Below are 288358 nucleotides of genomic sequence, written 5' to 3'. Positions count from 1 at the left end.
CCCCAGCCATACCATTAGTAACAACCCATGAGTAAATATACAAATGCATCTCTGGCCAGTTCCCCTTCCAAACAAAATGAACAATCAGCTGCACTGCTTGAAATTCTGTCCACTTGGAGGATTTCCCCGCATGGCTGCCCTTCAGGGACATCCAAGAAAGGGGTTATAGTGTTATAGGTGTCCACTTTCAGGTGGTACCTGCCTGTCGTGCAGAACCATCTGTAAACCAGACCTGAGTTTTCTCTTCCTCAGTCAATTCACTGTAAGGATCTCCCCAAGAGGCTATAGCTCTGGTCTGGGAAAGAAGGCAATATGGCAGGAGTGCAGACCATGGGCATGTGGGCCATTTCATCATATGGCTTACTTGCTCTTCAGGACCTGCTCTGGCCCTATCTCATATATACCATTTCCATTTTATGATGGAGTGCTGCTCAACAGGCCCAATTTTATGGCTTGATGGGTCAGACAACACCCAGCTCATGATAGGCAACTCAGGTCTTATGATGATTTGGTGGCCCTTGGTTATGCCCTTGGTCTCCACTAAGGCCCATTAAAAGGCAAAAAGTTGTTTCTCAAAAGAAGAGTGGTTACGTATAGCAGATGGTAATGCTTTGCTCTGAAATCCTAAGGGTCTGCCTTGTGATTCTCCTGTAGGGGCCGGCCAAAAGCTCCAGACAGCATCTCTACTTGCCACTGACATTTACAATATAATTGGATCTGCTGGATCATATGGTCGAAGTGGCAGAGCAGCTTGTATAGCAGCCTGGATCTGTCACAAGGGCCTCTTCTTGTTCAAGTCCCCACTGAAAATTAGCTACTTTTCTGGTCACTCAATAAGTGGACCAGGGTAACACACTCAAAGGAGGAATATGTTGTTGCCAAAATCCAAAATGCACATCTAAGTGCTGTGTCTCTTTTTTGTTTGTAGGAGGTGCCAGATGCAGCAACTTATCCTTCACCTTGGAAGGCACATCTTGACATGCCCCACAGCACTGAACACCTAGAAATTTCGCTGAGGTGGAAAGCCCCTGTATTTTTGTTGGATGTACCTCCCATCCTCCTAATTTGCCTTACTAATGCAAATGCCTTACTATTAAGTCTAGAGTAGTTGCCACTTCTTGGTCACTAGGCCCAATCAACATGAGATCATCAATATAATGGACCAGTGTGATATCTTGTGGGAGGGAGAAACCATTGAGGTCCCTGCAGACAAGATTATGACATAGGGCTGGAGGGTTGCTGTACTCCTGAGGTAGGACAGTGAAAGTATACTGCTGACCTTGTCAGCTAAAAGCAAACTGTTTCTGGTGGTCCTTACCAACAGCTATTGAGAAAAAATCATTTGGCAGATCAATAGCTGCATACCAGTTACCGGGGATGTACTGATTTGTTCAAGCAATGATACCTAATCCAGAACAGCAGCTGCAACCAGATTTGCTATCTAGTTTAGCTTGAAATAATTCACTGTCATCCTCCAAGACCTGTTTTCTGCAGAGGCAGAATAGGAGAGTTCAATGGGGATGTGGTGGGAATAACCACACCTGCATCCTTCAAGTTCTTAAGTGGGGCAGTAATCTCTGCAATCCCTCCAGGAATCCAGTATTGCTTCTAATGTAATATTTTGCTAGATAGGACGAGTTCTCGTGGCTTTCACTTGGCCTTTCTTACCATAATAACATTCACTCCATGAGTTAGAGAGCCAATGTGGGGATTCTGCCAGTTGCTCAGTATGTATATTCCAATTATGCATTATGGAACTGACGAAATAATTACAGAAAGTTTTTTGAGGGCCCACTGGATGCATTGTGAGATGGACCAAAGCTAAAACACATTGATCACCTGACCTCCATAAGCCCCCACTCTGACTGGTGAACCAGAGTGACATTTTGGGCCCCCTGGAATTAATGTCTCTTCTGAACCAGTGTCTAATAATCCCCCAAATATCTGATCATTTCCTTTACCCCAATGCAGTTACCCTGGTAAGAGGACATCAGTCTCCTTGGGGAAGACTTGGAGGAAGATTAACAGTATAAATTTGTGGCAGTGTAACAAGGTCCTCCCCCAAAGGAACCTGGCCTCCCTCTCATTCAAAGGGCTCTGGGTTTGCAATCTGTCTCAATTCTGGAAATTGATTTAGGGGTCATGACTCTCTGTTTTTGTAATTCAAGTTAGACTTCTGTTCACTCGGCCTAGAGTTCTTTTGCTTATACAGCTCAAACAAGAATTTAGTAGACTGCTCATCTATTGTACTTTTAGGTACCCAATGATCTACCAGCCAATGCCACAAATCTCTGCGAGTCAGATTATTTTGACTCCTGCTTTGACTATGCTGTTCATTATGATAGCCATATCCACCTTGACTTTTGTGATTAAGTGCCGCCACCTGGCTTCTGCCAAATCAGGATTCTATCATCCCCATTGTATTTAGGGATTCCAGCTCAGTCAAAGTAGTTCCCTCAGTAATATCTAACCTACAGAGCAGAGCAACTAGAGTTCTTCAGGGATAATGGAGCTAATCTCACAAATTTATTTCTCACAGTTCTGGTAAAAGGTTCATCCTTTGCACATTCCTGGGGTGTATGAGCAGGCTTTCCATAATAAGTCCATTCTAACATACCAATCTCTCCAAGCCATTGGCCTCAGGTAATGTCAGCTCCCTCTGATCCACGTCTCAGGCAACCATTCAAACATACTGTTAATGCCCTTTCTAACCCCCTGAGCTATAACATTGAATGCAGAATCCCTGCCACAAATCCATTGCCACACATATTCCCCTGATTTATTCAATATGAATTGGAAAATTCATGCAGTTCTTTTGGAGTATAAAGTACCTCCTCATGGGTGACATTTTGTCCCTCACATTTTGGGGCCTATTGGGACTTTAGTCTAGTTATAGGTCTGGAAGAAATGAGTAAAGGGTGGGGGTGGGTCATGAAAACAATTAGAATAATATTCCAAGCCAATTGCTTCAGGGCGTTCATTTTCAGTTTCATCTGGTAAAACATGATTAATCACTCTAGGGTTAATCTCTTCAGGTGGAGGTTGGGTGGCCAACTCAGGGCAGGCTGGAGGTGGAGTGGCTATGTCTTCATGGCAGACTACTACAGGGTCATCTAAAAAAGACTCAGCATGACCTACGGTGTCAATTCTCCACCAACATTATTATCAATCTGAAAAATGGGATGGCAACATATGGGTTGATAATGATGTCATCATCCCACTTTTCAGAGTCCCACCCCTTTCCAATCAACACCCTCACTTTAACGGTAGACACCTTGCAAGATGGAGATTTCAGTTTATGTTGTAAAGTTGCTACTCTAACAGTAAGATTCTGAGTCTGGTTTTCAGAGATCTCAAATTTTCAGTGACAGAAAATAAGATTTTCTCTCAGGGCACTCATAGAAATGTTTACATATGTCAAAAGGCATGTAAGCTTCTCATTTGAAGACTTCAGCTCATCCCTTCCCCTTATTAATGTATAATTTTTTCCTTTTGTTTTTTTCTAAATTTTTTATTAATTAAAAAAATTATAAGAAACAAACATTCCCAACACATACACTCAGCAATTCACAATATCATCACATAATTGCATATTCATCATCATGATCATTTCCCAGAACGTTAGCATCAATTCAGAAAAAGAAAAAAAGACAACAGAAAATATAACAAACAGAAAAAAAAATTTACAGGCCATACCCCTTACTGATCCCTTTCATTGATCACTAGCATTTCAAACTAAATCTATTTTAACATTTGTTCCCCCTATTATTTATTTTTATTCCATATGTTCCTCTCATCTGTGGACAAGGTAGATAAAAGGAGCATCAGACACAAGGTTTTCACAATCACACAGTCACATTGTGAAAGCTATATCATTATATAATCATCTTCAAGAAACATGGCTACTGGAAAACAGCTCTATATTTTCAGGCAGTTCCCTCCAGCCTCTCCATTACATCTTGGATAACAAGGTGATATCTACTTAATGCATAAGAATAACCTCCAGGATAACCTCTCAACTGTTTGGAATCTCTCAGCCATTGACACTTTGTCTCATTTCACTCTTCCCCCTTTTGGTCAAGGAGGTTTTCCCAATCCCTTGATGCTGGGTCTCAGCTCATTCTAGAGTTTTTCTCAATCCCTTGATGCTGAATCTCTGCTCATTATGGGATTTCTGTTCCACGCTGCCAGGAAGATCCATACCCCTGGTAGTCATGTCTCACGTAGACAGGGGGAGGGTGGTGAGTTTGCTTGTTGTGTTGGCTGGAGAGAGAGTCCACATCTGAGCAACAAAAGAGGTTCCCTTGGGAGTGACTCTTGGGCTTAATTTTAAGTAGGCTTGACCTATTCTTTGTTGGGTTAAGTTTCATATGAACAAACCCCAAGACTGGGGGCTCAGCCTATAGCTTTGGTTGTCCACACTGCTTGTGAGAATATCAAGAATTCAACTTGGGGAAGTTGAGTTTTCCCCTGTTCTCACCATTCCCCGAAGGGGACTTTGCAAATACTTTTCCACTCACTGATCAAATCACTCTGGGATTCATCAGGGCATCACCTGGACAAACCAACAAAACCTCATGTCCTATACAAAGTTCCATGTACTTAAGGTGCTCAATCAACTATCTACATAAGTTTTATTAGGAGATGCACTAGTCAAAGTATAGATTTGTGCCAAATAAGCATTTTTTTGCTTTAGTCTCACACATTAGTTGAAATTTTAAAATATTAAGTACCATCTATTTTCAGCACACTGCAGTAATGACATTCTTTTGTTCTTCCTCATGCAAAAGCATTTTTTAAATTTGTACATTTAGTCACTATCATTATACACTCTAGACATTCCTAGATTACACCATCTCAATCTTTATTTTCTTTCTTTGTGATTTCATTTATGCCCCAGACCCCTCCCTCTATCATTCCCACATGCAGCTTCATTCAGCATTTTAACATAATTGTATTACAGTTAGGTAATATTGTGCTGTCCATTTCTGAGTTTTTATATTCAGTCCTGTTGCACAATCTGTATCCCTTCAGCTCCAATTACCCAATATCTTACCCTGTTTCTCTCTCCTGATGGTCTCTGTTACCAAGAAAATATTCCAAGTTTATTCACTAATGTCAGTTCATATCAGTGACCATACAGTATTTGTCCTTTTGTTTCTGGCTAATCACACTCAGCATAATGTCCTTAAGGTCCATTCATGTTGTTACATACTTCATAACTTTATCCTGTCTTACGCTGCATAATATTCCATCTTATGTAAATGTCACAGTTTGTTTAGCCAACTGTCTGTTGATGGACATTTTGGCTGTTTCCATCTCTTGGTAATTGTTAATAATGCTGCTATAAACATTGGTGTGTAAACGTCCATTTGTGTCCTTGGCCTCGTGTCCTTTGAGTAGAGACAGCATATAGATGGGTCCTGTTTTTTAATCAATTCTGCCAGACTATGTCTTTTGATTGGAGAGCTTAATCCATTAACATTCAGTGTTATTACTGCAGGGGTAGTACTTTATTCTACTATTTTGCCTTCTGGATTTTATATGTCATATCTAATTTTCCTTCTTTTTACATTTACTCATAGTCTTCCTTTCTACACTCTTCTCCACACCTCTCCTTCTGTTTTTGTATCTGTCTCTAGTGTTCCCTTTAGTATTTCTTGCAGAGCTGGTCTCTTGGTCACAAATTCTCTCAGTGATTTTTTGTCTGAAAATGTTTTAATTTCTCCCTCATTTTTGAAGGACGATTTTGCTGGATATAGAATTCTTGGTTGGCAGTTTTTCTCTTTTAATAATTTAAATATATCATCCCACTGTCTTCTCACCTGCATGGTTTCTGCTGAGAGATCTGTGCATAGTCTTATTGGGCTTCCCTTGTATGTGATGGATTGCTTTTCTCTTGCTGCTTTCAAGATCCTCTCTTTCTCTTTGTCCTCTGACATTCTGATTATTAAATGTCTTGGAGTATGTCTATTTGGATCTATTCTCTTTGAGGTATGCTGCACTTCTTGGATCTGTAATTTTAAGTCTTTCATAAGAGTTGGGAAATTTTCAGTGATAATTTCCTCCATTAGTTTTTCTCCTCCTTTTCCCTTCTCTTCTCCTTCTGGGACACCCACAACATGTATATTCATGCGCTTAATATTGTCTTTCAATTCCCTGAGTCCCTGCTCATATTTTTCCATATATTTTTTATTTCTTGTCGGATTTCAGATTTTCCATCCTCCAGTTCAGAAATCCTATGTTCTGTCTCTCAAAATCTACCATTGTAGGTTTCCATTGTTTTTTTCATCTCTTCTATTACGTCTTTCATTCCCATGAGTTCTGTGATTTGTTTTTTCAAACTTTCAGTTTCTTCTTTTTGTTCTTTCCTTGCCTTCTTTGTATCCTCCCTCAATTCATTGATTTGGTTTTTGATGAGGTTTTCCATGTCTGTTCGTACATTCTGAATTAATTGTTTCAGCTCCTGTGTGTCATTTGAATTGTTGGTTTGTTCCTTTGACTGGGCCATATCTTCAATTTTCCTAGTGTGATTTGTTATTTTTTGCTGGTGTCTAGGCATTTAATTACCTTAATTCGTTTATTCTGGAGATTGCTTTCACTTCTTTTATCTAGGGTTTTCTTGTTGGATGAATTTGTTGTCTATCTGTTCTTTGACATTCCATTCAGCTTTATCTGGACCTTTAGCTTAAGTTTTGTCTAACAAAGGAGAATTTTTCAGTTCTTGTTTTCTTGTTTCTTGTCCTGCTTGTGTGGTGCCTTTCCCACACACACACTTAGGAGGGTCTACTTAGATATTATAGACCCCAGCCAGATTTTCCCAAACCAAACTGGCCTCCTATCAGGAGGAAAGAGTCACCTGCATTGATTTTCCCTGAGGGTGAGACCCAGCAGTTTGAAAGACTTTCCTGTGAAGTCTCTGGACTCTGTTTTTCTTATCCTGTCCAGTATGTGGCCCTTGTCTGACTGCAGGTCCCACCAGCATAGGATGATGTGGTACCTTTAACTTTGGCAGACTCTCCCTGCTGGGGGCGTGGTGGAGACAGAGGAGAGGCTGTAGGCTGGTTTTAATGGCTTCAGATTCCCAAACCCTGGTGTCTGAATTCCTTGGTGGAGGGATTCCACCTGGGTGGGGCTTCACCCCTCCCCTGGGAAAGGCACAAGCTCAAGACAAGCCCCCAAAAGTGCTCACTTCTGCTTATGCCTGGGGCAGTTGCAGCCTGAAAAGTCCTGCTGCTGTATCCAGAGGCAGTCAAGCCTTTGTAGATACACAGCCACAAAAACCTCTGTTTCCTTCTCCTGCCCCCCCTTTTCTGTCAGTCCTGCCCCCTTGGCACTGGGGCAAAAATGAGCAACCTTCGCTTTGATCAGGGTCACCTAAGCTGGGGGCCTATTTTTAGTAGTCAGAATGTGTTAATTAGTTCCACAATTGGCGTTTGATTGTGCCCAGTCCCTGCTGCTGGTAAAGTACTTTCCTTCCCCCTCTGGGAAGCGGCCTGTGCGTAAGGGGTGCTGGCCACCACAGCTTTGGGAACTCATGGTTCTGGGCAGTGCTTGTAGCCAGTCCAGCTGGTCCAGACTGGGGTATGCTCTGTGTCTGGTCACTATCGTGGCTCCAGGAGCTGTTTTGTACTGTTTCTGGTTATTTAGTAGTTGTTCTGGGGGACCAACTAAAATGCACACATTGTTAAGCCACCATCTTGACACAGGTATTAATGTGTAATTAATAAGGGAAATTATTAATGTATACAGCATATCTAATATTAATGTATACAGCATTTCTAACAACAACCAGCTAACATCTCTATACCTCCTATTTCTACAAAACTCCATAAGGATGTCAAAAACGTTATTCCCCAGAGCCTTGCTTTGTACAAGGAAAGAATTTTTTTCTTGCTTATACTTTGGGTGTAAAGTTTATGAAGCTACCTCCTACCACTAGACCTTAAAGATGTACCCTTACGTTTTTTTCTAGAATCTTGATGGTACTAGTTCTTATATTTAGGTGTTTGATCCACTTTGATTTAATTTTTGTATAGGGTGTGAGATATGGAGGCATTCATTCTTTTGCATCTGGACATCCTGTCCCCTAGGCACCATTTATTGAAAAGACTGTTCTGTCCCAGGTGAGTTGGCTTGACCACCTTATCAAAGATCAATTGTCCATCGATAAGAGGGTCTATATGTGAACACTCTATTTGATTCCATTGGTCAGTATATCTATCTTTATGCCAGTTCCATGTTATTTTGACCACTGTAGCTTCATAATATGCCTAAAGTCAGATAGTGTGAGGCTTCTGACTTCATTTTTGTTTCTCAGGATACTTTTAGCTATTCAGGACACCCTACCCTTCCAGGTAAATTCAGTTATTTGTTTTTCTATTTCTGAAAAGTAAGATTTTGGGATTTTAATTGATATTGCATTGAATCTGTAAATCAATTTAGGTAGAATTGACATCATAACTATATTTAGTTTTTCTATCCATGAACATGGTATGCCCTTCCATCTATTTAGGTCTTCTGTGATTTCTTTGAACAATTTTTTATAGTTTTCTCTGTATTGGTCTTTTGTCTCTTTAGTCAAATTTATTCATAAATATTTTATTCTTTGGTTGCAATTGTAAATGTATTTTTTTCATGATTCCCCCCTCAGATTGTTCATTACTAGTGTACACTAGTATTGTTAGTATTCAATATTCAATAGAATACAATAGTATTCTGTACTAGTGTATAGAAACACTGCAGAGTTTTTAGTGTTGCTCTTGTAACCTGCCACTTTGCTGTACTCATTTATTAGCTTTAGTAGTTTTGCTGTGGATTTTTCAGGGTTTTTGACATATGGTATCATATCATCTGCACACTGTGAGAGTTTTACTTCTTCCTTTCCAATTTTGATGCCTTTTCTTTCTTTTTCTTGTCTAATTGCTCTGGCTAGAACTTCCAACACAATGTTGAATAACAATGGTGATAGTGGACATCCCTGTCTTGTTCCTCATCTTAGGGGGAAAGTTTTCCGTTTTTCCCCATTGAGGATGATGTTAGCTGTGGATTTTTCATATATTCCCTTTATCATGTTGAGGGAGTTCCCTTATATTCCTATCCTTTGAAGTGTTTTCAGTGAGAAAGGATGTTGAATTTTGTCAAACGCCTTTTCTGCATCAGTCGAGATGATCATGTGGTTTTTCTGCTTTGATTTATTGATATGGTGTATTATATTAATTGATTTTCTTATGTGGAACCATGCTTGCATTCTTGGTATAAACTCCACTTGATCATGGTGTATAATTCTTTTAATGTGTTGTTCAATTTGATTTGCTAGTATTTTGTTGAGAATTTTGGCATCTATGTTCTTTAGGGAGATTGGCCTATAGTTTTCCTTTCTTGTAGCATCTTTACCTGACTGGGGTGTTAAAGTGATGTGGACTTCATAAAATGAGTTAGGTAGAGTTCTTTTTTCACCTTTTTTTTGGGGGGGGAAGCTTTGAGCAGAATTGGTGTTAGTTTTTTTTTTTTTAATGTTTGATAAAATTTCCCTGTGAAGTCATCTGGCCCTGGACTTTTCTTTCCTCTTCTCTTCTTTCTCTTTCTCTCTCTCTCTCCCTCCCTCCCTCTCTTCCTCTCTCTCTCCCTCTCTCTCTTTCTGTCTTTCTTTTTTGTGAGGGGTTACCATGCCATCATCTCAGATTTTTCCTTCTAGCTGCTCCACAATATAGGAGGCCAGAACAAATAAATATTTTTTTCATATTTATTCAATTAATTCAATAAATTCCAAAGCACAGAACAACAATTAGTTTTAGAAGATTTTTCAGAGTTTGGTATGGGTTACCAATTCCACAGTTTTAGGCTTTTACTTCTACCTGCTCTAAGATACTGGAAACTAAAAGAAATGTCAATTTAATTATTCAGCAGTCATATTAGTTTAACCCCGCCTTTTCTGCATAACCCCACTATCAGTTTTGATCTTTCTATACCACCATTTAGGGGTATTTGGGCTATGGACATTCTAACCTTTTCAGTTGGAATGGGGCTTTCAATAATATCGGGTAGGGAGATGGGGACAGGCTGGATCCTCTAAGTGTCAGGATTTATATGGTCCAGAGACTGATCTGGACATTGTGGGTTTCTGCATAGTTACCCTAGTACATGGAACCTTTGTAGTATCTTATATATTGCCCTAGGTGATCTTTAGAATTCGTAGGAATGGTTTTTGTGGGGGGTTGGCAGGTTGTAATAGGTAGCAATGCCTAACTGAAGTTTGTGTAAGATCCATTTCTTCCTGAGTTGGTGTAGCTTTTTTGTGTTTCCAGGAATTTGCTCACTTCACCTATGTTGCCTAGTTTGTTGGTATATAGTTGTCCATAATATCCTCTTATGATTTCATTTATTTATTCAGGATCTGTGGTAATCCACCGTTTCTCATTTCTCATTTTGTTTATTTGCATCCTCTTTATTAAAACTTTTGTCAGTCTTGATAGTGACTCATCAATTTTATTAATTTTCTCAAAGCACCATCATTTGGTTTTATTGATTTTTCTATTGTTCTTTTGTTCTCCCGTTAATTTAATCTGCTTTAATCTTTGTTACTTCTCATTTTCTATTTGTTTGGGGGTTAGTTTGCTGTTCTTTCTCAAGTTCCTCCAGATGAGCAGTTAAATCCTTGGTTTTTGCTCTTTCTTGTTTTAAATACGGGCAATTAGGGGAATAAATTTCCCTCTCAGCAGAGCCTTTGCCACATCCCATCAACTCTGATATATTGGGTGAGCCATGGTGGCTCAGCAAGCAGAATTCTCACCTGCCATGCCAGAGATCCGGGTTCAATTCCTGGTGCCTTCCCATGTCCACCGCCCCCCACAAAAAATTCTGATATATTGTATTTTCATTTTCATTGGTCTCCAGATAGCTACTGGTTTCTCTAGCAATTTATTCTTTGACTCATCAGTTGTTTAAGAGTGTGTTATTTAATCTCCATGTATTGTGAAAGCTCTCATTCTTTAGTTATTGTTGATATCCAGCTTCATTCCATTGTGATCAGTGAAAGTGTTATGAATAATTACAACATTTTAAATTTTATAAAGATCTGTTTTGTGCCCCAGTATATGATCTATTCTGGTGAATGTTCCATAAGCACTAAAAAAGAATGTATATCCTGGTGTTTTGGGGTGTAATGACCTATATATTTCTATTAGGTCTAATTCATTTATGAAGCTATTCAATTACTCTATTTCCTTGCTGATTTTCTGTCTCATTGTTCTATCTACAGAGGAGAGTGGTGTATTGAAGTCTCCTGCCATTATTTCTATTATTCTTTAATTGTCAAACCAAACCAACATGCAAACATAAACATTCTTAACATAGAAACATTCCATATCTGGTGTACAATCAATGGCTCACAATATTACCACATAGTTGTATATTCATCACCATGATCATCTTTTTGAACATTTGCATCACTCCAGAAAAAGAAATAAAAATGAAAAGGGAAAATACATACCCCTCAGCCCTCCCTCTCATTGACCAGTAGTATTACCATCTATCCAATATATTTTAACCTTCGTTTGCCCTACTTTTTCCCTATATCCCTTACCACTCACTTTCACTAATCACTGGTATTTCAATCTACTCAATTTATTTTAATATTTGTTCCCCTATTATTTATTTTTAATCCACATTTTTTACTCATCTGTCCATACCATAGATAAAAGGACCATCAGGCACAAGGTGCTCACAATCACACAGTCACATTGCAAAAGCTATATCATTATACATTCATTTTAAAGAAACATGGCTACTGGAACATAGCTCTACAGTTTCAGGCACTTCTCTCTAGCCTCTCTAATATACCTCAAATTAAAAAGGGAATATCTATATAATGTGTAAGAATAATAAGCTCTTGACTCTGTTTGAAATCTCTCAGCCACTGCCTCTTTATTTCATCTCATTTCTCTTTTCCCTTTTGGTTGAGAAGATTTCCTCAATCCCTTGATGCTGCATCCCAGATCATTCTAGGATTTATGTCTGACATTGCCAGGGAGGTTTACAACCCTGGGGAGTCATGTCCACGTAGAAGGGGGAGGGCAGTGAGTTTGTTCACCATATTGGCTGAGATAGGCAACATCTGAGCAACAAAAGAGGTTCTGTGGGGGTGACTCTTAGGCCAAACTTTAAGTAGTCTTAGCCCATACTTTGTGGGGATAAGTTTTAAATGAAGAAACCCTAAGATTGAGAGCTCAACTTGTTGATTTGGTTTTCCCCACTGCTTGTGAGAATATCAGGAACTCTCAAAATGGGGAAGTGCCACTGAGCCACGATTGCCCAATTTTTCCTCTTTTTACCTTTACTCTTAGTCCTCATTTCTGCACTCTTCTCCAAACCTCTCTCTCCTGTATCTTCCTATTTGTCTCTAGTGCTCCCTTTAATTTTACTTCCAAAGCTGGTCTCTTGGTTACAAATTCTCTCAGTGATTTTTTGTCTGAAAATGTTTTAATTTCTCCTTCATTTTTTACATTTGAAGTCTAATTCGTTGGATATTAGTATAGCTACTCCTGCTTTTTTCTGATTGTTGTTTGCATGAAATATCTTTTCCCAACTTTTCACTTTCAACCTTTGTTTATCCTTGGGTTTAAGATGCGTTTTCTGTAGACAGCATATAGATGGGTCCTATTTTTTAATCCATTCTGCTAGTCTATGTCTTTTGACTGGGGAGTTTAATCCATTAACATTTAGTGTTATTACTGTACAGGCATTACTTTCTTCTACCATTTTGTCTTTTGGATTTTATATGTCATATCTAATTTTTCTTCTTTCTACCTTTACTGATAGTTTTCATTTCTACACTCTTCTCCACATCTCTCTCTCCTGTCTTTTCTTATCTGTCTCTAGTGCTCCCTTTAGTATTTCTTGCAGAGCTGGTCTCTTGGCCACAAATTCTCTCAGTGATTTTTTTGTCTGAAAATGTTTTAATTTCTCCCTCATTTTTTGTTGTTTTTTTTACTTTTTATTAATTAAAAAAATTAACAAACAAAACATTGATATCATTCCATTCTACATATACAATCAGTAATTCTTAATATCATCACATAGTTGCATATTCATCACTTCTCAGAACATTTGCATCGATTTAGAAAAAGAAATAAAAAGACAACAGAAAAAGAAATAAAATGATAAGAGAGAAAAAAAAAGATTATACGTACCATACCCCCTACCCCTCACCCCTATTTACCACTAGCATTTCAAACTAAATTCATTTTAACATTTGTTCCCCCATTATCCATTTTCATTCCATATGCTCTACTCTTCTGTTGATATAGTAGCTAAAAGGAACATCAGACACAAGGTCCCTACATCCTCCCTCATTTTTGAAGGACAATTTTTCTGGATATAGAATTCTTGGTTGGCAGTTTTTCTCTTTTAGTATCTTAAACATATCATCCCTCTGTCTTCTTGCCTCCATGGTTTCTGCTGAGAAATCTACACATAGTCTTACTGGGCTTCCCTTGTAGGTGATACATTGCTTTTCTCTTGCTGCTTTCAAGAGTCTCTCTTTCTCTTTGACATCTGACATTCTGATTAGTAAGTGTCTTTGAGTATGTCTAGTTGGATCTATTTTGTTTGGATCCATGCATTTCTTGCATCTGTAATTTTAAGTCTTTCATAAGAGTTGGGAAATTTTCAGTGATAATTTCTTCCATTATTTTTTCTCTGCCTTTTCCCTTCTCTTCTCTTTCTGGGACACCCACAACATGTATATTCATGCACTTCATATTGTCATTCAATTCCCCAAGTCTCTGCTCATAGTTTTCCATTCTTTTCCCTATATTTTCTTTTTCTTGTTGGATTTCAGATGTCCTGTCCTCCAGTTCACTAATCCTATCTTCTGCCTCTTGAAATCTGACATTGTAGGTTTCCATTGTTTTTTTCATCTCTTCTACTGTGCCTTTCATTCCATAAAGTTCTGTGATTTATTTTTTCAGACTCTTTATTTCTTCTTTTTGTTCATTCCTTGCCTTCTTCATATCTCTCCTCAATTCACTGACTTGATTTTTGATGAGATTTTCCATGTCTGTTCAAACATTTTCAACTCCTGTATCTCATTTGAATTGTTGGTTTGTTCCTTTGACTGGGCCATATCTTCAATTTTCTTAGTATGTTTCATTATTTTTTGCTGGCATCTAGACATTTAACTATCTTAACTAGTTTATTCTGGAGACTGTTTTTCACTTTTTTTTCCCTAGGATTTTCTTGCTGGATAACTTTGTTTTCTATATGTTCTTTGACATTCAGTTCAGCTAATTCTGGACCTCTAACTTAGGTTTTGTTTAACAGAGGAGAATTTTTCAGTTCTTGTTTTCTTGTTTCTTGCCCTGCCTGTATGGTGCCTTCCTCACCCCCCACCCCCCCTTGGGAGTGTCTACTTAAGTATTATAGACACCAGCCAAATTTTCCCAGGCCAAACTGGCCTCCTCTCAAGAGGAAAGAGTTACCTGCATCAATTTTCCATGAGGTGAGACCCAGCAGATTGAATGGCTTTCCTATGAAGCCTCTGGGCTCTCTGTTTTTTCTATACTGTCCAGTACATGGTGTTGTCTGCCTGCAGGTCCCACCTACATAAGGTGATGTGGTATCTTTAACTTCAGCAGACTCTCTCTGCTGGCAAGTGGTTGGGAAAGAGAAGAGGTTGTAGGCTAATTTTAATTCTTCAGTTTTCCAGACCCTGGGGTCTGAACTTCTTGAGGGAGGGATTCCAACTGAGTTGGGCCTCACCCCTCTCCTAGGGAAGGAACAGACTCCAAACAAACACTCAAACAAGCTTAATTTTGACTATGCCTGGGGCAGTGGAGCCTGAAAAGTCTTTCAGCTGTATCCAAAAAGCAGTCAAGCTATAGAAACACAGCCACCAAAGAAAGAGAAAATTCCTTTTCAGAGCAGGACCCCCATTCCTCAGGTTTGCCAATCAAGAGCTTAAGTTGGTATATTGCGCTCTATCTCCAGGCCCTATGTGCCCCCTCCTTTCCTTCAGGGCCCAGACCTTTTCAAATCCAAAAAAAACTCTGTGTTTTTTTTCCCTTTTCTGTAAGCCCTGCCCCCACTGCACCAGGGCAAAAACCAGTGACGTTTGCTTTTGCTTGAGGTTCAGCTGAGCTGGGGGCATATTTTTAGTAGTCCGAATTTGTTAATTAATTCCATAATTGGAGTTTGTTGTGATCAGCCCCTGATGTGGTAAACTCTCTTTCCTTTCTCCTCTGGGGAGCAGCCTTTTGGAGAGGGGCATTGGCCACTGTGGCTTGGGGAACTCAGGGTTCTGGGTGGGCTCACAGCCAGTCCAGTTAGTCCAGCATGGAGAACACTGTGTGTCCAGTCACTGATGTTGCCCCATCAGTTGTTCTGTACTGTTTCTGGCTATTTATTAGGTGGGTCTTGATTGGTTTATTGGAGTCCTATAAAAGAGGAAATATTTTGGAGAATGAGAAATTCAGAGAGAGCAGAGAATGCTGCAGCACCACGAAGCAGAGAGTACACCAGCCAGTGACCTTTGGAGATGAAGAAGGAAAACGCCTCCCAAGGAGCTTCATGAAACAGGAAGCCAGGAGAAGAAGTTAGCAGATGATGCCATATTCGCCATTGTGCCCTTCCAGATGAGAGAGAAGCCCTGACTGTTCGCCATGTGCCATCTCACTTGAGAGAGAAATCCTGAACTTCATTGGCCTTCTTGAATCAATGTATCTTTCCCTGGATGCCTGTGACTGGATGTTTCTATAGACTTGTTTTAATTGGGACATTTTCTTGGCCTTAGAACTGTAAACTAGCAACCTATTAAATTACCCCTTTTAAAAGCCATTCCATTTTGGTGTATCACATTCCAGCAGCTAGCAAACTAGAACACCCCTGATTCTGGTAAACTCTCTTTCCTTTCTCCTCTGGGGAGCAGCCTTTTGGAGAGGGGCATTGGCCACTGTGGCTTGGGGAACTCAGGGTTCTGGGTGGGCTCACAGCCAGTCCAGTTGGTGCAGCATGGAGAACACTGTGTGTCCAGTCACTGATGTTGCCCCATCAGTTGTTCTGTACTGTTTCTGGCTATTTATTAGCAGCTCTGGAGGACAAATCACTAAGCTGCCATTTTGGCCCTCCTTCTCTCTCCTTCAGTTTTGAAGGACAATTTTGCTGGATATAGAATTCTTGGAGGGAAGTTTTTTTCTTTTAGAATATTAAATTCTCAAAGCACCACTGTCTTCTCTCCTCCATGGTTTCTGCTGAGAAATCTACACATAGTCTTATTGGGCTTCCCTTGTGTGTGATGGATTTCTTTTCTCTTACTGTTTTCAAACTTCTCTTTTGCTTTGACATCTGACATTCTGATTAGTAAATGTCTTGTTGTAGGTCTATTTGGATCAATTCTGTTTGGGGTACACTGCAGCATTTGGATCTGTAATGTTATGTCTTTCATAAAAGATGGGAAATTTTGAATGATAATTTCCTCCATTAGTCTTTCTCCTCTTTTTGTCTTCTCTTCTCCTTCTGGGACACCCACAACATGTATATTTTTGTGCTTCATGTGTCATTCAATTCTCTGAGTACCTCCTCATATTTTTCCCTTATTTTCTCTTGCCTGTAGGATTTCAGATGTCCCATTCTCCAGTTCACTAATCCTATCTTCTGCCTTTGAACTCTAACATTGTAGGTTTCAACATCAACTTCCGTGTGAGACTACAGCAAGAAATGTGTATTTGTGCAAAATTTATATTTTGACTAGTGTATTTCCTAATATAATTTATATGGGTAGGTTAATTGAACAACATAAATACATGGAACTTGAATAGGACATGGAATTTTGTAGGTTTGTCCAGTGTGATGCCCTGATAAATCCTTGAGTGATTTAAAAAGTGAGAAAAGAAATATTTGCAAAATCCCATTGGGGGAATGGTGAGAAAGGGGGAAAATTCAACTTCCCCATTTGGAGAATTCCTGATATTTTTGCAAGCAGTGGGGATAACCAAATCAATTGGCCACACTGTCAATCTTGGAATGTGCTCCTATGAAACTTATCCTTGCAAAGGATAGGCTAAGCCTACTGTGTTGGTTTGAAGGATGTATGTCCCCTAGAAAAGCCATGTTTTAATCAAAATCCCATTTCATAAAGGTAGAATAATCCCCATTCAATACCGTATGTTTTAAACTGTATTCAGATCATCTCCCTGGATGATGTGATTTAGTCAAGAGAGGTTGTTAAACTATATTAGGTCACAACATGTCTCCACCCATTTGTGTGGATCCTGATTGGTTTATTGGAGTCCTATAAAAGAGGAAACACCTTGGAGAATGGGAGATTTGGAGAGAGCAGAGAATGCTGCAACACTATGAAACAGAGAGTCCACCAGTCAGAGACCTTCAGAGATGAAGAAGGAAAATGCCTCCTGAGGAGCTTCATGAAACCGGAAACCAGGAGAGAAAGCTAGCAGATGATGCCGTGTCTGCCATGTGCCCTTCCAGCTGAGAGAGAAGCCCTGACTGTGTTCGCCATGTGCCTTCTCACTTGAGAGAGAAGCCTGAACTTCATCGGCCTTCTTGAACTGAGGTATTTTCCCTAGATGCCATTGATTGGACATTTCTATAGACTCATTTTAATTGGACATTTTCTCGGCCTTAGAACTGTAAACTAGCAACTCATTAAATTCCCCTTTTTAAAAGCCATTCTTTTTCTGGTATATTGCATTCCAGTAGCTAGCAAACTAGAACACCTACTTAAAATTGGGCCTAAGCATCACCCCCAGATCACCTCTTTTGTTTCTCAGATGTGGCCTCTCTCTCTCTCAGCCAACACGGCAACAAACTCAATGCCCTCCTCCCTCTACATTAGACAGGACTCTCAGGGGTGTAAATCTCTCCAGAAATGTGAGACAGAAATCCAGGATGAGCTGGGACTTGGGATCAAGGTATTGAGAAATCTTCTTGACCAAAAGGGAAAGGAAAGAAATGAGACAAAATAAAGTGTCAGTGACTAAAAAAATTCAAACAGAGTTGAGAGGCTATCCTGGAGGTTATTCTTACACCTTATATAGATATCCCCCTTTTAGTTGATGGTGTATTAGAGTGGCTACAGGGAAGTACCTGAAAATGTAGAGCTGTGTTCCAGTATCCATGATTCTTGAAGATGAATGTGTAGTGATATAGCTTTTGCAATGTGACTGTGTGACTGTGAAAATCTTCTATCTGATGCTTCTTTTATCTACAATATGGACAGATGAGTAAAAAATATGGATAAGAAATAAACAAATAATAGGGGGAACAAAAGTTAGGATGAATTGAGTAGATTGAGATACTGGTGGTCAATGAGAGGGAGGTGTAAGGAATATGGCATATATGAGTTTTTTCTTTTTTTTTATTTCTTTTGCTGAAGAGGCACAAATGTGCAAAAAAATGATCATGGTGATGAATACACAACTATGTGATGATATTATGAGCCATTGATTGTAACCATATCAAGAATGTTTGTATGTCAAGAATGTTTGTATGTTTGTTTGCTTACAATAAAATTTTTTAAAAAATCAGTTGTCCTGTCCCCTTCTTATTCTTTCTGTCTCTTCAAGGCTGCTGTTGTGTCTCAATGTATATTTTTATTTTGTCTATGGCATCTTTAATCTCTGTGATATCTGCTATTCTTTTATTTATTCTCTCAAATTCCTTGTTATGTTCTTCCAGTGTCTTCTTGATCTCCATTATGTCATTAGCCATCTCATTTATGTTATTTATAGTTATACAAATCTCTTTAATTAGTTGTTCCAGTGCCTGTATCTCCTCTGGTATTTTAATTTGGTCATTAGGCTGGGGTATATCTGTCTGCATCACAGATATGTTTAGTGATCTGCTTTCTTCCCAGGATATAAATATCTTGAATGGTTCACTTTGGAAGCTGATTTCCTTCAGTAGTCTCAAGCCATGTATTTGCGAGGTGGATGTGGAGCAGAATGCAGTGTGTGGGTTGGGGCACAACAGTGTGATGAGTTGCAGTGCAGGTATAGGCACACGTTGAGGATGCTATGCTGGTGCTTGTGACCATGGGTTGCCACTGGCAGAATCTTAAATATATCATATTGAGGATGTGACTGTGCAGGTGCATGGTCTGGGGGGCGGGGCCCTTTATGTGCCTGCACAGAGCTCAGTGTAGTCGGTCAGTCTTGCACCTGCATGAGCTGGAGGCAGATGTGTCCAGGCTCAGCAAGTCAGTTTTGCTCAGAGCAGAATGTGACTGGTGTCGGTACACATGTGCAAATCTAAGGAAGGCTGTGAGCTAAAGTACACATGGGCAGAGCTTGGGGGTGGGGAGGTGTGGGAGTTTCATATCCATTAGTGTTGGAGGTGGGTGCAGTGTGAGTATGAAGGTAAGTACTTGTAGCCTTTATGTGCTGGCCACCACCTGCAGGGGCAGGGATGGGAAGATAGGGCCTGACGGGGTTGGGGCAACACTGCACTTTTACAGGAGAAGTGGATTGGGCTGGAGAAGGTGTGCACATGCTTGGGGTAGGGGTGTGGAGTGGGTATACGTGTGGGGTGCGGTAGTTAGATACAGGTGTCAACTTGGCTAGGTGAAGGTTATATTGCTGTGGGTCTGAGCCAATGGCATGTGAACCTCATCTGTTGCTGATTACATCTGCAGTCAGCTAGGAGTGCCTGGTACAATGACTGATGTTTGATTTAATTGGCTGGTGGCTTAAATGAGAGAGTGCAATGTAGCATAGCCAAAGCAGCTCAGCACACCTCATCTCAGCACTCACATCTCAGCCCAGGCCTTTGGAGATACAGAAAGGAATCACCCTTGGGAAAGTTGTTTGAATCCAGAGGCCTGGAGAGAAGGCCAGCAGAGATCGCCCTGTGCCTTCCCACATAAGAAAGAACCTCACTTGAAATTAGCTGCCTTTCCTCTGAAGAACTATACGCTAACTAAATAAATCACCTTTTATTGAAAGCCAATCCATCTCTGGTGTGTTGCATTCCAGCAGCTAGCAAACTAGAACATGGGGTAGGTGTACATGGTGCATGGATTAGTAGGGCAGGTGACGAGGCTCAGGTGCTTGGGTCATGGGGTGAGTTGCATGTCATGGGGCTGTACAAGTGAGGGTAGCATGTACAAGGAATGTGGTTTGGCTTAATTCCTACTACCCATTTCCCTATCCATGCACCTCTGAGGGCTCTGGGCACCCTTCTTAGGCTCTATGCATTAGTCAGATGGTCTCCAGTTGTCTACTTCTCAGTTCCTCAGCTTTTGTGACCAGGGCCTCCCTATGTAGTACAGAGACTCTCCCAGGTCATTTACACCCTAAAACCATTGTCTTAATTGCCTTCCATCATTTCTCTAGCTGTTTCTTGGAGCAGGGGTGAATTTGATCTATCCTATTCTGCCATCTTCCCGGAACAAGTACATGGAATCTGGAATAGGGAGTGAGATCTTTCTGGTTTGTCCAGATTACTGTGATGGCCCAATATATACCATAGTAATTTGGGCAGTGAATAAAGAAGCATCTGCAAAGTCCCCTTGGAGGATTGTTGAGAAAGGAGGAAATATTCAACTTCCCCATTTGGAGAGTACCTGATATTCTCATAAACAGCAGGGACAACCAAACCAATAGGTTGCACTCTCTATCTTGGGGTTTTCCCCTATAAAACTTATTCCTGGAAAGGACAGGCTAAGCCTACTTAAAATTATGCCTAAGTCATTCCCAGAGACCTCTTTTGTTACTCAGATGTGGCCTTCCTCTAAGTCAATTAGGCTGGTGAAATCACTGACCCCCCCACCCACCCCGCACATGTGGGAATTGACTCCCAAGAGTGGAAATATCCCTGGCAATGTAGGACAGAACTCCTGGGATGAGCTGTGTCATGGGATTGAGAAAGTCTCCATGACTAAAACAGAGTAGAGAGAAATGGCACAAAATAAAGTTTCAGTGATTGAGATATTTCAAATAGAGTCAAGAGGTTATCCTGGAGGTTATTCTTATGCATCATATTAGATATCTCTTCTTAGTTTATGCTGTATTTGATTGGCTGGAGGGAAGTACCTGAAGCTGTTGAACTGTGTTTCAGTAGCCTTGATTCTTAAGGACAATTGTATGATACAGCTTCTACAATGTGACTGTGTGATTGTGAATATCTTGTGTTTGATGATCCTTTCATTCTTGCTTTTTTTTTCTTTTGATGCAGGGTATGGACAGATGAGTCAAAAAAATATGGATACAAAATAAATAATAGGCAGAATAATGGGTAAAATAAGTGTGGTAGTTTGCAATACTGGTGGTCAATGACAGGGAGGGATAAGGTGTATGGAATGTATGAGTTTTTTTATTTTCATTTGCCACAGAAATAACCCAGGTGAGGTGCTGAAAATATTCACAACCAGGAACCAGCAGGTGAACACAATAAAAATAAAATCCTGCTCCTTTTAGCAAAAATGAACTTGGAAAACACTGGTATAGCAGAAAAGAAAATCTTTATTGATAACATCAACCTTCACTCTAGCCAAACCCCAATAGGTCAACTACTTCTCTCCAATCCCATGACAGCAATATCCAGAGGACAGTTGAATCTCCACCCCAACCTGGGAGCAAGTGGTGCAAGTCCACCCATCAATTCCCCTTTTTAGGGTCAGTGACTCCAAACAGGATGCTAATCCTCTACTCCCATCTACTGGTGAGGAGGCAATATGAGTTGACATGTCTCACAGGGATGATGTCAGCAGGGTAGTAGGTCTGAATTTCCACCCAACCAGTGCCCACTCCTTCACTGCAGCAATGAAGCAGAATGAAAACGACCTAGTCAGCACTCCAGTTCCTCCAACAGGGTGGTGTCATCAAGGTTGAATGGGGAGCTGACCTTTAACTCTTACTCAGCAGCAACACAGTGGCAGAAGTCAGCCCTTTGCTATTAACACTCTCTCACCTTCACTGGTGTCAGCAGAGCCCAGCAGGGAGCTTTCCACTCCCACCCAGCAGCAAGGGTATGGAACTCTGCTCCTTTCCTTTCCCAGTGTCAGTCAGGAGAAAGTAGGAAACTGAACCAAAACCTGGGTCTGCATGTTACACACAAACTAATAAAGGACTGAATGGGACCAAAAGTCTCACAACAGAATACTGAAAATGTCCAGGACATAATAAAAAATGACTCATATCAAGAAACAGAATACTAACAACTTGAATGAGAAAAGACAATCACAGATGCCCTATCAAGAGACTCAGATATTGGAATTATTTGACAAGGATTTTAAAGCAGCAATTATAAAAATGTACCTATTTTTCAGGCACTAGTTCGAGGTTATGGTGATAAAGTAGTAAACAAAGTTCCTGCCTTCATGGAACTTGTATGCTAGTGCACATGGATTTTTTCATGTTCACTTTTAACTCCTACTTAATTCCTAACCTTATTCATCACTTTTAAGGTCTTTCCTTCAGAGAGTCTGTTGAATGTGAAACCCTTATTACTGGGTTTCTGTTGTGCATTCTCCTGATAACTGAAAATCAGAATACTAGCTATATGACATGTTTTCTTCAACAGAACTCATGACTGAAAAACTCAGCTCACTCTTCCATTTCAAACGTTACATTTCAAACACATTCTCTGTTGGGTGGACATTATCTGATGAAACTAAAATCTAAATTCTGAAGAACACTTTTACCACACTCATTACTATGTACTGGATTTATCACCTTTATGAATTTTCTGATGAACTTGAAGACGTGAATGCTGACTAAAGCCCTTACCGCACTCAAAACATTTGTATGGTTTATCTCCAGTATGGACTCTCCAATGGTTTTGAAGGTTACAGGCCTGAAGGAAGCTCTTACCACATATGCTACATTTATAGTGTTTCTCCCCCTTGTGGAGCCTCTGATGAAGATGAAAATAAGAGTTCCAAAAGAAACCTTTCCCACACACTTCACATATGTAGGGCTTCTCTTCTGTATGGATCCTCTGATGGGCATGAATATATGAACTCCACCTGAAGGCCTTACCACATGAATCACATTTGTAGGGTTTCTCTCCTGTATGGACTCTCTGATGGTCTCGAAGATTTGAACTCTGACGATAGCCCTTACCACATATCTCACATTTGTATGGTTTCTGTCCTGTGTGGACTCTCTGATGAGCTTTAAGGCTAGAATTACGGATGAAGTTCTTATCACACAAGTCACATTTATATGGTTTCTCTCCAGTATGTATTCTAAGATGGGCTTGAAGATTGGAGGCTTTACTGAACCCCTTACCGCACACCTCACATTGAAATGATTTCTGTCTGGTATGGATTCTTTGATGAAGACCAGAAGTTTGATTATATACCCTATCATATGTTTCCCAGTTGTATGTTTTGTCTCCATTGTGGGCTCCCTCATTGGCCTGAAGTTGTGATGTCTGACCTAAATGTTTATCATACACAGCACATTTATAGAATCTCTCTCCAGTGTTGTTTACACAGCAAATGTTAAGTTCTAAGCTATGATTAAAGCCCTTCCCACATCTGCCACACCTACAAGGCTTCTCTCCTGTGTCAATAAGTTCATATGTGGGAAAGGAGTTCTGATTCAATTTCTTAGCACATACCTGACATCTGTAGGATTTCTCTCCTGTGATGACTTTCTGGTCAGTTTGTAGTTGTAAACTCTCACTGAGGCCCTCACCATACCCATCATTCCTATAGTATTTCTCTCCTGTGTGAACACTCAGATGAATAGGCAGCACTGAGCTATAACTGATGCACTTTCCACATTCAACACATTTATAAGGCCTCTGTCCTATGTGCAAGTGCTGATCAAGTTCAAGATTACAGCCAATGCTGATGTCTTTTCTACTCTCATCAATGATTTGCTCTCTTGGATGGATTACACTAAGCTGGGATGATTTCAAGTCTTTTCCACAATTATTACGGCCAAATGCTTTCTCTCTCCTGTGTACCCCATGACTATCATGGTGATGGGAAAGCCTTTCCATGACACACTTATCATGTTTATAGAGATTATTTCCTATATGCACTTGATAATTCTGTGACTCTCTCAGATACATTTTCCTCCCAAAATCCCAGGTGGTCCTTTTTGGAAATTTTGTATTTTGAATGCTACTAGTACTCTTCCCTTGCAGCTTCATTGCACAGTTCTCATCTTCAGAAACTTGTATAGATTCCCATGCCAACATCTGCAAGGCAGAATCACCTTGTTTTAGCAACTCTGACCTCTTGCATTTAGGATTTATTACTGCATCTTGATTTCTGACTAATTTACTTGTAGATTGTTTCCACATATAACAGCATGTAAGATCTTCATGCAAAATGTATCTTAATGCAACTTCTTGAAGAGTCTTGACTTCATTTTTATTCCTATTTCCTGGAGGGATAAGGAGAATTCAGAGATGATACTGTTCACAAGAGATTGCTCAGAGAAACAAAGATTTCACATGCAGACCACACTGGAAGACCTATTCAACCACTGCAAAGTCCAGCTTGACTTTGCTTTTCCATGCCTATGGAAACAAAGAAGTAGTGACTATGCTGTTATCCACTGTTTAATGGGACTCATTTAGAAATATACCAAGTCTTATGTACGTGGTCAAGGTTAGAAATAAGGAGCCTGCACTGCAACAAAAACATGTCCTACAAAGTTATAATAGAGGAGAAACTTTACCTCTTGTCCATAGGAATAAACACTTTAAAATCTGTTCTTCTTCTTTTTGCAAGTTTATAGGATCTACATAATCCTAGCTAATTATACATTTCAAAACAAGGGCTGTGAGTGCAACCTACAAATCTGTATGTGGCAAGGAAGTGCAAAATATCTAGAAAAGCCTGAATTAATCTTTTAGTGGATACAGATGGATTATCATGATATGCTAATAATTTTCAAGGAGAAGAGGGGATGTCCTCAGAAAATCTGAGAATATATTTGCAAAAGAAAATATCTCTGCTATTTCAGTAAGGAATCCATAAGATGGCACCTTTATTTCCTTAATTTGGTCATTGAATCATCATGTCAATGAGCTACATTTGAGAGAATTTCCCTTGACTTCAATGAATATCTAGTATACAATATTCCACTGGTGAACATTATGACCTCAAAAAATTCTGGAAATTCATTCCCATAGTTGACACTTGCAATGGGAGTGAACCTTTCATAATTTTTGTTATTTAACTGTTCTAAATTTTTGGATAAACTTGAATGGTCAATATTTTCTTCTTGATTTCATAGATATATAATTATATATACCAAATGATGCTGCAGCACCCAGCATACAAGATAGCTCCCAATGACTCCTCTAGGTAGTCATACCATTTAAAGTCCCCTCCCACAGTGTATCAGTATTAGTCTCTGAAATCAATAGAATATGGCAGAAATGATAGTATGTCACTTCCAAGAGTACATCATAAAAGATTTGTGGCTTCTTCCTTCTGCTCTTGTTTTTGTTTGCTCTGGGGGAAATCAATTGCAGTATCTTGAAGAGACTCGGGCATCTCTAGCAAAAGGCCCACTTAGAAAGAATATGCCTGCTGCCAAGAGCCAGTGAGGAAATGAGGCTTCTGGCCATGAACCATGTGAACAAGTCCATCTTTGCAGCACATCCTCCAGCCCCAAGTATGCTTTTAAGTGATGGCAGCACAAGTCAACACCTTGCTGCAAACTTGTGAGATGGTGACCTACATAAAGTGCTCCTGAATTTCTGACCCTTGGAAACTGTGTAAGAGAATAAATAATTGTTGGTATAAATTGCTAAGTTGGGGTGGGTGGGTAATTTATTATACAGCAATAGGTAACTAATACAGACTTTGTACTTGGGGTGCTTCATAACAAAAGCCTAAAATTGTGGGAGTGGCTTTGGGAACAGGCAGCAGGGGCTAAGCTAGAAAGCCTTTCAGGAGTGTTAGTGAGGTGCCTTAAGGCTTTTTGTATAAGTCTGGACTTTGAGGAGGCTGGGGAAAAACTAAAGGGAAGTGACAAAATGTAATCGGGAACTGGACAAAGGTGGATCCTTATGTAGTGGCACAAAATTTAGCAACACTATTGCCTGTGGTTATGAAGAAAGTAAAAAAAAATGTATTTAATAAACTAGGTACCCTAGCTAGCCAGTGTTGAAGGTGCTACCTAGTTTCTTCTTCCTGCTTACAATAAAATGTGAAAGAGAAAATTAGCTAAAGGAAGTACTGCTAAATTAATCATACTCAATAACTGCTGGCTTTAAATATCTTGATGGTAAACGATGTTATAATTAAGAAATAACATCTGAGTAAAGATGAAAGTCAGGGCCCTCTCAGCAAATATGGTCTAAAGAAAAACTTAAGGGCATGAATGTGAAATTTGCTGTTAAGACCTGTGAAACATCATTGCTTCAGAGCACTGTTCAGTTAGATATGAGGCCCTCTAAAAGAGTTCAAGTCCATGACTGATCCTTTCAGTCTAAATGGCATTATTTCTTAGCCTCAATAGAAAATGGTCCCATCTGTCTGGAAGGGACTGAGTAAGGAGCAAAGGATAGGAAATGAATTCAGAGAGTTAGTGGATGGCTGGGTTATGTAAAGCACTTGGAGGCCATTGGAAGGACTTTGCATTTTGCTGAGTGAACTGGGAAGGTATGGGACAGTTTTGAACAAACAAATGACATCACCTGACTTACATTTTAAAGGACTCCTCTGGCTACTTTGCAGAGAATGGACTGTAAGCTGGCAAAAGAGGCAGGGTGGCAGAGAGAAAGGTGTTCTAATCAAAGCAGAGTAATGAAATATGGGGGCTTGGCCTAGGTGGTATCCAAAGAGGTGATGAGAAGTGGAGGACCTAGGGTTGTTAATTACAAGGATGTGGCTGCATGGTTCTCACCTGAATATTCATCCTGAATTGCTGACTCAATCATTAAAAGTTCCTCTTCTTTCCCCAAATGTAATATTATACCTGGTTTCAAGGGTTGATAGCCTATGAAAGGGAAATGGCATATGAATGAGGTGAATAGATCAAAGGCAAAAATCATTTAAATTTTAATTCTAATCCCATAATTTTCATGTGCTCTGAAGTGGGTTGAATTGTGGTTCCCTAAAGGTGGCTTTCACCTATAGCCTGCAAGTGTGACTCTATTTAGAAAAGGTCTTTAGGGATGTAATTAAGATCTTGAAAGAAGATCTTCCTGGATGAGAGAGGTCCTAAATCCAATGACCAGTCACCTTAGAATAGATTGAGAGGCAGAAGGAGTGAAAAAAAAAGCACAGGGATGAAAAGGTCATGTGACAATGAAGGAAGGGAATGGAGTGATGCTTCCACAAGCTAAGGAATGCCAAGAGCCTCCAGAAGGTGGAAGGATTCTTTTCTAGAGATGTGGAGGGAGTGTGGCCCTGTTGACACATTAATTTTGGGCTTCTGGCCTCTACAACTAGAAAATAATACATTTCTGTGGTTTTAATCTATGTAGTTCATTGTCATTTGTTTGGATAGCCCTAGGAAACTAATATAAATTCTAAGCAATATTTTTCAAAATTTTGGTAGGCATCTATTGTAATAAATACTTTTTATGTTGTGATCCAGGACACAAATCCATTAATGTAAATCATTGTATCAAGTGATCAAATGATCTGATTCTAACCATTATCTATTGTTGTCACATCTTCCATGTTTTTATTCACAATTTCTGTTGCATGATATGTCATTTTCTAAGAAGGAGCTATGATATTTCTATTCTATTTCATCAAACATTATTAGGATGCAACTAAAGAATTGATTTCATAACCCAATGACTCATCAATCTTAAAACCACTCATCAATCTTAAAACCACTGTCCAGGGGGTGCAAGTGTTGTTCAGTGGTAGAATTCTCACTTGCCATGCAGGAGACTTAGGTTCGATTCCCGGCCCATGCACTTGCCCAAAACAAACAAGCATGGAAAAAGAATGAAATGTGATCCCACCATATAGCATATAAAAAAACAAAGAAACAAACCACTGTCCACTGAAACAAGGCCAGCATTGAGAAGAGAGATGTCTGGGAAGCTGTTTTGGATCCTGCAACTGCAATAGCAAAATGTCCCACAGGAATTAGAAACTCAGATCCTCAAGTTCAGGGAAGCATTTCAAGTGTCCTAAAGTCTTAAACATCTGAGGATACAAAGACATTCTAGGGGGATAACATTAGTGCAGAGGGCTCCTCTCCTCACCTATAGAGAGCAGGTTCCTGAAGTTCTCCACCATCACATCTTGGTACAGTTTCCTCTGAGGGGCATCCAGCAGCCCCAGTTCTTCCTTGGTGAAGACTATGGCTACATCCTTGAATGTCACTGCCTCCTACAATATGAAACACAACTCATCAATCTTAAAACCACTGTCCAGGGGGTGCAAGGGTTGTTCAGTGGTAGAATTCTCACTTGCCATGCAGGAGACTTAGGTTCGATTCCCGGCCCATGCACTTGCCCAAAACAAACAAGCATGGAAAAAGAATGAAATGTGATCCCACCATATAGCATATAAAAAAACAAAGAAACAAACCACTGTCCACTGAAACAAGGCCAGCATTGAGAAGAGAGATGTCTGGGAAGCTGTTTTGGATCCTGGGAAACTTGAGTTAATTCTAAGTAATTTTCTCTTCTTCCCTATTCCACACATGACTTTTCCACAATCATATCAAAAGTTTGTGCAACTAAAAAACAATCCCTGGAAAGAACCAGTCCCAGTTGGGTAGAAGTGGCAACTCCAGGATCTACAGCCAGGGCTCTCTGGGCTTTGGTGAGGCTGCCCCAAGTACCATCTTCTGGCAGCCATGAGTTTGTGCTGATTGTTGCTGTCATTACCCCAGCTGTCATCACCTTTTCCTCCTCCTCCTGGGCTGGCTTGATTCCCTTCTTGCTGCTGCCTCCTCCCAGGCTGGGGTCCTGGTGTCTTTTCCCCTCAAGGAGCAGCTCCTGCAGCTACTGCCTTCTCATTCATCCTATTGCACCATAGGTTGCACAGGATCTAAGATGTCCAATGCTGGTGGGCTTCCAGTTGTGCCAGGAACTGGTACACAGCTCAGGACTTCAGCTGAATGCACATCTAGAAAGTTGGCTTTCACAAGTACAGTCGACCAAAAGACTGTTACAGCCACTATTGCACCCCATGCAGGATATATGTACTGTGGGTCTTGTGCTTCCCATGCTTACAAATGAGTGGATCCATCTACTAACAGGAGAATTTTCATCTTTGGGCCTTTCCATCATGTGCCCCTCTCTCGATATGTAATTTCCAGAGTAGATATATATAGGACATCTTTCTATGACCTTTGTATTGATCAAAAGATTTATGGAGAACCATGGAAGACAGAAACGTTTGAATGCATGTCTCTGCAGACAGATGAAGATGAACACAGTACTGAAATGCATTTGCCTTACACAGCTAAAGCCATGGAAAGCCACAAGGATGCATTTACCATTATTCCTGTACTGGCTGGAGCTCTGAGTGAGTCAAAAGAACAGGAATTTAGAAAACTCTTCAGTAAATATCTAGCAGTTCCTAGTAAGTCATTACCTCTGATTTCTGTCATTGGGGTCAAAGGTTCTGTTACAGTTACAGTTTCTATGATGAATCCCAGCAGAAGATTTATAGATCCACTGAACATCAAGATAAAATGGGTATGAGTATTATAGAACAATTAGACCCTGTATCTTTCAGCAATTACTTGAAGAAATACAAAAATACAACATGTGGAAGACATCCCATTGGGGTGGTATTAAATGCTATCACAGAGCTCCAGAAGAGTGGAATGAATATGTGCTTTTCCTTTTTGATATGAGCTTTTTCTTTTTGAATTATACCCAGTCAATCCAGGGTAGAATCTGGCAAGACAGTTCAGTGAGGTATACAGCTGGAGAACTCACAGTCCACTGAAGCAATATGAATCCTCAGGGATGCTACCTGCACATACTCATACTCTGTCTTGGTCCCAGCCTAGTCCCTACAGCCTAGTTTCTGGTTTGGGTGGATTCTGAAACCTCAAAACAATAGAACTTTCCCCCCTCCTTTTCTAGTAAGGGTAGACCTTCCTTAATTTCAACTCATTAAAAAATGCTTTATTGTTTAGGGCAGTGGAAGGCAGGCTGGCAGGCATCGAAATATGTTAAAAAAAGATGACAATATAAAGGCACAGTTGTGGCAGACAGTTTTTTGAAAGTAACCGCAAAACATCTACCATATCATAAATTTGTACACTTTGCAGACTTGTGCACATATATTTCTGCTTTCAGTATCATTTTGCAAATTGTACACAAAGAAGGACAGATGGTTTTTAATGAATAAATTACACTTATAAAGGATCTGTATTAGATTATGATAAATCTCTGGTTATAGACTATTATGACCCATGTTGTACAACAGATACCATCTATTTTAGTTGCTAATAAAAGGATACACAACTCAAAAAATAATGATCCTTGTACATTTAATTAGTTGCCACTGATGAGCATGTCTAAAGTGAGCCCCCTCAACTGTAACTTTTAATCACAGAGTATATGCATTTCAAACTTGGATTGATAATACCAAATTGTGCCAGAATATTGGTTGCTTCAATTTAGTTCCAACGGGGTCTGATAATTTCCATCTTTCCTTTCTCACTCATACATTCACTAAACCTGGGAATATGATTTTGTTACCCTTTAAAAAATCAAAAGGCCTTCAGTTACCTTTCCTGGAGAATTATATAAATTATCCTCTGTGTTCTCAAGGCACATGGCACCTGTCTGTGACAACCATCTATGAGAGCACTCAGAGGGTTGAAGTTAATATCAAAGTTTCTTAAACCAAAACACCTCAGTTTAAGTTCCAAAGCTCCACCTCTTACTAACTATATGGCCTCAGAGATATTCATTAAACTCTCAATTTCTTCACCTGCAGAAAGGTACCCACCTCATAAGATCCTCTACAAATTAAATGGATGTCCATAAAGTTGTTAGAATTGTCCATTTAGTAGCTACCAGCTCCATGTGGCTATGTACATTTAAATCAATTAAAAGTGAAATCAAATTTAATATTCAGTTTAATGTTCACACTAGCCACATTAATCAAAAGAAGGCATGCATGGCTAAATCAATATAAAAATGTAATCACACACTTACCACAGTAGCAGCAACCACAATCCTAGGCATTCATCCCAGAGAAATAAAAATAAGTCCACAAAAAACCTGTACATGAATGTCCATAGCCATTATATCTTAAATAGCCTAAAACTGGAATTTATCCAGGTCCTTCAGTGGGTGAATGGTTAAACAGACTGTGGTATAACAGTGTATGGAATACCACTCAGCAATAAAAGCAATGAATTATTGATACATGCAGTTTGGATGGAACTTAAGGACAATAGAGTGAAAAAAGCCAATCTCAAAAGTTTGCAAACTGTATAATTCTATTTGTATAATATTTTCAAAATGACAATATTGTGGACATAGTCAGCAGATTTGGTAGTTGCCAGGAGTAAATGTTGGCAGAAGGTGGGAGTATAGATGTCACTATAATGGGCTTACCAGAGATCTTTGTGGTGATAGAATAGTTCTGTATCTTGACTGCAAGTGGTAGTTATACAAGTTTACACATGTGCTAAAATGACACAGAGCTGTAGACACACATTATACCAATATCAATTTTCTGGTTTTGATATTATACTATAGACCCTTAAGATGTAACTTTTGAGGGACTTTGGGTGGAGGCTACATGAGACTTCTCCCTACTATCTTTGCACCTTCTCTTGAATCTCTTTTGTAGCTTTAATTGTGGTTTCTCTGGTATTACATTATATACACATAATATAACTCAACCTGTCTGGATAGCTCATTTGAACAACTGAAATACAGGGAACTCAGAATAAGAATGAGGGCCTTTAATTCTGTATAGCTTAATGTAATGCCTGGATACATCCTAGAACACATTAAACAGATAAACAAAATGCATTGGCAAAGTCCCTTGAGGGATGGGGAAAAAACATGGAAGGATTAAACTTTACCATCAGGGAATCTTGATACTGTATCAATCATTAGCGACACCCAAATCAATAGGTCAAGCCCTTGATCTTGAGGCTTATTCTTGTGTGAAGCTTATGTAGTTATGCCTTAGAGTTACTTCTGGAGGAACTCTTTTGTTGCTCAAATGTGGCCTCACTCTCTCTAAATCCAACTCTGTAAGTGAAATCATTGCTCTGCCCCATAAGTGGGACATGACATCCTGAGGTGAAAATCTACCTGGTGATGTGGGAGATGATTCCTAGGGATGAGTTCAGCCCTGGCACAGTGGGATCAACAATTCCATCCTGACAAAAATGGAGAAAATATGTGTAACTAATAAAGTATCAGTGGCTGAGAGAGTCCAAAGATTAAAGAGACTACTCTGGTGGTCACTCTTATGCCAGCTTCGGTTAGACATTGCTTCCTCTCATAACTTGCCAGATCCCAATCAAAACCATTCCAGACAATCCTAAAGGACACCTAGGGCAATATATAAGACTCTACAAAGTTTACATGCATTAGGGAAACTTTCCAGGAACCTACAACCTCCAGAATGATCCCTGGACCAGATAAGTCCTGAAACCTAGAAGGCCCAGCCTTTCCAGAACATCAGCTAGCTCCCCCTACCTACCCCATATTACTGACAGCCTCTTCCAACATGAAAAAGTTAGAATGGCCATAGCCCAAATACCCTTAAAGAAGGGGACAGCAAGATCAAAGCTAATGGTGCAGTTATACAGAGAAGGTAGGGTTTAACAAATGAATATGATTACTGAATCATTAAATTGATAGTTCTTTTAGTTTCCAGTATCTTAGAGCACCTAGAAGTAAAAACCTAAAATTGTGGAATTGTAACCCTTACCAAACTCTGAAATCCGTTCTACAACAATTGTTGTGCTATGCTTTGAAATTTATTGCTTTCTTTTTATGTTATTTTTCACAAACAAGAAAAAAGTTGGCTGTGATGATAAAAAAAATATTTATTCCATCTAGCTTCCTATATTCTAGAGCAGTTAGAAGGAAAAATCTGAGAGGATCATATGGTAGCCCACGATAAACTCTGTGATCTCTCCTGCAACAACTTGTTAATGAGTGTTTTGAAAGCACTGCATTTTTCTTTCTTTGCTTTGTATATATGTTAATTACACAATAAAAAGTTTATAAAGAATAAAAGGGACCCCTCCTTCTGCATCTCTAACTGACCTCTCAGCCAGGGGCCCTCGAGCACTGAGCAATGTGCCTAACTCTAAGCAGCAAGCCTAACACAAGATCCCATTACAGATTACAGGACTATTGTTCTCATTCTGGGCATCATGGGAAATGAAAGCTGGTAGAATGAACTGGCTACAGGAATGGTCTCTGGGGCCAGAAGATCAAGAGGCAAATCCTGGTTCTGCTACCAACTGATGGTGGTAAAGTTAATTAACCTCCCTGAGCCTCAAATCCATCAACTACAAAATAAGAAAAATATTGTTCACTTCACAGGGTTGTTCTGGTGGTTACATGTGTGAGAAGGTACAAAACTCCTGATTTCCCTACTGCTGCAGAAAAACAGATTGTTGTGAATCATACATTGTCTTTGAAGATGTGTTGTCATCATTTTTAAAATGAGGTAAAATACATGTAACATATATTAACCATTTTAAATGAACAATATAGAAGCATTTCATACATTCACAAAATTGTGTACCCACCAACTCTACACAGCCTTTGAATATTTTCATTATCCCAAAAGAAAATGTCATACCTATTAATCAGTTGCTGTTAGGCAGAACCCCTTCTCCCATGATGTTGCAACCCCCTGGCAAGTATTCCAAGAAGCTTCTCCCACCCCAACTCAGCCAGTAGTCTCATGATCGTACCCTACATTCACCCTTTGGCAATTGCATTCCTATGACAACCCCCTTACTCACCATCCACCCTCTGGCAGTTGCAATTCTGCATCACCACAGTGGCATTTAAATTTTGAACCCCACCAATGAAGAGTTGCCAACTCCCAACTTAGCCCATTGCTTTCAAAACCAACCAATGGAAACCTGCCAACTTCCCACCCCAAGCTAGACAAAGAAAACCCATCACCTCCCTTTCCCTATTTCCTGCCAACCATCTTATATAACATGAACCGTTCCTTCATTTGGGGCTGTTGCCATCTTAAGATTCAGCCTACCTGCTCATAGCCTCACAATAAAGCTCATTTGAGTTTTGGTCTCTTTGCCTCCCTCCTGGTCAAAAAACCTATCAGTTGCTGCCCCATTCCCTCCTCCCTTAAATCTGTGGCAACCACTAATCTGCAGGCTAACTCTATGTATTTACATGTTCTGAATACTCATATATAAAGAATCATACACTCTGTGATCTTTGGTGCCTGGCTTCTTTCATTTAGCGATGGTTCCAAGGTTCATCCAGGTTGTAGGATTTATCAGTACTTCAATCCTTTTTATGGCTGAATAACACTTCACTGAATGAATATACCACAATTTCTTTATCCAATTACCCATTGATCTTGTTTCACTTTTTGGCTACTGGGAGTAACTGTAAGGAATACACATGTACATGTATATTTCAGTAACTGTTTTCAATTTTTGGGGGGAGATATGTTTAAAAAAGGAGTCTTTTGTGACATTCACAGTTATAGACCATCCAATGCTTTGTCTTGAGAAATTCACCTTTCCCTCCAAAACATCATTAATTCTCATTGGTGCTATTACTTAAAAATTTGTCATCCCAGAGTGCTAGTTAATTGACATTACCCTCTGGATCCTTAAAAGATACAAAGACTTGTGCATTTTCTTCCTGTAGCCAAAAGCATCTCAGTGGTATATCCTCTTTCCTTCCATGATTCTGCTTTTTTCATTTTAAACAGAAGCTTGACCATCTCTGTCTCACTGTAACAACAGAACTACTCCAGGGTAGATTTGGGGATAAGTGACTCCATTCAAGCCTTGGCAAGGCAAATCTGTAGACACAACAAGGAAGTAGGGGTTGTGCAGGACTGGGGGATGAGGGAATTGGAGGAGGGCAGGGGACAGCTAAAGAATGTGAGGTTTCATTTTGGGCCAATAAAAATGTTCTGGAATTAGACTGTGGTGATGGTTGCACAATCCTGTGGATATTCTAAAAAGCCCTGAATAGTACTTTTCAAAAAGGTGAATTTTATAATATTATGTACATCTCAATGAACAGGAAATAAAGAAAGCCTGGCACAGTACCTGATATATTATATAAGCTCTCAGTAAGTGATGATTTGATGATTTTATCCTTATTTAACAGAGGCAGAAGTTGAGGATTATTGAGAATGTTACCTGAGGTCACAGGTCTGCAAGAGGTGAGACAGCATTGGGATCTAACCAGAACTCTGGAGCATGGGTCCCTTATCTTGTCTCCATGAGGTTTCTAATCACACATTCAAGAGATGGGAGGGATGTACATATGGATGGGGAAAGGGGGGATAGAGACTATATGGCCTCTGCTGAAAATGATCTGCTAAGAAGGAATGGAGTCAGCTCATCAGGATTCTAATACTGACTCTTTCTAACTTACAGGCTTTTAGGGCCTGTTTCCTCATCTACAAAATGGGGATAATAATGGCATCTACCTTAAAGGGTTAGTAAGAAGTGATGATGAATAGACACAAGTAAGCACTCAAATATGACAGCTATCCATGATCTTGGGTCTTCCTACTCCAAGCAGAGGTCCTCTAAAAGGGAAGAGATGACAGCAATGAATCCATTCTTAAAGCTTGGGAGAGAGATCAGTTCATTTAACTTCCAATTCCCTTTGTTCTGGCTTAGTTTGCAGCCTCATGCTCTGCTCAGTAACAGGGTTTTGCAAAGAGACGTGACAGTTTAGAGTATAGACATAATTTTTTTTGTATGCTGCAGGTTACATTTCATTATTTTTCCATGTAAGCATCCCATTATTGCAGCACCCTTTGTTGAATCTTTGTTGGTTTAGTTTTGGTTTGTTTGCTTTGCTTGTTTGTTTTGGGGGAACTGCATGGACTGGAAATCAAACCCTGTCTGCCGCATGGCAGGTGAGAATTCTCCTACTGAAATATCTTTGCACTCCAACATTTTACAATATTTAGTAGGAAAATCAAGTGGGGTCTGGTTGCCTGACTCAGTTCAACTCACTAGCTGCAACAAATCACCTTTCTAGGCTGGAATTTTCAAATTTTGCTCATGCCTGGTTTGTCAAGTCCTCTCATGCCTTTCCTCATGTTACTCCAATTAATAAAGGATAGGTTTCCTCTTTCTTCTCCTGAAGAATTTTCACTCATCCTTCAAATGCCTCCTCTGAAAGTCTTCCATCACCATGTCAGGGAGGGAAATTAAAGATTTAAACACTGCTTTGCCTGTGAGATGATTAACACTTATTAGTTCTTTTAACTCCATGTCTCATATACAGGGACTGCTCAAATATACGAAAATTAAGAATGGCTGAAGATACTCTCAGTCAGGTATGAAATGGACTAATTATCTCCAGGATCCTCTGAGCTGTAAAAGTCTGAGGTTCTCCTAATTGGAAGGAGCAAAGCATAAATTTTATCTTTCAATTTCTTCCTTTGAATCTTTTATTTGCCTTGCTTGAGCAACATAAAAGGTCATCCTTAGAACAATTTATAAAAGGATCATGGACTTTGGAAATGTCAAGTCCTTTCATTTGTGTATTTATTCATTCCTTTATCAATTATTATCAGTCTTTCTTCAAATTGCATCTCCTCCAAGAGATTTTCCTTGGATATCCTTTATATAATTTAACTACACCATGTACCATTTCCCATCCCCCATACACCCACTTTTTGTATTTAGCACTCATCACTTACTGGCATGTTTTATTTATGTTGCTTGCTTAATTTATCACCCTTTTTAGAATATAAGCCACACTGTTTTGCTCACTGTTTTTCCTCCAGTGTCTAGCAGATTTCATGGGCTGTATCAAGGACTCTACAGAGATTTGTTGAAAAAAATGAATGGCTGAAACTTGATGTGATTAAAATGGGAAACATGATGTTGTATATGCTATTACAACAAAAAATTATTTAAAGTGTATGGCTCATGAATAGTTGATAGAAATATATCCTATATTACATTAGAGCAGAGCTTCATTACCACCTACTGGAATGACTCATTTATTCATTTACTTATTCATTCAACAAGTATTTATTGAACACCTCTGTCATGGTTAGGGACAGGTGTCAACTTGGCCAAGTTGTGGTACCTGTTCATCTGATTGGACAAGCACTGGCCTGTCTGTTGCAATGAGGACATTTCATAGGATTAGGTCATGATCAGGTTAGCTACATCTACAGCCGATTCCATTTGTAATCAGCCAAAGGGGAGTGTCTTCTGCAATTAGTGATGCTAAATCCAATCATGGGAAGCCTTTTAAGGAGGACTCAGAGGAGACAGGTTCCATTCCTGCTTTGGCTGGTGAGCCTCTCCTGTGGAGTTCATCCAGGCCATCCATGGGAGTCATCGGCTTTGGAGCCTGCCCTGTGGATTTTGGACTCTGCGTTTCTACGGTCACGTGAGACACTTTCATAAATTTTATATTTGCAAGTGTTCCCTGTTGATTCTGTTTCTCTAGAGAACCCTAACTAATACATCTTGGTACCAGGAGTGGTTCTTAAGGAACAGAATCTTAAAAATGGGTTTTTATGAATGGTTTTCTACTCTGACCGGGCTCAGAGACACTAAGGACTCTGATTCCCATAATCAGAACGGCACTCCCAATCCATGGACTGAGTTGGCAAAGGAGATAGTCAAAATATCATCATTCGATTCTCCTAATGCTTCGCTTGTACGAAGCCAGACTCTGGGGGATAATGTTTTTGACACCTTTACAGAGTTTTGTAGAAATAAGAGTTATAGAGATGTTGGTTGGTTGTTGTTAGATACACTGTCTACATTAAAGGGTGAAAGGGATGGGCTTAAGGCTTCAAACAAGAAGCTTAAGTGCCATCTGAAAGATGTAGAGGTTTCTATGAGTATCCTGAAGGAAAATTTTATTTCCTGTAGCCGTAGACTTGAGATCTCTGAAAATCAGACTCAGAATCTTATTGTTAGAGTAGCAACTTTACAACGTAAACTGAAATCTCCGTCTTGCATGGTGTCTGCCGTTAAAGTGAGGGCATTGATTGGAAAGGAGTGGGACCCTGAAAAATGGGATGGTGACATATGGATTGATAATGATGTTGGGGGTGAGGTTGAAACCCTAGACCATGCTGAGCCTTCTTTAGATAACCCTGTAATAGTCTGCCCTGAGGACATAGCCACCCCACCTCCAGCCTGCCTTGAGGAATTGGCCACCCAACCTCCTCCTGAAGGGATTAGCCCTAGAGTTATTAATCCTGTTTCACCAGATGAAACTGCAAATGAAAGCCCTGAAGCAAATGGCTTGGAAGATATTTCTAATTCTTTTCATGACCCACCCCCACCACCCCTCATTTCTTCTAGACCTATAACTAGACTAAAGTCCCAACAGGCCCCTAAAGGTGAGGTACAAAGTATCACACATGAGGAGGTACGTTATACTCCAAAAGAACTGTGTGAGTTTTCCAATTTATATAGACAGAAATCAGGGGAATATGTGTGGCAATGGATTTTAACAGTGTGGGATAATGGTGGGAGGAATATAAGGCTGGATCAGGCTGAATTTATTGATATGGGCCCACTAAGCAGAGATTCTGCATTCAATGTTATAGCTAGAGCAGTTAGAAAAGGTGTTAACAGCTTGTTTGGGTGGTTGGTTGAAACATGGATCAAAAGGTGGCCAACATTACCTGAGGTTGAAATGCCAGAACTGCCCTGGTATAATGTAGATGAGGGGATCCAGAGGCTTAGAGAGATTGGGATGTTAGAGTGGATTTATCATGCAAAGCCTGCTCTTAAACCCCAGGAATGTCCAGAAGATGCACCTTTTACCAGAACAGTGAGAAATAAGTTTGTGAGACTAGCACCATCATCCCTCAAGAGCTCTGTGGTTGCACTTCTCTGTAGGTCAGATATTACTGTAGGAACTGCTGTCACTGAGCTGGAATCCTTAAACACAATGGGGATGATAGGATCCCGAGTTGGCAGAAGCCAGGTGGCAGCACTTAATCACCAAAGACAGGGTAGACGCGGGTATTATAATAGACAACAAACTCAAAGGAGGCATCAAAATTATATGACACGCAGAGATTTGTGGCATTGGCTAGTAAATCATGGGGTGCCTAGAAATACAATAGAAGGGCAGTCTACTAAATTCTTGTTGGAGCTGTATAAACAAAAGAGTTCTAGGTCAAGGGAACACAAGTCTAACCTGAATTACAAAAACACAGAGTCACGGCCCCTTAATCAATTTCCAGACTTGAAACAGTTTACAGACCCTGAGCCCCTTGAATGAAGGGGAGGCCAGGTCCCTATGGGGAAGAAACCTGTTACACTGCCACAAATTTATACTGTTGACCTTCCTCTAAGTCTTCCCCAAGGAGACCGACGGCCTTTTACCAGGGTAACTGTGCATTGGGGAAAAGGAAATGATCAGATATTTTGGGGATTATTAGACACTGGTTCAGAAGTGACATTAATTCCAGGGAACCCAAAACGTCACTCTGGACCACCAGTCAGAGTGGGAGCTTATGGAGGCTAGGTGATCAATGGAGTTTTAGCTCAGGTCCTTCTCACAGTGGGTCCAGTGGGCCCCTGGACCCATCCTGTAGTTATTTCCCCAGTTCCGGAATGTATAATTGGCATAGACATACTGAGCAACTGGCAGAATCCCCACGTTGGTTCTCTAACTCGTGCAGTGAGGGCTATTATGGTGGAAAAGGCCAAGTGGAAGCCACTAGAATTTCCCCTACCAAGCAAAATAGTAAATCAAAAGCAATACCGTATTCCTGGAGGGATTGCAGAGATTACTGCCACTCTTAAGGACCTGAAAGATGCAGGGGTGGTGATTCCCACCACATCCCCATTCAACTCTCCTATTTGGCCTGTGCAGAAAACAGATGGGTCTTGGAGAATGACAGTGGATTATCGTAAACTCAACCAGGTGGTAACTCCAATTGCAGCTGCTGTTCCAGATGTAGTATCATTGCTTGAGCAAATCAATACATCCCCTGGTACCTGGTATGCAGCTATTGATCTGGCAAATGCTTTTTTCTCAATAGCTATTAGTAAGGACCACCAGAAACAGTTTGCTTTCAGCTGGCAAGGTCAGCAATATACTTTCACTGTCCTACCTCAGGGGTATATTAACTCTCCAGCCCTATGTCATAATCTTGTTCGCAGAGACCTTGATCGTTTCTGCCTCCCACAAGACATCACACTGGTCCATTATATTGATGATATCATGTTGATTGGACCTAGTGAGCAAGAAGTAGCAACTACTCTAGATTTACTGGTAAGGCATTTGCGTGTCAGAGGATGGGAGATAAATCCAACAAAAATACAGGGGCCTTCCACCTCTGTAAAATTTCTAGGTGTCCAGTGGTGTGGGGCATGTCGAGATATCCCTTATAAGGTGAAGGATAAATTGCTGCATCTGGCCCCTCCCACAACCAAAAAAGAGGCACAACGCCTAGTTGGTCTTTTTGGATTTTGGCGACAACATATTCCTCATTTGGGTGTGCTACTCCGGCCCATTTATCGAGTGACCAGAAAAGCTGCTAATTTTCAGTGGGGACCTGAACAAGAGGAGGCTCTGCGACAGGTCCAGGCTGCTGTGCAAGCTGCTCTACCACTTGGGCCATATGATCCAGCAGATCCAATGGTGCTGGAAGTGTCAGTGGCAAATAGAGATGCTCTCTGGAGCCTTTGGCAGGCCCCAATAGGAGAATCACAACGCACACCCTTAGGATTTTGGAGCAAAGCCTTACCATCTGCTGCAGATAACTACTCTCCTTTTGAGAAACAGCTTTTGGCCTGCTACTGGGCCTTAGTAGAGACTGAATGCTTAACCATGGGCCACCAAGTTACCATGAGACCTGAGTTGCCTATCATGAGTTGGGTGTTGTCTGACCCACCAAGCCATAAAGTTGGGCGTGCACAGCAGCACTCTATTGTAATGTGGAAATGGTATATACGAGATAGAGCCAGAGCAGGTCCTGAAGGCACAAGTAAGTTACATGAAGAAGTGGCACAAATGCCCATGGTTTCCATTCCTGCTGCCACATTACCTTCTCTTTCCCAGACCAGAGCTATGGCCTCTTGGGGAGTTCCTTACAGTGAATTGACTGAGGAAGAGAAAACTCGGGCCTGGTTTACAGATGGTTCAGCACGATATGCAGGTACCACCCGAAAGTGGACAGCTGCAGCATTACAACCCCTTTCTGGGGTGTCCTTGAAGGACAGTGGTGAGGAGAAATCCTCCCAGTGGGCAGAACTTCGAGCAGTGCACCTGGTTGTTCATTTTGCTTGGAAGGAAAACTGGCCAGAGGTGCGTTTGTATACTGACTCATGGGCTGTTGCTAATGGTTTGGCTGGATGGTCAGGGACTTGGAAAGACCATAATTGGAAAATTGGTGACAAAGTGGTCTGGGGAAGAAGTATGTGGAGAGACCTTTCTGAGTGGGCTAAAAACATGAAGATATTTGTGTCCCATGTGAATGTGCACCAGAGGGTGACTTCAGCAGAGGAAGATTTTAATAATCAAGTGGATAAGATGACCCATTCTATGGATACCAGTCAGCCTCTTTCCCCAGCAACTCCTGTCATTGCCCAATGGGCTCATGAACAAAGTGGTCATGGTGGTAGGGATGGAGGTTATGCATGGGCTCAGCAACATGGACTTCCACTCACCAGGGCTGACCTGGCTACAGCCACTGCTGACTGCCCAATCTGCCAGCAGCAGAGACCCACACTCAGCCCCCGATATGGCACCATTCCCCGAGGTGACCAGCCAGCTATATGGTGGCAGGTTGATTACATTGGACCACTCCCTTCATGGAAGGGGCAGCGATTTGTTCTAACTGGAATAGACACATACTCTGGATATGGGTTTGCTTTCCCTGCACGCAATGCTTCTGCCAAAACTACTATCCGTGGGCTTACAGAATGCCTTATCCATCGTCATGGTATTCCACATAGCATTGCTTCAGATCAAGGAACACACTTCACAGTAAATGAAGTGCGGGAATGGGCACATGCTCATGGAATTCTCTGGTCTTACCATGTTCCCCATCATCCAGAAGCAGCTGGATTGAAAGAACGGTGGAATGGCCTTTTGAAAACTCAATTACGGTGCCAACTAGGTGGCAAAAACTTGAAAGGCTGGGGTAATGTTCTCCAGGAAGCTGTGTATGCTGTGAATCAGCGTCCGCTGTATGGTGCTGTTTCTCCCATAGCCAGGATCCATGGGTCCAGGAACCAAGGGGTGGAAATGGGTTACTATTACTCCTAGTGATCCACTAGGAAAATTTTTGCTTCCTGTCCCTGCTACCCTGAGTTCTGCTGGTCTACAGGTTTTAGTTCCAAAACGGGGTGTGCTTTCTCCAGGAGAAACAACAGTGATACCACTGAACTGGAAGTTAAGATTGCCACCTGGCCACTTTGGGCTACTTATGCCTCTGGATCAACACACCAAGAAGGGGATTACATTATTGTCTGGGGTAATTGGCCCTGACTATCAGAAGGAAGTAGGACTGCAACTACATAATGGAGGTAAAGAAGAGTTTTCTTGGAATATAGGAGATCCCCTGGGGCGTCTATTAGTACTACCATGCCCTGTGACCAAAATCAATGGAAAACTGCAACAACACAATCCAGGCAGGACCACTAATGGCTCTGAGACTTCAGCAATGAAGGTTTGGGTCACCCCACCAGGCAAAGAACCACGGCCAGCTGAAGTGCTTGCTGAGGGGAAAGGGAACATGGAATGGGTAGTGGAAGAAGGTAGTGATAAATATGAACTTCGACCACGTGATCAGTTACAGAAACGAGGGCTGTAATGGTGTTTTGTTTGTGTTATACTATTTAAGTTGTAAGATATCAAGTTTAAGAATGAATGTTGCCCAAGGATTTGCACCCTATTCTGGAGAGATTTAATGTGTTTCCAGTTATATGCAGGACAGTTGAGTATTGTCAGGTAAAAGAAAAAATGTGTGCTTATTTGTTTTCATTTGGAAATTAAGTATGGTCTAAGGTGATATATATATATATATATAGGTACCAAGTTGACAAGGGGTGGACTGTCATGGTTAAGGACAGGTGTCAACTTGGCCAAGTTGTGGTACCTGTTCATCTGATTGGACAAGCACTGGCCTGTCTGTTGCAATGAGGACATTTCATAGGATTAGGTCATGATCAGGTTAGCTACATCTACAGCCAATTCCATTTGTAATCAGCCAAAGGGGAGTGTCTTCTGCAATTAGTGATGCTAAATGCAATCATGGGAAGCCTTTTAAGGAGGACTCAGAGGAGACAGGTTGCATTCCTGCTTTGGCTGGTGAGCCTCTCCTGTGGAGTTCATCCAGGCCATCCATTGGAGTCATCGGCTTTGGAGCCTGCCCTGTGGATTTTGGACTCTGCATTTCTACGGTCACGTGAGACACTTTCATAAATTTTATATTTGCAAGTGTTCACTGTTGATTCTGTTTCTCTAGAGAACCCTAACTAATACAACCTCCATACTTAGTGCAAGGAACAATTCTATATATGAAAGATAGATCAGGAGGTGGAGCAAACACCAGAGTAGGGAGGAGTGGAATTTAGTTAGTTCTCCAGGGCAGCTAGTAAATAGATGGGACCTATCTGGAAAAACTGTATGGGGGACATCTGTAACTGGACACACATGATACACCAGTCTGGAATGGGTGGAAAGGCTGAGTTCATGGCACAGAACTGTAAGTTAAACTGTGGAAGCTGACACTCTACCTTCACTGGAATGGCAGTCTGTTTTGGAGATACTTTCCCCTGGAAAAATAAGCAGTCTTTATAAGGAACAAGGGAAGGAACGTCAACCAAACTCCAACTGCAGTACTAATTAAGAAATTTGGACTGCTGAATACAAGCTCTAAGCACAGAGAAACCCAGAGCAAGCAGAAAGGAGCCCCGAGGTCTCTCCCTGTAGAGAGGAAATGGGGCTGAAAAAAAAAAGAACAACAATAAAAAACAGAGGCCTCTGAGTCGCCTGATCTCAGAATACTGGAAAGAGGTTATGGCAGAAGAAAAGAGGTGCATACAGAGTTGGGTACAAAATCTGACTCTTGATTGACAAATTGGGGCATGCAGCATGGACTCTGGGGACTGGCTATGAAAAGGATTTTTTTAAAAGTATTCTTAATAGCCCATCAAAAAAGCATCAAGAACTTGCAATTGTCAGCACTGACCCAGGAAAGGGCAGCGTTAAAGGGTGTCTGAGACACCTGAGAGAGGGTGTCTAACAATTCAACTAAAGAGGATCATTCCCTAAAGGGCATAACTTCTCCTAGCAAAGGGGGCAGGGCCCAGCACAAGTGGTGGCTCTCATTCACAGAATTCAGACCCAGGGACTGGAAAACAGAAACAGCTTAAATCTACTTTTTACCTCAGCCTCTGTATCAGCCACACACTGGCAGGACAGGGTCTGCTGAGATTAAAGGCACCACACCAATTTACACAGGTGGGGAGCTGCAGGCTGACTCACACCAACTCCTGGGCAGGGTGGCAAAAGCACAGAATCAAGAGGTTTTGAAAGAAAGACTGGGACAGTGCAACTGTGGCTCAATGGCAAGAATTCTTGCCTGCTGAGCTGGAAACCTGGGTTAAATTTCTACAGCATGCCCATGCCAAAAAGAAAGAAAGGAAAGCTGGCACCTGGCTGGATCTCATCCTTAGGGAATCCTGAGATTGATGGCACCATCCTCCTGAGACCTGGGCTTGTCTTGACTAGGAAAAGATGAATGGGATCAATCATACCTGGGGAGACCCTCCTCAAAAAGATTCTATACAGGCAGAAAAAGAACCAGAAAACCAAAAGCTGAAAATTTCCAATCCATGAAACAGAAACTATGGGAGAGGTCTAGAATAAGTTGAACTGAATGTCTAAAAACAGAGGACAAAGCCAATCAACAAGAAAACCCTACATAAAAGTGTGAAAACAAATTCTAAACAGAATAGATTAACCAGGGAAATCAGATGCCTAGCCACCAGCAAAAAAAAAACCATGAGTCATACTAAGAAACACAAAGCTATGACCCAGGCTAAGGAACAAATGAACTGTACAAAGGAGATACAGGAGTCAAAAGAACTAAATCAAAACAAAAGTCAAATCAACGAACTGAAGGAAAATATAGCAAGTGAAGAAAGACATAAAGACACTATGTGACCATCCAAAAGAACTTGAAAGCTTGAAAAAAACAAATCGCAGAACTTTTGAGAATGAAAAGCACAATAGAACAGATGAACAACACAATGGATAGATAAAACAGCATATTTGAAGAGGCAGAAAAAAGGGTTAGTGAACTGGAGAACAGGATATCTAAAACCCTACACCCAAAAGAACAGATAAGGAAAAGAATGGAAAAATATGTGCAGGGGCTCAGGGAACTGAATGACAACATAAAGCATATGGATATACATACTATGGAGAAGAGAAGGGAAAAGGGGCAGAAAGAATAATGAAAGATAAAATCACTGAAAATCTCCCAACTCTTAAGAAGCCATAAAATTGGCAGATTCAAGCAGTGCAGCATACCCCAAATGGAACATATGAATAGATCTACTCCAAGACGTTTACTAATCAGATTGTCAAATGTCAAAGACAGAGGAGGGAAACTCACAGACTAAGTGAAGATTTCTCAGGGGAAACCATGGAAGCAAGAAGGTGGTGGTATGATGTTTAAGATACTAAAAAATACTAAAACTGCCAATGAAGAATTCTCCATCTGGCAATACATTCTTTTGAAAATGAGGGAGAGATTAAATTGTTTCAGAGAAACAGACATGGACAGAGTTTGTAAACAATAGACCTGCTCTATAAGAAATACTGATGGAGCACTACAGGCAGATAGAAAAAAAGGACTAGAGGTTTCTAGAGAGTGTAGAAATGAAGACTATTAGTAAGGGTAAAATGAGAGAAAATATATATATATGGCACACAAAATTGAAAAGACAAAATGGTAGAAAAAAGTATTGCCTTAACAGCAATAACATTAAATGTTAATAGATTAAAGTCCCTAATCAAAAGACAGGCTGGCAGAACTAATAAAAAAACAGGACCTTATTATGCATTGTTTACATGGGACTCAGTTTAGACACAAGGACAAAAATAAGCTGAAAGTGAAAGATTTGAAATATACAGTTCATGCAAACAATCAGAAAAGAGCAAGAGTAGCTGTACTAATATCAGAAAAACAGGACTTGAAATGTAAAATGGTTAAAAGAAACAAAGAAGGATACTATACATTAATAAAAGGGAAAACTCATCAAGAGGACAACAATCATAAATATTTATGCACTGAGTCAGAATGCCCCTGACATGGTCAGGTTCATGTGTCAAGTTGGCCAGGTTGTGGTACCTGTTTGGTTGGGCAAGTGCTGGCCTGTCTGTTGCTATGAGGACATTTCATAGAATTAAATGATGATCACGGCAGCTGCATCCACAGCTGATTTCATTTGTAATCAGAGAAGGGGAGTGTCTTCTGCAATGAGTGATGTTTAATCTAACCAATGGAAGGCATTTAAGGAGGATTCAGAAGAGACAGTCTCTCTTCCTGTTTCAGTCGGTGAGCCTCTCCTGTGGAGTTCATCCAGACCCACCATTGGAGTCATCAGCTTCAAAGCCTGCCCTGTGGATTTTGGACTCTGCATCCACATGGTTGCATGAGACACTTTTTTAAATTTTATATTTGAGGATACTTCTTGTTGATTCTGTTTCTCTAGAGAACCCTAACTAATACAGCTTGGTACCAGGAGTAGTTCTTAAGAAAGAGAATTTTAAAAATGTTTTTACAATTGGTTTTCTACTTTGACTGGACTCAAAGGCACTAAGGACTCTATTCCTGTAATCAGAATGATACTGCCAATCCATGGGGTGAGCTGGCAAAAGAGATAGTCAAAATATCACCATTTGATTCTTCTAATGCTTCACTTGTATGAGGCCAGGCTTTGGGGGATAATGCTTTTGAAACATTTATAGAGTTTTGTAGAAATAGGAGGTATAGAGATGTTGGCTGGTTGTTGTGAGATACACTGTATACATTAATGAAAGAAAGGGATAGGCTTAAGACTTCAAAATGAGAAGCTTAACACTGTCTGACAGATGTAAATATTTCTATGGGTGTCCTGAAGGAAAATCTTATTTCCTGTAGCCATAGACTTCAGATCTCCAAAAATCAGACTCAGAATCTTCTTGTTAGAGTAGCAACTTAACAACATAAACTGAGATCTCAATCTTGCATGGTGTCTTTGCTAAGGAGTGGGACCCTGAAAAACGGGATGGTGACATATGGATTGATAATGTCGGTAGAGAGGTTGAACCCTAGGTCACGCTGAGTCTTCTCTAGAAAACCCTGTAATAGACTTCCATGAGGACAGAGCCACCCCACCTCCAGCCTGCCCTGGGGAGTTGGCCACCCAACCTCCACCTGAAGGGATTAGCACTAGAGTGATTAAACTTGTTTCACCAGATGAAACTGCAAATGAAGGCACTGAAGCAAGTGGCTTGGAAGATACTTCTAATTCTTTTCATGACCCACCCCCACCACCCCTCATTCCTTCCAGACCTATAACTAGAATAAAGTCCCTACAGGCCCCAAAAGGTGAGGTACAAAGTGTCACCTTTGAGGAGGTATGTTATACACCAAAAAAACCGTGTGACTTTTCCAATTTATATAGGCAGAAATCGGGAATATATGTGGCAATGGATTTTAAGGGTATGGGATAATGGTGGGAGGAATATAAAGCTGGATTAGGCTGAATTTTTTTATATGGGCCATATCAAAAGAGATTCTGCATTCAATATTATAGCTCAAGGGATTAGAAAAGGCATTAACAGTTTGTTTGGACGGTTGGCTGAAACATGGATCAAAAGATGGCCAACATTACCTGAGGTTGAAGTGCCAGAACTGCCCTGGTATCATGTAGATGAGGGGATTCAGAGGCTTAGAGAGATAGGAATGTTAGAGTGGATTTATCATACAAAGCATGCTCTTACACCCTAGGAATGTCCAGAGGATGCACATTTTACCAGAACTGTGAGAAATAAATTTGTGAGACTAATAACATCATCCCTGAAGAGCTCTGTGGTTACACTTCTCTGTAGGTCAGATAGTACTGTGGGAACTGCTGTCACTGAGCAGGAATCCTTAAATACAATGAGGATGACTGGATCCTGAGTTGGCAGAAGCCAGGTGGTAGCACTTAATCATCAAAGACAAGGTGGATATGGCTATCATAATGGACAGCAGACTCAAAGCAGAAGTCAAATTAATCTGACTCAAAGAGACTTGTGGCATTGGCTAGCAGATCATGGAGTACCTAGAAATACAATAGATGGGCAGTCTACTAAATTCTTGTTTGAGCTGTAGAAACAAAAGAGTTCTAGGCAAGTGAACAAAGTCTAAGTTGAATTACAAAAAAAAAAAAGTCACAGCCCATTAATCAATTTCCAGATGTGAGACAGTTTACAGATTCAGAGCCTCTTCAATGAGGGGGAGGCCAGGTCCCTTTTGTGTAGGATCCTGTTACATTGCCACAAATGTATACTGTTACTCTTCCTCCAAGCCTTCCCCAAGGAGACTGATAGACTTTAACCAGGCTAACTGTGCACTGGGGAAAAGGAAATGATCAGATATTACGGGGATTATTTGACTGGTTCAGAAGTGACATTAATTCCAGGGGACCCAAAATGTCACTCTGGTCCACCAGTCAGAGTGGGAGCTTATGGAGGATAGGTGATTGATGGAGTTTTAGCTCAGGTCCATCTCACAGTGGGTCTAGTGGGACCATGGACCCATTCAGTAGTTATTTCTGCATTTCCAGAATGCATAATTGAAATAGACATACTGAGCAACTGGGAGAATCCCCACATTGGCTCTATAACTCATGCAGTGAGGGCTGCTATGGTGGGAAAGGCCAAGTGAAGGCCACTAGAACTGCCCCTACCTAGCAAAATAGTAAATCAGAATCAATACCAGATTCCTGGAGGGGTTAGAGATTACTGCCACACTCTTTAAGGACTTGAAGGGTGCAGGGGTGGTGATTCCCACCACATCCCCATTCAACTCTCCTATTTGCCTGATGCAGAGAACAGATGGGTCTGGGAATGACAGTGGATTATAGTAAGCTCAACCAGGTGTTTAACTCCAGTTGCAGCTACTGTTCAAGATGCAGTATCATTGTTTGAACAAATCAATATATCTCCCAGTACCTGGTATACAGCTATTGATCTGGCAAATGCTTCTTTCTCAATAGCTGTTAGTAAGGACCACCAGAAATTGTTTGCTTTCAGCTGGCAAGGTCAGCAATATACTTTCACTGTCCTACCTCACGGGTATATAAACTCTCCAGCCCTATGTCATAATCTTGTCCACAGGGACCTTGATCATTTCTCTCTCCCACAAGACATCACACTGGTCTATTATATTGATGATATCATGTTGATTGGACCTAGTGTCAATTGGACTCTAGACTTACTGGTTAGGCATTTGCATGTCAGAGGATGGGAGATAAATCCAACAAAAATGCAGGGGCATTCCACCTCAGTGAAATTTCTAGGTGTCCAATGGTGTGGGGTATTTCAAGATACCCCTTCTAAGGTGAAGGGTAAGTTGATGCATTTGGCCCCTCTTAAGACCAAAAAAGAGGTACAACACCTAGTTGGTCACTTCAGATTTTGGTGACAACATATTCCTCATTTGGGTGTGCTACTCCAGCCCATTAATTGGGTGACCAGAAAGGCTGCTAATTTTGAGTAGGGACTGGAAGAAGAGGAGGCTCAGCAACAGGTCCAGGTTGCTGTACAAGCTGCTCTGCCACTTGGACCATATGATCCAGCAGATCCATTGGTACTGGAAGTGTCAATGGCAAATACAGATGCTGTCTGGAGCCTTTAGCAGGCCCTTAAAGGAGAATCCTTAGGATATTGGAGTCAAGCCTTACCATCCGCTGCAGATGGTTTGGAGAAACAGCTCTTGGTCTGCTACTGGGCCTTAGTAGAGACTGCACACTTAACCATGGGCCACCAAGTTACCATGAGATCAGAGTTGCCTACTATGATTTTGGAGCAAAGCCTTACCCTTAGGATTCTGGAGCAAAGCCTTACCATCTGCTGCAGATGGTGCAGAGAAACAGCTCTGGGTCTATTACTGGGCCTTAGTAGAGACTGCACACTTAACCAGAGGCCACCAAGCTACCATGAGAACTGAGTTGCCTATCATGAGCTGAGCACTGTCTGACCCACCAAGCTATGAAGCTGGGCATGCACAGCAGCACTCCACCATAAAATGGAAATGGTTTATACAAGATAGGGCCAGAGCAGGCATAAGTAACTTACACGAGGAAGTGGCCCAAAAGCCCATGGTCTCCACTCCTGCCACATCACCTTCTCTTTCCCAGACCACAGCTATGGCCTCTTGGGGAGTTCCTTACAGTGAACTGACTGAGGAAGAGAAAGCTAGGGTCTGATTTATAGGTGGTTCGGCAAGATATGCAGGTACCACCAAAAGTGGACAGCTGCAGCACTACAACCCCTTTCTGGGGTGTCTTTGAAGGACATTGGTGAGGGGAAATTTTCCCAGTGGGCAGAACTTTGAGCAGTGCACCTAGTGGTTCATTTTGCTTGGAAGGAGAACTGGCCAGAGGAGCATTTGTATACTGACTCAGGGGTTTTTGCTAATGGTTTGGTGGATGATCAGGGACTTGAAAAGACTGTAATTGGAAAATTGGTGACAAAGAGGTTTGGGGAAGAAGTATGTGGATAGACCTTTCTAAGTGGGCTAAAAACATAAAGATATCTGTGTCCCATGTGAATGCGCACCAGAGGGTGACTTCAGCAGAGGAAGGTTTTAACAATCAAGTGGATAAGATGACCCATTCCATTGTACCAGTCAGCCTCCTTCCCCAGCAACTCCTGTCATTGCCCAATGGGCTCATGAACAATGTGGCCATGGTGGTAGGGATGGAGGTTATACATGGGCTCAGCAAGATGGACTTCCACTCATCAAGACTGACCTGGCTACAGCCACTGCTGAATGCTCAATCTGCCAGCAGCAGAGACCCACACTCAGCCTCCAATATGGCACTATTCCCCGAGGTGACAAGCCAGCTACATTGTGGCAGATTGATTACATTGGACCACTCCCTTCATGGAAGGGGCAATAATTTGTTCTAAGTGAAATAGATACATACTCTGGATGTGGGTTTGCTTTCCCTGCACACAATACTCCTGCCAAAACTATTATCTGTTGACTTACAGGATGTCTTAGCCATCATCATGATATTTCACACAGCATTGTTTCTGATGAAGGAACATACTTCACAACAAATGAAGTGCAGGAATGGACACATGCTCATGGAATTCTCTGGTCTTACCATTTTCCTCATCACCCAGAGGCCACTGGATTGATAGAACAATGGAATGGCCTTTTGAAAACTCAATTACAGTGCCAACTAGGTGGCAATACCTTGAAGGGCCGGGGTAATGTTCTCCAGGAAACTGTGTATGCTCTGAATCAGCATCCACTTTATGGCACTGTTTCTCCCATAGCCAGGATCCATGGGTCCAGGAACCAAGGGGTGGAAATGGGAGTGGTACCACTCACTATTACCCATAGTGATCCACTAGGAAAATTATTGCTTTCTGCATTTGCGACCTTGAGCTCTCCTTGTCTACAGGTTTTAGTTTGAAAAGGGGGAGTGCTTCCACCAGGAGAAACAACAATGATTCTGTTGAACTGGAATCTAAGACTGCCACCTGGTCACTTTAGGCTACTCATGCCTTGGATCAACAAGCCAAGAAGGGGATTATATTAGTGGCTGTGATGACTGACACAGACTATCAGGGGAAATAGGATTGAAACTACACAATGGAGGTAAAGAAGAGTTTTCCTGAATGTAGGTGATCCCCTAGAGTATCTTTTGGTGCTACCATGTCCTGTGATTAAAATCAATGGAAAAGTAAAACACCCAATCCAGGGAGGACTACCAATGGCTCTGAGACTTCAGGAGTGAAGGTTTGGATCACCCCACCAGACAAAGAACCATGGCCAGCTGAAGTGCTTGCTGAGGGCAAAGGGAACATGGAATGGGTAGTGGAAGAAGGTAGTGATTAATACGAACTATAGTCAGTGATCAGTTACAAAAATGAGGACTGTAATGATGTTTTGTTCATGTTATTGTATTTAAGTTGTAAGATATCAAGTTTAAGAATGAATATTATTGAAGAAATTACATCCTATTCTGGGGATATATCATGTGTTTCCAGTAGTATGCAAGACAGTTAAGTATTGTTAGGTGAGGAAGAAATTTGTCATTTATTGTTTTCTATTTAGAAATTAAGTATGGTTTAAGGTGATGTATACAGCTGCCATGCTGAGAAGGGGTAGACTGTCATGGTCATGTTCATATGTCTGAACTTGGCCCGGTGGTAGTATCCATTTGTCTGGCTGGGCAAGTGCTGGCCTGTCTGTTGCTATGGGAACATTTCATAGAATTAAATGATCACCTCAGCTGCATCCACAGCTGATTCCATTTGTAATCAGCCAAGGGGAGTGTCTTCTGCAATGAGTGACACTTAATCTAATCACTGGAGGGCTTTCAAGGAGGATTCAGAAGAGACAGTCTCTCTTCCTGCTTTAGCCAGCAAGCCTCTCCTGTGGAGTTCATCCAGACCCTTCATCAGAGTCATCAGCTTCACAGTCTGCTCTACTGATTTTAGGCTCTGCATTCCCATGGTTGTGTGAGATGCTTTCATGAATTTTATATTTGAGGATATTTCCTGTTGATTTTGTTTCTCTAGAGAACCCCAACTAGTACAGCCCCAAAATACACGAGGCACACACTAACAATGCTGAAGGGAGAAGTAGTCACCTCTATAATAATACTGGAGACTTTAAAACACTGCTCTCATCAATGGACAGAACATCTAGACAGAGGATCAATCAGGAAACAGTAGTTCAAAGTATAAACTACTCTTAATAGACCTGTACAGATATTACAGCCCACAACAGCAGGATACATATTTTTCTGAAGTGCTCATGGATCAATCTCCAGGATAGACCACATGTCAGGTCACAAAATAAGTCTTAAGAAATTTAAAAGGAGTCAAATTAAAACAAACAAACAAACAAACAAAAAACACCACTTTCTCAAATCATAATGGAATGAAGTTGAAAGTGAATAATGGGAAGGAGGGAAATTCACAAATAATAGAGGCTAAACAACACACTCTTAAACAACCAGTAGGTCAAGGAGGAAATTACAAGAGAATTCAGTAAACCTCTCAAGGAAAATGAAAATGAAAGCACAATATATCAAAACTGATGGGATGTAGCATAGGCAGTGCTGAGAGAGAAATTTACTGCCCAAAATGCCTATTTAAAAAAAGAGAAAGTAAAAATTGAGGAATTAACTGCTCACCTGGAAGAACTACAGAAAAAACAGAAAAGTAAACAGAAAACAAACAGAAGAAAAGCAATAACAAAAATTACAGCAAAAATGAATGACATTGAGAACAACAGAAAGAATCAAAACCAGAAATTGATTCTTTGAGAAAATCAATAAAATCAATGGATCCTTACCTCAGCTGACAAAAACCAAAAGAGAGAAGATACAAATAAATAAAGAAAAAAATGGGAGAGGGGATGTAACTACTGATCCCACAGAAATAAAGGAGATAATGAGAGAATACTCTAAGTAACCAAATGCTAACAAACTAGACAACTTAGACAAAATGGATAATTTCCTAGAAAAGGATGAGCAACCAACCCTGACTTGAGGAGAATTAGAAGACCTCAACAAACCAATCACAAGTAAAGAGATTGAATCAGTCACCAAAACCTCCCACAAAAGAAAGAGTCCAGACCAGATTGCTTCACATGTGAATTCTACCCATCATTCAAGAAAAAATAAGTGTCAACCCTGATCAAATTCTTCACAAAAATTGAAGACAAGAGAGGACTAGCTAACTCATTCTATGAAGCCAACATCACCCTAATATCAAAGCCAGAAAAAAGATACTACAAAAAAAAAATTACAGACCAATCTCTTTAATGAATATAGATGAAAAAATTCTCAACAAAAAACTTGCAAATCGAATGCAGCAGCACATTAAAAGAATTATACACCATAATGAAGTGGGTTTTGCTCCAGGTATGCAAGGCTGGTTCAACACAAGAAAATTAATTAATTTGCAATATACCACATCAATAAAACAAACTGGGAAAAACATATCATGATGTCAATTGATGCAGTAAAGCCATTTGACAAAAATGAACAATGTTTCTTAATGAAAACACTTCATACAATAGGAATAGAAGGAAACATCCTCAATGGATAAAGGGAATGTATAAAAAACCCACAGCTAACATCATACTCAATGGGGAAGGACTGAAAGCTTTCCTTCTAAGATCAGGAAGACGAAAAGGATGCTCAGTGTCACCATCATTATTCAACATTCTACTGGAATTCTACCTAGAGTAACTAGGTAAGAAAAAGAAATAATAGGCATCCAAATTATAGAGAGAGAAATAAAACTCTCACTGCTTGCAGATGATGATATCATATGTTGAAAATGCAAAAAAAATCTACAACAAAGCTTCTAGAGCTAATGAGTACAGTAAAGTTGCAGGTTACAAGACCAACTTGCAAAAATGAGTAGTGTTTGTAAACAACAATAATGAACAATCTGAGGAGGAAATCAAGAAGAAAAATTCCATTTACAGTAGCAATCAAAAGAATCAAATATTTAGAAATAAATTTAACATAAAAGACATATGAAAAACTGTAGATTCAATGGAATAAAATTAACATCCCAACAACTTACTTTGCAGAAATAGAAAAACTAATAGCCAAGTTCATTTGGATGGGCAGTGTGCCCCAAATAGCTAAAAATATTTGGAGAAAGAAAAATGAAGTGGTAGGTCTCACACTACCTGACATTAAAGCATGTCACAAAGCTACAGTGCTCAAAACAGCATTGTACTTGCCCTGATAACTATCCAGAAACCTACAACTTCCAGACTGGTTTCTAGGCCAGATAAGTCCTGAAACTCAGAGGGGCCAGCCTCTCCAAGAACATCAACTAGCTCCGTCCCCTTATTCCATATTACAAATGTTCCTTTCCAATATGAAAAAGCTAGAATAGGCAGATTCTATATACCCCTAAAGATTGGGAGAAAGATCAAAGGAGAAGGTGGAGTTACAACAGTAAAGATAGGAATGAACAAATGAGTATGATTGCTGAATCATTATATTGATATTTCTTTTAGTTTCCAGTTTCCTGGAGCAACTACAAGTAAAAACCTAAAATTCTGGAATTGTAGCCCACACAAAACTCTGAAATCTGCTCTACAACTAACTGTGGCAGTGTGTTTTGAAATTTATTGCTTTATTGTAAATATGTTATTTTTCAAAATTTAAAACACAATTCAACATGGTATTCTGGCACACAGATAGGTATAACAATGGAATTGTACAGTGTTCAGAAATACACCCTCTCATCTATGGACAATTGATCTTTGATCAGGCAGTCAAATCAACTCAACTGGGACAGAGCAGCCTCTTTAATAAATGGTGCTTGGAGAAGTGGGTACACATATCCAAAAGAATGACAGAGGGTACGTGGGTAGTTCAGTGGTTAGAATGCCCACCTTTCATGCAGAGACCTGGGTTCGATTCCTGGACCATGCACAAAAAAAAAAAAAAAAAAAAAAAGCAAGAAGATCCCTGTCTCACACTGCTTACAAAAATTAACTCAAAATGGATACAAGACCTAAATATTAGAGCTAAGACCATAAACCTTTAGAGGGAAATGTAGGGGGATATCTTAAGAATCTTGAGATGAGATGGTTTCCTAGACACTATACCATAGCAGAAGCAATGAAAGAAGAAACAAATAAATGGTATCTCCTCAAAACTGAATACTTTTGGATATCAAAGGTTTTTTCCAGGAAAGTAAAAACATAGCCTAAACCATGGAAGACAATATTCAGAACCTACATATCAGGTTAGGGTTTAATATCCAGAATATGTAAAGAGATCCTACAAGTCAACAACAAAAAAAGCAAACAACTCAATCTAAAAATTGGCAAAAGACATGAAAAGACTCACTTGCAAAGAGGAAATACAAATGGTTCAAAAACATATGAAAAGAAGTTCAACTTCACTTGCTATTAGGGAAATGTAAATCAAAACCACAATGAGATCTCATTATTATACCTACTAAACTTACCAAAACAAAAAACAGAACACCACAAATGCTAGATAGGACATGGAAAAGGAAGCACACTTCTTCGCCGTTGGTGGGAATGTAGAATGGTGCAACCACCCCGAAAGGCAGTTTGGTGGTTCCTCAGGAAGCTAAGTACAGTATTGCCTTAAGATCTAGCAAGTCCATTACTAAGTATAGATTTGGAGGAAATGAAGCAGAGACACAAATAAACATTTGTACACTAATGTTTACATTGGCATTATTCATGATTGCCAAGAGATGGAAACAGCCCAAATGTCCATCAAGAGATGAGTGGATTAATAAACTGAGGTATATACATATGATGAAATATTATGCAGGTGTTAAGGCAAGAATAAAATATTGATTCATGAAACAATGTGGATGAAACCTGAAGACATTATGGCATGCAAAATTACCCAGAAATGAGTGGACAAATACTGTATAGTCTTACTAATATGAAGTACAAAATGAAAAAACTCTGAGAGTTAAAGTTGAGAACAGAGGTTATCAGGAGACAGAAAGAGGGGAGAGATTGGGTATTTGATTGCTGAAGGAGAAAAGAATGTGTAATAAAGTTGACTGTAAATGTTCAGAAGTGGATAGCAGAATACCGTATGATGGTAGCACAAAACTGTAAGCATAATTAACAAAGTGGGAGTGTGAGTATGATGGAAAGAGGAAGGCTAGGGTTACATATATCACCAGAAGGAAAGCTAGAGGATAAAAACTGGGAATGTATAACTTTGTATAGCAAAATCTAGTGTGGACCACGATGGAAGACAATTGCAGAAATATAAGAAAGTTCTTACATGAACTACAAAACATGTTCATCACTTTCACAAAGTTTTAATATTATGGTGGTATATGGGAGAAAATACAGTTAATGCAAACTAACATCTATAGGTAACAGTAACATTGTAATATTCTGTCAGTAATGATAACAAAGGCAGTATACCAAAGCTAAATGTCAGTGAGAGGGAGATACAAGGGAGGGGATTGGGATTCTTGTTGATATTTCTTTTTCTTTTTAGTTTTTTTAAAATTTATTTATTAATTAAAACAAATTTAACAAATGAAATACATTAACATAGATAATCAGTAATTCACAATATCATCACTTAGTTGCATATTCATCATTTCTTAGAACATTTGCATCCATTCAGAAAAAGAAATAAAAAGACAATAGAAAAAGTAATAAAGTCTTTTTAATTTTTAAAATTATTTTTTTTACTTTCTCCTGTTCTCTCTTTGCAGAGAAATGGAAATGTTCTCATATAGATTGTGGTACTGAATGCATAACTATGTAATTATATCAGCAGCCATTGGTTGCTCATAAAGTATGGATTCTATGGTACAAGAATAAATCTGTTTTAAAAATAAACAGATATACACGCTGAAGAAGATGTGGAGAGAGAAATATAGCTATTTACTATTGGTAGGGAAGTAGAACAGTGAAGCCCATTTGGAGAGCAATATGGTGGCTCCATAGGTGGCTAAATATGGGATTGCCATATGATCTTGCAATCCTGTTATTTGGTATACTTGGAGGAACTAAAATCAGGGACATGAACAGACATTTGCACACTGGTGTTTATGGCAGCTTTATTCATGAGCTGCAATGGAAGGAGGTAGCTAAGTGTACATTGATGGTTAATGGAAGGCTGAATTGTAGTGTACACATACAATGAATATTGAGCAGCTTCAAGAAGGGTGCAAATAGGTGAATGAAGCTTGAGGACATTATGTTGAGTGAAGTAAGGCAGGAATAAGAGGACAATTATTGTAAGCCTTCACTAACTATAATAAGCAAATGCTGAGAATTGAGTTCCAGACCATAGATTATCTGGGGGTAGAACCTGGGCAGACATTGGAGAATCAATTATTGAAGAGTACAGATTATTCAATATGGCTTATTGTAAAGGTTGTGAGACTGTAAGCTCTCACATCAGTCCCATCTATTCCTGAGTTTTAACTAATTTTTAAAGTCTGAGATGCTGAGTTCTTTGTTTCTTGGAACTTTGGGATCTGTGAAATACCTGAGACTCAGAGTTAGTCAGGCAGCTCTGAAAGTCAGCATTATTCCAAACAACTGTCAAAGAAGCTGAAAAAAGAAATCAGACTTCAATTAGAGACATGAATGCGATGGGCTTGGCTAGTACTTAGGTAAATCAGAATATAGGGTGATGGATGATATCGACTGTAGTCTAAAACTTCAACTTCTGCTTGAGACCAAAGGAAGAAAGGCTTATTTGGCACAAAAAAATGTATATTTTCTGTAGCACACTAATTTGGTGTGGTCAGTTTATTGAAACAACATAATTACATGGAATCTAGAATACAGAATGAGATCTTATTATTCTATATAGGCTAATGTAATACCCTGAAACATCCCAGAGTATTTGGGGCAGATAAAAAAGTATTTGCAGTGTCTCCTTGAGGGACTGGGGAAAAATGAAGAAATGTTAAACTACCCACCACCTAAGAATTTCCAATATTCTTTCAAGTATTCGTGACTCCCAATTTTGTAAGTTAAGGCCTTGATCTTGGGGCCTGCTCTCATGAAACTTATTTCTGCAAAGAATAAGCTAAGCTTACTTATAATTATGCCTAAGAATCAGCCACAGAAAAGCTCTTCTGTTGCTCAGATGTGGAATCTCTCTCTCAGCAACTCTGCAGATAAAGTCACTACCCTCCCTCCTACTTGGGACATGAACTCTCAGGGGTAGTAATTCTCACTGGCAAAGTGGGACATGACTCCCAGAGATGATTCCTGAACCAAAAGTCGAGAAAAGAAACAAAATAAAGTTTCAGCAAAAGAGCTGATTATGGAGATTATTCTTATGCATTAAGCTAGATGGAAATACCTGAAACATTGGAATTGTAATCCAGTTAGGATGGATTTTTAATGATGATTATATATAAAACTAACTATACAGTGTGAGAACTGAGCCAGAAGAACAAGCAAAGATGGAAAGTACAATCACCAAAGAATTAACAACTGAAGACTTTCCAGCACTCCTCTGGGAACTTTCCAAACTGACATTTTTCACCCTCCAGCATGTGTCTTCTTATGACAGACTCCCTTACTCAACCATAACAGTTGTATTCTGGCAGTAAACACCCTTGCTCAATATCTGCCCTCCAGCAGTTCTACCCCCAAGTCCCTTTACGACTCTTACCTTAATCAAGGCTGGAGAGAGTTGATTTCTTGAGTCGACTCTCCCTGCTGTCCCTCTGCTAATAAATCTTCCTCCCCTCACTGCTGGTGTCATGTCTCTGTCTCTGCTTCATGTCTCCAACCTCTGCCCAGCCCAGGACTTTCATTTCTGGTGACAAAACCTGGGAAAAGGGGGGGTCCTCCCTATCACCCAATCCTTGACCATGGGGGATTGAGTTCCCTCTTCCACTGGTCCTGGGCGTAGAGTTACTCTCAAACCTATGGCCATTCATGCCATTTGCTGTGTGTAAAACTATGTAGTTTTTCTTTTCATATTTCTTTTCCTTCTCCATCTCATCACTCCTTCCCTCCCTGAACTGATCTGCCCCCTTCTCTGCCATACTTGCAACATCTCTTTTATCTGGTGGCATGCTCAGTTTTAAGCATTGTGGAGAGGGGTCATCCCTTTCCCCCAACCCTTGACCTCTGGGATTGGGTTCCCCCCTTCCACCCATCTGGATACAAGGTGCAGAGACACTGCCATGCCACCTTTGGACTAAGGACATCTCCACCATGCCACTGATTAACCTCACAAACAACACCAGTCACAGCCACTTTCTCAGGTGAGTGTCAATCCTCTTGGGGCACTCTGTTCTCTTTTCACTTGGCCTTTGCCCTGCTGACTCAGGACCCTCTCAAAAATCCTAGTGCTAAGTTAGTAGACCCCTCCTGGCACACAGAGAACTCTATCTCCTACCGAGACAAACCTTGAGCGGGGTTGGCTAACTCCTGGTTTACTCTCTTTCTCATGGATTGTGGTGGGGGATTCGGGATGCCTGTCTCCCTTACCAGTCCTCCATCTTCTACTTAGCTTGACTCTCTCCCACCTTCTCATAATGGGTTCAGGACAGTCGCTTCCACATAAAAACACTCCTCCCAGATGTCTACTAAGAAATATAAAAACTCTTAATCTAACAAATACAATTAAACCAAAAAAAAATTAATTGTCCTCTCCACTATAGCCTGGCCACAATATCAGCTAAATAATCACAGCACATGGCCTGAAAATGGAACATTTGATTATCGGGTCCTTTTAGACCTTGACAATTTCCTGTAAGACAATGGCAAATGGTCTGAGATGCCCTATATCCAAACTTTTTGGGCTCTATGAAGGTACCTGTCTCTCTGCTAATTCTGTACTACTTTCCAAATTTTTCTTCTCAGCAAAAAACCTTCTCAATTTCACTTTTTCTTCTCAGCAAAAAACCTCTTCCCTGATCTCTGCTCCTACTTCCACTCTACCACCCTCCTCTCCCTCTTTCACAGACATTGATCCCACTGACAACCCCCCCCTCCATGTCCCTCAAGCTGATCTGGACTCTGCCAGACCTCTCCCTCAACTCACTCCTCAAGTAGACCAAGAGTCTACCAGATCTCCTCCTTCTTCTGCCTCCAGGTCACACCCCACACCACTATCTTCTCCTTCTCCCTCTCCCTCTCCCCTTACTCTGGATCCTGATATCTCCACACCTACCCCCTTGGCCTCTCCACCACACACATATTCAAGAAACCTAGCCTCATTCCACACCATCTTACCCTCTGGGAAGAAGCAGGACTAGAGGGCATCATATGGGTGCATGTTCCCTGCTCCTTCTCAGACCTAAGGTAAATTGAATAATTCCTCAGTTTCTTTTCAGCCGACCCTACCAAATTTATTAAAGAATTCCAATACCTGACATGAACATATAGTTTAACTTATCAGGACAGTTATGTAACCCTTAATGCATCTACCACCCTGGAAGAAAAGGGCTGAATTCTACATGCAGCAACAGCACATGCTGATAGCCTACATGTCCAAAACCCCACCAATATGGCAGGCTCCACAGCAGTTCCTCCCATATCTCTAGACTGGAACTATCAACCCCAGCCTCCAGACCTAGCAAAAATGGCCTATTTTAGGCAGGCCATGGTGGCTCAGCAGGCAGAGTTCTTGCCTGGCATGCTGGAGACCCAGGATCAATTCCCAGTGCCAGCCCATGCAAAAAAAAAGGCCTATTTTCTTACTTGCTTAATTGAAGGTAAGAAAAACACTGCCCTCAAGTTCGTTAACTATGATAAAGTTCAGGAAACCACCCAAGGACCCAATGAAAACCGAGCAGCCTTCATGAGTTACCTTACAGAAGCAGTACTCAAATATACTCATCTAGACCCCAAATCAGAGGCTGACAGTCTATATTTTCATACTCACTTCATATCTTAGTCAGCCTCTGATAGTAAAAGAAAATTTCAAAAACTAGAAGTTTTGAATCTCCACAGCAGGACCTATTTAAGGTAGCCTTCTGGGTAGAGAGGGGGAACATAAACAGGAAAAAGAAAAAAAGGAACAGGTACAAGAGGAAAGAGACCAAGCTAAATTCCTAATGCTAGCCATGGCCCTACAGAAGGGTCAGCCACAGGGAAGAGGGACTAACAACATCAAATTCTCCCCAAAGCATTGTTTTAATTATGGCAAAGAAAAACACTGGGCCAGAGCCTGTCTTAATCCCTGACTGCTGCTGGGTCCCTGTCCTCTGTGCAAACAGAGTGGACATTGCAAGGGGGATTGTCTGCTGGTCTCTAAATGAGGGAAAAAACAACCTCCCTGAATAAAGATGAATAATAGGGGGAACAAATTGTTAAAAAAATTTAGATTGAAATGCTGGTGATCAGTGAGGGGAAGGGGTGGGGGGTACGGTACGTATGAATTTTTTTCTGTGTTCTTTTTATTTCTTTTTCTGAATAGATGCAAATGTTCCAAGAAATGATCATGATGATGAATATGCAACTATGTGATGATATTGTGAATTACTGATTATATATGTAGAACAGAATGACCAAAAGTTAAGAATGTTTGTGTTTGGTAATTAAAAAAATAAGGATTTCTGAATCCCTCCGCATGTAAAAAAAAAAAAAAAAAAAGATTTACTTCACAATAAAAAACCAAGGGCTGTTGCTACTTAAAAAAACAAAAAAAACAACCTCCCTGGATGCACATCCCAGCTGCAGACCTGGAGCAAGATTTTGCTGTAGCTGACCTTCTCAGACTCATTACAGACAATTAATGAGACCCAGCTAAATCCACAGTGACAATGTCAGTAGCAAGTAAACGGATCTCTTTTCTCTTAGGCACTGGAGCCATCTACTCCATTTTACCAGAATTTGCTGGACCTAACTTTCCTTCCTCCATCTCTATTGTTGGGGCAAATGAAATGCATTCCAAACTCAAAACTATCCCTCCTCTAACTTGCATTTTAGATCAGCATACCTTTACTTATCCCTTTTTAAATAATACTTTCCTGCCCTGTTCCCTTACTCAGTAGAGATACACTGAGTTACATGCAATCATACACCTTTTAACCATAATTCCACAACAATGAAATTTACATCCAGACATGATTCTGCTGATCTCCTTAAAAACCTACTCCTTCCACTTCTCACAGCCCACATAAATCCCCACCAAAATGAATTAAATGTTAATATACAACTCATGAAATTATTTAATAAATCCAGTTTAGCAAATTGATGGTAATATAACTAAGTTATGAACATAATGTGACTTATACCTTGTCAGACAACATAAAAACAAACCAAGATTTAAATTTTGCTGAATTAACTTGAAAAGTGAAACCAGGTATGTTACAACACTGCTCTAATCTTTATATTCTTACTTTATTTCCTTAAGCTAACTTTTCAATTCTCCATGCACAGAACATATGTATTATAAATAATAATGTAACTGAATCGGCCATGATGCAATTAACTGTCCCCTTCTCTATATGTCTGCAGTACTTAGAGATGCTCTACTGGCAGGTAAAGTACTTTATTTATTCCCTGACCATGTGGAAAATGTTTCTCTTACCATTACCTAAAGTTTATGTTTTCTTACAATCCCTTGAAGATATAAAAATCTTCTCATGTTATAGTTACTGATACTAATCATCATTAGTATGATTTCTTATTCCACTCTAACTGCACAAACATATTGGAATGTTATAATTTACCCTATATTAATTATTACTATGATTTTAACAATTTATTGTCTTGTAATTGTTACATGTACCAAAAAGTATGTAAAACATATTTGACATTTACCCCCAAAGTGTTAACAAATTATATGGTATGCATTTCAGATTCTAAAGCCAATTGAAGGGTTTAAAAAGGAAAGAATCTTCAATGACCCTGTAGTGACCTTTATAACTACCTGATTAGAGGTTGTTTATGCACATTCCTTCTTGGAGAATCTGCTCTTCTCCCAGAAGGGGGTGTACTTGATAAAGATGTTTAAGCTCCAAGAAACACCCTTGGGAGCCTAGCCACTTCTCTGGGGTAAAGTACTAGAGGACGGTCACATAGGACATTAGTAATCAGCCACCTTTGTTCCAAAATGATATTTAAAAGCCTAAAAATGGGCATTTAAACTGCAATAGCATTTTATATTTATATTCATTTTATAAGAGAAGTCACAAATGAAATGAGGAACCTTAAAGTCAAGCTTTTAAAAATTATATAATGTCATGGTCAGGTTCATGTGTCAACTTGGCCAAGTGGTGATACCTGTTTGTTTGGTTGTGCAAGTGCTGGTCTGTCTGCTGCAATGAGGACATTTCACAGAATTAAATCATGATCACATCAGCAGTATCCACAGCTGATTCCATTTGTAATCAGCAAGGGGAGTGTTTTCTGCAATGAGTCATGCTTAATCTAATCACTGGAAGCCTTTTAAGGAGGATTCAGAAGAGCCAGGCTCTTTCCTGCTTCAGCTAGTGAGCCTCTCCTGTGGAGTCCATCCAGACCCTCCATCAGAATCATTGGCTTCACAGCCTGCCCTATGGATTTTGGACTTTGTGTTCCCATGGTCACATGAGACACTTCTATAAATTATATATTTGCAAGTGTTCCCTGTTGATTCTGTTTCTCTACAGAACCCTAACTAATACATGTAATACTCATGAAACTTTGATAAAGTACAATTTTTTAGGAAACAAATATCTCTATATTCCCATAATTCTTATTAAATATGTATATTAATGTTCCAAATATACAGTCACCCAAGCATGTCACTAAGAATTGATGATCATGCATCTATGTGATGATGTTAAGAATTACTGAGTGCATATGTAGAACGGTATGATTTCTAAATGTTGTGTTAATTTCTTTCTTTTTTTTTCTTTCTTTCCGTTAATAAAAAAATAAAAAAAAATATTCAAGATTATTCTGAGAAGTTTAATTTCAATGGTAATTGTATGTGGTGAAATGCTTGCTTGAAGACAGTTTCCAAAATCATTTTAATAACTTAAGTATGAAGGATATAAAAAATACGTTCTTATTAAAAAGAAAAAGAGGGTAGTTTTGTCCTGAAATAAAATAAATGGTTGCTACAAAATGAGGAAAATGTAGGACAAACCCTGAATAAATGTAGTAAGTTGCCTAAAGGTTTGGGAAAAGGAAATTATGGTCAAAGTTGAAAATAGATTTGCTGGATCTACTAAAAAAATTTTTAAAGCTTTACTATCAAATGATATACTGATGCAAAACTAAAATTTGATTTTCTCTCTATTAATGTGACAAAGTTTTCTTGGACTGTTGGCCTATCTTAGTAAAAAATCTATAAAAATCTTTTCTAAATAATCAATTTAAAAAGCAGAGTCTGTGTTTTATCAAAATAACTTCTTGTACTTCCTGCTAACTTTATCATGTCCTTGGCTGTTAAAAAAAAACAAACAAAAATCATCTCACTGTTAAAAAGGTTACATTTTTCTTCAGCCTTAGTTAAGTAAGGAATCAAACTTCAAACCTAATGACTTTTTTCTTTTTTCCTTTCTTTGCATAGACAGGCACCTGGAATCGAACCTGGGTCTCTAGCATGGTAGGCAAGAATTTTTGCCACTGAGCCACTGTTGCACCACTCTCAAACTTAATGACTTTTAATATTTTGCTTTCTCAAAATCATATCCTGAAAAAACATAATTTTATTACAGTTGTAAAAACAAATCTAACTTTGTAAAAATGAAGTGCTAAAAATAAAGTTCATTTCATATTTTAGGTTGCATAAAATTGTTTAGAAAATGTTACACAAATTAAAACATTTTCTAACATTCTGACAATAACTAATCTACATAATATTACACAACAGTATAATGTTGCTAATCATTGTTTCTTGTTTAATCAAACCTTCTCAGTTCTGCTTACAGAAGTAAAATAATAGAACAGCATCAAAAACAACCTATAGCCCAGTAAATCACCAACTTGGTCTTTTTCATCTGGGAAATCTGGTTACAGGGTAACCTACACTACTTCACCCCTGAAAAAATTCAATTCTATACTTTCATTAATTCAATATGTGTCATAAATTAGGTTTTTAAACACCGCTCTCTGTCACCCTCTTCTTTTTTATCCCCCCCCAACCTCATCCTTATCCTTTGTGTTATGTTGCCATGCCAGTCCTGCAACTCTTATTATCCCAACAACTCGAAACCACACGCAATCTAACTCAAAAACTATTTTTAAAAAAAGGAAAATTCCTCACTTGCTTACAACTGCTGGCTCTGTTTCTCTTTCAGAATCAGCATACTCAGCCATCCCTAACCCCCTTTCCCTCAGGATTTACACCCCAAATACACTAACACTCCAAAAGGAAACTAGCACTCTCTTAAATAAAGCAAACACGGCACCTCATCCACCCCCCTCACCATGCTAGGAATAACCACAGGAACAGACATCGGAATATGGGGTCTTACCACCTCCCTCACTTATTTTCAACAACCATCCTTCTGCCATTTCTAACTCCCCTCCTACTAATACTCCTTTTTCATATTTCTAAGACCATACCTATTCAAACTCTTTACACAATTTCTGCAAAAACAAAAACTATTAAAGCTATAACCGAAACCCAAATTATTCATATCATCTTTCTCCAAGATTACGAACATCAGCGTCTCAATACTTCCGGTGAGCAACATAATCAAGTAAAACTGAATCTTCACTCCACCAATGAAAAGGTAGAGGAAACCACCCATCCCGCATCCCCTAACAGCAGGAAGCAGGCAGATCTGACAACCCCGTTCTACGACACCATCCTCTACCTCTTCCCAACTTCCTCTAATTTTTTCTATATAATGAAACACACCAGAACATGTGAGAGCTGAGCCGGAGGAATGGGCAATGACGGAGAATCCCTGCATGGAGAATCAACATCTCCAGACTTTCCCGCACTCCTCTGGAAACTTTCCAGACTCACATTTCTCGCCCTCCAGCCGCTGGGTCCTTGTGATAACCTCCCTTACTCAACCTTCACAGTTGCATTCTTGTGATAAACTCCCCTGCTCAACCCCTACCCCCAACTTCCTTTACAACTACTACCCGAACCAACGCCGGCTGGAGTTGATTTGAGTCAACTCTCCCTGCTGTCCCTCTGCTAATAAACCTTCCCTCTCGTGCTGCAGGTGGCGTGTCTCTCTCTCTCTCTCTGCTTCTTGTCTCCAGCCCCCACCCAGCCCTGACTTCAAGCGGGGAGGTGGGACGCGGTTGCAAAGCGCCGGGAAGATCCTGACACCCCGCGAGGCACGACCCGCACCCGTCCCTAAACCGGGGACCCGTGAACCGCCCCAAACACCAAGGGGCACAAACCGCTGTCTCCGCCACCAGGCTGCACCCTCCACAGCTGACAGCAGTTTCTTTACCTAGAGCGAGGACCGAAACCTCGGACCCCACTTACGGGCCAGGAAAGCTTGGAGAGGACGCGGAGAGACGGGCTCACTCACCTCGAGAAAGGGACTCATAGCAGCGGCCAAGCTCTCCAGCAGCGGAAGTACCTGAACCCGAGGGAGCGCGGAAACTACAATTCCCAGAATCCGGCGAGACAGATGGCCACAGCCCCGCCCTCCCTCTGCGGAAGTGACTTCAAAGAGATTGCACCTGGAAGACTGCAATTCCCAGAATCCACGACTGCACAGTGAGTTGCAGCTCCTTTTGTGATGCAAGCAGGTTTAGTTCACAGTTCACAGATGTTATTGGCACCTCGCTTTCTTTTCGTTTCTTTTTTTCTGGTTTTCTTTATCTTTTCTCTTTCCGTTTTTCTCCTTCCTCCCCCCTCCTTTCCTTTCTTCTTTTCTTCCCTCAATTTTTAAATTTACAGTACTAGTAAGTACATCTGTAGTGTAAATGTGACCATTTAGGAGAGAAAAATGAAGCTTCCAATTAGAAAATAAAATCCCATCATAAAAGAGAAGTGTTCTAGTTTGCTAGCTGCTGGAATGTAATATAGCAGAAACAGAACAGCTTTTTAAAGAGGAGTTTAATAAATTGCTAGTTTACAGTTCTAAGGCCAAGAAAATGTCCCAATGCAAAAAAGCCTATAGAAATGTCCGATCAAAGGCATCCAGAGAAAGATACCTTGGTTCAAGAAGGCCGATGAGGTTCAGGGTCTCTCTCTCAAGTGAAAAGGCACATGGTGAACATAGTCGGGGCTTCTCTTACAGCTGGAAGGGCACATGGCAAAATGTCCCCTCTTTTATAGGATTCCCATAAGCTAATCAAGACCCACCAGAATGGGTGGAGACACATCTCCACCTAATCCAGCTTAACAACCACTCTTTTTTTTATAAGAACTAATTTATTTATTTACTTATTTTTATTTATTTTTTTACATGGGCAGGCACTGGGAATCAAACCCGGGTGTCTGGCATGGCCAGTGAGAACTCTGCCACTGAGCCACCATGGCCTGCCCTTAACAACAACTCTTGATTGAGTCACATCTCCTGGGAGATGATATAATTACAGTCTCAAACATACAGTACTGAATAGGGATTAGAAGAAATGGCTGCCTTTACAAAATGGGATTAGGATTAAAACATGGCCTTTCTAGGGTACATATATCCTTTCAAACCAGCACAAGAAGTGGTGTCTAAAATAAAAGTGAAGACCATTGAAGGTCTGGGTTGGGGTTGCACTGGACACAGAATTTAAGAACAGAGCATCTGAGACTTGGTTTGCTTCTGTTGCCTTCTTTACCTGTGACTGAGTGCGTCAAGACCTCTGATAATAAATCCTGCATTCACTGCAAGATGGTAAAGACTCTGATCAGGTCACAAAACAATAACAACAACCTTCCAACTTGTATAGACTTTAATTACTTGTTTTGATGATCTGTATTCTGGGAAATGAAAGGCTCTGCACTGTAGGATCCTGAAGGAAATACTGTAATTGGAAAAAAGAACCTGGATATATCTTGAAAATGTTTCTTCCAACTTCAAAAATCTCATAATCAAGTTTCACTCATGGACTTCAGAGCCAGTATGGTGGCTTAACAATGTGAGCATTTTAGTTTGTCCTCCAGAACAACTACTAAATAACCAGACACAGTACAGAACAGCTCCTGGGGCCATGTCAGTGACTGGACACACAGCATACCCCAATCTGGACCAGCTAGACTGGCTGCAAGCCCCCCCAGAACCGTGAGTTCCCCAAGCCACTGTGGGCTGCAACCCTCCCCCACAGGGTGCTTCCCAGAGGGAAAGGAAAGACACTTTACCAGCAGCATGGGCTAAGCCCAACCAAATGCCAACTGTGGAATTAACAAACTCTGACTACTAAAAATAGGCCCCCAGCTCAGGTGAACCTGGTCAAAGCGGAGGTTGCTTATTTTTGCTCTGGTGCCAAGGGGGCAGGGCTGGTGGAAAAAGGAAAAAAAAGAGAAGGAAACAGAGGGTTTTGTGGCTGTGTTTCTACAAAGGCTTGACTGCCTTTGGATACAGTGGCAGGGCTCCTCAGACTGCAACTGTCCAGGCATAAGCAGAAACAAACTCATTTAAGGGCTTGTCTGGAGCCTGTGCCTTCCCCAGGGGAGGGGTGAAGCCCAACTCAAGTGGAATTCCTCTCTCAAGGAATTCAGACACCAGGGCTCGGTAATTTGAAGCCATTAAAACCAGCCTACAACCTCTCCTCTGTCTCCACCATGCCCCCAGCCAAAGTTAAAGTTACCTCATCATCTTATATGGGTGGGACCTGCAGGCAGACAAGCACCACATACTGGGCAGGATAAGAAAAACAGAGTCCAGAGACTTCACAGGAAAGTCTTTCAACCTGCTGGGTCTCACCCTCAGGGAAAACTGACACAGGTGATTCTTTCCTCCTGATAGGAGGCCAGTTTGGTCTGGGAAAATTCAGCTGGGGTCTATAATACCTAAGTAGACCCTCATAAGTGTGTATGGGGGGGGAGGCACCATACAAGCAGGGCAAGAAACAAGAAAACAAGAACTGAAAAATTCTCCTCTGTTAAGCAAAACTTAAGCAAGAGGTCCAGATAAAGCTGAACTGAGTGTCAAAGAAGAGACAGACAACAAATTCATCCAGCAAGAAAACCCCAGGTGCAAGCAATCTCCAGAATAAACTAATTAAGGTAATTAAATGCCTAGAAGTCAGCAAAAAAAAACAAATCACACTAGGAAAATTGAAGATATGGCTTGGTTAAAGGAACAAACCAATTCAAAAAGTCAAAGGAAAAAACAATTCAAATGAGATACAGGAGCTGAAACTTTTAATTCAGAATATACAAACAGACATGGAAAACCTCATCAAAAACCAAATTAATGAATTGAGGGAGGATATAAAGAAGGCAAGGAATGAACAAAAAGAAGAAATAGAAAGTCTGAAAAAACAAATCACAGAACTTATGGGAATGAAAGGCACGGTAGAAGAGATGAAGAAAACAATGGAAATCACCGAGGTAGCTTTTGAGAGACAGAACATAGGATTTCTGAACTGGAGGATGGAACATCTGAAATCCAGCAAGAAAAAGAAAATATAAGGAAAAAATGGAAAAATATGAGCAGGGACTCAGGGAACTGAAAGACAATATGAAGCACATGAACATATGTGTTGTGGGTGTCCCAGAAGGAGAAGAGAAGGGAAAAGGAGAAGAAAAATTACTGGAGGAAATTATCACTGAAAATATCCCAACTCTTATGAAAGACTTAAAATTACAGATCCAAGAAGTGCAGCATACCTCAAAGAGAATAGATCCAAATGGATGTACTCCAAGACATTTACTAATCAGAATGTCAGAGGTCAAAGAGAAAGAGAGAATCTTGAAAGCAGCAAGAGAAAAGCAAACCATCATGTACAAGGGAAGCCCAATAAGACTATGCATAGATCTCTCAGAAGAAACCTTGGAGGTGAGAAGACAGTGGGATAATATATTTAAATTATTAAAAGAGAAAAACTGCCAACCAAGAATTCTATATCCAGCAAAACTGTCCTTCAAAAATGAGGGAGAAATTAAAATATTTTTAGTCAGAAAATCACTGAGAGAATTTGTGACCACGAGACCAGCTCTGCAAGAAATATTAAAGGGAGCACTAGAAACAGATATGAAAAGACAGAAGAGAGAGGTGTGGAGAAGAGTGTAGAAGGGAAGATTATGAGTAAAGGTAAAAAGAAGGAAAATTAGATATGACATATAAAATCCAGAAGGCAAAATAGTAGAAGATAGCACTACCCATGCACTAATAACACTAAGTGTTAATGGATTAAACTCCCCAATCAAAACACATAGACTGGCAGAATGGATTAAAAAACATGACCCATCTATATGCTCTCTCTACTTAAAGGACATGACAGCAAGGACACAAACATTTACACATCAATGTTTATAGCAGCATTATTTACAATTACCAAGAGATGGAAACAGCCAAAATATCCATCAACAGATGGGTGGCTAAACAAACTGTGGCATATATATACGATGTAATATTATGCAGCTGTAAGGCAGAATAAAGTTATGAAGTATGTAACAACATGGATGGACTTTAAGGACATTGTGATGAGTGTGGTTAGCCAAAAGCAAAAAGACAAATACTGTATGGTCTCACTGATATGAACTGACATTAGTGAATAAAATTGGAATATTTCATTGGTAACAGAGACCATTAGGACATAGAAATAGGGTAAGATATTGGGTAACTGGAGCTGAAGGAATACAGATTGTGCAACAGGACTGAATATAAAAACTCAGAAATGGACAGCACAGCACTACCGAACTGTAATACAATTGTTAAAATGCTGAATGAAGCTGAATGTGAGAATGATAGAGGGAGGAGGGCTGGGGCATAAATGAAATCACAAAGAAAGATAGATGATAAAGATTGAGATGGTATAATTTAGGAATGCCTAGAGTGTATAATGATAATGACTAAATGTACAAATTTAAAAAATGTTTTTGCATGAGGAAGAACAAAGGAATGTCATTACTGCAGGGTGCTGAAGATTGATGGCAATTAATAATTTAAAATTTTAACTTGTGTGTGAGACTAAATTAAAAAATGTTTAATTGGTACAAAAATTATATTTTGACTAGTGCATCTCCTAATATAACTTATGTAGATAGTTGGTTGAACAACATAAGTACATGGAACCTTGGGTAGGATATTAGATTTTATTGGTTTGTCCAGAGTGATGCCCCAATGAATCCCAGAGTGATTTGATCAGTGAGTGGAAAAGTATTTGCAAAGTCCCCTTCAGGAAATGGTGAGAATGGGGGAAACTCAACCTCCTCAAGTTGAATTCTTGATATTCTCACAAGCAGTGTGGACAACCAAAGCTATAGACTGAGCACCCAGTCTTGGAGTTTGTTCACATGAAACTTAACCCCACAAAGGATAGATCAAGTCTACTTAAAATTAGGCCTAAGAATCACCCCCAAGAGAACCTCTTTTCTTGCTCAGATGTGGCCTCTGTCTCCAGCCAATACAACAAGCAAACTCACCACTCTCCTCCATCTATGTGGGACGTGACTCCCAAGGGTGTGGACCTTCCTGGCAATGTGGGACATAAATCCTAGAATGAGCTGAGATTCAGCATCAAGGGACTGAGAAAAACTCTAGAATGAGCTGAGACCCAGCATCAAGGAATTGAGAAAACCTTCTCCACCAAAAGGGGGAAGAGTGAAATGAGACAAAATGTCAATGGCTGAATGGCTGTGAGATTCCAAACAGAGTTGAGAGGTTATCCTGGAGGTTATTCTTATGCATTTAGTAGATATCACCTTGTTAGCCAAGATGTAATGGAGAGGCTGGAGGGAACTGCCTGAAAATGTAGAGCTGTGTTCCAGTAGCCATGTTTCTTGATGATGATTGTATAATTATATAGCTTTCACAATGTGACTGTGTGATTGTGAAAACCTTGTGTCTGATGCTCCTTTTATCTACCTTGTCAACTGATGAGTAGAACATATGGAATAAAAATAAATAATAAGGGGAACAAATGTTAAAATAAATTCGGTTTGAAATGCTAGTGATCAGTGAAAGGGAGGGGTAAGGGGTATGGTATGTAAATTTTTTTCTTTTTCTGTTTTTGTTTATTTTTCTGTGGTCTTTATTTCTTTTTCTGAATTGATGCAAATGTTCCAAGAAATTATCATGACGATGAATATGCAACTATGTGATGATATTGTGAATTACTGATTATATATGTAGAATGAATGAGCATATGTTAAGGGTGATTGCGTTTCTTTCTTGTAATTTTTCTAATTAATAAAAAATTATTTTAAAAATCTCATAATCTACATCCATCTTGCTCTTGACATCATAAACACAATAGATTATCTTATTTTTCTACAAACTGACTGGAATCCAGGAGCCAGGGCTATTAAAAAAAAGTGGCGGAGGATGTTAGAAGTTCCTGTGCAGATAACTAACAAATTCAATCCATGAGAGCCAGCACTGCCACCTTTCTAGTGAGAAAGAACATAAAAGCATTTCAAACTCTATTATAAAAAAGTGAAAGAGTTAAATGAACCCCATGCCCTCATCCTCCAGATTGAACAATTGTTAATATATTGCCACCTTTATTCATCTGTGATTCATTATTCTATTTATGTATGAATATATTAAAAATACACTTTCCATTTTAACATTTCTAATGATACAATTCCCGTGGTGTTACTTTTACAATGTTGTCCTACTATCACCACCTTCTATTAAAAAACTTCTTCATCCCCTGAATCAGAAACTCTGCCTATTAAGCAATAACTCCTAATTGCCCTTCTACCCAGCCCCTACAAACCTCCAATCTACTTCCGATTATTCTAGATATTTTATATAAGTGGAATCATTCCATAGTTATCATTTTTAACTTTTATTTATTGTGCAGTTTAATATATATACAAAGCAAAGAAGTAAAAAAGCAATACTTTTGAAAGCACTCTTCAACAAGTAGTTACAGGACAGATTCCAGAGTTTGTCATGGACTACCATATGATCCTATTGTATTTTTACTTCTAGCTGCTCCAGTATATAGGAGGTTAGAGGGCATATCATCACAATCAACTTTTTTCCTTCTTTTCCTTTTTACTTTCTTGACAAAGTTCATTGATGCACAAAAGTGTTTAAATTGAGGAGTTCCCATTTATGTACTTCTTTCTTCAATGCTCATGCTTTGGGTGTAAGATCTGGGAAATTGCCCCCTTTTATAGGATTTATAAGATGTTTCTGTACATTTTCTTCTAAAAGTTTGATGGTCATAGATCTAATGTCTAGGTCTTTGATCCATTTTGAGTTAATTTTTGTATAGGGTGTGAGATATGGGTCTTCTTTCATTCCTTTGCATGTGGATATCCAGTTCCCAAGCACTATCTATTGAAGAGACTGTTCTGTCCCAGGTAAGTTGGCTTGACTGCCTTATCAAAGATTAATTGTCCATAGATGAGAGGGTCTATGTCTGAACATTCTGTTCAATTCCATTGATTTGTATATCTATCTTTATGCCAGTACCATGCTGTTTTGACCACTGTAGCTTCATGATATGTCTTAAAGTCAGGTAGTATGAGACATCCAGATTCATTTTTCTTTCTCAGGATATTTTTCCCTTTTTTAAAAAAAATATTTTTTATTTTGAAAGAATTTCAAACTTACATGAGAGTTGCAAAAGTAATATAAACCCCATTGAGAAAACTCCAACATATTCCCAGCCCCAGATTCACATCCACCATTTTTAATATTTTGCCACCTTTGCTGTATGTGCCGGTTTGAAATGATACATGTACCCTAGGAAAGCCATGTTTTAATCCTAATTCCATTTTGTAAAGGCAGCTGTTTCTTCTAATCCCTATTCAGTATTGTATGTTTGAAACTGTAATTAGATCATCTCCCCGAAGATGTGATTTAATCAAGAGTGATTGTAAGCTGGATTAGCTGGAGGCATGTCTCCATCCTTTCAAACCAGCCCAGCAGGTACAGGCGCAGGTTGGGGATGTTACACTGATGCTTGTGGATGTGGGCACCCAGTGGCCAGGGAGGATGTAGCTGTGTGGGTGCACCAGTCTGGGAATTGTAATCCTGGTGTGTGCTGGTCTAAGGCACAGGGCCATTTGTGCACATGCCTAGAGCTGGGGCATCAGGCTGGTGCTATGCCTTCATGCTTTGGGGGCAGATATGACCTAGCTGTGCAGGTTGGCACTTTCTCAGAGCTGGGAAGTGAGGCTGAGGGCCACACACATGCGAGTTCTAGGACTGTGGAGAGCCAGGAGTAATTAATCAGGCCCAAGCAGGGAAAGTTCCCACAACACTGGGGCAGAATGTCCTCAAGAGTTAAACAATAACCAATGTTAGGAAACTGAGGGAACGGGATGTGTTTTGGCAACAGCTAACGGCATTCTTCTGCTTCTATGATCACGCTTGCTTGCTAGCAACTGCAAAACCACAACATGATTTTAGCCTTTATAAGCACACCTTGAAACCTCTGGGGGCTGCTCTCTGAGTCTTCCTTCTTGGAGGTTTCTGAGGCAGTCGCTGGCCGGTTAATAAAGACTCCAAATTGGCTTGCAGTTTTGAATTGCGTGGTCTCTCTTTCGGTGTGCCCCATAACATTTGGAGGCCCCAGGGAGATCGTCTCTAATGGGACATCTGGTGACCACAGGCCATGGGGATTGCCCCCAGAACTGAGGTTCGGCCTAGGGGAGGCCTCGGAGAAACATTCCTCTGCCCCAGGCAAGGACCAGGAGCCAGGCCGGTTCTATAGGACCCTCCAAAATTATACAAAATCTGGTGGAGTTATCTGTTTCTGGAAACCTCACCAGTGAGTACAGTTCTGTTACTGGATCCAGGTCAGGGACGTCTGGAAGGCTGGACACAGCATTACTTCCATGGTCCAGCCCTGGAGCAAGACGTTGCCTGGGATTCTGGTTAGGAATCAGTTAGGGATAAGGTTTTTATGTGTCTTGGTTCATTTTGTTCCTCCCCTCAATTGTTGGCCTCATCACACTCTGAGTTGCTTTTGTCCTAATTGCCATGGGTCAGTCAAGTTCACCTGTCTGTACTCTGTTTCAGTGTATTTTGAAACATTTCCAGGAATTTCAGTGGGAGGCTGGAGACTACTGAGCCCCTGTCAGCGCCTTCGACTTGGAAAAATTCTGCTCATGGGAGTGGCCAACTTTTTATTCTGGGTGGCCTCCTGAGGGAACCACAGACCTACCTATAGGTTATAAAGTCCAAAGGACGATGTTTGCTGATCCAGGCCACCCTGATCAAATCCCCTATATACTAATTTGGATTGAAATTTTTTTTTTAAATTTATAAGTATTTAATTAAATTCAAAATGTGAAGAATACAAGTTGGTAGAATTAAAAAGGGTAACCCACAAATGCAGAATCAGTTTATGATAATTTTACTTTTTCAATAAAGGGCATTGAAGAAACATGACAAATGGAAGTTACTTCTCTTCCAAGATGCTGAGTGTGTTTGCTCCTCTGGCACTTGGTAAGCATGTGAGATGCACAATTGTCTTCCTTTCTAGTGAGTTCTCCCGGCACACTTGCAGAAGGCTCCTGGTGAGCTCCACTGGTGCTCTGAAGCCTCCCTAAGTGTCCAATGGCATCTGAGATAGCAGCTTTCTGTTTACCAGGCTCAGTCTGCAGCACCTTGGGGAACTTTGACTGCCATTCAATGGATTAAAGCCACAACCTCTGTAAGAAAGTCTGAATCTCAGCCCATATCAACTGACAGCAAACAGTATCATAATTGCTCTTAAAGGAAAAGCCAGATAATCTGCAGAAACATTTCCAGCTGGGGTCAGAGCCACTGCATGCTACCACTTGCTTGTTGCCTTGTAGGCACTGGCACAAAATATGCATAGCACAGTTATCAGCACAAGATGTCAGGTGCTGGCTACTGGAGACAAACGTAATGCTCCACGAGGTGGGATTGTGACTTTCTAGGGTGGCACAACATACCTTGTCATCTTCTTGATCCTGGTGCAGCTTCACTGTGTCATTTCAGCTGGTAAAAGCCTAAAACTCCTGGTTTGGGTTCCAGACCACATTCTGGACATTCTGAGTATGGGAGTTGAGGACACTCGCATGTTCATATTCATTCTCTTCATCAAATTCCCTGAGAGACATTCTTATCTTGGTTGTAGTTTGCTAGGTGTTTGCCAGATGTGGCCCATGCCACTGCTTTGACCTCATTTCCATGACCCTCCAAAGTGTATCCTGGTTTACTTCCAAATGCAAACAACAGTGTCAAAGCTGGAAGAAGTCATGTGATTCTCAAAGGGAGACTAAGCCTCCATTCACACAGTTCTCTGGATACCCTCAAGAAGACAGACTTGCAGATCCATCTGCCACCCTCATGACCTCATTGGTTGAGTGTATGGACACCCCTAGGTGAAGAAAGTAGGATCCTTGTTGGGTTCCAGGCCAGGAACCAGCAATGGGAGTCCACCTGGGCTGGGATATGGCTCAGCAGCACTAGCAAGTTCATCATGGAAACCCAGCACAGGGCGAGGAGTTTGGCAACCACATACCAAGCCAGCTGTGGATCCTGCATTCCAGTCCCAGAAAGGCATGTTGAAGTCACCTGTGTTAGTCAGACTGGCCTGATTCCCAGGTCTAGGTTTTTAACATGTAATGATTTATTTATAATCACTTCTGCCAATTTCCACCTTTTCTTTGGCAAAGTAATTCACTTTACATTTAAATTCATTTCCAATAAGATAGAATGACCATTTCATTATTTGGTTTCTATCTGTCATATGTATTTTTGATCTTTGTTTTCTCCATTTTTCTTTTCTTTGTTTAATTCATTTTGCTTTAATATTTCCTTTTGCTCTTCTCATTTTCTTTACTTATTTCATATTTTCTTAATGGTTGACCCAGTCAGAGGTCCTGGGGCTTGGATCTGGAAATGGTTTCTCTCTTTGAGGCTTCCTTAAAGAGCCAAAAGTCTCTAGAATGCTGGCTGAACAGAGAAACTCCAATGTCCACAAAAGGGGCAGCTATCTTGCTCACCTGCTTTGCTGGAGCTCCAGAGATTCAGGCGTTCATTCCATCTGTGTCACCAAATTGTTACCAGACAAAGGCTGTCAGTTTTTCTGCCCAACATACACAATTACCAATTCCTGAGACACCGGGGTTTCCAAGAGAGTAAGAGTTTAGTACTACCTGGATTGAAATTTTAACAGAAAAACCCAAGTGGGAAAAACCCAAGTCCCAAAAAGAAAGACCCCCCCCAGAGCCAAAACAGCACTCTTAATAAAAACCTCTCAAAAAGAAAAAACTAATGGGATCCCAGTATTGACAGGACCACCGGAGGATCCACTCTTGATTAACCCTCCCCCATACCCAACAGACCCTCCACTCCCTCTAAGGTCAGAGGCGAGAAATAGCCAAGAGGCGGCAACCAGCCCCGCTGATAGCCAGGAGGTGCCCTTCAGTTCCCCCCATACCAGAAGTGGCTCTGCTTACCACCCTTCTTCTGGTGCACAATCACCAGATTCTTCTGGAGCTCCAATTTTACCCTTGAGGCAGGTTGGCCCTGCCCTGGGGGACAACCACCCACCTTTCATGGTCTATGTTCCCTTCTCCTCCAGTGACCTGTATAATTGGAAAAACCAGAATCCCTCTTTCTCTGAAAAGCCCCAAGCACTCATCTCCCTCTTGGAGACTGTCATTTTTACCCACCAGCCCACCTGGGATGACTGCCAACAGCTCCTCCAAGCACTTTTCACCTCTGAAGAATGAGATTGAGTCAGGAGAGAGGCGAGGAAGATAATTCTTGGGCCTGACGGACAGCCTACTACTGAATCAACCTAATTAGAGGTTGTGTTCCCCTCCACCCATCCCAGATGGGACCCCAACACTGATAGAGGTAAGGAGGATCTCGATCAGAATCGCCAGACTCTGCTCTGGGGGATATGAGCAGCAGCCAAGAAGCCGACCAAGTTATCTTGGGTAAGCAAAACTGTACAAAAGCTGGACAAATCTCTGGCCATTTTCCTTGAGCACCTCCTTGAGGCATACTGCTTATACACCCCTATAGATCCAGAGGCACCCAAAAATAGGTAAGCCGTAAATATAGCATTTGTCACCCAGTTGGCCCCAGATATAAGAAAAAAAGCACAGAAATTAGAAGGATTTGAGGGTAAAGTGCTGTCCAAAGTGATAGAGATTGCCCAGAAGACTTTTAATAACAGAGATGAAACTGTGACCACGCAGTCCAAAAAAATAGCCAAAATTTTAGTATCCACAATGGTTGAACAGGAAAAACAAAAAGGTAGAAAGGAAATCATTCAAAAAAGAAAGGGAAATCATGGAAAAAGGTTGGGCCTAGGCACAAACCAATGCGCCTACTGCAAAGAGAATGGATATTGGAAAAATGAATGCCCTAAAAGAGGACTTAAAGGAATGAAACTAGCCCCTGTTCTGGTTGAAGAGACGAATTGACGAGGCCAGGGCTCCATTCTGTTGAGCCCCCGGGAGCCCAAGGTCACATTAGAAATTGGCGGCAAGCCTATAAAATTTCTTGTGGATCTTTCTCCGCCGGACCGCCACGCGGCGCACGCGCCCCGCAGCAGCCGAGCCGCCCGACCTCCCTACCCCCTCTCTTTCTCCGCCGGACCGCCGCGCGGCGCACGCGCCCCGCAGCAGCCGAGCCGCCCGACCTCCCTACCCCCTCTCTTTCTCCGCCGGACCGCCGCGCGGCGCACGCGCCCCGCAGCAGCCGAGCCGCCCGACCTCCCTACCCCCTCTCTTTCTCCTCCGGACCGCCGCGCGGCGCACGCGCCCCGCAGCAGCCGAGCCGCCCGACCTCCCTACCCCCCTCCTCCCCCTCCTGCTCCGGCTGCTCTCCAACCAACACGGTGCCCTCTTCCCCCGCCTTCACCGTGCCCCTCCGCCACCAGCCTCGACAGCCTTGCCGCCCTCACCTTTCCTCCTCCAGAACAACTACTGGGGGAGTGGAGATAATACAGAGCAGCTCCCGGAGCCACGAGGGAGATCAAAGGGACAGCGTACCCCATCCTGGAACGGCTGACTATCTGGGAGAACCAGCTCCGGTGAGATCACCAAGGGGCACGGGCTTTCCTGGGTGGGACAGCAAGCGACCGGAGTCCCTCCCTTCCACCTTCCCAGGCCAGCTGGTAGAATTGGACAGGCGGTCCCCTTAGGCCGCGGCGGCTGGTGCCCCCACCACACGAGGCCCCCCGGAACAACTGAGATAGTTGGGTCGGAAATCCCCAGACTGCGGAGAACAGTGACCGGGGGATCCCTTCCAAACACGTGACTCCCCCGTCGGCTGGGAGCAGTGCACTCTCCCGGGCTGCGACAGCTGGCGCCCTCCCGCCACGCTTGGTGCCCCGGGCCGACTAGCTAATTTGGCCGGACGCTCTCCTGTGCTGCGACAGCCGGCGACCCTCCCCGCGTTTGGAACCCCGGGCCGGCTGGCATTCTTCCAAGACGCTTCGGTTGCCGAACCTCCCCTACGGCGAGAGTTTTCCAGAGTTGAGGGACCCACAGCAACTTTCGCTGGTGGAACCCACAGACAGGCGTGTGCCACGTGCGCCACCTACTGGGCAGGATAGGAAGAACAGAACCCAGAGACTGCGCAGAAAAATCTTTCAACCTGTGGGGTCGAACACCCAGGGAAATCTGACTAAATGCCCAGACGCCAGCAGAAGATAACGGATCACGCTCAGAAAATTGAACATATGGCCCAGTCAAACGAAGAAACCAATAGTTCAAATGAGATACAGGAGCTGAAACAACTAATGCTGAATATACGAACAGAAATGGAAAACCTCTTCAAAAACGAAATCGATAAATTGAGGGAGGACATGAAGAAGACATGGGCTGAACATAAAGAAGAAATAGAAAAACTGAAAAAACAAATCACAGAACTTATGGAAGTGAAAGATAAAGTAGAAAAGATGGAAAAAACAATGGATACCTACAATGACAGATTTAAAGAAACAGAAGATAGAATTAGTGATTTGGAGGATGAAACATCTGAACTCCAAAAAGAAACAGAAACTATCCGGAAAAGAATGGAAAAATTTGAACAAGGTATCAGGGAACTCAAGGACAATGTGAACCGTACAAATATACGTGTAGTGGGTATCCCAGAAGGAGAAGAGAAGGGAAAAGGAGGAGAAAAACTAATGGAAGAAATTATCACTGAAAATTTCCCAACTCTTATGAAAGACCTAAAATTACAGATCCAAGAAGTGCAGCGCACCCCAAAGAGATTAGACACAAATAGGCGTTCCCCAAGACACTTACTAGTTAGAATGTCAGAGGTCAAAGAGAAAGACAGGATCTTGAAGGCAGCGAGAGAAAAACAATCCGTCACATACAAGGGAAACCCAATAAGACTATGTGTAGATTTCTCAGCAGAAACCATGGAAGCTAGAAGACAGTGGGATGATATATTTAAGTTACTAAAAGAGAAAAACTGCCAGCCAAGACTCCTATATCCAGCAAAATTGTCCTTCAAAAATGAGGGAGAATTTAAAACATTCTCAGACAAAAAGTCACTAAGAGAATTTGTGACCAAGAGACCAGCTTTGCAAGAAATACTAAAGGAAGCACTAGAGTCAGATACAAAAAGACAGAAGAGAGAGACATGGAGAAAAGTGTAGAAAGAAGGAAAGACAGATATGATATATATAATACAAAAGGCAAAATGGTAGAGGAAAATATTATCCAAACAGTAATAACTCTAAATGTCAATGGACTGAATTCCCCAATTAAAAGACATAGACTGGCAGAATGGATTAAAAAACAGGATCCTTCTATATGCTGTCTACAGGAAACACATCTTAGACCCAAAGATAAATATAGGTTGAAAGTGAAAGGTTGGGAAAAGATATTTCATGCAAACAACAACCAGAAAAGAGCAGGAGTGGCTATACTAATATCCAACAAATTAGATTTCAAATGTAAAACAGTTAAAAGAGACAAAGAAGGACACTATATACTAATAAAAGGAACAATTAAACAAGAAGACATAACAATCATAAATATTTACGCACCGAACCAGAATGCCCCAAAATACGTGAGGAATACACTGCAAACACTGAAAAGGGAAATAGACACATATACCATAATAGTTGGAGACTTCAATTCACCACTCTCATCAATGGACAGAACATCCACACAGAGGATCAATAAAGAAATAGAGAACCTGAATATTACTATAAATGAACTTGACTTAACAGACATTTATAGGACATTACATCCCACAACAGCAGGATACACCTTTTTTTCAAGTGCTCATGGATCATTCTCAAAGATAGACCATATGCTGGGTCACAAAGCAAGTCTTAACAAATTTAAAAAGATTGAAATCATACACAACACTTTCTCGGATCATAAAGGAATGAAGTTGGAAATCAATAATAGGCGGAGTGCCAGAAAATTCATAAATACATGGAGGCTCAACAACACACTCTTAAACAACAAGTGGGTCAAAGAAGAAATTGCAAGAGAAATTAGTAAATACCTAGAGGCAAATGAAAATGAAGACACAACATATCAAAACTTATGGGACGCAGCAAAGGCAGTGCTAAGAGGGAAATTTATTGCCCTAAATGCCTTTATCAGAAAAGAAGAAAAGGCAAAAATGCAGGAATTAACTGTCCACTTGGAAGAACTGGAGAAAGAACAGCAAACTAATCCCAAAGCAAGCAAAAGGAAAGAAATAACAAAGATTAGAGCAGAAATAAATGAAATTGAAAACATGAAAACAATAGAGAAAATCAATAAGACCAGAAGTTGGTTCTATGAGAAAATCAACAAGATTGATGGGCCCTTAGCAAGATTGACAAAAAGAAGAAGAGAGAGGATGCAAATAAATAAGATTAGAAATGAAAGAGGAGACATAACTACTGACCTCACAGAAATAAAGGAGGTAATAACAGGATACTATGAACAACTTTACGCTAATAAATACAACAATTTAGAAGAAATGGACAGGTTCCTGGAAAGACATGAACAACCAACTTTGACTCAAGAAGAAATAGACGACCTCAACAAACCAATCACAAGTAAAGAGATTGAATTAGTTATTCAAAACCTCCCTAAAAAGAAAAGTCCAGGACCAGACGGCTTCACATGTGAATTCTATCAAACATTCCAGAAAGAATTAGTACCTACTCTCCTCAAACTCTTCAACATAATCGAAGTGGAGGGAAAACTACCTAATTCATTCTATGAAGCCAACATCACCCTCATACCAAAACCAGGCAAAGATATTACAAAAAAAGAAAACTACAGACCAATCTCTCTAATGAATACAGATGCAAAAATCCTCAATAAAATTCTAGCAAATCGTATCCAACAACACATTAAAAGAATTATACATCATGACCAAGTAGGATTCATCCCAGGTATGCAAGGATGGTTCAACATAAGAAAATCAATTAATGTAATACACCATATCAACAAATCAAAGCAGAAAAATCACATGATCATCTCAATTGATGCAGAGAAGGCATTTGACAAGATTCAACATCCTTTCCTGCTGAAAACACTTCAAAAGATAGGAATACAAGGGAACTTCCTTAAAATGATAGAGGGAATATATGAAAAACCCACAGCTAATATCATCCTCAATGGGGAAAAATTGAAAACTTTCCCCCTAAGATCAGGAACAAGACAAGGATGTCCACTATCACCACTATTATTCAACATTGTGTTGGAAGTTCTAGCCAGAGCAATTAGGCAAGAAAAAGAAATACAAGGCATCAAAATTGGAAAGGAAGAAGTAAAACTATCACTGTTTGCAGACGATATGATACTATATGTAGAAAACCCAGAAAAATCCACAACAAAATTACTAGAGCTAATAAATGAGTACAGCAAAGTAGCAGGCTACAAGATCAACATTCAAATATCTGTAGCTTTTCTATACACTAGTAATGAACAAGCTGAGGTAGAAATCAAGAAACGAATCCCATTTACAATCGCAACTAAAAGAATAAAATACCTAGGAATAAATTTAACTAAAGAGACAAAAAACCTATATAAAGAAAACTACAAAAAACTGTTAAAAGAAATCACAGAAGACCTAAATAGATGGAAGGGCGTACCGTGTTCATGGATTGGAAGACTAAATATAGTTAAGATGTCAATCCTACCTAAATTGATTTACAGATTCAATGCAATACCAATCAAAATCCCAACAACATATTTTTCAGAAATAGAAAAACCAATAAGCAAATTTATCTGGAAGGGCAGGGTACCCCGAATTGCTAAAAACATCTTGAGGAAAAAAAACGAAGCTGGAGGTCTCGCGCTGCCTGACTTTAAGGCATATTATGAAGCCACAGTGGTCAAAACAGCATGGTATTGGCATAAAGATAGATATATCGACCAATGGAATCGAATAGAGTGCTCAGATATAGACCCTCTCATCTATGGACATTTGATCTTTGATAAGGCAGTCAAGCCAACTCACCTGGGACAGAACAGTCTCTTCAATAAATGGTGCCTAGAGAACTGGATATCCATATGCAAAAGAATGAAAGAAGACCCATCTCTCACACCCTATACAAAAGTTAACTCAAAATGGATCAAAGATCTAAACATTAGGTCTAAGACCATAAAACAGTTAGAGGAAAATGTTGGGAGATATCTTATGGATCTTACAACTGGAGGTGGTTTTATGGACCTTAAACCTAAAGCAAGAACACTGAAGAAGGAAATAAATAAATGGGAGCTTCTCAAAATTAAACACTTTTGTGCATCAGAGAACTTCATCAAGAAAGTAGAAAGACAGCCTACACAATGGGAGACAATATTTGGAAATGACATATCAGATAAGGGTCTAGTATCCAGAATTTATAAAGAGATTATTCAACTCAACAACAAAAAGACAGCCAACCCAATTACAAAATGGGAAAAAGACTTAAACAGACACCTACCAGAAGAAGAAATACGGATGGCCAAGAGGCACATGAAGAGATGCTCAATGTCCCTGGCCATTAGAGAAATGCAAATCAAAACCACAATGAGATATCATCTCACACCCACCAGAATGGCCATTATCAACAAAACAGAAAATGACAAGTGCTGGAGAGGATGCGGAGAAAGAGGCACACTTATTCACTGTTGGTGGGAATGTCAAAGGGTGCAACCACTGTGGAAGGCAGTTTGGCGGTTCCTCAAAAAGCTGAATATAGAATTGCCATACGACCCAGCAATACCATTGCTAGGTATCTACTCAAAGGACTTAAGGGCAAAGACACAAACGGACATTTGCACACCAATGTTTATAGCAGCGTTATTTACAATTGCAAAGAGATGGAAACAGCCAAAATCTCCATCAACAGAAGAGTGGCTAAACAAACTGTGGTATATACATACGATGGAATATTATGCAGCTTTAAGACAAGATAAACTTGTGAACCATGTAATAACATGGATGGACCTAGAGAATATTATGCTGAGTGAATCCAGCCAAAAACTAAAGGACAAATACTGTATGGTCCCACTGTTGTGAACGGACATTCGAGAATAAACTTGAAATATGTCATTGGTAACAGAGTTCAGCAGGAGTTAGAAACAGGGTAAGACAATGGGTAATTGAAGCTGAAGGGATACAGACTGTGCAACAGGACTAGATACAAAAACTCAAAAATGGACAGCACAATAATACCTGATTGTAAAGTAATCATGTTAAAATACTGAATGAAGCTGCATCTGAGCTATAGGGTTTTTTTTTGTTTTTGTTTGCTTGTTGGTTTGTTTGTTGTTGTTGTTTTTTACTATTACTACTACTTTTATTTCTTTTCTTTATATTAACATTTTATAGCTTTTTCTGTTGTGTTGCTAGTTCCTCTAAACTGATGCAAATGTACTAAGAAACAATGATCATGCATCTATGTGATGATGTTAAGAATTACTGAGTGCATATGTAGAATGGTATGATTTCTAAATGTTGTGTTAATTTCTTTTTTTTCTTTCCGTTAATAAAAAAAAAAAAAAATTTCTTGTGGATACTGGGGCGACCTGCTCTATCCTCCAGCAAGCAGAAGGGCCCATATCTAAGGAAAAAATCCCCATACAGGGAGCAACGGGAAAGACAAAGTCTTACCCATGGACTAAGACTAGGATCACTAACCTTGGGAAAGGAACTGTCACCCACTCATTTCTTGTAATGCCAGAGTGTCCATACCCCCTTTTGGGGAGAGACTTCTCCAGAAACTACAAGCCACCATTTCTTTCAAAAATGATTCGGTTGAGCTCTCCTTCAATACAACCCCCCTTGGCAATCCTCCTTACTTGCCCCTTATCAGAAGAGTATTTACTTACTTCAGAGGTGGCACTGCCGGCCCCAGGCCCATATTTGCGGGAATTTAAAGAAAAAATACCAGGTGTGTAGGCAGAAACTAACCTACAAGGATTAGCTGCCCACTGGCCCCCCATTGTTGTCCAGCTGACTAGCACCACCACCCCAATTAGAGTCCGACAATACCCAATAAGCTTAAAGGCTAAAAGAGGCATGGCAGTCTATATCAAAAGACTTCTGGAGGCAGGTATTCTAGTCCCCTGCCATTCGGCCTGGAACACCCCCCTTCTCCTGGTCCAAAAACCTGGGGCTGATGATTTTCGGCTACTGCAAGACCTCCGAGAGGTAAGCAAAAGAATTGAAGCCATTCACCCCACTGTGCCTAACCCATATACACTCTTGAGTTTGTTACCTCCCAGCCAGCAGGTCTACACTGTTCTGGACTTAAAGGATGCCTTCTTTTCTCTTCCCCTGGCCACGGTAAGTGAACCCATCTTTGCTTTTAAATGAACTGACCCAGAGGGGTGTTCTCTGGACAACTAACCTGGACTCGGTTGCCACAAGGTTTCAAAAATTCTCCCACCCTGTCTGATAGGGCCTTAAGCCAGGATCTGGCTCATTTTAGACAAGAGCATCCAGAGATAACCCTCCTACAATATGTGGATGACCTCTTACTGGCAGCTAATAATCTGTCAAACTGCAAAAAGGCAACCAAAAACTTGTTACAGGAACTAGTCCAGTTGGACTATCAGGTCTCAGCCAAAAAGGCCCAACTCTGCACCAGTTCAGCAACATATGTAGGGTATGAATTGGAAGGGGGAAAAGGAGCTCTGTCTTCTAATAGGATTGAAGCTATCCTAAAAATACCCCAACCAAAAACAAAAAGGCAGGTACGGGAGTTTTTAGGAGCAGTTGGATACTGCCAGCTCTGGATTCCCGGGTTTGCAGAAATAGCAAAACCCCTATACACTAGCACAGGGGGAAAGGAGGAAGCTCTAACCTGGACCAAGGCTGAGCAAAAAGCTTTTAAAACACTGAAACAGGTGCTTGTGAGCGCCCCTGCCTTAACCTTGCCTGAACTGTCCAAACCTTTTCAACTACGTGTCGCTGAAACCCGAGGAATAGCAAAAGGAGTCCTCACCCAAATGCTAGGACCATGGAAAAGATCAGTTGCCTACCTGTCTAAAAGACTGGACTATGTGGTGGATGGGTGGCCAAGCTGCCTCCGAGCCATTGCCGCCACTGCCATTTTGGTAAAAGAAGCCTCTAAATTAACTCTGGGACAGGACTTATACATAGTGGCCCCACATTCAGTAGAAACATTACTAAGGAGCCCACCCAAGAGATGGCTCTCAAATGCCCGGATAATCCAGTATCAGGAATTACTACTGGATACCCCAAGAATCCGCTTCCTAAAAACAGTGGCTCTTAACCCTGCCACCTTGCTTCTGGATGATGACCAGACCTGTCTGAGCCAATCCATGACTGTCGTGAGATCTTGGAATCTTTCACGAACCTGAGAGCTGACCTCACCAACAACCCCTGGCCAGATCCTGATGAAGAATTCTATACAGACGGGAGCAGTTACATCTCAGAGGGAACCAGGTATGCAGGAACAGTGGTGGTAACTGTGGACTGGGTCATCTGGGTCCAGGCGCTAGGACACGGGACTTTGGCCCAGAAGGCCAAACTAATAGCTCTGACCCAGGCTCTAAAGTGGGGAAAAGAAAAGGTTGTCAACATCTACACAGACAGCAGATACTCCTTCACAACTGCGCATGTCCATGGGGCACTGTATCAGGAGCGGGGACTTTTGACATCGGGAGGAAAGGAAATAAAAAATATACCAGAAATACTTGCATTGCTAGAATCTATCTGGTTACCCAAAAGGGCAGCCATTATACATTGCAAAGGACACCAGACTGCTGAAACTCAAATTGCCAGAGGAAATGCCCTGGCTGATAAAACAGCAAAAGACGTTGCCAAAAAACCAGTGGGAACACTGCAGATACTTCCTGTTTTACCGGGGCGAGTGCTGCCGAGCCCTCCAAAATATACCAGGGAAGAAATTAAACTGGGAGAAACTCTGGGCAGTAGAACAGATCCGGATGGTTGGAAAATTCTCCTGGATGGGAGAATCCTAGTGCCAGAGCACCTGGGGCACAATTTGGTTGCCCAGTTTCCCCAAAGTACACATCTGGGCAGTATGAAACTAACTGAACTCTTACAGAGAGATTACTACATTCCCCAATGGCAACAAAAACCCTGGCAGGTATCTTCCCGATGTCACATCTGTGACCAAGTAAATTCCGGCTGAGGGAGAGAAATGCTCCAAGGAACCAGGCTGAGGGGACAAACCCCAGGGGAACAGTGGGAAATAGACTTCATGGAAATATTACCTGGTCCATATGGATACAAATATCTGTTAGTTTTCATTGACACCTTCTCTGGATGGACTGAGGCATTTCCTACCAGAACGAAGACAGCACAGATGTAGTAAAAAAAGCTAGTTTCTGAAATTGTCCCCCGATTCAGCCTCCCGACTGCAACGGGGTCCGACAATGGGCTGGCGTTCATCGCCCAAGTTACCCAATTGTTATCAAAAATATTAAATATCAAATGGAAATTACGTTATATTTGTAGGCTACAGAGTTCAGGGCAAGTTGAAAGAATGAATAGAACAATCAAGGAAACTTTAAATAAACTAAAGCTCAAGACTGGTGGAAACTGGGTGAGTCTCCTTCCATTTGCCCTCCTAAAAACTAGATGTACTCCCTATGTTAAGGGAATTACCCCATATGAAATCATGTTTGGATGACCACCTCTATTAATCCCTAAATTGGGGGGAGAAAAATAGCTGAATTAAATAACCATTCTCTTCTAAAATCATTACAGGCCCTGCAATATACCACCCAGCAAACTTGGGAACTGGTGAAGACAGCCCATCCAGGACCAACGAATCCTGCCCCTAAAAAAGATCTATTTCAGGTGCAGCCTGGAGACCTAGTCTGGATCAAGAAGCTTCAGCCAGCCACCTTGGAGGCCCGGTGGACAGGACCCCTGCCAGTGATCCTCTCAACTCCAACGGCAAAGAAAGTTGTGGGAAAACGGCACTGGATTCATCACACCCAGATAAAAAAGGCCACCCCAGATCAGATCCCTGAAAAATGGACCGTCCAGTGAACTGAGGATCCACTAAAGATAAGACTTTTCAGAAATCCCTCTCGGTCCTATTAATATCCCTGGTGGGGGTCACGGGAAAAACCCTCACCAGGTTATAAACTATACCTAGGAACTCACAAAAACAGTGGATGGAATACTGGTGGCTACAACCACCACTCCCTCTCAACTAACCCTCCACTTTGATCTCTGCCAACTGTTTGGACACCTAGGGAAGGGGAGTTATGGTAACATGATCAGATATGGGTGTTCTTCCCCCCACCAAGAAAGAGGCTTATGGCATACCCAATACTATGCCTGTCCTGCAGAGGAAAGTTTAAACTGCCAAGGGAAAGGCCAATATTATTGTGCCAACTGGGGTTGTGGAGCAGTCACAGAATGGACTAACTGAGACCCACTCATAACCTTAACAAGGGCACCAGCCCATAACCCCAACAGTTGCACCCAAGGCGTCTGTAACCCAATGGCACAGCCCCCCAGACTCAGGGTCCCGCATCTGGTAGACTCGAGCTCAAAAACCTATGCTACCCCAAACTCCCAAATAAATTCTTCTCCCTCCCCTAAAAAAAACCCTGCTCAACATGTTAAATTCAGTTTTCCAGTTTATGAATCAAACCAACCCACTTATTACTGAAGACTGTTGACTTTGCTTAAACCCTGAATCCCCTTATTACATAGGAATAGGAGCTAATATCTCCCTAGGCCTCATGGATACCCATATCAGACACCTCTCAGTCCAAGAAGCACAAGACCAATACCTATACAGGTGGGGACAGGAACCAAAACTCACCCTAGGAGATCTCCAAGGGCAGGGAACCTGTATTTATTCCGAGAATTTTAATCTAGCTAAATCCGCCTATAGTGACTCCTGCGGTCTCATCATGTCACTAAAGGGTATTTTAACTTCAACCCCAGGTGGATGGGACTGCCTCCTTCTAGCCCCCGATGGTACTTGGTTTGCCTGCACATCCGGCATCACCCCTTGTATAACTCCCCCAATAATGGTAGTTGAGGAGGAATTTTGTATTTTAGTTCATATTATCCCCCAAGTATATTATTATTCTGGGGAAGGAGGTAGGGAACATTTAGAAACCACTTACCGGGCCAAGCAAGCCCCAATCTTAGTGCCCCTCCTTGTTGGACTGGGCATCACAGGATCAACTGCAGTAGGAACTTCAGCCCTTATCATTGGGGACCAAAATTTTAAAACTCTTAGCAAACAAGTTGATCTGGATCTTAGTGAATTAGAAAGCTCCATCAGTCATTTGGAAAACTCCCTAAATTCATTGGCCGAGGTCGTCCTCCAAAACCGCAGAGGCTTAGATCTCCTATTTCTGAAACAAGGGGGGTTATGCATGGCCCTTGGAGAAACCTGCTGCTTCTATGCCAATCATTCTGGAATAATTAGAAATAGTCTATCCCAAGGCCATAGCAGCTTACGAGAGCAGGAAGAATGCCAAAAAACTGAAACCAACTGGTATGAAAACTTATTTTCCTGGTCTCCATGGCTAACCATGCTCTTGTCCACCATAGCAGGGCCCCTAATTCTCATATTATTAGGCTTAATGTTTGGACCCTGTATAATTAACTGTCAAACCTCATACGTGCAAAGAAAAATACAAACTGTGAAATTATTAATCCTTGGAACCCAGTATCAACAGATTTATGATCAAAATGAAGAAACAATGATTTGATTCTCTCATAAAACCAGTGGGGAATGTAGAGGGCCAGGAGTAATCAATCAGGCCCAAGCAGGAAAAGTTCCCACAACATTGGGGTGGAATGTCCCCAAGAGTTAAACAATAACCAATGTTAGGAAACTGAGGGAGCGGGATATCTTTTGACAACAGCTAATGGCATTCTGCTGTTTCTATGATCATGCTTGCTTGCTAGCAACTGCAAAACCACATGATTTTAGCCTTTATAAGCACACCTTGAAAACCTCTGAGGGCTGCTCTCTGAATCTTCCTTTTTGGAGGTTTCTGAGGCAGTCGCTGGCTAGCAAATAAAGATGCCAAATTGGCTTGCAGTTTTGAATTGTGTGGTCTCTCTTTCAGTGTGCCCCACAATAAGAACTACTATAAAGTACAGTTCCCCAGAGATAAATGACATGATTGTGGGCCCGTGTGCATTCGTGGGCCTGGGAGTGCTGTAAATGTATGTGCAGAGTTCAGGGATGGGGAGGTGGGGGTGGGGGTGGAGTGAGACTGTGCGACACTATGGGCAGGGGTAGCCTAGATATGGAGGTCAGTGCCCGCAGTCTTTATGTGCTGGCAACCGCCTGTCAGGAACAGGGAGGAGGAGGCAGTGTTTAGGAGGGATGCAGGGGAGGTGGATCGGGTGTACTTGAGGAGGGAATGTGGGGCAGGTACGTGCACCGAGGGCTGCTGGGTTGTGGGTGCCAGGAGTGCAGGCAATGGGAACAGGTGATGGGGTTTGGGTGCGTGGGGTGTGGGGTTAGTCACCAGTCATGGGATTGCCCTGGTGAGGGAAACATGCCCAAGGAATTTGGCTTGGCTTACTTCCCAGTCCCTAGCTCCTGGCTCCATGCCAGTGCACCAGGCTCCAGCCTTCTGCCTCTCAGTTCCTCAGCCTCTGCAATCAAGTCTGCCGCATGTTGTGCAGAAGGCTCTCCCAGGTTGGCCACACTCATGAATCACCACCTCAGTCATCCTCCTGTCCCTTCTTTAATTTTTCTGTGGAACAGGGCTACTCTTGAGCTACTCTATTCAGCCATCTCCCTGGAAGTCAGAAAAGGGATATCCTGTATGTGCAATTTGTGGACCTCTTGGGTATGTAGTATTTCAGCATAAGTATGTCCCAAATATTTCATGAGATACATGTATGCTAAGAAAATCCTCATGGTTTTGAAAAGCTTTAATAAGAACAAGAAGTGCAGTCCAAGGAGAACATATGCAACCCTTCCAGTCTGAAAATACAGGCTTAGGCTATACTTCTAAAAATATTTCACTGAGAAGCCTGACTAAGTTCATGGAATGGCCTGTCAGGTTTATAATTATAAAAATCATGAGCAGTCTTTTCCTATGCACTATCACAGAGGGAGGGATGGTCTGGAGGATCCAGGAGTAGGCGCATCTCCTGCTTCTACAGAAGCCTCACAGCCCCTTATTCCAGTTCCATTTTCTGACTAACCCAGTATGTCCCCAGGACCCTGTTCCAGTCATATTTATCACTTTGGGTTTGGCCTATTTCACTTTGCATAATGTTTCCAAGGTTCATCTAGGATCTACTAGCACTTTAATCAAATTTATGGATGAATATTATTCCATTGTATGAATATACTACATTGTGTTTACACATTCACCTATGGATGGACATTTCAGTTGTTTCTGTCTTTTGGCTATTGTGCAAAATGTTGCAATAAACATTGTATCTGTTTGAAAATCTATGACTGTTCCTTATTTCCATTTTTGTACTTTTGTATTTTAAATCTATCTGTAACATCGTGCCACTGCTCCCTAAGTATTTTCATACATATTTCTAAAATATAAAGACATGTATATATTAACCACAAATGCAAAATTACACCAAACAAAATTTTTTGAAAATTAACATTACATAATATCAGTCTCTATTCAAATTTCCAATGATTTTTCTAAAATGCATATTATACACTTAATGTTTATATCCATATTGAAGGGCTCATTCTTCATAGTATGTTGATTCTCTTTTAGTCTAGAAAATCTCTCCTATAACCTTTAATCATGGGCTTGCCTTATTGAATATTCTAGGTCAGTTGTCATGTAAGATGGCCCCCATTCTAGATTTGTCTAATTTCTCCCTTGTGGTGTCTGTATTTAACTTTTATCATTGCTGAGAGAAGTAATGTGACACGGGCTTTGCGTTCCTGAACATTCTTTCTAGTATGCCAAATACGCTTACACTGGATATCTTTTTAATCTCCTCAACTATGTTTTCTTTTTAAGCCTTTCATTGTGGTAACATATATCCAACTAGAAATTTCCCCTTTGAACCAGTTTTAAGTGCTTATTAGTGCTATTAATTACATTTATAGTGTTGTGCTAACATCAACACTATACATTAAAGAAGTTTTCTGTTTCTCCAAACAGAAACTCTGTAGCCCATTCTCCAACCCAGATCCCCAACCCCTGGTAACTTGTACTGTTTTCTGGGTTGATGAATTCACATATTTGCCTAGTTATTTTAGATATGTACAATCAAGCAACATTTGTTCTTCTGTGTCTGGTTTATTTCACTGAACATGATATATTCAAGGTTTATCCATCTTGTAGCATGGGTGAGAACTTTACACCTTTTATGGATGGATGATCTTTCATTGTATTTTATTATTTTTTTTTATTAATTAAAAAAAGAATTAACAAAACAATTAGAAATCATTCCAATCTACATGTACAATCAGTAATTCTTAATAACATCACATAGTTGCATATTCATCATTTCTTAGTACATTTGCATCAATTTAGAAAAAGAAATAAAAAGACAACAGAATAAGAATTAAAACAATAATAGAAAGAAAAAAAAAACAAAAAAAAAACAAAAACAAAAAACCTATACCTCACATGCAGCTTGATTCAGTGTTTTAACATAATTGCATTACAATTGGGTAGTATTGTGCTGTCCATTTCTGAGTTTTTATATCCAGTCCCGTTGTACAGTCTGTATCCCTTCATCTCCAATTATCCCTTCTCTTTTTTTTTTTTAATTAACGGAAAAAAAGAAATTAACCCAACATTTAGAGATCATACCATTCTACACATGCAATCATTAATTCTTAACATCATCACATAGATGCATGATCATCATTTCTTAGTACATTTGCATTGGTTTAGAAGAACTAGCAACATAACCGAAAAAGATATAGAATGTTAATATAGAGAAAAAAATAAAAGTAATAATAGTAAAATCAAAACAAAACAACACAAAACAAAACAAAAACCTATAGCTCAGATGCAGCTTCATTCAGTGTTTTAACATGATTACTTTACAATTAGGTATTATTGTGCTGTCCATTTTTGAGTTTTTGTATCTAGTCCTGTTGCACAGTCTGTATCCCTTCAGCTTCAATTACCCATTGTCTTACCCTGTTTCTAACTCCTGCTGAACTCTGTTACCAATGACATATTTCAAGTTTATTCTCGAATGTCCGTTCACATCAGTGGGACCATACAGTATTTGTCCTTTAGTTTTTGGCTGGATTCACTCAGCATAATATTCTCTAGGTCCATCCATGTTATTACATGGTTCATAAGTTTATCTTGTCTTAAAGCTGCATAATATTCCATCGTATGTATATACCACAGTTTGTTTAGCCACTCTTCTGTTGATGGAGATTTTGGCTGTTTCCATCTCTTTGCAATTGTAAATAATGCTGCTATAAACATTGGTGTGCAAATGTCCGTTTGTGTCTTTGCCCTTAAGTCCTTTGAGTAGATACCTAGCAATGGTATTGCTGGGTCGTATGGCAATTCTATATTCAGCTTTTTGAGGAACCGCCAAACTGCCTTCCACAGTGGTTGCACCCTTTGACATTCCCACCAACAGTGGATAAGTGTGCCTCTTTCTCCGCATCCTCTCCAGCACTTGTCATTTTCTGTTTTGTTGATAATAGCCATTCTGGTGGGTGTGAGATGATATCTCATTGTGGTTTTGATTTGCATTTCTCTAATGGCCAGGGACATTGAGCATCTCTTCATGTGCCTCTTGGCCATCCGTATTTCCTCTTCTGAGAGGTGTCTGTTCAAGTCTTTTTCCCATTTTGTAATTGGGTTGGCTGTCTTTTTGTTGTTGAGATGGACAATCTCTTTATAAATTCTGGATACTAGACCTTTATCTGATATATCATTTCCAAATATTGTCTCCCATTGTGAAGGCTGTCTTTCTACTTTCTTGATGAAGTTCTTTGATGCACAAAAGTGTTTAATTTTGAGGAGTTCCCATTTATTTATTCCCTTCTTCAGTGCTCTTGCTTTAGGTTTAAGGTCCATAAAACCGCCTCCAGTTGTAAGATCCATAAGATATCTCCCAACATTTTCCTCTAACTGTTTTATGGTCTTAGACCTAATGTTTAGATCTTTGATCCATTTTGAGTTAACTTTTGTATAGGGTGTGAGAGATGGGTCTTCTTTCATTCTTTTGCATATGGATATCCAGTTCTCTAGGCACCATTTATTGAAGAGACTGCTCTGTCCCAGGTGAGTTGGCTTGACTGCCTTATCAAAGATCAAATGTCCATAGATGAGAGGGTCTATATCTGAGCACTCTATTCGATTCCATTGGTCGATATATCTATCTTTATGCTAATACCATGCTGTTTTGACCACTGTGGCTTCATAATATGCCTTAAAGTCAGGCAGCGCGAGACCTCCAGCTTCGTTTTTTTTCCTCAAGATGTTTTTAGCAATTCGGGGCACCCTGCCCTTCCAGATAAATTTGCTTATTGGTTTTTCTATTTCTGAAAAATAAGTTGTTGGGAGTTTGATTGGTATTGCATTGAATCTGTAAATCAATTTAGGTAGGATTGACATCTTAACTATATTTAGTCTTCCAATCCATGAACACGGTATGCCCTTCCATCTATTTAGGTCTTCTGTGATTTCTTTTAGCAGTTTTTTGTAGTTTTCTTTATATAGGTTTTTTGTCTCTTTAGTTAAATTTATTCCTAGGTATTTTATTCTTTTAGTTGCAATTGTAAATGGGATTCGTTTCTTGATTTCCCCCTCAGCTTGTTCATTACTAGTGTATAGAAATGCTACAGATTTTTGAATGTTGATCTTGTAACCTGCTACTTTGCTGTACTCATTTATTAGCTCTAGTAGTTTTGTTGTGGATTTTTCCGGGTTTTCGACGTATAGTATCATATCGTCTGCAAACAGTGATAGTTTTACTTCTTCCTTTCCAATTTTGATGCCTTGTATTTCTTTTTCTTGTCTAATTGCTCTGGCTAGAACCTCCAACACAATGTTGAATAATAGTGGTGATAGTGGACATCCTTGTCTTGTTCCTGATCTTAGGGGGAAAGTTTTCAATTTTTCCCCATTGAGGATGATATTAGCTGTGGGTTTTTCATATATTCCCTCTATCATTTTAAGGAAGTTCCCTTGTATTCCTATCTTTTGAAGTGTTTTCAACAGGAAAGGATGTTGAATCTTGTCAAATGCCTTCTCTGCATCAATTGAGATGATCATGTGATTTTTCTGCTTTGATTTGTTGATATGGTGTATTACATTAATTGATTTTCTTATGTTGAACCATCCTTGCATACCTGGGATGAATCCTACTTGGTCATGATGTATAATTCTTTTAATGTGTTGTTGGATACGATTTGCTAGAATTTTATTGAGGATTTTTGCATCTATATTCATTAGAGAGATTGGTCTGTAGTTTTCTTTTTTTGTAATATCTTTGCCTGGTTTTGGTATGAGGGTGATGTTGGCTTCATAGAATGAATTAGGTAGTTTTCCCTCCACTTCGATTTTTTTGAAGAGTTTGAAGAGAATTGGTACTAATTCTTTCTGGAACGTTTGGTAGAATTCACATGTGAAGCCATCTGGTCCTGGACTTTTCTTTTTAGGAAGCTTTTGAATGACTAATTCAATTTCTTTACTTGTGATTGGTTTGTTGAGGTCATCTATGTCTTCTTGAGTCAAAGTTGGTTGTTCATGTCTTTCCAGGAACCCGTCCATTTCCTCTAAATTGTTGTATTTATTAGCGTAAAGTTGTTCATAGTATCCTGTTATTACCTCCTTTATTTCTGTGAGGTCAGTAGTTATGTCTCCTCTTCCATTTCTGATCTTATTTATTTGCATCCTCTCTCTTCTTCTTTTTGTCAATCTTGCTAAGGGCCCATCAATCTTATTGATTTTCTCATAGAACCAACTTCTGGCCTTATTGATTTTCTCTATTGTTTTCATGTTTTCAATTTCATTTATTTGTGCTCTAATCTTTGTTATTTCTTTCCTTTTGCTTGCTTTGGGGTTAGCTTGATGTTCTTTCTCCAGTTCTTCCAAATGGATAGTTAATTCCTGAATTTTTGCCTTTTCTTCTTTTCTGATATAGGCATTTAGAGCAATAAATTTCCCTCTTAGCACTGCCTTTGCTGCATCCCATAAGTTTTGATATGTTGTGTTTTCATTTTCATTCGCCTCGAGGTATTTGCTAATTTCTCTTGCAATTTCTTCTTTGACCCAGTCGTTGTTTAGGAGTGTGTTGTTGAGCCTCCACGTATTTGTGAATTTTCTGGCACTCTGCCTATTATTGATTTCCAACATCATTCCTTTATGGTCCGAGAAAGTGTTGTGTAAGATTTCAATCTTTTTAAATTTGTTAAGACTTGCTTTGTGACCCAGCATATGGTCTATCTTTGAGAATGATCCATGAGCACTTGAGAAAAAGGTGTATCCTGCTGTTGTGGGATGTAATGTCCTATAAATGTCTATTAAGTCTAGTTCATTTATAGTAATATTCAGATTCTCTATTTCTTTGTTGATCCTCTGTCTAGATGTTCTGTCCCTTGATGAGAGTGGTGAGTTGAAGTCTCCAACTATTATGGTATATGAGTCTATTTCCCTTTTCAGTGTTTGCAGTATATTCCTCACGTATTTTGGGGCATTCTGATTCGGTGCGTAAATATTTATGATTGTTATGTCTTCTTGTTTAATTGTTCCTTTTATTAGTATATAGTGTCCTTCTTTGTCTCTTTTAACTGTTTTACATTTGAAGTCTAATTTGTTGGATATTAGTATAGCCACTCCTGCTCTTTTCTGGTTGTTATTTGCATGAAATATCTTTTCCCAACCTTTCACTTTCAACCTATGTTTATCTTTGGGTCTAAGATGTGTTTCCTGTAGACAGCATATAGAAGGATCCTGTTTTTTAATCCATTCTGCCAATCTATGTCTTTTGATTGGGGAATTCAGTCCATTGACATTTAGTGTTATTACTGTTTGGATAATATTTTCCTCTAGCATTTTGCCTTTTGTATTATATATATCATATCTGATTTTCCTTCTTTCTACACTCTTTTCCATATCTCTCTCTTCTGTCTTTTTGTATCTGACTCTAGTGCTCCCTTTAGTATTTCTTGCAGAGCTGGTCTCTTGGTCACAAATTCTTTCAGTGACTTTTTGTCTGAGAATGTTTTAATTTCTCCCTCATTTTTGAAGGATAATTTTGCTGGATATAGGAGTCTTGGTTGGCAGTTTTTCTCTTTTAGTATTTTAAATATATCATCCCACTGTCTTCTAGCTTCCATGGTTTCTGCTGAGAAATCTACACAAAGTCTTATTGGGTTTCCCTTGTATGTAATGGATTGTTTTTCTCTTGCTGCTTTCAAGATCTTCTCTTTCTCTTTGACCTCTGACATTCTAACTAGTAAGTGTCTTGGAGAACGCCTATTTGGGTCTAATCTCTTTGGGGTGCGCTGCACTTCTTGGATCTGTAATTTTAGGTCTTTCATAAGAGTTGGGAAATTTTCAGTGATAATTTCTTCCATTAGTTTTTCTCCTCCTTTTCCCTTCTCTTCTCCTTCTGGGACACCCACAACACGTATATTTGTGCGGTTCATATTGTCCTTGAGTTCCCTGATACCCTGTTCAAATTTTTCCATTCTTTTCCCTATAGTTTCTGTTTCTTTTTGGAATTCAGATGTTCCATCCTCCAAATCACTAATTCTATCTTCTGTCTCTTTAAATCTATCATTGTAGCTATCCATTATTTTTTCTATGTTTGCTACTTTATCCTTCACTTCCATAAGTTCTGCGATTTGTTTTTTCAGTTTTTCTATTTCTTCTTTATGTTCAGCCCATGTCCTCTTCATGTCCTCCCTCAATTTATCGATTTCATTTTTGAAGAGGTTTTCCATTTCTGTTCGTATATTCAGCATTAGTTGTCTCAGCTCTTGTGTCTCATTTGAGCTATTGGTTTGTTCCTTTGACTGAGCCATATTCTCAATCTTTTGAGTGTGGACAGTTATCTTCTGCTGCTGGCGTCTGGGCATTTATTCAGATTTCTCTTGGTGTTGGACCCAGCAAGGTTGTAATATTTTTCTGTGAAATCTCTGGGTTCTGTTTTTCTTATCCTGCCCAGTAGGTGGCGCTCGTGGCACACGTTTGTCTGCGGGTCCCACCAGTAAAAGGTGCTGTGGGACCTTAAACTTTGGAAAACTCTCGCCGTCCTGGGGGTTCGCTAGCCGAAGCGGCTTGAGCCGGCCCGGGGTCCGAACGCAGGGAGGATTGCAGGTCGCCGCAGCCAGGGAAAGAGCCCGTCCGAATTTCCTAGTCGGCCCTGGGCAACACGCGTGGCGGGAGGGCGCCAGTGGCAGCGGCCCACCCGAGAGAGTGCACGTTCCCCGGGAGTCACGGGGTCACCGTTCTCCGCGGCCTGGGGGTTTCCGATCCAATTCTCTCAGTTGGTCCGGGGGCTGCGCGTAGTGTGGGCGCCAGTCGCCTTGGTTTCAGGGGACCACCTCTCCAATTCTCCCAGCCGGCCCGGGAAGGGGGAAGGGAGTAACTCCGGCCGCTTGCCACCCCGCCTGGTAAGGCCCGCGCGCCTCGGTGATCTCACCCGAGCTGCTTCTCTCAGCCAGCCAGCCGTTCCAGGATGGGGTACGCTGTCTTTTTTATCTCTGTTGTGGCTTTGGGCGCTTTCTGTATCATTTCTACTCCCCTAGTAGGTGTCCTGGAGAAGAAACTAAGATCCGCGCGTCTTACTAAGCCGCCATCTTCCAGGAAGTCCCTCATTGTATTTTTATACCACATTTTGTTTATCCATCCATCTGTTGATGGATAATTGGGTTGCTTCTACCTTTTGTCTATTGTGAATAATGCTGCTATGAAACATTGGTTGTATACAAATATCTGTTCGAATCCCTGTTTTCATTCTTTGGGATCTATACCTAGAGGTCGGATTGCCAGGTTAATGATAATACTACACTTAATTTTCTGAGTAATCACTAAATTGTTTTCCAAAGCAGCTTCAGCATTTTAAATTCCTATCAAATAATGTATAAGAGCTCCATTTTCTCTGTTTCCTTGCCACCTCTTGTTATTTTGGTTTTTTATGAAACAATACTAGCCATCACAGTGTGTGTGAAGTGGTATTGCATTGTGATTCTGAAATCCATTTCTCTGATATCTAATGAAACTGACCAGCTTTTCATATCCTCATTGGCCATTTGTATATCTTTTTAGAAATATCTTTATTCAATTCCCCTGCCCATTTTTAAACTGGGTTGTTTGCCTTTTTGTTGTTGAGTTGTAGTGTTGCTTTACATAATCTGAATATAAAACTCTTATCAGATATAACCAACTATTTTCTCCCACTTTATAGATTGTCATTTCACTTTTTTCATAATATCCTTTCATGTACAACAGTTTTTAATTTTGATGAAGTGCATTTTATACTATATTATTATGTTCCTTAAATATGATGAAGTGCAATTCATATTATATTACTTAGATATGACACCCAAGCACATGCTTGGATGTCATATTTAAGGAATCAGTGCCAAAATCTAAGACATCATGTTTCCCCCTATTTTTCCCCCTAAAGGGTTTATGGTTTTACTGATGCTTCTTTCTTGATCCATTTTTAGTTAATTTTTCTATATAGTGTGGGATTGGAAGCAACTTCATTCCTTTAACGTTTGAATAGCCAGTTGTTCTGGCACCATTTATTGAAAAAAGCTATTCTTTTATTATTTAATATAATTACCAGACTTGATAACAAAAATTGGGTGTAGATGAGTGGTTTTGTTTCTGGACTCTCAATTTTACTCTATTGGGCTATATGTCTCTATGGCAGTACCATATGTTTTTCTATACTGAGGGTTTGTATTAACTTGTGGTGTTGGGAAGTCTGTGAACTCCAATTTTAAAATTTTTTTAATTTTTAATTTTTTTTACTTTTCAAAGCTGATTTTGCTATTCCAGGGCCCTTATAATTCCATGGGAATTTGATCATAAGCTTTTGCATTTCTGCCAAAAAGGCTGCTGACATTTTGTTAGGGGTTGTGTTGAATGTGTAGTTCCCATTAAGTAGTATTGACATCTTAATTAAATTATCTTCCAATCCATGAACACAGGATGTCTTTCAGTTATTTAGGTCTTCTTTAAGTTTTTTCAGTAATATTTTATACTTTTCAGTGTACAAGTCATTCACCTCTTTGCATAATTTGTTTCTAGAGATTTTAGTCTTTTAGATGTTAGTATCAATGAAATTGATTTCTTAATTTCCATTTTGGATAGTTTATTCCTGTCGTATAGAGACACAAGTGATCTTTGCATATTTATCTGTACACTGAAATTTTGGTGTATTTATTTATCAGCTCTAGTAGCCTTCTTTTGTGTTCTTTGTCCTTTTCTATACAAAGGATCATATCTTCTGTCAATAGAGATAATTTTACTTATTACTTTCCAATCTGGATGCCTTTCATTTCATTTTTGCTTACTTGTTCTGTCAGGAACCTCCAGCATAGTATTGAATACCAGTGGTGAAAGTGGTCCCTTGAGTTCTTTGGGCATGTGACAGTTGATTTCAAATCTTTGTGCAGAAGTCCCAGGATTGCCCTTCCTCAGGAACAGCTTCTGACAATTTTTTTTCTTGGAATGATCCTTATTTTCCTGTTCTTTGTATATATTATGAGTTTTTGTTGTTGAGAAATGGACAGTTGCATATTATAACATGAAACTCTGGAAACAAGACTCCCCAGGGTTTGCTTTTCATCATCGTTGAAAGCTTGCTTTTGCTCAGCCATTGTTCAATTTTTTAAAACAGGAATTGAAACTTTTTCTTATTGTATATGCATGACACTATCTTCATAGTAAGACATTTTTACACAGTGACAATTACTATGGAATATATATGTGGATTTTATACTTATCTTTATATATGGAAGACATTTATACAAATGGATACTTTGGAATTAGTTTAGTCCCTTGGTTTAGGTTGTTAAAGTTGTAGGAATACAAGGTACTAGAAATGGAAGGCTTTTAAAAGGGGATTTATTAAACCAGTTTACTATTCTAAGCCAGAAAAATTGAAAACTAAGTGTGCTGGTCTAAATCTGTGATGGACCCCAGAAAAGTCATGCCCTTTAATTCTCATTCAATAGTGCTGGGTGGGAGCATTTTAATTGTTTCCATGAAGATGTGACCCACCGATTGTGGGTGGTAACTTTTGATTAAATGATTTCCGTGGAGGTGTGTCTCCACTCACTGAAGTTGGAGTTGTTTATTGGAATCCTTTAAAAGAGGAAACATTTTGGAGAGAGTCCCTTTTTTGGTAGAGCCACGAGAAAGCCAGCAGATGCCACCATGTTCACCATGTGCCCTTCCAGCTGAGAGAGAAACATTGAACGTCTTTGGCCTTCTTGAACCAAGGTATCTTTCCCTGGATGCCTTAAATTGGACATTTCTATAGTCTTGTTTTAATTTGGACATTTTCTCAGCCTTAGAACTATAAACTAGCAACTCATTAAATTCCCCCTTTTAAGGGCCATTCCGTTTCTGGCATATTGCATTCCAGCAGCTAGTAAACTAGAACACTAAGGCTTCCAGGTAAAAATACCTTGACGCTTCTCTTAAAAATATTTTTTAGGGCAATTCAAAGGTGCCTCAGCAGCAGAATTCTCACCTACCCTGCTGGAGACCTAGGTTCAATTCCTGGTGACTGGTCAAGCAAAAAGATATATTTTTATTGGCATATCTTCATATGCATACAGTCTACACATGGTGTACAATCTGTGGCTCACAATATCATTGCATACTTGTGTATTCATCACCATGATCATTTTTAAAACATTTGCATCACCCCAGAAAAAGAAATAAAAATAAAAAAGAGAAACTTTTTACATCCTGTTCTAGTTTGCTAGCTGCCAGAATGCAAGGTACCAGAAATGGAATTGTTTTTAAAAAGGAGAATTTAAGAAGTTGCTAGTTTACAGTTCTAAGGCCAAGAAAATGTCCCAAATTACAACACGTTTATAGAAATGTTCTTTCAAAGGCATCCAGGGAAAGATACCTTGGTTTAAGAAGGCCGATGAAGTTCAAGGTTTCTCTCTCAGCTGAGAAGGCATATGGCCAACACAGTCAGAGTTTCTCTCTCATCTGGAAAGGCACATGATGAACATGGTCAGGGTTCCTCTCTCATCTGGAAGGGCACATGGTGAAAACAGCATCATCTGCTAGCTTCTCTTGGCTTCCTGTTTCATGAAGCTCCCTGGGAGGCATGTCCCTTCTTCATCTGCAAAGGTCGCTGGCTGGTAGACTTTCTGCTTCGTGGTGCTGGAGCATTCTCTGCTCTCTCCAAATCTCTTATTCTCCAAAATGTTTCCTCTTTTATAGGACTCCAGAAACTTATCAAGACCCACCCAAATGGGAGAAGACATGTCATCACCTAACCCAGCTTAACAACCAACCTTGATTAAATCACATCTCCAGGAGATGATCTGATTACAGTTTCAAACATACAGTATTGAATAGGGATTATTCTGCCTTTATGAAATTGGATTTAGATTAAAACATGACTTTTCTAGGAGACATACATCCTTTCAAACCAACACATTCCACCATCTGGACCCTAAAATAGACATGTTTTCTCCATATACAGACTAGATATATTCAATAACAATATCAGAGAAACCTAAACCATTTCAGTGGCAATATACATGAAATACAAAGTCATAAACATGCAAACTCCTATCAAAGTTAGTTACAGGGATGGTCTGTTCTAAGGCAAAATTATCCTCTGGCTTTGGACCTTTGAAATCTCATAACAAGTTATTTTCTGCCAACATACAAAGAAGGAACACTCATAGGATACATATACATGTTTCCATAAGGAGGAAGGAACACAAGGGTCATTGGACCCATATAGTTTCAAAAACCCACAGGGCAGAGTCCATTAGATTTCAAATCCTGAGAATCATTTATCTTTGGGGCTTCCAAAAGCAGCAGTTCCACCCTTTCCAAGGGCCTACACAGAGGCCTGCCTCTCTCTGAATGCAACCTTGGGGGACACTGGGGAGACCATCTTTTTCTCAGCTCCACCCTCTCCAAGATTTGGGGCTGCATCTGGGTTCTTTGCCATCTCTGGGGCACATGCACAACCCCACCATGTGTTGACAGCCATGCTGTCCCCAAACCCCAAGGAATGTGCTTCACCCTCTCCAAGGCTTGAGGTGGCATGACTCTTCCACTGAAAAAAATGTGGAAGGCCCATCCTCTGCCTTTGGGGCAAACCCACCCTCTCTATGGGTCTGGGTGCGTCCACTCTCCTGGTCCAAGGTTTCCTAACTTCAGACTTCAGCCTCCATGGTTTTGCCTCTGATGTTATTTTTCCTCCAATGCATCCCTTCTCTGAACCTCCTAGTCCAGATTGGCAGTGGCTCTGTTTATACAGGTCCCACAGCACTCTCCTTGGCTTTCTATGCAGTAGCATTGGATCATGCCTGTAAGACATAAGGAGTTCCACAAATCCTTCCTGGATAACTCCATGTAGGATCTTGGCTTTCTCTGAAATGGCTGGCTGGTTCCACATTTAGTTAAATCCACACAGGGCACTATTCTCTGAGGTCTCCCTTTCTGGAGGCCCAGAATTTTCCAGGACATAAATTTCTGTGTTTTTTTGTACTCAAAAGTTCAGTTTTAAGCTTATCTCTGTCCTGTAGCATTTCACTATAAGCTGTGAGAAGAAACCAGGCTGCATTTTCCACATTTAACTTGGAGATGTCTTCTGCTAAATATCCAAGTTCATGGCTTTTAAACTCTGCCTTCCAGCCAAAGCCAGTAGTCAATTTTGCCAGATTATCTGCCATTTTAAAACAAGGATCACCTTTCTTCAATTTTGCAATAACATATACCTCATTTCTGTCTAAGTCCTTGTCAGAGGTATCTTTAGAGTCCACATTTCTACCAACAGTCTCTTCAAAACATTCTAGGCTTTCTCTATCAAAGTTCTCACAACTCTTTCAGATTCTTCCCCTTATCCATTTAAAAAGCCATTCCAATATGTTTGGTATTTGCAAACCATAGCAGCACTCCAATCTCTGGTACCAAAATCTGTTCTAGTTTGCTAGCTGCTGGAATGCAATATGCCAGAAATGGAATGGCTTTTAAAGAGAGGAATTTAATAAGTTGCTAGTTTACAATTCTAAGGCCAAGAAAATGTCCCAATTGCAAATCTATAAAAATGTTCTTTCAAAGGCATGCAGGGAAAGATACCTTGGTTCAAGAAGGCCAATGAAGTTGAAGGTTTCTCTCTCAGCTGAAAAGCTGATACAATGCATAAGAATAACCTCTAAACTCTGTTTGCAGTCTCTCAGCCACTGAAACTTCATTTTTCCTCATTGCTTACTTCCCCCTTATGATCAAGAAGACCTTCTCAATTCTATGATGGTAGGTCCTGGCTCATCCCAGGAGTTCCATCCCATGTTTCCAGGAATATGTATGTCTCTAGGAGTCATATACCATTTAGGAGGGAAGGTAGTGAGTTTCTCTGCTGAATTAGCTTAGAGAGAGAGAGGCCACATCTGAGTAATAAAAGAAATTCTCTTGGGGTGACTCTTTTTTTTATAATTCTTTTAATGTGTTGTTGGATACGATTTGCTAGAATTTTATTGAGGATTTTTGCATCTATGTTCATTAGAGAGATTGGTCTGTAGTTTTCTTTTTTTGTAATATCTTTGCCTGGTTTTGGTATGAGGGTGATGTTGGCTTCATAGAATGAATTAGTTAGTTTTCCCCCCACTTTGATTTTTTTGAAGAGTTTGAGCAGGGTTGGTACTAATTCTTTCTGAAATGTTTGATAGAATTCACATGTGAAGCCATCTGGTCTTGGACTTTTCTTTTTAGGAAGCTTTTGAATGACTGATTCAATTTCTTTACTTGTGATTGGTTTGTTGAGGTCATCTATTTCTTCTTGAGTCAAAGTTGGTTGTTCATGTCTTTCCAGGAACCCGTCCATTTCATCTAAATTGTTGTATTTATAAGCGTGAAGTTGTTCATAGTATCCTGTTATTACCTCCTGTATTTCTGTGAGGTCAGTAGTTATGTCTCCTCTTCCATTTCTGATCTTATTTATTTGCATCCTCTCTCTTCTTTTTGTCAATCTTGCAAAGGGCCCATCAATCTTATTGATATTCTCATAGAACCAACTTCTGGTCTTATTGATTTTCTCTATTGTTTTCATGTTCTCAATTTCATTTATTTCTGCTCTAATCTTTGTTATTTCTTTCCTTTTGCTTGCTTTGGGATTAGTTTGCTGTTCTTTCTCCAGTTCTTCCAAGTGGACAGTTAATTCCTGCATTTTTGCCTTTTCTTCTTTTCTGATATAGGCATTTAGGGCAATAAATTTCCCTCTTAGCACTGCCTTTGCTGCATCCCATAAGTTTTGATATGTTGTGTTTTCATTTTCATTCACCTCGAGGTATTTACTAATTTCTTTTGCAATTTATTCTTTGACCCATTCGTTGTTTAAGAGTGTGTTGCTGAGCCTCCACATATTTGTGAATTTTCTGACACTCTGCCTATTATTGATTTCCAACTTCATTCCTTTATGATCCGAGAAAGTGTTGTGTATGATTTCAATCTTTTTAAATTTGTTAAGACTTGCTTTGTGACCCAGGATGTGGTCTATCTTTGAGAATGATCCATGAGCACTTGAGAAAAAGGTGTATCCTGCTGTAGTGGGATGTAATGTCCTATAAATGTCTGTTAAGTCTAGCTCCTTTATAGTAATATTCAGATTCTCTATTTATTTATTGATCCTCTGTCTAGATGTTCTGTCCATTGATGAGAGTGGTGAATTGAAGTCTCCAACTATTACGGTATATGTGTCTATTTCCCTTTTCAGTGTTTGCAGTGTATTCCTCACGTATTTTGGGGCATTCTGGTTTGGTGCATAAATATTTATGATTGTTATGTCTTCTTGTTTAATTATTCCTTTTATTAGTGGATACTGTCCTTCTTTGTCTCTTTTAACTGTTTTACATTTGAAGTCTAATTTGTTGGATATTAGTATAGCTACTCCTGCTCTTTTCTGGTTGTTATTAGCATGAAATATCTTTTCCCAACCTTTCACTTTCAACCTATGTTTATCTTTGGGTCTAAGATGTGTTTCCTGTAGACAGCATATAGAAGGATCCTGTTTTTTAATCCATTCTGCCAATCTATGTCTTTTGATTGGGGAATTCAGTCCATTGACATTTAGTGTTATTACTGTTTGGATAATATTTTCCTCTAACATTTTGCCTTTTGTATTATATATATCATATCTGACTTTCCTTCTTTCTACACTCTTCTCCATACCTCTCTCTTCTGTCTTTTTGTATCTGACTCTAGTGCTCCCTTTAGTATTTCTTGCAGAGCTGGTCTCTTGGTCACAAATTCTCTCAGTGACTTTTTGTCTGAGAATGTTTTAATTTCTCCCTCATTTTTGAAGGATAATTTTGCTGGATATAGGAGTCTTGGTTGGCAGTTTTTCTCTTTTAGTAATTTAAATATGTCATCCCACTGTCTTCTAGCTTCCATGGTTTCTGCTGAGAAATCTACACATAGTCTTATTGGGTTTCCCTTGTATGTGATGGATTTTTTTTCTCTTGCTGCTTTCAAGATCCTCTCTTTCTCTTTGATCTCTGACATTCTAACTAGTAAGTGTCTTGGAGAATGCCTATTGGGGTCTATTCTCTTTGGGGTACGCTGCACTTCTTGGATCTGTAATTTTAGGTCTTTCATAAGAGTTGGGAAATTTTCAGTGATAATTTCTTCCATTAGTTTTTCTCCTCCTTTTCCCTTCTCTTCTCCTTCTGGGACACCCACAACACGTATATTTGTGTGGTTCAAATTGTCCTCCAGTTCCCTGATCCCCTGTTCAAATTTTTCCATTCTTTTTCCTATAGTTTCTGTTTCTTTTTGGAATTCAATGTGCCATCCTCCAAATCACTAATTCTATCTTCTGTCTCTTTAAATCTATCATTGTATGTATCCATTGTTTTTTCCATCTTTTCTACTTTATCCTTCACTTCCATAAGTTCTGTAATTTGTTTTTTCGGTTTTTCTATTTCTTCTTTTTGTTCAGCCCATGTCTTCCTCATGTCCTCCCTCAATTTATCGATTTCGTTTTTGAAGAGGTTTTCCATTTCTGTTCGTATATTCAGCATTAGTTGTCTCAGCTCCTGTATCTCATTTGAACTATTGGTTTGTTCTTTTGACTGGGCCATATTTTCAATTTTCTGAGCATGATCCGTTATCTTCTGCTGGCATCTGGGCATTTAGTCAGATTTCCCTGGGTGTTGGACCCATCAGGTTGAAAGATTTTTCTGTGAAATCTCTGGGTTCTGTTTTTCTTATGCTGCCCAGTAGGTGGCACTTGTGGCACACGTTTGTCTGCGGGTCCCACCAGTAAAAGGTGCTGTGGGTCCTTTAACTTTGGAAAACTCTCGCCCTGGGTGAGGTTCGCCAGCCGAAGAGGCTTGGAAGAGTGCCAGCTGGCCCGGGGATCCGAATGCGGGGAGGGTCGCCGGACACTGCAGCCCAGGAGAGCGCCCATCTGAATCTCCTAGTCGGCCCAGGGCGCCAAGCATGGCAGGAGGGTGGCAGCCGCCGTAGCCTGGGAGAGTGCACCGTTCCCAGCCGGACCAGGAAGTCACGTGTTTGGAAGGGACCCCGGTCACCGTTCTCCACGGCCTGGGGATCTCCGATCCAATTCTCTCAGTTGGTCCGTGGGCCCACACATCGGGGGGCGCCAGCCACTGCATCTTGAGGAGACCGCCTGTCCAATTGTCCCAGCTGGCCCGGGAAGGAGGAAGGGAGGGACTCTGGCTGCTTGCCGCCCCAGCCTGGGGAAGCCCGCAACCCTTGGCGATCTCACCGGAGCGGGTTCTCTCAGCCAGTCAGCCATTCCAGGATGGGGTACACTGTCTTTCTGATCTCTGTCATGGCTCTGGGAGCTGTTCTGTATCATTTCTACTCCCCTAGTAGCTTTTCTGGAGGAGGAACTAAGATCCGCGTGTCTTACTAAGCCGCCATCTTCTCCGGAAGACCTGGGGGTGACTCAGGCATAATTTTAAGTAGGCTTAGCCTATCCTTTGCAGGAATAAGTCCATAGAGGTGAACCCCTAAATCAAGGGCTCAGTCTATTGACCCACTGCTTGCAAGAATATCAGGAATTCTGCAAATGGGAACACTGAATACTTTCTCCTTTCTGCCCAGTCCTCCAAGGGGAGTGTGGTAGTTAGGTTCAGGTGTCAACTTGGCTAGGTGAAGGTGCTTAGTTCTATTGCTGTGGACATGAGCCAATGGCATGTGAACCTCATCGGCTAGGAGGTGTGCCTGCTGCAATGAATGATGTGTGATTTAATTGGCTGGTGCTTAAATGAGAGAGCTCAATGTAGCACAACCAAAGCAGCTCAACATACCTCATCTTGGCACTCACAACTCAGACCAGGCCTTTGGAGATGCAGAATAGCATCACCCTGGGGAAAGTGGCTGGAACATAGAGGCCTGGAGAGAAGGCAACCAGAGATCACCCTCTGCCTTCCCATGCAAGAAAGCACCTCAGTTGAAAATTAGCTGCCTTTCCTCTGAAGAACTATATGTTAACTAAAGAAATCCCCTTCTATTAAAATCTAATCTATCTCTGGTGTGTTGCATTCTGGCAGCTAGCAAACTAGAACAGGGAGTTTGAAAATACTTTCTTCTTCACCGCACAAATTTCTCTGGGATATATCAGGGCATCATACTAAATTGTTCAAACCAAAAAGATGTCATGCCCTAATCAATATTCCATGTACTTATTGTGTTCAACTAAACTGACCATGCAAGGTAAGTTTGTAACACACTACCCATAATATAAATTTTGCACCAAATCAATATCTCTTCCTTTGGTTTCACACAGAAGTTGAAGTTTTAAAATATGGATGATATCATCCTTTACCCAATATTCTGATTTACTTTCATCCTATCCATATCAGTTTCATTCATATCTCTAGTCATAGTAGGTCACTTTTTCAACTTTTAAAATAGTTTTGTAAGTATGGCATAGTGATTATTCTCATAGTTCAGAACTCTAACTCTGATTCTCAGGTATCACATAAATGCCTGAAGAATCTGGGAATGGCCAGGATATATATAAAAAGCTCAGTATCTCAGAATTTAGAAATAAGTTACAATTCCTGAATATATGTGTAAGAGTTTACAATATAGGACCATTTACAAAAGGCCAAAAGCTGAAAATCCATACTCTTAACTTCAATTCACTGAGTTTTTATATTATAGCTAGTCCATATGAGTGAGGTATGATAATATTTGTCCTTTTGCTTCAGCCATTTTGTTCAAAAACAGTCCTTGAAGTTCATTCACCTAGTTGCATGCCTCACAACTTCATTCCTTCTTGTGGCTGTTCAATACTTCTTGTATGTATACATAACAGTTCCCCCTCCCTCCTCTCAGTTTTTGTACCCTTAGGCCTCCCCCCTCCATTGTGACTCAGAGACACTTTGGCCATAAACACCAGTATGCAAATATCTATTTATGTCCCCACATTAAGTTCCTCCAGGTGTGTACCTAGGAACAAGTTGCATGATCACATGGCCACCAAACCTCTAAAACCTTCTTCTGAAGAAAGAATCAGATGATGTTCAGGTTTCTTCTGTCCAATAGGAAGGCACTTGGATGGGTTGTGCATCCTCTGCTGGCTTCTGGTTTCAAATGGCTTTCTCAGCCTCTGGGGTCCTTCTGGCTTCTGGCTTCTGGCTTGCTTTTCATCTCACGGGAAGGCACATGGCACCTCTACTGGACTTTGCATCTCCAAATGTCTGTATCAAGGCATCTTTCTCTGTTTGCATTCCAAGCATCTCTCCCAGCACTCCACAGATTGCCAAATGTCTGTATCTGTGTGTCTATGACTTCTGAGCTCTTTCTTCATGACATTCTGTAAAGACTCCAGTAAATCACTCAAAACCCACATTAAATGGGTGTGGTCATATCTCCATCTATTAAAAAGTTTATACCCACAATTGTATCACATCTCCATGGCAATAATCTAATCAACTGATAACATCTACAATTGGGTGTGTCAAATATTTGTGGAAACAAGCTAATCAAAGTTTACCCCCTTAACAATAGGTCTGCACCCACAAGATTGGATGAGGAAAAGAACATGACTTTTCTTGGGTATGTCACAGTTTCAAACTAGTGCATCCACCCTCTGGACCCATAATCTACATTTTATTTCCATATACAGCATACATTCCTTCCATCACAATATTACAAAAGCCTTAAACCATTCCAGTAGCAATTAAAATACAGACATTACAAAATCTCATCAAAGTCACTTACAGGCATGGTTTACATGGATAGGTTGACCCACTCTCCTGGCCCAAGATTTCTTGGCTTCAGATCTTAGCTTCCATAGTTCTGTCTTTTGAGCAATTTTTACTTTGGTCTGTCCCTCTTCCATCCCTTGTAATCCAGACTGACAGTGGTTCCATTTATATAGACCTCACAAAAATTTGTTGATTTTCCATATATCACACAGGGATCAAAGCCATCATGCAATAGAACTTTCCACAAATCTTTTCTAGATAACTTCATCTCCAATCCTGGCTTTTTCTAAAAAGGCTGAGTGGTTTCATGTTTGGTTAAATTCTCACATCGTGCCCCATTATCTGAAGTCATATTTTCTGGAAGTGGAGAATTTTCCAGACAATTAATTTCTGGTTTCTTTGTGCCCAAGAGCTCAGTTCTCAACTTATCTATTTCCCATTGCATTTTAATATAAGCAGCAAGGAGAAAAGGGCTGCATTTTCCACATTTAGTTTGTAAATCTCTTTACCTAAGTATCCCAACCTACACTTCAAATTCTACCTTCCACCTAAAACTAGGGCACAACTTTGACAAATTCTCTCCCACTTTAAAAGTAGAATCACCTGTCTTCCAATTTGCAGTGACACATTCTTCATTTCTTTCTAAAGCCTCATTGGAAGGATCTTTAAAGTCCACATTTCTACCAACAGGCTCTTCGAAACAATCCAGGCCTTCTCTGTCAACATCTCACAGTTCTTCCATTATCCTCCCTTTGCCCACTTAAAAAATCATTTCAACATGTTTTGTATTTACAAACCTCAGCACCCCACTTCTCTGGTGCTAAAATCTGTTTCTGTTTGCTAAAGTTGCCAGAATGCAATGTACCAGAAACAGAATAGCTTTTATAAAGGAGATTTTTTTTAAGTTACAAGTTTACATTTCTATGGCCAGTAAAATGTCCAAAAGAAGGCATCCAGAGAAAATACCTTGATTCTGAAAAAAGGGTCAGAAGGCATCTAGGATTCTTTTGTCACATGGAAAGGCACATGGCTGGTGTCTACATCCTCTGCTGACTTATGGTTTCAAATGGTTCTCTCAGTCCCTTTAGATCATTTTGCATCTGACTTGCTTAACATCTTTCAGAAAGGCACATCACTTTGTGATGTCTTCTGGTCTCTGCATCTCCAAACATTCGTGTTTAGGCATCTGTTCTATCTGTTGGTCCATTAAGCATCTCTCTTATCATTCCCAGCTTCTCCAAATGTCTGTACCTGTGTCTCTGTTGCTTCTGAACTCTTTCTATCTTCATGAACTGTCATAAGGACTCCAATATACTGGTCCAGAGCCACCTTAAATGGGAGAGGTCACATCTCCATGAATTTAAAAGGTCACACCATAATTGGCTGGGTCACATCTAATCAAAAAGTTACACCCATAATTGGTTGTATCATATCTCCATGGCAACAATCTATCAAAGCTTCCACCCTCAATAATAGGTATGCATCCACAAGATTGCATGAGGAAAAAAAAAAGTTTTCCTCAGGATACATATCAGTTTCAAACTAGTATGCCCCTTAACCAAGACACCAATGAAAACTGTCATACACTCATTAAGAAGCATCTTATACTTCATCCCATTGTTGGGGTCTTAGATTATTCCAGTTGTGCTTCCTTTGGTAGGCCATTGTTATATTTTATTTTAGTACCATGTTGTGATGCCAGTGAACTTGCAGTAGCCAGGGAATAATCTCCTGAGGTTCAAAACATGGCTTGAAGTAGAATGGTGTAGTCTAATTCAGTAAGGTCATCATTTCTTTCCATGTATTTGACAATTTCAATTTTCACTACTTTATACCACGTACTTTCACTTGAATTCTGCCATACTACGTGACCACAGGCAGTACAGGCTAACGATTGAATTAGCTTCATTTCTGGAGATACATTTCCAAGACTGCATGGAATATTTTGTGCTTCCAGTAGTTCTTCATTGCACTCAAATCTTTGATAAAATGTGTTGCCATCTTCATTTGGATTTTCCTCCAATTTCTCCCTCAAGTGAGAAGTAGACTTCCAGAACAATGTCTTGTTTCATGGAAGGGTAAAGTCCTTCATCTGTACAGCTCACTGTAATTTTGCTTTTGATAATTCCTACCACAAGAAAACATAGGGCAATGTTAATATTCTTTTACAAAGATATCCTCACCAGAAAAACTTTGGGGTGGGGAATGTAGTTTAGAGACGGGGAAATGGGTCGTTGGGATTCCATTTTATGTAAGCTGTAACTGGGTGGCTGTTGGACAGCTAAGATTTAACATGATGGTACTGTTGGAACATGACCTTCACCTAGTGTTTTGAATGAGATTTCCTTGAGTGCAGGAGCTTAAAGAACAAAACTAAACAATAAAAAGACACCTATCCAAGGCTTTGCAGATTGGCTCTGTTGGGGTATTACAATAGTCACTAAGCTGTTAGCAATACTGTCTCAGGTCTAACTTGAACTTGCACCGAACCTTATGTTTTGGAAATATGTGCCACTTTTCCATCATGAATGGGTTTTGAACTAGGCAAAACAGAGATAAGTGCCTTGTATCAGTCCTTCAGATTGCCCCCAGACAGTTTGGAGCAAATAATTTGCAAATAAGGTCTGCTCTGCTCCCTTCTGGACCAGAAAATAGGGTACTACACTGGGAATGTGTGCTACCCTTTTTAAAACAGGTGCAAGACTGGGTAGGGTGAGCAGCAAGGGTGAGTAAAAATGCAACAAAGCTTTCCTCCTATTTTATTTTTTTGCTTGTTTGTTTGGGAAATGCATGGGCTGGGAATTAAACCCAGGTCTCCCACATAGCAGGTGAGAATTCTACCACTGAACTACACATGCACCCCCTTTCCTCCCATTCTTAAGTTGCCCTGTTCTTGATTCAATGGTGATTTGGTCTCTATAGAACTGGAGTAGTTAGGGTTTTCTAGAGAAAAAGAACAAGCAGCAGATATACATAGATAAAGAAATTTATGAAATTGGCTCATGTAACCATGGGAGTGTAGAGTCCAAGGTCTGTAGGGCAGCCTACAAGCTAGTAACTCCTATGAAGGTGCTCAATGAACTCTCAGGAGAGGCTTACTGGGCAACTTTGGGAATGCAAGTTTCAAAGGTCTGTGGGCCAGGCTGCAAGCTGGTAACTGCTAAAGTTCTCAATGAACTCTCAGGAGAACCTGGCTGGACAAGTGTAAGACTGGAAGTCCAAAGTCCGTAGGGAAGGCTGTGAAGCTGGTGACTCTGATGAAGGCTGTAGGTGAACTCCAAAGGAGAGGTTCACCAGCTGAACCAAAAAGAGTGACTGTCTCTTCTGAGATCATCTGTGGATGTAGCTGATGTAATAATGATTTAAGTCCATGAAATGTCCTCATAACAACAGACTGGTTGGCACTTGCCTGACCAGATGACTTGGAAACACCACGTGGACAAGTTGACACATGAACCTGACCATGACAGTCCATTCCTTGTCAACTTGGCAACTGTACACATCACCTTAAACCATGCTTAATCTCTAAATAGAAAACAATAACAGACACATTTTTTCCTCACCTAACAATACCCAACTGTCCTGCATACAATAGGAAATGCAATAAATCACCCCAGATAGGGTGGAAGTCCTTGGGTAATATTCACTCTTAAACTTAGTATCTTACAATTTAAATACACTAACATGAAGAAAACAGCATAACAGTCCCCATTTCTTAACTGATCTACACTCCCATGGTTACATGAGCCAATTTCATAAATTTCTTTATCTATGTATATCTGCTGCTTGTTCTGTTTCTCTAGAAAACCCTAACTACTCCAGTTCTATAGAGACCAAATCACCGTTGAATCAAGAACAGGGCAACTTAAGAATTGGAGGAAAGGGGGTGTATGTGTAGTTCAGTGGTAGAATTCTAAATTTATCAGAACCTTCTTGCACTGCCCATTCCATGTTCCCTTTATCCTCAGCAAGCACTTCAGTTGGCCATGATCTTTTCTGGTGGGGTGACCCAAACCTTCATTCCTGAAGTTTGAGAGTCATTGGTTGTTCTGCCTGGATTTGGGTTGTTGTGGTTTTCCATTGATTTTAATCACAGGGCATGGTAGTACTAAAAAACACTCTAGGGGATCACCTACATTCCAGGAAATCTCTTCTTTACCTCCATTGTGCAGCTGCAGCCCTATTTCTCCTGATAGTCAGGGTCAATCACCTCAGCAGCAAAGTAATTCCCTTCTTGACTTGTTGATCCAGGGGCATGAGTAGCCCAAAGTGATCAGGTGGCAGTCTTAGCTTCCAGTTAAATGAAATCACTGTTGTTTCTCCTGGTGGAAGCACCCTTCCCCCCTTTCTGGAACTAAGACCTGTAATCAGCTTAGCTCAAGGTCACAAGGACAAGAAGTAAACATTTTCCTAATGGATTGCTAGGATTAATAGTGAGTGGTGCCACTCCAATTTCCACCCCTTGGTTCCTGGACCCATGGATCCCAGCTATGGGAGAAAAAGAATCCCACAGCGGACACTGATTCAGAGCATACACAGCCTCAAAGGAAAACATCACCCCAGGCCAGCAAGTTAGTGCCACCTAGTTAGCACTGTAATTGTGCTTTAAAATGCCATTCCACAGTTCTATCAATCCAGCCACCTCTGGATGATGGGGAAAATGATAAGACCAGAGAATTCCATGATCATATGCTCATTCCCACACTTCATTTACTGTGAAGTGGATCCGTTGATCAGAAGCAATGCTGTGTGGAATACCATGACCATGGATAAGGCATTCTGTACATCCATGGATGGTAGTGTTGGTAGCATTGCATGCAGGGAAAGCAAACCCATATCCAGATTATGTGTCTAGTCCAGTTAGAACAAATTGCTGCCCCTTCCCTGATGGGAGTGGTCCAATATAATCAACTTGCCACCATGTAGCTGGCTGATCACCTCAGGGAATGGTGTCATATTGGGGGCTGAGTATGGGTCTCTGCTGCTGACAGATTGACCACTCAGCAGCAGCTGTAGCCAGGTCAGCCTTGATTAGTGGAGGTCCATGTTACTGAGTTCATGCATAGCCTTCATCCCTACCACCATGACCATTTTGTTCATGAACCTATTGGGAAATGACAGGAGTTTCTGATATCCACAGAACAAATAATCTTATCCTCTTCATTATTAAAACCTTCCTCTGCTGAAGTTACCCTCTAGTGCACTCACATGGGACACAAATGTGAAATATGTTCATGTTTTTAGCCCATTCAGAAAGGTCTATCCACATGCCTCTTTCCCAGACCTCTTTGTCCCCAAATTTCCAATCATATTCTTTCCAAGTCCCTGGCTATCCAGTCATACCATCAGCAACAGCCCATGAGTCAGTATACAAATGCACATCAGGCCAGTTCTCTTTCCAGGCAAAATAAGCAACCACGTGCACTGCTTGAACTTATGTCCACTGGGAGAATCTCCCCTCACTACTGTTCTTCAGGGACATCTCAGAAAGGGGATGGACTGCTGCAGCTGTCCACTTTTTGGTGGTAGCTGCATATTGGGCAGAACCATCTGCAAACCAGACCCGAGTTTTCTGTTCCTCAGTCAATTCACTGTAAGGAACTCCCCAAGAAGCCATACCTCTGGCCTGAGAAAGAGAAGGTAATGTGGCAGGAGGGCAAGCCATGGGCATTTGGGCCACTTCAACATGTAACTTACTTGTACCATCAGGACCTGCTCTGATCCTATCTCATATATACCATTTCCATTTTATGATGGAGTGCTGCTGCACAGGACCAACTTTATGGCTTGGTGGGTCACACAACACCCAGCTTATGGTAGGAAACTCAGATCTCATGATAACTTGGTGGCCCATGGTTAAGTAGTCAGTCTCTATTAAGGCCCAGTAGCAGGCCAAAAACTATCGGGGTCTGCATTGTGATTCTCTTATACAGTTCTGCTAAAGGCTCCAGACAGCATCTCTACTTGCCACTGACACTTCCAGCACCATTGGATCTGCTGAATCATATGATCTAAGTGGCCAAGCAGCTTCTACAAAAGCCTGGACCTGTCACAGAGCCTCCTCTTGTTCAGGTCCCCACTCAAAATTAGCAGCTTTTCTGGTCATTCAATAAATGGACCAGCGTAGCACGCCCAAATGAGGAATATATTGTCACCAAAATCCTAAGAGACCAACTAGGCATGGTGCCTCTTTTTTGGTCATAGGAGGGTCCAGATGCAGCAACTTATCCACCTCAGAAGGGATATCTTGACATGCCCCACACCACTGGACACCTAGAAATTTCACTGAAATGGAAGGACACATATTTTTGTTGGATATGTCTCCCATCCTCTGACATGCAAATGCCTTACTAATAAGTCTAAAGTAGTTACTACTTCTTGCTCACTGGGTCCAATCAACATGATATCATCAATATAATGTACCATTGTGATGTCTTGTGGAAGGGAGAAATGATTGAGATCCTGTGGACAAGATTATGGCATAGGGCTGGAGAGATAATATACCCCTGAGGTAGGACTGTGAAAATATATTGCTGACATTGACAGCTGAAAGCAAACTGTTTCTGGTGGTCCTTACTAACAGCTATTGAGAAAAAAGCATTTGCCAGATCAATAGCTGCATACCATTTACCATGGGAGGTATTGGTTTGCTCAAGCAATGATTACGCATCTGGAACAGCAGCTGCAACTGGAGTTACCACCTAGCTGAGCTTACTATAACCCACTGTCATCCTCCAAGACCCATCTGTTTTCTGCACAGACCAAATAGGAGAGTTGAATGGGTATGTGGTAGGAATCACCAATCCTGCATCCTTCAAGTCCTTAAGTGTGGCAGGAATCTCTGCAATCCCTCCGGGAATCCAATATTTCTTCTAATGTAATATTTTGCTAGGTAGGGGAAGTTCTCATGGCTTCCACTTGGCCTTTCTTACCATAATAGCCTTCACTCCATGAGTTAGAGAGCCAATGTGGAGATTTTGCCCATTGCTCAGTATGTCTATTCCAAGTATGCATTCTGGAGCTGGGGAAATAACTACAGGATGGGTCAGAGGACCCAATGGACCCATGGTGAGATGGGCCTGAGCTAAAACTTCATCAATCACCTGACCTCCATAAGTCCCTGCTTTGACTGTGGATCACAGTGATGGTTTGGGTTCCTTGCAATTAATGTCACTTCTGAACCAGTGTCTAATAACTCCCCAAATATCTGATTATTTCCTTTTACTCATTGTACAGTCACCCTGGTAAAAGGCTGTCTGTGTCCTTGGGGAAGGTTTGGAAGATTAACAGCATAAATTTGTGGCAGTGTAATAAGGTCCTCATCCAAAGGGACCTAGCCTCCCCCTCACTGAAGGGGATCTGGGTCTGTAAACTGTCTCAAATCTGGATATTGATTAAGCGGCCATGATCCTCTGTTTTTTGTAATTCAAGTTAGATTTCTGTTCATTTGACCTTTAACTCTTTTACTTTTATAGGTCAAATAAGAATTTAGTAGACTTCCCATCTATTGTACTTCTAGGTACTCCATGATCTACTAGCCAATGCCACAAATCTCTTTGAGTCAGATTATTTTGACTTCTGCTTTGAGTCTGATGTCCATTATGATAGCCATGTCCAGCTTGTCTTTGGTGATTAAGTGCTGCCACCTGGTTTCTGCCAACTCTGGATCTGATCATCCCCATTGTGTTTAAGGATTCAAGCTCAGTGACAGCACTTCCCAGGGTAATAGCTGACATACAGAGAAGGACGACTATAGAGTTCTTCAGAGATGATGAACCTAGCCTCACTATTTCCCACAGTTCTGGTAAATGGTGCATCCTCTGGACATTCCTGGGGTGTATGAGCAGGTTTTCTACGATAAATCCATTCTAACATTCTAATCTCTCTAATCTGTTGGATTTTCTCATCAGCATTATACCCAGACAGCACTGGTATTTCAACCTCAGGTACTGTTGACCACCTTTTGATCCGTGTTTCATCCAAGGATCCAACATACTGTTAACACCCTTTCCAACCCCTCAAGCTATAACTTTGAATGCAGAATCTCTGATTAGTGGACCCATATCAATAAATTCAGCATGATCCAGCTTTATATTCCTCCCACCATTACCTTACACCCTTAAAATCCATTGTCAAGTAAAACATATGAATTAAAAATAAATAAATAATAGGGGGAACAAATAGAAAAATAAATTTAGTAGATTGAAATGCTGGTGATCGGTGAAGGGGAGGGATAAGGGGTATGGTATGTATGAATATTTTTTCTGCTTTCTTTTTATTGTTTTTTCTGAATTGATACAGATGTTCTAAGAAATGATCATGATAATGAATATACAACTATGTGATGATAGTGTGAGTTATTGAGTATATAACAAGAACGGAATGATCATATGATAAAAATGTTTGTGTTTGTTTGTGGTTATGTATCATAAATAAAAACAAATTCATTAAGAAAAGAAAATTGATGTAACCCATGTCAAAGTCTGAATTTTCAACAACTAATTGTGGTGATGTGTTTTAAAATTTATAGCTTTTTTGTATATATGTTATTTTTCACAAAAAAGAGGGAAAAACATTGATTGTGATAATAAAAAGGTATTTAAGCCCTTTAGCCTCCTATATTCTGGAGCAGCTAGATGGAGAAATATGAGCGGATTGTATGGTAGCCCATGACAAACTCTGGGATCTGTCCCGCAACCACTTGTTGAAGAGTTCTTTGAAAACTATTGCTTTTTATTTCTTTTCTTTGTATATATGTTATACTATAAAATAAAAAAGTTAAAAAAATCCATTGCCACACACATTTCCCTGATTTCTAGCTATATAAATTGGAAAACTCATAGGGTTCTCTTTGAGTATAATGTACCTCCTCATGGGTGACACTTTGTACCTCACCTTTTGGGGTCTGTTGGGACTTTAGTCTAGTTATATGTCTGAAAGAAATGAGGCATGGGTGGGGTGGGTCATGAAAAGAATTAGAAGAATCTTCCAAGCCAACTGCTTCAGGGCATTCATTTGTAGTTTCATCTTGTCAAACATGATTAATCACTCTAGGATTGATCCCTTCACGTGAATGTTGGGTGGGCAACTCCTTAGGGCAGGCTGGAGGTGTGGTGGCCATGTGCTCAGGGAGACTATTACAGGATTATCTAGAAAGACTCAGCATGACCAAGGTTTCAACCTCTCCACTGACATCATTATCAATCCACATGCCACCTCATTTTTCATTTCATTTTTCAGGTTCTCACTCCTTTCCAATCAGTGCCCTCATTTTAACAGCAGACATCTCACAAGATTGAGATCTCAGTTTATGTTTTAAAGTTGCTACTCTAACAATGTTTCTGCATCTGATTTTCAGAGATCTCAAGTCTGCAGTGACAAGAAATAAGATTTTCCTTCAGGGCACTCACAGAAAATTTACATCTGTCATACGGTATGTGAGCTTCTCATTTGAAGCCTTCAGCTCATCCCTTTCCTTCATTAATGTATGCAGCATATCTAACAATAACCAGCCAAAATCTCTATACCCTCTATTTCCAGAAAACTCCATAAAGATGTCAAAAAAATTATCTCCCAGAGCCTGGCTTCATACAAGTGAAGAATTAGAAGAATCCAGTGGTGATATTTTGACTATCTCTTTTGTCAGCTTGCCCCATGGACTGGCAGTGTCATTCTGATTACAGGAAACAGAGTCTTTAGTGCCTTTGTGTCCAGTCAGAGTAGAAAATCAATTGTAAAGCCCATTTTAAAGATTCTGTTTCTTAAAACCACAGCTGGTACCAAGTTGTATTAGCTAGGGTTCTCTAGAGAAACAGAATTAGCAGGTGATATCTGTAAAATTTATAAAAGTGTCTCATGTAACTGCGGGAATGTAGAGTCCAAGGTCTGTAGGGCATGCTGCAAGCTGGTACTCCCATGAAGGTCCTTAGTGAACACTCAGGAGAGTCTGGCTGGGCAACCATGGGAATAGAAGAATCCAAAATCTGTAGGATAGACTGAGAAGCTGGTGATTCCAATGAAGGGTCTGGATGAACTCCACAGGAGAGACTCACAGGCTGACACAGGAAGACTGACTGTCTCTTCTGAATCCTCCTTAAAATCCAATGATTAGACTGCAGAAGACATTCCCCAAAGCTGATTACAAATGAATAATCATGATTTAAGTCCATGAAATGTCCTCATAGCAACAGACAGGCCAGCACTTGCCTGACCAGATGACTAGGTACCACCACATAGCAAAGTTGACACATGAACCTGACTATGACAAGAACTTTAGTTGTTTCCCACATTTCTGACAGCCATCCTAACAATTTCTGGTTGTTTTGTCAATGTTTTTGTGGAGAGATGGGGGTTTCAAACTGTTTATTTCCTCATATTGGAGTCTATGGGGACTCTAACTGGCAAGGAATAAAAGGCTTTTCTATGTAAATAAATATTTTTCTGAGTTTTACGTCTTTGTTTTTGTATTTCTAAAAATTAGAAAAGTCATACAATCCCACCTAGACATATATTTAAGCTGCAAAAATATCTAAGAAAAATAGAAAAATTTTGAAGGTAGCCTGAAGACGGAAGTCTCAATATGCACAGAGGTAAAAGATGAGAATTATGACCCTCCTTATCAGAAAATATGAAAGCCAGAATACAATGGAATTCAGAAAGTAAATTATCAAACTATAATTCCATACCTCACAAAAGTACCATTAAAAATAAAAGGAGACAGAGAGACACAGGAGAAATGGCTGTGTGAAGAGACAGAGACTGGAGTGATGCTGCCATATACTGGAATCACCTGGCGCCAACAAATGGTGGAAGAGACAAGAAGGATTCTCCCCCAGATCCTTGAGAGGAAGTACGTCCCAGATGGCATCCAAATATTGTTGCTGTTGAGCTTCATAAGGGAAACTTAACTAGGTGTAGGTGCCCACCAGAGCCTTTTACACCAGCTACTCAATTCTCTGGCTCTCATTATTCACCAATAGTTTTTAGTCTTATGCTTACTTAAAAACACTTGCAATCAATGTGACTGCATGATTGTGAAAACCTTGTGTCTGAGGCTCCTTTTATATATGGAATGAAGAGATGAGTAAAAAATATGGATTAAATTAAATAAATAGCAGGGGGAACAAATGTCAAATAAATTGAGTAGATTGAAATACTAGTGATCAATGAAAGGGAGTGAAAAGGGGTATAGGAAAAAAATAGGGGAACAAAGGTTAAAATATATTGGGTAGATGGAAACACTAGTGGCCAATGAGAGGGAGGGGTAATGGGTATGGTCTGCATGAGTTTTTTTTTTCTTTTTATTTCTTTTTCTGGAGTGATGCAAATGTTCTAAAAAATGATCATGGTGATGAAAATACTACTATTTTGGTTGTACATCATATATGGAATGTTGGTATGTTAAAAATGCTTATGTTTGTATGTTGTTTGGGTTTGTCAATAAAGAACAAACAAACAAAAGAACACACTTGCAATCAGCTATAAGCCAGAATATATATTTTTAATGATTGATCAGAATAGCAGTGGGTACCTGTTATTAAGTATAAAGTGCATGGCAATTTCCTAGGGGGCTTTTATTCATTGTCTATTCACAAATGCTTCCTGAGGGCTTAATCTGTTCCTATTAGTTTGCTGGGCACTGAGAATAAAGTGAAGACAGATAAGTCTCTAGTTTTACCCAGCTATTTTTTAATGGCTTCAATAAAAGTGAAATTAAAAAGAAGGTTGGATTTGATATCTCTTCCTTTAGAAAAGCTAATAGAAAATCTGGAGGTGAATTTTCTTCTGTGATGGGCAGTAGCTGTGCAATGGAACAGAAGTTTTTCCTGTTCTTGAGACAGAGTCCTGTTTTTAAAATATCATCATTTTTTTCTTTTTTGTGAAAAATATCGTATATACAAAAAAGCAATGATTTTCAAAGTACAGTACAACAATTAGCTGTAGAACATATTTCAGAGTTGGGTTACAATACACAATTTTAGATTTTAGCTGTTCTAAAACACTGGAGATTAAAATGCCAATATAATGATTAGCAATCATACTTGTTTGTTAAACCTTACCTGCCCTGTAAAACTCCATCAGCAGCTTTGATTTTTCTCATACTCTTTAGGGGTATTTGGCCTATGCATGTTCCACCTTTCTCATGTTGGAAGGAATTTCAGTAATAAGGGATTGGTGATGGAACTAGCTGATGTTCTAGAAAGGCTGGCCCCTTTAGATTCCAGGCCTTGTCTGGTCCAAGGACTGATCTGGTGGTTGTAGTTTCCTGCAAAGTTACCCTAGTGCATGGAACCTTTATAGAATCTTACATATTGTTCTATATGTTCTTTAGAATTGCCTGGATTGGTTTTGGTTGTGGGTTGGAAAGTTATGATAGGTAGCAATGTCTAACTGATGTTTGCATAACAGCAACTTCCAGAGTAACCTCTTGACTCTATCTGAACTCTCTCAGCCACTGATGTCTCATTTGTTATACTCCATTTTCCTTTTTGGTTAGGGATGACATTGTAGATCTCACAGTGCCAGGGCCAGACTCATCCCTGGGAGTCATCTCTCACACCATCAGGGAGACTTTTAATCCCACATAGTGGGGAGGGCAATGATTTCAATTGCAGAGTTGGGCGACAGAGTGAGACCACATATGAACAACAAAAAGGCCCTCTAAAGATGATTTTTAGGCACACCTACAGGTAAGCTAATCTTCTCTGATACATTCATAAGCTTCACTAGAGCAAGTCTGAAGATCAAGGGCTTGCAACACAACAAGCAAACTCAACACCCTCCCCCTCTCTACATGGGACATGACTCCCAGGGGTGTAAACCAGAGTTGAGAGGTTATCCTGGAGGTCATTTTTATGTGTTTTATAGATATCCCCTTTTTAGTTTAAGGTGTATCATAGAAGATACACGGAAGTGTCAGAAAATGTAGAGCTGTTTTCCAGTAGCCATGTTTCTTGATGATGATTGTATAATGATATAGCTTTCACAATGTGACTATGTTATTGTGAAAACCTTTTGATCCTTTTCTCTATGATATTGATAGATGAGTAAAAATATGGATTAAAAATGAATAAATAATGGAGAACAAATGTTAAAATAAATTGAGTAGATTGAAATACTAGTGAACAATGAAAGGGAGTCATAAGGGGTATAGGAAAAAAATAGGGAGAACAAAGGTTAAAATGTACTGAGTAGATGGAAATACTAGTGGTCAATGAGAGGGAGGAGTAAGAGGTATGTATGTGTGAGTTTTTTCTTTTTATTTCCCTTTTGAAATGATGCAAATGTTCTAAAAAATTATTGCGGTGATGAATATACTACTATGTGATGATGTTTTGAGTCATTGATTATATACCATACATGAAATGTTTGTATGTGAAGGATGTTCATGTTGGTATGTGGCTTTGATTTGACAATACAAAATAAATTTTTTACAATATGTATAACTCACAGCATAGTTTGATGCACATAAGAACCCAATATATGGTAGGTATTGTTTGACAAAAAAAAAGATCAATGGCTTGGTCTATTGATTTGGGTGTTGCTAATGTTCGACAAACTATCAGGGGTTTCCCCAGTGGTAAAGTTCAATAGTTCCATATTTTTTCTCCCATCCCTCAAAGAATTTTGCCAATACTTTCTGATTATGTGCCTAATATATTGTGGGATATTTCCAGGCATTATATTAAGCTATACAGGATTAAAAGCCCTCATTTTTATTCTGGGCTCCCTGTGTTTCGATTGTTTAAATGAGCTATTGAGACAGGTTGAGTTAGACTAAGTGCTACAGAAAATTTAGGTTCTGGACAAACCTTTCTTCCTTTGGTTTCAATGGGTAGATGAGGTTCTAAAATACAGACAATGTCTTCCTTACCCCTGTGTTCTTAATTACATTAATCCTGATCTGATAACCTTCCTTCTTATCTCTGAATACCAGGTTATACATATATAAAACAGCCTCTAAAAATCCAGAAATAATAATTACCATTCTGGACAAAATGCGACTGCTATAAGAGCTTACAATCTAGGGCCCTATTTTCTTATAGGCATTTCCTAAATGAAACCTTATAACAATTTCTCTTTTATTTCTGGCTTACTTTTCCTCACCAAATGTCCCACAACTTCATTCACAATGCTCCATGCCATGAACTTTGCTCCTTTTTGGAATATCACAATATTTGTTCATATGCATACACTATCATTTGCCAATCTACTTCTCAGTCAGTATATCCTTCAGCCACCTTTACCATGGTTATAAAAGTGGAGTCATGAAGTATTTATATTTCTGTCAGGCTTATTTCACTCAGCATTATGTCCTCAAGGCTAATTCATTTTGTCATGTGCTTCAGGACATTATTTCATGTTCTTGCTGCATAATATTCCATTGTATGCATATACCACATTTTGTTAATCCACTTGTCTTTGACGGGCACTTAAATTGTTCCATCTTTTGGCAATTGTGAATAGTGCTGCTATAAAAATCAATGTGAAAATGTCTGCTTGTGTCATGGCATTCAGCTTTTCTGGGCATATACCGAGTAGTACTATTATGGGTCATAGAGCAACTTGATACTTAACTTTCTAAGGAACCACAAAACTGTCTTCCACAGTGGCTGTACAAGTATACATTCCCACCAGGAGTGGATAAGTGTCTCAATTTTTCCTCATCCTCTCTAATATTTGTAGTTTCCTGTTGGTTTAATAGCAGTCATCTTATGGGTTTGAGGTGGTGTCTCATTGTAATCTTGATCTGCATTTTCCTTATAGTTAATGAAAATGAGCATCTCTTTATGTGATTTTGAGTCATCTGTATTTGTTCTTATGAAAAATGGCTATTCATATCTTTAGCCCATTTTATACTTGGGTTGTTCTTTTGTTGTTGAGTTGTATGATTTCTTTATGTATATAGGATATCAAACCTTTGTCTGATGTGTGATTTCAATTATTTTCTCCCATTGAGTTGGCTGTCTCTTTGCCTTTTTAACAAAGTCTTTTGAGGTACAAAAGCATTTGATTTTGAGGAGTTTTTATTATCTATCTTTTTTCTTCCTTGTGTTTTGGGTGTAAAGTTTAAGAAGCTACCTGCCACTACTAGATCTTGAAGATGTATCCCTACATTTTCTTCTAGATGCTTGATGTTACTAGTTCTTATAGTTAGGTGTTTGGTCCACTTTGAGTTAATTTTTTGTATGGCATATGAGGTAAGGGTCCTCTTTCATTCTTTTGGCTATTGATATCCAGTTCTCCTATGCCCATTTATTGAAGAGACTATTTTGTCCCAATTCACTGGACTTTGGGACCTTGTCGAAAATCAGTTGACCATAGATTTGGTGGTCTATTTCTGCACTCTCAATTGGATTCCATTGGTCAATACTTCTATCTTTGTTCCAGTACCATATTGCTTTTACCCCTGTGGCTTTATAATACGTTTTAAAATTAGGAAGTGTTAATCTCCCACTTCTTTCTTCTTTTTTAGGATACTTTTAGCTACTTGGGGTCTCTTTCCCTTCCAGATGAATTTGGTATCTAGCTTTTCCATGTCTTCAAAATAGGTTCTTGGAATTTTGATTGGGACTGCATTGAATCTGTAGATCAATTTGGGTAGAATTTATAGCTTAACCATATTTAATGAATCTATCTATGAGCAGGGAATTCCTTTCAACCTATTTAGATCTTTGATTTCTTTTAGCAATGTTACATAATTTTCTGTGTAGAAGTCCTTTAAATCCCTAGTTAAGTTCATTCCTAGGTATTTGATTCTTTAATTGTTATTTTGACTGGAATTTTTCCCTTAACTGACTCTTCAGTAAGATCATTGCTTGTGCAAAGAAATGTTACTGATTTTTGCACATTAATTTTATATCCTGTGGCTTTGCTGAACTTATTTATTAGCTCAAATAACTTTGTTGTAGATTTCTCAGGATTTTCCAAGTATAGTATCATGCCATCTGCAAATAATGAAAGTTTTACTTCTTCCTTTCGAATTTGGATGCCATTATTTCTTTTTCCTGCCTAATAGCTCTAGCTAGAATTTCTAGTACAATGTTGAATAACAGTAGTGACGGAGAGCATCCTTGTCTCATTCTTGGTCTTAGGGGGAAAGTTTTCAATCTCTCTCCATTGTTTACAATGCTGGCCCTGGGTTTTTCATATATGCCCTTTATCATATTGAGGAAATTACCTTTGATTTCTGCTTTTTGAAGTTTTTTTTTTAACCAAAAAGGATGCTGAATTTGTCAAATGCTGGTGTTAATTCTTTTTGGAATGTTTGATAAACTTTTGGGAAAGCCACCTGGCACCTTCCTTCCTTCCTTCCTTCCTTCCTTCCTTCCTTCCTTCCTTCCTTCCTTCCTCCCTCCCTCCCTCCCTCCCTCCCTCCCTCCCTCCCTCCCTCCCTTCCTTCCTTCCTTCCCTCCCTCCCTCTTCTTTTGTCAGGGGCTGTCATAACATCATCTCAGATTTTTCATGCTAGCTGCTCCAGAATATAGCAGGCCAGAAGGAATAAATATTTTTTATCATCAAATGGATTATTTTTTTCTTTTTGTGAGAAATAAAGCAATAGACTTCAAAGCTGTGCACAACAATTAGTTGCAGAAGAGTTTTCAGTTTGTGGGGTTACAATTCCACAATTTTATGTTTTTACTTCTGGCTGCTCTAAGATACTGGAAACTAAAAGGAATATCAATTTAATGATTCAGTAATCACGCTAATTTGTTAAACTCTGCCTTCTTTGTATAATTCCACTATCAGCTTTGATCTTCCTATCCCACCATTTAGGGTTACTTGGGCTATGGTCATTCTCACTTTTTCACATTGGAAGGGGTTGTCGATAATATGCATTAGGGAGATGGGGAGAAGCTGTGCCCTCTAGATTTTAGGACTTATCTGGTCTAGGAACCCTTCTGGAGGTGTAGGTTTCTGGAAAGTAACTCTAGTGCATGGAACATTTGTAGAATCTTATATATTGCCCTAGGTGATCTTTAGGCCTGGGTGGAATGGTTTGGTTGGGAGGTTCAAAAGTTGTGATAGGTAGCAATGTCTAATGGAAGTTTGTGGCAGATCGTCTATTTATTTCTGAGTCAGTGTAGCTTTTTTCTGTGTCTCTAGGAATTTGCCCATTTCGTCTATGTTGCCTAGTTTGTTGGTATGTAGTGGTTCATAGAATACTTTTATGCTTTCTGTTATTTATTCAGGGTCTGTGGTAATACACTCATTCTCATTTCTGATTTTATTTGCATCCTCTTTCTTTTTTTCTTTGTCAGTCTTGCTAGTGGCCCATCAATTTTATCAATTTTCTCACAGCACCAATGCTTGGTTTTCTTGATTCTTTCTAGTATGGTTTTGTTCTCCCATTAATTTAATCTGTTTTAATCTTTGTTATTTCTCATCTTCTATTTGTTTGGGGGTTAATTTGCTGCTCATTCTCAAGTTCCTCCAAATGAGCAGTTAAGTCCTCGATTTTCGGTCTTTCCTTTTTCTTCGTGTTTTTTTTTTTGTTTTTGTTTTTGTTTTTTTTTTGCATAGGCAGGCATTGGGAATTGAACTTGGGTCTCCAGCATGGCAGGCAAGAATTCTGTCACTGAGCTACTATTGCACAGCCTCTTGACTGTTTTTAAATATAGGAATTTAGGGAATAAATTTCCCTCTCAGCAGAGCCTTTGCCACATCCCATGAATTCTGATATATTGTATTTTCATTTTCATTCATCCCCAGATAGCTCCTGGTTTCTATAACAATTACTTCTTTTACCCACTGGTTGTTAAAGAATATGCTATTTAATTTCCATATATTCAGGAATGTTCTCACTCCTTGGTAGTTATTGATTACCAAATTTCATTGTGATCAGAGAATGCACTTTGAATAATTTCAATGTTTTAAAATTTATAAATACTTGTTTTGTGCCCCAGCATATGATCTATCCTGGAGAACAGTACATGAGCACTAAAAAAAGAATGTATACCCCTGTGTTTTGGGGTCTAATCACCTATTTATTTCTATTGGGTCTGATTCATTTATGAAGTTATTTAACTTCTCTATTTCCTTGTTGGTCTTCAGTCTCATTGTCCTATCTGTAGAGGAAAGTGGTGTATTAAAGTCTCCTTCTATTATTATTGAAACATCTTTTGCTCCCTTCAGTTTTGCCAATGTCTGCCTCACATACTTTGGAGCTCCTTGATTGGGAACATAAACATTTATGGTTGTTATTTCCTCTTGGTGAATTGTCCCTTTAATTAATATATAGTGTCCTTCTTTGTCTCTTATGATGTCTTTACATTTAAGGTCTATTTTGTCCAATATTAATATCACATCTCCTCTTTCTCTTGGTTTCAACTTGCACGGAATGTCTTTTTCCATCCTTTAACTTTTGATTTATTTGTATCCTATGTCTAAGTTGAGCCTCTTGTAAACAGCATATAGCTGAATTATATTTCTTAATCCATTCTGCCAATCTGCATCTTTAATTGGTTAAGTTTAGTCTGTTAACATTCAAAGTTATTATTGAAAAGATGTTTCTTGAATCCACCATCTTATCTTTCAGGTTTTATTTGTTAGATCTATATATTCTCTTCCTTCTTTCTCTCTTTATCCTTTAAGGTGCCCTACTGGTACTGTTCAACTGGGTGCCCTCCTCCAGACCTCCCTCCCTTTTTTTTTTCAAATGGCAGAACTCCCTGTAGTATTTCTTGTAGGGTTGGTCTCTTGTTTACAAATTCTTTCAGGATTTGTTTGCCTTGAAAATTTTAATCTCTCCCTCAGTTTTGGAGGACAATTTGACTGGGTACAGAATTCTTGGCTGGAAGTCTTTCTCTTTCAAGATCTTAAATACATCATACCACTGCCTTCTCACTGCCACAGTGCCAGTTGAGTAGTCTGAACTCAGGCTTATGTGGTTACCCTTGTATGTAGTAGATTGCTTTATCCTTGCTGCTTTCAGGATTTTCTGCTTCTCTTCAACATTTGACAGACTGAGGAGTATGTGTCTTAGGGAAGGCCTATTTGGATTTATTCTATTTGGAGTCCACTGAGCTTCTTCAACTTGGATATTTATGCCCTTTATAAAGGTTGGGAAGTTTCCCCCCATTATATCTTCACTTAATCTTCCTATCTCTTTATTCTTCTCTTCTTCTGGGACACCAGTGATTCTTATATTTGTATGCTCTTTTTTGTCCATAATTTCCCTGAGATCCAGTTCAAAGTTTTCAATCTTTTTTGTCATTTGCTGTTTTTAGTGTTCAAGATCAATTGTTCCAATTAAAAAATGTTTTTGCATAAGGAAGCATAACACAGGGCATTGAAAGTAGACGGTCATTAATGTTTTAAAACTTCAACTTCTGTGAGACTAAAGCAAGAAAGATTTATTTAGTGCAAAATTTATATTTTGACTAGTGCATTCCCTAATTTAACTTATATAAACAGTTTAGTTAAACACCGTAAGTACATGGAACCTTGAATAGGGCCAGAGATTTTGTTGGTTTGTCCAGGTTAGTGTGATGCCCCCATAAATCTGAGAGTGATTTGAACAGTGAATAAAAACGTATTTGCAAAGTGTCCATGGGGGGAATTGGGAGGGGGTAAAATTCAATTTCCCCATTTGGAGAATTCCTGATAATCTCGCAAGCAGTGGGGACTACCAAATCAATTGGTCATGCCCTCAATCTTGGGGTTTGCCCATAAGAAACTTGTCCCTGCAAAGGATAGGCTAAGCTTACTCAAAATTAAGCCTAAACGTGACCCCCAGAGCACCTCTTTTGTTGCTCAGATGTGACCTCTCTCTCTCTCTCAACATGGCAAGCAAACTCACTGCCCTCCCCCTCTACTTGGGACATGATTCCCAGGGGTGCAAACCTCTCTGGCAATGTGGGACAAAAATCCGGATAAGCTGGGACTCAGTATCAAATTGATTAAGAAAACCTTCTCAACTAAAATTAGGATTAAAATTAGGAAGAGTGAAATGAGATAAAATAAAGTGTCAGTGGCTGAGAGTTTTCAAACACAGTCAACAGGTTATCCTGGAAGTTATTCTTACATATTATAAGGATAACCCCTTTTCAGTTTATGGTATGTTAGAGTGACTACAGGGAAGTACACGAAACTGTAGATCTGTGTTCCAGTAGCCATGTTTCTTGAAGATGATTGTATAATGCTCCTTTTATCTACAGTATGACAGTATGGACAGTTGAATAAAAATATGGATAAGAAATAAACAATGGTTAGAATGAGTTAGGTAGATTGAGATACTGGTAGTCAACGAGAGGTAAGGTAAGGGGTATGGCATGTATGAGTTTTTTCTTTTTATTCCTTTTGCTGGAGAGATGCAAATGTTTGAAAAAAGTGGTCATAGTGAGGAATACAACACTGTGATGATATTGTGAATTATTGATTGTAACCATGTCAAGAATGTTTGTATGTTTGTTTGTTGTTTACAATTAAAAAGATCTGTTGTTCTTTCCTCTGGTTCGCTTATTCTTTCTTCTGCCTCTTCAAATCTGCTATTGTGTCTTGAGCATATTTATTTGGTTTACATCATCTTTAATCTCTGTGATATCTGCTTGCTTTCAAATTCCTTGTGATGCTCTTTCAGTGTATTCTTGATCTCCATTTTGTCATTAGCCATACCATTTATTTTATTTAGTAGAGTTATATGAACTTCTTTGTTTAGTTTTTTCAACATCTGTTTCTCCTCTGGTGTAGTTTCATCATTAGATTGGTGTATATCTGCCTGCATCACAGACATGCTTAGTGATCTTTCTTCCTCATATGTAAATAACTTGGTTTACTTTGGAAGTTGATTTTCTTCAGTAGTCTAAAGCCTTGCATTTGTGGGATGGATGTGGAGCAAAATGCAGGATGTGGGATGGGGTACAACAGCATGGTGATGTGTTGCAGCACAGGAAAAGGCACAGGTTGGGGATGCTATGCTGGTGCTTCTGAACATGGGTGCCCAGCAGCAGGGAAGATGTGGCTGTGCGGGATGCATGGGTCTGGGGGGTGGGGCCCTGGTGTGTGCTTGTCTAGGTGTGCGGTACTTTATGCGCATGCACAGAGTTCAGGGCAGCGGATCAGCCTTGCACCTGTATGGGCTGGAAGCACCTGTGTCCAGGCTGTGCAGGTCAGCACTTGCTCAGAGCAAAAGAACACGACTGGGGTGGTGAACATGTGTCAATTTTGGAGGGCCATAAGAGGAAGTGCACATGGACAGACTAAAGGGGGGCAGGGTAGGGTTGCATGACTGTATGTGTTGAAGATGGGTGTCACTTGGGTATGGAGGTAAATGCCTGTAGCCTTTATGTACTGGTGACCACCTGCAGTGTTCAGGAACCAGAAGGTAGGGCTGGAAGGGGTGGGGCAACACTGCACAATTACAGAAAAGGTGGGTTGGGCTGGAGCAGATGTGCACGTGCTTGAAGTGGGGGTGTAGAGTGAGTGAGTACACATGTGGGGGTTTGGTGGGGTGAGGACACTTGGAACATGGATATGTAGGGCAGGTAATGGGGTTCAGGTACATGAGGTATGAGATGAGCTACTGCTCACAGGGCTGCACAGGTAAGGTAACATGTTCAAGGAATGTGGCTTCACTTAATTCTTTGTACCTGTTTCCCTATCCATGCACTCCTGAGTGCCCTGGGCTTCCTCATTAGGCTCTATGCCCTGGCAGGATGGTCTCTGGTTCCCTACTTCTCAGTTCCTCAGCGTTTGCAACTAGAGCCTCCCTATGTGGTGCAGAAGACTCTCCCAGGTCACTTACACCCAGGAATCACTGTCGCATTCACCTTCCCATCCCTTATCTAGCTGTTCCTTAGAGAAGGGGTAAACTCAATCTATCTTATTCTGTCATCTTCCCAGAACTAGTACTTGGAATCTTGACTAGGAAGTGAGATCTCATTGGTTTGTCCAGGTTACTCTGATGTCCCAATATACCCCATACTAATTTGGGAAGTGAAGAAAGAAGTATTTGCAAAGTCCTCTTGCAGGGCTGTTGAGAAAGGAGGAAATATTCAACTTTCCCATTTGGAGAATTCCTGATATTCTCATAAGCAGTGGGGACAACCAAATCAGTAGGTTGAGCCCTCTATCTTGGGGTTTGCCCTATGAAACTTATTCCTGAAAAGGATAGGCTAATCCTACTTAAAATCATGCCTAAGAGTGACTCCTAGAGACCTCTTTTGTTGCTCAGATGTGGCCTTCCTCTAAGTCAATTCAGCTGATGAAATCACTGCCCTCCCCCATACATGTGAATTGATTCCCAGGGGTGTCAATATCCCTGGCAATGTGGGACAGAACTCCTTAGATGAGTTGGAATATGGCATCATGTGACTGCGAAAGTCTTGACCAAAATGGAGAAGAGAAAAATGAGACAAAATGAAGTTTCAGTGGTTGAGGTATTTCAAAGAGTCAAGAGGTTATACTGGGGGTTATTCTTATGCATTATATAGAGATCTCTTATTAATTAATGGTGTATTCTGTGGCTGCAGGGAAGTATCTGAAACTGTTGAACTGCATTTCAGTAGCCTTGATTCTTAAAGATTTTATGACACAGCTTTTACAGTGTGACTGTGTGATTGTGAATACCTTGTGTCTGAAGACCCTTTATTGTTTGGTTGGTTTTCTTTTGATGCTCATTTTATCCAGGGTATGGCCAGATGAATAAAAAAATATGGATAAAAAGCAAATTAAAAGACAGGATAATGGGTAAAATAAGTTGGGTAGACTGCAATTCTAGTGGTCAATGACAGGGAGAGGTAAGGTGTACGGGATGTATGAGTTTTTTCTTTTCTTCTATTCATTTCTCTTTCTGGAGCAATGTACATGTTCTAAAAATGATCATGATGATGAATACATAACTATGCGATGATATTGTGAGACACTGACTGTATACTATGCACAGACTGTACATGCATGAAGATTTGTCAATAAAAATAGTTTTTAAAAATGACATGGCTGTGAGTTTGCCACACAAATAACCTGGGTGAAGTGCTAAAAACATCTGCAACTGGGAACCAACAGGTAAAGACAAGAAAAATACAATCCTGCTCCTTTTAGCAAAAGTGAACTTGGAAAACAGTGGTCTAACAGAAAAGAAAATCTTTATTGATAACATCAACCCTACTCTAGCTAATCCCATTAGGGAAACTGCCTCTCCCCAATCCTGTGATAGTGATATCCAGCAGACAGCTAAATCTCCACCCCAACCTGAGAGCAACAAAGTAGTACGAGTGGCCCTTCATTTCACCCTTTTAGGGTCCGTGGCTCCAAACAGGATGCTGAACCTCTATTCCCATCTAGTGGTGAGGAGGCAATATGAGGTGACCCTTCTCTCACAGGGATGATGTCAGAAGCACAGTAGAGGTCTGAATTTCCACCCATCCAGTGCCCACTCCACTGCAATTATGAAAGCAGAATGAAAAGGACCTAGTCAGCACTCCAATTTCTCCAAAAGGGTGATGTCATCAAGGTTGAACAGGGAGCTGATCTTTAACTCTTACTTAGTACAAACATGGTGGTACCAGTCAGTCCTTTGCTATTAATACCACCTCACCTTCACTGGTGTCAGTAGAGCCTAGCAGGGATCTTTCCACTCCCACCCAGCAGCAAACACATGGAACTCTGCTCCTCTCTTCCCTCAGTGTCAGTTAGGGGAAAGGAGGAAACTGAACCACCACCTGGATCTGCATGTTATACACAAACTGATAAAGGACTGAATGGAACCAAAGTCTCACAACAGAGTACCAAACATGTCCAGGATATAATAAAAAATGATTCATCATACTAAGAAACAGAATAGTAACATGAATGAGAAAAGACAATCACAGATGCCATGACAAGAGGCTCAGATATTGGAATTATTTGACAAGGATTTTAAAGCAGCAACTATAAAAATGCACCTATTTTTCAGACACTAGTTTGAGGTCATGGTGATAAAGTAGTAAACAAATTTCCTCCCCTCATGGAGCTTATATTCTAGTGCACATGGATTTTTCATGTTCACTGTTAACTTTTTCTTAAGTCCTGATGTTACTCATCACTTTCAAAGTCTTTCCTTCACAGACTGCGTTGAATTTGAAACCCTTATTATTGGGATTTATTATTGGGTTTCTCTGATGCATGTTCTCAAACATATTCTCTGTTGTATGGATATCTTCTGATGAAACTAAGAAATCTAAATTCTGAAGAACACCTTTACCACACTCATCACTGTGTACTGGATTTACCACCTTTATGCACTCTCTGATGAACTTGAAGACATGAACGTTCACTAAAGCCCTTATCACACTCAAAACATTTGTATGGTTTATCTCCGCTATGGACTCCCTGATGGCTTTGAAGATTACAGGCCTGAAGGAAGCTCTTACCACATATGCTACATTTATAGCGTTTCTCTCCCTTGTGGAGCCTCTGATGAAGATGAAAGTAAGAGTTCCAAATGAAGCCTTTCCCACACACTTCACATATGTAGGGCTTCTCTCCTGTATGGATTCTTTGATGGGCATGTAGATATGAACTTGAGCTGAAGGCCTTACCACATGAATCACATTTGTAGGGTTTCTCACCTGTATGGACTCTCTGATGGTACTGAAGATTTGAACTCCGACTATAGCCTTTACCACATATCTCACATTTGTATGGTGTCTCTCCTGTATGAACTCTCTGATGAGCCTGAAGATGTGAAATTCGACTTAGGCCCTTACCACATACCTCACATTTGTATGGTGTCTCTCCTGTGTGAACTCTCTGATGAGCATGAAGATGTGAAATCTGACTAAAGCCCTTACCACATACCTCACATATGTATGGCTTCTCTCCTGTGTGAACTCTCTGATGAGCCTGAAGATGTGAAATCTGACTAAAGCCCTTACCACATGTCTTACATTTGTATGGTTTCTGTCCTGTGTGAACTCTCTGATGAGCCTGAAGATGAGAAATCCGACTAAGGCCCTTACCACATATCTCACATTTGTATGGCATCTCTCCTGTGTGAAGTCTCTGATGAGCCTGAAGATATGGAATATGACTAAAGCCCTTACCACATGTCTCACATTTGTATGGTTTCTGTCGTGTGTGAACTCTCTGATGAGCCTGAAGATATGAAATCTGAGTAAGACCCTTACCACATATCTCACACTTGTATGGCCTCTCTCTTGTATGAACTCTCTGATGAGTTTGAAGATGTGAAATCTGTCTACATTCCTTGCCACATATCTCACATTTGTATGGTTTCTGTCCTGTGTGGACTCTCTGATGAGTTTTAAGGTTAGAATTACAGTTGAAGTTCTTATCACACAGGTCACATTTGTATGGTTTTTCTCCTGTATGGACTCTCTGATGGTACTGAAGATTTGAACTCTGACTATAGCCCTTGCCACATATCTCACATTTGTATGGTGTCTCACCTGTGTGAACTCTCTGATGAGCCTGAAGATTTGAAATCTGACTAAGGCCCTTACCACATATGGCACATTTGTATGGTTTTTCTCCTGTGTGAACTCTTTTATGAGCCTGAAGATGTGAAATCTGACCAAAACCCTTACCACATGTCTCACATTTGTATGGTTTCTGTCTTGTGTGGACTCTCTGATGGGTTTTAAGGTTACATTTACGGCTGAAGTTCTTACCACACAGGTCACATTTGTATGGTTTCTCTCCAGTATGTATTTTATGATGGGCTTGAAGATTTGAGGCCCTACTGAAGCCCTTACCACACACCTCACATTGATATGATTTCTGTCTGGTGTGGGTTCTCTGATGAAGACTAGAATTTTTATTATATACTCTATCACATGTTTCCCAATTGCATGTTTTGTCTCCATTGTGGGCTCCCTCATTGGCCTGAAGCTGTGATGTCTGAACTAAATCTTTATCACACACATCACATTTATAGGATCGCTCTCCAGTGTTGTCTACACAGCAAATGTTAAGATCTAAGCTATGACTGAAACCCTTCCCACATCTGTCACATTTACAAGGCTTCTCTCCTGTGTGAATAAGTTCATTTGTGGGAAAGGAGTTCTGATTCAACCTCTTAGCACATACCTGACATCTGTAGGTTTTCTCTCCTGTGTTGACTTTCTGCTGAATTTGCAGTTGTGAACTCTCACTGAGACCCTCACCACACCCATCATTTCCACAGTACTTCTCTCCATGAACACTCCGATGAGTGGGCGGTACTGAGCTGTAAGTGATGCTCTTACCACACTCAATGCATTTATAAGGCTCCTGTCCTATGTGCGACTGCTGATGAAGTTCAAGATTACAGCCAATGCTGAAGACTTTTCCATTCTCATCAAAGATTTGCTCTCTTGGGTAGATTAAACTAAGCTGGGATGATTTCAAGTCTTTTCCACAATTATGATGGCTAAATGCTTTCTGTCTTCTGTGTACCCCATGACCATCATGGTCATAAGAGATCCTTTTCATGATACACTGGTCATGTTTACACAGTTTACTTCTTACATGTACTTGATAATTCTGGGACTCTCTCAGACATATTTTCTTCCCCAAATCCCAGGCAGTCCTATATGGAAACTCAGTATTTTGAATGCTACTAGTACTCTTCCCTTGATGCTTCATTACACAGATCTCATCTTCAGAAATCTGAATAGATTCCCATGTCCACATCTGAGAGGGTGAATCACCTTGTTTTAGCAACTTTGACCTTCTGCATTTAGGATTTATTATGGCATCTCGATTTCTGGCTAATTTACTTGTAGATTGTTTCCACATATGCCAGCATGTAAGATCTTCATGTAAAACATATCTTAATGCTACTTCTTGAAGAGTCTTGACTTCATTTTTATTCCTGTTTCCTGGAAGGATAAGGAGAACTCAGAGATGATAGCATGCATAAGGGACTGCTCAGAGAAACAACAATTTTACATGTAGACCACACTGGAAGACCTATTCAACCACTGGAAAGTCCACCTTGACTTTGCTTTCCCATGCCTATAGAAACAAAGAAGTAATCATTAGGCTCCTATCCACCCAAGTGTTTAATAGGACTCATTTAGAACTATACCAAGTCTTATGTATGCATGTCAAAGTCAGAAATAAGGAGCCTGCACTGTAACGAAAAGATATCCTAAAAATATGTAATACAGGAGAAACTTTACCCCTTTGTCCACAAGAATAAACACTTTAAAATCTGTACCTCTGTTTTTGCAGCATGTTTATGGGATCTGTATAATCCTAGTTAATTACACATTTCAAAACAAGGGCTGTGGGCAGGCCATGGTGGCTCAGTAGGCAGAGTTCTCACCAGAGACCAGAGACCCAGGTTCAATTCCTGGTGCTTGCTCATGCAAAAAAAAAAAAAAAACAAAACAAAACCAAACCAAAAAGCAATGGCTGTGTAGTACAACCTACATATCTGTATGTGGCAAGGAAGTGCAAAATATCTAGAAAAACCTGAACTGATCTTTCACTGTAGATAGATGGATTATCAGGGTATGCTAATAATTCCCAAGGAGAAGAGGGGATGTCCTCAGAAAAACAGAATATATTTGCAAAAGAAAATATCTCTGCTATTCCAATTAGGAATCTGTAAGCTGGCACCTTATTTTCTTAATTTAGTCATTAAATCAACATGTCCATAAGCTATATTTGAGAGAATTTCTCCTTAATTTTGATGAATTTGTAGTATACAATATTCTACTGGTGAATATTATAACCTGAAAATATTTGGGAAATTCATTTCCGTAGCTGATACTTGCGATGGGAGTGAACCTTTGATAATTTTTGCTATCTAACTGTTTCAAATTTTTGGATAAACCTTGATGGCTAATATTATCTTTTCCAAATTTTTGGATAAACCTTGATGGCTAATATTATCTTCTAGATTTCATAGATATGTAACCACACATACAAAAAAATGCAGCAGCAGCCAGCATATAAGATGGCTTTCAATAAGTGCTGTAGGTATTCATGACCTTTTAAAGTTCCCTTCCACAGTATATCAGAATTTGTCTCTGAAATCAATAGAGTATGGAAGAAATGATTGTATATCACTTCCAAGAGTAGGTCATAAAAGACTTGAGGCTTCTGCTCCTGTGGTTCACTTGCTCTGGGGAAAACCAGTTTCTGTACCTTGAAGAGACCCAGGCAACTCTAGTGAGAGGTCCACTTAGCTAAGGATATGCCTGTTGCCAAGAGCCAGTGAAGAAATGAGGCTTCTGGCCATGAACCACGTGAAGGAGCCATGGTTTGCAGCACATCCTCCTACCCCAACTTGCCTTTAAGTGACTGCAGCATGAGTCAACACCTTGCTGCAACCTCATGAGATGGTGAGTTAGATGAAGGAGCTCCTGAATTTCTAACCCTCAGAAACTGTGTAAGAGAATAAATATCTGTTGGTGTAAGTTGCTAAGTTGGGGGGGGTGTTATTTAGAAATAAGTAAGTTGCCTAGTGGGTGGGGAGTAATTTGTTATACGGCATTATGTAATTAATACAGACTTTGTACTTGGGGTGTTTCATAACAAAAGCTTAAAATTGTGGGAGTGGCTTTGGAAACTGGAAGCAGGGGGAAGCTAGAAAGCTACTCCCACAATTTTAGGCTTTTGTTATGAAAAAGCAAAAAGTCTTTTTACACTTCACTAACACTCTATTACAAAAAAAAATTTAAGGTAAGAGAGTGTTAGTGAAGTGTGAAAAGACTTTTCAAAGAAGTCTGGACTTTGAGAAGGTGGTGAGAAGCTAAAGGGAAGTGAGAAAATATAACTGGAAATTGGACAAAGGTGGATCCTTATGTCGTAGCAGAAAATTTAGCAACACTTGCCTGCAGTTATGAGGTAAGTAAAAAAATGCATTTAATAAATGAGGTACACTTATCATAAAATGTGAGAAGAGAAAATTAGCTAAAGGTAGGACTGTTAAACTAAAGGGATTCAATAATTGCTGGCTTTAAATATCTTGATGATAAATTATGTTACAGTAAAGAAATAATATCTGATTAAAGATGAAATCCAGGGCATCCTCAGCAAATATGGTCTAAAGCTAAACTTAGGGGCATGAATGAAAAATTTTTTGTTAAGACTCCAGAACGATCAAAGGTAGTACCTCAGAGTAGTGTTCATTTAGATGAGAACCTGTAAAGGGTTCAAGTGTGTGATCTAAATGGCAGTATATCTTAGCCTCAACAGAAAGTGGTCCCATCTGTCAGGAAGGGCCTGAGGAAGGAGCAAAGGATAGGAAATGAATTCAGAGAGTTAGTGGGTGGCTGGGTTATATAAAGGCCATGGAGACCATTGTAAGGATTCTAGATGTTGCTGAGTGAAATGGGTAGGCATGAGACAGTTTTAAGCAAAGAAATGGCATCATCTAATTTAGATTTTAAAGGACTCCTCTGGCTATTGTGCAGAGAATGGACTGTAAGCAGGCTAAAGTGGAGGCAGAGAGAAAGGTGTTCTAATCAAAGCTGAGTAATGAAATATGGGGGCTTGGACCAGGTGGTATTCAAAGAGGTGGTGAGAAGTACAGTACTGGGGTTGTTTATAGGGATGTGGCTGCACAACCCTCACCTGAATGTTCATCCTGAATTGCTGATTCCATCATTAAAAGTTCCTCTTCTTTTCCCAAATGTAATATGATATCTTGCTTGAAGGGTTGATATCCTGTGAAAAGGAAATGGCATATGGATGAGGTGACTACAATAAGACAAAAATTATTTAAATTTTAGTTCCAATCCTGTAATTTTCATATACTCTGAAGTGGGTTGAATTGTGGTTACCTAAAGGTAGCTTTCACGTGTAGCCTGCACGTGTGACTCTATTTAGAAAAAGGGTCTACAGAGATGTAATTAAGATCTTGAAAGGAGATTTCCCTAGATGAGAGAGGGCCTAAATCCAGTGACCAGTCACCTTGGAAGAGATTGAGAGGCAGAAGGAGTGAAAAAAAAGACCAGGGATGAAAAGGCCATGTGAAGATGAAGGCAGGGAATGGAGTGATGCTTCCACAATGCAAGGAATTCCAGGAGCCTCCAGAAGCTGAAATGATTCTTCTCTAGAGTGTGGCCCTGCTGACACATTAATTTTGGACTTCTGGCCTCTACAACTATAAAATAATAGGTTTCTGTTGTTTCAATCTATGTAATTTGTTGTCATTTGTTTGGACAGCCCTAGGAAACTAATATAAGTTCTAAGCAATATTTTTCAAACTTTTGATGGCCATCAATTCTAATAAATACCTTTTATGTTGTGATCCAGTACACAACCCATTAATGTAAATCACTGCATCAAGTCATCAAATTCTAACCATTACCTATTCTTATCATATTTTTCCTGTTTTTATTCACAATTTTTGTTGCACAATATGTAATTCCTAAGGAGCCATGATATTTCTATTCTATTCTATTTCATCAAATATTATTATGATGCAACTAAAGAGCTGATTTCATAATCCAATAATATATCACAACTGGAATTTGAAGAAATAGATAAGATCTAGACAACTTGTCCCCAGGAATTAGGAAAGTCATATCCTAAAGTTCTGCAAAGCATTTCAAGAGTCCCAAAGTCTTAAAGACCTGAGGACACAAAGACACTCCACGGGGATAACATTTAGTACAGAGGGCTCCTCTTCTCACCCACAGAGAGTAGGTTCCTGAAGTTCTCCATCATCACATCGTGGTGCAGTTTCCTTTGGGTGGCATCCAGCATCCCCAGTTCTTCCTTGGTGAAGTTGACAGCTACATCCTTGAATGTCACCACCCCCTAAATTGTGAAACACAACTCGTCAATATTAAAACCACTGTCCATAGGGTGCAAGGGTAGGAGAATACTTGCCTGTCATGCGGGAGACCCAGGTTCAATTCCTGGGCCACGCACTTCCTAAAAACAAACAAAGAAACAAGCAAACAAAGAAAGGAAAACAAAAATTCAAGAAAAAATGGTGCTGCAATAACGGGATACTCATATGGAAAAAGAATGAAATGTGATCCCCACCATACCTCATACAAAACAAAACAAAAAACAAAAAACCACTGCCCAGTGGAACAAGGCCAGCAGTAAGAAGATAGATGTGTGGGAAGCTGCCTGTATCCTGGGGAACCTGAATTAACTCCTCTTCTTCCGTATTCCACACATGACTTTTCCACAATCATATCAAAAGTTTGTGCAACTAAAAAATAATCCGTGGGAAGGACTAGCCCAGTCTGGGGAGCAGTGTCAACTCCTGGGTCCAGGGCCACAGCTTTTGGGCTTTTGTGAGGCCCCAGGGATCCTATTTCCAGTGGCTGTGAGTTTGTGATGATTGTTGCTGCTGTTGCCCCAGCTGCCACCACTTCTTCCTTCTCCTCCTGGGCTGGCCTGATTCCCTTCATGCAGCCACCTCCTCCCAATGTCTTTTCCCCTCATGGAACAGCTCCTGTAGCTGCTGCCTCCTCATTCATCCTGGCACAGGCTCTAAGATGTTCAACCTGGGTGGCCTGGCAGGAAGCCAGTCATGTGAGGAGCTGGAACACAGTCTCAGGACCTTAGCTGAATGCATAGCTAGAAGGTTGGCTTTCACAAGTACATTCTACAAAAAGACCTGCTAGAGTCATTATTGCACCCCATGCAGGATATATGTCCTGTGGGTCTTGTGCTGCCCATGCTTACAAATAAGTGGACCAATCTATTATCGGAGAATTATCATCCATGGGCCTTCCCATCAGGTGCCCCTCTCTTGATGTGCACTTTCCAGTGTGGATATATATATAGGACACCTTTGTATGACCTTTGTATTGACCAAAAGATTTGCAGAGAACTGTGGAAGACAGGAATGTCTGAATGCATGTCTCTGCAGACAGATGAAGATGAACACAGTATTGGAATGCATTTACCTTACACAGGTAAAGCCATTGAAAGCCACAAGGATGCATTTACCATTACTCCTGTACTGACTGGAACTCTGAGTGATTCAAAAGAACAGGAATTTGGGATATTCTTCAGTAAATATCTAGCAGTTCCTAGTAAGCGGTTTACTCTGATTTCTGCCTTTGGGGCCAAAGGTTCTGTTACAGTTATGATGAATCCCAGGGGAAGATTTATAGATCCACTGAACATCAAGATAAAATGGGTATGAGTATTACAGAACAATTAAACCCTGTATTCTTTAGCAATTAGTTGAAGAAATACCATAATACAGTATGTGGAAGACATCCCACTGGGGTGTTATTAAATGCTATGACAGAGTTCCAGAAGAATGGAATGAATATGAGTTTTTCCTTTTTTAATTTTTTTAATTACACAGTCAAGCCAGGGTAGAATCTGGCAAGACAGTTTGGTGAGTTATGCAGCTGGAGCACTCACAGTCCACTGAAGCTCTGAATCCTCAGGGATGCCACCTGCACATACTCATACTCTGTCTGGGTCCCAGCCTAGGCCTTTTAAAGATACGGGTTTTTTAAAGATACTGTTTCTATTTTAACAACTAAAATAGATGGTATCTGTTGTACAACATGGGTTGTAATTGTCTATAACTGGAGATTTATTATAATCTAATACATATCATTTATAAATGCAATTTATTTCTTAAAAAGCTTCCACCATTCTCTGTATACTATTCTCAAAACTATCCTGAAAGCAGAATATATGTGCACAAGTCTGCAAAGAGTATACATTTAGGATATGGTAAATGTTTTACCATACTGTTCCTGGTTTGGGGGGATCCTGAAACCTCAAACCAACAGAATTTTTTCTCTTTCTTCCTTATTTTCAACTCTTCGAAAAATGCTTTATTGTTTATGGCAGTGGAAGACAGACAGACATCAAAATAGGAGGAAAAAAAAACTATGACAATTCAAAGGTGGCAGTTGTGGCAGACAGTTTTTTGAAAGTAACCTTTCAAACATTTACCATATCCTAAATGTATACTCTTTGCAGACTTGTGCACATATATTCTGCTTTCAGGATAGTTTTGAGAATAGTATACAGAGAATGGTGGAAGCTTTTTAAGAAATAAATTGCATTTATAAATGATATGTATTAGATTATAATAAATCTCCAGTTATAGACAATTACAACCCATGTTGTACAACAGATACCATCTATTTTAGTTGTTAATAACAGGGTTCACAACTTAAAAAATAATAATAATGATTCCTGTATATTTGATTTGTTGCCTCCCATGAGTATGCCTACAATAAGTTCCCTAGAACTGTAATTCTTTAATCACAGAGTACACACATTTCAAAATTGGATTGATACTACCAAATTGTCCCAGAATGTTGCTTCAATTTAGTTCCAACAGAGTCTGATAACTTCCATCTTTCCTTTCTCACTCATTCATTCACTAAACCTGGGAATGTCACTTTGTTATCCTTTGATAAACCAAAAGGCCTTCAGTCACCCTTCCTGGGGAGTTACATAAATCATCCTCAGTGTTCTCAAGGCACATGGCACCTATCTGTTACAACCATCTATGAGAGCACTCAGAGGGTTGAAGTTAACACAGAAGTTTCTCAAACCACAACACTTCAATTTAATTTCCAAAGTTCTGCCTCTTACCAACCATGTGACCTTAGACACAGACATTCCTTAAGCTCTCAATTTCTTCATCTGCAGAAAGGGACCCACCTCAGAAGATCCTCTACAGATTAAACTGAATGCACATAAAGTTCTTAGAATCATGCTGTCCACTTTAGTAGCTACCAGCTGTTCACATGGCTATGCACATTTAAACCAATTAAAAGTGAAATAAAATTAAAAATTCAGTCCACTGGTCATACTAGTCACATTAATCAAAAGAAGGCATGTATGGCTAAATCAATACAAAAACATAATCAGGCACTTACACACTAGCAGCAACCACACTCCTAGGCATTTATCCCCAAGAAATAAAAATGATGTCCACACAAAAGCCTGTACATGACTGTCCACAGCCACTATATAGCCTAAAAGTGAAATTTATCCAGGTCCTTCAATGGGTGAATGGTTAAACAGACTGTGGTACCACAGACTATGGAATACCACTCAGCAATAAAAGGAATGAATTATTGATACATGCAGTTTGTATGGAACTTAAGGACAATATATTGAGTGAAAAAAGCCAATCTCAAGAGTTTACAAATTGTTAATTCCATTTGTATAACATTTTCAAAATGACAACATTTTAGACATGGTCAACAGATTGGTAGTTGCCCAGGAAGGGATAGTGGAAGGGAGGAGTATGGATGTCACTATAATGGGCTTACAGGAGGAGGTTTTTGAGGTATTGGAATAGTTCTATACCTGGACTGCAAGTGGTGGCTACACAAGTCTACACATGTGCTAAAACGACACAGAGCTGTAGATGCACATTATACCAATAACAATTTCCTGGTTTTGATATTATACTATAGAACCTTAAGGGGGACACTGGGTGGAGGGTATATGGAACTTCTCTCTACTATCTTTGCACCTTCTCTTGAATCTCTTTTGTAGCTTTAATTGCAGTTTCTCTGATATTACATGATAAACACATATCACAGTCTATTATTGTCAACATTTTACCAGTTTGAGGGAAGTATAGGAACATTACTTCCCTATAACTTTTTTACATTACCCCACTTATAATTTTCTTAAATATTTCCACTACATACATTCAGAACCACATCAGACAATGCTATTAGCTTTGCTTCAACCAGGAAGCATAATAGGAAACTCAAGACTAGGGCAGAATATTGTATTTAACTCTCTTTTTACTCATTCCATTGTTCTTTTTCCCTTCCTGGAGGCCAAAGCCTCCTTCTGTTCTCACCCCTTTCTGTTTAAAGAACTTTAAATATTCTTAAAGAGCCAAGAAAATAGTTCACTGAAAGCAGTATAATACTGTGGTTTTTTTTTATTTCATGTTTTGATATCTATGAACTTTTGCCCTACTATGTGTGAATAGAAGATGATACAAACCAACCCTAAAAACAAAACATAAGCTAAATGCATAAAACAAAAAATAGAATGAATAAAAAAGCAAGTAACTCACACAAAAGAAATACCTGTTGTTCTCCTTTATCTTCCACAAAGAAGAGAAAAACATGTGTCTAATATTAGAAAAGAGATGTCATTTTAAGAGATAAAATTTGAAATTTAACTTACCTGAAACCTGGTCATTTTCTTTCGCTCTTCTGGAGGAGGTAAGAGTCCTGGGGAGGCAGAGCTTTGGAAAAGAGCCATGAGACACAGGTCCTATGCCATATGAATTTAAAAAAAAGGGGGGGGAGGAAATCATGTATAAAGTCCAAAGCCCACAGTCCATCAATACTCTCAATTTTAGATAATTTCATTAAGAGAAAGATAACCAATAAACACACCCTCAGCCAATATTAAATCTATATATCTCCCCTTAACTCTTGTCCCTCATCCCATTATTTACTCCTGTTGTTCCTGTGGTTCTGCTGATGTTTCTCTGTTAAACATAGCCCATAGCATGAAACAGCAGTTGTCCCCCTGTACTCAGGACTTAAACACTCTTTGAGGATGAATCATACCTTTGAAGTAGTTCTTGCAAGAATTTAGTTATATTTCTGTGTTAATCAGTTGCCCATGTAAGTCTCTATAACCACTTTCAATCATATTGATCTTCAACGCGGTACTTTACTTATAGACCCACTAGAGAATGACCTTCACGTCTATCTTTTCCCTTACATTTAAGTTCAACCTCATTAACTAACCAATCACCCATTTCTAGCTCCTATGTATCTCTAAGTCCCCTATGTTCTGTTTATAAACCTCTAATTTGACCTTTACCATGGTCATAAAAGTGGTATCATGTGGTATCTATCCTTTTGTGTCTGGCTTATTTCACTCAGCACTATGTCCTCAAGGGTCATCCACCTTGTCATGTGCTTCAGGACATCATTTCATCTTACTGATGCATAATATTCCATCATATATATATATATAGATATACCACATTTTGTTAACCCACTCGCCTGTTGATGGGCATTTAGATTGTTTCCATCTTTTGGCAATTGTGAATAATCCTGCTATGAACATCAGTGTGCAAACATCTGTTTGTGTCACTGTTTTCAGCTCTTCTGGGTACATACCAAGTAGTGTTACCGTTGGGTCATAGGGCAACTTAATATTTAGTTTCCTAATGAAATGCCAAACTGACTTCCATGAGGCCATACCATTATACATTCCCACCAGCAATGGATTAGTGTCCTGATTTCTCCACATCCTCTCCAATATTTGAAGTTTCATGTTTGTTTAATAGCAGCCATTCTTATAGGTATGAGGTGGTACTTCATCATATACTTAATCTGCATTTCCCTTATAGCTAGTGAAAATGAGCATCTCTTTTTTTATTAAAGTTTTAATTTTTTAAAAAAATATAACAAACACATGAAAACATTCTTAACTTATGATCATTCTGTTCTACGTATGCAATCAGTAATTCATAATATCATCACATAGCTGCATATTCATCATGATCATTTCTTAGAACACTTGCAGCAATTCAGAAAAATAAATAAAAAGGCAAATTTTATACAAACCATATCCCTTACTCCCCTTCATTGATCACTAGCATTTAATCTGAATTTAACATTTTTCCCCATATTATTTATTTTTATTCCATATGTTTTACTTGTCTGTTGATAAGGTAGATAAAAGGAGCATCAGACACAAGGTTTTCCAAATCACACAGTCACATTGTGAAAGCTATATCATTATACAATCATCTTCAAGAAACATGGCTACTAGAACACAGCTCTTCATCTTCAGGCAGTTTCCTCCAGCCTCTCCATTACATCTTGATTAACAAGGTGATATCTATTTAATGCGTAAGAATAACCTTCAGGATAACCTCTCGACTCTGTTTGGAATCTCTCAGCCACTGATAGTTTATTTTGTCTCATTTCTCTTTTTCCCCTTTTGGTCAAGAAGGTTTTCTCAATCCCCAGATGCTAAATCTTAGCTCAGAAAATGAGCATCTCTTCATGTGCTTTTGAGCCATCTGTATTTGCTCTTCAGAAAAACACCTATTCATTTCTTTAGCCCATTTTATAATTGGGTTGTTTGTTCTTTCATTTTTGGGCTTTATGATTTCTCTATGCATACAGGACATCAAACCCTTGTCCAATGTGTGATATACAAGTCTTTTCTCCCATTGAATTGGCTTCCTCTTTATCTTTTTGAGAAAGTCTTTTGACGTACAAAAGTATTTGATTTTGAGGAGTTCCCATTTAATTTTTCTTTTGTTGTTTGTGCTTTGCTGTAAAGTTTAGGGAGCTTCATCCTATTACTCAGTTTTGAAGATGTTTCTTTACATTTTTTTCTAGAAGCTTTATGGTCGTAGTTCTTATATATAGGTGTTTGATCCACTTTGAGTTAATTTTTGCATAGGGTGTAAGTAAGGTAAGGGTCCTCTTTCATTTTCTTGGGATATTGATATCCAGTTCTCCCATGCCCATTTATTGAAAAGGCTATTTTGTCCCAGCTCAGTGGGTTTGGAGGCCCTGTCAAAAATCAGTTGACCATAGAACTAGTAGTCCATTTCTGCACTCGATTCAATTCTATTGGTCAATACTTCTATCTTTGTGTCAATACCATGCTCTTTTGACCACTGTGGCTTGTAATAAGTTTTAAAGACTGAAAGTGCTAATCCTCCTACTTTCTTCTTTTTTAAGGATGCTTTTAGCTATACAGGGTCTCTTTCCCTCTCCAGATGAATTTGGTAACTAGCTTTTCCAAGTCTTCAATGTAGGTTGTTGGAATTTTGATTAGTACTGCATTAAATCTATACATAATTTGGGTAGAATTGATAACTTAATTATATTAAACTTTCCTTTCCATGAGCAGGAAAAGCATTCACACCTATGTAGATCTTCTTTGACTTCTTTTAGCAATGTTTTGTAGTTTTGTGTGTACAAGTCCCTTATGTCCCTAGTTAAGTTCATTCCTAAGTACTTAATTCTTTTAGTTGCTATTTGAATGGAATTTTTTCCTTAATGGAATTCTCACTTAGATCATTGCTTATGTGTAGAAATATTACTGACTTTTGCACATTAATTTTATATTCCTCCACTTTGCTGAATTTGTTTATTAGCTCAAGTAATTTTGTTGTAGATTTCTCAAGTCTTTATACATGATGGCTAAAGAATGCAGGTGGCTGAAGGATGCACCAACTGAGAAGTAGACTGGTGAATGATGGGGTATACATCCAATTGAATATTGTGCTGCTACAAAAAGGAGTGAAGTCATGAGGCATGTAACAATGTGAATGAACTGTGGGAAATCTGGTGAGGCAAAATAAGGCAGAAACGAAAGAACAGTTATTGTATGGTCTTTAGAAAATGCTTATATGAAAACAGTGGCCTAGGTTGTAAGCTCTTATAGCAGACATACTAAGTCCAGACTGGTAATGATTATCTCTGGATTCTGAGACAATGTTTTATATATCTATAACCTGGTATTAAGAGATGAAAATGAAGCCAATCAGGTCAGGATTAAGGTAATACAGAACACAGTGGGGAGGAAGACACTGTCTATATTTTAGGACTGCATCTACTCTTTGAGACTAAAGGAAGAGAGGTTTATTTCATCTGGAACCTACATTTTCTGTAGCACATAATATAACTCAAACTGTCTGAATAGCTCATTTGAACCACTGAAACACAGGGAGCTCAGAATAGGAATGAGGGCCTTTAGAATGTCATTACCACAGGATGTTGAAACTTTATATTTTGACTAGTGCATTTCCTAATATAACTTATGTAGACACCTTGGTTGAACACCATAAGTACATGGAACCTTGAGTAGGACATGATATTTTGTTGGTTTGCCCAGAGTGATGTCCCAATAAATCCCAGAGTGATTTGAACAGTGAGTAAAAAAGTATTTGCAAAGTCCCCTTTGGGGAATGGTGAGGAAGGGGGAAAATCCAACTTCCCCAAGTTGAATTCTTGATATTCTCAAAAGCAGTGTGGACAATCAAAGTTATAGGCTGAGCCCCCAATCTTCGGGTTTGTTCATATGAAACTTAACCCCACGAAGGACAGGTCAAGCCTACTTAAAATTAGGCCTAATATGCACCCCCAAGAGAACCTCTTTTGTTGCTCAGATGTGGTCTCTCTCTCAGTCAACACAACAAGCAAACTCACCACCCTCCCCTTGTTTACATGGGACATGACCCCCAGGGGTGTGGAACTTCCTGGCAACATGGGACAAAAATCCTGAAATGAGCTGAGACTCAGCATCAAGGGATTGAGAAACCCTCCAGAATGAGGTGAGACTCAGCATCAGGGGATTGAGGAAACCTTCTCAACCAAAAGGGGGAAGAGTGAAATGAGACAAAATAAGTGTCAATGGCTGAGAGATTCCAAACAGAGTTGAGAGGTTATCCTGGAAATTATTCTTATCCATTAAATAGACATCACCTTTTTAGTTAAGGTATAATGGAGAGGCTGGAGGGAACTGCCTGGAAAGGTAGAGCTGTGTTCCAGTAGCCATGTTTCTTGAAGATGATTGTATAATGACATAGCTTTCACCATGTGACTGTGTGATTGGGAAAACCTTGTGTCTGATGCTCCTTTTATCTACCTTATCAACAGACAAGTAAAACATATGGAATAAAAATAAATAATAGGGGGAACAAACGTTAAAATTACTTTAGATTGAAAAGCTAGTCAATGAAAAGGAGGGGTAAGGCGTATGGTATGTATGAAATTTTTTCTGTTTTCTTTTTATTTATTTTTCTGAATAGATACAAATGTTCCAAGAAATGATCATGATGATGAATATGCAACTGCGTGATGATATTGTGAATTACTGATTATATATGTAGAACAGAATGATCAAAAGATAAGAGTGTTTGTGTTTGGTGCTTTTTGGTATTTAAAAAAAATAAAAGAAAAAGAATGAGGGCCTTTAATTCTGTATAGCTTAATGTAATGCCTGGATACATCCTAGAAGGCAGTGTGCCAATAAACAAAAAGTACAGGCAAATTTCCTCGAGGGATGGGGGAAAAATTACCATCAGGGAGTCCCATACTGTGTCAATCATTAGGGACACCCAAATCAATAGGCCAAGACCTGGATCTTGAGTCTTACTCTTATGAAGCTATGTAGGTATGCCTAAGAGTTACTTCTGGAGGAACTCCTCTGTTGCTCAGATGTAGCCTCACTCTCTCTAAGACCAAGTCTGTAAGTGAAATCATTGCTCTCCCCTACATGAGGGACATGACATCCTGGGGTGAAAGTCTACTTGGCAGCATGGGATATGACTCCAAGGGATGAGACCAGCCCTGGCACAATAGGATCAACAATTCCATCAACAAAAAAGGAGACAATAAATATAACAAATAAAGTATCACTGGCTGAGAGGGCAAAGAGTCAAGAGTCTATTTGGGTGGTCAGTCTTACACCAGCTTCAGTTAGACATTGTTCCTTTTCATAACTTGCCAACCCCCAACCAAAACCATTCCAGCCAATCCTAAAGAACACCTAGGGCAATATATAAGATTCTACAAAGTTTCTATGTACTAGGGAAACTTTCCAGAAAACTACAATCTCCAGAAGGGTCCCTGGACCAGATAAGTCCTGAAACCTAGAGGGCCAAACATTTCCAATACATCAGCTAGGTCCATCTCCCTACCCCATATTACTGACAGCCTCTCCCAACATGAAAAAGTTAGAATGGCCATAGCCCAAATACCCTTAAAGAGTGAGATAGCAAGATTAAAGCTGAAGGTGGAGTTATATAGAGAAGGTAGGGTTTAACAAATGAATATGACTGCAGAATCATTAAATTGATATTTCTTTGGGTCTCCAGTATTTTAGAGCAGCTAGAAGTAAAAACCTAAAATTGTGGAATTGTAACCCCTACTGTTCTAGTTTGCTAGCTGCCGGAACACAATATACCAGAAAAAGAATGGCTTTTAAAAAGGGGAATTTAATCAGCTTCTAATTTACAGTTCTAAGGCCCAGAAAATGTCCCAATTAAAACAAGTCTATAGATATGTCCAATCAAAGGCATCCAGAGAAAGATACCTTGGTTCAAGAATGCCAGTGAAGATCAGGGTTTCTCTCTCAAGTGAGAAGGCATACGGAAAACACAGTCATGGTTTCTCTCTTAGCTGGAAAGGCACATCATGAACACCATGTCATCTGCTAGCTTCTTCTCCTGGCTTCCTGTTTCATGAAGCTCCCCAGGGGGCATTTTCCTTCTTCATCTCCAAAGGTCGCTGGCTGGCAGACTGCTTCTTGTGGCTATGTCATTCTGCTCTACTCTCTCTGAATCTCTTTTATTATCCAAAATGTCTCCTCTTTTATAGGACTCAAGAAATTTATCAAGACCCACCCAAATGGGTGGAGACATATCGTCACCTAATCCAGCTTAACAACCATTCTTGATTAAGTCACATCTTCAGGGAGATGATCTAATTGCAGATTCAAACATATGGTATTGAATAGAGGTTATTCCAACTTTGTGAAATGGGATTTTGATTAAAACATGGCTTTTCTAGGGTCCATACATCCTTTCAAACCAGCCCACCTACCAAACTGAAATCTGTTCTGCAATTACTTGTGTGCTATGCTTTGAAATTTATTGCTTTTTTGTATATATGTTACTTTTCACAAACAAGAAAAAAAGATGACTGTGATGATAAAAAAAAATTTTATTCCTTCTAGCTTCCTACATTCTAGAGCAGGCAGAAGGAAAAATCCAAGAGGATCACATGGTAGCCCATGACAAACTCTGGGATCTTTCCTGTAACTACTTGTTGAAGACAGCTTTAAAAACCATTGCATTTTTCTTTCTTTGATTTGTATATATACTATATTGTACAATTTATAAAGTTAAAAGAAAAAAAAAAGAAAAAAAGGGACCCCTCCTTCAGCACATCTAACTGACCTCTCAGCCAGGGACCCTTGAGCAGTGAACAATGTGCCTAACTCTGCAGCGAACATAACACAAGATCACACTGCAGATCACAGGACTATTGTTCTCATTCTAGGCATCATGGGAAATGAAAGCTGGTTGAATGAACTGGCTACAAGAGGGGGCTCTGGGGACAGAAGTTCTATAGTCCTATACTGGTTTTGCTAGTAACTGATGGTGGAAAAGTTAATTAACCTCCCTGTGCCTAAATTCCACCACCTGCAAAATAAGAAAAAATACTGTTCACCTCAAAGGGTTGTTCTGGTGGTCATATGTGTGAGAAGGTACAAAACTCCTGATTTCCCTACCACTGCAGAAAAACAGATTGTTGTGAATCACAAAGTTGTCCTTGATGAAGTCCTCTGTCATCATTTTTAAAATTTGGTAAAATACACATGACATAAATTAGCCATTTTAAAGTGAATGATATAGAGCTGAAACAATCAATTAAGAATATATGACCAGATATAGAAAACCTCATCAAAAGCCAAATCAAGTTCCAGGTCAAGATGGCAGCTTAACAACGTGTGCGTTTTAGTTCGTCCTCCAGAACAACTGCTACATAACCAGAAACAGTACAGAACAGCTCCTGGGGCCACGTCAGTGACCAAACACACAGTGTACCCCAGTCTGGACCAGCTGGACTGGCTGTGAGCACCCCCCAAAACTGTGAGTTCCCAAAACTGCGGCGGCCAGTGCCCCTTCCCCACAGGCAGCTTCCCAGAGAGGAAAGGAAAGGACTTTACCAGCAGCAGTGACTGGGCACAATCAAACACCAATTGTGGAACTAATTAACAAATTCTGACTACTAAAAATAGGCTCCCAGCTTAGGTGAACCCGATCAAAGTGGAGGTTGCTCATTTTTACCCCGGCACCAAGGGGGCAGGACTGACAGAAAAAGGGGGAAAAGAAGGAAACAGGTTTTTGTGGCTGTGTATCTACAAAGGCTTGACTGCTTCTGGATACAGCAGCAGGACTTTTCAGGCTGCAACTACCCCAGGCATAGGCAGAAGTGAGCTCTTTTGGGGGCTTACCTGGAGCCTGTGCCTTCCCCAGGGGAGGGGTGAAGGCCCACCCAGGTGGAATCCCTCCATCAAGGAATTCAGACATCAGTGCTTGGTAATTTGAAGCCATTAAAAGCAGCCTACAACCTCTCCTCTGTCTCCAACAAACCCCCAGCCAAAGTTAAAGGTACCGCATCATCTTATGCTGGTGGGACCTGCAGTCAGACAAGCGCCACATACTGGGCAAGATAAGAAAAACAGAGTCCAGAGACTTCACAGGAAAGTCTTTCAACCTGCTGGGTCTCATGCTCAGGGAAAACCAACACAGGTGACTCTTTCCTCCTGATAGGAGGCCAGTTTGGTCTGGGAAAATCTGGCTGGGGTCTATAATATCTAAGCAGACCCTCCTAAGTGTGTGGGGGGGAAAGGTACCACACAAGCAGGGCAAGAAACAAGAACACAAGAACTGAAAAATTTTCCTCTGTTAAACAAAACTTAAGCTAAAGGTTCAGATAAAGCTGAACAGAATGTCAAAGAACAGATAGACAACAAATTCATCCAGCAAGAAAACCCTAGATAAAAGAAGTGAAAGCAATCTCCAGAATAAACTAATTAAGGTAATTAAATACCTAGACACCAGCAAAAAATAACAAATCACACTAAGGAAATTGAAGATATGGCCCAGTCAAAGGAACAAACCAACAATTCAAATGACATACAGGAGCTGAAACAACTAATTCAGAATATACGAACAGACATGGAAAACCTCATCAAAAACCAAATCAATGAATTGAGGGAGGATATAAAAAAGGCAAGGAAGGAACAAAAAGAAGAAACTGAAAGTCTGAAAAAACAAATCACAGAACTTATGGGAATGAAAGACACAGTAGAAGAGATGAAAAAAAACAATGGAAACCTACAATGGTAGATTTCGAGAGGCAGAACATAGGATTAATGAACCGGAGGACAGAACATCTGAAATCCAACAAGAAACAGAAACTATAGGAAGAAAAATGGAAAAATATGAGCAGGGACTCAGGGAATTGAAAGACAATATGAAGCGCATGAATATACGTGTTGTGGGTGTCCCAGAAGGAGAAGAGAATGGAAAACGAGGAGAAAAACTAATGGAGGAAATTATCACTGAAAATTTCCCAACTCTTATGAAAGTCTTAAAATTACAGATCCAAGAAGTGCAGCATACCCCAAAGAGAACAGATCCAAATAGACATACTCCAAGACATTTAATAATCAGAATGTCCAAGGTCAAAGAGAAAGAGAGGATCTTGAAAGCAGCAAGAGAAAAGCAATCCATCACATACAAGGGAAGCCCAATAAGACTATGCGCAGATCTCTCAGCAGAAACCATGCAGGCGAGAAGACAGTGGGATAATATATTTAAATTATTAAAAGAGAAAAACTGCCAACCAAGAATTCTATATCCAGCAAAATTGTCCTTGAAAAATGAGGGAGAAATGAAAACATTTTCAGCAAAAAATCACTGAGAGAATTTGTGAAAAAGAGACCAGCTTTGCAAGAAATACTAAAGGGAACACTAGAGACAGATACAAAGACAGAAGAGAGAGGTGTGGAGAAGAGTGTAGAAAGGAAGACTGTGAGTAAAGGTAAAAGGAAGGAAAATTAGATATGACATATAAAATCCAGAAGGCAAAATAGTAGAAGAACATACTACCCATACAGTAAGAACACTGAATGTTAATGGATTACTCTCCAATCAAAAGACATAGTCTGGCAGAATGGTTTAAAAAACAGGACCCATGTATATGCTGTCTCTACTCAAAGGTCATGAGGCCAAGGACACAAATGGACATTTACATGTTTATAGCAGCATTATTAACAATTACCAAGTGATGGAAACAGCCAAAATGTCCATCAACAGACAGTTGACTAAACAAACTGTGACATTTACATAAGATGGAATATTATGCAGCTGTAAGACAGAATAAAGTTATGAAGTATGTAACAACATGAATGGACCTTAAGGATGTTATGCTGAGTGTGATTAGCCAGAAACAAAAGGACAAATACTGTATGGTCTCACTGACATGAACTGACGTTAGTGAATAAACTTAGACTATTTCCTTGGTAACAGAGACCATCAGGAGATAGAAATAGGGTGAGATATTGGGTGATTGGAGCTGAGGGGATACAGATTGTGCAACAGGACTGAATATAAAATCTCAGATATGGACAGCACAATACTATCTAACAGTAATGTAGTTATGTTAAAACACTGAATGAACCTGCATGTGAGAATGATAGAGGGAGGAGGACTGGGGACATAAATGAAATCAGAAAGAAAGATAGATGGTAAAGATAGAGATGGTATAATCTAGGAATGCCTAGAGTATATAATCATAGTGAAATGTACAATGTACAAATTTAAGAAATGTTTTTGCCTGAGGAAGAACAAAGGAATGTCATTATTGCAGGGTGCTGAAAATAGATGATAATTAATACTTTAAAATGTCACCTTATTTGTGAGACTAAAGCAAAAAAATGTTTATTTGTTACAAAATTTATATTTTGACTAGAGCATTTCCTAATATAACACATGTAGATAGTTTGATTGAAAGTCATAAGTACTTGGAATATCAGGTAGCACATGAGATTTTGTTGCTTTGTCCAGAGTGATGCCCCGATGAATCCCAGAGTGATTTGATCAGTGACTGGAAAAGTATTTGCAAGCCCCCTTAAAGGGAATGGTGAGAGTGGGGAGAAATTCAACTTCCCCAAGTTGAATTCTTGATATTCTCACAAGCAGTGTGGACAACCAAAGCTATAGGCTGAGCCCCCAGTCTTGGGGTTTGTTCACATGAAACTTAACCCCACAAAGGATAGGCCAAGTCTACTTAAAATTTAGGTCTAAGAGTCACCCCCAAGAGTGCCTCTTTTGTTGCTCAGATGTGGCCTCTCTCTCCAGCCAACACAACGAGCAGTCTCACCACCCTTCCCCTCTCTGCATGGGACATGACTCCCAGGGGTGTGGACCTTCCTGGCAACGTGGGACAGAGATCCTAGAATGAGCTGAGACTCAGCATCAAGGGACTGAGAAAAACCCTAGAATGAGCTGAGAATTAACATCAAGGGATTGAGAGAACCTTCTCGACCAAAGGGGGAAGAGTGAAATGAGACTAAGTGTCAATGGCTGAGAGATTCCAAACAGAGTTGAGAGGTTATCCTGGAGGTTATTCTTATGCATTAAGTATATATCACCTTGTTGTTCAAGATGTAGTGGAGAGGCTGGAGAGAACTGCCTGAAAATGTAGAGCTGTGTTCCAGTAGCCATGTTTCTTGATGATGATTGAACAATGATATAGCTTTCACAATGAGACCCTGCGAATGTGAAAACCTTGTGTCTGATGCTCCTTTTAGCTACTATATCAGCAGAAGAGTAGAACATATGGAATAAAAATAAATAATAGGGGGAACAAATGTTAAAATAAATTTAGTTTGAAATGCTAGTGGTAAATGAAAGCGAGGGGTAAGGGGTATGGTATGTATAATTTTTTTCTCTGTTATCATTTTATTTCTTTTTCTGTTGTCTTTTTATTTCTTTTTCTAAATTGATGCAAATGTTCTAAGAAATGATGAATATGCAACTATGTGATGATATTAAGAATTACCAATTGTATATGTAGAATGGAATGATCTCTTAATGTTTTGTTTGTTAATTTTTTTAATTAATTAAAAAAGTTTAAAAAATGCATCAAGCTGAACACTTGAGATAGGTGCATTTACTCTATGTAAATTATATCTCAATAAAATTGATTTAAAATTAAAAAAAAAATGATCATGGTGATGAATACACAATCATATGAGAATATTGTGAGTCATTAATTGTACACCCTGTACAGAATATTTGGATGCCAAGAATGTTTGTATGTTTGTTTTTTAAGGTTTACAGTAAAAATTCAAAAATAAAAAAAAAAACCAAATCAATGAATTGAGGGAGGATATAAATAAGGCAAGGAATGAACAAAAAGAAGAAATCAAAAGTCTGAAAAAACAAATCACAGAACTTATGGGAATGAAAGGCATGGTAGATGAGATGAAAAAAACAATGGAAACCTACAATGGTAGATTTCGAGAGACAGAACATAGGATTAGTGAACTGGAGGACAGAACATCTGAAATCTGACAAGAAACAGAAACTATAGGGTAAAAAATGGAAAAATATGAGCAGGGACTCAGGGAATTAAAAGACAATATGAAGTGCATGAATATATGTGTTGTGGGTGTCCCAGAAGAAGAGAAGGGAAAAGGAGGAGAAAAACTAATGGAGGAAATTATCACTGAAAATTTCCCAACTCTTATGAAAGACTTAAAATTACAGATCCAAGAAGTGCAGTGTACCCCAAAGAGAATAGATCCAAATAAAAGTACTCCAAGATATTTACTAATCAATATGTCAGAGGTCAAAGAGAAAGAGAGAGTCTTGAAAGCAGCAAGAGAAAACTGATTCATCACATACAAGGGAAGCCCAATAAGACTATGCACAGATCTCTCAGCAGAGACCATGGAGGTGAGACGACAATGGGATGATATGTTTAAATTATTAAAAGAGAAAAACTGCCAACCAAGAATTCTATACCCAGCAAAATCGTCCTTCAAAAGTGAGGGAGAAATTAAAACATTTTCAGACAAAAAAATCACTGAGAGAATTTGTGACCAAGAGACCAGCGCTGCAAGAAATACTAAAGGGAGCACTAGAGACAGATATGAAGACAGAAGAGAGAGGTGTGGAGAAGAGTGTAGAAAGGAAGACTATGAGTAAAGGTAAAAGGAAGGAAAATTAGATATGACATATAAAATCCAGAAGGCAAAATAGCAGAAGAAAGTACTACCCCTGCAGTAATAACACTAAATGTCAATAGATTAAACTCCCCAATCAAAAGACATAGACTGGCAGAATGGATTAAAAAATAGGACCCATTTATATGCTGTCTCTGCTCAAAGGACATGAGGGCAAGGACACAAATGGACATTTGCACACCAATGTTTATAGCAGCATTATTAACAATTACCAAGAGATGGAAACAGCCAAAATGTCCATCAACAGACAGGTGGCTAAACAAACTGTGACATATACATGTGATGGAATATTATGCAGCTGTAAGAAAGAATAAAGTTATGAAGTATGTAACAACATGGATGGACCTTAAGGACATTATGCTGAGTGAGATTAGCCAGAGACAAAAGGACAAATACTGATATTCATCCCATTGATATGAACTGATATTAGTGAACAAACTTGGAATATTTTGTGGGTGACAGAGACCACCAGGAGATAGAAATAGGGTATGATATTGGGTAATTGGAGCTGAAGGGATACTGATTGTGCAAGGGGACTGAATATAAAAACTCAGAAATGGACAGCACAATACTACCTAACTGTAATACAATTATGTTAAAACACTGAATGAAGCTGCATGTGAGAATGATAGAGGGAGGAGGGCTGGGGACATAAATGAAATCAGAAAGAAAGATAGATGGTAAAGATTGAGATGGTATAATCTAGGAATGCCTAGAGTGTATAATAATAATGAAATGTACAATGTACAAATTTAAAAAATGTTTTTGCATGAGGAAGAACAAAGGAATATCATTACTGCAGGGTGCTGAAAATTGAGGGTAATTAATATTTAAAATTTTCACCTTATGTGTGAGACTAAAGCAAAAAATGTTTATTTGGTACAAAATTTATATTTTGATTAGTGCATGTCCTAATATAACTTATGTAGATAGTTGGTTGAACAACATAAGTACATGGATCCTTGAGTAGGACATGAGACTTTGTTGGTTTGTCCAGAGTGATGCCCCAATGAATCCCAGAGTGATTTGATCAGTGAGTGGAAAAGTATTTACAAATTCCCCTTCAGGGAATGGTAAGAACAGGGGAAAATTCAATCCCCCCTAGTTGAATTGCTGATATTCTCACAAGCAGTGTGGACAACCAAAGCTATAGGCTGAGCCCCCACTCTTGGGGTTTGTTCATATGAAACTTAACCCCACAAAGGATAGGTCAAGCCTACTTGAAATTAGGCCTAAGAGTCACCCCCAAGAGAACCTCTTTTGTTGCTCAGATGTGGCCTCTCTCTCCAGCCAACACAACAAGCAAACTCACCACTCTCCCCCTGTCTATGTGGGACATGACTCCCAGGGATATGAACCTCCCTGGCAATGTGGTACAGAAATCCTAGAATGAATCTCAAGGGATTGAGAAAATCTTCTCAACCAAAAGGGTGAAGAGTGAAATGAGACAAAGGGTCAATGGCTGAGAGATTCCAAACAGAGTGGAGAGGCTATCCTGGGGGTTATTCTTATGCATTATGTAGATATCACCTTGTTATTCAAGATGTAATGGAGAGGCTGGAGGGAACTGCCTGAAAATGTAGAGCTGTGTTCCAATAGCCATGTTTCTTGCTGATGATAGTATAATGATATAACTTTCACAATGTGACTGTGTGATTGTGAAAACACTGTGTCTGATGCTCCTTTTATCTACCTTGTCAACAGATGAGTAGAACATATGGAATAAAATTAAATAATAAGGGGAACAAATGTTAAATTTAGTTTGAAAAAAAGTGAACGATATAGAAGCATTTTGTACATTCAGAAAGTTGTGCAACCACCAACGCTATATAGCCCTCAAATATTTTAATTATCCCCAAAAGAAAATCCTGTACCCATTAATCAGTTGCTGTTAGGCAAAACTCCTTCTCCCATGATGGGACTTATCCCTGGAAAATATTCCAAGAAACTTCTCCCACCCCAACTCAGCTAGCAGTCTCAGGAGTGTACCTACATACACCCTCTGGCAACTGCATTCCTATGATAACTCCCTTACCCAACATCTACCTCTGGTAGTTTCAACCCTGCATCACTACAATGGTATTTACATTTTAAACCCCACCAAAGAAGATTTTTCAACTTCCTACTTAGCCCACTGCTTTCAAAACCAATCAATGGAAACTTGCCAACTTCCTATCCCAACCTTGACAAAGAAAACCCACAGCCTACCTTTCCCTATTTCCTGCCAACCACCTTATATAACATGAAGTGCTCCCTTGTTTGGGGCTGTTGCCATCTTAAGCTTCAGCCCTCCTGCTCTTAGCCTCACAATAAAGCTCTTTTAATTGAGTTTTGGGCTGTTCTCCTTCCTCTTGGTAAAAAAAACTATCATTTGCTCCCCCATTCCCTCCCTCCTCCAACCTGTGGCAATCAACAATCTGCACGCTATCTCTATGTATATGTTCTGAATATTCATATAAATGGAATCATATACTCTATGATCTTTGGTGCCCGGCCCCTTTCCTTTAGCAATAATGTTTCCAAGGTTGTTGTAACATCTATCCATACTTCAATCCTTTTTATGGGTAAATTACATTCCACTGAATGAGTAGACTACAACTTCTTTGTCCAGTTCCCCACTGATGTTTGGTTTACTTTCTGGCTACTAGGAATATGATGTTAGGAACACACATGTACATGTATGTTTCAGTAGCTGTTTTCAATTATTTGGGAGATATCTTTATGTCTTCATTTTTATATGAAGGAGTCATTCATGACATCCACAGTTATAGACTGTTCAATGCTTTGTCTTGAGAAATTCACCTTTCCCTCCAAAAAGTCATTAATTCTCATTGGCACTATCACCTAAAAATTAGTCATCCTGGAGGGCTAGTTAATTGCATCAGCCTCTGGATTCTTAAAAAATACAGAGACTTGTGAATTTTTCTCATGTAGTCAGAAGCATCTCAGTGGCTTATCCTCTCTTTCAATGTACAGTATGGTAGAGAAAATCTAACAATATATGATTCTATTTTTTTTCAGTTTAAACAAGTTTCACCATCTCTGTCTCACTATAACCACAGAACCTATCTCTTGGGTAGGTTTGGGGAAAAATGAGTGACTCCACTCAAGCCTTGGCAAGGCAAATCTATAGAGACAACAAGAAAATAGGGGGTTTTGCAGGGCTAGGGGAAGAGGGAATTGGAGGAGGGCAGGGGACAGCTAAGGAATGTGAAGTTTCTTTTTGGACTATGAAAATGTTCTGGAATTAGATTGTGTTGATGGCTACACAATGCTGTGAATATTCTAAAAAGCCCTGAATTTCAAAAGGGTGTATTTTATAATGTGATTTAAATCTCAATTAAATTAACAGGAAATAAAGAAAGCCTGGCACAGCACCTGAGACATTATATAAGCTCTCAGTAAGTGATGATACAATGATCTTATCCTTATTTAACAGAGGTAGAAGCTGAGGATTAGTTGAGGTCACAGGGCTGTTGAGAGGTAAGATGGCACTGGAATCCAGCCCTGACTCTGGAGCCTGGGACCCTCATCTTATCTTATCTCCATACTCTTTCTAATCACACATCACAAGAGATGGGAGAAAGGGGGGTTGGAGACTATATACCCTCTGCTGAAAATGATCTGCTAAGAAAGAATGAAGTCAGCTCATTTGGATTCTAATACTGACTCTTTCAAACTTACAGGCTTTTAGGCCTGTTTCCTCATCTGCAAAATGGGGATAATAATGGCATCTACCTTAAAGGGTTAGTAAGAGGTGATAGTAAGTAAATACAAGTAAACAACCAATACATGACAGCTATCCATGATCTTGGGCCTTCTTATTCCAAGCAGAGGTCCTCTAGAAGGGAAGAGATGACAGCAATGCATTCACTCTTAAAGCTTGGGAGAGAAATTAGTTCTTAACTTCCAATTCCCTATGTTCTGGGTCTAAATGTTTGCAGCCTCCTGCTCTACTCAGCAACAGGGTTTTGCAAGGAGACCTGTCATTTTAGAGCATATACATATTTTCTTTCTGTATGCTATATGGCGAGGGTCACATTTCATTATTTTTCCATTGTGAGTATCTTGTTATTGCAGCACCCTTGGTTGAGTTTTTGATTGTTGGTTTGGTTTTTCTTTGTTTCTTTTTAGGCTGGGAATAGAACCCGGATCTCCTGCATGGCAGACATGAATTCTCCTACTGAACTACCTTTGCACTCCAACATTTTACAATATTTAGTAGGAAATAAAGTGAGGTCTGGTTGCCTGACTCAGTTCTGCTCAATACCTGTAGCAAGACCACTGTTTTAGGCCGGAATTTTCAAATTTTGTTCATGCCTGTATTGTCAAGTCCTCTCATGCCTTTCCTCCTAGTACTCCAACTAATTGGGGACAGGTTTCCCCTTTCTTCTCCTGAAGAATTTCTACTCATCCTTCAAATCCCACCTCTGAAAGTCTTCCATCACCATGTCAGGGACAGAAATTGGAGATTTAAACACCTGCCTTGCCTATGAGATGATTAACACTTATTAGTATTTTTATCTCCAGTATCTAAAATACAGGGAGTGCTCAAAACATAGAATTAAAGAATGACTGAAGATACTCTCAGTCAGGTATGAAATGGACTAATTATCTTCAAGGATCCTCTGAACTGTAAAATTCTGAGGTGCTCCTAATTGGAAGGAGGAAAGCATGAAGTTTATGTTTCAATTTCTTCCTTTGGGTCTTTTATTTGCCTTGCTTGAGCAACATCAAGGTCATCCTTAGAACGATTTCTAAAAGGGTCAGTCTTGGACTTTAGATATGTCAAATCCTTTCACTTGTGTATTTATTCATTTCTTTATTAATAACCATCAGTCCTTCTTCAAATTGCATCTCCTCCAAGAATTTTCCCTGGATGTCCTTTATATAATTTAACTGCCCCATGCACCATTTCCCATCTCCCACTTTTTATATTAGCAGTCATCACTCACTAGCATGTTTTATTTATGTTGCTTGCTTAATTTATCACTCTTTTTAGAATATGAGACACATTGTTTTGTTTACTGCTCTCCCTCCAGTGTCTAGCAGATTTCATGGGCTGCTGTAAATCTCCGCAGAAATTTGTTGAAAAATAAATAATGGCTGAACCAGAAAGTGGTTAAAATGGGAAATGCTATGTTGTATATGCTACCACAATAAAAAAACTATTTAAAATGAATGGCTCATGAATAGTTGATAGAAATATATTCTATATTACATTAGATCAGACCTTCATTACCACTCACTGGGATAACTCATTCATTCTTTTATTTATTCATTCATCAAGTATTTATTGAACACCTACCTAGTGCCAGGCACAATTTTATACATTAAAGATAGATCAGGAGGTGGGACAAAGAACAGAGTAGGGAAGAGTGAAATTTAGTTAGTCTTCCAGGGCAGCTAGTAAATAGGCAGGACCTTTCTGGAAATACTGTATGGGGGACATCTGTGACTGGACATACATGGTACACCAATCTGGAATGGGTGGAAGGGCTGAGTTCACAGCACAGAACTGTAAGTTAATCTCCCAAACTGTGGAGACTGGCAAGGCAGTCTATTTTGGAGACATTTTCACATGGAAAAGTAAGCTGTCTTTATAAGGAACAAGGGAAGGAAACTCAACCAAACTCCAATCACAGCATTAATGAACAAATTGGGACTGCTGAATACAAGCTCCATGCACAGAGAAACCTAGAGCAAGCAGAAAGGAACTCTGAGGTCTCTCCCTGTAGAGAGGAAATGGGGCTGACAGAAGAAAAAGAACAACAAAAAACAGAGGCCTCTGAGTCACCTGATCTCAGAATACTGGGAAGAGGCTGTAACAGAAGTAAAGAGGTCCATACAGAGTTGGGTACAAAATCTGACTCTTGATTGGCAAACACAGAGCATGCAGCCTGGAGCATGGGGCCTGCTTCTGAACAGGATTTTTAAAAAAGTATTCTTTTTTTCTAAAACTTTTTTTTATTAATTAAAAAATTAACAAACAAAACATTTAGATATCATTCCATTCTACATATACAATCAGTAATTCTTAATATCACATAGTTGCATATTCATCATTTCTTAGTACATTTGCATCGATTTAGAAAAAGAAATAAAAAGACAACAGAAAAAGAAATAAAATGATAATAGAGAAAAAAAAGACTATGCATACCATACCCCTTACCCCATTTAGAAAAAGAAATAAAAAGACAACAGAAAAAGAAATAAAATGATAATAGAGAAAAAAAAGACTATGCATACCATACCCCTTACCCCTCGCTTTCATTTACCACTAGCATTTCAAACTGAATTTATTTTAGCATTTGTTCCCCCTATTATTTATTTTTATTCCATATGTTCTACTCTTCTGTTGATAAAGTAGTTAAAAGGAGCATCAGACATAAGGTTTTCACATTCACAGAGTCTCATTGTGAAAGCTGTATCATTGTTCAATCATCATCAAGAAACATGGCTACTGGAACACAGCACTACATTTTCAGGCAAGTCCCTCCAGCCTCTCCACTACATCTTAAACAACAAGGTGATATCTACTTAATGTGTAAGAATAACCTCCAGGATAACCTCTCAACTCTGTTTGGAATCTCTCAGCCATTGACACTTTGTCTCATTTTACTCTTCCCCCTTAAAAAGTATTCTTAATAACCCATTAAAGAAGCACCAGGAATTTGCAGTTGTCATCACTGACCCAGGCAACGGCAGAGTTAAGGGGTGTCTGAGAGAGAAAGTAACAATTCAACTAAAGGGGATAATTCCCTAAAGGGCATATCCTTCCCAAAAAAAGGGGGCAGGGCCCAGCACAAGTGGTGGCTCTCATTCACAGAATTCAGACCCAGGGGCTGGAAAACAGAAACAGCTTAAGTCCACTTTCTACTTCAGCCTCTGTATCAGCCACACCCTGGCAGGGATGGAGTCTACTGAGAATTAAAGGCATGACACCAATTTCTACAGGTGGGGAGCTGCAGGCTGACAAACACCAACTGCTGGACAGGGTAGCAAAAGCACAGAATCAAGAGGTCTCAAAAAAAGGAATGAGGCAGTGCAACTGTGACTCAATAGCAAGAAATCTTGCCTGCCAAGCTGGAGACCTGGGTTCGATTCCTGGGCCATGCTCATGCCAAAATAAAGGGAGGGAGGGAGGAAGGAAGGAAGAAAGAAAGAGAGGAATAGAGGAAGAGAGAAAGAGAAAGAAAGAAAGAGAGAGAGAGAGAGGGAGGGAGGGAGGGAGGGAGGGAGGAAGGAAGGAAGGAAGGTAGGGAGGGAGGGAGGGAGGGAGGGAAGGAGGAAGGAAGGAAGGAAGGAAGGAAGGAAGGAAGGAAAACTGGCAGCCTGCTAGGTCTCATGTTTAGGGAACCCTGATACTGATTACACCATCCTCCTGAGACCTGGGATTGTCTTGACTAGGAAAAGATCACTGGGGTCAATCATATCTGGGGAGACCCTCCTCAAAAAGATTCCACATAGGCAGAGCAAGAACCCCAAAAATGAGAGCTGAAAATTTCCAATCAGTGAAACAGAAGCTAGGGGAGAGGTCTAGAATAACTTTAGCTAAATGTCAAAGAAGCAGAGGACAAAGTGAACCAACAAGAGAACGCTACATAAAAGAGTGAAAACAACTTCCAGAATAAATTAATCAGGGAAATCATCTTGGACACTAGCAAAAAAATAAATAAATAAATAAAGGAAACACAAATATATGGCCCAGACTAAGGAACAAACTAAGTAATGAGCTGTCAAAACAACTAATTAAAGATGTTCAAACAAATTGGCTAAATCAAATCAAAAGTCAAATCAATGAAGCAAAGGAAAATATAGCAAGTGATGAAGGATATAAATAAGACACTGTCTGACCATCCGGAAGAACTGAAAAGCTTGAGAAAACAAATGACAGAACTTATGGGAATGAAAGGCACAATAGAAGAGATGAACAACACAATGGAGACATAAAATAGCAGATTTGAAGAGGCAGAAAAAAGAACTAGTGTACTAGAGGGTTGGACATCTGAAATCCTACACCTAAAAGAACAGATAGGGAAAAGAATGGAAAAATATGAACAGGGGCTCAGGGAATTGAATGACAACAAAAAGCTCATGAATATACATGCTATGGGTATCCCAGAAGAAGGAGAGAAGGGAAAAGAGGCAGAAAGAATAATGAAGAACACAATCACTGAAAATTTTCCAACACTTAAGAAAGCCATAAAACTAGCAGATTCAAGCAGTGCAGCATACCCTGAATAGAACAGATCTGAAGAGACCTATTCCAAGACAATTATGATCATGAAATGTCAAATGTCAAAGACAAAGAAGGGAAACTTAAGTGAAGATTTCTCAGCAGAAACCATGGAGGCAAGAAGGTAGTGTATGATATATTTAAGATACTAAAAAAGAAAAACTGCCAATGAAGAATTCTCTATCTGGCAATACACTCTTTCAAATATGAGGGAGAGATTAAATTGTTTTCAGAGAAACAGACATGGAGAGAGTTTGTAAACAATAGATCTGCTCTACAACAAATAATAATGGAGAAGTACAGGCAGATAGGAAAAGAGAACTAGAGGGTTAAGACAAAATGGCAGAAGAAACTATTACCTTAACAGTAATAACATTAAATTTTAATGGATTAATCTCCCTAATGAAAAGACATAGGCTGGCAGAACAAATTAAAAAAAAAACAGGACCCATATATACTGTTTATATGGGACTCACTTTAGACACAAGGACAAAAATAGGTTGAAAGGGAAAGATTTGAAAAATATATTTCATGCAAACAACAACCAGAAAAGAGCAAGAGTAGCTATACTAATATCAGAAAAATAGGACTTGAAATGTAAAACAATTAAAAGAAACAAGGAAGGATACTACTTATTAATAAAAGGAAAAATTCATCAAGAAGACATAACAATCATAAATATTTATGCACTGAGCCAGAGTGCCCCAAAATATATGAGGCATACACTAACAACACCAAAGGGAGTAGTCATCACTATAATAATAGTTGGAGAGTTTGAAACACTGCTCTCATCAATGGACAGAACATCTAGACAGAGGATCAATCAGGAAACAGAGAGTTTGAATAGTTGAATAAATGAACTACTCTTAATATATATTTACAGATATTACACCCCACAACAGCAGGATACATATCTTTTTGAAGTGCTCATGGATCATTCTCTAGGATAGACCACATGTTGGGTCACAAAACAAGCATTAAGTAATTTAAAAGGATTGAAACTAAACAACAAACAAAGCAAACAAACAACACAGCAACAAAAATAAAAAAAACACCACTTTCACAAACCATAATGGAATGAAATTGAAAATTAATAATGGGCAGAAGGAGAGAAAATTCACAAATAATATATGCTAAACAACAAACTCTTAAATAACCAGTATGTTCATGAGGAAATTACAAGAGAAGTCAGTAAACCTCTTAAGGTAAATGAAAATGAAAACACAATATATCAAAACTTGACATGCAACAATGGCAGTGCTGAGAGGGAAATTTACTGTGCTAAATAACTATTTTAAAAAAGAAGAAATGTAAAAATTGAGGAATTAATTGTTCAACTGAAAGAACTAGAGAGAAAAAAGCAGAAAACTGAAAACAAACAGAAGGAAAGAAATAACAAAAATTATAGCAAAAATAAACGACATTGAGAACATGGGAATGATAGAATCAATTAATGTAATACACCATATCAATAAAACAAAGTGGAAAAAACATAGCCATGTCAATTGACACAGAAAAGGCATTTGACAAAAATGAACATCATTTCTTGAGGAAAACACTTCATAGGATAGGAATGGAAGGAAACTTCCTCAACAGATAAAGGGAATGTATAAAAAACCACAGCTAACATCATAATCAATGGGAAAGGCCTGAAAGCTTCCCTTATAAGATCAGGAACAAGACAAGGATGTTCTGTGTCACCACTGTTAGTCAACATTCTACTGGAAGTTCTACCTAGGGCAATTAGGCAACAAAATGAAATAAAAGGCATCTAAATTGGAGAGGAAGAAATAAAATCCTTACTGCTTACAGATGATATGATACCATACATAGGAGATGCAAAAAAATATATGTAACAATGTGATGAGAGCTAATAAATGAGAATGGTAAAGTTGCAGGTTACAATACCAACATTCAAAAATGAGTAGTTTGTAAACAACAATAATGAACAATTTGAGGAGGCAATCAAGAAAAAAACTGAATTTACAGTAGCAGCAAAAGAATAAAATATTTAGCAATAAATTTAACATAAAAAACCTACAAAAAATTGCTAAAAGAAATCAAGGAAGACCTAAGTGAAAGGAAGCATATACCATGTTCATGGATTGAAACTAAATATGGTTAAGATGTCAGTTCTACCCAAACTGACTTATAGATTCAATGGAATACAATTTACATCCCAACAATTTACTTTGCAGAAAAAGAAAAACTAATAGTCAAGTTTATTTGGAAGAGCTGTGTGCCTCAAATAGCTAAAAATCTTTTGAGAAAGATGTTCTAGTTTGCTAGCTGCTGGAATGCAATATACCAGAAATGGAATGGCTTTTAACAAGGGGAATTTAATGAGTTGCTGGTTTACAGTTCTAAGGCTGAGAAAATGTCCAATTAAAACAAGTCTATAGAAATTTCCAGTCAAAAGCATCCATCCAGGGAAAGATACCTTGGTTCAAGAAGGCCGATGAAGTTCAGGGTTTCTCTCTCAAGTGAGAAGGCACATGGCGAACACAGTCAGGGCTCCTCTCTTGGCTGGAAAGGCACATGGTGAACATGGCATCATCTGCTGGCTTTGTCTCCTGGCTTCCTGTTTCATGAAGCTCCCCGGGAGGTGTCTTCCTTCTTCATCTCCAAAGGTCACTGGCTAGTGGACTCTCTGCTTCATAGTGTCACAGCATTCTCTGCTCTCTCTGAATCTCTCATTCTCCAAAATATTTCCTCTTTTATAGGACTTCAGAAACTAATCAAGACCCACTCAAATGGGTGGAGACATGTCATCCCCTAATCCAGTTTAACAACCATTCTTGACTAAATCACATCAACCAGGGAGATGATCTCATTGCAGTTTCAAATATACAGTATTGAATAGGGATTATTCTACCTTTATGAAATGGGATTTACATTAAAACATGGTTTTTCTTAGGGGCATACTTCCTTTCAAACCAGCACAAAAGAAAAATGAAGTGATAGGTCTCATGCTAGCTGACATTAAAGCATGTTAGAAAGGTACAGTGATCAAAACAGCATGGTATATGTCCTCTAACAACTATAAGTCCTGAAACCCATGGGGGGCCAGCCTCTCCAAAAACATCAACTGGTTCCATCCCCTTATCCCATATTTTCAACATTTCTTTCCAATATGAAAAAGTTAAAATGGGCAGAGTTCAAATACCCCTAAAGACTGAGAGAAAGATCAAAGAAGATGGTTGAGTTACAGGAGAAAAGATAGGATGGAACAAATGAGTATGATTGCTGAATCATTATATTGATATTTCTTTTAGTTTCCAGTGTCTTGGAGCAGCCATAAGTAAAAACCTAAAATTGTGGAATTGTAGCCCATACCAAACCCTGAAATCTGCTCTAAACAAACTGTTTTAGTGTGTTTTGAAATTCACTGCTTTATAGTATATCTGTTATTTTTCAAAAGGAAAAAAAACACTTAACATGGGGATAGTGGCAAGATGGCAGCTTAGCGAGGTCTGGGATTTAGTCCTTTCTCCAGAGGAGCTACTAAACAGCAGGAACAGTACAGAACAAGTCCAATCCACTTCAGTGAATGGACACACAGTGTACACCAGTCTGTACCAGCTGCAAGCCCTCCCAGAACTGTGAGATCCCCAAGCTGTGGCAGCTGGTACCCCTCCCCCACAGGATGCTTCTCAGAGGGGGAAAAAAAGGGACTTTACTAGCAGCAGGGGCTGAGTGCAACTAAACTCCAATTGTGGAATTAATTCACAAATTCTGACTACTAAAAATAGGTCCCCAGATCAGCTGAACCTCTAGTCAAAAGTGGAGGTAGCTGATTTTTGCCATAATGCCAAGGGGGCAGGGCTAATGGAAAAAGAAAAAAGAAAAAAGAAACAGGTTTTTTGGATCAGATAGCAGATAATACTTGAAAGGGTCTGGGCCCTGAAGGAAAGGAGGGGGCACATATGATCTGAAAGTACACAAAGCAACATACCAACTTTGCTCTTGATTGGCTAACCCAAGGAATGGGGTTGCTGCCCTGAGAAGGATTTTTCTCTTTCTTTTTTGTGGCTGTGTTTCTACAGCCTGACTGCCTTTGGATACAGCAGCAGCACTTCTCAGGCTCCAACTGCTCCAGGCACAGGGAGAAACAAGCTTGTTTGAGAGCTTGTGTGGAGCCTGTGTCTTCCCCAGGAGAGCGGTGGGGCCCAGCTTAGGTGGATTCTCTCCCTCAAGGAATTCAGACCCCAGAGTTTAGAAAATTGAAGTGGTTAAAGTCAGCCTAAAACCTCTCCTTGTCTCCTCCCAGCACGGAGAGCCTACTGAAGTTAAAGGTACAACATCACCTTATGCTGGTGGGACTGCAGGCAGAAAAGCACCACACACTGGGAAGGGTAGGTAAAACACACAGTGCAGAGACTACATAGGAAAGCTTTTGAATCTGCTGGTCCTCACCCTCAGGGAAAACTGATGCAGGTGACTCTTTCTTCCTGGTAGGAGGGCAGTTTGGTCTGGAAAAAATCTGACCAGGGTACATAATACCTAAGTAGACCCTCCTAAGTGTGTGTGTGTGGGAAGGCACCATAAAGGCAGGGCAAGAAACGAGAAAACAAGAACTGAAACATTGTCATCTGATAAACAAAACCTAAGTTAGTGGTACAGGATAAGCTGAATTGAATGTCAAAGAAAAGACAGACAACAAAGTCATCCAGCAAGAAAACTCTAGGTAAAAGAAGTGAAAACAATCTCCATAATAAACTAATTAAGGTAGTTAAATGCCTAGATGTCAGGAAAAAATAACGAATCACACAAGGAAAATTGAAGAAATGGCCCAGGCAAAGGAACAAATCAACAATTCAAATGAGATACAGGAGTTGAAACAATTAATTCAGAATGTTCGAACAGACATGGGAAACCTCATCAAAAATCAAATAGGACGGGCCACGGTGGCTCAGCAGGTAAGAGTGCTTGCCTGCCATGCCCAAGGACCCGGGTTCGATTCCCGGTGCCTGCCCATGTTAAAAAAAAAAAAATCAAATCAATGACTTGAGGGAGGATATAAAGAAGGCAAGGGACAAAAAAAAGAAGAAATCTAAAGTTTGAAAAAACAAATTACAGAACTTATGGAAATGAAAGGCAGAGTAAAAGAGATGAAAAAAAAACAATGAAACATACAATGTCAGATTTTGAGAGGCAGAAGATAGGATTAGTGAACTGGGGGATGGGACATCAAAAATCCAACAAGCAAAAGAAAATACAGGGAAAAGAATGAAAAATATGAGCAGGGACTCAGGGAACTGAATGACAACATGAAGCACATGAATATACATATTGTGGGTGTCCCAGATGAAGAGAAGGGATAAGGAGGAGAAAAACTACTGGAGGAAATTATCACTGAAAATTTCCCAACTTTTATGAAAGACTTAAAATTACAGATTCAAGAAGCACAGTGTACCCCAAAGAGAATAGATCCAAATAGACATACTAAAAGACTTTAATAATCAGAATGTCAAAGTTCAAAGAGAAAGAGAGGATCTTGAAAGCAGCAAGAGAAAAGCAATCCATCACGTACAAGGGAAGCCCAATAAGACTATGCACAGATCGCTCAGCAGAAACCATGGAGGCGAGAAAACAGTGGGATGATATATTTAAATTATTAAAAGAGAAAAACTGCCAACTAAGAATTCTATTTCCAGCAAAATTGTCCTTCAAAAATGAGGGAGAAATTAAAACATTTTCAGACAAAAAATCACTGAGAGAATTTGTGATGAAGAGATTGGCTCTGCAAGAAATACTAAAGGGAGGAATAGAGGCAGATATGAAAAGACAGGAGAGAGAAGTGTGGAGAAGAGTATAGAAAAGAAGACTATTAGTAAAGGTAAAAAGAAGAAAAATTGGATATGACATATGTATTAGTTAGGTTCTCTAGAGAAATAGGATCAACAGGGAACACTTACAAATATAAAATTTATAAAAGTGTCTCACATGACCGCAGAAACACAGAGTCCAAAATCCACAGGGCAGGCTGTGAAGCCAATGACTCTGATGGATGGTGTGGATGAACTCCACAGGAGAGGCTCACCAGCCGAAGCAGAAATCAAACCTGTCTTCTCTGAGTCCTCCAAGGTTTCCTTGATTAGATTAAGCATCACTCATTGTAGAAGACACTCCCCTTTGGCTGATTACAAATGGAATCAGCTGTGGATGCAGCTGACATGATCATGATCTAATCCTATGAAATGTCCTCATTGCAACAGACAGGCCAGCACTTGCCCAATATGATAAACAGGTACCACAACTTGGCCAAGTTGACACATGTCCCTAACCATAACAACATATAAAATCCAAAAGGTAAAATGGTAGAAGAAAGTACTACTCATAAAGTAATAACACTAAATGTTAATGGATTAAACTCCCCAATCAAAAGATATAGACTCAAAGAATGGATTAAAAAATAGGACCCATCGATATGTTGTCTAAAGGAAACACATCTTAGATGCAAGGATAAACACTGGTTGAAAGTAAAAGGCTAAGAAAAGATATTTCATGCAAATAACAATCAGAAAAGAGCAGAAGTAGATATACTAATATCAAACAAATTGGACTTCAAATGTAAAATGTTAAAAGAGACAAAGAAGGACACTGTGTATTAATGAAAGGAACAATTTAACAAGAAGACATAACAATCATAAATATCTACGCACTGTAAAAAAAAATATATATATATATGCACTGTGTTAGAATGCTCCAAAATACCTGAGGCAAACACTGAAAAGAGAAATAGACACATCTATCATAACAGTTGGAGATTTCAATTCCCCACTGTCATTGATGGACAGAACATTTAGACAGAGGATCAATAAAGAAAGAGAATTTGAATAATACAATAAATGAGCTAGACTTAACAGACATTTATAGAACATTACATTGCACAACAGCAGGATACAACTTTTTCTCAAGTGCTTATGGTTCACTCTCAAGTATAGACCATATCCTGGGTCACAAAGCAAGTCTCAATAAATTTAAAAAGATTGAAATCATACAAAACACTTTCTCAAATCATAAAGGAATGAAGTTGGAAATCAATAATAAGCAGAGTGTCAGAAAATTCACAAATATGTGGAGGCTCAACAAAATACTCTTAAACAACCAGTGGGTCAAGGAAGAAATTAGAAGAGAAATCAGTAAATATCTCAAGGCAAATGAAAATGAAAACATAACATATCAAAATTTATGGGATGCTGCAAAGGCAGGGCTAAGAGGAAGATTTCTTGCCCTAAATGCCTGTATCAAAAAAGAAGTAAGGGCAAAAGTTGAGGAATTAGGGCGGGCCGCGGTGGCTCAGCGGGCAAAGTGCTTGCCTGCTATGCCGGAGGACCTCGGTTCGATTCCCGGCCCCAGCCCATGTAACAAAAAATGGAAAAACAAAATACAATAAAACAAGAAAATGTTTAAAAATGTTTCCCTTTCTTCCTTCCTTCCTTCCTTCTATCCTTCCTTCCTTCTCTCTGTCTTTCCTTTAAAAAAAAAAAAAAAAAAAAAAAAAAGTTGAGGAATTAATTGTCCTCTTGGAAGAACTAGAGAAAGAACAGCAAACTAACCCTAAAGCAAGAAAAAGGGAAGAGATAATGAAGATTAGAGCAGATATAAATAAAATTGAGAACATGAAAACAATTGAGAATATCAACAAAGCCAGAATTGGTTCTATGAGAAAAACAATAAGATTGATGGACACTTAGCAAGGTTGACAAAAAGAAGAAGAGAGAGGATGCAAATAAAATCAGAAATGGAAGAGGAGAAATAACCACTGACTCCACAGAAATAAAGGAAGTAATGAGAGGATACTATGAACAATTTTATGCTAATAAACTCAACAATGTAGATGAAATGGACAACTTTCTAGAAAGGCGTGAACAACCAACACTGACTCAAGAAGAAATAGATGACCTCAACAAACCAATCACAAGTAAAGAAATTGAATCAGTCATTAAGAAGCTCCCCAAAAAAGAAAAGTCAGGACCAGATGGCTTTACATGTGAATCATACCAAACATTCCAGAAAGAATTAGTACCAAACCTGCTCAAACTCTTCAAAAAAATTGAAGAAGTGGGAAAGCTACCTAACTCATTCTATGAAGCCAACATCACTCTCATACCAACGCCAGACAAAGATATCACACAAAAAAAGAGAAAACTACAGACCGATCTCTCTAATGAATATAGATGCAAAAATCTTCAACAAAATTCTAGCAAATCAAATCCAGCAGCATATTAAAAGAATTATATACCATGACCAAGTAGGATTCATCCCAGGTATGCAAGGATGGTTCAACATAAGAAAATCAATTCATGTAATATACCATATCAACAAATCAAAGCAGAAAAACCACACGATCATCTCAATTGATGCAGAAAAGTCATTTGACAAAATTCAACATCCTTTCCTGTAGAAAACACCTCAAATGATAGGAATAGAAGGGAACTTCCTCAAAATGATATAGGGAATATATGAAAAACCCACGGCTAACATCATTCTCAATGGGGTAAAACTGAAAACTTTTGGCCAAAGATCAGGAATAAGACAAGGATGTTCACTATCACGCTGTTATTCAACATTGTGTTGGAAGTTCTAGCCAGAGCAATCAGACAACAAAAAGAAATACAGGGCATCAAAATTGGAAAGGAAGAAGTAAAACTCTCACTGTTTGCGGATAATGTTCTACTATATGTTGAAAACCCTGAAAAATCAACAGCAAAACTACTAGCGCTAATAAATGAGTACAGCAAAGTGGCAGGTTACAAGATCAACACTCAAAACTGTAGTGTTTCTATACACTATTAACGAACAATCTGAGGGGGAAATCATGAAAAAACACCACTTACAATTGCGACCAAAAGAATAAAATATTTAGGAATAAATTTAACTAAAGACACAAAAGACCTATACAAAGAAAACTACAAGAAATTATTAAAGGAAATCACAGAAGACCTAAATAGATGGAAAGGCATACCGTGTTCACGGATTGGAAGACTAAATATAGTTAAGATGTCAATTCTACCTAAATTGATTTACAGATTCAATGCAATACCAATCAAAATACCAAAAACTTACTTTTCAGAAATAGAAAACCAATAAGCAAAATTTTCTGGAAGAGCAGTGTGCTCCGAATAGCTAAAGGTATCCTGAGAAAAAAAAATGAAGTCAGAGGTCTCACGCTACCTGACTGTAAAGCATATTTTGAAGCTACAGTGGTCAAAACAGCATGGTACTGACATAAAGATAGATATATTGACCAATGGAATAGAATAGAGTGTTCAGATATAGACCCTCTCATCTATGGACAATTGATCTTTCATAAGGCAATCAAGCCTACTCACCTGGGACAGAACAGTCTCTCCAATAAATGGTGCCTAGAGAACTGGATATCCATATGCAAAAGAATGAAAGAGGACCCATATCTCACACCCTATACAAAAGTTAACTCAAAATGGATCAAAGACCTAAACATTAGATCTAAGACCATAAAACTGTTAGAAGAAAATGTAGGGAAATAGCTTATAAATCTTATACTTGAAGGCAGTTTTCTAGACCTTATACCCAAAGCAAGAGCACCGAAGAAAGAAATAAATAAATGGGAGCTCCTCAAAATTAAACCCCTTTGCACATCAAAGAACTTCATCAAGAAAGTAAAAAGACAGCTGTGTTAGTTAGATTCAGTTGTCAACTTGGCCAGGTGAGCATACCTAATCTTGTTGCTGCGGACATAAGCCAACCGTACGTGAACCTCATCTGTTGCCAATTACATCTGCAGTCGGCTAGGAGGCGTGTCTGCTGCAATGAGTGACGCTTGACTTAATTGGCTGGTGCTTAAATGAGAGATCGCAACGTAGCACAGCCTAGCAGCTTGGCATTCCTCATCTCAGCACTTGCAGCTCAGCCCGGGCCCTTGGAGATGGAGAAAGAAATCACCCCGGGGAAAGTTGTTGGAACCCAGGGGCCTGGAGAGAAGACCAGCAGAGACCATCCTGTGCCTTCCACGTAAGAAAGAACCTCAGTGGAAAGTTAGCTGCCTTTCCTCTGAAGAACCAACAAAATAAATCCCCTTTTATTAAAAGCCAATCCGTCTCTGGTGTGTTGCATTCCGGCAGCTAGCAAACTAGAACAACAGCCTACACATTGGGAGATGATATTTGGAAATCACATATCAGATAAAGGTCTAGTACCCAGAATTTATAAAGAGACTATTCAACTCAACAACAAAAAGACAGGCAATCCAATTACAAAATGGGCAAAAGACTTGAACAGACACTTCTCAGAAGAGGAAATACAAATGGCCAAAAGGCACATGAAAAGATGTTCAACTTCCCTGGCTATTAGGAAATGCAAATCAAAACCACAATGAGATACCACCTCACACCCACAAGAATGGTCTTTATCAATAAGGCAGAAAATGACAAGTGCTGGAAAGGATGTGGAGAAAGAGGCACACTTATCCACTGTTGGTGGGAATGTTAAATCATACAACTGCTGTGGAAGGTAGTTTGGTGGGTCCTCAGGAAGCCAAGTATAGAATTGCCATATGACCTGGCAATACCATTGCTAGGTATCTACTCACGATGACATGAGGGCAAGGACACAAATGGACATTTGCACACCAATGTTTATAGCAGCATTATTTACAATTGCCAAGAGATGGAAACAGCCAAAATGTCCTTCAACAGAGGAGTGGCTAAACGAGCCGTGGTATATACATACAACAGACTATTATGCAGCTGTAAGACAGAATAAAGTTATGAAGCATGTAACAACATGGATGGACCTTAAGGACATTATGCTGAGTGAGATTACCCAGAAACAAAAGGACAAATACTGTACAGTCTCACTGATATGAACTGACATTAGTGAATAAACTTGGAGAATTTCAGTTGGTAATAGACACCATCAGGAGATAGAAACAGGGTAAGATATTGGGTCACTGGAGCTGAAGGGATATAGATTGTGCCACAGGACTGAGTGTAAAAATTCAGAAATGGATAGCACAATACTACCTAACTGTAATACAATTATGTAAGAACACTGAATGATGCTGAATGTGAGAATGATAGAGGGAGGAAGCCTGGGACACAAATGAAGCTAGAAAGAAAGATGAATGATAAAGAGTGAGATGGTATAATCTAGAAATGCCTAGAGTGCATAATGATAGTGAGTAAATGTACAAATTTTAAAAATTTTTTGCATGAGAAAGAACAAAGGAATGTCAACACTGCAGGGTGTTGAAAATAGATGGTCATTAATATTTTAAAATTTTAACTTATGTTTGAGACTAAAGCGGAAAATGTTTTATTTGGTACAAAATTCAAATTTTGACTAGTATAGTTCCTAATATAACTTATATGGACAGCTTAATTGAATACCATAAGTATATGGAACCTTGAGTAGGTCATAAGATTTGTAGGTTTGTTCAGAGTGATGCCCCAACAAATCCCAGAGTAATTTGAACAGTGAGTAAAAAAGTATTTGCAAAGTCCCCTTGGGGGAATGGTGAGAAAGGGGTAAAATTCAACTTCCCCAAGTGGAGAATTCTTGATATCCTCAGAAGTAGTGGGGAAAACCAAAGCAATAGGCTGAGCCCCCCAATCTTGTGGTTTGTTTTATATGAAACTTAATCCCACAAAGGATAGTTCAAGCCTACTCAAAATTAGGCCTAAGAGTCACCCCCAAGAGAACCTCTTTTGTTGCTCAGATGTGGCCACCCTCTCCAGTCAACACAACAAACAAACTCACTGCCCTCTCCCTCCTTACATGGGACATGACTTCTAGGGGTGTGGGCCTTCCTGGTAACATGGAACAGAAATACTAGAATGAGTTGGGACTCAGCATCAAGGGATTGAGAAAACCTTCTCTACCAAAAGGGGGAAGACTGAAATGAGACAAAATAAACTATCAATGGCTGAGAGGTTCCAAACAGAATCGAAAGGTTATCCTGGAGGTCACTCATGCATTAAATGGATATTACCCTTGTTAGTCAAAATATAATGGAGAGGCTGGAGGGAACTGCCTGAAAATGTAGAGCTGTGTTCCAGTAGCCATGTTTCTTGAAGATGATTGTATAATGATATAGCTTTCACAATGTGACCGTGTGATTGTGAAAACCTTGTGTCTGATGCTCCTTTTATCTACTTTATCAACAGGCAAGTAAAACATACAGAATTAAAATAAATAATGGGGGAACAAATGTTAAAACAAATTTAGTAGACTGAAATGCTAGTGATCAATGAAAGGGAAAGGTAAGGGGTATGGTATGCATGAAGTTTTTTCTGTTGTCTTTTTATTTCTTTTTCTGAATTGATGCAAATGTTCTAAGAAATGATCATGTGAATATGCAACTATGTGATGATTTTGTGAATTACTGATTATATATGTAGAACAGAATGATCATATGTTAAGAATGTTCTCATGTGTTTGTTGTTATATTTTTAAAAAGTTAAAAAAAATTAATATAAAAAACTCTCAAAAAAAAACCACTCAACATCGTATTCTGGAAAACAGATAGATATACTGACCAATGGAATCATATTGAGTGTTCAGAAGTACACCCTCTCATCTATGGACAATTAATCTTTGAAAAGGCAGTCAAATCAACTCGACTGGCACAGAGAAGCTTCTTTAAAAATGGTGCTTGGAGAAGTGGATACACATATTCAAAGAAATGAAAGAGGATCCCTATCTCACACTGCTTACAAAAATTAACTCAAAATGGATACAAGACCTAAACATTAGCACTAAGACCATAAAACTTTTAGAAGAAAATGCAGGGGGATATCTTAAGAATCTTCTGATAAGAAGTGGTTTCCTAGACCTTATACCATAGCATGAGTAATGAAAGATACAGCTAAATTGTATCTCATCAAAATTGAATACTTGTGCATAGCAAAGGGCTTTGTCAGGAAAGTAAAAACGTAGCCTAAATAATGAATGATAATGTTTGGAACTCAATATCAGACAAGGGTTTAATATGCAGAGTATGTAAAGAAATCCTACAACTCAACAACAAAAAGGCAAAGAACCCAATTTAAAAATGGGCAAAAGACATGAAAGGACACACTTGCAAAGAGGAAATACAAATGGTTCAAAAATATGAAGAGAAGCTCAACTTCATTTGCTATTAGGGAAATGCATATCAAAACCACAATGAGGTATCATATTATACTTACTAAGCTGACCATAAACAAAAAACAAAACACCATAAATGCTGGATAGGACATGGAGAAAGAGGCACACTTCTTCACCATTGGTGGGAATGTAGAATGGTGCAACCACCTTGTAAGGCAGTTTGGTGGTTCCTCAGGAAGCCAAGTACAGCATTGTCTTATGATCCAGCAAGTCCATTCCTAAGTATAGATCTGGAGGAAATGAAGCAGGGACACAAATGGACATTTGTACACCAATGTTTACATTGGCATTATTCATGGTTGCCAAGAGATGGAAACAGCCCAACTGTCCATCAATAGATGAGTGGATTAACAAACTGGAGCATATATATATATATATATACATATATATATATATGCATATATATATATATATACATATATATATATGCATATATATATATGACAAAAAACATCACAACAGGTGTTAAGGCAAGAATAAAGTCATGATTCATGCAACAACGTGGAGGAAACTTGAAAACATTATGGTAAGCAAAATTAACCAGAAACAAGTGGACAAATATGTATGGACCTACTAATATGAAGTACAAAATGAACAAATTCTGAGAGTTAAAGTTGAGAACACAGGTTATCAGGAGATAGGGGAGAGATTGGGCATTTGACACTGAAGAAGAACAGAATGTATAATAAAGCTGTTTGTAAATGTTCAGAAGTGGATAGCAGAATACTTTATGATGGTAGCACAAAACTGTAAGTGTAATTTACAAAGTGGGAGTGGGAGTGTGAGTATGATGGAAAGAAGAAGGCTAGGATATGTATATCACCAGAAGGAAGGCTAGAGAATAAAAACTGGGAATCTATAACTTAGTAAAACCTAGTGTGGACCATGATGGAAGACAACTGTAGAAATATGAGAAAGTTCTTACATGAACTACAACACGTGTTCACCACTGTTGCAAAGTCTTAATATGGTGGTATATGGGGGACTATACAGTTAATGCAAATTAACATCTATAGGTAACAGTAACATTGTAATATTCTCTCAGTAATGATAACAAAGGCAACATACCAAAGCTAAGTGTCAATAAGAGGGGGATATAAGGGAGGGGTATGGGATTCTTGTTGATGTTTCTCCTTTTTATTCTTTTCTTTTTCACTTTAATTTTTTAAATTATTTTTTACTTTTTCCTGTTCTCTCTTTATGGAAGAAATGGAAATGTTTTCATATAGATTGTGGTAATGAATGCATAACTATGTGATTATACCAGCAGCTGCTGGTTGCTCATTTAGGATGGATTCTGTGGTATGAGAATAAAACTGTTTGAAAAATAAACAGAAAGACACACTTGCTGAAGAAGATGTGGAGAGAGAAATGTATCTAATAACTGTTGGTAGGGAAACAGAACAGTGCAGCCCATTTGGAGAATAGTACGGTAGCTCCACAGGAGGCTAAGTATGGGGTTGCCATATGATCTTGCAATTCTGTTATTTGATATGTAGTTGGTAGAACTAAAAGCAGGGACATGAATAGACATTTGCACACTGGCAGTTATTCATGAGTTAGAATGGATGGAGCTGGCTAACAATACATCAGTGGATTAATGGAAGACTGAATTGTAGTGTACACCCACAACTGAATATTGAGCAGCTTCAAGAAGGATGTTAATAGGTGAATGAAGCTTGAAGACATTCTGTTGAGTGAAATAAGCCAGAAACAAAAGGACAAATATTGTAAGGCTTTGCTAATATAAACTAACTATAATAAGCAGATACTGAGAATTGAATTCCAGGACAGAAACTGGGCAGACATTGGAGAATCGATGATTGAAGAGTACAGAATATCCAATAAGGCTAATTGTAAAGGTTCTGAGACTGTATGCTCTTACATCAGTCCCATCTATTTCTGAGTTTTAATTTATTTTTAAATTCTGAGATGCTGTCCTCTTTGTGTATAACCTGGTAGTTTCTTGGAACTTTGGGGATCTGTGAAACACCTGAGACAGTCAGGCAGCTCTGAAAGTCAGTATCACTCCAAACAACTGTTAAAGAAGCTGAAAAAGAGATCAGACTTCAATTAGAGACATGAATGAAATGGGCTTGATTAGTACTAAGGTAACAGAGAATAGAGGGTAATGGATATTGACTGTAGTCTAAAACTTCAAATTCTGTGTGAGATGAAAGGAAGAGATGCTTATTTGCTACAAAAAAATGTATATTTTCTGTCGCACACTAATTTGGTGTGGTCAGTTTATTTAAACAACATAATTACATGGAATCTAGAATATGGAATGAGATCCTGTTATTCTATACAGGTTACTGTCACCCTGTTACATCCCAGAGTATTTGGGGCAGAAAATAAAAAAAGTATTTGCAAAGTCCCCTTGAGGGACTGGGGAAAAATGCAGAAATATTAAACTACTACCACCTAGAAATTTCTGATATTCTTTCAAGCATTAGGGACTCCCAATTTAATAAGTTAAGTTCTTGATCTAGGGGCCTGCTCCTAGGAAATTTATTCCTGCAAAGGATAAGCTAAGCCTACTTATAATTATACCTAAGAATCAACCCAAGAAAAGCTCTTTTGTTGCTCAGATGTGGCCTCTCTCTCTCATCCAACTCTATACATAAAGTCACTACCCTCCCTCCTACGTGAGACATGAACTCTCATTGGTGTAAATTTCACTGGTAAGGTGTGACATGACTCCTGAACCAAAAGTGGGGAAAGGAAACAAAGTGAAGTTTCAGTGGTTGAGAGATTTCAAGTGAAGTAAAGGGGTGATTCTGGAGATTATTCGTATGTATCAAGCTAGAAAGAAATACCTGAAACTGTGGAGCTGTAATCCAGTAGAACGGATTCTTAGTGATGATTGTGAGAATTGTGCCAGAGGAACAAGCAAGGATGGAGAGTACTGTCACAAGAGAATCTGTAGGAGATAGGATTAACATAAGACCTGTGGAATTACTTGGGAATAGATGGCATTAGGGTGGTGGCGGCAGTAAGCTGCCTTATGTTATCTGATTTATGTAAGACAGGTCTAGGAGGAAGAGAATGTTTGTTTACCCCAAATGGTTATTTTAAGTATGAAGGAAGAACACTGAAAGATAAGAATATTGTTCCCTCAGGAAATGCATGCATGCCTATTGTCATCCTGTGGTATATAACCAGGATCTGGTTAAGAATAAAATTGTCTGAAGTCTGTCTGAAGTAAACTCAAGCTTCAGACCACCTGAGCCCCTCCCTCCCTCCCTCCCTTCATTCCTTCCTTTCTCATCATTCCTTAATATCCTTCAAGCTCTGTTTCAATAGGAAGCAACATTTGGCACCCAATGTGGGGCTCGAAGAAGAAGACTCCAAATCAATATTAAGGAACCAAGGAAAAGCCTCATTAGAGGCATGTGTGTCCAGCCAATAGAAGAGGACTCAAGGCATATTGGTAAGTAAGCATTTTCCTTGGATCATCAGGGTAACAGGTAATCACAATAGGTGGCTGGAGAAGTATGGAGTATGTATGTATGTTTGTATGTTTGTGTGTTGAAAACATCATTAGGGCGCCATTACTAAAATAAGGTTCTAATAAAGTTTAAGAGTTATTTGTATTTTAAAGAAAAAGACTTTGTGGATAAAGCAGAGAAGAGTCTAAAGCAGACTCCTCATAATGAGATGGGAGACATTGAGGGAAAAGCAGTGAAGAAAGTTCTGAATTGAAAACAGTTTTCATGACAATACAGTGGGGCCAAATGGGGCAATAACAGAAGGGAGTTCAGGAAAAATAAAGAAACTATGTTCTTGCTGTTAGGAAGAAAATACTCAAGGGAAATAGTTAATAGCATAAAGATGACACAGCCAGGAAACAATAGCCAGGAACAACATAACTCTAGTTGAGAAAAAGGGGTTAAAAAAGCTTCTTCAAGAAAAAAAAATCTTCAAAATAGAAATACAGAAGTGTAAACCTGAGGCAAAGGAAAAGGACAGCAAATAAATAACTTAAGATGGGGTGCATAATTATAAAAATTTTACATCAATATGAGCTGCCTTTATATAAAAATTCATATACACCTGAGTCAGAAAATATTCAATAGGAACAATGCCATGCCAAACAAAAGTCACTACTAATTAATGGTTCCTATAGAATTATAATAGATCAGTCTGCTAAGGGGTATGCAATTCGGGATTGTAGTTCTGACTCAAAAGTGTTCTGTTAAGTTACCTTGGTTTGATCTAAATAATTATTCTACTGAAATTATACCTATGCTACAAATAAAATCTTGTGACAAAGAATGGGAATAGTAACCCCATCTCCTTTTGTTAACTTAGATTCTCAACAAACAGCAATTTGGAAACTGGCCATGAGTTTAGCTCCTATTCATATTTTAAAAAGAAATATATTTTAAGAACTTTAAAACTAAAAATTCTTGTTAAAAACTATATATTGATAGTTAACGCATATTTGAAACATTAACTAAAGTATTTTAACGATTTAACATTATTCTAACAAATTTAATTTTGATGGTAGTTATATGTAGTAAAATATTTGTTCAAAGTAATGATTTAAGTATGAAAAATATGAAAGATGTATTTTTATTAATAGGAAAATAGAATAGTTTTATCCTAAAATGAATAACTGTTACTAAATGAGAAAAATATAAGACAAAGCCTAAACTAATATAATAAGTGCTGAGGGTTTGTAAAAATGGAAATTATGGTTAAAATCAAGAAAGATTGAATGAGTTTAAAATGACAATGTTTTCTTGGACTTTTAGCCTGTTCTAATGAAAAGATATAAAAAAATTTTCTAAATAATTAGTTAAAAAGCAAAGAGTCCGTGTTTTATCAAAATAACTTATGTTAACTTTTATCAAGTTGTTATCTGTACAAAAAATGCTGATTTTCTCCTGGGTATCATTATACTGGCAAAAACTGCTTCTTTTCTTGCCCTAAACCAGGCAGCTTAATCTATTAATCTAAGTACTATTACTATAAATGAATCTATTACTGGCTAAATCATATTCAAATCATATAAATACCTATATTCCTTTAAGCCAAAATACCTTAAGGTTTTGTCCAGTCTTTATATAAACTACATATGTATAAACTAAATTTATCCTAAAATAACCATGGCTTATTTTGGGAGCAGATCAGTTTTAAGGGCTGAATGCAAGGAAAAAATATACTGTGGAGTCTTTTGTTCACCTGATGTTGCCATTACATGCAACTGATATTGCTATCACATGACCTTGGTAAGAAATAGTTAAAATGTATACTCTAGCTGGGAGGACTGACTATCCCCCCAGAAGGAGGTGTACTTTAATAAAGATATCTAGGTCCCAGGAAGCTCCTCTTGGTCCCTAGCCAGTTCTCAGAGGACCCAACTGGGCCCGGTCATGTAAGCAAATCAGAATTTGGCCACTATTGTGAGAAAATATCATAAAAACTGCATGCAATAAATTTAAAATTAGCAAAAATGCACAACCAATTATAAAGAATCCACATTCCTGCATTCCTTTTCAATCAATCCAATGAATTCAATTAAAAAAATCTGGTCATTTACTATGGGTACACATCACTATTGACACTCTGCTTTCATTTTTGCTACCTGCCACTTTAAGGATTCCTAATTATATGTTACAAAACTTGTTTGATATTTTACAAGGAGATTCTGATTTATTAAGCAAAAGGTAGTTAACAGCTGCAGCTGAACAAGACTTACAGTTAATTGAACAATGCATTCAAAAAGGACAGCTTGTTCAAATACATCTAAAAAAGCCTGTTGATTTTATTATTTTCTTTACCTTGCAATCTCCCACAGGTCTATTTTAGCAAGATGATGTTTTAAAATGGATTTTTTTACCAAACAATTGACAAAAATGTTTAAATACATATTTGCAAAAGATTATTTCTTTAATAGCCAAAGGTCACCAAAGATATTATCAATTAAGAGGTCATGATCCTAATCGCATAGTGTGTGATCTCACAAAGGAAGAGGTTCAAAGTCTATATATTTTCAATACCTCTTGGCAAATAGCATTAAGTGACTTCAAAGGTCAAACGAATAATCATTTGCTATGTCAAAACTTTTACAATTTTTAAAAATGAATGCAATGGATTTTGCCTAAAATAGTTCTGGCTTCCCCACTAGCTATTACTGTCTTTACTGATGATAATATTAATGAGCAGGCTGCATATGTCACCCCAGTGGAAAGCAAGTTAGAAAATGCCTTATACCTCAGCCCAGCGTACTGAATTAGCAGCTGTAATTTAAGTATTACAAAGTTTTCCACAATCTCTTGATATTGTTTCTGATTTTGAATATGTTTGCCAAACAGTTACTCACATTGAGACAGCTTCTTTGTTTGAAAGAGATGAACTCTCCTGAATGTTTTTACATTTACAAACATTAGTCAGAAGTCAAATTAATCCTCCTTTTATCATGCATATAAGAGCTCATACCAATCTTCCGGGTCCTTTCTCATTACAAAATCAGCAAGCACATAGTCTTGTGAATTTAATGAAAGATCCCACAACAGTTCACAAATTGGCTCATATCAATAGCAAAGCACTGTGAAAGAAATTTCCATCTTTATCTAAACAGCAAGCTCAGAACATTGTCAGGACTTGTCAAACCTGTGGACCTTTAAATGCACTCCCACTTGCATCAGGGATTAATCCTTGAGGTCAAAAAGCAAATGAATTATGGCAAATGGATGTTACTCATATTTCACATTTTGGTAAAATGCAGTATGTACATGTTATCATAAACACTTGTTCTCATTTCATCTGGGCTACTGCACAATCTGGAGATCGTTTTTGCCATGATTGATCACATTTACTTAATGCTTTTGCTGTTATGGGATGCCTTCAACCTATTAAATGGACAATGGTCCTGCTTATACAGGAAAGTAATTTCATAAATTTTATACTACTTTTAATATTATTCTTATCACAGGAATTCCACATAATCACTCTGGGCTGGAATTATTGAATGGAATCACAGCCCTCTCTGAAGAATCAGCTCGAAATTTGGGAGGGACAACTCTTGGACCTCATGGCTTGACTCATTGTTTTCCAGACCGTGGTCCAAGATTGAGACAATGACAATAGGAGTTGTAAGTGCTACATTTGTTTAACTCTTCCTAGTCCCTGTTTATTAAAAAGTGTAAATCAAACAACAGAGGCCATAACAGAAAAACTGCCTCCCACCTACAGGAACCTGAGTCCCACAAATTATCACGAATATGAGCTAGCCTCTACAAACAAAAATGGTGCTGGCTTATAAAATGTGATGAATAATATTATCAAAAGGTGGGAATGAGGTAGTTCACAACTTTATCCTCAGTATTATTGTATAACTTTACGAATTCATGTGTATCACCTCAGTATTATTGTTGTTGTACAACTATGAATTTATGTATATTTGTGCATATCACCTTTTGAATTTATGGATAAAATCATGTACTTCTAAATTATGTAAAAAGCAGGGAGTAAAACAAAATGTCTGCAGCATGTGTCTGCTCCTGGTCACTTCCGTCACTTCCACAGACCCTGCCTCTGGTCACATCTGCAGACCTTGCCTCAGGTCATGTCTGCAGACCCTGCCTTGGGTCATGTCCACAGAACTGGGGTCCTCTGCACATGTCCCATCTCAGGCAATAGAAATTCCATACCTTTCCACTGTTTACCACCCGCTCCCATAGTAACTCCCACCTTGCTTACTAGCCTATATAATCAGAACAAAAAATATTAGCGGCTCAGACTTTGGATGGAGAGTTCTCTGGGCCTGCTGGAAATAAAGTTCATCCATTTCTCAGAGGCTCAGGTGCTTTCTTGGGTGACTGGAGATATCCCTACTTCAAAACTTCTTAAAAAAAAAAAAAAAGCAAATTCTTCACAGTCTTATAACTGCTAGTGCTGTCTCTCTTCCAGAATTAGCAAACTCAGCCATCCCTACCTCCCTTTCCCTCTGGATACTAACAATCCAAAAGGAAATCGGCACTCTCTTTCAAAATAAAGCAAACACTGCACCTCACCCCCCTCCTCACCAGGCTAGGAATAACTACAGAAACAGAAATTGGAAAAGGGGGTCTTACCATCTCCCTCACTTCTTTCCAACAACCTTTCCAACAATCCTTCTGCCATTCCTAACTCCCCTTCTATTAATACTCCTTTTCCTATTTCTAGGACCATACCTTTTCAAACTCTTTACACAATTTCTGCAAACAAACAAACTATTAAATCTATAACTCACCCAAGTTATTCATATTCTCTTTCTCCAAGATTATAAACATTAGCGTCTCAATACTTCCGGTGAGCAATGTAATCAACTAAAACTAAATCTCCACTCATCCAATGAAAAGGTAGAGGAAATAACTCAATTTGTTATCTCCTAACAGCAGGAAGGAGCCAGATCTGACAATCCCGTCACATCACACCATCCTCTACCTCTTCCCAACCTCCTCTAATTTTTTTCTATGTAATGAAACATACCAGAACACTTGAGAGCTGAGCCGGAGGAATGGGCATGGACAGAGAGTGCAGGCATGGAGAATCAACATCTCCAGACCTTCCCTCACTCTTCTAGGAACTTTCCAGACTCACATTTCTCACCCTCCAGCATCTGGGTCCTTGTGATAACCTCGCTTACTCAACCTTCACAGTTGCATTCTTGTGATAAACTCCCCTGCTCAACCCCTACCCCCAACTTCCTTTACAACTACTACCGGAACCAACGCCGGCTGGAGTTGATTTCTTGAGTCAACTCTCCCTGCTGTCCCTCTACTAATAAACCTTCCCTCCTGTGCTGCAGGTGGCGTGTCTCTCTCTCTCTCTCTCTGCTTCGTGTCTCCAACCCCCATCCAGCCCTGACTTCAAGCGGGGAGGTGGGACCCGGTTGCAAAGCGCCGGGAAGATCCTGAAACCCCCGCGAGGCACTACCCGCACCCGCCCCCAACCCGGGGACCCGTGAACCGCCCCAAACACCAAGGGGCACAAACCGCTGTCTCCGCCACCAGGCTGCACCCTCCACAGCTGACAGCAGTTTCTTTACCTAGAGCAAGGACTGAAACCTCGGACCCCACTTACGGGCCAGGAAAGCTTGGAGAGGACGCGGAGAGGTGGACTCACTCACCTGGGGGAAGGGACTCATAGCAGCCGCCACTCTCTCCAGCAGCGGAAGTACCTGAACCCGAGGGAGCGCGGGAACTACAATTCCCAGAATCCCGCGAGACAGATGGCCACAGCCCCGCCCTTCCTCTGCGGAAGTGACTAGAAAGAGATTGCACCTGAAAGTCTGCAATTCCCAGAATCCACGACTGCACACTGAATTGCACCTACTTTTGTAATGGAAGCAGGCTTAGTTCACAGTTCACAGATGTTATTGGCGCCTCGCTTTCTTTTCTTTTTTTTTTCTGGTTTTCTTTATCTTTTCTCTTTCCATTTTTCTCCGTCCTCCCCTCCTCCTTTCCTTTCTTCTTTTCTTCCCTTTTTTCCCCTCAGTTTTTAAGTTACGGTACTAGTAAGTACATCTGTAATGTAAATGTGACCATATAGGAGAGAAAAGTGAAGCTTGCAATTAGAAAATAAATCACATTATAAAAGAGAAGTGACGTCTAAGATAAAAGTGAAGACCCTTGCAGGGTCTGGGTTGGGGTTGCACTGGACACGGAATTTTAAAACAGAGCATCTGAGAAATGAGACAAAATAAAGTGTCAATGGCTGAGAGATTCCAAAGAAGAGTCAACATGTTATCCTGGAGGTTATTCTTGTGCATTAAATAATCAACTTTTTAGTTAAGGTATAATGGAAGGCTGGAGGGAACTGCCTGAAAATGTAGAACTGTGTTCCAGTAGCCATGTTTCTTGAAGATAATTGTATAATGATATAGCTTTCACAATGTGACCGCATGATTGTGAAAACCTTGTCTGATGCTCGTTTCATCTACCTTATCGACAAATGAGTGAAACGTATGGATTAAAAATAAATAAATAATAGGGGGAACAAATGTTAAAATAAAAGCAAGTATAATAAAATAATTAGGAATGGAAAAAAAAAAGAAGCAGGGCATCTGAGACTTGGTTTGCTTTTCTTGCCTTTTTTACCTGTGACTGGATGCATCTACTAGACCTCTGATAATAAATCCTGGCAATCACTCCAAGATGCTAAAGACTCTGATTAGGTCACAAAACTATAGCAACAACCTTCCAACTTTTATAGACTTTAATTACTCATTTTGATGATCTGTATTCTGGGAAATGAAAGGCTCTGCCTTCAGGATATATCTTGAAAATGTTTCTTCTAACTTCAAAAATCTCATAATCTACATCCATCCTGCTCTTGACAACATACACAATAAATTGTCTCATTTTTCTACAAACCAACTGAAATCCAGGAGCCAGGACTATTCAAAAAAATGGGGAAGGAAGTTAGAGGCTCCTGTGCAGATAACTAATAAATTCAACCCTGAGATCCAGCACTGCCCGCCTTTCTACTGAGAAAGAATATAGAAGCATTTTTAACTCTACTATAAAAAAGTGAGTTAAATGCTCAATCCTCCAGATTGGAGGATTTTTATTAATAAATTGCCACCTTTATTCATCTTTGATTCCTTAGTCTATCTATGTATGAACATATTCAAAATATATGTTCCATTTTAACATTTCTAATAATACAATTCATTAGCATTACTTTTATAATGTTGTCCTACTATTAGCACCTTCCATTAATAAAACATCTTTATCACCTGAAACAGAAACTCTTTCTCTATTAAGCAATAACTCCTAATTAATCTTCTACCCACCCCCTACTAATCTCCAGTCTACTTCCTTATTCTGCTTATTCTAGATATTTCATATAAGGGGAGTCATTCCATATTTATCCTTTTGGGTTTGACTTATTTCACTTTGTATAATGTTTCCAAGGTTCATCTAGGATCTACTAGCACTTCAATCAAATATATGGATGAATATTATTCCATTGTATGAATATACTACATTGTGTTTACACACTCATCTGTGGATGAACAATTCAGTTGTTTCTATCTTTAGGCTATTGTGCAAAATATTGCAATGAACGTTGTATCTGTTTGACAATCTATGACTTTTTCTTATTTCCATTTTTGCTACTGTAGTATTTTAAATCTATCTGTAACATCGTGCTATTTCCCCCTAAGTATTTCCACACTTATTTCTAAAATATAAAGACATGTATATATTAACCACAAATACAAAATTTCACCAAACAAAATTTTTAAAATTTTAACATTTCATAATAACAGTTCCTATTCAAATATCCAATGATTTTTCTAAAATGCTTATTATATACTTAATGTTCATATCAGTATTTAAAGGTTCATTCATTATAGTATGTCTGTTGAGTCTCTTTTAGTCTAGGACAGTCTCTCCTGTAAACTTTAATCATGGGCTTTCCTTATTGAATAATCTAGGCCAGTTGTCATGTAAGATGGCCCCCATCCTAGATTTGTCTAATTTCTCCTTCGTGGTGTCATTTAACTTTTATTATCACTAAGAGAAGCAATCTGACATGGGCTTGCATTCCTGAGTATTCTTTCTAAGTATGTCAAATATGCATATTCTGGATATCTTTTTAAACCCCTCAATCATCTTTTCTTTTTAAGACTTTCATTGTGGTAACATATATCCAACTATAAATTTCCCCTTTGAACCAGTTTCAAATGCTTAGGCTTAGTGGTATTAATTACAGTCATAATATTGTGCTAACATCAACACCATCCATTATAGAAGTTTTCATCACTCCAAACAGAAACTCTGTAGCCCATTCTCCATCCTGGATCCCCAACCACTAGTAACTTGTAATACTTTTTGAGTTGATGAATTCACATATTTGCCTAGTTATTTTGGATATGTGGAATCATGCAACATTTGTCCTTTGTGTCTGGTTTATTTCATTCAACATTATGTCTTCAAGGTTCATCCATCTTGTAGCATGGATAAGAACTTTACACCTTTTATGGATAGATGTTCTTTCATTGTATTTTTATACCACATTTTGCTTATCCATCCATCTATTGATGGATATTTGGGTTGCTTCTACTTTTTTTCAATTGTGAATAATGCTGCTGTGAACATTGGTGGTAGACAAATATCTGTTCGAATCCCTGTTTTCAATTCTTGGGGTCTATACCTAGAGGTGGGATTGCCAGGTTAATGATAACACTATGTTCAATGTTCTGAGGAATCACTAAATTGTTTTCCAAAGCATCTTCACCATTTTAAATTCCTATCAAACAATGTATAAGAATTCCATTTCTTCTGCTTCGTTGACACTCCCTTTTTATTTTGGTTTAAAGAAAAATACTAGCCATCCCAGTTGGTGTGAAGTGCTATTGTGTTGTAATACTGATATCCATTTCTCTGATAACTAATGATACTGAGCATCTTTTCATGTCCTTATTGGCTCTTTGTAGATCTTCTTTGAGAAATATCTTTATTCAATTCCTCTTTCCATTTTTAAAGTGGGTTACTTGTCTTTCTGTTGTGGAGTTGTAGCATTTCTTTATATATCATGAATATCAAACTCTTATCAGATAAAGCCAACTATTTTCTCCCACTATGTAGATTGTCTTTTCACTTTCCTCATAATATCCTTTCATGTACAACACCATTTAATCTTAATGAAGTGCATTTTATTTATTTTTCTTTTGACTCCCGTGCTTGGGTGTCATATTTAAGGAATCACTACTAAAATCAAAAGCATGAAGTTTTCCCCATGTGTTTCCTCCTAATGGGAGAGTTTTTATTCATGTTTATATTCTTGATCCATTTTTAGTGAATTTTTCTATATTATGTGGGATTGAATCCAACTTCATTCTTTTTACATTTGGATAACCAGTTGTCCTAATACCATTTGTTGAAGAAACTATTCTTTTCTTGTTTAATGTAATTGTCAGCCTTGATAAAAAATAAATTGACTGTAAATGCGTGGGTTCATCTCTGGGCTCTCAATTTTGCTTTGTTTGGCTATATGTCTCTATGGCAGTTTTGCTCTACTGAGGCTTTGTATTAACTTGTGGTGTTGGGAAGTCTGTGAACTTCAACTTTTTTTTTCCTTTGCAAAGCTGATTTGGCTATTCCAGGGCCCATATAATTCCATGTGAATTTGCATTTCTCCCAAAAAGGCTGCTAGTATTTTGTTAGGGGTTGTGCTGAATATGTAGTTCACATTAAGTGGTATTGACATCTTAACTAAATTGTCTTCCAATCCATGAGCACAGGATATCTTTCAATTATTTAGATCTTCTTTAAGTATTTTCAGGATTATTTTATAATCTTCAGTATAGAACTCATTCACCTCCTTGCCTAATTTGTTTCTGAACATTTTAGTCTTTTAGATGCTATTGTCAATGAGATTGATTTTTTAATTTCCATTTTGGATAGTTTATTCCAGTTGCATAGAACATAAGTGATCTTTGTATATGTTCTAGTTTGCTAGCTGCTGGAATGCAACCAACCAGAGATGGATTGGCTTTTAATAAAAAGAGATTTGTTTTGTTAGTTCTTCAGAGGAAAGGGAGCTAACTTTCATCTGAAGTTCTTTCTTATGTGGGAAGACTCAGGGTAATCTCTGCTGACCTTCTCTCCAGGCCTCTGGGTTCAAATAACTTTCCCCGGGATGATTCCTTTCTGCATCTCCAAAGGCCTGGGCTGAGCTACAAGTGCTGAGATGAGGAATGCCAAGCTGCTTGGGCTATACCTTGCGCTTTCTCATTTAAGCACCAGCCAATTAAGTCAAACATCATTCATTGCAACGTGCATGTCTCCTAGCCAACTGCAGATGCAATGAGCAACAGATAAGATTCATGTACCATTGACTCATGTCCACAGCAACAGAACTAGGTGCCTTCACCTGGCCAAGTTGACAACTGAATCTAACTACCACAGTATATTTAACTTGTACCCTGAAACTTTGGTGTATTTATTTATCAGCTCTAGTAGCCTTCTTGAGTGTTCTTTGGTTTTTTCCATACAAAGGATCATATCTTCTGTCAATAGAGATAATTTTACTTCTTCTTTACAATCTGGATGCCTTTCATTTCATTTTCTGCCTACCTGTTCAGGCAGGAACTTCCAGTACAGTATTGAATACCAGTGGTGAAAGTGGTCCCTTGAGTTCTTTGGGCAAGTGTGACAGTTTGATTTCAAATCTTTGTGTAGAAGTCCCAGGACTGCCCTTCTTCTGGAACAACTTCTGACAATTTTTTTTTCTTGGAATGATCCTTATTTTCCTGTTCTTTGCATACTCTGTGATTTTTTTGTTGAGAAGTGGATAGTTGCATATTATAACATGAAACTCTAGAAACAAGATTCCCCAGGGTTTGCTGTTCATCACTGTTGAAAGCTTACTTTTGCTCAGCCATTGTTTGATTTTTTAAAAGCAGGAATTGAAGTTTTTCTTATTGTATATGCATGACACTATCTTCATAGTAAGAAATTTTTACACAGTGACATTATTATGGAATATACATGTGGATTTTATACATATATTTTTATATAGAAAACATTTATACAAACAGATACTTTGAAATTAACTTAGACCCATGTTTTAGTTTGCTAAAGCTTCTGGAATGCAAGGTACCAGAAATGGAAGATTTTAAAACAGGGTTTATTAAACAAGTTTACTGTTTTAAGCCAGAAAAATGTGAAAACTAAGGCTTTCAGGTAAAAATACCTTGCCACTTCTTTTAAAAATATTTTTAGAATGGTGCAATGGTGTCTCAGTGGCAGGGTTCTTGTCTGCCCTGCTGGAGACTCAGGTTCGATTCCCAGTGCCTGCAATGCAAAAATAAAAATATTTTTATTGGCATATGTTCACATACATACAGTCTATATGTGGTATACAGTATCATCACATACGTGTGTATTCATCATCATGATCATTTTCAGAACATTTGCATCACTCCAGAAAAAGAAATAAAAAGAAAAAAGAAAACCTTCTTACATCCATACCAATTACCCTTCCCACTCATTGACCATTACTATTGCAATGTCCCTATTTATTTTACTCCTTATCCCACTAGTATTTCTTTATTGTTTATCCATATTGTTTTACTCATCTGCCCATACCTTGGATAAAAGGAGCAGTGGGCACAGAGTTTTCACAATCACATGGTAAAAGCTATATCATTATACAATTGCTTTCAAGAATCAAGGCTACTGGAACACAGTTCAACAGTTTCAGGAACTTCTGTCTAGCTACTCCAATACACCATAAACTAAAAAGGGGTATCTATATAATGCATAAAAATAACCTCTAAACTCTGTTTGCAATCTCTCAACCACTGAAACTTCATTTTTTCACATTGCTCACTTCCCCCTTATGATCAAGAAGGCCTTCTCAATTCCATGATGGTAGGTGCTGACTCATCTCAGGAGTTCTGTCCCATGTTTCCAGAAATACATCCCTGGAAGTCATATCCCATGTAGAAGGTAAGGCAGTGAGTTTCTCTGCTGAACTGGCTTAGAGAGAGAGAGGTCACATCTGAACAACAAAAGAGGTTAGTGACTCTTAGGCATAGTTTTAAATAGGCTTAGCCTATCCTTTTCAGGAATAAGTCTATAGGGGTGAACTCCCAAATCAAGGGCTCAGCCTGTTGACCCACCGTTGGCAAGAATATCAGGAATTCTGCAAATGAGGACACTGAATACTTTCTCCTTTCTTCCCAGTTTCCCAAGGGGAGTGTGGAAGCTAAGGTCAGTTGTCAACTTGGCTAGGTGACAGTGCCTAGTTCTATTGCTGTGGACATGAGCCAATGGCATCTGAACCTCATCTGTTGCTGATTATATCTGCAATTGTCTAGGAGGTGTGCCTGCTGCAATGAATGATGTTTGATTTAATTGGCTGGTGCTTAAATGAGAGAGTGCAACATAGCACAACCAAAGTAGCTCATCTCAGCACTCACAGCTCAGCCCAGGCCTTTGGAGATGCAGACAGGAATCACCCTAGGAAAAGTTGATGGAATCCAGAGGCCTGGAGAGAAGACAACCAGAGATCACTGTGTGCCTTCCCATGTAAGAAAGAACCTCAGTTGAAAATTCGCTGCCTTTCCTCTGAAGAACTATAACTAAATAAATCCCCTTTTATTAAAAGCCACTCCATCTCTGGTGTGTTGCATTCTGGCAGCTAGCAAACTAGAACAGGGAGTTTGCAAATATTTTTTCTTAGTTGCACAAATTTCTCTAGTATATATCAGGGCATCAACACTAATTTGGTCAAACCAAAAAGATCTCATGTCATATTCAAGATTCCATGTACTTATTGTGTTCAACTAAACTGACCATACAAGTTAAGTTTGTAATGCACTACCCATAATATAAATTTTGCACCAAATCAATATCTCTTCCTTTGGTCTCACACAGAAGTTGATGTTGTAAAATATGGATGATATCATCCTTTACCCAGTATTCTGATTTACTTTCATCCTCTCCAGATCAGTTTCATTCATATTTCTAGTCATAGTAGGTCACTTTTCCAACTTTTAAAATAATTCTGTAGGTATGGCATAGTGATTATTCTCATAGTTTCAGAGTTTTAAGTCTGATTCTCCAGTATTACATAAATGCCTGAAGATTCTGGGAAAGGCCAGGATATATATAAATAACTCAGTATCTCAGAATATAGAAATAAAAGTTACAATTCTTGAGTATATGAGTAAGAATTTACAATATAGGACCATTTACGATAGGCCAGAAATTGTTAATCCATACTCTTAACTTCAATTCACTGGGATTTTATATTATAGTTAATGCCTATGAGTGAGGCATGATAATATTTGTCCTTTTGCTTCAGCATTTTGTTCAAAAACAGTCCTTGAAGTTCATTCACCTAGTTGCATGCCTCACAACTTCATTCCTTCTTGTGGCTGTTCAGTACTCTTTGTATGTATACATAACAGTTCCCCCTCCCTTCTCTCAGTTTTTGTACCCTTAGGCCTCCCCCATCCATTGTAACTCAAAGACACTCTGGCCATAAACACCAGTATGCAAATATCTATTTATGTCCCCACATTAAGTTCCTCCAGGTGTGTACCTAGGAACAAGTTGCATGATCACATGGCCACCAAACCTCTAAAACCTTGATTCTGAAGAAAGAATCAGATGGTGTTCAGGTTTCTTCTGTCCAATGGGAAGGCACTTGGATGGGTTATGCATCCTCTTCTGGCTTCTGGTTTCAAATGGCTTTCTCAGCCTCTGGGGTCCTTCTGGCTTCTGGCTTCTGGCTTGCTTTTCATCTCATGGGAAGGCACATGGCACCTCTACTGGACTTTGCATCTCCAGATGTCTGAATCAAGGCATCTTCTTTCTCTGTTTGCATTCCAAGCATCTCCCCCAGCACTCCACAGATTGCCAAATGTCTGTATCTGTGTCTCTATGACTTCTGAGCTCTTTCTTCATGACATTCTGTAAAGACTCCAGTAAATCACTCAAGACCCACATTAAATGGGTGTGGTCACATCTCCATCTATTAAAAAGTTTATACCCACAATTGTATCACATCTCCATGGCAATAATCTAATCAACTGATAACATCTACAATTGGGTGTGTCAAATATTTGTGGAAACAAGCTAATCAAAGTTTACTCCCTTAACAATAGGTCTGCACCCACAAGATTGGATGAGGAAAAGAACATGACTTTTCTTGGGTATGTCACAGTTTCAAACTAGTGCATCCACCCTCTGGACCCATAATCTACATTTTATTTCCATATACAGCATACATTCCTTCCATCACAATATTACAAAAGCCTTAAACCATTCCATGGTTTAACATGCAACTTGTTCCTAGGTACACACCTGGAGGAACTTAATGTGGGGACATAAAATACAGACATTACAAAATCTCATCAAAGTCACTTACAGGCATGGTTTACATGGATAGGTTGACCCACTCTCCTGGCCCAAGATTTCTTGGCTTCAGATCTTAGCTTCCATAGTTCTGTCTTTTAAGCAATTTTTACTTTGGTCTGTCCCTCTTCCATCCCTTGTAATCCAGACTGACAGTGGTTCCATTTATATAAATTGCACAAAAATTTGTTGGTTTTCCATGTAGCACACAGGGATCAAAGCCATCATGCAATAGAGCTTTCCACAAATCTTTTCTAGATAACTTCATCTCCAATCCTGGCTTTTTCTGAAAAGGCTGAGTGGTTTCATGTTTGGTTAAATTCTCACATCATGCCCTATTCTCTGAAGTCATATTTTCTGGAAGTGCAGAATTTTCCAGACAATTAATTTCTGGTTCCTTTGTGCCCAAGAGTTCAGTTCTCAGCTTATCTATTTCCCATTGCATTTTTTTATTAATTAAAAAAAATTAACACACAACATTTTGAAATCATTCCATTCTACATATGCAATCAGTAATTCTTAATATCATCACATAGATGTGTGATCATCATTTCTTAGTACATTTGCATCGATTTAGGAAAAGAACTAGCAAAACAACAGAAAAAGATATAGAATGATAATATAGAGAAAAAAATAAAAATTAAAAATATATATAAAAAAGGAAAAAACAAAAAACACAAACAAACAAACAAAAAAACTATAGCTCAGATGCAGCTTCATTCAGTGTTTTAACATAATTACATTACAATTAGATAGTATTGTGCTATCCATTTTTGAGTTTTTGTATCTAGTTCTGTTGCACAGTCTGTAACCCTTCAGCTCCAATTACCCATTGCATTTTTTTTTTTTTTAAAGGAAAGACAGAGAGAAGGAAGGAAGGATAGAAGGAAGGAAGGAAGGAAGAAAGGGAAACATCTTTAAACATTTTCTTGTTTTATTGTATTTTGTTTTTTCCGTTTTTTGTTACATGGGCTGGGGCCGGGAATCGAACCGAGGTCCTCCGGCATAGCAGGCAAGCACTTTGCCCGCTGAGCCACCGCGGCCCGCCCACCCATTGCATTTTAATATAAGCAGCAAGGAGCAAAGGGCTGCATTTTCCACATTTAGTTTGTAAATCTCTTCACCTAAGTATCCCAGCCTACACTTTCAAATTCTACCCTCCACCTAAAACTATGGCACAAATTTGACAAATTCTCTGCCACTTTAAAAGTAGTCACCTTTCTTCCAGCTTGCAGTGACACATTCTTCATTTTTTCTAAAGCCTCATTGGAAGGATCTTTAAAGTCCACATTTCTACCAACAGGTTCTTCAAAACAATTCAGGCCTTCTCTATCAACATATCACAGTTCTTCCATTATCCTTCCTTTGTCCACTTAAAAAATCATTTCAACATGTTTTGTATTTGCAAACCTCAGCACCCCACTTCTCTGGGACTAAACTCTGTTTCCGTTTGCTAAAGTTACCAGAATACAATGTACTAGAAACAGAACAGCTTTTATAAAGGGGATTTTTTAAAGTTACAAGTCTACAGTTCTATGGCCAGAAAAGTGTCCAGAAGAAGGCATCCAGAGAAAATACCTTGATTCTGAAAAGAGGGTCAGATGGCATCTGGGATTCTTCTGTTGCATGGAAAGCACGTGACTGGTGTCCACATCCTTTTCTGGCTTATGGTGTCAAGTAGTTCTCTCAGCCTCTTTGAGTTCTTTTGGCCTCTGGCTTGCTTAGCATCTTGCAGAAAGGCACGTGGTGATGTCTTCTGGTCTCTGCATCTCCAAACATTCGTGTTTAGACATCTTTTCTCTCTGTTGGTCCCTCAAGCATCTCCCTCAACAACCCAAGGTTTTCCAAATGTCTGTGCTGTGTCTCTGTTGCTTCTGAACCCTTTCTTTCTTCATAAGCTCTCATAAAGACTCCAATATACTGGTCCAGAGTCACCTTAAATGGGTGGGTCACATCTCCATCTATTCAAAAGGTCACAATCATAATTGGCTGGATCACATCTAATCAAGAGGTCACAGCCATAATTGGTTGTATCGTATCTCCTTGGCAACAATCTAATCAAAGCCTCCATCCTAAACAGTAGGTTTGCACCCAGAAGATTCATGAGGGAAAGAACATGGCTTTTCTCAAAATATATAACAGTTTCAAACTACCTTACCCATAAACCAAGACACCAATGAAAACTGTCATAACTCATTAAGACGCATCTTACACTTCATCCCAGTGTTAGGGTCTTAGGTTATTCCAGTTGTACTTCATTTGGTAAGCCATTGTTATGTTTTACTTTAGTACCATGTTGTGATGCCACTGAACTTGCAGTAGCCAAGGAATAATCTCCTGAGATGCAATGGCTTGAAGATGAATGGGGTAGTCTAATTCAATAAGGTCATCACTTCTTTCCACTTGCTTGACAATTTCAATTTTCACTACTTTATACCATGCACTTTCACTTGAATTCTGCCATACTCCCTGACCACAGACAATACAGGCTAACTGTTGGACTGGTTTCATTTCTGAAGATACATTTCCAAAACTGTATGGAATATTTTGTGCTTCCAGTAGTTCTTTCATGTACTTGAATCTTTGATAAAATGTGTTACCATCTTCATCTGGATTTCCCTCCAATTTCTCCTTCAAATGAGAAGTAGACTTCCAGAACAGTATCTTGTTTCATGGGAAGGTAAAGTCCTTCAGCTGTACAGTTCAGTGTAATTTGCTTTTGGACAGTTCCTACCACAGGAAACATAAGGCAATATTTATATCTTTTATAAGATATCTTCTGTGCCAGCTTGTTTGCATCAGAAAAACCTTGGTGAGGAGGGTGCACTCTGAAGATTGGGAAGTGGGTCATTGGGTTTTCACTTTCTATAAGCTGAACTGGGTGACTCCTAGGCAGCTCATTTTTAAAGCGTTGGTACTGTTGGGCCATGACCTCCACCAGGTGTTTTGAATGAGATTTCCTTGAATGCAGAAGCTTAAAGAAGGAAACAAACAAAAAAAGCCCCCTATCCAAGGTTTTGCAGATTGGCTCTGTGCTGGAGTATTAAAATAGTAGTTAAGCTGTTTACAATACTGTCTCAGGTCTAACTTACTACTTTCACTGAGCCTAATGTTTTGGAAAAACTCTTGTCACTTTTCCATCATGAATGGGTTTTGAAATAGGCAAAACAGAGAGAAGTGCCATGTATCCTTACTTCAGATGGCCCCCAGACAGTTTGGAAGAAACAGAGTAATTTGCAAATAAGGTCTGCTTTGCTCCCTCCTGGACCAGAAAACAGGGTACCACACTGGCAATGTGTGCTACCCTCTTTAAAACAGGTGCTAGACTGGGTAGGTTGTGGAGCAAGGGTGAGTTATAATGCAACAAAGCTTTCCTCCCATGTTTTCTGCCTGTTTGTTTGTTGGGGAAGTGCATGGGCTAAGAATTAAACCCAGGTCTCCCACATGGCAGGTGAGAATTCTACCACTGAACTACACTTGCACTCTCTTTCTCACATTTTTAAGTTGCCTTGTTCTTGATTCAGTGTTGATTTGGTCTCTATAGACCTGTATTAGTTAGGGTTCTCTAGAGAAACAAAATCAGCAGAGGATATCCATAGATGCAAAATTTATAAAATTGTCTCATGTAACCATGGGAATATAGAGTCCAAGATCTGTAGGGTGGCCTGCAAGCCAGCAACTGAAGGTGCTCAATGAACTCTGAGGTGAGGCTCACTGGGCAACCGTGGGAATGCAAGCATCAAAGGTCTGTAGACAAGGCCACCAGCTGGTATCTCCAATGAAGTTCCTCAATGAACTTTCAGGATAACCTGGCTGGAGAAGCACTGGAAATGGGAGAGTCCCAAATCTGTAGGGTAGGCTGTGAAGCTGGTGACTCTGAAGAAGGTTCTGGATGAACTCCAGAGGAGAGGCTCACCAGCTGAAGCAGGAGTGACTGTCTCTTCTGAATCCTCCTTAAAATCCATCTGGTGATTAGATTAAGCAACACTCGTTTGAGGAGACTCCCCTTAGCTGATTACAAATGCAATCAGCTGTGGTCACAGCCAATGTAATCATGATTTAAGTTCATGAAATGTGCTCATAGCAACAGAGAGGCTGGCACTTGCCTGAACAGATGACTCGGTATCACCACCAGGCCAAGTTGACACATGAACCTGACCATGACAGTCCACTCCCTGTCAACTTGGCAGCTATACACATCACCTTAAACCATATTCTCTATATAGAAAATAACACACATTTTTTTTTCCTCGCCTAACAGTACTCAACTCCCGAGAATAGGGTGGGAGTCTTTGTGTAATATTCACTCTTAAACTTGATATGTTACAACTTAAATGTGTCAACATGAAGCAACAGCATTAAAGTTCCCATTTCTTAACTGACCATGGCTGTAGTTCATATTCATCACCACCTTCTTCCACTTACCAATCCATGTTCCTGTTATCCTCAGCAAGCACTTCAGCTGGCTGTGGTTGTTTGCTGGTGGAGAGACCCAAACGTTCATTCCTGAAGTTTGAGAGTCATTGGTTGTCCTGCCTTTATTGGGTTGTTGTGGTTTTCCATTGATTTTAATCACAGGGAATGGTAGTACTAAAAGACACCCTAGGGGATCTCTATATTTCAGGAAAACTCTTCTTTATCTCCATTGGTAGTTGCTGTCCTCTTTCCCCTTGATAGTCAGGGTCAATCACTCCAGCAGTAAAGTAATTCCCTTCTTGGCTTGTTGATCCAGGGGCATGAGTAGCCCAAAATGACCAGGTGGCAGTCTTAGATTTCAGTTCAATGGAATCATTGTTGTTTTTCCTGGTGGAGCACTCCCCCTTCTGGGACTAAAATCTGTAACCAGCAGAGCTCAAGGTCACAGGGACTGGAAGTAAACATTTTCCTAGTGGATCACTAGGGGTAATATTAAGTGTGCCACTCCCATTTCCATCCATTGTTTCCTGGACCCATGGAGCCTGGCTGTGAGAAAAACAGCACCTTATGCTAGATGCTGATTCAGAGCATATACAACCTCCTGGAGAACATCACCCCAACCCAGCAAGTTATTTCCTCCTAGTTGGCACTGTAACTGTGCTTTCAAAAGGCCATACCACCCTTCTGTCAATCCAGCCACCACTGGGTGATGGGGAACATGGTAAGGCCAGGGAATTCCATGATCATATGCCTATTCCCACACTTCATTTGCTGTGAAGTGGGTTCCTTGATCAGAAGCTATGCTGTGCGAATACCATGATGATGTATAAGGCTTTCTGTAAGACCGGATGATAGTGTTGGCAGAAGCATAGCGTGCAGGGAAAGCAAATCCATATCCAGATTATGTGTCTATTCTAGCTAGGACAAAGTCTAACCCCTTCCATGATGGGAGTGGTCCAATGTAATCAAGACACCACCATGTAGCTGGCTGATCACCTCAGGGAATGGTTTCATAATGGGGGCTGAGTGTGGGTCTCTGCTCCTGGCAGATTGGGCACACAGCAGTGGCTGTAGCCAGGTCAGCCTTGGTAAGTGGATGTCCATGTTGCTGAGCCCATGCATAACCACCATCCCTATCACCATGATCGCTTTGTTCATGAACCCATTGGGAAATGACAGGAGTTGCTGGGGAAAGAGGCTGACTGGTATCTGAACAGAATGAGTCATTATTTCCACTTGATTATTAAAAACCTTCCTCTGCTGAAGTTACCCTCTGGTGTGCACACTCACATGGGACACAAATATGTTCATGTTTTTAGCCCACTCAGAAACATCTATCCACATACCTCTTCCTCAGACATCTTTGTCACCAAATTTCTAATAATGCTCTTTCCAAGTCCCTGACCGTCAAGCCATACCATCAGCAGCAGCCCATGAGTCAGTATTCAAATGCACACCAGGCCAGCTTTCCTTCCGAGAAAAATGGACAACCAAAGGCACTGCTTGAAGTTCTTCCCACAGGGAGGATTTCCCCTCACCTCTGTCCATCAGGGACATCCCAGAAAGGGGTTGTAAAGCTGCAGCTGTCCACTTTTAGGTGGTACCTGCATATCATGCTGAACCGTCTGTAAACCAGGCCTGAGTTTTCTCTTCCTCAGTCAATTTACTGTAAGAAACTCCCCAAGAGACCACAGCTCTGGTATGGGAAAGAGAAGGTAATGTGGCAGGAGTGCAGGCCATGGGCTTTTGGGTCACTTCATCATGTAACTTACTTGTGGCTTCAGGACCTGCTCTGGCCCCATCTCATATATATCATTTCCATTTTATAATGTATTGTTGCTCCACAGGACAAACTTTATGGTTTGGTGGGTCAGACAACACTCAGCTCATGATAGGCACTCAGTTCTCACGGTAACTTGGTGGCCCATGGTTAAGCAGCCAGTCTCTACTAAAGCCCAGTAGCAGGCCAAAAGCTGTTTCTCAAAAAGAGAGTAGCTATTTGCAGCTGATAGTAAAGCTTTGTTCCAAAATCCTAATGGTCTGCATTGTAATTCTCTTATATGGGTCTGCCAAAGACTCCAGGCAGCATCTCTATTTGCCACTGAACTTCCAGCACCATTGGATCTGCTGAATCATATGGTCCAAGTGGCAGAGCAGCTTCTACAGCAGACTGGAAATGTCACAGAGCCTCCTCTCGTTCACATCCCCACTCAAAATTAGCTGTTTTTCTGGTCACTCAGTAGGTGGGCCAGAGTAGCACATCCAAATGCATAATATGTTGTCACCAAAATCCGAAGAGACCAACTAGGCATTGTGCTTTCTTTTTGTTCATAGGAGGGTTCAGATACAGCAACTTATGTTCACCGTAGAAGGGATATCTTAACGTGGCACACACCACTGGACACCTAGAATTTCACTGAGATGGAAGGCCCCTGCATTTTTGTTGGATATATCTCCCATCCTCTGACATGCAATTGCCTTACTAATAAGCCTAGAGTAGTTGCTACTTCTTGCTCACTGGGTCCAATCAATATGATATCATCAATATAATAGAGCAGTGTGATGTCTTGTGGGAGGGAGAAACAATTGAGGCATCTGCCTCAAGATTATGACATAGGGCTAGAGAGTTGATGTACCCCTGGGGTAGAACATTGAAAGTATACTTCTGACCTTGCCAGCTGAAGGCAAACTGTTTCTGGTGGTCCTTATTAACATCTATTAAGGAAAAAAGCATTTTCCAGCTCAGTAGCTGCATACCATTTACAAGGAGATGTATTGATTTGCTCAATCAATGATACCACACCTGGAACAACAGCTGCAATTGGAGTTATCACCTGGTTGAGCTTACTATAATCCACTGTCATCCTTCAAGATCCATCTGTTTTCTGCACAGGCCAAATAGGAGAGTTGAATGGGGATGTGGTGGGAATCACCATTGCTGCAACCTTCAAGTCCTTAAGTGTGGCATGAATCTCTGCAATCCCTCCAGGAATCTAGTATTGCTTCTGATGCAATATTTTGCTACATAGGGGCAGTTCTCATGGCTTCCACTTGGCCTTTCATACTGTAATGGCCCTCACTGCATATTAGTTAGCCAATGTGAGGATCGTGCCCATTGTTCAGTATTTCTATTCCAATTATGCATTCTGGAACTGGGGAAATAACTACAGAATGGGTCAGGGGGCCCACTGGACACACAGTGAGATGGGTCTATGCTAAAATTCTATCAATAACCTGACCTCCATAAGCCCCCACACTGGCTGGTGAACCAGAGTGATGCTTTGGGTCCCCTGGAATTAATGTCACTTCTGAACCATTGTCTAATAATCCCCCAAATATCTGACAATTTCCTTTTACCCATTGTACAGTTTCCCTGGCAAAAGGTCATTGATGTCCTCAGGGAAGGCTTGGAGGAAGATGAACAGTATAAATTAGTGGCAGTGTAAGAAGGTCCTCATCCAAAGGCAACTAGACTCCCCCTCATTGAAGGGGCTGTGGGTCTGTAACCTGTCTCAAATCTGGATATTGATTCAGGGGCCAAGACCCCCTGTTTTTGTGATTAAACTTAGACTTCTGTTCACTTGGCCTAGAGCTCTTTCACTTTTACAGGTCAAACAAGAATTTAGTAGACTGCCATCTATTGTACTTCTGGGTACTCCATGATCTACTAGCCAACGCCACAAATCTCTGTGAGTCAGATTATTTTGGCTTCTGCTTTGAGTCTACTGTCCATTATGATAGCCATGTCCAGTTTGTCTTTGGTGGTTAAGTGCTGCCACCTGGCTTCTGCCAACTTGGGATCTGATCATCCCCATTGTGTTTAAGGATTCCAGCTCAGTGACATCAGTTCCCAGGGTAATATCTGACATACAGAGAAGGGTAACTATAGAGCTCTTCAGGGATGATGGAGCTTGCCTTACAATTTATTTCTCACAGTTCTGATAAAAGGTGCATCCTCTGGACATTCCTGGGATGTATGAGCAGGCTTTCCATGATAAATCCATTCTAACTGTCTAATCTCTCTAAGCTGTTGGATCCCCTAATCTACATTATACCAAAGCAGTTCTGATATTTCAACTTCAGATAACATCAGCCACCTTTTGATCCATGTTTCAGCCACCCATCCAAACATACATTTAATGCCCTTTCTAACCCCTTGAACTATAACATCAAATGCCAAATCTCTTCTTAGTTGGCCCATATCAAAAATTTTGCATGATCCAGCTTTATATTCCTCCCACCATTATTCAATACCCTTGAAATCCATTGCCACACATATTCCATTGATTTCTACCTACATAAATTGGAAAACTCATGCAGTTCTTTTGGAGTATAATATATCTCTTCATGGGTGACACTTTGTACCTCACCTTTTGAGGCCTGTTGGGACTTTAGTCTAGTTATAGGCCTGGAAGAAGTGAGGCATGGAGAGGGTGTATCATGAAGAGAGTTAGAAGAATCTTCCAAGTCAATTGTTTCAGGGCAATCATTTGCAGTTTCATCTGGTGAAACATTATTAATCACTCTCAGATTGATCCCTTCATGTCGATGTTGGGTGGCCAACTCCTCAGGGGGTGTTGGAGGTGGGGTGGCTATGTTCTCATGGCAGACTATTTCATGGGTATCTAGGAAAGACTCAGCATGATCTAGGGTTTCAACCTCTCCACTACATTATTATCAATCCATATGTCATCCCACTTTTCAGCTTCCCACTCCTTTCTAATCAATGCCCTCATTTTAACAGCAAACACCTTACAAGATTGAGATTTCAGTTTATGTTGTAAAGTTGCTACTATAACAATGTCTGAGTCTGATGTTCAGAGATCTCAAGTCTGCAGTGATAGGAAATAAGATTTTACTTCAGGGCACCCAAAGAATATTTACATATGTTATAAGGCATGTAAGCTTCTCATTTGAAGACTTCAGCTAATCCCTTTTCTTCATGAAAGTATATACCATATCTAACAACAACCAGCCAACATCTCTACACCTTCTATTTCCAGAAACCTCCATAAAGATGTCAAAAACATTATCCCCCAAAGTCTGGCTTTATACAGTTGAAGAATTAGAAGAGTCCAATTGTGGTATTTTGACTATCTCTTTTGCCAACTAGCCCTATGGATTGGCAGTGTTTTTCTGATTACAGAAAACAGAGTCCTTAGTGCCTCTGAGTCCTTTCAGAGTAGAAAACCAATTGCAAAAATCCATTTTAAGACTCTGTTACTTAAAACCACAGCCAGTACCAAGTTGTATTAGCTAGGGTTCTCTAGAGAAGCAGAATCAGCAGGAAATATCTGTAGATATATAATTTATAAAAATAGAGCCCAAGGTCTGTAGGACAGGCTGCAAGCTGCTCTCCCATGAAGGTCTTTAGTGACCACTCAGGAGAGTCTGGCTGGGCAACTGTGGAAATGGAAGAATCCAAAATCTGTAGGGCAGACTGTGAAGCTGGTGATTCCAATGAAGGGTCTGAATGAACTCCACAGGAGAGGCTCACTGGTTGAAGCAGGGAGGCTGATTGTCACTTATGAATCCTCCTTTAAAGTCAGTGACTGGATTAGGCATCACTCATTGCTGAAGACTCTCCCCTTAGCTGATAAAAATGCAATCAGCTGTGGATGCAGCCAATATAATCATGATTTAAGTCCATGAAATGTCCTCATAGCAACAGACAGGCCAGCACTCGCCTGACCAGATGACCGGGACCACCACATGGCCAAGTTAACAGATGAACCTGACCATGGCAAGATCTTAAATTATTTCCCAGATTTCTGACAGTCATTCTAACAATTTCTGGTTGTTTTGTCAGTGTTTCTGTGGAGAGTTGGTGGATTCAAACTGTTTACTTCATCATATTGTTGTCTGGGAAGTCTAACTGGAAAGGAATAAAAGACCTTCTATGAAAATAAATATTTTTCTGTGTTTTACATCTTTGTTTTGATATTTTTAAAAATTAAAAAAGTCATAAATCCCACCTAGACGTATATTTAAAGTGCAAAAATATCCAAGAAAAATAGAAAATTTTGAAGGTAACCTGAAGAAAAGAAGACTCAATATTCACAGAGGAAAAAAGATGAGAATTATGACACCCCTCATCAGAAAGTATGCAAACCAGAATACAACGGAATGTGGAAAGTAAATTATCAAACTATAATTCCCCACCTCACAAAAATACCATAAAAAATGAAAAGAGACAGAGAGATACAGGAGAAAAGGCTGTGTGAAGATAGAGACAGAGACGGGAGTGATGTTGCCATATACAGGAACCACCTGGAGCCATCAATAGCTGGAAGAGGCAGGAAGGATTCTCCCCCAGATCCTTTGGAGGAAGGATGGCCCAGATGGGATGCAAACATTGTTGCTGTTGAACTCCATAAGGTCAACCCAACTCAGTGTAGGTACCCACCAGAGCCTTTACATCTAATACTCAATTCTCTAGCTCTCATTGTTCACCAATAATTTTTAGTCTTATGCTTCCTTAAAAACATTTGCAATCAAACACTGTGACTGTGTGATTGTGAAAACCTTGTGTCTGATGCTCCTTTTATGTATGTTATGGACAGGTGAGTAAAAAATATGGATTAAAAATAAATAAATAATAGAGGGAACAAATGTCAAATAAATTGCATAGATTGAATAACTAGTGGCCAATGAAAGGAAGTGGTAAGGGGTACAAGAAAAAAATAGGGATAACAAAGTTAAAATATATTGGGTAGATGGAAATACTAGTAGTAAGTGAGAGGGAGGGGTAAGGGATTTGGTATTGTTCTAGTTTGCAAGCTGCCAGAATGCAATATACCAGAGACAGAATGACTTATAAAAGGGGAATTTAATAAGTTGCTAATTTACAGTTCTAAGGCTGAGAAAATTCCCCATTAAAACAAGTCTATTGAAATGTCCAATTTAAGGCATCTGGGGAAAAATACCTTGGTTCAAGGAGGCTGACAACGTTCAATATTTCTCTCTCAGCTGGAAGTGTACATGGCAAACATGGTGGTGTCTGCTGGTTTTCTCATGGCTCTACCAAAAGGGACTCTTTCCAAAATGTTTCCTCTTTTAAAGGATTCCTGTAAGTAACTCCACCTTCAGTGGATGGAGACACACCTCCATGGAAATCATCTAATCAAAAGTTACCATCCACAATTGGATGGGTCACATCTTCATGGAAACAATCAAAATGATCCCACCCAGCAATACTGAATGAGGATTAAAGGGCATGGCTTTTCTGGGGTACACCACAGATTCAGACCGGCACATTATGTTTGAGTTTTTTCTTTTTATTTCTTTTTCTGGATTGATGCAAATATTCTAAGAAATGATCATGGTGATGAATAAACTACTATGTGATGATATTGTGAGCCATTTATTGTACACCATATATGGAATGTTTGTATGTTAAGAACGTTCATGTTTGTATGTTGTTTGGGTTTATCAATAAAAAACAAACAAACAAAAATGCATGCAATCAACTACAGGCCAGAATATATATTTTTAATGAATGATAAAAACAGCAATGGATACCTTTTATTGAGTGCAAAGTGCATGACAATTTCCTAGGGGCTCTTATTCAAATTGACTATTCACAAATGCTTTCTGGGGTCTTAATCTGTTCCTACTAGTATGCTGGGCACTGAGAATAAAGTGAAGACAGATAGGTCTTTACATTTACCCAGTTTTTTAATGGCTTCAATAGAAGCATAATTAAAAGGAAAGTTGGATTTGATATCCCTTCTTTTAGAAAAGCTCATAGAAAATCTGGGGCTGAAAGAGTCTTCTGTGATGAGCAGGAGCTGTGTGCTGGGATTACAGCTCTCCTTGAGACAGAGTCCTGTTTTAAAAATATAATCACTTTTTTTCTTTTTTGGTGAAAAATAACAGATATACAAAAAAGCAATAAATTTCAAAGCACATCACAATTAGTTGTAGAACAGATTTCAGAGTCTGGATGGGCTACAATTCCACAATTTTAAGTTTTGGCTGCTCTAAAATACTGGAGACTAAAGTACCAATATAATGATTCAGCAATCACAAACTCTACATTCTCTGTGTAATTCCATCATCAACTTTGATTTTTTTTTCACACTATTTAGGGGTATTTGGCTTGTGCCCATTCTACCTTTTTCATGTTGGAAGGACTTTCAGTAATAAGGGGTTGGTGATGGAACTGGCTGGTGTTCCAGAAAGGCTGACCCCTCCAGATTTCAGGCTTTATCTGGTCCAAGGACCAATCTGGTGGTTGTAGTTTCTGCAAAGTTGCCCTAGTGCATAGAACCTTTGTAGAATCTTATATATTGTCCTAGAGGTTCTTTATGATTGGCTGAAATGGTTTTGGTTGTGGGTTGGCAAGTTATGATAGGCAGTAATGTCTAACAGATGTTTGCATAATATCAACCTCCAGAGTAGCCTCTTGACTGTATTTGAACTCTCTCAGCCACTGATATGTTATTTGTTCTACTTCTTTTCCCCCTTTTGGTTAGGGTGGCATTGTGGATCCCACAGTGCCAGGGCCAGACTCATCCCTGGGAGGCATCTCCCACACCACCAGAGAGACTTTTCATCCCACATAAGGGGGAAGGCAATAATTTCACTTGCTGAGTTGGGCTAAGAGAGACTGAGGCCACATATGAGCAAAAAGAGGCCCTCTGAAAGTGACTTTTAAACACACCTACAGATAGGCTAATCTTCTCTGATATATTCTTTTTTCTCTGATTTTTTTCATTTTTTTCTGATATATTCTTAAGCTTCACAAGAGCAAACCTCAATATCAAGGGCATGGCTTACTGATTTGGGTGTCCCTAATGTTTGACAGAGTATTAGGGGTTTCTCTGGTGGTAAAGTTCAATAGTTTCATGTTTTTTTCTCCCATCCCTCAAGGAACTTAGCCAATACTGTCTGATTATGTGCTTAATGTATTGTGGGATATTTCCAGGCATTACATTAAGCTATACAGGATGAAAAGCCTCATTTTTATTCTGGGTTCCCTGTGTTTTGATTGTTTAAATGAGCTATTGAGACAGGTTGAGTTAGACTAAGTGCTACAGAAATTTAGGTTCTGGACAAAGTAAACTTTTCTTCCTTTGGTCTCAAAGAATAGATGAGGTTCTAAAATACAGACAATTTCTTCCTTATCCCATATTCTTACTTACATTAATCCTGATCCAATCACCTTCCTTCTTATCTCTGAATACCAGGTTATACATATATAAAACAGCCTCTAAAAATCAAGAAATAATAATTACCATTTTGGACAAAATGTGACTGCTACAAGAGTTTACAATCGAGGATCCTGTTTTCTTATAAGCATTTCCTAAATGAGACCTTATAATAATTTCTCTTTCATTTCTGGCTTAGTTTTCCCCACCAAATATCCCAGAGCTTCATTCACAATGTTCCATGCCATGAACTTTGCTCCTTTTTGGAACATCACAATATTAAATCATATGTATACACCATTTTCCAATCTACTTCCCATCAGTGCATCCTTCAGCCACCTTTACCATGATCATAAAAGTGGAGTCATAAAGTATCTATCTTTTTGTGTCTGACTTATTTCACTCAGCATTATGTCCTCAAGGCTCATCCATGTTGTCATGCACTTCAGGACATCATTTCATCTTATTGCTGCATAATATTCCATCGTAGGCATATACCACATTTTGTTAATCCACTCATCTGTTGATGGGCACTTAAATTTTCCATCTTTTGGCAATTGTGAATAATATTGCTATGAAAATCAGTGTGCCTATGTCTGAGTTACTGCGTCCAGCTCCTCTGGGTATATACTGAGTAGTGCTGTTGCTGGGTCATAGAGCAACTTGATATTTAGTTTTCTAAAAAATCACCAAACTGTTTTCCGCAGTTTGTACCCGTATACATTCCCACCAGCAGTGGATAAGTGTTCCAATTTCTCCACATCCTCTTTAATATTTGTAGTTTCCTGTTGGTTTAATAGCAGCCATTCTTATAGGTTTGAGGTGGTATCTCATTGTAGTCCTGATATGCATTCCCCTAACAGCTAATGAAAATGAACATCTCTTTATATGCTTTTGAGCCATCTGTATTTGCTCTTAAGAAAAATGGCTATTCATATCTCTAGCCCATTTTATAATTGGGTTTTTTTGTTGTTGAGTTGTATGATTTCTTTCTGTATACAGGATATCAAACCTTTGTCTGGTGTGTGATTCCAAATATTTTTTCCCATTAAATTGGCTGCCTCTTCACTTTTTTGACTAAGTCTTTTGATGTACAAAAGCATTTGATTTTGAAGAGTTCCTATTTATCAATTTTTTTTTTCTTGCTTGTGCTTTGGGTGCAAGGTTTAAGAAGTTACCTACTGCTACTAGATGTATCTGTGTTGATTTGAAAGGAAGTGTGTCCCCTAGAAAAGCCATGTTTTAATCTTAATCCCATTTTGTAAAGGCAGCAATTCTTCCAATCCCTATTCAGCACTGTATGTTTGAAACTGTAATTAGATCATCTCCTTGGAGATGCGATGTAATCGAGAGTGGTTGTTAAGATGGACTAGGTGATGACATGTCTCCACCCATTCAGGTGGGTCTGGATTAGTTTCTGAAGTTCTATAAAAGAGGAAACATTTTGGAGATTGGAGATCCAGAGAGAGCAGAGAATGCTGCAGCAGCACGAAGCAGAGAGTTCATGAGCCAGCAACCTTTGGAGATGAAGAAGGAAAATATCTCCTGGGGAGCTAAATGAACAGGAAGACAGGAGAGGAAGCTAGCAGATGACACCATGTTCACCATGTGCCCTTCCAGCTGAGAGAGAAACTCTGACTGTGTTTGCCATGTGCTTCCTCAGATGACAGAGAAACATTGAACTTCATTGGCCTTTTTTTATTATTAATTAAAAATTAACTAACAACATTTAGAAATCATTCCATTCTACATATACAATCAGTAATTCCCAATATCATCACATAGATGCATATTCATCATTTCTTAGTACATTTGCATCGATTAATAAAGAGAAATAAAAAGACAACAGAAAAAGAAATAAAATGATAATAGAGAGAAAGAAAAAAAATAAAATAAAAACTATACCTCAGATGCAGCTTCATTCAGTGTTTTAACATAATTACATTACAATTAGTTAGTATTGTGCTGTCCATTTCTGAGTTATTGTATCCAGTCCTGTTGCACAGTCTGTATCCCTTCAGCTCCAATTACCCATTATCTTACCCTATTTTTATCACCTGATGGTCTCTGTTACCAATGACATATTCCAAGTTTATTCTCCAATGTCGGTTCACGTCACTGGGACCATACAGTATTTGTCCTTTAGTTTTGGGCTAGTCTCACTCAGCATAATGTTCTCTAGGTCCATCCATGTTATTACATGCTTCATAAGTTTATTCTGTCTTATAGCTGCATAATATTCCATCATATGTCTATACCACAGTTTGTTTAGCCACTCATCTGTTGATGGACATTTTGGCTGTTTCCATCTCCTTGCAATTGTAAATAATGCTGCTATAGACATCGGTGTGCAAATGTCCTTTTGTGTCTTTGCCCTTAAGTTCTCTGAGTAGATACCTAGCAATGGTATTGCTGGGTCATATGGCAATTCTATATTCAGCTTTTTGAGGAACCGCCAAACTGCCTTCCACAGTGGTTGCACCATTTGACATTCCCACCAACAGTGGATAAGTGTGCCTCTTTCTCCACATCCTCTCCAGCACTTGTCATTTTCTGTTTTGTTGATAATGGCCATTCTGGTGGGTGTGAGATGATATCTCATTGTGGTTTTGATTTGCATTTCTCTAATGGCCAGGGATATTGAGCATCTCTTCATGTGCCTTTTGGCCATTTGTATTTCCTCTTCTGGTAGGTGTCTGTTCAAGTCTTTTTCCCATTTTGTAATTGGGTTGGCTGTCTTTTTGTTGTTGAGTTGAACAATCTCTTTATAAATTCTGGATACTAGACCTTTATCTGATATATCATTTCCAAATATTGTCTCCCATTGTGTAGGCTGTCTTTCTACTTTCTTGATGAAGTTCTTTGATGCACAAAAGTGTTTAATTTTGAGGAGCTCCCATTTATTTATTTCTTTCATCAGTGCTCTTGCTTTAGGTTTAAGGTCCATAAAACCACCTCCAATTGTAAGATTCATAAGATATCTCCCTACATTTTCTTCTAACTGTTTTATGGTATTAGACCTAATGTTTAGATCTTTGAACCATTATGAGTTAACTTTTGTATAGGGTGTGAGATACGGGTCCCCTTTCATTCTTTTGCATATGGATATCCAGTTCTCTAGGCACCATTTATTGAAGGGACTGTTCTGTCCCAGGTGAGTTGGCTTGACTGCCTTATCAAAGATCAAATGTCCATAGATGAGAGGGTCTATATCTGAGCACTCTATTCTATTCCATTGGTCAATATATCTATCTTTATACCAGTACCATGCTGTTTTGACCACTGTGGCTTCATAATATGCCTTAAAGTCAGGCAGCATGAGACCTCCAGCTTCGTTTTTTTCCCCTCAAGATACTTTTAGCAATTCGGGGCACCCTGCCCTTCCAGATAAATTTGCTTATTGTTTTTTCTATTTCTGAAAAATAAGTTGCTGGGATTTTGAGTGGTATTGTGTTGAATCTGTAAATCAATTTAGGTAGAATTGACATCTTAACTATATTTAGTCTTCCAAACCATGAACATGGTATGCCCTTTCATCTGTTTAGGTCTTCTGTGATTTCTTTTAACAGTTTTTTGTAGTTTTCTTTGTATAGGCCTTTTGTCACTTTAGTTAAATTTATTCCTAGGTATTTTATTCTTTTAGTTGCAATTGTAAATGGAATTCGTTTCTTGATTTCCCCCTCAGCTTGTTCATCGCTAGTGTATAGAAACACTACAGATTTTTGAATGTTGATCTTGTAACCTGCCACTTTGCTGTACTCATTTATTAGCTCTAGTAGTTTTGCTGTGGATTTTTCAGGGTTTTCGACGTATAGTATCATATCATCTGCAAACAGTGATAGTTTTACTTCTTTCTTTCCAATTTTGATGCCTTGTATTTCTTTTTCTTGTCTAATTGCTCTGGCTAGAACTTCCAACACGATGTTGAATAATGGTGATAGTGGACATCCTTGTCTTTTTCCTGATCTTAGGGGAAAAGTTTTCAATTTTTCCCCATTGAGGATGATATTAGCTGTGGATTTTTCATATATTCCCTTTATCCTTTTAAGGAAGTTCCCTTGTATTCCTATCCTTTGAAGAGTTTTCAACAGGAAAGGATGTTGAATCTTGTCAAATGCCTTCTCTACATCCATTGAGATGATCATGTGATTTTTCTGCTTTGATTTGTTGATATGGTGTATTACATTAATTGATTTCCTTATGTTGAACCATCCTTGCATACCTGGGATGAATCCTGCTTGGTCATGATATATAATTCTTTTAATGTGTTGCTGGATTCGGTTTGCAAGAATTTTGTTGAGGATTTTTGCATCTATATTCATTAGAGAGATTGGTCTGTAGTTTTCTTTTTTTGTAAAATCTTTGCCTGATTTTGATATGAGGGTGATGTTGGCTTCATAGAATGAATTAGGTAGCTTTCCCTCCACTTCAATTTTTTTGAAGAATTTGAGCAGGGTTGGTACTATTCTTTCTGGAATGTTTGGTAGAATTCACATGTGAAGCCGTCTGTCCTGGACTTTTCTTTTTGGGAAGATTTTTAATAACTGATTCAATTTATTTACTTGTGATTGGTTTGTCAAAGTCATCTATTTCTTCTTGAGTCAAAGTTGGTTGTTCATGACTTTCTAGGAACCTGTTCATTTCATCTACCTTGTTGTATTTATTAGCATAAAGTTGTTCATAGTATCCTCTTATTACCTCCTTTATTTCTGTGAGGTCAGTGGTTATGTCTCCTCTTCCATTTCTGATCTTATTTATTTGCATCCTCTCTCTTCTTCTTTTTTGTCAATCTTGCTAAGGGCCCATCAATCTTGTTGATTTTCTCATAGAACCAACTTCTGGTCTCATTGATTTTCTCTATTGTTTTCATGTTCTCAATTTCATTTATTTCTGCTCTAATCTTTGTTATTTCTTTCCTTTTGCCTGCTTTGGGGTTAGTTTGCTGTTCTTTCTCCAGTTCTTCCAAGTGGACAGTTAATTTCCAAATTTTTGCCCTTTCTTTTTTTTTTGATATAGGCATTTAGGGCTATAAATTTCCCTCTTAGCACTGCCTTTGCTGTGTCCCATAGGTTTTGATATTTTGTGTTTTCATTTTCATTCACCTCAAGATATTTACTAATTTCTGTTTTAATTTCTTCCTTGACCCACTGGTTGTTTAAGAGTGTGTTGTTGAGCCACCACATATTTGTGAATTTTTTGTCACTCTGCCAATTATTGATTTCCAACTTCATTTCTTTATGATCTGAGGAAGTGTAGTGTATGATTTCAATCTTTTTATATTTGTTGAGACTTGCTTTGTGACCCAGCATATGGTCTATCTTTGAGTATGATCCATGAGCACTTGAGAAAAAGGTGTATCCTGCTGTTGTGGGGTATAATGTCCTATAAATGTCTGTTAAGTCTAGCTCATTTATTGTAATATTCAAATTCTCAGTTTCTTCATTGATCCTCTGTCTCGATGTTCTGTCCATTGATGAGAGTGGTGAATTGAAGTCTCCAACTATTATGGTGGATGTGTCTATTTCCCTTTTCTGTAATTGCAGTGTATTCCTCACGTATTTTGGGGCATTCTGATTCAGTGCATAAATATTTATGATTGTTATGTCTTCTTGTTGAATTGTTCCTTTTATTAGTAGATAGTATCCTTCTTTTTCTCTTTTAACTGTTTTACATTTGAAGTCTAATTTGTTGGATATTAGTATAGCTACTCCTGCTCTTTTCTGGTTGTTATGTGCATGAAATATCTTTTCCCAACCTTTCACTTTCAACTTATGTTTATCTTTGGGTCTAAGATGTGTTTCCTGTAGACAGCATATAGAAGGATCCTGTTTTTTAATCCATTCTGCCAGTCTATGTCTTTTGATTGGGGAATTCAGTCCATTAACATTTAGTGTCATTACTGTTTGGGTAATACTTTCCTCTACCATTTTGCCTTTGTATTATATATATCATATCTAATTTTCTTTCTTTCTACACTCTTCTCCACACCTCTCTCTTCTGTCTTTTTGTATCTGACTCTAGTGCTCCCTTTAGTATTTCTTGCAGAGCTGGTCTCTTGGTCACAAATTCTCTCAGTGACTTTTTGTCTGAGAATGTTTTAATTTCTCCCTCATTTTTGAAGGATAATTTTGCTGGATATAGGAGTCTTGGTTGGCAGTTTTTCTCTTTTAGTAATTTAAATATATCATCCCACTGTCTTCTTGCTTCCATGGTTTCTGCTGAGAGGTCTACACATAGTCTTATTGGGTTTCCCTTGTATGTGATGGATTGTTTTTCTCTTGCTGCTTTCAAGATCCTGTCTTTCTCCTTGACCTCTGACATTCTAACTAGTGTCTTGGAGAATGCCTATTTGGGTCTAATCTCTTTGGGGTGCGCTGCACTTCTTGGATCTGTAATTTTAGGTCTTTCATAAGAGTTGGGAAATTTTCAGTGATAATTTCTTCCATTAGTTTTTCTCCTCCTTTTCCCTTCTCTTCTCCTTCTGGGACACCCACGACACGTATATTTGTGCGGTTATATTGTCCTTGAGTTCCCTGATACCCTGTTCAAATTTTTCCATTCTTTTCCCGATAGTTTCTGTTTCTTTTTGGAATTCAGATGTTCCATCCTCCAAATCACTAATTCTATCTTCTGTCTCTTTAAATCTATCATTGTAGGTATCCATTGTTTTTTCCATCTTTTCTACTTTATCCTTCACTTCCATAAGTTCTGTGATTTGTTTTTTCAGTTTTTCTATTTCTTCTTTTTGTTCAGCCCATGTCCTCTTCATGTCCTCCCTCAATTTATTGATTTCATTTTTGAAGAGGTTTTCCATTTCTGTTCGTATATTCAGCATTAGTTGTCTCAGTTCTTGTATCTCATTTGAACTATTGGTTTGTTCCTTTGACTGGGCCATATTCTCAATCTTCTGAGCGTGGACCGTTATCTTCTGCTGCTGGCGTCTGGGCATTTAGTCAGATTTCCCTGGGTGTCGGACCCAACAAGGTTGTAATATTTTTCTGTGAAATCTCTGGGTTCTGTTTTTCTTATCCTGCCCAGTAGGTGGCGCTCGTGGCACATGTTTGTCTCACGTGTTTGAAATGGATCCCCCCGGTCACCGATCTCCGCGGCCTGGGGATTTACGATCCAATTTTCTCCGTTGGTTCAGGAGCCACGCGTGGTGGGGACATCAGCCGCCGCGGCTTGAGGGGACCCTGTGGCTGGTTGCCGGCTGCAGCGGGCCCGGGAAATTCACCACCGGACCAGGAAGTCGCCTGCAGTGGAGGGGCGTCGGTCACCAGCCGCCGCGGCCTGGGGAATTCCCCACCAGACCAGGAAGCCGCCCGCGGGGGGGGGCACTGCGGCTTGGATAGCCCTCTGATCTGAGACTCGTAACCACAGACTTGAAGCCGAGACTCGAAGCCGCCCGCAAAAAAGGGGCGCCGGCCACCTCAGCTTGGGAAACTTGCCTCTCCAAGACTCTCAGCTGGCCCGGGAAGGAGGGAGGGAGTAGCTCAGGCCACCGCAGCTGCCGCTGCTCGGGAAATTGTGCGCCGCTCGGGGATCTCACCACAGCCGAGTCTCACAGTCAGACTAGCCAGTCCAGACTGGGGTACGCTGTGTGTCCATTCCCTGCCATGGCCCCAGGAGATGTTCTTCACTGTTTCAGTTCACCTAGTACTTGCTTTGGAGATGGAGGAACTAAGACGCATGTACCTTACTAAGCCGCCATCTTGGCCCCTTCCTTATGTTTTTGAAAGCTTTGAGCAGGATTGGTGTTGATTCTTTTGGAGTGCTTGATAAAATTTCCCTGTGAAGCCATCTGGCCCTGGCTTTTCTTTTCCTCCCTTTCTCCTTTCCTCCCTCCCTCCCTCCCTCCCTCCCTTCCTTTTTTTTCTTTCCTTTCTTTCTTCCTTCTTTCTTCTTTTGTCAGGAGCCACCATAACAACATTTCAGATTTTTCATGCTAACTGCTCCAGAATATAGGAGGCCAGAAGGAATAAATATTTTTATCATCAAAATGGATTATTTTTTATTTTTGTTAGAAATAATTTATAAAGTAGAAAGCAGTAAATTTCAAAGCACAGTGCAATAATTAGTTGTAGAAGAATTTTCAGAGTTTGGTAAGGGCTATAATTCCACAATTTTAGGTTTTTACATCTAGCTGCTCTAAGATACTGGAAACTAAAGGAAATATCAATTTAATGATTCAGCAATCATATTACTTTGTTAAACTCTGCCTTCTCTGTACAACTCCACCATTAGCTTTGACCTTGATATCCCACTCTTAGGATTATTTGGGCTATGGCCATTCTAACATTTTCATGTTGGAAGGGGCTGTCAGTAATATGGGGTAGGGAGATGCAGAGAGGCTGGGCCCTCTAGGTTGTAGGACTTATCTTGTCCAGGGACTGTTCTGGAGCGGTAGGTTTCTGGTAAATTACTCTAGTGCATACAACCTTTGCAGATTCTTATATATTGCCCTAGGTGACCTTTAGGATTGTATAGAATGCTTTTGGTGGGGGTTTGGAAACTTGTGATAGGTAGCAATGTCTAATTAAAGCTTGTTTTAGGTCGTCTACTTCTTCCTGAGTCAGTGTAGCATTTTTATGTGTCTCCAGGAATTTACCTATTCCATCTAAGTTGCCTAATTTGTTGGTATGTAGTTGTTCATTGAATACTCTTATGATTTCTTTTATTTCCTCAGGGTCTGTGGTAATGCACATCTTCTCATTTCTGATGTTGTTTATTTGCATCCTCTTTCTTTTTTTCTTTATCAGTCTTGTTAATTGCCCATCAATTTTATTGATTTTCTCAAAGCACCAACTGTTGGTCTTACTGATTCTTTGTATTATTTTGCTCTCCCATTAATTTAATCTTTGTATTTTCTTGTTTTCTATTTCTTGTGGTGTTTGCTGTTCTTTCTGAAGTTCCTCCAGATGAGCAGTTAAGTCCTCGATTTTTGCTCTTTCTTGTTTTTAAATATAGGAATTTAGGGGAATAGATTCCCCTCTCAGCAGAGCTTTTGCCACATCCCTTAAATTCTGATATATTGTGTTCTCATTTTCATTCATCCCTATATAGCTCCTATTTTCTCTAGCAATTTCTTCTTTGAACCATTAGTTGTTAAACAGTGTGTTATTTAATCTCCAAATATTCAGGAACGTTCTCACTCTTTTTTTTTTTTTTAGAAGGAAAAAACAGACATTTTTGTTTTATTTTGATAGTACATTTCTTATCTTTTTTGGTAATAGATGTTCTTCGAAGTTATCTCTTATTTTCTACCTTTCTGTATCTTCTGAATTCCTTTTTCTTTCGTGTTTCTTTCTTTTTTTTCCTCATTTTTAAAAATTTTTTTTATTAATTAAAAAAATTAACTAACACAACATTAGAAATCAATCCATTCTACATATGCAATCAGTAATTCTTAATATCATCACATAGGTGTATGGTCATCATTTCTCAGTACATATGCATCAATTTAGAGAAAGAAATAGCACGACAACAGAAAAAGAAATAAAGTGATAACACAGAGAGAAAACACAAATAAAAATAAAAAGTACAAAAATATATAAGAGAAAAAAAACCAAAAAAAAACTATAGCTCAGATGCAGCTTCATTCAGCGTTCCAACATAATTACATTACAATTAGGCAGTATTGTGCTGACCTTTTTTTTTTTTTTTTTTTTAGAAATCATACCATTCTACATATGCAATCAGTAATTCTTAACATCATCACATAGATGCATGATCATCGTTTCTTAGTACATTTGCATCGGTTTAGAAGAACTAGCAATATAACAGAAAAAGATATAGAATGTTAATATAGAGAAAAAAAATAAAAGTAATAAGAACAAAACAAACAAAACAAAACAAAACAAAAACCTATAGCTCGGATGCAGCTTCATTCAGTGTTTTAACATGATTACTTTACAATTAGGTATTATTGTGCTGTCCATTTTTGAGTTTTTGTATCTAGTCCTATTGCACAGTCTGTATTCCATCAGCTCCAATTACTCATTATCTTACCCTGTTTCTAACTCCTGCTGAACTCTGTTACCAATGACATATTCCAAGTTTATTCTCGAGTGTCGATTCACATCATTACGTTCTCACTCTTTGGGGGTTATTGATATCCAGCTATATTCCATTGTGGTCAGAGAAGGTGCTTTGAATAATTTCAATGTTTTAAAATTTATAAAAACCTGTTTTGTGCCCAGGATATGATCTATCCTGGAGAATGTTCCATGAACACTAAAAAAGAATGTATAGCCTGGTGTTTTGGAGTCTAATCAAGAATACATTTCTATTGGGTCTGATTCATTTATGATGTTATTTTACTTATCTATTTCCTTGTTGATCTTCAGTCTCATTGTCCTATCTATAGAGGAGAGTGGTGTATTGAAGTCTCCTTCTATTATTATTGAAACATCTTTTGCACCCTTCAGTTTTGCCAATGCCTGTCTGGTGTACTTTGGAGCTCCTTTATTGTGAGCATAAACATTTATGGTTGTTATTTCTTCTTGGTGAATTGTCATTTTAATTAATATATAGTGTCCTTCTTCATCTCTTGTGATATCTTTACATTTAAAGTCTATGCTGTCCTATATTAGTATCACATCTCCTGTTTTCTTTTGGTTTCAACTTGCATGGAACATCATTTTCCATCATTTAACTTTCAATCTATTTGTATCCTTGTATCTAAGTTGAGTCTCTTGTAAGCAGCATATAGCTGGATTATATTTTGTGATCCATTTTGCCAATCTGCATCTTTAATTGGTAAGTTTTTCCTGTTAACATTCAAAGTTATTACTGAAGAGGTGTTTCTTGATTCCACCATTTTGTCTTCTTGATTTTATTTGTCAGATCTATATATTCTTTTCCCTCTTTCTCTTTTTATCCTTTAAGTTGCCCTTACTGGTATTCTTCAATTCACTGCTCTCCTCCAGACCTCCCTCTCCTGTCTTCTTTTTCTTTTTTTTTCAATCAGCAGAACTCCCTTTAGTATTCCTTGTAGGGGTGGCTTCAGGATTTGTTTGCCTGTGAAAATTTTAATCTTTCCCTGAGTTTTGAAGGACAATTTGGCTGGGTACAGAATTCTTGGCTGGAAGTCTTTCTCTTTCAGGATCTTAAATATATCATACCAGTGTCTTCTCATCTCCACAGTGCCAGTTGAGTAGTCTGAAGTCATGCTTATGAGGTTATCCTTGTATATAGTAGATTATTTGTCCCTTGCTGCTTTCAGGGTTTTCTGCTTCTCTTCAACATTTGACAGACTGATGAGTACGTGTCTTGGGGAAGGCCTATTTGAATTTATTCTATTTGGAGTTCACTGAGCTTCTTTGACTTGCATATTTATGCCCTCTGTAAGGATTGGGAAGTTTTCCCCCATTATATCTTCACTTAATCTTCCTATCTCTTTATTCTTCTTTTCTCCTTCTGGGACACCTGATTCTATTATTTGCGTACTTTGTTTTGTCAATAATTTACCTGAGATCCAATTCAAAATTTTCCATCTTTTTTGTTGTTTGTGGTTTTAATTGTCCCAATTAAAAAATGTGTCATGAAGAAAAATAAAGGAATATCAATATCACTGGGTGTTAAAAATGGATGGTCATTCATATTTTAACACTTAACCTTCTGAGTAAGACTAAAGCAAGAAATGTTTATTTGGTGCAAAATTTATAGTTTGACTAGTGCATTTCCTAATTTAACTTATATAGACAGTTTAATTGAACACCATATGCACACTGAACCTTGAATAGGGCCAGAGATTTTGTTTGTTTGTCCAGGTTAGTGTGATGCTCCCATAAACCCGAGAGTAATTTGAACAGTGAATAAAGAAGTATTTGCAAAATGTCCTTGGGGGAATTGGGAGAAAGGGAGTAAAATTCAACTTCTCTGTTTGGAGAATTCCGGATAATCTCGCAAGCAGTAGGGACAACAAAGTCAATTGGCCATGCCCTCAATCTTGGGGTTTGCCTTTAAGAAACTTACCCCTGCAAAGGATAGGATGAAGCTTACTTAAAATTAGGCCTAAACATGACCCCAGAGCACCTCTTTTGTTGCTCAGATGTGGTCTCTCTCTCAGTCAACACGGCATGTGAACTCACTGCCTTCACCCTCTACATGGGACATGATTCTGAGGGGTGTAAACCTCTCTGACATTGTGGGACAGAAATTCTAAGATGAGCTGGGACTCAGGATCAAGGGATTGAGAAAACTTTCTTGACAAAAGTCAGGAAGAGATAAATGAGACAAAATAAAGAGAGAGATTTCAAACAGAATCAACATGTTATCCTGGAAGTTATTCTTTCATATTATATAGATATCCCCCTTTTAGTTTGTGGTGTATTCTAGTGACTGCATGGAAGTATGTGAAACTGTAGATCTTTGTTCCAGTAGCCATGTTTCTTGAAGATGATTGCATAATGATATAACTTTTGCAATGTACTGTGTGATTATGAAAACCTTGTGTCTGATGCTCCTTTTATTTACAGTATGGACAGGTGAGTAAAAAATATGGCTAAGAAATAAACAATGGTTAGAATAAATTGTGTAGATTGAGATTCTGGTAGTCAATAAGAGGGAGGGTAGGGGGTATGGCATGTACGAGTTTTTCCTTTTTTCTTTTTATTTTTTTTGCTAGAGAGATGCAGATGTTTGAAAAAATGGTCATAGTGAGGAGTACACAACTATGTGATGACACTGTGAGCTACTGATTGCAAACATGTCAAGAATATTTGTACATTTGTTTATAATAAAAATTTTTAAAAAATCAATTGTCCTTCTTTCTAGTTCACTTATTCTTTCCTCTGCCTCTTCAAGTTTGCTGTTATGTCTCAATCATAGTTTTCATTTGGTGTACATCATCTTTAATCTCTGTGATATCTGCTATTATTCTATTTATTCTTTCAAATTCCTTGTTATGCTCTTTCAGTTTTCCTCTTGATCTCTATTACATTACTAGCCATACTATTTTATTTAGTACAGTTATATGAACCTCTTTGTTTAGTCCAATATCCGTGTCTCCTTTGGTGTTGTACTTTCGTCATTAGGCTGCGGTGTGTCTGTCTGCATGACAGATATGTTTAGGGATCTACTTTCTTCCCGGTATACAAATACCTTGAATGGTTTACTTTGGAAGTTGATTTCCTTCAGTAGTCTAAAGCCTTGCATTTGTGGGATAGATGTGGAGCAGAATGCAGGGCATGGAATGGGACACAACAGCGTGGTGATGTGTTGCAGTGCGGGTATAGGTACAGGTTGGGAATTTTATGCTGGTGCTTGCGAACATGGGTGCCCAGCAGCAGAGAGGGTGTGGTTGTGCAGGTGCATAGGTCTGGAGGCTGGGGCCCTGTTGTGCACTTGTCTAGTGCAGGACACTATGTGCATGCACAGAGCCTAGGGCAGTGGGTCAGTGTTGCGCCTGTGTAGGAGCCAAGGGTTAGAACAAGACCTGCAGAATTTGTGGAAGCAGCTGGCCTCAGGATGGTGGCAGTAAGCCGTGGAGATTGTTATGTAGAGCAGTCTGGGAGGAAGAGAATGTTTACCCCAAATGGTTATGTTAAGTATGAAGAACACTGAAAGATAAGAACTTTGCTCCCTCAGGAAATGCATGCATGCCTATTGACATTCTGTGGTATATAACCAGGATCTGGCTAAGAATAAAATTGTCTGAAGTCTGTCTGAAGTAAACTCAAGCTTCAGACCCCCTGAGCCTGTCTGGGTCTTTCTTTCTTTCTTCCTTTCTTTTTTTTCCTCATCATTCCTTAATATCCTTCGAGCTCCATTTCAATAGGAAGCAACATGCCTGCATGGGCTGGAGGTGCAAGTGTTCAGGCTGTGCAGGTCAACATATGCTCAGAGCAGAAGGGCATGACTGGGGTTGGTGGACATGTGCCAATCTGGGAGGACTATAAGCTGAAGTACACGTGGGCAGAAGTCAGAGGGGAGCAGGGTGGGGTTGCATGACTGTATGTGTTAGAGGTGGGTGTCACCTTGGTATGGAGGTAAGCACCTGTAGCCTTTATGCACTGGCAACCACCTGCAGAGGCAGGGACGAGAAGGCAGGGCTGGGAGGGGTGGGGCAACATTGCACTTTTACAGAAGAGGTGAGTTGGGCTGGAGCAGGTTGATGTACTTGGGGTGAGGGTGCAGAGCAGGTACACATGTGCGGGTTTGGTGGCGTGAGGGTGCTTGGAACATGGATGTGTGGGGTGGGTAATGTGGCTCAGGTGCATGAGGTATGGAGTGAGTCACCATTCACGGGGCTGGCTGCACAGGTGAGCTGGCATGTCCAAGGACTGTGGCTTTGCTTAATTCCTCATACCCATGTCCCTAACCATGCACTTCTGAGGGTTCTGGGCTTCCTTGTTAGGCTCTAAGCACTAGCAGGATGGTCTCTGGTTCTCTACTTCTCAGTTCCTCAGCTTTTGTAACCAGGGCCTTCCTATGTGGTACAGAAGACTCTTCCAGGTCAGTTACACCCTGGAATCACTGTCTCAGTTTCTTTCCCATCCCTTGTCTAGCTGTTTCTTGGAGCAGGGGTGAACTTGATCCATTCTATTCTGCCATCTTCCCAGAATGAGTACATGGAATCTTGAATAGGGAGTGAGATCTCATTGGTTTGTCCAGGTGTGTTGGTTTGAAAGGATGTATGGACACTAGAAAAGCTATGTTTTAATCAAAATCCCACTTTGTAAAGGCAGAATACCCCTATTCAATACTGTGTTTGAATCTGTAATTAGATTATCTCCCTGGAGATGTAACCCAATCAAGAGTGGTTGTTAAACTGGATTAGGGAAGATGTGTTTCCACCCATCTGGGTGGGTCTTAATTAGTTTCTGGAGTCCTATAAAAGAGGAAACATTTTGCAGAATGAGAGATTAAGAGAGAGCAGAGAATGCTGCAGCACCACAAAATAGAGAATCCACGAACCAGTGACCTTTGGAGATAAAAGAGGTAAACACCTCCCGGGGAGCTTCATGAAACTGGAAGCCAGGACAGAAAGCTAGCAGATGACACCATCTTTGCCATGTGCCCTTCTATCTGAGAGAGAAGCCCTGGCTATGTTCACTATGTGCCTTCTCACTTGAGAAAGAAACCCTGAACTTCATCGGCCTTCTTGAATCAGGGTATCTTTTTCTGGATGCCTTTGATTGGACATTTCTATAGACCTATTTTAATTGGGACATTTTCTTGGCCTTAGAACTGTAAACTAGCAATATATTAAATTCCCCTTTAAAAAAGCCATTCCGTACCTGGTATATTGAATTCTGGCAGCTAGCAAACTAGAACACCAGGTTACCGTGATGTCCCAATATATCCCACACTCATTTGGGAAGTAAAGAAAGAAGCATTTGCAAAGTCCTTTCACAGGGCTGTTGAGAAAGAAGGAAATATTCAACTTCCCCATTTGGAGAATGCCTGATATTCTCACAAGCAGTTGGGACCAAATCAATAGGTTGAGCCCTCTATCATGGGTTTGCCACTATGAAGCTTATTCCTGAAAAGGATAGGCTAAGTCTTTCACTCCTAGAGTTCTCTTTTGTTGCTCAGATGTGGCCTTCCTCTAAGCCAATTCAGCTGGTGAACTCACTGCTCTCTCCTGTACATACAAATTAACTACTAGGAGTGTAAATATCCCTGGCAAAGAGGGACAGCTCCTCAGATGAGTGGAATGTGGCAACATGTGATTGAGAAAGTCTTCTTGACCAAAATGGAGAAGAGAGAATAGAGACAAAATGAAGTTTCAGTGGTTGAGATATTTCAAACAGAGTCAAGAAGTTATCCTGGGGGTTATTCTTATGCATTACATAGAGATCTTTTTAGTTTATGGTGTATTTGAGTGACTGAAGGGAAGTACCTGAAACTGTTGAACTGTGTTTCAGTAGCCTTGACTCCTGAAGAAGATTGTATGTATAGCTTTTAAAATGTGACTCTGAATACCTTGTGTCTGATGATCTTTTTTGTTTGTTTTTAATTTTTTCTTTTGATGCTCCTTTTATCCAGGGAATGGCTAGAAGAGTAAAAAAAAGGGATAAAAATAAATAATAGGCAAGGTAAAATTAGCTGGGTAGGTTGAAATACTAGTGGTCAATGACAGAGAAGGGTAAGGTGTATGGGATGTGAGTTTTTTCTTTTCTTCTATTTATTTCTTTTTCTGGAGTCATGTACATGTTATAAAAATGACCATGATGATGAATGTAATTATGTGATGATATCGTGAGTCACTGACTGTACACCATGTATGGACTGTATGTGCATGAAGATTTGTCAATAAAAATATTTTTAAAAAATGACATGGCAGTGAGTTTGCCACACAAATAATCCAGGTGAGGTGCTAAAAACATCTGTAACTGGGAACCAACTGGTAAAGACAAGAAAAATAAAATCCTTTTCTTTTAGCAAAAGTGAACTTGGAAAACAGTGGTCTAGCAGAAAAAAAAATTTATTGATAACATCAACCCTACTCTAGCCAGCTCCAGTAGAAAAACTGCCTCTCCCCAATCCTGTGATAGCAATATCCAGTGGACAGTTGAATTTCTATCCCAACCTGGGAGCAACAAAGTGGTGCAACTTGGCCTTTCATTTCCCCCTTAGGGTCCATGACTCCAAACAGGATACTGAACTGCTACTCCCTTCTAGTGGTGAGGAGGCAATATGAGGTAATCCTTCTCTCACAGGAATGATGTCAGAAGCACAGTACAGGTCTGAATTTCCACCCATTCAGTGCCCACTCCTTCACTGCAATAATGAAGCAGAATGAAAAGGACCTAGTCAGCACTCCAATTCCTCTAACACTGTGGTGTCATCAAGGTTGGATGGGGAGCTGAGCAGCAACACTGTGGCACCAGTCAGCCCTTTGCTATTAATACCATCTCACCTTCACTGGTGTCAGCAAAGCCCATCAGGGAACTTTCCACTCCCACCCAGCAGCAATCACATGGAACTCTGCCCCTTTCTTTCCCCAGTATCAGTTAGGAGAAAGGAGGAAACTGAATCACCACCTGGATCTGCATGTTATACACAAACTAATAAAGAACTGAATGGGACCCAAAGTCACATAACAGACTACTGAACATGTCCAGGATATAATAAAAAATCACTCATCATATGAAGAAACAGAATAGTAACAATGTGAATGAGAAGACAATTACAGATGCCATGACAAGAGACTCAGATATTGAAATTATTTGATGAGGACTTTAAAACAGCACTTATAAAAATGCACCTATTTTTCAGGCACTAGTTTGAGGTCATGATAATAAAAGTAGTAAACAAACTTTCTGCCCTCATGGAGCTTACATTCTAGTGCACATAGATTTTGTCATGTCCACTGTTAACTTTTTCTTAAGTCCTTATGTTACTCATCACTTTTAAAGTCTTTCCTTCATAGACTTTGTTGATTGTGAAATTCTTATTATAAGGATTATAAACCCTTATATTATAGGGTTTCTTTGATGCACATTCTTTTGATAACTGTGAAAATTAGAGCTTTCCTTAAAATACTGGCCATATCCATATGATGTGTTCTTCAACAGAACTCATGACTGAACAACTCTGTTCATACTTGAATCTTAAAACACTACATTTCAACATATTCTCTGTTGTGTGGATACTTTCTGATGAAACTAAGAAACTTAAATTCTGAAGGACAATTTTACCACAGTCATTTCTGTGTATTGGATTTATCACCTTTATGAATTCTCTGATGAACTTGAAGACGTGAACGTTCAGTAAAGCCCTTACCACACTCAAAACATTTGTATGGTTTATCTCCACTATGGACTCCCTGATGTTTTTGAAGATTACAAGCCTGAAGGAAGCTCTTACCACATATGCTACATTTATAGCGTTCCTCTCCCTTGTGGAACCTCTGATGAAGATGAAAATAAGAATTCCAAATGAAGCCTTTCCCACACACTTCACATATGTAGGGTTTCTCTCCTGTATGGATTCTCTGATGGGCATGTAGATATGAACTTGAGCTGAAGGCCTTACCACATGAATCACATTTGTAGGATTTCTCTCCTGTATGGGCTCTCTGATGGTATTGAAGATTTGAACGCCAACTATAGCCCTTACCACATATCTCACATTTGTATGGCCTCTCCCCTGTGTGAACTCTCTGATGAGGTTGAAGTTGTGAAATCTGACCAAAGCCCTTACCACATGTCTTACATTTGTATGGTTTCTGTCCTGTGTGAACTCTCTGGTGAGACTTAAGATGTGAAATTCGATTAAGACCCTTGCCACATATCTCACATTTGTATGGCCTCTCTCCTGTGTGAAGTCTCTGATGAGCCTGAAGATATGGAATGTGAGTAAAGCTCTTACCACATGTCTCACATTTGTAAGGTTTCTGTCTTGTGTGGACTCTCTGATGGGCTTTAAGGTTAGAATTACGGCTGAAGTTCTTACCACACAGGTCACATTTGTATTGTTTCTCTCCAGTATGTATTTTATGATGGGCTTGAAGATTTGAGGCCCTACTGAAGCCCTTACCACACATCTCACATTGATATGATTTCTCTCTGGTGTGGATTCTCTGATGAAGACCAGAACCTTGATTATATACCCTATCACATGTTTCCCAATTGTATGTTTTGTCTCCATTGTGGGTTCCCTCATTGGCCTGAAGTTGTGATGTCTGACCTAAATTTTTATCATACACATCACATTTATAGGATTTCTCTCCAGTGTTGTCTACACAGCAAATGTTAAGATCTAAGCTATGACTGAAGCCCTTCCCACACCTGCCACATTTACAAGGCTTCTCTCCTGTGTGAATAAGTTCATTTGTGGAAAAGAAGTTCTGATTAAACCTCTTAGCACATACCTGACATCTGTAGGTTTTCTCTCCTGTGTTGACTTTCTGATGAGTTTGCATTTGTAAACTCTCACTGAAGCCCTCACCACACCCATCATTTCTATAGTATTTCTCTCCAGTTTGAACACTTGGATGAATGGGCAACACTGAACTATAACTGATAACCTTTCCACACTCAACACATCTATGAGGCTCCTGTCTTATGTGCAATTGCTGATCAAGCTCAAGATTATAGCCAATACCAAAGACTTTTCCATTCTCATCAAAGATTTGCTCTCTCGGGTAGATTAAACTAAGCTGGGATGATTTCAAGTCTTTTTCACAATTATTATGGTTGAATGCTTTCTCTCTTCTGTGTACTCCACAACCATCATGATGATGAGAGATCCTTTTCATGACACGTTGATCATGTTTACACAGTTTACTTCTTAAATGAATTTGATAATTCTGGGACTCTCTCAGACATATTTTCCTCCCCAAATCCCAGGTCATCCTATTTGGAAACTCTGTATATTGAATGCTACTAGTACTCTGTCCTTGAAGCTTCATTACATCGTTCTCATCTTCAGAAACTTGAATAGATTCCCATGCCCATATCTGAGAGGGGGAATCACCTTGTTTTAGTAACTTCAACCTTTTGCATTCAGGATTTATTATCACATCTTCATTTTTGGCTAATTTACTTGTAGATTGTTTCCACATATGCCCACATGTAAGATCTTCATGTAAAATGTATCTTAATGCTACTTCTTGAAGAGTGTCTACTTCATTTTTATTCTTGTTTCCTGGAAGGATAAGTAGAATTCAGAGATCATAGTGTACACAAGGGATTTCTCAGAGAAACAAAGATTTCACATGCAGACCATACTGGAAGACCTATTCAACCACTGGAATGTCCAGTTTGACTTTGCTTTTCCATGTTTATGGAAACAAAGAAATAGTCACTAGGCACTTATCCACTAAGTGTTTAATGGGACTCATTTAGAACTATACCAAGTCTTATATATGTAGTCAAAGTTAGAAATAAGGAGTTTGCATCACAAAAAAAGATGTCCTACAAAGACATAATAGAGGAGAAACTTTACCTCCTCATCCACAAGAATAAACACTTTAAAATCTGTTCCTCTTTTTCTGCAGCAGAATTATGGGATTCATATAATCCCAGCTAATTACACATTTCAAAACAAGTGCTGTGTAGTGCAACCTACATACTGTATGGGTAAGGAAGTACAAAATATCTAGAAAAGCCTGAACTGATTTTTTAGTGGATGCAGATGGATTATCATGGTATGCTAATACTTCCTAAGAAGAAGAGGAGACATCCTCAGAAAAACTGAGAATATATTTGCAAAAGTAAATATCTCTGCTATTCCAATAAGGAATCCATAAGATGACACTTTTATTTCCTTAATTTACTCATTAAATTAACATGTCCATGAGCCATATTTGAGAGAATTTCCCCTTGATTTCAATGAATTTCTAGTATACAATATTCCACTGGTGAACACTATAAACTGAAAAAAATTGGGAAATTCATTCCCATAGTTGACACTTGTGATGGGAGTGATCCTTTGATAATTTTTGCTATCTAACTGTTCCAAAGTTTGGATAAACATGAACGGTTAATATTATTGTCTAGATTTCATAGATATGTAGCTGTACATACCAAAACATGCTGCCACATCCAGCATATAAGATAGCTCCCAATGACTGCTCTAGGTAGTCATACCCTTTAAAGTTCCCTCCCACAGTGTATCAGAATTAGTCTCTGAAATCAATAGACTGTGGCAGAAATGATGGTATGTCACTTCCAAGAGTATGTCATAAATGACTTGAGGCTTCTTCCTTCTGCTCTTGTGATTCTCTTGTTCTGGGGAAAACCAGTTGCTGTACCTTGAAGAGACTCAGGCAGCTCTAGTGAGAGGGCTACTTAGCAAAGATATTCCTGCTGCCAAGACCCAGTGAAAAAATGAGGCTTCTAGCCATGAAGTATGTGAAAGAACCCATCTTTGCAGCATATCCTCCAGCCCCAAACATGCCTTTAAGTGACAGCAGCACAAGTCGACACCCTGCTGCAACGTCATGAGATGGTGAGTTAGATTTAAGTGCTCCTGAATTTGTGACCCTTAGAAACTGTGTAAGAAATAAATATTTGTTGGTGTAAGTTACTTTGTTGTGGTGGGGAGTAATTTGTTCTATAGCAATAGGTAACTAATACAGACTTGGTACTTGGGGTGCTTCATAACAAAAGCCTAAAATTGTGGGAGTAGCTTTGGAAACAGGCAGCAGGGGGAAGCTAGAAAGCCTTTAAGGAGAATGTTAGTGAAGTGCCTTAAGACTCTTTGTAGAAGTCTGGACTTTGAGAAGGCTAGAGAGAAGCAAAAGGGAAGTGAGAAAATATAGTTGGAAATGAGACAAAGGCAGATCCTTAGGTAGTTGCATAAAGGTTAACAACACTGTTGCCTATAGTCATGTGGAAAGCTAAAAAATTTGTTTAATAAACTAGGTACTCTAGCTAGCCAGTGTTGAAGGTGCTGCCTAGTTTCTTCTTCCCACTTAGAATAAAATGTGAGAAGAGAAAATTAGCTAAAGGAAGGACTGTTAAATTAAGGGGACTCAATAATTGCTGGCTTTAAATATCTTGATGATAAATGATGTTACAATGAAGAAATAACATCTGAGTAAAGATTTAATCCAGGGTATTCTCATCAAATATGGTCTAAAAATAAACTTAGGGGCAAGAATGAAAAATTTTTTGTTAAGACTTCAGAAAGATCAAATGTTGTGCTGCAGAATAGTGTTCAATTAGATATGAGGCCCTCTAAAGAGTTCAGTGTACCTAATCCTTTCAATCTAAATGGCATTATCTCTTAGCCTCAACAGAAAGTGGTCCCATCTGTCTGAAGGGCCTGAGGAAGGAGCAAAGGACAGGAAGTGAATTCAGAGAGTTAGTGGGTGTTGGGTTATATAAAGCCCATGGAGGCCATCATAAGGATTTTGGATGTTTCTGAATGAAATGGGAAGGCATGGGACAGTTTTAAGCAAAGAAATAACATCATCTGATTTACATTTTAAAGGACTCCAATGGCTACCTGCAGTAAGCAGGCTAAAGTGGAGGCAGAGTAGCAGAGAGAAAGGTGTTCTAATTAAAGCAGAGTAATTAAATATGGGGGCTTAGGCCAGGTGGTATCCAAAGAGGTGGTGAAAATACAGTACTGGGTTTGTTAATTATAAGGATGTGGCTGTATGGTTCTCACGTGAATGTTCATCCTGAATTGCTGACTCCCTCATTAAAGGTTCCTCTTCTTTCTCCAAATATAATATTATATCTGGTTTGAAGGGTTGAAATCCTGTGGGAAGGAAATGGCATATGAATGAGGTGAATACATCAAAGGCAAAGATTATTTAAATTTCAGTTCCAATCCCATAATTTTCACAAGCTCTGAAGTGGGTTGAATTATGGTTCCTAAGAATAGTTTTCACCTGCAGCCTGTGACTGTGACTTGATTTATAAAAAGGTCTTTAGACATGTAATTAAGATATTGCATGAGATCTCCCTGGATAAGAGGGGGCCTAAATCCAGTGACCATTCACCTTAGAAGAGATTGAGAGGCAGAAGGAGTGAAAAAAAAACATGGGGATGAAAAGGCCATGTAAAGATGAAGGCAGGGAATAGAGTGATGATTCCATGAGCCAAGGAATGCCAGGAGTCTTGAGAAGCTGGAAGGATACTTCTCTAGAGCTGTGGAGGGATTGTGGCCCTGCTGACACATTAATTTTGGACTTCTGGCCTCTACCACTATAAAATAATACATTTCTATTGTTTTAATTTATGTAGTTTGCCATCATTTGTTTGGACAGCCCTAGGAAACTAACATAAGTTCTAAGCGATATTTTTCAAAATTTTGATGGGCATCTTTAGTAAAAATACCTTCTATGTTGTGATCCAGTACACAAATCCATTAATGTAAATCACCGTATCAACAGATCAAATTCTAGTCATTATCTATTCTTAGCACATCTTCCATGCTTTTATTCACAATTTTTGTTACACAATATGTAATTCCTAAAAAGGAATTATATTTCTATTCTATTCTATTTCATCAAACATTATTATGATGCAACTAAAGAATTGATTTCATAACTCAATAATATGTCACAACTGCAATAGACAAATTGTCTCACAGGAATTAGAAAACTCAGATCCCCAAGTTCAGGGAAGCATTTCAAGAGTCCCAAAGTCTTAAACACCTGAGGACAAAAAGTCACCCCAGGGGGATAACATTTAGTGCAGAGGGCTCCTCTCCTCACCCACAGAGAGCAGATTCCTGAAGTTCTCCACCATCACATCTTGGTACAGTTTCCTCTGGGTAGCATCCAGCATCCCCAGTTCTTCCTTGGTGAAGTTGACAGCTACATCCTTGAATGTCACTGCCTCCTGCAATGTGAAACACAAATCAATCTTAAAACCATTGTCCAGTGGGTACAAGGGAAGTTCAGTGGTAGAACTCTTGCCTGCCATGCAGGAGATCCAGGTTCAATTCCTGGCCCGAGCACTTCCCCAGAACAAACAAGGAAACAAAGAAAGGAAAACAAAATAAAAAGTCTAGAAAATATGGCGCTGCAATAACAGGATATTCACATGGAAAAAGAATGAAATGTGATCCCCACTATACCACATACAAAAAAAAAAAAAAGAAAAAAGAAAACACTGCTCACTGGAATAAGGCCAGCACTGAGAAGACAGAACATGTGTGGGAAGCTGTTCTGAATCCTGGAGAACCTGAGTTAACTCCACGTAATTTCCTCTTTCTCTATATTCCACACATGACTTTTCCAAAATCACATCAAAAGTTTGTGCAACTAAAACATAACCTCTGGGAAGAACTAGAACTGCAGGCTGGGGAGCAGTGACAATTCTGGGGTCCAGGGCCAGGGCATTCTGGGCTTTGGTGAGTTCACCACAGGTTTGATCTTCCAGTGGCCATGAGTTTGTGGTGATTATTCCTGCTGTTGCCCAGCTGCCACCACTTCTCCCTCCTTCTCTTGGGTCACCACCACCTCTTCCTCCTCTTGGGCTGGCCTGATTCCCTTCATGCTGCCACCTTCTCCCAGTGTCTTTTCCCCTCACAGAGAATCTCCTCTCGCTGCTGCCTCCTCATTCATCCTCATGCACCATAGGTGGCACAGGATCTAAGACATCATGTGAGGAGCTGGTACACAGCCTCAGGACCTCAGCTGAATGCACAGCTAGAAGGTTGGTTTTCACAAGCACATTCTACAAAAAGACCTGCTAGAGCCATTATTGCACCCCATGCAGGATATATGTACTGTGAGTCTTGTGCTGCCCATGCTTACAAATGAGTGGATCCATCTATTAACCAGAGAATTTTCATCCTTGGGCCTTCCCATCATGTGCCCCTCTCTCAATGTGCACTTTCCAGCATGGATATATATAGGACACCTTTCTATGACCTTTGTATTGATCAAAAGATTTATGGAGAACCATGGAAGACAGGAATATTTGAACACATATCTCTGCAGACAGATGATGAAGATGAACACAGTATTGAAATGCTTTTGCCTTACACAGGTAGTAAAGCCATGGAAAGACATAAGGATTCATTTACCATTACTCCTATAGTGGCTGGAGCTCCAGGTGAGTCAAAAGAACAGGAATTTGGAAAACTCTTCAGTAAATATCTAGCAGATCCTAATAAGTGGTTTTCTCTGATTTCTGCCATTGGGGTCAAAAGTTCTGTTACAGTTACACTTACTGAATCCTAGGGGAAGATTTATAGATCCACTGGACATCAAGATAAAATGGGTATGAATATTATAGAACAATCAGACCCTGTATCATTTAACAATTACTTGAAGAAATTTCAGAATACAATATGTGAAAGACATCCCAGTGGGGTGTTATTAAACGCTATCACAGAGTTCCAGAAGAATGGAATGAATCTGAGCTTTTCCTTTTTGAATTTAACCCAATCAAACCAGTGCAAAATGTGGCAAGACAGTTCAGTAAGTTATGTGCTGGAGCACTCCCAGTCCACTGAAGCTTTGAATCCACAGGGATGCTGCCAGCACATACTCACACTCTGTCTCAATCCCAGCTTTGTCCTAAAAAGATACTGTTCTTGGTTTTGGGGGGATTTGAAATCTCAAACCAATAGAACTTTTTTTCCTTCTTTTCTAGAAGGTGTAGTCCTTCCCTAATTTCAACTAATTAAAAAATGCTTTATTGTTTGGGTCAGTGGAAAGCAGGCAGGCATCAAAATATGATAAAGAAAAAAGGATGACAATATAAATGCACAGTTGTGGCAGACATTTTTTTGAAAGTAACTTGCCAAACATTTCCCATATCCTAAATCTACTCTTTATAGACTTGTGCACATATATTCTGCTTTCAGTATAGTCTTGCAAATTGTATAGAAAGAAAGGTGGAATCTTTTTAGTAAATAAATTGCATTTATAAATGATCTATATTAAATTATAATAAATCTCATTATAGACAATTATGACCCATGTTGTATAACAGATACCATTTACTTTAGTTGATAATAAAAGATTTCACTACTAAAAAAAATGATCCCTGTATATTTAATTTGTTGTCACCCATGAGTACACCTACAATAAGTCCCCTAGAACTGTAACTCTTTAATCACAGAGTACACACATTTCACAGTTGGATAGATACTACCAAATTGTCCAGAACTCTTGAGTCAACTTAGTTCTAACAGGGTCTGATAATTTCCATCATTTCTTTCCCACTCATATATTCACTAAACCTGGGAATGTCACTTTGTTACCCTTTGATAAGGCAAGAGGCCTTCAGTCACCCTTCCTGGAGAGTTATACAAATCATCCTCTGTGTTCTCAAGGCACATGACACCTACATGTGACAACAATCTGTATTAGTTAGGGTTCTCTAGAGAAACAGAATCAGCAGGGAACACTCACAAACACAAGATTTATAAAAGTGTCTAACATGACTGTGGGAACACAGAGTCCAAAATCTGCAGGGAGGGCTGCGAAGCTGGTGATTACAATGGAGGGTCTGGACAAATTCCACAGGAGAGACTTAGCCAGCCAAAGCAGGAAGACAGCCTGTCTCTTCCTTAAAAGTTTTCCAGTAATTAGATTAAACATCACTCATTGCAGAAGACACCCCCTCTTGGCTGATTACAAATGGTATCAGCTGTGGATGCAGCTAATGTGATCATGATTTAATTCTATGAAATGTCCTCATTGCAACAGACAGGCCAGCCCAACCAGACAAACAGGTACCACCACTTGGCCAAGTTGACACATGAACCTGACCATGACAGGGCACCCCTTGTCAACATGGCTGCTATACATATCACCTTAAACCATATGTAATTTCTAAATAAAAATCAATAAAACACACAATTTTTCTTTCAGCTGTCCTGCATATAACTGGAAACACATTAAATCTCTCCAGAATAGGGTGCAAGTCCTTGGGTAATATTCATTCTTAAACTTGATATCTTACAACTTAAATAGTATAACCTGAACAAAACAGCATTACAGTCCTTGTTTCTGTAACTGATCATGTGGTCAAAGTTCATATTTATCACTACCTTCTTCCACTACCCATTTCATGTTCCCTTTACCCTCAGCAAGCACTTCAGCTGGCCATGGTTCTTTTCCTGTTGGGGTGACCCAAACCTTCATTCCTGAATTTTATGGGCCACTGGTAGTCCTGCCTGGATAGGGTTGTTGCAATTTTCCATTGATTTTAATCACAGGGTATGGTAGTACTAAAAGACGCCCTAGAGGATCCTCCTATATTCTGAGAAAACTTTTCTTTACCTCCATTGTGTAGTTGCAGTTCTATTTCCCCCTGATAGTCAAGGTCAATCACTTCAGACAGTAATATAATTCCCTTCTTGGCCTGTTGATCCAGGGGCATGAGTAGCCCAAAATGACCAGGTGGCAGTCTTAGATTCCAGTTCAATGGAATCATTGTTGTTTCTCCTGGTGGAAGCACTCCCCCTTTTGGAACTAAAACCTGTAGGCCAACAGAGCCCAGGGTCACAGGGACACGAAGGAAAAATTTTCCCAGTGGATCACTAGGGTTAACAGTGAGTGGTGCCACTCCAATTTCCACCCCTTGGTTCCTGGACCCATGAATCCTGGCTATGGGAGAAACAGCACCATACAGCGGATGCTGACTCAGAGCATATACAACTTCTTGCAGAACCTTACTCCAGCCATTCAAGGTATTGCCACCTAGTTGGCACCATAATTGAGTTTTCAAAAGGTGATTCCATTGTTCTAACAATCCAGCTGCTTCCGGATGATGGGGAACATGGTAAGACAAGAGAATTCCATGAGCAATGGGATATTCTGCACTTCATTTGCTGTGAAGTGTGTTCCTTGATCAGAAGCAATGCTGTGTGGAACACCATGATGATGGATAAGGCATTCTGTAAGCACATAGATGGTAGTTTCGGCAGAAGCATTGTGTGCACAGAAAGCAAACCCATATCCAGAGTATGTGTCTATTCCAGTTTGAATGAATCGCTGCCCCTTCCATGAAGGGAGTGCTTCAATGTAATCAACCTGCCACCATGTAGCTGCTTGGCCACCTCAGGGAGTGGTGATATATCAGGGGCTAAGTGTGGGTCTCTGCTGCTGGCAGATTGGGCACACAGCAGTGGCTTTAGCCAGGTCAGCCTTGGTGAGTGGAAGTACATGTTGCTGAGCCCATGCACAACCTCCATCCCTACCACCATGACCACTTTGTTCATGAGCCCATTGGACAATGACAGGAGTTGCTGGGGAAAGAGACTGACTGGTATCCACAGAATGAGTCATCTTATCCACCTGATTATTAAAACATTCCTCTGCTGAAGTCACCCTCTGGTGCACATTCACATGAGACACAAATATCTTCATGTTTCTAGCCCACTCAGAAAGGTCTATCCACATACTTCTTCCCCAGACTTCTTTGTCACAAATTTTCCAATTATGGTCTTTCCAAGTCCCTGGCCATCCAGCCAAACCATTAGCAACAACCCCGGAGTCATTATACAAATGCACCTCTTGCCAGTTTTCCTTCCAAGCAAAAGGAACAACCAGGTGCACTGCTCGAAGTTCTGTCCACTGGGAGGATTTTGTCTCAGTACTGTCCTTCAAGGACTCCCCAGAAAGGGGTTGTAGTGCTGCAGCTGCCCACTTTTGGGTGGTACCTGCATATTGTGCTGAACCATCTGTAAACCAGGTCCAAATTTTCTCTTCCTCAGTCAATTCACTGTAAGGAACTCCCCAAGAGGCCATAGCTCTGGTCTGGGAAAGAGAAGGTGATGTGGCAGGAGTGCAGGCCATGAGCATCTGGGCCACTTTATTATGTAACTTACTTGTGTCTTCAGGACCTGCTCTGGCCCTATCTCATATATACCATTTCCATTTTACAATATAGCACTGCAACCCATGCCAAACTTTATGGCTTGGTAGGCAACACCCAGCTCATGATAGGCAACTCAGGTCTCATGGTAACTTAGAGGCCCATGGACTAGTGTTCAGTCTCTACTAAGGCCCAGTAGCAGGCCAAAAGCTGTTTCTCAAAAGGAGAGTACTTATCTGCAGCAGATGGTAAGGCTTTTCTCCAAAATCCGAAGGGTTTGCATTGTGATTCTCCTATGTGGGCCTGCCAAAGGCTCCAAACAGCATCTCTATTTGTCACTGACACTTCTATTGGATCTGATGGATCATACGGCCCAAGTGGAAGAGCAGTTTGTACAGCAGCTTAGACCTGTCACAGATCCTCCTCTTGTTCAGATCCCATCAAAATTAGCAGCTTTTCTGGTCACTTGATAAGTGGGCCAGAGTAGCACACCCAAATGAGGTATATGTTGCTGGTACACTCCAAAGAGACCAACTAAGCATTGTGCCTCTTTTCTGGTCATAGGAGGGGCCAGATGCAGCAACTTAACTTTCACCTTAGAAGGGATATCTCAACATGCCCCACACCACAGGACACCTAGAAATTTCACTGAGGTGGAAGGCCCCTGTATTTCTGTTGGATTTTTCTCTCATCCTCTGACATGCAAATGACTTACTAATAAGTCTAGAGTAGTTGCTACTTCTTGCTCAGCAGGTCCAATCAACATCATATCATCAATATACTGGACCAGTGTGATGTCTTGTGGGAGGGAGAAATGATCAATGTCCCTGTGGACAAGATTATGACATAGGACTGAAGAGTTGATATACCTCTGAAGTAGGATAGTGAAAGTATATTGTTGACCTTGCCAGCTGAAAGCAAACTGTTTCTGGTGGTCCTCACTAATAGCTATTGAGAAAAAAGCATTTGTCAGATCAATAGCTGCATACCAGGTACCAGGGGATGTACTGATTTGCTCAAGCAATGATACCACATCTGGAACAGCAGCTGCAATTGGAGTTACCACCTGGTTGAGCTTATGATAATAGCTCACTGTCATCCTCCAAGACCCATCTGTTTTCTGCACAGGCAAATAGGAGAGCTGAATGGGAATGTGGTGGGAATCACCACCCCTGCATCCTTCAAGTCCTTAAGAGTGACTAAGTAATCTCTGAAATCCCTCCAGGAATCCGGTATTGCTTCTGATTTACTATTTTGCTAGGTAGGGGCAGTTTTAGTGGCTTCCACTTGGCCTTTCCCACCATAATAGCCCTCACTGCCTGAATTAGAGAGCCAGTGTGGGGATTCTACCAGTTGCTCAGCATGTCTATTCCAATTATACATTCTGGAACTGGGGAAATAACTGCAGAATGGATCCAGGGGCCCACTGGACCCACTGTGAGATGGACCTGAGCTAAAACTCCATTGATCACCTGATCTCCTTAAGCCCCCACTCTGACTGGTGGACCAGAGTGATGTTTTGGGTCCCCTGAAATTAACGTCACTTCTGAACCAGTGTCTAATAATCCCCAAGGCACAGTTCCCCTGGCAAAAGGCTATCAGTCTCCTTGGGGAAGGCTTGGAGGAAGATTAACAGTATAAATTTATGGCTGTGTAACAGGGTTCTCTCCAAAGGGTCCTGGCTGCCCCTTCATTCAAGGGGCTCTGGGTCTGTAAAATGTCTCAAGTCTGGAAATTGATTAAGAGGCTATGCCTCTGTGTTTTTGTAATTCAGGTTAGACTTCTGTTCACTTGATCTAGAACACTTTTGTTTATACAGCTCAAACAAGAATTTAGTAGACTGCCTTTCTTTTGTATTTCTAGGTACCCCATTATTTACTAGCCAATGCCACAGATCTCTGCAAGTCATATAATTTTGACTCCTGCTTTGAGTTTCCTGTCTATTATAATAGCCACATCTGTGCTGCCATCTGACTTCTGCCAACTCAGGATGCAGTCATCCCCATTGTGTTTAAGGATTCCAGCTCAGTGACACCAGTTTCCACAGTAATACCTGACCTTCAGAGAAGTGCAACTACAGAGATTTTCAGGGATGATGGCACTAGTCTCACAAATTTATTTCTCACTATTCTGGTAAAAGGTGCAGCCTCCAGACATTCCTGGGGTGTAAGAGCAGGCTTTGTATGATAAATCCACTCTAACATTAAAATCTCACTAAGCCTCTGGATCCCCTCATCTACATTATACCTGGGCAGTTCTGGCATTTCAAGCTCAGGTAATGTCAGCCACCTTTTGATCCATGTTTCAGGCAACCATCCAAACAAACTGTTAATACCTTTTCTGACCCCTCAAGCAATAACATTGAATGCATAATCTCAGCTTAGTGGGCCCATATCAATAAATTCAGCCTGATCCAGCCCTATATTCCTCCCACCATTATCCCACACTGTTAAAATCCATTGCCACACATATTCCCTTAATTTCTGTCTATATAAATTGGAAAACTCACACATTTCTTTTGGTGTATAATGTACTTCCTTATGTGTAATACTTTGTACCTCACTTTTAGGGGCCTGTTGGGACTTTAGTCTAGTTATAGGTCTGGAAGAAATGAGAGGTGGTGGGGGTGGGTCATGAAAAGAATTAGAAATATCTTCCAAGCCACTTGCTTCCACACCTTCATTTGCAGTTTCATCTGGTGAAACAGGATTAATGACTCTAGGGCTAATCCCTTCAGGAGGAGGTGGGTGGCCAACTCCTCAAGGCAGGCTAGAGGTGGGGCAGTTATGTCCTCAGGGCAGACTATTACATGGTTATCTAGAGAAGACTCTGAGGGTTTCAACTTCACCCCGAACATCATCATCAATCCATACGTCACCATCCCATTTTTCAGGGTCCCTCTCCTTTCCAATCAATGCCCTCACTTTATTTGCAGACACCATGCAACATTGAGATTTCAGTTTATGTTGTAAAGTTCCTACTCTAACAATAAGAATCTAGTCTGATTTTTGGAGATCTTAAGTCTACGGCTACAGGAAATAAGATTTTCCTTCAGGATACTCATAGAAACTTCTACATCTGTCAGACAACATTTAAATTTCTTTGTTGAAGCCTTGAGTCCATCCCTTTCATTCCTTAATGCATCCAGTGTATCCAACATCTCTATATGTATTATTTCCACAAAACTCTATTAAGGTGGCAAAAACATTATCCCCCAGAACCTGGTTTCATACAAGTGACACATTAGGAGAATTGAATGGTGATAGTTTCACTATCTCTTACCAACTCACTCCATGGATTGGGAGTGCCATTCTGATTATGGGAATCAGAGTCCTTAGTGCCTTTGAGCCCAGTCAGAGTAGAAAACCATTCATAAAAATCCATTTTAAAGATTCTGTTTCTTAGGAGCCACTCCTGGTACCACGTTGTATTAGTTAGGGTTCTCTAGAGAAACAGAATCAACAGGAAACACTCACAAATATAAAATTTATAAAAGTGTCTCACATAACTGTGGGAACACAGAGCTCAAAAATCCATAGGGCAAGGCTGTGAAGCTGACAATTCTGATGGAGGGTCTAGATGAACTCCACAGGAGAGGCTTGTTGGCCAAAGCAGGAAGAGAGCCAGTCTCTTCTGAATCCTCCTTAAAAGACTTCCAGTGATTAGATTAAGTATCACTCACTGCAGAAGACACTCCCCTTGGCTGATTACAAATGGAATCAGCTGTGGATGCAGCTGATGTGATCATGATTTAATTCTATGAAAGTCCTTTTTGCAACAGACTGGCCAGTACTTGCCCAACCAGACAAACAGGTACCACCACTTGGCCAAGTTGACACATGAACCTGACCATGACACCATCTATAAGAGCACTGAGAGGGTTGAAGCTAATATCAAAGTTTCTCAAAACACAATACCTCAGTTTAATTCCAAAGCTCTGCCTCTTACCAACCATGTGATCTCAGACAAAGATATTCCTTAAACTCTCAATTTCTTCATCTGCAGAAAGGTACGCACCTCAGAAGATACTCTACAGATTAAATAAAGGCACATAAACTCCTTAGAATTGTGCTGTTCATTGTAGTAGTTACCAGCAACATGTGGCTATGTGCATTTAAATCAATTCAAAATGAAATGAAATCTAAAATTCAGTTCACTGGTCACATTAGCCACATTAATCAAAAGAAGGCATGTGTGGCTAAATCAATATAAAAATGTAATCAGACACCTACTACACTAGCAGCAACCACACTCCTAGGCATTTATCTCATGGAAAGAAAAATACATCCACACAAAGACCTGCACATGAGACCCTTCCAATATCAAAAATTTAGAATGCTCTAGCCCAAATAACCCCAATGAGAGGTATGGAACGATCAAAGGTGATGGTAGAATTATACATAGAAGATAGAACTTAACAAATGAACACGAATGCTGAATCATTGAATTGATGTCTCTTTTAATCTTCAGTATTTTAGAGCAGCTAGAAGAAAAAACCAAAATTTGTGAAATTGTAACCCATGTCAAAGTCTGAAATATGTTCTAGAAAAAATTGTGGTGCTGTGCTGGGAAATTTATGGCTTTTTTTTGTATATATGTTATTGTTCACAAAAAAAAGAAGGAAAAAAACCAGTCAATTGTGATGATAAAAAAGCATTTAAGCACTCTAACCTCCTATATTCTGGAGTAGCTAGAAGGAAAAATATGAGAGGATCATATGGTAGCCCATGAGAAACTCTGAGATCCATCCTGTAACCACTTTTTGAAGTGTTCTGAAAACTATTGCTTTTTTATTTCTTTGCTTTGTATATATGTTATACTATACAATAAAAAAGCTTTAAAAAATGAAAAACAACATAAAAACTTGTGCATGACTGTCTATAGCCACTACATTTGAAATAGTGAAAAACTAGAATTTATCCAGGTTCTTCAGGGTTAAACAGACTGTGGCACCTCAGACTATGGCATACTATTCAGCAATAAAAGGAACTATTGATACATGCAGTTTGGATGGCCTTAAGGACAATATACTGAGTGAAAAAAAGCCAATCTCAAGAGTTTACAAATTGTTTAATTCCATTTGTATAACAATTTCAAAATGACAACATTTTAGACATGGTCAACAGGTTGGTGATTGCCAGGGATAAGGGATGGTGGATGGAGGAGTATGGGTGTCAGTATAATGGGGTTACAGGAGGAGGTCTTTGTGGTGATGAAATAGTTTTACATCTTGACTACAAGTGGTAGTTATACAAATCTACACATGTGCTAAAATGACACAGAGCTGTAGATGCACATTATACCAACATCAATTTCCTGGGTTTGATATTGTACTATAGAACCTTAAGATGTACCTATGGGGGACACAGGGTGGAGGGTACATGGGGTTTCTCTCTACTATCTTTGTACCTTCTCTTGAATATCTTTTTAGCTTTAATTGTAGTTGCTCTAGTACTACATGATATATACATATTACAGTCTACAGTTGTCAACATTTTATCAGTTCAAGGGAAGTCTAAGAATCTTACTTCCCTATAACTTCCTTTACACTATTCCACTTAAAATTTTCTTAAATATTTCCTCTACCTACATTTAGAAACACATCAGTTAATGAATGTTATCAGTTTTGCTTCAACCAGGAAACTAGAAAAACTCAAGACTAGGATAGTCTATGTATTTAACTCTCTTTTTAACCATTCCATTGTTCTTTCTTCCTTCTTGAAGGCCCAAGCCTCTTTCTGTTCTCATTCTTTTCCATTTAAAGACTTCCTTTAACTGTTCTTACAGAGCAGAGAAATAGTTCACTGGCAAGCAGTATGATACTGTGGTTTTGTTTTAATTTCATTTTTTGATATCTATAAATTTTTGCTCTACCACGTGTGAACAGAAGATGATACAAACCAATGCTAAAAACAAAACATAAACCAAACACAAAAACAAAAAAATAAAGTAAATAAAAGCAAGTAACACACACCTAACAAATACCTGTTGTCCTATTTATCTTTCACAAAGAAGAAAAAACAATGCATCTAATCTTTAGAAAAGAGATGTCATTTTAAGAGATAAATTTGAAACTCAATTTACCTGAAACCTCGTCATTTTCTTTTGCTCCTTTGGAGGATTTAAGATTTATAGTATTTATCCTTTTGGATCAGGCTTCTTTCAGTCAGCATTATGTCCTCAAGGCTCATAAATCTTGTCATGTGCTTCAGGATGTCATTTCATCTTACTGCTGCATAATAATCAATCATATGCATATACCACATTTTGTTAATGGGTATTTGGACTGTTTCTATCTTTTGGCAATTGTGAATAATGTTGCTATGAACATCAGTGTGCAAATGTCTGTTTGTGTCACTGCTTTCAGCTCTTCAGGGTATATACTTGGTATATACCAAGTAGTGTTATTGCTGGGTCATAGGACAACTTGATATTTAGTTTTCTAAGGAACCACCAAAATGTCTTCCATAGCAGCTGCACCATTATACATTCCCACCAGCAGTGCATATGTGCTCCAATTTCTCCACATCCTCACCAACATTTATAGTTTCCTGTTTGTTTAATAGCAACCATTCTTATAGGTGTGAGGTGGTATCTCATTGTAGTCTTGATCTGCATTTCTCTTATAGCTAATGAAAATGAGCATCTCTTCATGTGCTTTTGAGCCATCTGTATTTGCTCCTCAGAAAAATGCCTATTCATATCTTTGGCCCATTTTATAATTAGGTAGTTTGCTCTTTTCTTGTTGTGTTGTATGATTTCTCTATGTATACAGAATATCAAACCTTTGTCCAATGTGTGATATTCAAATATTTTCTCTCATTGAGTTGGCTGCATCTTCACCTTTTTGACAAAGTCTTTTGAGGTGCAGAAGCATTTGATTTTGAGGAGTTCCCATTTATTTATTTATTTTTCTTGCTTATGCTTTGGGTGTAAAGTTTAGGAAGCTACCTCCTATTACTAGGTCTTGAAGATATTTCCCTACATTTTCTTCTAGAGGCTTTATGGTGGTAGTTCTTATGTTTAGGTGTTTGATCCACTTTGAGTCAATGTTTGTATAGGGTGTAAGGTAAGGGTCTTCTTTCATTCTTTTGGTTATTGATAACCAGTTCTTCCATGCCCATTTATTAAAAAGACTATTTTGACCCAGTCCAGTGGGTTTCAGGGCCTTTGTCAAAAATCAGCTGACCATGTACAAAATTTATATTATGACTAGTACATTTCCTAATATAACTTATATGGACAGTTTAATTGAACACCATAAGTACATAGACCCTTGAATAGGGCATAAGATTTTTTAGGTTTGTCCAGAGTGATGCCCTGATAAATCCCAGAGTGATTTGAACAGTGAATAAAAAAGTATTTGCAAGGTTCCCTTGAGGGAATGGTGAGAAAGGGGGAAAATTCTACTTCCCCATTTAGAGTATTCTTGATATTCTCACAAGCAGTATGGACAAGCCCATAAATAATCTGAGCCCTCAATCTTGGGGTTTGTTCATATGAAACTTATCCCTGCAAAGAAGAGACTAAGCCTACTTAAAATTAGACTTAAGAGTCACCCACAGAGCACCTCTTTTGTTGCTCAGATGTGGCCTATCTTTCTCTCAGACAACATGGTAACAAACTCACTGCCCCCCCCCACATGGGACATGACTCCCAGGGGTGTAAATCTCCCTGGCAATATGGGACAGAAATCCTAGAATGAGCTGGGACTCAGCATCAAGGGATTGAGAATTTCTTCTCATGAGAAAGGGGTAAGAGAAAAATGAGACAAAATAAAGTGTCAGTGGCTGAGAGATTTCAAACAGAGTCAAGCGGTTTTCCTGGAGGTTATTCTTATGCATTTTATAGATCTCCCCTCTTTAATTTATAGTGTATTAGAGATAGAGGGAGGTGCCTGAAACTGTAGAGCTGCCTTCCAGTAACCATGTTTCTTGAAGATGAATGTATAATGATACAACTTTAGCAATGTGACTATGTGATTGTGAAAACCTTGTGTCAGATGTTCCTTTCATTTATAATATTAACTGATGATTATAAAATAAAGGTTAAAAATAAATAATAGGGTGAACAAATGTTAAAATAAATTGAGTAGATTAAATACTAGTGAACAATGAAAGGGAGTGCTAAGGGATGTATAGAAAAAATAGGGGAACAAAGGTTAAAATCTATTGAGTAGATGGCAAAACCAGTGGTCAATGAGAGGGAGGGGTAAAAGTTTTGCTGTCTGAGTTTTCCTTTTTTCTTTTTATTTCTTTTTCTGGAGTGATGCAAATGTTCTAAAAAAAGATCATGGTGATTAATATACTAATATGTGATAATACTGTGAGCCATTGATTATATACCATACACAGAATGATTATACATTAAGAATGTTCATGTTTGTATGCTGCTTCACTTTGATAATACAAAATAAATTAAATTAAAAAGCATCAATTGACCATAGATTTGGTAGTCTATTTCTGTACTCTTAATTTGATTCCATTGGTCAATACTTCTATCTATGTGCCAGTGCCATGCTCTTTTGACCACTGTGGCTTTATAATAAATTTAAAAATCAGAAAGTGTTAATTCTCCTACTTCATTCTTTTTTTAGGATCCTTTTTAACTATTCAGGATCTCCTTCCCTTCCAGATGAATTTGGAAACTAGCTTTTCCATTGTCTTCAAAGTAGGTTGTTGGAATTTTGATTGGTACTGCCTTGAATCTGTAAATCAATTTGGGTAGAATTGACATTAAGATATCAATTTATATTTAACCTTCCTATCCATGAGCAGGGACTATCTTTCCAACTATTTACATCTTCTTTGATTTCTTTTAGCAATGTTATGCAGTTATCCATGAACAAGTCTGTTACTTGTTAAGTTCATTCCTAAGTACTTGATTCTTTTAGCTGCTATTTTGAATGGAAGTCTTTCCTTAACTGAATTCTCAGTTAGGTCATTGCTTTTGTGTAGAAATGTTAATGATTTTTGCACATCAATTATATTCCTCCACTTTTGCTAATTTGTTTATTAGCTCAATTAACTTTGTTGTATATTTTTCAGGGTTTTATACATGATGGCTAAAGAATACAGGTGACTGAAGGATGCACCAACTTGAGAAGTAGATTGGTGAATGATGGTGTATACATATGATCAGATATTGTGCTATTACAAAAAGGAATGATGTCATGAGGCATGCAACAATATGAATGAACCTGTGGGACATTTGGTGAGGCAAAATAAGCCAGAAATGAAAGAACAATTATTGTATGGGCTCCTTTAGAAAATGATCATAAGAAAGAAAGCAAGGGCCTAGATTGCAAGCTCTTATAGCAGCCACATTTTGAGTCTAGACTTGTAATTATTATTTCTGGATTTTGATACAATATTTTTTATATCTATAATCTGGTATTTAGAGATAAGAATGAAGCTGATCAGGTCAGGATTAAGGTAATTCAGAATACAAGGGTAAGGAAAACATTGTCTATATTCTAGAACTGCACCTACTCTGTGAGACCAAAGGAAGAAAGGTTTATTTTGTCTGAAACCTAAATTTTCTGTAGCAGATAATCTAACTCAACCTGTCTGGATAGCTCATTTCAACAACTGAAATACAAGGAGCTCAGAATAAGAATGAGGGCCTTCAATTCTGTATAGCTTAATGTAATGCCTGGATACACCCTAGAGTCCATTAAGCAGATAAGTAAAAAGTATCAGCAAATTCCCTTGAGGGATGGGAGAAAAAATGTGGGACTATTAAACTTTACCATCAGGGAATCCCATGATACTGTGCCCATCATTAGGGACAACCAAATCAAAAGGCCAAGCCCTTGATCTTGAGGTTTACTCTTGTGAAGCTTATGTAGTTATGCCTAAAAGTTAGTTTTGGAGGACCTCTTTTGTTGCTCAGATATGGCTTCACTGTTTACACCCAACTCTGTAAGTGAAATCATTGCTCTCCCTGCTACATGGGACATGACATCCAGGGATGAAATTCTACCTGGTGGTGTGAGAGATGACTCTGAGGGAGGAGTCTGGCCCTGGCACAGTGGGACCAACAACTCCATCCTGACCAAAAGAAGTGTAACTAACAAAGTATCAGGGGCTAAGAGAATTAAAAAAGAGTTGAGAGCCTACTATGTTAGTTACTCTTAAGCTAGCTTCAGTGAGACACTGCTACCTCTCGTAACTTGCCAAACCCCAGCCAAAGCCATTCCAGCTAATCCTAAAGAATATCTAGGGCAATATATAAGATTCTACAAAGTTTTCATGCTCTAGAGTAACTTTCCAGAAACCTATAACCTCCAGATTGTCCCTAGAACAGATAAGTACTGAAACCCTGAAGGCTGAGCCTCTCCAGAATATCACCTAGTTCCATCTTCCTATCTGATATTATTGACAGCCCTTTCAACATGAAAAAGTTAGAATGACCATATCCCAAATACCCCTAAAGAGTGGGATAGCAAGATTAAAGCTGATGGTGGGGTTATACAAAGAAGGTAGGGTTTAACAAATGAATATGACTGCTGAATCATTAAATTGCTATTTCTTTTAGTCTCCAGTATCTTAGAGCAGCTAGAAGTAAAAACCTGTAATTGTGGAATTGTAACCACTACCAAACTCTGAAGTCTGTTCTACAACTAATTGTTGTTCTATGTTTTGAAATTTATTGATTTTTTGAATCTTATTTTTCACAAACAAGAAAAAATGTTGGGAATACATTCAGGGAAAAGTCCAAGCACAAAGTCCAAGATGGCAGCCTAGTGAGGTGTGGAATTTAGTTCATCCTCCAGAGCAGCTAGTAAATAGCCTGGAACAGTACAGAACCAGTGCTGTGGCCACATCAGTGGCCAGACACACAGCATAACAGTCTGGACAAGCTGGACCAGCTGGGATTCCCTGCAGAACTGTGAGTTCCCCAAGACACAGAGGCTGGTGTCCTTCCCCCATGGGCACAGCCACCTGGCTCCTAGAGGGGAAAGGAAAGAGACTTTGCTAGAAGCAGGGGCTTAGCTCAACAAAGCTCCACTTGTGGAATTAATTAACTAATTCTGACTACTGAAAATAGGCCCCTTGGTCAGATAAAGCTTGGATAAGAGCTAAAGGCAATAGACAATTTTACCCCACACAGAGGGGGAAGGGCTGATAGAAAAAAAAAACAGATTTTTGGATTGGTTAGCACAAAATACTTTACAAGGGATGGACCTCCCAAAAAAGGGTGTGTGTGTGCACATAGAACCTGGAGATACACCGAGCTATGTACTAACTTAAGCTCTTGATTAACAAACCCAAGGAACAGAGGTCCTGCTCTGAAAGAGATTTTTATTTGCTTTGTTTCTACTACTTAACTGCTGATTAGATAGAACTGCAAGGTTTCTCCTACTCCAACTGCCCCAGGCAAGGGTGGAATTAAGCATGTCTGAGAGACAAACAGGCTGGTCAGGTGAAAGGAATTAATTCCATGGAGGCTGTGCCTTCCCCAGGACAGAGGTGGGGCCTAGCTCAGATGGAATCCCCCATCAAGGAATTCCATCCCTAGGGATTGGAAAACTGAAGCAAGTAAAGCCAACCTACAATCTCTCCTCTGTCTCAACCACAACCCATACAGGGAGAGTCTGCTGAAGTTAAAGGAACTGCATCACTTTATACTGGTGGGAAACAGCAGGTAGACAAGCACCACATACTGGGCAGGACAGGGAAAGCAGTCTAGAGGCTTCATAGGAAAGTGTGTCAACCTGCTGGTTTCACCCTCAGAGAAAACTGATGCAGGTGACTCTTTCTTCCTGAAAGGAGGGCAGTCTGGTCTGGAAAAACCTGACTGGGGTCTATAATATCTGAGTAGAACCTCCTAAGGAAAAAAATAGTTCCATATAGGCAGGGCAAGAAGCAACAAACAAAAACTGAAATATTCTGATCCATTAAACAAAACCTATGCTGGAGGTCTAGAATAAGCTGAACTGAATGTCAAAGAACATATAGAGAACAAAGCCATCCAACAAGAAAATTCTAGGTAAAAGAGTGAAAACAATCTCCAGAATAAACTATTCTGGGGAATACTTGGAAATTATTCTCCAAATATTTGGAGAGGAAATCAAACTATTGATTTGTTAGATGCCAGCAAAAAATAACAGGAGTCATACTAGGAAAATTGAAGATATGGACCAGTCAAAGGTGCAAATCAACAATTCAAATGAGATACAGAAGTTGAAACAAGTAATTCAGGATGTTTGAACAGACATAGAAAATCTCATAAAAAATCAAATCAAGGAGTTGAGGCAGGATATAAAGAAGGTAATGGGCAACCAAAAAGAAGAAACGGAAAGTCTGAAAAAAGCACATCACAGAACTTATGGGGAAAAAAGGCATAGTAGAAGAGATGAAAAAAACAATGGTTTATATGCTGACTCTACTCAAAGGACATGAGAGCAAGGACACAAATGGAAATTTGCACACCAATGTTTATAGTAGCATTATTTACAATTACCAAGAGATGGAAACAGCCAAAATGTCCATCAATGGATGGGTGGCTAAACAAACTGTGGCATATATATACAATGGAATATTATGCAGCTGTAAGACAGAATAAAGTTATGAGGTATATAACAAGGTGGGTGGAAGTTAAGGACATTATGCTGATTGATATTTGCCAAAAACAAAAGGACAAATATTGTACAGTCTCACTGATATGAACTGACATTAGTGAATAAACTTGGAATATTTCATTGGTAACAGAGACCATCAGGACATAGAAATGGGGTAAGATGTTGGGTAATTGGAGATGAAGAAATACAGATTGTACAACAGGAGTGAATATAAAAACTCAGAAATGAACAGCACAACACTACCTAACTGTAATACAATTATGTTAAAACACTGAATGAAACCAAATGTGAGAATGATAGAGGGAGGAGGGCTGGGGGCATAAATGAAATCCCAAAGAAAGATAGATGATAAAGATTGAGATTGTATAATCTAGGAGTGCCTAGAGTGTATAATGATAATGACTAAATGTACAAATTTAAAAATGTTTTTGCATGAGGAAGAACAAAGGAATGTTATTACTGCAGGGTGCTGAAAATAGATGGTAATTAATATTTTAAAATTTCAACTTATGCATGAGACTAAATCAAAAAATGTTTATTTGGTACAAAATTTATATTTTGGCTAGTGCATCTCCTAATATAACTTATGTGGATACTTGGCTGAACAACATAAGTACATGGAACCTTGGATAGGAAATTAGATTTTATTGGTTTGTCCAGAGTGATGCCCCAATGAATCCCAGAGTGATTTGATCAGTGAGTGGAAAAGTATTTGCAAAGTCCCCTTCAGGAAATGGTGAGAATGGGGGAAAATTCAACACCCCCAGTTGAATTCTTGATATTATCACAAGCAGTGCAGACAACCAAAGCTATAGGTTGAGCCTCCAGTCTTGGGGTTTGTTCACATGAAACTTAACCCCACAAAGAATAGGTCAAATCTACTTAAAATTAGGCCTAAGAGTCACCCCCAGGAGAACATCTTTTGTTGCTCAGATGCAGCCTCTGTCTCCAGCCAATACAACAAGCAAACTCACCACTCTCCCCCTGTCTACGTGGAACATGACTTCCAGGAGTGTGGACCTTCCTGGCAATGTGGGACAGAAATCATAGAATGAGCTGAGACTCAGCATCAAGGGATTGAATAAAACTCTAGAATGAGCTGAGACCCAGCATCAAGGGATTGAGAAAACCTTCTCAACCAAAAGGGGGAAGAGTGAAATGAGACAAAATGTCAATGGCTGAATGGCTGTGAGATTCCAAACAGAGTTGAGAGGTTATCCTGGAGGTTATTCTTATGCATTTAGTAGATATCACCTTGTTAGCCAAGATGTAATGGAGAGGCTGGAGGGAACTGCCTAAAAATGTAGAGTTTTGTTCCAGTAGCCATGTTTCTTGATGATGATTTTATAATGATATAGCTTCACAATGTGACTGTGTGATTGTGAAAACCTTGTGTCTGATGCTCCTTTTATCTACCTTGTCAACAGATCAGTAGAACATATGGAATAAAAATAAATAGCAGGGGGAAAAATGTTAAAATAAATTCAGTTTGAAATGCTAGTGATCAATGAAAGGGAGGGGTAAGGGGTATGGATGTAAAATTTTTCTTCTTTTTCTATTTTTGTTTTATTTTTCTGCTGTCTTTTTATTTCTTTTTCTGAATTGATGCAAATGTTCTAAGGAATGATCATGATGATGAATATGCAAGTATGTGATGATATTGTGAATTACTGATTATATATGTAGAACAGAATGAGCATATATTAAGTATGTTTGCATTTCTTTCTTGTAATTTTTCTAATTAATAAAAAATTATTAAAAAAACAATGGAAACCTACAATGTTGGATTTGAAGAGACAGAAGAAGGCATTAGTGAACTGGAGAATGGGACCTCTGAAATCTGACAAACAAAAGAAAGCATAGGAAAAAGAATAGAAAAACATGAATAGGGACTCAAGGAATTGAATGACAACAGGAAGCACATGAGTACACATGTGGTGGGTGTCCCAGAAGGAGAAGAGAATCAAAAAGGAGGAGAAAGACTAATGGAGGAAATTATCATTGAAAATTTCCCATCTCCTATGAAAAACATAAAATTAAAGATCCACAAAATGCAGTATACCCCAAACAAAATAGATCCAAATAGACATACTCCAAGACACTTATTAATCAGAATGCCAGACATCAAAGAGAAAAAAAGAATTTTGAAAGCAGCCAAGAGAAAAGCAATCCATTGCATATAAGGGAAGTCCAATAAGAATATGTGTAGATTTCACAGTAGAAACTATGGAGGCAAGAAGACTGTGGTATGATATATTTAAGATTCTAAAAGAAAACTGCCAGTCAAGAATTCTATATGTCCTTTAAAAATGAGGGGGAGGGTGGGCCACAGTGGCTCATCAAGCAGAGTTCTCATCTGCCATGCCAGAGACCCAGGTTTGATTCCTGGTGTCTGTCTATGAAAAAAAATGAGGGGGAAATTAAAACATTTTCAGAGAAAAAAATCACTTAAGAATTTGTGACCAAGAGACTAGCTCTGCAAGAAATACTAAAGGATGCAGTAGATGCAAATTTAAAAAGACAGGAGAGAGAGGTGTAGAAAAGAGTGTAGAAATGAAGACTATCAGTAAAAGTAAGAAGAGAAAATAATTAGAGATGACAAATAAAATCCAAAGGGCAAAATGGTAGAAAAAAGTGCTGCTCTTACAGTCATAACACTAAATGTTAATGGATTAAACTCCCCAATCAAAAGATATAGGTAGGCAGAATGGATTAAAAAATGGATTGTATTGTCAACAGGAGAGGCATTTTAGACCCAAGGCCAAACATACATTGACAGTGAAAGGCTGGGAAAAGATATTTAATGCAAACAACAATCAGAAAAGAACAGGAGTAGCTATATTATTATCCAACAAATTAGACTTCAAATGCAAAACAATTAAAAGAGACAAAGAAGGACACTATGTATTACTAAAAGGAACAATTCAATAAGACATAACAATCATATTTATGCATCAAGCCAGAGTGCTCCAAAATAAATGAGGCAAACACTGAAAATAGAAATAGACACATATGTTTCAATTCCCAACTCTCATTAATGGAAGAACATCTAGACAGAGGATCAATAAAGAAACAGAGAATTTGAATAATACAATGAATGAATAAGACTTAACAGACATTTATAGAATATTACACTGCACAACAGCAGGATATACCTTTTCCTCAAGTTATTATGGATCATTCTCAAAGATAGAACATATGTTGGGTCACAAGTCACAATAAATGTAAAAAGATTGAAATCATACAAATACTTTCTCAGATCATAAAGGAATGAAGTTGGAAATCAATAAGAGGCATAGGCCAGAAAACTACTCACAAACATACTGAGGCTCAACAACATACTCTTAAAAAACAGTGGGTCAATGAAGAAATTACAAGAGAAATCAGTAAATATCTCAAGGAAAATGAAAATAAAAACAAAGCCTATCAAAATTTATGGGATGCAAGAAGGCAAAGCTAAGAAAGAAAATTATTGCCTTAAATGCCTATATCAAAAAAGAAAGAGCAAAAATCAAAGAATTAACTATTCACTTGGAAGAACTAGAGAGCAAACAGCAAACTAATGCCAAAGCAAGCAAAAGGAAAGAAATACTGAAGATTAGAATAGAAATAAATGAAATTGAGAACATGAAAACAATCAAGAAAATCAACAAAATCAGAAGTTGGTTCCATGAGAAAATCAATAAGATTGATGGACTATTAGTGAGGTTGACAAAAAGAAGAAGAGAGAGGATTCAAATAAATAAAATCAGAAATGGAAAAGGAGACACAACCACTGATCCTATAGAAATAAAGGAAGTAATGAGAGGATACTATGAACAACTTTATGCTAATAAATGAGACAATGTGGATGAAATGGACAACTTCTCAGAAAGGCATAAACAACTATCATTGACCTGAGAAGAAATAGACGACCTCAACAAACTAATCACAAAGGAAGAAATTGAATCAGTCATCAAGAACCTCCCAAAAAAGAAAAATCCAGGACCAGATGGTTTCACATGTGAATTCCACCAAGTCTTTAAGAAAAAAATAGTACCAATACTGCTCAAACTCTTCAAAAGAACTGAAGAGGAAGGAAGGCTCCATAATTTATTCTATTAAGTCAACGTTACCCTCATACCAAAGCCAGACAGATACTACAAAGAAAGAAAAGTACAGACCAGTCTCTCCAATGAATATGATGCAAAATTCCTCAACAAAATTCTTGCAAATAAAATCCAGCAGCACATTAAAAGAATTATGCAACATGACCAAGTGGGACTTATTCCAGGTATGCAAAGATGGTACAACATAAAAAAATCAATTAATGTAATACATCATATCAACAAACCAAAGCAGAAAACCACATGATCATCTCAACTGATACAGAAAAGGCTCTTGACAAAATCCAACATCCTTTGTTGATGAAAACACTTCAAAGGACAGGAATAGAAGGGAACTTCCTCAACATGATAAAGGGAATATATGAAAAAACCCACAGCTAACATCAATCTCGATAGGGAAACACTGAAAGGTTCCCCCTAAGATCAGGTACAAGACAAGAATGACTGCCCACTGTCACCATTGTTCTTTAACATTGTGTTGGAAGTTCTAGCTAGAGCAATAAGACAAGAAAAAGAAATACAAGGCATCAAAATTGGAAAGGAAGAAGAAAAACTCTCACTGTTTGCAGATTATATGATACTATATGCTGAAAACCCTGAAAAATCCACAGCAAAACTACTAGAGCTAATAAATGGGTACAGCAAAGTGGCAGGTTACAAGATCAACACTCAAAAATCTAAAGTGTTTCTATACATTAGTAATAAGCAACCTGAGGGGAAATATTTAGGAATAAATTTAACTAAGGATAGAAGAGACCTATAGAAGAAAATTACAAGAAATTGCTAAAAGAAATCACAGAAGACCTAAATAAGTGGGTGGGCATACTGCATTCTTGGACTGTAAGACTACAGTTAAGATGTCAATTCTACCTAAATTGATTTATAGATTCAATGCAATACCAACTGAAATTCCAAAAACTTACTTTTCAGAAATAGAAAATCATAAAACCAAATTTAAATGGAATGGCAGGGTGCTCCAAATAGCTATAAATATCTTGAGAAAGAAAAATGAAGTTGGAGGTCTCACACTACCCAACTTTAAGTCTTGTTATGAAGCCACCATGGTCAAAACAGCATGGTACTGGAATAAAAATAGATAAACTGCCCAATGTAATAGAATAGCATGTTCTGGTATAGACCCTCTTTTCTAAGGACAATTGATCTTTGATAGGGTAGTCAAGCAAACTCACCTGGGACAGTACAGTCTCTTCAATGAATGGTGCTTGGAGAACTGGATATTCATATGCAAAAGAATGAAAGAGGATCCATATCTCACACCTTATACAAAAATAAACTCCAAATGCATTAAAGACCTAAACATTAGAGTTAAGATAAAAAAAATTTTAAAGAAAATATCTTATAAAGCATGTAATAGGAGACAGTTTCCTAGGCTTCAAATCCAAAGCAGCAGCATTAAATAATGAAATAGATAAATAGGAACTCCTCAAAATTAAATATTTTTGTGCATCACAGAACTTTGTCAAGAAAGTAAAAGGACAGCCTATGGAGTGGGAGACAGTATTTGGAAATGACATATCAGATAAGAGTCTAGTATTCAGAATATATTAAGAGATTGTTCATCTTGACAACAAGAAAGACAAACAACCCAATTTAAAAATAAGCAAAAGCCATGAACAGACACTTCTCAGAAGACAAAATACAAATGGCTAAAAGGCACATGAAAAGATGCTCAACTTCCCTGGCTATTAGGAAAATGCAAATCAAAATCACAATGAGATATCATCTCATACCCACCAGAATAGCCATTATCAATAAAACAGAAAATGACAAGTGCTGAAGAGGATGTGGAGAAAGAGGCACACTTATCCACTGTTGGTGGGAATGTAAAATGGTACAACCTCTGTGGAAAGCAGTTTGGTGGATCCTCAGGAAGTATAGAATTGCCATATGATCCAGCAATACCATTTCTAGGTATATATTCAGAGTACATGAGGGCAAAGACACAAAAGGACATTTGCACACCAATATTTATAGCAGCAGTATTTACAATTGCCAAGAGATGGAAACAGCCCACATGTTCAACAGACGAGCAGCTAAACAAGCTATGGTATAGACATACAATGGAATATTATGCAGCAGTAAGGCAGAATAAAGTCATGAAATATATAACACCGTGAATGGACCTTGAGAACATAATACTGAATGCAATTAGAAACAAAAGGATAAATCTGCATGGTCTCACTGATATAAACTATCATTAATAAGTGAACTTGGAGAATTTCAGGAAGAACACAGGTTATCAGGAGATAGAGGGTAGAGATTGGATAATATGAATTGTAGGGATACAGACTGTGCAACAGGACTGATTGTGAAAATTCAGAAATGGACGGCATAATACTACCTGATTGTAGCACCATAATGTAAACACAATGAATGAAGCTGAATGTGAAAGTGACAGAGTGAGGAGAGCTGAGGGCACATATGAAATCAGAAGGAAAGATAGATGATAAAGACTGAGATGGTATAATCTAGGAATGCCTGGACTGTACAATGATAGTGACTAAATAGGCAAATTTTAAAATGAGCCCTCCAACTTGGTGTTTTGTATATGAAACTTATTCCCACAAAGGATAGGCTAAGCCTACTTAAACTTAGGACCTAGAGTCACTGTCAGAGCACCTCTTTTGTTGCTCAGATGTGGCCTCTTTCTCTCTCAGCCAACATGCAAGTGAACTCACTGACCTCCCCCTCTCTACATGGAACATGACTCCCAGAGGTGTAAACACCCCTGGCAGAGTTGGACAGAAATCCTAGGGTGAGCTGGGACTCAGCATCGGGAGCTAAGAGGGAAGACTGAAATGAGGCAAAATAAATTGTTAGTAGCTAAGAGTTTTCAGAGTCAAGAGGTTCTCCTGGAGGTTATTCTTATGCATTATATAGATATCCCCTTTTTAGTTTATGGTGTATTAGAGTGGCTACAGGGAAGTGCCTGAAAATGTAGAGTTGTGTTCCAGTAGCCATGTTTCTTGAAGATGATCTTATAATGATGGAGCTTTTGCAATATGACTGTGTGACTGTGAAAACCCGGTGTCTGATGCTCCCTTTAACTCTGGTATGGACAGATGAGTAAAAAATATGGAAAGGAAATAAACAAATAACACAGAAAACAAAGGTTAAAATAAATCGATGACATTGAAATACTAATGGTCAATGAAAGAGAGTGGTAAGGAGTATGGTATGTGTCATGGTCAGGTCCATGTGTCAACTTGGCCAGGGGGTGGTAACTATTTGTCTGGTTGGGCAAGTGCTGGCCTGTCTGTTGCTATGAGGACATTACATAGAATTAAATCATGATCACATTGGCTACATCCACAGATGATTCCATTTGTAATCAGCCAAGGGGAATGTCTTCTTTAATGAGTGATGCTTAATCTAATCACTTTTAAGTGATTTAACTGAAGCCTTTTATGAAGGATTCAGAAGAGACAGGTTCTCTTCCTGCTTTGGCTGGTGAGCCTCTCCTGTGGAGTTCATCCAGACTCTCCATCAAATCTTCAGCTTCATAGCCTGCCCTATGGATTTGGACTCTACATTCCCATTGGTTTGTGAGACACTTTTATGAATTTTATGTTTATAAATATTTCCTGTTGATTCTGTTTCTCTGGAGAATCCTAACTAATACAACTTGGTACCAGGAGTGGTTCTTAAGAAACAGAATCTTTAGAATGCATTTTTATGACTGGTTATCTACTCTGACTGGACTCAAAGGCACTAAGGATTCTGATTCCCAAAATCAGAATGATACTGCCAATCCATGGGGTGAGTTGGCAAAAGAGATAGTCAAAATATCACCATTCAATTCGAATGCTTCACTTGTATGAAGCCAGGCTCTGGGTGATAATGTTTTTGACACCTTTACAGAGTTTTCTTGAAACAAGAGGTATAGAGATGTTGGCTGGTTGTTGTTAGATACACTGTATACATTAATGAGTGAATGGGCTTAAGGTTCAAATGAGAAGCTTAAGCACTGTCTGACAGATGTAACATTTCTATGAGTGTCCTGAAGGAAAATCATATTTCCTGTAGCTGTAGACTTAAGATCTCCAAAAATCAGACTCAGAATCTTATTGTTAGAGTAGCAACATTACAACGTAAACTGAACTCTCAATGTTGCATGGTGTCTGTCATTAAAGTGAGGGCATTGATTGGAAAAGACTGGGACCCTGAAATGGGATGGTGACATATGGATTGATAATGATGTTGGTGGTGAGGTTTAAACCCTAGGTCATGCTGAGCCTTCTCTAGATAACCCTGCAATTGTCTGCCCTGAAGACATAGCTGCCCACTTCCAGCCTGCCTTGAGGAGTTGGCCACCCAACCTCCTCCTGAAGGGATTAGCCCTAGAGTGATTTATCCTGTTTCACCAGATGAAACTGCAAATGAATCCCCTGAAGCATATGGTTTAGAAGATACTTCTAATTCTTTTCATGACCCATCCCCACCACCCCTCATTTCTTTGACCTATAACTAGACTAAAGTCCCAACAGGCCCCTAAAGGTGAGGTACAAAGTATCACACATGAGGACGTACATTATACTCCAAAGGAAATACATGAGTTTTCTAATTTATATAAGACAGAAATTAGGGGAATATGTGTGGTAATGGGTTTTAACAGTGTGGGATAATGGTGGGAGGAATATAAGGCTGGATCAGGCTGAATTTATTGATATGGGCCCACTAAGCAGAGATTCTGCATTCAATGTTATAGCTCAAGGGGTTAGAAAGGCATTAACAATTTGTCTGGATGGTTGGCTAAAACATGGATCAAAAGGTGGCTGACATTACCTAAGGTTGAAATGCCTAAACTGCCCTGGTATAATGTAGATGAGGGGATCCAGAGGCTTAGAGAGATTGGAATGTTGGAGTGGATTTATCATGCAAAGCCTGCTCTATACCCCAGAAATGTCTGGAGGATGTACCTTTTACCAGAACTGTGAGAAATATATTTGTGAGACTAGCACCATCATCCCTGAAAAGCTCTGTAGTTGCACTTCTCTGTAGGTCAGATATTACTGTGGAAACTGTTGTCACTAAGCTGGAATCCTTAAACACAAGGGAGATGACTGGATCCCAAGTTGGGAGAAGCCAGGTGGTAGCCCTTCATTGCCAAAGACAGGGTGGATATGGCTATTATAATAGACAGCAAACTCAAAGCAGGAGTCAAAATTATATGACTTGCAGAGATCTGTGGCATTGGCTAGTAAATCATGGGAAACCTAGAAATACCATAGATGGGAAGCCTACTAAATTCTTATTCAAGCTGTATAAACAAAAGAGTTTTAGTTCAAGTGAAGAGAAGTCAAACTTGAATTACAAAAACACAGAGTCACACCCCCTTAAATCCAGATTTGAGACAGTTTACAGACCCAGAGTCCCTTAAATGAAGGGGTAGCCAGGTCCCTTGGGGGGAGAACCCTGCCACAATTTTGTACTGTTAATCTTCCTACAAGCTTTCCCCAAGGACACCAATGACCTTTTACCAGGGTAACTGTAAATTGGAGAAAAAGAAATGATCAGATATTTCAGGGATTAATAGACACTGGTTCAGAAGTGACATTAATTCTAGGGGACCCAAAAACATCCGTCTGGTCCACCAGTGAGAGTGGGGGTTTATGGAGGTTAGGTGATCAATGGAGTTTCAGCTCCCGTCCATTGTTGGGGCCCAGGTCAAGTTTCACATGAAGGAGCCCTCTGACTGTTGGCAAAGCCATGTCAGAGTACCCATGGAGGCGAAGCCCTCTGGTATCTGTGGAATGAAGTCTGGCCTGGGTTACACCTCATTTAATCTGGCCTTACTGGATAAATGTTCTGCCTGTACAGTTTCAGGTAGGAAACTGCAGAAACTAGTGTTCTCAGGGCTGACTGAGGACACTGAGCATAGGTACACCATGCCCTGCTAATGTGGTAAACTGCTGAAGCAAATGCTTTCAAGGATGCTGACTTGAGAGCCCAAAGATACCTGAATAGAGCATGCTGATAAGAAATAAACATCTCCACAGCAAGGAGCCGGAAACCAAACTTTGTAGCTTTGCAGGCATGACAGATGTTCAAAATAAATCTTGCTTTGACTATCCACCCTGAAAACAGTTCCCATGTAAAAACACAATAAATATATGGACATCAGGGTATTTGGGGCTCTTGCTTTTGCTCTTGCAAGTGATGAGCTTGAGTCCCATGACCCCACTTAACTAACTTCCGGTGTCTGTCATTTCTTAATCCTGTGCGGCACCCCTTTTTCTCTTCTGCTCTCTAGGGAAATCCTGGGAGTCCATCTCACAGTGGGTCCAATGGGCCCCCTGATCCATTCTGTAGTTATTTCCCCAGTTCCAGAATGCATAACTGGAATAGACATACTGAGCAATGTATAATTGGAATAAACATACTGAGCAACTGGAATAGACATATTGAGATTCCCCATATTGGCTCTCTAACTAGAGCAGTGAGGGCTATTATGGTGGGAAAGGCCAAGTGGAAGCTACTAGAACTGCCCCTACCTAGTAAAATAGTAAATCAGAAGCAATATTGGATTCTTGGAGGGATTACAGAGATTACTGCCACTATTAAGGACTTGAAGGATGCAGGAGTGGTGATTCTCACCACATCCCCATTCAACTCTCCTATTTGGCCTGTGCAGAAAACATTAGGATCTTGGAGGATGACAGTGGAATATCATAAGCTCAACCAGGTGGTAGCTCCAATTGCAGCTGCTGTTCCAGATGTGGCATAATTGCTTCAGCAAATCAATACATCCCCTGGTACCTGATATGCAGCTATTGATCTGGCAAATGCTTTTTTCTCAATAGCTGTTAGGAAGGACTACCAGAAAGTTTGCTTTCAGCTGGCAAGGTCAGCAATATATTTTCACAGTCTTACTTCAGGGGTATATAAACTCTCCAGCCCTATGTCATTATGTTGTCCACAGGGACCTTGATCATTTCTCATTCCTGCAAGACATCACACTGGTCCATTATATTGATGATACCATGTTGATTGGTCCTACTGAGCAAGAAGTAGCAACTGCTCTAGATGTATTGGTAAGATATTTGCATGTCAGACGATGGGAGATAAATCTAAGAAAAATACAGGGGCCTTCCACCTCAGTGAAATTTCTAGGTGTCCAGTGGTGTGGGGCATGTCAAGATATCCCTTCTAAGGTGAAGGATAAATTGCTGCATCTGGCCCCTCCTATGACCAAAAAAGAGGTACAATGCCTAGTCAGTCTCCTTGGATTTTGGCAACAACATATTCTCATATGGGCATGCTACTCTGGCCCATTTATTGAACGACCAGAAAAGTTGCTAATTTTGAGTGGACCTGAACAAGAGGAGGCTCTGTGACAGGTCCAGGCTGCTGTGCAAGCTGCTCTCCCACTTGGACCATATGATCCAGCAGATCCAATGTGCTGGAAGTGTCAGTGACAAATAAAGATGCTGTTTGGAGCCTTTGGCAGGCCCCTATAGGAGAATCATAATGTAGGCCCTTAGGATTTTGGAGCAAAGCCTTACCATCTTCTGCAGATAACTACTCTCCTTTTGGGAAACAGCTTTTGGTCTGTGTGCTGGTTTGAAAGGATGTATGTACCCTAGAAAAGCCATGTTTTTGTCCTAATTCCATTTTGTAAAGGCAGCCATTTCTTCTGATCCCTATTCAGTGTGTATGCTTGAAACTAATTAGATCATCTCCCTGGAGATGTAACTCAATCAAGAGTGATTGTTAAACTGGATTAGGTGGAGACATGTCTCCACCCATTCGGGTGGGTCTTGATTAGTTTACTGGAATCCTATAAAAGAGGAAACATTTTGGAGAAAGAGAGATTCTGAGAGAGCAGAGAATGACACAGCTACAAGAAGCAGAGAGTCCACCAGCCAGTGATCTTTGGAGATAAAGAAGGAAAACACCTCCCAGGTAGCTTCATGAAACAGGAAGCCAGGAGAGAAAGGTAGCAGATGACACCATGTTTGCCACATGCCTTTCCAGATGAGAGAGAACCCTGATTGTGTTTGCCATGTGCCTTGTTACTTGAGAGAGAAACCCTGAACTTCATCGGCTTTCTTGAACCAAGGTATCATTCCCTGGATGCCTTAGATTGGACATTTCTACAGACTTGTTTTAACTGGGACATTTTCTCAGCCTTAAAACTGTAAACTAGCAACTTATTAAATTCCCCTTTTCAAAAGCCATTCCATTTCTGGTATATTGCATTCTAGCAGCTAGCAAACTAGAACAACCTGCTACTGGGCCTTAGGAGAGACTGAACACTTAACCTTGGGCCACCAAGTTACCATGCCTACCATGAGCTGGGTTTGTCTGACCCACCAAGCCACAAAGTTGGGCATGCACAGCAGCACCCTATCATAAAATGGAAATGGTATATACAAGATAGTGCCAGAGCAGGTCCTGAAAGCACAAGTAAGTTATATGAGGAAGTGGCCCAAATGCCCATGGTCTCCACTCCTGCCACATTACCTTCTCTTCCCCAGACCAGAGCTATGGCCTCTTGGGGAGTTCCTTATAGTGAATTGACCGAGGAAGAGAAAACTTGGGTCTGGTTTACAGATGGTTCAGCATGATATGCAGGACCGCCCAAAAGTGGACAGCTGTAGCACTACAACCCCTTTCTGGGGTGTTCTTGAAGGACAGTGGTGAGGGGAAGTCCTCCCAGTGGACAGAACTTTGAGCAGTGTCCCTGGTTGTTCATTTTTCTTGGAAGGAGAACTGGCCAGAGGTGCATTTGTATACTGACTCATGGGCTGTTGCTAATGGTTTGGCTGGATGGTCAGGGACTTGGAAAGACCATAATTGAAAATTGGTGACAAAGAGGTCTAGGGAAGAAGTATGTGGATAGACCTTTCTGAGTGGGTTAAAAACATGGTACCCTACCTTACTGGCAGAGCAGTCTGCTTTGGAGATACTTTCTCATGGAAAAATAAGCAGTCTTTATTAGGAACAAGTAAAGGAAGCTCAACCAAGCTCCAACTTCAATGTTAATTAACAAATTTGGACTACTGAATACAAGCTCCAGGCACAGAGAAACCCAGAGCAAGTAGAAAAAGAACCTTGAGATCTCTCCCAGCAGAGAGGAAATGGTGCTGACAGAAAGAAAACAACAAATACAACAACAACAAAAAAAAACACAGAAGCTTCTCTCAGCCAACATGGCAAGTGAACTCACTGCCCTCCCCCTCTCTATGTGGGATATGACTCCCAGGGGTATAAACCTCCCTGGCAACATGGGACAGAAATCCTAGAGTGGGCTGGGACTGAGCATCAAGGGATTGAGAAAACCTTCTGGACTGAAAGGGGGAAGAGAGAAGTGAGATAAAATAAAGTGTCAGTGGCTGAGAGAGTTGAGAGGTTATCCTGGAGGTTATTCTTGTTCATTATATAGATATCCCCTTTTCAGCTTAAGGTGTATTAGAGAGGCTAGAGGGAAATGCCTGAAACTATAGAGCTATTTTCCAGTACCTGTGTTTCTTGAAAATGATTGTATACTGATATAGTTTTCACAATGTGACTTTGCGATTGTGAAAACATTTTGTTTGATGCTCCTTTATGGAAAGATGAGTAAAAAATATGGACAGGAAATAAACAACTAATTGGGAAAACAAAGGTAAAAATAAATTGAATAGATGGAAATACTCATGGTCAATGAAAGGGGCTGGTAAGAGGTATGTCATATATGAGTTTTTTCTGTTTTCTTTTTTTTTGCTGGAGAGATGCAAATGTTCTAAGAAATGATCATGGTGATGAATATACAACCATGTGATAATATTTTGAACCATTGATTGTAACCATGTCAAGAATGATTATATGTCAAGAATGTTCATATGTTTGTTTGTTGTTTATAATAAAAATATTTTTAAAAAACAGGCCTTTGGAGTTGCCTGAGCTCAGAATATTGGAAAGAGGCTGTGCCACAAGAAAAGAGGCACACACAGATTTGGGTGCCAATTCTGACTCTTGAATGACAAATATGGAGCCTGAGTCCAGGCTCTGAAAAGGATTTAAAAAAAATATTTTTAATAGCCCATTAAAGAAAGCACCAGCCATTTTCAATTGTCAACAGTGGTGTAGGCAAGGGCAGGGTTAAGGGGTGTCAGAGAAAAAGTAACAATTCAACTAAAGGGGATTATTCCCTAAAGGGTATATCTTCCCCAAGTAAAGGGGACAGGGCCCAGCACAAGTGATGGCTCTCATTCACAGAATACAGACCCAGGGTTTGGAAAACAGAAACAGCTTAAGTTCACTTTCTACCTCAACCTGTGTATCAACCACACCCTGGTGGGGTCTGTTGAGAACTAAAGGCACCACACCACTTTACATAGGTGTGCAGTTGCAGGCTGACAAACACCAACTGCTGAGCAGGGTAGGAAAAGCACAGAACCAAGAGATTTCACAAGAAAGACTGGCAGCCTGCTGGGTGTCATCCTTTGGGAAACTTGAGACTGATTACACCATCCTCCTGAGACCCAGGCTTGTCTTGACCAGGAAAAGGGGTCAGTCAGTCATATCTGGGGAAACCCTCCTTGCAAGGATTCTATATAGGCAGAGCAAGAATCAGAGAAACAAAAGCTGATAATTTCTGATCCATGAAACAGACACTATGGAAGAGGTGTAGAATAAGTTGAACTGAATGTCAAAGAACAGAGGACAAAGCCAACCAACAAGAAAACCCAAAATAAAAGTGTGAAAACAACTTCCAGAATAAATTAATCAGGGAAATCAATGTGGACACCAGCAAAAAAAACCCATGAGTCATATACTAGGAAACTTGAAGATATGGCCCAGGCTAACAAATAAATTAACACTACAAACAAGACAGGAGTTGAAACAACTAATTAATGATGTTCAAATCTGCTACAAAACAAAAGTCAAATCAATGAAGGAAAATAGAGCAAGAGATGAGATGAAGGATATAAGGCAGACACTGTGTGGCCATCCAAAAGGACTCAGAAGCTTGAAAAAACAAATCACAGAACCTATGGGAATGAAAGGCACAATAGAAGAGATGAACAACACAATGGAGACATACAACAGCAGAAAAAAAGATTAGTGAACAGGAGGCCAGGACATCTGAAATCCTACACCAAAAGAACAGATAGAGAAAAGAATGGAAAAGTATAAGTAGGGTCTCAGAGAACAGAATGACAACATGAAGCACATGAATATACATGTTATGGATGACCCAAAAGGAAAAGAGAAGGGAAAAGGGGCAGAAAGAATAATGACAAACATAATCACTGAACCTTCCCAACTGTTACAAAAGATTCAAATGAGCAGATTCAAGCAGTGCAGCATATAGCAAATAGAACAGATCTGAATAGATCTATTCCAAGACATTTACTAAAAAGACTGACAAATGTCAAATGTCAAACACAGAGAAGGGAAGCTCACAGGCTAAATGCAGATTTCTCAACAGAAACCATGGAAGTAAGAAGGCAGTGGTATGACATCTTTAACATACAGAAAGAGAAAGCTGCCAACAAAGAAATTTACATCTCACAAAATTCTCCTTCGAAAATGAGGGAGAGTTTAAATTGTTTTCAGAGAAACAGACATAGAGAGAGTTTGTGAACAATAGACCTGCTCTATAAGAGATACTAATGGAGAACTACGTGCAGATAGCAAAAGGGGACAGAGGGGTTTCTAGAAGAGTGTAGAAATGAAGACTATCAGCAAGTGTAAAAAGAGAGAAAGATATATATATGTATATATATATATACATATATATATATATACACACATATATGTATATATATGGCACATAAAATCCAAAGAACAAAATGGTTAAAGAAAGTACTGCCTTAACAGTAATAACATTAACGTTAATGGATTGAAGCTGGGATTCAGCATCAATGGATTGAGAAAATCTTCTTGATTGAAAGGGGGAAGACAGAAATGAGACAAAATAAAGTGTCAGTAGCTGAGAGGTTTCAAATAAACCTAGAGTTTATCCTAGGTTATTCTTATTCATTATATAGATAACCCCTTTTTAGTTTAAGGTGTATTAGAGAGGTTAGAGGGAAGTGCCTGAAACTATAGAACTATGTTCCATTAGCCATGTTTCTTTAAGATGATTGCATAATGATACAGCTTTCACAAAGTGACTGTGTGATTGTGAAAAACCTTGTTCTGATGCTCCTTTTATCTATGGTATGGTCAGATGATTAAAAAATATATAGATTAAAAATAAATAGGGCGGGCCGTGGTGGCTCAGCGGGCAAAGTGCTTGCCTGCTATGCCGGAGGACCTCGGTTCGATTCCCGGCCCCAGCCCATGTAACGAAAAACGGAGAAACAAAATACAATAAAACAAGAAAATGTTTAAAAGATGTTTCCCTTTCTTCCTCTCTTCCTTCCTTCTATCCTTCCTTCCTTCTCTCTGTCTTTCCTTTAAAAAAAAAAAAAAAATAAATAAATAAATAAATAAACAATAGGGGGAACAAATGTGGTCAATGAGAGGGAAGGGTAAGGAGTATGGTACGTATGAGTTTTTCCTTTTATTTCTTTTTCTGGAGTGATGTAAATGTTCTGAGAAATTATCATAGTGATGAATATACAAACATGGGATGATACTGTGAGCCACTGATTGCACACCAAGTATGGAATATTCATATGTTAAGAATGTTCATGCTGTATATTGATTTGTTTTTTAATAAAAATTAAAAAATTAAAAATAAAATGTTATTGGGATTGAACTCCTTAATCAGTGCCTGAAGACATAGCTGGCAAAACTAATTAAAAACAGAGGACCCATCTATATGCTGTTTATAGGGGATGCACTTTAGATACAAGGACAAAATAGGTTGAACATGATAGATCTGAAAATGATATTTCATGCAAACTAAAACTAGAAAAGAGAAAGAGTAGCTATACTCATATCAGAAAAATAGGACATGAACTGAAAACAATTAAAAGAAACAAAGAAAGATACCATGTTTTAATAAAAGTGAAAATTCATCAAGAAGTCATAACAATCATAAATATTTATGCAGTGAGCCAGAGTGCCCCCAAATACATGAGGCACACTCTTGCAACATTGAAAAAAGAAGCAGTCACCTCTACAATAATAGTTAGAGACTTCCAAACACTGCTATCATCAATGACTACCACATCTAGACAGGATCAGATGGGAAACACAGAGTTTGAATAGTTCAATAAATGAACTACTCCTACTAGAAATTTACCTATATTACACCCCAAAACAGCAGGATACATATTTTTCTGATGTGCTCATGGATCATTCTCCAGGATAGACTACATGTTGGGTCACAAAGCAAATCTCAGTAAATTTAAAAGAATTTAAATAAAAGGAAACACTTTCTCAAATCATAATGGAATGAAGTTGCTAATCAATAATGAGGAAAAGGAAGAAAAATTCACAAGTAATGGAGGATAAATAGCACACTCTTAAACAATTAGTGGGTCAAGGAGGAAATCACCAGAGAAGTCAGTAAACCTCTAAAGGTAAATGAAAACATAACATAGCAAAACTTAAGGGGTGCAGCAAAGGCAGTTCTGAGAAGGAAATTTTTTGCCTTAAATACCTATTTTTTAAAAGAAGAAAGAGCAAAATTTGAGTAACTAGCTGTTCACTTGAAAGAACTAGGGAATAAACAGAAATATAAACCCAAAACAAAAAGAAGGAAAGAAATAAGAAAAATTACAGCAAAAATAAATGACACTGTGTGTGGGGGGGAAGGCACCACACAAGCAGGGCAAGAAACAAGAAAACAAGAACTAAAAAATTCTCCTCTGTTAAAAAAAAACTTAAGCTAAAGGTCCAGATAAAGCTGAACAGAATGTCAAAGAACAGATAGACAACAAATTCATCCAGCAAGAAAACTCCAGGTAAAAGCAGTGCAAGCAATCTCCAGAATAAACGAATTAAGGTAATTAAATGCCTAGATGTCAGCCAAAAAAAATCACACTAGGAAAATTGAAGATATGGCCTAGTCAAAGGAACAAACCAACAATTCAAATGACATACAGGAGCTGAAACAATTAATTCAGAATGTATGAACAGACATGGAAAACCTCATCAAAAATCCAATCAATGAATTGAGGGAGGATATAAAGAAGACAAGGAAAGAACAAAAAGAAGAAACTGAAAGTCTGAAAAAACAAATCACAGAACTCATGAGAATAAAAGACACAGTAGAAGAGATGAAAAAAACAATGGAAACCTACAATGGTAAATTTCGAGAGACAGAACATAGGATTTCTGAACTGGAGGACAGAACATCTGAAATCCAACAAGAAACATAAACTATAGGGGAAAAAATGGAAAAATATGAGCAGGGACTCAGGGAATTGAAAGACAATATGAAGTGCATGAATATACATGTTGTGGGTGTCCCAGAAAGAGAAGACAAGGGAAAAGGAGGAGAAAAACTAATGGAGGAAATTATCACTGAAAATTTCCCAACTTTTCTGAAAGACTTAAAATTACAGATCCAAGAAGTGCAGTGCACCCCAAAGAGAATAGATCCAAATAGTCATACTCCAAGACCTTTAACAATCAGAATGTCAGAGGTCAAAGAGAAAGAGAGGATCTTGAAAGCAGCAAGAGAAAAGCAATCCATCACATACAAGGGAAGCCCAGTAAGACTATGCACAGATCTCTCAGCAGAAACCATGGAGGCGAGAAGACAGTGGGATGATATATTTAAATTATTAAAAGAGAAAAACTGCCAACCAAGAATTCTATTTCCAGCAAAATCGTCCTTCAAAAATGAGGGAGAAATTAAAACATTTTCAGACAAAAAATCACTGAGAGAATTTGTGACCAAGAGACCAGTTCTGCAAGAAATACTAAAGGGAACACTAGAGACAGATATGAAGACAGAAGAGACAGGAGTGGTGAAGAGTGTAGAAAGGAAGACTATGAGTAAAGGTAAAAAGAAGGAAAATTAGATATGACATATAAAATCCATAAGGCAAAATAGTAGAAGAAAGTACTACCCAAGCAGTAATAACACTGAATGTTAATGGATTAAACTCTCCAATCAAAAGACATAGTCTGGCAGAATGGATTAAAAAACAGGACCCATCTATATGCTGTCTCTACTCAAAGGACATGAGGCCAAGGACACAAATGGACATTTGCACACCAATGTTTATAGCAGCATTATTAACAATTATCAAGAGATGGAAACAGCCAAAATGTCCATCAACAGAGAGTTGGCTAAACAAACTGTGACATTTACATAAGATGGAATATTATGCAGCTGTAAGACAGAATAAAGTTATGAAGTATGTCACAACATGAATGGACCTTAAGGACATTATGCTGAGTGTGATTAGCCAGAAACAAAAGGACAAATACTGTATGGTCTCTCTGATATGAACTGACATTAGTGAATAAACTTGGAATATTTCCTTGGTAACAGAGACCATCAGGAGATAAAAATAGGGTAAGATATTGGGTAATTGGAACTGAAGGGATACAGATTGTGCAACAGGACTGAATATAACAACTCAGAAATGGACAGCACAATATTACCTAACTGTAATACAATTATGTTAAAATACTGAATGAAGCTGCATATGAGAATGATAGAGGGAGGAGGGTTGTGGCATAAATTAAATCACAAAGAAAGATAGATGATAAAAATTGAGATGGTGTAATCTAGGAATGCCTAGAGTGTATAATGATAGTGACTAAATGTACAAATTTAAAAAATGTTTTTGCATGAGGAAGAACAAAAGAATGTCATTACTGCAGTGTGCTGAAAATAGATGGTACTTAATATTTAAAAATTTCAACTAGTGTGTGAGACTAAAGCAAAAAATGTTTATTTGGTACAAATCTGTACTTTGACTAGTGCATCTCCTAATAGATAGGAGTAGATAGTTGATTGAACACCTTAATTACACGGAACTTTGCATAGGACATGAGATTTTCTTGGTTTGTCCAGGTGATGCCCTGATGAATCCCAGAGTGATTTGATCAGTGAGTGGAAAAGTATTTGCAAAGTCCCCTTTGGGGAATGGTGAGAATGGGGGAAAACCCAACTTCCCCCAGTTGAATTCTTGATATTCTCACAAGCAGTTTGGACAACCAAAGCTATAGGCTGAGCCCCCAGTCTTGGGGTTTGTTCATATGAAACTTACCCAACAAAGAATAGGTCAAGCCTACTTAAAATTAAGCCTAAGAGTCATCCCCAAAAGAACCTCTTTTGTTGCTCAGATGTGGCCTCTCTCTCCAGCCAGCACAGCAAGCAGACTCACCACCCTCCCCTGTCTATGTGGGACATGACTCCCAGGGGTGTGGATCTTCCTGGCAGCATGGGACAGAAATCCCAGAATGAGCTGAGATTCAGCATCAAGGGATTGAGAAAAACTCTAAAATGAGCTGAGACCCAGCATCAAGGAATTGAGAAAACCTTCTCAACCAAAAGGGGGAAGAGAGAAATGAGACAAAATGTCAATGGCTGAGAGATTCCAAACAGAGTCGAGAGGTTATCCTGGAGGTTATTCTTATGCATTAAGTAGATATCACCTCGTTATCCAAGATGTAATGGAGAGGCTGGAGGGAACTGCCTGAAAATGTAGAGCTGTGTTCCAGTAGCCATGTTTCTTGATGATGATTGAATAATGATATAGCTTTCACAATGTGACTATGTGATTGTGAAAACCTTGTGTCTGATGCTCCTTTTATCTACCTTGTCAACAGATGAGTAGAACATATGGAATAAAAATAAATAATAGAGGGAAAAATTGTTAAAATAAATTCAGTTTGAAATGCTAGTGATCAATGAAAGGGAGGGGTAAGGGGTATGGTATGTAAAAAAATTTTTTCTTTTTCTGTTTTTGTTTTATTTTTCCGCTGTGTTTTTATTTCTTTTTCTGAATTGATGCTAATATTCTGGGAAATGATCATGATGATGAATATGCAACTATGTGATGATATTGTGATTTGCTGAGCGTATGTGTTGGCAATGTTTCCTTCTCATAATTTTTTTTAATTAATAAAAAATTAAAAAACAAACAAAAATAAATAAATAAATAATAGGGGGAACAAATATTAAAACAAATTTAGTTTGAAATGCTAGTGATAAATGAAAGTGAGGGGTAAGGGGTATGGTATGTATAATCATTTTTTCTCTTATTGCTTTATTTCTTTTTCTGTTGTCTTTTTATTTCTTTTTCTGAATTGATGCAAATGTTCTAAGAAATGATGACTATGCAACTATGTGATGATACTGAGATTTACTGAACATATATGTAGAATGGAATTATATGTTAATGTTATTGTTTGTTCTTAATTGTTTTAATTAATAAATAAATTTTAAAAAATGACACTGGGAACATGAGAACATTAGAAAGAATTAATAAAACCAGAAATTTGTTCTTTGAGAAAATCAATAAGTCAATGGATCTTTAGCTTGGCTGACAAAAAGAAAGAGAGAAGATGCAAATAAAGTAAAAAATGGGACAGGGGAGATAATAACTGACCTTATGAAATAAAAGAGATACTAATAGAATACTATGAGTAACTATATGCTAACAAACTAGACATCTTAGGCAAAATGGACAATTTCCTAGAAAAGGATGAGCAACCAACACTGACTGAAGGAGTTAAAAGGTTAATGCTTGACTTAAAATTGAAGACTTGGTTGATAAACTATGAGAAAGTGAAGGCATAAATTTTGAGAACATGAAACTTCAATAGAAACTTAAGTGTGCAGATAAAGCATAATGACATGCAGAAGAGACTCACTTGAAGGAAAAGAATACTTTAGTCTTAGATATGTTTGTTCCCTTAAAGTTGTTATTGTACTGCTTGTTTCTTAAGCTTTTGCATGCAAACAACCTTCCACATACTTTTGCTAGTATATAAATTGTGCATTCAGCTATAATAAATTTGTCTGAAGACTGATGTCTCCAGATCCTCTGATCCCTTTCTCTCTTGTTTTACTTTAACATTCCTTAGGGTCATAGCTGTGGCCAACAACTGACTTGAGGAGAAATAGAAAATCTCAACAAACCAACCACAAGTGAAGGGATTGAATCAGTCATCAGAACAAAAGAAGTCCAGGACCACATGACTTCACAGGTGAATTCTACTAATCATTCAAGAAAAAAATGAATGCCAAGCCTGCTCAAATTCTTCACAAAAATTAAAGAGGAGGGAAATGATATAACTAATTCTATGAGGCCAACATCACCCTAATACCAAAACCAGACAAAGATACAAGAACAAAATTAGTCCTAAAATCCAGAGGAGGCCAGCCTCTCCAAGAACATCAACTAGTTCCATCCCCTTATTCAAGATTATCAACATCCCTTTCCAATATGAAAAAGTTAGAATGGGCAGACCCCAAATACCCCTAAAGATTGGGAGAAAGACCAAAGGAGAAGGTGGAGTTATAATAGAAAAGATAGGATTGAACAAATGAGTATGATTGCTGAATCACTATATTGATATTTCTTTTAGTCTCTAGTGTCTTGGAGCAACTAGAAGTAAAAACCTTCTGCATTGATAGAAATAAGGTTTTTGAGAGCTTGTCTGGAGCCAGTGCCTTTCCCAGGGGAGAGGTGAGGCCTTACTCAGGTGGAATCCCTCCCTCAAGGAATTCAGACCCCAGGGCTTGGTAATTTGAAGCCATTAAAACCAGCCTACAACCTCTCCTCTGTCTCCACCATGCCCCCAGCAGGGAAAGTCTGCCAAAATTAAAGGAGCCACATCACCTTATGCTGGTGGGACCTGCAGGCAGACAAGTGCTATGTCTAGGAAGGATAAGAAAAACAGAGTCCAGAGACTTCACAGGAAAGTCTTTCAACCTACTGGGTCTCACCCTCAGAGAAAACTGATGCAAGTGACTCTTTCTTCCTGACAGGAGGCCAGTTTGGTCTGGAAAAATCTGTCTGGGGTCTATAATACCTAAGTAGACCCTCCTAAGGGTGCGGGAGAAAAGGCACCATAGAGGTAGGACAAGAAACAAAAAAAACAAGAACCAAAAAATTCTCCTTTGTTAAACAAAATCTAAGCTAGAGGTCAACAAAAAGCTGAATGGAATGTCAAAGAAGAGGCAGACAACAAATTCATCCAGCAAGAAAACCCTAGGTAAAAGAAGTGAAAGCAATCTTCAGAATAAACTAATTAAGATAATTAAATGCCTAGATGCCAGGAAAAAATAACAAATCACACTAGGAAATTTGAAGATATGTCCCAGTCAAAGGAACAAACCAACAATTCAAATGAAATACAGGAGCTGAAACAATTAATTCAGAATGTACAAACAAATATCATTAAAAACCTCATTAAAAATCAAATCAACAAATTGAGGGAGGATATAAAGAAGGTAAGGAATGAACAAAAAGAAGAAACTGAAAGCCTGCAAAAACAAATCACAGAACTTATGGGAATGAAAGGCACAGGAGAAGAGATGAAAAAAACAATGGAAACCTACAATGTTAGATTTTGAGAGGCAGAAGATAGGATTTGTGAACTGGAGGATGGAAGATCTGAAATCTGACAAGCAAAAGAAAATATAGGGAAAAAATGAAAAAACATGAGCAGGGACTCAGGGAATTGAAAGACATTATGAAGCACAAGAACATATGTTGCTGTGGGTGTCCCAGAAGGAGAAGAGAAAGGAAAATGAGGAGAAAAACTACTGGAGGAAATTATCATGAAAATTTCTCAACTCTAATGAAAGACTTAAAATTACAGATCCAAGAAGTGCAGTGTACTCCAAAGAGAATAGATCCACTAGATGTACTCCAAGACACTTACTAATCAGAACATCAGAGGTCAAAGAGAAAGAGAGAATCTTGAAAGCAGCAAGAGAAAAGCCATCCATGACATACAAGAGAAGCCCAATAAGACTATGCATTAACATTAACAAATGTTAAAATAGATTTAGTTTGAAATGCTAGTGATCAATGAAAAGGATGGCTAAGAGGTATGGTACATATGAATTTTTTTCCTGTTTTCTTTTTATGTCATTTTCTGAATTGATGCAAATGTTCCAAGAAATGATCATGGCGATGATGAATATGCAACTATGTGATGATATTGTGAATTACTGATTATGAATGTAGATGGAATGATCAAAAGTTAAGAATGTTTGCATTTGTCTGGTGTTTTTTTGGTATTTAAAAAAATTTTTAATTTAATAAATAAAATAATTCACTAAGCTAAAGAAATCTATACTTTATCCACATTTATTTATTTTTTTAGCAGGAGAACTGACCTGAATATCTTAGTGTTATTAATAAAAAATAGTTTTTTTATACTAAAATCAAGAAAGTCACAGGTACACTGCTTCCTGACTTCAAATAGTTTTAATTGGCTTTATTTTAACACCCTCAGAATCATACAGCTCACAGGATTTTAAAATATGGAACTTACTGCTTTTCTTACATACCTCTGGAAAGGAAATGGCATATGAACAGCAGGATAAAATAAAGCTGAAATTTCTTTATCTTTTAGATATTTTTACATTTAAAATAAATTCATTAGTCTTGAGACTAAATATATATATATTGGGTAGATGGACATACTAGTGGTCAGTGAGAGGGAAGGGTAAGGGGTATAGCATGTATGATTTTTTTTTCTTTTTATTTCTTTTTTCTGGAGTGATGCAAATGTTCTAAAAAATGACCATGGTAATGAATATACAACTACGTGATGACATTATGAGCCATTGAGTGTATACCATTGTGGAATGTTTATATGTTAAGAATATATGTGCTTGTATGTTGCCTTATGAATAAAAATTTAAAAATAAATAAATAAAAAGTAAAACAACAACAACAAAAATACATATGAACTTATCCCAGCAAAAGATAGGCTAAACCTACATAAAATCAGGCCTAAGAGTCATCCCCCCAGAAAATCTCTTTCGTTGCTCAAATGTGGCCTCTCTCTCTCTCAGAGAACATGGCAAGTGAACTCACTGCTCTATCCATCCCTACATGGGACATGACTCCCAGGGTGTTAACCTCCCTAGCAATGTGGAACAGAAATCCTAGAATGATCTGGGATGCAGCATCAAGGGATTGAGAAAACCTTCTTGACCAAAAGAAGGAAGAGAGAAATAAGAGAAAATAAAGTGTCAGTGGCTGAGAGATTTCAAACAGAGTCAAGAGGTTATCCTGGAGGTTATTCTCACACATTATACAGATATCCCCTTTTTAGTTTATGGTGTATTAGAGTGACTAGAAGGAAATACCTGAAAGTGTAGAGCTATGTTCCAGTAGTCATGTTTCTTGAAGATGATTGAATACTGATAAAGCTTTCACAATGTGACTGTGTGATTGTGAAAACCTTGTATCTGATGCTCCTTTTAAATACAGTATGGACAAATGAGTAAAAAATGTGGGTAATAAATAAATAAATAATAGGAGGAACAAAGGTTAAAATAAATTAAGTGGATTGAAATATTAGAGACCAATGAGAGGGGGGTAAAATGTATAGCATGCATGAGTTTTATTTCTTTTTTCTTTCTTTTGCTGGAGAGGTACAAATGTTCAAATAAATGATCATGGTGATGAATACATAACTATGTGATGATATTTTGAGCCACTGATTGTAACCATGTCAAGAATGTTTGCATGTCAAGAGTGTTTGTATGTTTGTTTACTGTTTATAATAAATATATACATATATATATATGAAAAGGAGCACAACTTCACTTGCTATTAGGGAAATTCAAACCAAAGTCACAATGAGATATTATACTATACCTACTAGACTGACCATAAACAAACAAACAAAAAACCCCAGAACACCACAAATGCTGGACAGAATGTGGAGAAAGAGGCACATTTATACACTGTGGGTGGGAATGTATAGTAGAATAACCACTTTGGAAGGCAGTTTGGGGGCTCCTCAGGAAGCTAGGTATAGAATTGCCTTATGACCCAGCAATTCCGTTACTAGGTACAGATTTGGAGGAACTGAAGCAGGGACACAAACAGACAGTTGTACACCATTGTTTATACTGGCATTATTCATTATTGCCAAGAGATGGAAATAGCCCAAATATCCATCAACAGATGAGTGTTTAACAAACTGTGGTATATACATATGATGAAATATTATATCACTTTTGACATATCATCTCATTTTTAATAATGCTAAGTTTTTCCTCAGCCTTAGTCAAGCAAGGAACTAAATATTATTTCAAACCTAATGACCTTTAATATTTTATTTTCTCAAAATCAAACCCTGAAAAATATAATTTTATTATAAACTTTTGAAAAAATTTGTTCTTTAACATTGTAAAAAGGAAGCGCTAAACATAAAGTTCATTTCATGTTTTAAGTTGCATAAAAATGTTCTGGCAATAAGTACTCTACATAATGTTACACAACAGGATAATATTGCTAATTACCGTTCTTTGTTTTATTTCTACTTATGGAAATAAAATAATAGAACAGCATCAAATCACCCTTTAGCCCAGTAAATCACCAACTTCCTTTTTTTCATCTGGGAAATCTGATTACAGGGTAACCTATGGGACTTCACTCCTGAAAAAATTCAATTCTATACTTTCATTCTTTCAATATGCATGATAAATCTACTTTCTTAAACACCTCTCTCTCTCTGTCACCCTCTTCCTTTTTATCTCCCCCCAACTTCATCCTTATCCTTTGTTTTATGCTGCCATGCTGGCCCAGCAACTCTTATCCTTCCAGCACCTCGAATTCACACTCAATCTAACTTAAAAAAGAAAGAAAGAAAAGAAAAGGAAAGGAAAAAAGCAAATTCATCACCTGTTTGTAACTGCTAACTCTCTCTCTCTCTCTTTCAGCATCAGCATACTCAGTCATCCCTATCCCCCTTTCCCTCTGGATTTCCATCCCAAATATACAAACACTCCAAAAGGCAAACAGCACTCTCTTTCAAAGTAAAGCAAACATGGCACCCCCTCCTCCTCCTCACCAGGCTAGGAATAATGGTATGGGGTCTTACTATCTCCTTCACTTATTTCCAACAACCATCCTTTTGCCATTCCTAACTCCCCTCCTATTAATACTCCTTTTCCTATTTCTAGGATCATACCTTTTCAACTCTACACTATTTCTGCAAAAACAAACAAACAAAAACCTATTAAATCTATAACCCAAACCCAAACTAATCATGTTCCTTTTCTTCAAGATAACAGATATCAACATTTCAGTAATTCCGGTGAATAATATAATAAATTAAAACTAAATCTCCACTCCTCCAATGAAAAGGTAGAGGAAACAACCTCATCCCGCACCCCCTAACAGCAGGAAGCAGGCAGATCTGACAACCCTGTCCCACGACACCATCCTCTACCTCTTCCCAACTTCCTCTAATTTTTTCTATACAATGAAACATACCAGAATACTTGAGAGCTGAGCCGGAGGAATGGGCATGGACAGAGAGTGCCAGCATGGAGAATCAACATCTCCAGACTTTTCCGCACTCCTCTGGGAACTCTCCAGACTCGCATTTCTCACCCTCCAGCAGCTGGGTCCTTGTGATAACCTCCCTTACTCAACCTTCAGAGTTACATTTTTGTGATAAACTCGCCTGCTCAATCCCTACCCCCAATTTCCTTTACAACTCCTACTCGAACCAAGGCCGGCTGGAGTTGATTTCTTGAGTCAACTCTCCCTGCTGTCCCTCTGTTAATAAGCCACCCCCCCCCCACACACACACACACACTGCTGGTGGCGTCTCTCTCTCTCTCTCCTTCGCGTCTCCAACCCCTGGACTTTCAGTGAGGCGGTGGGAAGTTGTTGCGAAGGGCCGGGAAGACCCTGAAACCCCGCCAGTCATCAGCCGGACCTGCCCCCAACCCGGGGACACATGAACTGCCCCAAATACCAAGGGGGCAAACTGCTGTCCCCACCACCACACTGAGCCCTGCCCCTCCACCGCTGGCTACAGTTTCTCTTTCACTAGAGCGAGGCCTGATACCTGCGGACCCCATGTCCGGGCCAGGAAAGCTTGCAGAGGTCGCGGAGATCTGGGCTGACTCACCTCTGGAAAGGGACTCATAGCAGCGGCCACACTCTCCAGCAGCGGAAGTGCCTGAACTCAAGGCAGCGCCAGGACTACAATTCCCAGAATCCCGTGAGACCGATGGCCACAGCTCCGCCTTTCCTTTGCTGAAGTGCCTTCACTGTGGATGCACCTCAAGGACAGAATCCATGACTGTAACATTCAGTTGCAGCTATTTTTGTGATGGAAGCAGGTTTAGTTCACAGTTCACAGATGTTAGTGGCACCTTGCTTTCTATTCTTTTTTTTCTGTTTTTCTTTATCTTTTCTCTTCCATTTCTCTCCTTCCCTTCTCCCTTGTTGTGGGGTGCACCCACCAAAAGAGAGACCACACAATTCAAAACTGCAAGTCAATTTGGAGTCTTTATTAGCTGATGGGCGACTGTCTCAGAAACCTCCAAGAAGGAAGATTCAGACAGCAGCCCCCAGAGGTTTTTAAGGTGAGCTTATAAAGGCTAAAACCACATCCTGGTTTGCAGTTGCAAGCAAGCAAGCTTAATCACAGAAGCAGAAAAATGCCATTAGCTGTTGCCAAAACCCATCCAGTTCCCTCAATTTCCTGACAATGGTCATTGTTTAACTCTTGGGGACTTTCCACCCCAGATCTTTGGGGACTTTTCCTGCTCGGGCCTGATTTATTGCTCCTGGCCCTCCACACCCTTCATCCTTTCCTTTCTCCTTTTCTTCTCTTTTCCCATCAGTTTTTAAGTTACAGTACTAGTGTTGTTCAAAACAAGGGACAAGGTTGCAAGCCTCTAGAAAGGTTACACAGAAATACAACAAACCCAGGTTGAGGCTCCAAAGTTTCAGGAAGTAGGTTTTATTGTTTGTGGCTGTAGGGCTCAGCCGAGTTGCCTCTGAAAGTCTGAGCCCACATGGGTTGTTACAGGATTTTAGGGAAGTGCTTGGCTATGTGCTGATGATCAGAATCCAGAAGGATTGCAAAGCTGAGTTTACAGAAGTGGGTGAGCAGTTATGGGGGTGGGGGCTTCACAGGGACTTCTCTTATCCTGCCTATGATTAGCTTTGACAGTCCTTGGGGCCTGGGAGACTTTTTAAAGAGGAAATGGCCCCAGTAAACAGGGGCCTGCCTGTTGCAACAGGAAGTGTCTTTAACAAACAGTGGCTGCCTGCAACGTTCCCCCCTTTGATGCTTGCCCATGCCAGTGGGCATTAGCATCACATATATCTCATCCTCTTCTTGTGGCAGGTGCTGGTATGTCCTGATCTGAGCTGGGCATGGGAAATGAGGTAGCCATGCAGGGTTTAGGCTCTGCAAAGTTGGGGGTGAGGGCCTGTGCCCCTCTTCTCTTGGCCCCAAGTTTTCTCCTAATGGCCCCTTTGTGACTGTGCCTGTCTTAGGTTGTTCCTTCCCCAAGGAACCTTACCCATCTTTGGCTAACCAGCCATCCTTTGGGGCAAAGGAGGGTGATGTGAGGTGTGCAAGTGGGGGAGAGGCAATGCCCCCCAAGAAGGTCTGATCTGTTTCCTCAACAGCCTATTCCCCCTGGCCTCCATGCCCAGCAACTGCCTTGGGATTCCCTCACCTGCTGGTGGGCCCTGGCTCTGGTCACATGTTTTGGGGAATTCAGGTTTATTTTTCTCAGTGAGGGCCCAGCTCATAATTTTGCATAAGAGACAAACTGCATGGCAACATCTCCCAAGAGGCCTCCACTTCAGCACAGCCAATTGTGCTCCCCCCAATCTTTTATGCACTGCATTACCAGGAGGGTTGCACTGGGAAAGGTGTCGGATTTGGTGGGGGGTAAAACTACATGTGTTGAAGGTCAGGTGGACTTGGGAACTGTTTCCTATTCTAGGGGTTTTGGCAATAGCCTTGCCACCCTGGAGTAGTGAAAACAGCACTACTAAACCTGATGGGGAGGGATTATAGCATACTAGGGATGCTTTAGGGTGCATACAGAATAATGCAGGTCTGAGAACTGCTCTGGCATGAATACTGGTTATAGTTTCTACCTTTTTTCCAACACGGGTGGTCTTGAGGCATGGCAGGCATGTGTCGTTCTACTTGGAAGGGCTTATGACAATGCTGGAGTGAGATGCATGGTGCTGGCTATGGGGAGTACCACCATATTAACATACAATTAGCCTTAAGGAAGGAATGGAGGCACACACTCTGGGCAGTGGCTAGGAAGGGGGAAGTTACCTGGATAAGAGAGATCCCACCAAATTAGAATAAAGATGGTTTTTGGGAAGAACTCCTGGCAACGTATTTCCAGGAGGGCTAAAACTGTTAAATGAAAGACAAACACAAAGAGCAAGAAATTAGTCCACAGACCTGGCAGGCAGGGATGTCCATACCTCAATTTTCAGTCATGCATAGATCAGTTAGCTTCTGGGTTGACTGTATCAGGACTCAGAGATCCCCTCAAGCTTCAGTTGTGCATTAGCTAGCTGCTTCCAGTAAGCTAGAACAGGGCAATGATGGTCATTCAAGCCTCAGTCATGGGCTTGATCTCAGCTGTGATGGAGAAGGGTGCAGTGGCTTCCAGAGAATGATGTATGTCAGGAGTTCAGGATCAGGGGTGCACTCCCAGGGATCATTTGCAGTGGCCCTCTTGACCCAAGAGTGGTGAATTCATGGGATGATCTCTGCAACTCTGACAGCTGTTGGGGTTACTAAAACAACATGGTAAGGACTTCTCCATTGAGGCTGGAAGGAGCCTTTTATTCCAGTCTTTTACTTACACTAAGTCCCCTGGCTCAAACTCACATAAGGGAGGGCAGATGCTAAGGGGTTCAGGTACTGCTTCCAAAACCTTTCCTTTTAGTTCACCTAAAACTTTTCCTAACTTTGACCATATTTTCCTTTCCCACAAATCTTTGGCGACTTACTACACTTATTTAGGTTTGGTCTAACATTTTCCTTATTCTGTAACAGCAATTTATTTTATGTTAGGGCAAAACTACTCTCTTTTTTCTTTTAGTAAAAACACATCCTTTATATCCTTCATACTTAAGTCATTACTTCAAGCAAACATTTCACCACATACAATTACTATCAAAATTGAATTTATCATACTTATGGATTCTGAGAGGCTGTTTTATATATAAAACCTGATATTTAGAGAAAGGAACAAAGCTGAACAGGTTGGGGTTAAAGTAATTCAGAACATAGAGGTAAGGAAGACAATGTCTATATTTTAGAACCACACATACTCTTTGAGACCAATGGAAGAAAGATTTATTTGATCTGGAACTGAAATTTTCTGTACCATATAATCCAATTCAACCTATCTGGATAGCTAATTTGAACAACTGAAACACAGAGAGCACAGAACAAGAAAGAGGTCCTTTAGTCCTGTATAGATTATTGTACTGCCTGGAGATATCCTAGAGTGTCTTAATCAGATAATCAAAAAGAAGGAGGGGGCGGCACCCACGCCCCGCAGCAGCCGACCCGCCCGCCCTCCTTCTCCCCTCTCTTTCTCCGCCGGCCCGCCGCGCAGCGCCCACGCCCCGCAGCAGCCGACCCGCCCGCCCTCCTTCTCCCCTCTCTTTCTCCGCCGGCCCGCCGTGTGGCGCCCACGCCCCACAGCAGCTGACCCACCCGCCCTGCTTCTCCCCCCTCCTCCCCCTCCTGCTCCGGCCGCTCTCCAACCACCACGGTGCCCTCTTCCCCCGCCTTCACTGGCTCCTCCACCACCAGCCTCTACAGCCTTGCTGCCCTCACCTTTCCTCCTCCAGAACAGCTACTGGGGGAGTGCAGATAATACAGAGCAGCTCCCGGAGCCACGAGGGAGATCAAAGGGACGGCGTACCCCATCCTGGAACGGCTGACTATCTGGGAGAACCAGCTCCGGTGAGATCACCAAGGGGCACGGGCTTTCCTGGGTGGGATGGCAAGCAACTGGAGTCCCTCCCCTCCACCTTCCCAGGCCAGCTGGTAGAATTGGACAGGCGGTCCCCTTAGGCCGCGGCAGCTGGTGCCCCCACCACACGAGGCCCCCCAGAACAACTGAGATAGTTGGGTCGGAAATCCCCAGACTGTGGAGAACAGTGACCGGAGGATCCCTTCCAAACACGTGACTCCCCCGTCGGCTGGGAATAGTGCACTCTCCCGGGCTGCGACAGCTGGCGCCCTCCTGCCACGCTTGGTGCCCCGGGCCGACTAGCTAATTCGGCCGGACGCTCTCCCGTGCTGCGGCGGCCGGCGACCCTCCCCGCATTCGGAACCCCAGGCCAGCTGGCATTCTTCCAAGACGCTTCGGCTACCGAACCTCCCCTACGGCGAGAATTTTCCAGAGTTAAAGGACCCACAGCAACTTTCACTGGTGGAACCCGTAGACAAACGTGTGCCATGAGCGCCACCTACTGGGCAGGATAAGAAAAACAGAACCCAGAGATTGCACAGAAAAATCTTTCAACCTGTGGGGTCGAACACCCAGGGAAATCTGACTAAATGCCCAGACGCCAGCAGAAGATAACGGATCACGCTCAGAAAATTGAACATATGGCCCAGTCAAACGAAGAAACCAATGGTTCAAATGAGATACAGGAACTGAAACAACTAATGCTGAATATACGAACAGAAATGGAAAACCTCTTCAAAAACGAAATCGATAAATTGAGGGAGGACATGAAGAAGACATGGGCTGAACATAAAGAAGAAATAGAAAAAGTGAAAAAACAAATCACAGAACTTATGGAAGTGAAAGATAAAGTAGAAAAGATGGAAAAAACAACGGATACCTACAACGACAGATTTAAAGAAACAGAAGATAGAATTAGTGATTTGGAGGATGAAACATCTGAATTCCAAAAAGAAACAGAAACTATCCGTAAAAGAATGGAAAAATTTGAACAAGGTATCAGGGAACTCAAGGACAATGTGAACCGTACAAATATACGTGTAGTGGGTATCCCAGAAGGAGAAGAGAAGGGAAAAGGAGGAGAAAAACTAATGGAAGAAATTATCACTGAAAATTTCTCAACTCTTATGAAAGACCTAAAATTACAGATCCAAGAAGTGCAGCACACCCCAAAGAGATTAGACACAAATAGGCGTTCCCCAAGACACTTACTAGTTAGAATGTCAGAGGTCAAAGAGAAAGAGAGGATCTTGAAAGCAGCGAGAGAAAAACAATCCGTCACATACAAAGGAAACCCAATAAGACTATGTGTACATTTCTCAGCAGAAACCATGGAAGCTAGAAGACAGTGGGATGATATATTTAAGTTACTAAAAGAGAAAAACTGCCAGCCAAGACTCCTATATCCAGCAAAATTGTCCTTCAAAAATGAGGGAGAAATTAAAACATTCTCAGACAAAAAGTCACTAAGAGAATGTGTGACCAAGAGACCAGCTCTGCAAGAAATACTAAAGGAAGCACTAGAGTCAGATACAAAAAGACAGAAGAGAGAGACATGGAGAAAAGTGTAGTAAGAAGGAAAGTCAGATATGATATATATAATACAAAAGGCAAAATGGTAGAGGAAAATATTATCCAAACAGTAATAACTCTAAATGTCAATGGACTGAATTCCCCAATTAAAAGACATAGACTGGCAGAATGGATTAAAAAACAGGATCCTTCTATATGCTGTCTACAGGAAACACATCTTAGACCCAAGGATAAATATAGGTTGAAAGTGAAAGGTTGGGAAAAGATATTTCATGCAAATAACAACCAGAAAAGAGCAGGAGTGGCTATACTAATATCCAACAAATTAGACTTCAAATGTAAAACAGTTAAAAGAGACAAAGAAGGACAGTATCCACTAATAAAAGGAACAATTAAGCAAGAAGACATAACAATCATAAATATTTACGCACTGAACCAGAATGCCTCAAAATACGTGAGGAATACACTGCAAACACTGAAAAGGGAAATAGACACATATACCATAATGGTTGGAGACTTCAATTCACCACTCTCATCAATGGACAGAACATCTACACAGAGGATCAATAAAGAAATAGAGAACCTGAATATTACTATAAATGAGCTTGACTTAACAGACGTTTATAGGACATTACATCCCACAACAGCAGGATACACCTTTTTTTCAAGTGCTCATGGATCATTCTCAAAGATAGACCATATGCTGGGTCACAAAGCAAGTCTTAACAAATTTAAAAATATTGAAATCATACACAACACTTTCTCGGATCATAAAGGAATGAAGTTGGAAATCAATAATAGGCTGAGTGCCAGAAAATTCATAAATACATGGAGGCTCAACAACACACTCTTAAACAACAAGTGGGTCAAAGAAGAAATTGCAAGAGAAATTAGTAAATACCTAGAGGCAAATGAAAATGAAGACACAACATATCAAAACTTATGGGACGCAGTAAAGGCAGTGCTAAGAGGGAAATTTATTGCCCTAAATGCCTTTATCAGAAAAGAAGAAAAGGCAAAAATGCAGGAATTAACTGTCCACTTGGAAGAACTGGAGAAAGAACAGCAAACTAATCCCAAAGCAAGCAAAAGGAAAGAAATAACAAAGATTAGAGCAGAAATAAATGAAATTGAAAACATGAAAACAATAGAGAAAATCAATAAGACCAGAAGTTGGTTCTATGAGAAAATCAACAAGATTGATGGGCCCTTAGCAAGATTGACAAAAAGAAGAAGAGAGAGGATGCAAATAAATAAGATTAGAAATGAAAGAGGAGACTAACTACTGACCTCACAGAAATAAAGGAGGTAATAACAGGATACTATGAACAACTTTACGCTAATAAATACAACAATTTAGAAGAAATGGACAGGTTCCTGGAAAGACATGAACAACCAACTTTGACTCAAGAAGAAATAGACGACCTCAACAAACCAATCACAAGTAAAGAGATTGAATTAGTTATTCAAAAGCTCCCTAAAAAGAAAAGTCCAGGACCAGATGGCTTCACATGTGAATTCTATCAAACATTCCAGAAAGAATTAGTACCTACTCTCCTCAAACTCTTCAACATAATCGAAGTGGAGGGAAAACTACCTAATTCATTCTATGAAGCCAACATCACCCTCATACCAAAACCAGGCAAAGATATTACAAAAAAAGAAAACTACAGACCAATCTCTCTAATGAATACAGATGCAAAAATTCTCAATAAAATTCTAGCAAATCGTATCCAACAACACATTAAAAGAATTATACATCATGACCAAGTAGGATTCATCCCAGGTATGCAAGGATGGTTCAACATAAGAAAATCAATTAATGTAATACACCATATCAACAAATCAAAGCAGAAAAATCACATGATCATCTCAATTGATGCAGAGAAGGCATTTGACAAGATTCAACATCCTTTCCTGCTGAAAACACTTCAAAAGATAGGAATACAAGGGAACTTCCTTAAAATGATAGAGGGAATATATGAAAAACCCACAGCTAATATCATCCTCAATGGGGAAAAATTGAAAACTTTCCCCCTAAGATCAGGAACAA

General features: G+C 39.4%; 2 protein-coding genes, 1 non-coding gene and 4 pseudogenes across 15 annotated transcripts; 3 read left to right on the top strand and 4 right to left on the bottom strand.

Moving 5' to 3' along the window:
* Positions 1 to 21458: 21458 nt before the first annotated feature.
* LOC143659038 (uncharacterized) lies at positions 21459 to 67417 on the bottom strand. Of its 4 annotated transcripts, none has more exons than XM_077131542.1 (5): positions 67270 to 67357; positions 59493 to 59652; positions 28156 to 28282; positions 26835 to 26927; positions 21459 to 24356 (listed from the first exon to the last, which is right to left on the bottom strand). In XM_077131542.1, exons 2-5 carry the CDS (start codon positions 59583 to 59585, stop codon positions 22669 to 22671), a joined length of 2001 nt encoding a protein of 666 aa, XP_076987657.1. In that variant the 5' UTR covers positions 59586 to 59652; positions 67270 to 67357; the 3' UTR covers positions 21459 to 22668. The 4 variants fall into 4 exon arrangements, with proteins under 4 accessions (XP_076987657.1, XP_076987659.1, XP_076987658.1 ...); XM_077131544.1 differs by lacking the exon at positions 67270 to 67357 and adding an exon at positions 58350 to 58414 and having other exon boundaries at positions 59493 to 59605; XM_077131543.1 differs by lacking the exon at positions 59493 to 59652 and having other exon boundaries at positions 67270 to 67417.
* LOC143659041 (uncharacterized) lies at positions 29090 to 29857 on the top strand (annotated as a pseudogene).
* A 46935-nt stretch (positions 67418 to 114352) lies between the features above and the next one.
* On the bottom strand, positions 114353 to 114423 carry TRNAS-GCU (transfer RNA serine (anticodon GCU)). Its single transcript has one exon. It is a non-coding gene; the product is annotated as a tRNA-Ser (tRNA).
* A 20405-nt stretch (positions 114424 to 134828) lies between these two features.
* Positions 134829 to 281001, bottom strand: LOC143659032 (uncharacterized). Of its 10 annotated transcripts, XM_077131527.1 has the most exons (6): positions 189090 to 189558; positions 183428 to 183531; positions 146606 to 146695; positions 142138 to 142264; positions 141074 to 141166; positions 134829 to 138366 (listed from the first exon to the last, which is right to left on the bottom strand). In XM_077131527.1, exons 1-6 carry the CDS (start codon positions 189142 to 189144, stop codon positions 135755 to 135757), a joined length of 3081 nt encoding a protein of 1026 aa, XP_076987642.1. In that variant the 5' UTR covers positions 189145 to 189558; the 3' UTR covers positions 134829 to 135754. The 10 variants fall into 10 exon arrangements, with proteins under 10 accessions (XP_076987642.1, XP_076987643.1, XP_076987647.1 ...); XM_077131528.1 differs by lacking the exons at positions 183428 to 183531; positions 189090 to 189558 and adding an exon at positions 230870 to 231026; XM_077131532.1 differs by lacking the exons at positions 183428 to 183531; positions 189090 to 189558 and adding an exon at positions 189730 to 189799.
* LOC143659035 (protein MEMO1-like) lies at positions 143026 to 143852 on the top strand (annotated as a pseudogene).
* Positions 200718 to 201407, bottom strand: LOC143659957 (latexin pseudogene; annotated as a pseudogene).
* Positions 236076 to 236922, top strand: LOC143659033 (uncharacterized; annotated as a pseudogene).
* Positions 281002 to 288358: the final 7357 nt, after the last annotated feature.

This window comes from Tamandua tetradactyla, chromosome 16, assembly GCF_023851605.1.
Source record: "Tamandua tetradactyla isolate mTamTet1 chromosome 16, mTamTet1.pri, whole genome shotgun sequence".
Lineage (NCBI taxonomy): Eukaryota > Metazoa > Chordata > Mammalia > Pilosa > Myrmecophagidae > Tamandua > Tamandua tetradactyla.
Note: the sequence above shows the minus strand (reverse complement) of the source record. Positions and strands in the feature narration are given on the sequence as shown.

Excerpts from the sequence above, each read along its gene's own strand:
- LOC143659032 (XM_077131527.1), bottom strand. The coding sequence starts at position 189,144 with ATGCCTGCACTCTCTGTCCATGCCCATTCCTCCGGCTCAGCTCTCAAG. Across the intron at positions 142,265-146,605 it reads AGAAAATGACCAGGTTTCAG|GGGGTGGTGACATTCAAGGA; the intron begins GTAAGTTAAATT and ends TTCACAATTTAG. Across the intron at positions 138,367-141,073 it reads AATTCAGGATGAACATTCAG|GAAACAGGAATAAAAATGAA; the intron begins GTGAGGGTTGTG and ends TTATCCTTCCAG.
- LOC143659038 (XM_077131542.1), bottom strand. The coding sequence starts at position 59,585 with ATGACACCAGCAGTGAGGGGAGGAAGATTTATTAGCAGAGGGACAGCA. Across the intron at positions 28,283-59,492 it reads TCTCTCCAGCCTTGATTAAG|GAGGCAGTGACATTCAAGGA; the intron begins GTAAGAGTCGTA and ends TTCATATTGTAG. Across the intron at positions 24,357-26,834 it reads AATTCAGGATGAATATTCAG|GAAATAGGAATAAAAATGAA; the intron begins GTGAGAACCATG and ends TTATCCCTCCAG.